The sequence below is a fragment of the Astyanax mexicanus genome, chromosome 20, assembly GCF_023375975.1.
Source record: "Astyanax mexicanus isolate ESR-SI-001 chromosome 20, AstMex3_surface, whole genome shotgun sequence".
Classification (NCBI taxonomy): Eukaryota; Metazoa; Chordata; class Actinopteri; order Characiformes; family Acestrorhamphidae; genus Astyanax; species Astyanax mexicanus.
In genome coordinates, this window is record NC_064427.1 from 34,318,712 (window position 1) to 34,607,069 (window position 288,358).

General features: G+C 39.0%; 2 protein-coding genes across 3 annotated transcripts in view; one reads left to right on the forward strand and one right to left on the reverse strand.

Moving 5' to 3' along the window:
- Nucleotides 1-99,298: 99,298 nt before the first annotated feature.
- Nucleotides 99,299-237,911, forward strand: alcama (activated leukocyte cell adhesion molecule a). Of its 2 annotated transcripts, XM_022681394.2 has the most exons (16): nucleotides 99,299-99,675; nucleotides 199,490-199,596; nucleotides 199,935-200,154; nucleotides 202,480-202,544; nucleotides 211,502-211,589; nucleotides 211,693-211,866; nucleotides 214,158-214,282; nucleotides 218,010-218,142; nucleotides 221,455-221,567; nucleotides 223,264-223,390; nucleotides 223,935-224,056; nucleotides 230,602-230,731; nucleotides 231,802-231,828; nucleotides 232,203-232,311; nucleotides 233,726-233,849; nucleotides 234,917-237,911. In XM_022681394.2, the coding sequence occupies exons 1-15, from the start codon at nucleotides 99,609-99,611 to the stop codon at nucleotides 233,814-233,816; spliced, it is 1,698 nt and encodes a 565-aa protein (XP_022537115.2). In that variant the 5' UTR covers nucleotides 99,299-99,608; the 3' UTR covers nucleotides 233,817-233,849; nucleotides 234,917-237,911. The 2 variants fall into 2 exon arrangements, with proteins under 2 accessions (XP_022537115.2, XP_022537116.2); XM_022681395.2 differs by lacking the exon at nucleotides 231,802-231,828.
- Nucleotides 237,912-242,369: 4,458 nt separating this feature from the next.
- cblb (Cbl proto-oncogene B, E3 ubiquitin protein ligase) overlaps nucleotides 242,370-288,358 on the reverse strand; it is a 159,218-nt gene continuing 113,229 nt past the window's right edge. Inside the window, exons 7-19 of the mRNA XM_022681396.2 lie at nucleotides 286,431-286,568; nucleotides 282,510-282,597; nucleotides 280,784-280,915; nucleotides 273,724-273,924; nucleotides 270,509-270,694; nucleotides 269,626-269,982; nucleotides 266,409-266,506; nucleotides 257,426-257,569; nucleotides 257,235-257,299; nucleotides 256,806-256,913; nucleotides 254,926-255,081; nucleotides 253,042-253,164; nucleotides 242,370-250,994 (exon numbers count right to left, since the gene is read on the reverse strand). Coding sequence (XP_022537117.2) covers nucleotides 250,741-250,994; nucleotides 253,042-253,164; nucleotides 254,926-255,081; nucleotides 256,806-256,913; nucleotides 257,235-257,299; nucleotides 257,426-257,569; nucleotides 266,409-266,506; nucleotides 269,626-269,982; nucleotides 270,509-270,694; nucleotides 273,724-273,924; nucleotides 280,784-280,915; nucleotides 282,510-282,597; nucleotides 286,431-286,568 — 2,050 coding nt within the window. The 3' untranslated portion in view covers nucleotides 242,370-250,740. The remainder of the gene's footprint in view (nucleotides 250,995-253,041; nucleotides 253,165-254,925; nucleotides 255,082-256,805; nucleotides 256,914-257,234; nucleotides 257,300-257,425; nucleotides 257,570-266,408; nucleotides 266,507-269,625; nucleotides 269,983-270,508; nucleotides 270,695-273,723; nucleotides 273,925-280,783; nucleotides 280,916-282,509; nucleotides 282,598-286,430; nucleotides 286,569-288,358) is intronic.

The window sequence follows — 288,358 nt, forward strand, 5'->3', positions numbered from 1 at the left end:
AGTATTTGCTTATTTTATATATAAATATAAATTTTACTTTGAATTTCACCTTAGTTAAAGTCATTTGAACACAAAAACTCCTTCCATTTAATGTTTTTCTCAACTTTTCTCAACTGTTTTCCCACATTGTAAATTAATACTGTTGTCCAGACTATAAAGGAACACATAAGGAATCGTGTATTAAACTTAAATGAGTTTAACAAAATAACAAATACTCTTTAAAGCATTTAGGTGACTCTTATCTGGGGTTAAACTGATAACTTGCAGTTTCTGAGGCTAGTAACTCTCTAAAAGTTAGCTTATTCTGTGCAACAGAGGGAACTCGTGGTCTTCCTCTCCTGCGGCGGTCTTAATGAGTGCCAGTTTCATCGTGACATTTCTGATGGTGTTTGCGACTACACTTGAGGATAATTTCAAAGTGCTTATTTTAAGTAGTTCTTGCCACAATATGGATTAGAACATTAATTAAATAGGGCTATTTACTGTATATAAACTTTACTTCTTCACAACTTTACAACTGATGCTCTCAAACACTAAATCACATTAGGAGAACAAGAAATTCAAGTAATTAACGAGTAATTGACGAGTTCTCAGCACAGCTGTTAACTGAAAGCCGAACCAGGGACTACTTCGTAAAGCTGAATATAAATATAAATATAAAACACATTCTGGTTTGTTTAACACTTTTAATTGCTTGCTAAATACTGTAATTCCATATGTTGAATATACTTGATGGTTTGTATGTTTTGGACTTTTTCTGTGCACTGTATTTTTGGTATTTTTAAAAACAATACCAAAATATAACTGAATTAAAAGGAGTCCAATTTGAGGTGCGATAACGCACTGAATCGTCTGAATCATGATCTACTTTTTGAGAGTTGTTGATTCTGGAGTTGTGCAGGCGCAGCCTTCTCCCAGGAGAGAGAAAAAGAGAGCGAGAGAGAGTGATAGAAAAAAAGAGAGAGAGAGAGAGACGGAAAGATAGAAAGACCAGCCAAGCCCTGTGGCACATCACCCAAACTCGTTACGACGCTCGCTCTCAACCGAAGCTTTATTCTCCAGCGCAAATGAACTCTTTTGTTAAAACCACACACGGCACCTTCCTCTGAATCACGCTGCACTCTTTTTTTTTTCTTTTTTTCTTTTTTGCAGCAATTAAACTTCAATAAGTTTAAAAATATTCTCCAGTCAATTAGGTGTTCGGGGGCACCGATGTGGAGTGCTCTGCAGCTCGTCGCTATACTTTGAGCCACCTACACCTAATGCTGCACCTTCAGGCAAGCAAGCAAGCAGACTACTACACACACACACACACAAATACACACACACACACACACAAAACACAGCTCTCTGATTCTCCACGCACAAAGCCAAAAAATGAAACATTAATCTCTGCGGCTCTCTGCTATGGATAATAACACTAATGATGGCTGAAATAATTACAGAGGTGTAGAGAGGCTGCAAATCAAAAGCAGCAACAACAACACTCTACTATCTAAACACTGTTTCTACACACGTTATTTACGATCTATCCTTCTACCCATTTCAATGGAGAAAACCACTATTGAATTGGGTGGAACTGAATAAAGGTTTGGCTCAGGTTTAATTATGGTTTGACCAAGGCCAAAGCCATTAACCTCTTAAGCTCCTCAGAACCTGGCCTGAACAATAAATGATGAACATTTTAGACTCATATGCCGTAATCCTGGTCATATTTATGTATAAAACTAATTATTTAGGCATGAAGACTGCTTCTACAAACATTAGTGAGCAATAGTGAATTAGTGGGTCGCTTTCAGGAGCTCAATAGCAAATCAATAAAATGATTTGCTACAAAACCCAATTTGAGTTCATTAATATTAAAACTTTTGTTGTAACTGACTGCGTAAGAAATTTTAAGTTCATGTAATGTAATATATAAAAAGTACAGTTAATTTAACAAATATATATACATCTATATATGTTATATTAAGTTTTTCCTGCACTAACACAGCAAATTTCCAAATTGCCCAGTATGCAAATAGATTGTGCCAAAAGCCAATGGAAAAGAAGCAGTTCTTATGCATTGGTTCAACTCAAAGATCTCTGTTTTAATGTATATTTGCCCATAAATATCCATTTTTTTGTAAAACAGACTTAATATATTGTGTTCAAACAAATTCTGGGTTTACAGTTTAAGATACCACCTGTGCAACAAGTCCACAAGCCTTATATTACCAAACGCGATGCAGGTGGGTGGACACTTTTGGCAATATAGTGTTTGATCATATTTGACAAACAGCACAAAATACCAAATGTCTTCGGAGTTGTTGAAGTTCTCCTGATCATGTCTGGACTTATGCTAGGCCAAGGTTAGCTTTTAGCCTAGCATGAACACACAGCTCTCTTCTGCAACTCTTTGGCAAAACAGCAGTCATGGTTAAGTTGATCCAGATCGAGACCACCACTTCTGGTCCAACCTAATTTCGGTCATGTGGTCCGGACCATGGTTCACGGACACCTTTAACACCTACTAGGCAACAAATCTCAGGAAACCCTGTATTTAAGTGGAAATGTAATTGGCAATACGTTGCAAAGTCAAGGAGCACACACACTTGCATTATACAAGGAGAGCTAATGACAAACAGGTGAGTGCAATCTAGTATTCAGGTGACTGAGAACATGGGAACTGTCTCTGACCGACTGAAAGTGAAAAAATAATGCTTGTTTAGCAGTGTTGGTCAGATTCAAGATTCAAGATTTTTATTGTCACGTCACAGAGTACAGGTGTGCATGTAAGGAAAAACTTGGGTGCTGATTTCCACCAATGTGCAGAGAACAATATTTACAAGAAGAATAATAAAATAAAATATAACATATAATAAGACATACAGATAGCTTTACAGTATAAACAATATACACAGCATACTCAATAACAATACACATAATAACTTGAACTATAGACAAATATTGCACAGAACAAATATTGCACAGATGTAGATATGCAGATATCTAGAGTGTGTGTGTGTGGAAGTGAGGAAATAGTCCAGTAGGTGACAGAATAACTATGAGTAAGTGCAGGTAAGGAATGAGTTGAGTGGGAAGTGGGAAGCGCAGGGGGCAGAATGCTATATAATATGGGAAAGTCTGATAGATGCAGTGTAAAGTAAAGTGCAGGGTGCAGAGTTTGTATGGGTGTCAGTCAGTGGGGTGGGTTGGGCAGAACACTGTTCTACTAGCTGTTCCACAGCCTGGTCGCCTGGGGGAAGAAGCTGTTCTGGAACCGGCTGGTTCTGGTCTTCAAGCTTCTGAGCCTCCTTCCACTCGACAGCTGTGAGAACAGGGAGTGGCTTGGATGGGACGGGTCCTTTATGATCCTTCTGGATTTCCTCAGGCAGCGGTTGGTGTATAAATCCAAAAGGTTAGGAAGCTGAACCCCAGTGATGTACTGCGCTCAGAGTGCTCTGCAATTTGCATGTACCTGCAATGCGCGCGTGTGTGTGTGTGTGTGTGTTTGTATTATGCCAGTGCACTTATTGTTCATTAGCTGGCTTGGCAGGGGTTAGATAAAGGTCCTCCGTTCTTGTCCTCCGAACACCGCACACATTATGCTGAGGCGTTCTCCAGCACTCAGAGGCTTACGAGAGCATTCACGGAATTTCTGATGACTGAATAAAAACAAATAAATAAATAAATAAATAAACAAACAAATAAATAAGTAAATAAAAAGCACGAGGTGCTTCAGAGAGACCAGTGGAGCGGAAAATTTGGCAGCGCGGCCCGTCGAAAAACAGTCCGGAGCAGCTTCCTCCGTAAAATGAACCGTTTAGCAACCAATAAACCCTTTCATCAGATGGCAGATGAAAGACGGCCGCGCTCCGGCTCCCTCCGCACGGCTTTTATGTCTGCGGGCTCACTGCGAACCGTCTCCGCAGATTTTTCGAGGGTTTGCGTCAGGCATCAAAATGTCGACTCGCCCTTGAAGATTAAAACGTTTGCGCCGGCGCTCTTGTCAATAATTAATTTTCTCATCTGGATTAATACATTTGGATCAAATGTGCTGAATTTAGATACAGAAACCTTCCATTTGCACTGATACACCCTGATACATCTCCTCCACTAATCTACTACTACTACTACTACGATTGATGTTCGGCTTGTGTCTCCTTCAATTTGCTTATAGTCTACAGTTGCAAGAAAAAAAAAAAGTATGTGAACCGTCTGGGATTTTACTTGGATTTCTGCGTAAATTGGTCATTAAATGTGAAGAAATTCTGATCTTTATCTAAGTCACAACAATAGACACTTAAACTAAGTGCTTAAACTAATACCACACAAAACAAATATATGTTTGCATGGTTTTATTGAAACAACATGTTAATATTCACAGTGCATTGTGGTAAAAGATAGGTATGTGAACCTTTGGATTTAATAACTGGTTGATCCTTCTTTGGCAGCAAAAACCTCAAACAAACATTTTCTGTAGCTGCAGATCAGACCTGCACAACAGTCAGGAGGAATTCTGGATCATTCCTCTTCACTAAACTGTTTCAGTTCAGCTATAATATTCTTGGGATATCTGGTGTGAATCTCTCTCTTGAGGACTCTCCAGAAGGCGTATTTTCTTCTGTTGAAGCCGTTCGGTTGTTGATTTGCTTCTACTATGTTTTGGGTCGTTGTCCTGTTGCATCATCCATCCTCTGTTGAGCTTCAGTTGGAGGACAGATGGTCTTAAGTTTTCCTGCAAAATGTCTTGGTAAACTTGGGAAATATTTTTTCCATTGATGACGGCAATCCGTCCAGGCCCTGAGGCAGCAAAGCAGCCCCAATCCATGATGCCCCCTCCACCATGTTTCACAGTTGGGATGAGGTTTTGATGATGGTGTGCTGTGCCTTTTTTTTCTCCACACATAGCGTTGTGTGTTCCTTCCGAACAACAGCAATGTTTTTTTGGACAGCAGTGGCTTCCTACATGGTGTCCTCCCATAAACTCCATTCTTGTTTAATGTTTTCCTTTTCGTAGAATTTCAATAAAAATGTCAGCATGAGCCAGAGATTTCTGTAAGTCTTTAGCTGACATTCTAGATTCTTCCTCACCTCATTGATCATTTTTCACCACTGTTATGTCTGTATCACTGCAGTGCTGAGACTAATGACCCACCACCCAAATAAGACCTGCTTTGTGGTGGTCCTAATAATTGAAGAACAGGTTAAAAGGAGGATAATAAAGTAATAATATAAAGAAACTACAGTACTTTGGGGTATAATTAGACAGAATTAATTACATAATGCTCCTATGTGCTTAGTGGAGTTGGAAAATGGACAGTGAGTGTAGAAACAAGAAGATACTTACATGGCTTCAACTAGAAACTCTCTTAACCTTCATTTTATCGATATGCCTTTGTGGTTAGAAAAAGTACGATAAAAGAAGCAATCTCTGCAGTGACACAGACCAGAGCTGAATGGAGCTTCTTCTTTTTTTAAAGCCTGGCAGGATATGAAGCCTGTTGCCTGAAGGCCTCCGTTAACCAAGAGCCAACCGGTGATGAAAAATGAGAAATCAATCAGCAGAAAAACGATCTGCTTGCATCCGATAACCATCCGCAGTCACCTCTCCGAGAGAGCAATATCAATTATCATAGCTGATTGTCATTCTGTCTGGGGACAGCGGGGCTGATGAGTGCGTCCACTCTCCACCGCCTCATTAGCTATCTGAGGAGCTGATCAGAGCCGCGGCTGAGCTCACACTCCACTGCTGATAAGGTCTGTTTACACATCTCCAGGAGGTCAGCGTGCGGCTCAGGGTCTCTCAGAAGACCCAGCTCTAATTGATTTATATTGAACCCATATCCCTCAGTTTTACCTAGAAGACTCTAGATGCAAATGTGCAAAAATAACATCTTTAATTTTGTTAGCATTAGCAAAGAGGCTACAACAATTATATTAACAAGTAATGCAAATGTAATGTTCTCTTGTAATGTCTTCTCCCAATTTAGTCTCATATTTAGGTCAATTGTCCCGCCCATTTAGCTGCTCCTCAATCACTGGTGATTTCACAACACAAGTAGAGTGAAGACTAGCACATGCCTCCTCCGACACATGTGAAATCAGCAACCGCCACTTTTTGAAATTCTGTTGCCCTGGTGAAAAACAAATGTCCTTAATTGTACTTAAAACATATTGAGAAATGTCCAAGTATGCTGATAATATACTAACAGATTCATGTGCTTACTTAAAATATATTAAAAGTACATTATAATTATGCTTTCATCAAAAAGTTTGAAAGTAAAATTTGATCATACTTCTTAAAAAAGAGCGATATGTACTATGAAGTACACTTTTAGTTCAATGTAATTCAATATACTTCTACAATACTTATTTACAAATTTATATTTGTACATTTGTATTGTGTTAAAATGTGTATTAAACTGTTACAGAAGTTCACTTAAATGTATCATGTAACTTTTTAGAAACATAAAATCAAATTACTACTTTGGTAAAAGGTTTTAAAAATATATTACATTAATATAACAGTTAAAATGTATTCCAATGCTCTGTAATTACAATTAAGAAAATATAAATATAAGTAAATTATAGGATAGAGTGTTAAATAACATTTAAATGTCAAATAAAAAATATAAAGTAAAATTGTACCCCCAGACAACCACTGTTTTTTTAAACACAACCTTATACTTCTATTACGGTTGTAAAAACATTATGTTACGTTTATTCAACTTAACTCAATCCAATCACCATTTAGCTTTGACTCAGTTAAGTTAAATAAATGCAAAATGATATATATATATTCACAACTTAACTAAGTAAATGCTAAAAAAATGGCTTCATTGAGTGAATATGAGCCAACAAATATAAATTTTTTTCACTGTATAGGATTATGTCAGTACGGAAGGCAAAATCATCTAATACTGATACTCTCTTCTTCTGCAGTCATGACTTATTGCTTTGCATTGTCTTGTTACACCCTGCTTATGGTGCACCGTGATGCTCATTGCCAACTTACACCCCGCAAGTCTATTTTCACACCTTGCGTCTGCATCGTTTAAATAGCAGCGGTGTTTGTGTCTATATCTACACCAATAGGTGTGGTGGTCTCAAAATGATGTGCATAGATAGCTGTCAACAGATGTTCATTGCTATCTTTTGGCAGTCAACACTGGCGCATCCCTAATGGGCGCTTCTTACATATACATGGACATGCAGCGGTGCAACATCATCAACAGTAAACGAGTCCCTTAAAATGGCAATGTGCCAAAGTCAGAGCATACCTGGCTCTTAAAGGGAATGGGAGGGAAGTGACACACTGACTGGTTTATTTCATGTTACATCAAAAACACACCCACGATTAATTAGGAGAATTAGAATTAGTTTTAAGCAGCTCAAGGTGTACTTATCCCGTCGTTACGATAGCAAAGACACACTGACACGCCCTAAATCAAGCTGCGTTGTTGTGACTCACCTATGTATAGCTAAAATAGGGTCCCTGGGTAAAAAAAAAGAGGTCAAATTAGACACTAAACATCTCCTGGCTAATGAACTCTATCTGGCAAAAGAGAAGAATTCTCTTTTACTTTTAGTCATAATATGCCTTTTAAGTTAAAATTGGACATGCCTATTTAAGCTCTCTGGCAGAACTCAGACCTGCCCACTGGGCAGACAAGCTTAATTAGACATTAATAATTGCGTCAAATTCGCTTGATCCATTGAAAACTGGGGTCCAGACTGATTATCAAGTGCCTTTTAACTTGAGAGTCACCATGAAATGAAGTCTATAGATCCGGTTCAGTGGAGCTTCTGCGGCCTAATGGTTTATATCTTCAGATGAAGATAATTGCAGTGAATCCATATTAAATGTCATCAGATACACAGAGACACAACGCCGGCCTCTGACTGTTATTCGCTCTGTTCTGTATCTGTGCTCAGTGGCAATGGAGAAAGAAAGAGAGCGTGAAGGGGCTTGACTTTTAGCTCCTGGATAAGTCCAGATAAGACTTGAGTCATTTCCACACTTCTCCTGGACAAATGAGTCTGCATGTAGACCTATTCTGGCTCGTTTGGGGGAGGAGTCTAGTTTTCATTTTGCTTTGACTCAGTTAAGTTGTAAAACATAAGATTTTAAGTTTATTCAAATTTATTTAACTGAGTATGGGTTTGCATAATGGGTGTTTTCTCTTTGCTTAATTACTATCAGTGTGTTGTCTGTCCCCTAAAGCTACAGTATCTTTACCCCCCCCCCCACACACACACACACATTTATATTACATACAGTATGTTTGGCCAAGGGCTAATAAACATTGCTTCATTTGTAAATATGAAACTAAACAAATTTTCTCCTCATATCTTGAGTTTAATTCATTTTCTTTTACATTTTATTTAAAAACTAATAAAAAAAGAGTAGCACTTTTTGCTTAATTGCTTAATTTTGCTGAATTAAATACAATTAACAAAGTAAACGAGTAACAAAAACATGAACACCACACAAGGGTTAATGTATGTGCAGTAGGGCTGCACGATATTGTGAAAAAAATAAATTAACATTGCAAAAGTTATTTTTTCAAGGATATATATCGCAATATGAAACAATGCACTCAAAACCCGAGAAAAACAGCAAAACAACAGGAATTAAAAGCGTAAAATCAGTTGTAGCTGGAAAAATCTGCTCTGCAAAACTGTGCTGGACTCAAGTGCACAGCTTTTGACACACACCCAGCCATGTGGATGGAGGCCATGGGGTTACCTCATGTTTACTCCTGCGCTTCCCCTCCCCCTCGTGCTTCTCAGGCAGCAGCAGCCTGTCACTCACACAGACACAGACACAGCGCTGTGTATCTACTGCTTGTGTCAAGAATCAAAACATTGCAGCATGACAATATTGATTTAATTGCCTTAAGTGATGACAATGCTTTAACGATATATCATGCAGCCCTAATGTGCAGAACTGTATAAAAACAGTTGGTTGAAAATCACTCTAATACAAATGCAGTTTTTAAAATATATATATTGTTTTTGTATAAAACATTTAAGCTACAAGAAACAGCCCTTTTAGGATTCATGGCTTTTTAATCATGCAGGTGCTCATTTGAGATTTGAGATTTCTTATCCACGCTTACTTACGCTAGCAGGGGACTATTATGGTATATATTTTAATATAATCTTGATTTAGGGTGTGTCAGTGTGTCTTTTCTATCGTACTGATAAGAAAAAGGTACGTGGAAAAGGAATGTATTAATTATCTTAACATAACAATTACCTGGACATTTCCAATGCTTCTCAGCAGATCAAACTGACCTGCTAATTTGCGCTAGTTGATTCTAAATTATTGTATTTATTATATTATTTATTATTTATTAGTTTGCATAGCTGCCAACAGGCATGTGCTATTGGTTTGTGCCCTGCTGCATGTCCATGTGTGCATATGTGGAGGTAAACGTGCATTGGGGATGAGCCTGTAATGACAATTCACTGCCAAGATAGCAATGAACATCTGATCGTCTGACTTTTTTTTTTTCAGTCAGTGGCGCACCTGTGTTTTTACTGTTGAGAAGATAGCAATACGCCAGAAATTTACCTGAACACACTCGAGATATTCACAAGCACAGTTACTATTTAAACAACCCGGATGGAAGGTGATAAAATAGCCTGTTGGCGTGGTGTAAGATAGCAAGTGCACCCAGGTCCAATAACGAGGCTATTGTGAAAATGCCCCCAGGCCATTCTCCATTGCTCTCTGCTTCTGGCGGATTGTTAGTGCTGAATGTATTTCAAGCAGTTGTGTGTTGGGGGCACAGAGCCCTGTTCTAAAACACAGAATTTGGAACACAGGCTGAAGCCTCTCTCTGTGGAAGCGTCAAGGCTGCAAAACTGAATAACGTACTGGAAAAACCTCTCAAAGCCAGGGCAATAAAAAGGTAAGTATGATGTAATCCAGTATTAATTATTTCTCTCTCGTAGCTTATTAAAAGAAGTGGATAGATTTTTTTCCAAAAAGCACTAAATAACTTTTAAACTTTTAGTCAGTGTGTTTGCAGGCTGAAGAAGATACTGTATATTGTATTATACATTAAAGTTACCATGACGTGTTACCTCATGGTATGGCTTCAAAACCCTCACACCTCTACGTACGTTGTGAGGTGTTATCTTATGAGTGTGGTTGACACCACATTCATGGGACATTACAGAATTACATTACAGAGTTGGAGTGAGGCCTCATAGTTGGTGCCAGAAGGGTGGGACCATTCCCCCATCCCATGTCTCAAGCTCAACGTGCAGATATTTACCTTCCTCAATCTACAGTGTCATGTGTATATGAGAAATACACCATATATATATATATACAGTCATATGAAAAAGTCTGGGCACCCCTATTAATCTTAATCATTTTTAGTTCTAAATATTTGGGTGTTTGCAACAGCCATTTCAGTTTGATATATCTAATAACTGATAAACACAGTAATATTTCAGGATTGAAATGAGGTTTATTGTACTAACAGAAAATGTGCAATATGCATTAAACCAAAATTTTGACCGGTGCAAAAGTATGGGCACCCTTATCATTTTATTGACTGGAATACTCCTAACTACTTTTTACTGACTTACTGAAGCACAAAATTGGTTTGGTAACCTCATTGAGCTTTGAACTTCATAGCCAGGTGTATCCAATCATGAGAAAAGGGATTTAAGGTGGCCAATTGCAAGTTGTTCTCCTATTTGAATCTCCTCTGAACAGTGGCATCATGGGCTCATCAAAACAACTCTCAAATGATCTAAAAACAAAGATCTTTCAACATACTTGTTCAGGGGAAGGATACAAAAAGTTGTCTCAGAGATTTAACCTGTCAGTTTCCACTGTGAGGAACATAGTAAGGAAATGGAAGACCACAGGGACAGTTCTTGTTAAGCCCAGACGTGGCAGGCCAAGAAAAATATCAGAAAGGCAGAGAAGAAGAATGGTGAGAACAGTCAAGGACAATCCACAGACCACCTCCAAAGAGCTGCAGCATCATCTTGTTGCAGATGGTGTCACTGTGCATCGGTCAACAATACAGCGCACTTTACACAAGGAGAAGCTGTATGGGAGAGTGATGCGACTCTGTTTGTGGCGTGCTTGCAGAAATGGATTCTATCGCATCACTCTCCCATACAGCTTCTCCTTGTGCACTTTTTCATATGACTGTATATATGTATGTGTCTTTAAATTAAAAAACAATAAAATAAAATTATATAAACTAATAAACAATAAAGTTTTAATAGTCCTCCGAAGAGGGGGGTGGTGGTGGGTCCAAAAAATGAATAAAATACATTAAAAAAATAATAAAATAAAATAAAATAAAATAGCAATGCGCCAAAGTCAGAGTGCACTTGACTCCTAATGGGAATGGCAACTGGAACAACTGGAACGATTGGTTTATTTCACGTTATGCCCAAAACACACCCATGATTAACTAAGAGAATTAGTACATGCCTTTTGCACATTTCAGGCCACACAAGGCGTACTTTTCCTGTCGTATGTTACTTTTTTAAAGCACAATTTCTATTTATTTATTTATTTATTCATTGCTGAATTTCAAGTATTGGAAAAAAAACATAAAAATTTAATTAGAGATTAATAGCAAAAATGAAAGTAATCACATCTTAACTCAATATGTATGACTCAGTTTACCATTTCTTTCCCACATGCAACTACTCTGCTGTATTATAATGAATATCTCTAAGCTCCTCCCCCTCAATCTCTGCAGAACACAAAGCATGCTACATACAAAGAAACCAGTTCATTTTATGCGTCAAAAACAAGTAAATTGGAAATAGAATGTGCATAAGAAAAAAAATAAGAACTGCTTTTCTAGGCCACAGATCTGGCAGGGACTGTAGGTGAACTGTGGTCACAGATAATAACATCTTTTAGAAAAAAATCTCTTCTAAAATACAGAACAAGGACAACTTCTAAAAAGAGCCCCATGACAAATGATACAAAAGAGGGAGCGAGTTTCATTGTTAAGATGACATTTTTTTCCATTTCAAGCTATTTTCAGCAGAAGAAAAGTACATGTGACCAGTAGAAACTGCTGATATTAGAGCAGAGCAATTACTCTGAGAAGTGAGAAGCATTTCAGTATGCTTAAAAGTACTGATAGAGGATCATTTCCAGGATATTTGTGTTATATTAATTGCATATATGTTGCATAGTGTTATACTGTATAACCTTTCTGGATGTAAACTAAAAATGACTTTGGCAAAGCAGTGAAAAACAGCACAAATCTGTCAGAAAACCTGGTGTTGTTGATACTGGAGAGCAGCACATCACCTCCACACTGCAGAGTGCTAGCTATCGGAACACTTACTTACTTACTTCCGCCTGTGGTCCTGTCTGGGACATGCTAATACTGCTCCAGTCTTGAGTCTCGGGTCTGAGGAACTAAACTGAAACTCCTGTATAACTCTTTACTTTACTTTTGTTGAAATGGCTTTACTGCTCCATACAACCAGACTGGTAAAATTCATACATAAGATGCACTGAATTAAAATAAAAGTAAAATTAAAAGATTTTAAATGCGCCTTATAGTGCGAGAAATACGGTAATACTGTGTATGACCACTATGATGTTTATAGGCGATTAGGTGATTAGGTGATATGCAATTTATGACACTGGCCGGTGTAAGTTGTGAGGTGTTATCTTGTGAGAGTTGCTAAACTTTGGCCATTCCTTCTCATTCCTTGATCTACAGAGCCAAGTATGTTCCAGGAATACATCACAGAAGGCATGTGTAAGTTGTGAGGTGTTATCTTGTGAGCGATGCTGAACACTGGCCAGTTTGTACATTCCTTCATGTTCCTTGATCTACAGAGCCAAGTATGTTCCATGAATACATACACAGAAGGCATTACCACGCACAGTGGACAGTGCAGTGGATGAACTCTTGACTGTTTTCGAAGCATTCACTGCTCTTTCAACAAAAGCTGTCAGCCGTTCTTCCACAGCAGGGTTTAGAGGAGAGGGAAGAGGCAGGGTATGGCAGGGGAGTTGCAACTTACAGCAGATGAAATATTGATGGCATTGCAGAAAGCAGAGGAACATCATCTTTTATTGTATCATGAGCCTATTGACACAGCAAGTGTTTAGCAAGTCGATACTTCCAAGGCACTCCTGCGTCTCTGCGTGCTGCTTGGGCTCGGGCAGGAATGTGAAGAGATAGAAAATAGAAGAACGAACAAACTGCGTAGCATCTTCCTCCAGATACAACAGGATAGCACACTGACAAACAGTCAGGCGTTCTAGCAAGATGTTGGTGCATCATGCATATTTACAGTACCTTCCATAATATATACAGCTCCAGGAAAAAATTAAGTGAAAACCTAAAAATGGTTTTTGAGTTTCTTTGATTTTAGCTAAATGAGAACCTCTGGAAGATAATCAAGAGGAAGATGGATGATCACAAGCCATCAAACCAAGCTGAACTGCTTGAATTTTTGCACCAGGAGTAAAGCAGCATAAAGTTATCCAAAAGCAGTGTGTAAGACTGGTGGAGGAAAACATGATGCCAAGATGCATGAAAAAAGAGTTATTTCAGCTGTGACTAGCTGTGATTAGCTGTGACTAACTGTGAATAGCTGTGATTAGTTGTAACTAGCTGTGATTAGCTGTGACTATCTGTGATTAGCTGTGATTAGCTGTGACTGACTGCAATTAGCTGTGATTAGCTGTGATTAAGTGTGACTAGCTGTGACTTTTCAATTTTTTTAATTAAAACTTCAGCGCAGCTAAAATTAAAGCTCTTCGTAGCAAAAATGAAAGCTTTGCACCGCTAAAATTAAAGCTCTTTGAAGCTAAAATTAAAGCATTGCACAGCTAAAATTAAGAACTTTGCACTGCTAAAATTAAAAGCTCTGCATGGCTAAAATTAAATGCTCAGTGCGGCTAAAATTAAAGCTTTGTGTCGCTAATATTAAAGCTCTGCACAGCTAAACTAAAAGCTCCACACTAGCTCTGTGTGGCTAAATTTAAAGCTCTGCACAGCTAAAATTCAAGCTCTGCATGTCTAAAATTAAAGCTTTACACGGCTAAAATTAATGCTCTGCATGGCTAAAATTAAAAGCTCTGCGCTGCTAAAATTAAAAGCTCTGCGCTGCTAAAATTAAAGGTTTGCACATCAAAAATTTAAGCTTTGCATGGCTAAAATTAAAGCTCTACGCGGCTAAAATTAAAGCTTTGCATGGCTACAATTAGAGCTCTGTACGGCTTAAATTAACACCTCAGCATGGCTAAAATTAAATATCTTTAGAAAGAAAGACTGCACTAGTGAGCTCATTAATCCCAAAGGGACTGGTAGGCAAAGGAAGTCCTCCACTGCAGATGGCAGCCAAATTACACAGAAATGTCAACAATCCAAAGCATCCAGAGCACATCATCTGTAAAACATGGTGGCGGAGGTATCAGGGATTGGGCGTATGTACCGTATATGGCTGTGTACTACTGTGTACAGTAACTTGTGAAAGAGTACAGGAATATACTTTTCAGTTTATGAATCCAAAACCCAGTATTCTATATTTTAGTGTTGATTCTTTCATTGAAGAAGTCATGTGACAACAAGGCAATGCGCTATGATTAATGCAGTTCACAGTAGAGGAGCTGGCTGGCATTAAAGCCTGTCTGTGCCATTAAAAGAGACACTGGCAGCTCAGCCACTGTATGATAAATAAATATCATGTAAGAATTTCTAAATGTCACACCGTTATTCATAGATCTTATTCACAATGACTACATTGTCCACGCAGAGACTGCAGCTTTTGGCACGAGCGCAAATGCTGCCGCTACAAAAAGAGTAAATCAAGCCGGGAAATGCTTGAGGCCTTCATCAAATTCCTAACTGTGAGGCTGAAATCTCATACACACTAACAGGCATCTTCCAGGGCAAGGATTAGGTCTAGTCTTGGACTAAACTATAAAGCCAGAGGTGATTCATTGTTGGAAATGCTTTTTTTAGTCTACAGGATTACCCTCTTAAAAATAAAAGCTCCAAAAATGGTCTTTGGAGTGTTGCCTACAGATTTTAAATAGAAGTTCATTTGTACCGATTTTGTTAAATTAGATATGCAAGTGTGGAGAACCTTTTAAAAGCCTATTTTAAAATGGCTCATATGCTTTTTATATAATGTTTACTCATGCTTATGTGCTCATGTTCTTCCTTATTGTACCTAGCTTATTGTAGCCTATTCTTCATTCCTGTATTCCTGTTAAAATCATTCAGTTTGCTATGTTTTCCATGCAATTACTAAGTAATAATCTTTAGGATGTAATATCGCACAGTTTAATATGCTGTATACAAGAAAATCATGTAAATTTTTATATTGGAGAAAATGATCACTTTAAGACACTCACAGATATAAAAGGTAACATCACTGATGTTAAACAAACAGTGCAAAACCAGAGACATTAACCATTTGAAGAACAGGCCAGAATTAAAACCAGGAAACCAAGCAAACCAAAATATCAAACCAATAGGAAAAAAAACAAAAAAAAACAAAGAGAGATTGAGGGACGACATGCACGATAAGCAGTATACAAAGCGGTAGACAAAAGCCGAGCCCTAGGTATGCAATGCATATTCAAAGGGTTGGCAATACTTCGCAATTTTACTAAGACACCAAAGAAGCCAAAGTATGCATGCATTACAAATAAAGATAAGATGTATTAGTTGTAGATGAAATGAATTAAATTCGTGCTGCATTCGACTGGTGTCAGTTTTATTGGAAAAAACAAGTTTCCCACCAGGAAGCCCGACATTAACACCCTCTAAAGTCGGAACCCAACTTCAAAATTTCTGATGCAGCGTGAATTGCATGCAGAGTTGTGATGTGAGAGTAAGCCGCGGTACAGCTGTCTCTGTGAGATATCATGTATCAGTATCAGTGCAATACTACTTTTAAATGAAGATCCTGGAGCACATTTATTTGAAAACATGCAGCACTGTGGAAAAAAAAGTGCAATCAAGCATTTGTGCATTTGATCTAACTGAAAAAGAGTCTTTCACATCTCTGTGGAGGAATTCTGGCCCACTCATATTTACAGAATTGTTTGAATTCAGCTACATTAGAAGGGTTTCAAACTGGATTTCACAAGTTTCATTGTCCTGCTGCATAACCCAAGTACACTTGAGCTTAAAGTCATAAACCTGGTGGTTAGACTTCAGCCTTTACGGGAAGTTGTCTAGGTCCTAAGACATCAAAGCAGCCCCAGACCATCACTCTTCCACCACCATGTTTGACTTTCAGTATGATATTATTTTCTCTGATATTATGTCTTAGTTTTCCAAAAAGTCAACAGAATGTTTTTCCGGGAGATCATCAAGATATTCTTTTGGCAAATGTGAGATTGGCCTTTGCGTTCTTTTTGTTCAGCAGTAGTTTTTTGCCATCGCTCTCCATCGATACCATTTTCGCCCAGTTTTTTTTGTTCTTATAATTGAATTATTAACACTAACTTTAACTGAGGCAAGTGAGATGTTAGGTGTTGTTCTGGGTTCTTTTGTGACCTTCTGGATGAGTTGTCCATGCCCTTTTGGAGTTATTTTGATTATCCGATCACTCTTGGGAAGGTTCATCATTGTTCCATATTTTCTCTATTTGTGAATAATAGCTCTCACTGTGGTTCACTGGAGTCCCAAAGCTTTAGAAATGACTTTTTATCCTTTTTTCAGGCCTTTGTTTTGTCCTCTGTTTTTTTGCATTTATTTAGATTGCGGCATTTTGTGTTGCTTTTTGAGATCTTTTAGCTGCTTCATGTTGTCAGACAGGTTGCATTTAAGTGATTTCTTTATTCTACAGGTCTGGTAGTAAACAGGCTTGGTAGTGGCCAAGTTTGTTTGGATTGCTTTTTGTTTGTTAATAAATTAAATGAATTTAAAATCTGCTTTTTAGTTTGATAATATGAACATTTAAGTATGAATAAAATGCAAAATCAAATCAAAATCAAAATAAATGTGTATGGGAGTGTATTTCTTAGTGTGACTAACTTCATTTTAAAGAGTGTAGCTTTAATTCAGGCTTGGAAAACCGGGCCCTTGATGTGTTAAATATGGAGCACTCTTGGCTCATTTACTTTCTTTTTTTTTGACTTACAGATAAATATGTTGACTTCATTCCACATTAAAGAACTCTGAGAGTGTCTAATAAACTCTGAGATATAAGAGTCTCTGAGACATAATACATTATGCAGGGCTTCATAGACAAGAGACCTTTTATCCACAAACAAACAGTGACAGTCTGAGTGCTGTATTCTGTGAACAAACGCAGGCAGTTGAGTTGTGGATTATAGAACGTCTATATATATTATAGAAGCTGAAGCCCAGGCAGACTTATAAGTGGTCACGTACAGCCGGCGGGGCAATGAGGGCTGAACGAAATGAGGAAAAATGGACTGCCGCAGAATCAGACCTGAACTCCCTGTGGAAGTCTGAGCCGCTGTTATAGATGTCCTGGTGCCCGCTAAGCCAGCCTCGCCAATTGGCTGTTATTGATTTATGATCAGTATCATTGATTTACGACCTTCTGCTGAGTAATAGAGGCCTATTTACACACTTCACAGGGGTCCGCTAAGTACAGATAGTCCACAGGGCCACACACACACACACACACAGTCACACACAAACACACAGTCCTCCTTGCTGGGCAGAGGTAATCCCCCGCAAGCATTTTCAAAGAAGGCAGAGGAGCTATGGCCACTCATTCATTCTGTGTGATGGGTAATTGAATGTCCTTTCAGCTGAGAGAGAGAGAGAGAGAGAGAGAGAGAGAGAGAGAGAGAGAGAGGAAAAGAAACAGAAAGGGAGGAAGGAAAGGATAAAGAAAGGATGGGGATACAGTCAGAAAATGAGGAAGATAAAGAGAAAAGAGGGAGAAACTAAGAAGAAGAGAGGGGGGAAAAAGAGAAGAATGGTGAAGGAGAGAGCCAGAAAGAGCAAATGAGAGATAAATAGATGAAAGGAGAGAATGCAAGAGAGAGAGAGAGAGAGAAAATAACTAAATCAAGAATATAAAGAATGGGAAAAAGAATGGTAGAGCTAGGGAAAAGAAATATCTGAAAAACAGAGGGAGAGATGGAATTAGAGAAAAAGAAACAGAAAGGGAGAGTGTGATAGGGTAAAGGGGAAATTGAGAGAGAGATGTAGAGAAACATGAAGAGAGAGAGAGACAAGAGATGCAAGAGAGAGAAAGGAAAGGGGGAAAGGGGAGAGAGAAAGATAACAGATGGAAAAAGGAGAGAGATAGAGAAAGAGAGGAAAGGAGAGAGAGAGAAGGCCTTATCGTACATATTGAAAAAAGGAGAGATTGTAAAATAGACAAATAAAAGAGAAAATGGAGAGAGTGAGACAGAGACAGAAAGAAAGAAACAAATAAGAAAAATAAGGAAAAGGGACCGGCAAGAGAGAGAAGGGATGAACAGGGAAGATAGAGGGAAGATAGAGGGAGAAAAGAGAGATGGGGAAGAGAAAGAGACGAGAAAGAGAGTGATGGAGTTGGAAAAGAGAGTGAAAAAGTACAGGAGAGACAGAAATCTCAGTGGATAAAAAGAACAGGATGGGGACTAAGAGAGTAAAATCAAGAAAAAAAGGAAGAATAAGGGAGGAATAGAAGAGAGAGAAAGACAAGAGTCAGAAAGGAGAGAGAGAGAGAGAGAGATAGAGATAGAGAGAGGGAGAGGGAGGTTTGCAGCGTGTGGTATGGGTTTCTTCTCCCCCGTATTGAGTTTCCTGGGTGGGATTAGTGTAATGGGGGGCTTAGGGCGAGCATCCACAGCCTTTCTAGGATCAAACTTGATTTAATTGCTTTTCTCTGAAAGCTGAAACTGGCAGCTTGCGAGCGCCGCGTCATCCCTCTAGGAATGCGTGGCAACAGTTCGGCTGACGCTTTTGTTTGCTTGACGGGCGACGCGAGCCCAACTTTTTGGCGGTGCATTTTATTCTGCGGCTTTACGCGAATCCCGAACGCTTGTTTGAATGCATTAGAGCAGCAAATGTTAAATATCAATCAGAATTCTGCAGTTTGTTGTTGTTGTTTTTATAAAGAGGAGGATTTGGAACGGGAAATCGTTTCGGAGGCGACGCCGACATGTGGTGGGAAATATGGGCAGATTAAAAATGCATTGAATTGAATGTAGGACCACTCAATGGATTGTAAAATTATGTTAATAAGGAAAAAAAAACAGCTGCCACTTAAATAATTCAAGACCTCGGCCCTGTGGAGAATAAGACAGTGACACATGCTGTGAAGTGGCTCTGCTGAGAAACATGAAGCAAGGGAAGGAAAGATGGAGGAAGTCATTTGAGTATTTTTTTTCTTTTTCTCTATTCCTAAAAAAGAACAGAAGATGATGTAGCATGTTAACACTCCCACTGGCACTGACACTCAATCTCTAGACTATATCAAGTATAGAAGAAGAAGCCTATTCTGCAAAACATCCCAGTCTAGTGACCAGAGACGAATGGTACCAATGATTACATACTAAATCAGCTTGTCCTATTTATTCTATAAACATCTGCTATGCTATCAAAAACAAAAATCTGATTTTGGTAAACTACATACAGTTTGTTTGTTACGTTTCTATAAGTGGACTGTACCATACAGCAGTAGTTGAAAGTCGCTGAATGCAATCAATCCCTCACAGCAAAGTATCCACAATCTAGTGTAAAGCCTTCCAATTTGAGTAAAGGTCAGCCTGCAGTGCTCTCAGACCAAATGCCACACACTGCATCAACGCTCTCTGGAAGGGGGCCTCTTCTGAAGCTGATGCACAAGAAAGCCTGCAAACAGTCAGCTCAAGACAAGCAGCCCAAAAGCATGGATTACCTAAACCATGTACTGTGGTCTGACAAGATTAAGATAAACCTGTGTCCAGCATCTGTCCATCCCTTGCTTACAGTCAAGCATGGTGGTGGTAGCATCATATTCTGGGGCTGTATGAGTGATTTAGGCACTGGGGATCTGAATACAAAATGTTGACACTTTGGGCATAATTTGGCCGAATTCACTTTTTTTTTGCAATTTTTCATAGTTTAGACATTGACCATCATGTATTTTCTTTATTTTTAAATGTGTTGTTGCATATAACATTATTGGAGAGCTGTAGCCTATCTGAATAGGCCATGAACCAGCCAATGAACAAGTTTATAAACCATTGAAACTGGAACTTGGCCCCGCCCACCACACCAGAAAAAACAGTAGTACTAGCACCAATGAGGCAAAGTTACAGCTATTTTTTTAAACTTATTTAAAGGGGCACTAAGGATAATGTTTCTTTCAGCTAAACTAAAGCTACTAAACTCTTATCTCAGACTTGGTGATTCTGTGCTTTTTATATCATAAAATCCAACAAAAACGGCACTCGTTTTACCGGTATTCTGTCAAGTTGTACAGCTTTGTGAAACCGTGCTTCCCTAGTGTATATTTAAGGTCTCTGTAAAACGCGGAATCCACTGGAGATCCGATTTAAACCTATAGTTACAGATACGAGATAGCTGGCGTTAACTAGCTGCTGTAAACAGAAGCTGTGAGCTCCTTCTTAGCTAACGAGACGGTGTCGGCTCTGCTGCAGCCCAGGTTCAGCGCTGCCTGTGGGCGGTCCTGAGAAGAGGTGGGCGAGGCCATGAACTCACTCGTTGATGTAGACACCTAACATCACTCTGATCGACTTGTTTTTCTGAGACATTTCTTTTACTAGCTACTGCAGACAGTGAGGATGAGGATGAGAAACAGTTTCATATGCAGCATGTATACACAACTCAGAGAGACCTATAGTATTTCACAAAGAACAAGAAAAAGTGGATTTTATGGAGGAGACCTTTTTTTTTTTAGTTAATTGGATTTATTTGCTATTGATTATTGATTAAGTCTTATTTTCTTTTCTTTACAAATAGAAAACAGCATTCTTAGCTTACTGGAGAAAATTAATCTTTTAAAGCTTTTAAAGGTTAATGACTGTGTGTTGAGTTATTTAGAGGGCAGAGCAAAGTGTTATATCTTCAGTGTTATCCCATTAAATTATATATGTTAAAGAAATATAATAAAATAATAATAAATATGCTTGCACTCAAGCAATGTAGACGCGTTTACTCGCTGCTCTGAAAGCTTGTTATTTGGAACTTCACGAGGCTCAACTACATCTGTAAGTTCATACAGCACGGTTTGTGCGTAGATTAGTCCAGCAACAATGTCGAACCTTCGAAATAAATCCGAAAACCTGAAAGCAGGCCGCAAAATGCAGCAGGAACCAGCTAACACCGAGAGCAATGCTAATGCTAATGCTACGCTCAACGCAGTGACACTGCAGGCTATGATAGACACTCTCAAAACGGACATTTTCGGGAAAATTGACTCACTGACCTCCAAGCTGCAGTCTGAAATTGTGTCGGTAAGGCAGGAGCTCAAGAACTCGATTGGTCCGATACAGGAAAAAGTTGATGCTCACGAGCAAAAAATTGGTGACCTGGAGCTCGCAGCGACGGACCACTGGGACCAACTGGCCGAACTGCAGTCTAAAGTGGACACACTCTCAACGAAATTGAGAGATCTTGACAATAAATCTGAGGATCTTGAAGCAAGGTCCAGGAGAAACAACCTTCGTGTCGTGGGAATTCCTGAGGGGATGGAGGGTCTGCGTCCAACTGAGTTTCTATCTCAGGTACTCCAAGATCTGCTCCAACTGGATGAGACTCCGTTACTGGACCGAGCTCACAGATCCTTGCGTGAGAAGCCCAAGGAGGGAGAGCGACCTCGGCCATTTATTGCTAGAGTCCACTTTTTTTATGTACGAAACCAAATCCTGCAGCAAGCGCCTAAGACTCCTCTTTTCTACAAACATTTACAAAAATGTAAGGGGTGTACTCAGTATTGTGAGATATTGTAGGCCCCCTCACGCATTACTTGCTGGTGTATTCTGATATGTCAGTATAGAACAATAAAAATGTAATTGTAAGGAATAAAGACGGGCTGGGACATGGTAACATGCATGTAATGCTTTGCAATACAAACCAACACAAATATATAAATATATAAAAATACATACTGTATAGAGACAGATATAATGTTTCGTATGCCGTCTAAACGGATGATAACAGTCTAAACATGAATGAAGGATGTGCGCTCTCTGTCACATGCCTCACCACCGACCCCACAGCTCCAGACAGAAGCTGATGGTGAGCTGCTGAAGCTAGCTGTTCTTCATCACACTCGATTACATCTGCAGTCTGAGAGGAGATATGCACAATAAACATGACCTAAACAGAATCGCTTTCCAGTGCGAAACTGTTGAGCGTTCAATTTTCCCTGAGTGTTCTCAACTGCATCGCTTCCAACGCGTCGCACACTTACAGCTCCATCCCCGGAGCCTGAGTTCTCTCCTCCTTCGCTTTCAGAATACATTACACCACAGGGCATGCATACGGGAGAAGTTATGTCTGAGGCATTAAGTGCTCGACGCTTTAATTTGTGAACCACGGGGATGAAAAAAAAATAATAATAAAAAAAAGCTATTAACTCTAAACTTGACCTGAAGCTATAGATGATTTAAAAGAGTCTGCTCCGCCTCATTTATGGAAGAGAAACCATGGAGGGAAAAAAAAGCAGAAAAAAAATAAATAATAATACAATCCTGCAGAAATAGTTTTTCACACGGAGAGGCTCGAGTGGGAAGTGCACACACCTGTCATGTCACAGCCTGCAGAACACACTCTAAACCTTAGTCACAACAAATCTAAAGTGACACAAAAACGGCGCTGCTGATGTGCTGAGGCCAGCGGATACTTCATAGTGCATGTAACGAAAATGGGCAACAACTTCTAGCCGGAAAACACAACAATGTTCTGTTCAACAGCAAAATGGCTCATTTTAATTCTTGTTTAAAAAGCCTGTATGATGGAACTGCAAAAACAAGTGTTATTTTAAAATGTTCTGTATTGTAAATTAATACTAAAGTCATCCAAAACATGAAGAAAAATGGAATTAAACAAACCAGCATACAGTGCATCACAAAAGTGAGTACACCCCTCACATTTCTGCAGATATTTAAGTATACCTTTTCATGAGACAACACTGACAAAATGACACTTTGACACAATGAAAAGTAGTCTGTGTGCAACTTCTATAACCATGTAATAAAACCATGTATTTATTCTACCCTCAAAATAACTCAATATACAGCCATTAATGTCTAAACCACCGGCAACAAAAGTAAGTACACCCCTAAAAAGCGTTTACTTGAGCACTGCTCGTCGTTTTCCCTCCAAAATGTCATGTGACTCGTTGTGTTACTAGGTCTCAGGTGCGCATAGGGAGCAGGTGTGTTCAGTTTTGTTGTACAGCTCTCACACTCTCTCATTCTGGTCACTGAAAGCTTCAACATGTCTCCTCATGGCAAAGAACTCTCTGAGGATCTTAAAAGACGAATGCTTGCGCTACATAAAGATAGGCAAGGCTACAAGAATTGCCCACACCCTGAAACTGAGCCGCAGCACAGTGTTCAAGATCATCCTGTGGTTTAAAAGAGCAGGGTCCACTCAGAACAGACCTTGCGTCTACTTTAAATCGGTCTGCATGGCTGTCAACCCAGAGGGCAGCCTCTTCTGATGTCAGTAGACAAGAAAGCCCACAAACAGTTTGTGTAGGAACATGTATTCTTTCCATCGGCCAGGATTGTGCTGGTGGACTGGGTATATATTTTTTAAAGGAGAAGCTGAGGTTTTAAAATATAAAATATTTAAGCCCACAATTCTTTTGAGGTAAAATGATTTTTTTTTTCTGTGTTTTTTATAAAAATGTTCAGTTTAGTAGTGTTTTTCTGTTGGCATGCACAACAAACACTTCTGAGTTTGTTAATCTAACTAAAAATGTTTTAGCAACTAATTTCAACACATTTTTTAAATTGGCAGGTCTAGCATACATTTTTAATTACCTCATCCAAATTAAAATATTAGATAATGAACGAACTACGGTAAATTCTGAATAATGTTGAAGTGATTCAATAATTTAAGTTTAGCTAACATTTAAGACTTGTTAGGTCATCTTAATTTTGTAAGTGCAGAGAACAAATGAGCCAAAAAGGTGTACTGACTTAAAAAAGGCCTGGAAATTAGTTGCTTAATGATTTTAAGTTGGAGTGACTGAAGTTTTTTTTTTTTTTTTTCAGTGCAGAGGTTTCCAATACAATAAATGGTTTTCCCTCAAAGAAATTATCACTACATTTCTGAGTCTTAAATTCTATTTATCGAGGTCTTAAAAAGCATTAAATTTGACTTTTAAACTGGTGCGAGATTCCTGTGCCCACTTGTACCACCCCACCTCACCTTCACACCTTTTTTTTTTTATTTTATTTTTTTTACATTTCATTACCGTCGTATCACAGATGGCCAGTTCTCCCAGGAAATTTGAATGGGAAATCTCACAAACCCTGAGTTCCCACTTGGAGCAGGTGTCTGTTTGTTTATTTTAGCACAGGGAATAGCGCCTTTCCTCCTCCACTTAAATGAGCACTTAGTGAAGTCACCCATGTCCAAGCAAACTCCTCTCAACCGGTGTGGCCAGACTTGTTTAAGGGTCTTTGATTTCAGCTCAGGTTTCCTCCTGCTTATCTACCGGATCTTTGACTCTGTAGTAAAAAGCAAGGGGATCGAGTGACAGCACACACACACACACACACACACACACACACACACAACCACACACACACTGTTAGAATGCTTAGTGGTTTAAGACGACATGGCAGGTGTGTTTAAGCCTGATTGTGTTGTTTTGATTGAGTCTCTATAGTGGAGGTCTTTAAAGCAATAACGGCATAAGGGCATTTTCCTTCCTCACACTGATTAGGATTCAAAGATTCACGGATTCAAGAAAATTTTATTGTCATTCGCATCACATGTCGTACATGAGGTGGAACGAAATTGGGATCTCACAATCCAGTTTACACCCAAGAGCTGTTGGTAAAATATATATATAGATAAAATAAGATAACAAAATAAAAGAATACAGTAAAATATAATATATAAAAAAATGGATAAAGATAAATACCCCAAAAAATAAAAATAAATAGAGAGAGTAGACAGGTAGCAGCAACATGAAGTCCAGCATCAACCCCACATCATTTACTTAGTTAAAGCTCAGGCAGTCAAAGCTATAGTAGATACTGTTGACTAGGGGTGGGCGATATGGCTCTAAAATAATATCACGATATTTCAGGGTATTTTTGCGATAACGATATACTTGGTGATATGGAAAAACTGAAAAATAATTCATTCATTTCAGGAATATAGTATAATAGTATAACAGCATAATCATAAAGTAGAAAAATAAATAATATAGCATAAAATAATAGAATGCAGCAAAAATATTGCAGAATATTTAGTGCATGCATATAAACTGCAAACTAAAACAATTATACAATAAATACACCTAAAGCTTCACAGTAAATAATAGACTACTTTTAAGACAGAACAGCCCTATTTTCGCGATATGGATTTTTAATATCACGATATTTCTGCTTCACGATATATTGTATACGATATAATATTGGCCACACCCACTGTTGACTTTCCTGCACTATAAACTGATGCTCACATATTAGGCTCAAAGTAAACAGATTTAACAGCCATTCAAGGCCATACTATAATAAACCTTAGATATCTCAATTTTATTCTCAGCCTAACAAACTCCCAAACATATTTACTTTAAAAGAGGCAAGATCCAGCCTAAACTACTGCTGAGAATTCAAGCAGAATCATTTCATTTTCTCTTTAAAACTCACTGTGTAACTGAACACACACACGTACTGCAGCAGACTGGTGGCTCAGCCTGTTCACACACCTTCTCACATATTAGCTTCTACATCACAGCTTCTCACCTATTCGTCTGTCTCCTGATAGTACACTTCCTGTGTATAGTTAAAATGTAACTACAGGTCCTTCAACATCCTTCCTATTCTACAAATATCATTCTGCAATATAAGTATCAGTCCCGAGAACAGCATCAGGTAACTCAGGTAATTAGGAAAAGCCAAAAAAGGTCCCAGGACCTGTTATAGTATTTAGCCCTCTTCCCAGCAAAAGACACAAATACGATACAGTCGCCATTGTACTCCTAGGTGTGTTTTTCTCTTTGCCCCTGCTCTTCACACAGCTTGGACCCTATTTTAGCAATCTATAGGTGAGACGACAATTGCACAGGATTTAGTGCAGCTGGATTTAGGCCGTGTGACTTTGGTATTGTGAGGACGCAAAAAATACACCTTGTGCAGCTCGAAAAGTGCAAAAGGCATCTAATCTAATAATTCTCTTAATTAATCATGGGTGTGTTTTGTGCGTGATGTGAAATAAACCAATCAATGTGTCACTTGCCTTTCCCTTTAAGAACCGGATGTGCTCTGACTTTGGCACGTTCGTATCTTAACAGTGTAACGCTTTTGAGCATCTCAGCAGAGGAAATTGACCTGCACGTTCACACTGTAAAGGTACCCCAGCAGCTAATTTAGTGTGTCCATGTGTGTGTGGATGTGTTTAAAGAGCGCGGGGGAATGGACTCTGCATGGGAATGGACTCTGACGATTGACTATTGTCTTGGTTTATTTCTGTCAGTGGCACATCTGTGTTTTCTGCCGCCAAAAATGTACCTAAACACACCTCATTTCCAGAGCACCACGCCCATCAGTGTAGGTCAGGGGTTGGCAATATGCAGCCCGCGGGCTGTAAGGTTGTTTGAACTATAATGAATGACAAAAATATATATAAAATGCTTCTCTGGTGAGCTTTTGTTTAAATTCCTCCCGTCTCTCTGTTGCGCTCGGCGTGACTTTAGTTTCGGCCCGTTTTCCTTTTTTCTGCCCGTTCTTGGGCTCCATATCTCCTTATGAGGGGCTTTTTTTTCAAGCTGTGTCTCAATCTAATTCATTAGCTAGAGCAGCGATATTGTATTGTGTATTGGACCGCCACCTTGACATCAACGGTTTAAACACGCGTGAGGAGCGGTGTGTTTTTTTATTTATTTTTTCCTTTCTTCTTGGGTTTTTACCTGATTTGTTCTGCAGTTGGGTTTAAACAACCCTCTGGGCTGGAGAGCTACCAGCCTCTAGCACTCCATCCCATTGCACTTCATTTTCCAAAACTTAATTGCCGATCCTTGGTGTAGATTTAGTCCTAAAGCCCGAAGCCATTTTAATGACGAAGGCGCAAGGCGTGAAAATAGACTGTTGACAGGATGTAAGATAGCAATGGTCCACCTCTGCATGATGCCTGCCCTGTAGACGGTATGCTGAATGTAGAACATTGACTCCACTCGAAGATCTTCAAGGACCTACCTGAAACTAATGCTAAAACAAATGACAAATGACCTCAGATGTCCCTGTGTAATTATTATGTCGTTGAATATGGCGAGGTCAGCACAGCAGGTCAGTCCGAAGAATCAATCCCGCTCTTGAGTTCTGTTTCCAAGCCCAATTCATGTTTCAAGCATCTGCGAGATGCAAGTAATGGCCTTGGATCAGTTGCTCCATGCCTGCATGACTTATTCATTCAGAAATAAAGGCGGAAAAGGATCATAGGTCTGTGTCTGATGCCTGCAAAGCAGCGATCGCAGAGCCCGCAGCCGGTCAGCCTCAAAGAGAAAGCAGTGTGTGGTACAACTCGGCCGGAATCCTCAATAGTGCACCCTCTGCTAGCAAAGGCCACAGGTGCGTGAAAGCGTTCCGCCTACAGCTTCCCTCACAATCCCAGCCTCGTCTTCAGTCCGCTGGCCTTTAATTAACTATTGATTGCCTAACTGCTAAGAGACCTCCTGCTGCACAACTACACAGGGCCATGATATACAGGCATTTAAACTTTTATGAGGGAGAGAAAAGTTAGCAAACTACCGACGCTGGTATACAGCAGACTTTTTTTATTTCGTTTTTTTTTTTTTTTTTTTTTTTCAGTGTATGTCTGGATCCACAGGCACTCACACTCTTCACACTCACACATCTCATTTACAGTTGTCACTCGTAATAGAGCTATCTATTAAAAAAAAGCTTTTTAGGGAACAACCAACAGTTGCTGTTGTTTGGTAGAATCACAGTAGCTGTACTTTTAACCCCTTTTCTCCTCTAAGCAAACAGACACCTAGGTCTCCTAATCGACAATAAGAATAACAAGAACATTGATTCTCATAAAACACTGATTACACTCTTAAAAATGCAGTGAAAAAGGCAGTGAAGGGTTCTTTGCTTGGATATTGATTCTCCTAGCTGAACTCTAAGAGAAAAGGGTTTTAAATAGTACTGGTAAATGATAGTAAAGCCCCTTGTTTTGATGCTTGTTTTGATGCTGTGTACACCGCATTCCAAAGTATTATGCAAGTTGGATTTAAGTGTCATAAAGATTTATTTTTTTTTCATGTAGGAGTTCTAGAATCCTTCGAAGGCTCGCTGTGGTGCATAAACCTACTATTCGGCCACCCCTAACCCAGACATATTCCATATTGTGGCAAGAACTACTCAACTAACAAAAAAAAGGTCTGTAAGAAATGAAGGTCAGTCAATGATGAAACTGGCTCTCATCAGAACTACCCCAGCAAAGGAAGAGCAGGAGTTCTGTACTTCTATAGCACAGGATAAGTTTGCAACCCAGGTAAAAGCACCTAAATGCTTCACATAGTATTTTGGTTTGTTTAATACTTTTTAGTTACTACATGATTCCTTATTTTTCCTTCATAGTCTGAATGATTTTAGTATTCATTTACGATGTAGGAAAAACATATAAAAATAGAAACATTAAATGAGAAGATGTGTTCACACTTGAGTTCAGAGTGATAGTGTATATTAACAAATTTAATTAAGTTGAAACACAAAATGCAATCTCTTGGGTTGATACTGTCTACAATTAAACAAAACTCAATGTAAATGAAAGAAACTTGGGGTTGTATACCCAACCCTTTTGGGTAAAGTGCTACAAAAGTTTTTTTTCCTGGAATCGTACACATCCAAGCCATTTTGAGTTTCTGGAAAATCAATATTCTTGTTTTCCTTGGTTTCAATGGGGAGACCTTGGTTTCTGTGTGCTTGGAGGGAAGGGGATGAAGCAAGTGGAAGAATTGCTGCTGCTGCTGCTGCTGCTGCTGCTGGATCACGCCCTTTACAAGTGCTATTCAGAACATATCCGGCTCGGTAGAGCAGTTTAACAGAACAGTAGTGTAGAAGTAGTAATGCAAGCACAGCATCAATAACTGCATGATCTGAATTTCCGGCTAATAAAATAAAGGAAAAGAAAAAAAGAAAATAAAGGAAAAGAAAATATATAAAAAAGTAATGATGGTTAAAATAATAATGGCTGGAGGGCCATGTATTTTTTTGTTTAAGTTCATATAATTAAATAATAAAGATATATGCGAAGTGATTCAGGCAATTTTGCATTAAAATGCTACATTTCTAAAGAAATCTGAAGTAAATCGTCCACACAGACAGCCAATGAACGTCTGCTTCTTGACATCTGTCTAGGTTGTAATCAGTCAGTGATGCACGTGTGTTTTCCATTGCCAAGATAGCAATACTCCAGAAATTTACCTGAACACATCTGAACACATTGCTATTTAAATTAGGCAGGTGCAAGGGTTGGGTGTAAGATAGCAATGAGCCTTGCTTTGAACCTTGCACAGGGGGTAAGATAGGGCCCTAATTTATTTTCTTTAGACCGTACATAAAAGTAAAGTATGGTCGAATTATGTGTGAATTATGTACAGTATTAGAATTATACAAATATAAATTCCCATTTTAACTCTTTGCTATAGAGGATTTAATTTTTAGACCATGTATTGTATTTTTCACATTTTCACAAAAATCTTAAGTGCGCCTTATAATGCGGTGCACCTTATGTTTGAATTTTACCAGTCAGTTTGTAAGAAGCAGTGAAGCCACTTATATCAGAGTTTCAGTTTAGTTCTCCAGCAGTATTAGCATTACCTGCTAACCGCGCTATGTGAAAGCTCTTTGGCCGTTCAGATGTGAGTATAATCAGTCTGTAGCCTGTTGCTAACCCCAGCTAGCACTGCTGGAGCAGCATTAGCATTACCCGCTAACCGCGCTACGCGCTAGCTCTTTGGCCATTCAAAAGTGAGTATCATCAGCCTGTAGTCTGCTGCTAACCCCACCTAGCACTGCTGAAGCATTATTAGCATTACTGTTATGGGTTCGTCACTAATGCTAATGCTCCAGCTTTAGTGGAAATCTGGAAATCTAAGCTTACTGTTAATAAACGAAAGTGCTTTTCTCACCGAAATAAACATTATTTTTTAAGGGAAGAGACCTGTGTAGATTAACATCCAGCCTTTGTTTGACTTGTCTGACTCGTCTGAAATGTTTTGTTTTTTTTACGAATTACAGTTTTATTTACTTAGCTTAGCTTAGCTTTACAGAAGGAAAACACTGCAACACCTCTGTTCCCTGCTAGAGTCGTATTAAATGCGTCTTCTAATCCAGTGCGCCTTATGTATAAAAATAGACCAGAAAATAGACGTTGATTGATAATGCGCCTTATAGTCCAGTGCCCCTTTGTCACAGTCTCGTCCTGGTTTTGCGTCTCTGTCCCTGTGTTTATTTACCCCTTGCAGTGCCCTGTGTTTATCCTGTGTTTCCTTCCCTCTTGCTTACCTGTTTAATTGTAGCTCCGCCCCCTGGTCCCAGTTGTTTCCTTTTTCCTGTCTGTGTCCATATGTGTAAATAGTCTCTTTGTACTTGTTTTTTTCCCTGTCTGTGGCTATACGTCTACCGTCAGGTTCCGTGTTATTTAATGTTCTTTGTTTCTTTTGTCTTAGTTTTTGTTTCTTTGTTTGTTTATTATTATTATATAGAAGTTGCAATAAATACTCCAGACAAACCAAGTCTCCCTGAAGCTGTGGGAGTCTCCAGCATTTCGGTAGTGGCTCCCTGATGCCCGCGAGTCACATATAATCTCCCGGAATTCAGAACGAGCGCCCCAAACGCGCACACAGGCCACAGACTTTTTTTCTCTAATCGCGTGTGGGAAGGAGAGAGAGAAAACAGAGAGGATTCTGATTGGCCTGTTCTCTGCAAAGAGTCTGTGAGACAGCCAATCAGTTTTTAGTATGGGTGGGCAGTGTTTTTCCCCCCTCCCGGACGGGATTTGTTCAGTTAGTGAGAGAAAGCAGATCATGGTGGAGGCAATATTAATAATTATTGTAATATGATATGAAATGGTTTTGATGTTGTGCAATTTCTTGTGATATTGTTACTGTCAATTTTTGTAAAATAAAGGCTTTTTTTTCCAAAAAAAAAAGAAAAGAGAGCAGAGGCAGGTCCTTCCCAAAAGAAAAAAGATAAAACTCATTTCACCTCTGAATACTCTAAATTTAATGTAAAAAAAAAAAAAGTTAAATAATTAATATAAAAGTAAAGTTTTGTTATCCTTTGGTGTGTGTGCAAATTTTTTTTTTTGGCCGTGGGGGGGTCAAACTTTTGCAACTTGGGATGTCTGAATACTCACACTTGTGTCCGCTCTCCACGTTTCGTTCCTGCTCCTACTTGATACCCTTATAGTGCAAAAAATACAGTACTGAATGATACAATCAAAAAACAATCAAAAATGACTCCCTAATCTGCGCCTATCAAATTCTCTCAACTACAAAACTCATTTTACACACTGTGGCACTGGTTGTTCAGAGACTGGCTTCAAAGTAGAGTGTGTAACCCCTCAGCCTGTGAATGAAGTGACGGAAGGACCTGCAAATTGTTTAAAAGCTACACCTACTCCAGATTTCATCCAATTCCCGCCTTTTTCCGACCTTGCACTCCTGTTACCTCAGCGAACTTTGAATTTGCAAACCCTCCTGATGTGAAGAGTTTCCTGGGTGATTTAATATCTTCACTCCGGCGCATCGGAGATTGGTTTTCTAACCCTAATAAATGACTCCACTTTAATATTAGTGAGAGCAGAACGGAGGAAGGAGGAACGGCTGAAATAAAAGAGAAATGATGTCTCGCCGAAATCAATATGGCGATTCGAGCGGGAGAACGGCCACGCGAAGACCGCCGGCCGACGCAAGAGCGAGCGTCTGCGGCGCTACGGCCACCCTTTCGACACGGAAACGGATTGCCGAAGCGAAGACATTCCAGGCAATCCGCACCAGTTCATTCCATTACGCAGATGTTGGGTTTTTTTTTTAGACTTGAATCAGCCTCCGCAGCCTGCAACGCCCGAAATAGCGATTCATCTGTGCTTATATAAGACTGAAACTTTTTCTCCACTTTTCCCCAATTAGCTTCATCCTCGGTGCCACCAGTAACAAAGTGCGAAGCTGAAATGTCATAGAGTCCGAGGAGTATTAGCTCACAGAGTCTACTCATGAGATATGATGTTGGGTCTGGTCTGTGTGGGGGTTGGTGGGAAAGTTGGAAACTTCAAAGGGAATATGTATATTTATGTATATGTGTATAAATATAACTAATTCCCTGTGTTAAATGGGCATTTGTGGGTCAACGTGAGGATAAACTGCCTGGATAAACCCAGAAAAGTAAATCAGACATGCACAAAGTTTCTAACTTACATACTGTAGCCTGAACATCCTCAGAGCATCACAGGACACTGTGTCATTTAATGTGTGATCATGTGGGCTTATTTACAGAATGTAGGAGTACTGGGCTAGTTCTAGAGATACTACAACTAAAAAGTTTTAGTTTTAAAAGTGTATTTTGCTTCTACAGTTCAGTTCTAAGCATCTGAATAATTCAAATGCTTAACGAAATGCTATTCCATTCCATTTCACTAACTCTGACCTGATTTCTAGAACATAATGCTAAAATGCAAGTTATGAAATTGTTGTTGTGTCACTTAAAACCACTCATAAGAGTGGTCAGGGACAGGCAAGGTCAGTAGCAAAAGTGAGTAACAAGAGTGAGCAGGCAAGGAGGTCATACACAGGATATCTAATAACGTGTAACAGACCAAGGCAAAAGGGTAGTCAAAATACAAAAAAAGGGTCAATAACAACAATCAAAATGTGGGGTAGAAGAGCAATGTAAAAAAAGATTCAATACCGGCCAATGAGAAACTGCAATAGGGGGCTAGTTATACTAGGAGGACAAGGTGAGAATGATTAAAAGGCCGGTGAATTAGAACACCAAAGCATCACATGATCAGGTATGTCCGGGAAGTTAGACTCAGGTGTATCCTTTAGTGAGTGAATTAGAGTCCATGGCAGGCTATGAAAGTCTCTGTTAAGTAATCCAATTTCTGAGAGTCGCCTGAACATGAGCTTCAGTAAAGAATATGAGAATTTGAATACCTGCCCAGAAATAGGGAATATTTAATGCCCATTTTTAAAAATGAAGGTATTACATTAAATTCTTACATTAGCATTAGCATGCTAACCCTGCATGGAGCAAAAGTATCTCAAAAAGAGAGACATCAACACACCAAAAAGAAGAAGAAGAAGTAAAACAGAGGTTTAATCCCAAATTACACATTATACTGCATGTATAATATACTGTACGAGTCACAAAATTACAGATTTGAAATTCTAAAATTATTAGCATTATACACAGCACCAGTCAAAGCATTGCATACACCTCCCTAGTAGATATATAATGAGAAATTGAACAGTGTGAAACAGCTAAATAATAGTACCCTGATGTGATAATTAGGGGTGGGTGATATGGCATGATATTTCAGGGTATAATATAATTCACAATATCTATGCAGACAAACCAAGTCTCCCTGAAGCTGTGGGAGTCTCCCGCATTTCGGTAGTGGCTCCCTGATGCCCGCGAGTCACATATAATCTCCCGGAATTCAGAACGAGCGCCCCAAACGCGCACACAGGCCACAGACCTTTTTAGTGTGGGCGGGCAGTGTTTTTTCCCCCCTCCCGGACGGGATTTGTTCAGAGTGAGAGAAAGCAGATCATGGCGGAGGCAATATTAATCATTATTGTAATATGATATGAAATGTTTTTGATGTTGTGCAATTTTTTGTGATATTGTCACTGTCAATTTTTGTCAAATAAAGGCTTTTTTTCCCCCCCCCAAAAAAAAGGAAAGCAGAGGCAGGTCCTTCCAAAAAGAATAAAGATACATCTTTGATTTATTTAATTAATTAATATAAAGGTAAAGTTTCGTTATCCTTTGGTGTGTGTGCAAGTTTTTTTTGTTTTGTGTATTTTGGCCTGGGGGGGGGGGGGGAGGAGGGTTTCGGTTGGGGGGGTAACTTCCCTGAAATCAACTTTTGCAACTTGGGATGTCTGTCTATGTATCTATGTAGTTCTCTATATAGGGAGAAATTTTATAAATATATATATATATTTTTTTTCGTGTGGAAGTATCAACACTGAAAACACAGTTTTCATAAATCTCCACCTTGGAAAACTAAAAACAGAGGCATCCACATTTTACTTGGCATAAAGGTTCACTTATTAATTTTGCAAATTCTAAAACTTTCTGTTTTTTAAACGGAAGAACTTCCAGGTTATACATTATTCAGGACTGGCTTAGTGCTTAATTTCTATTACACTTGTATGCATATGTAAATACAGTGTATGCAAGCATTACAGAAGTGCAGTTAAAGCATAAAACGAGTGGGACTTCAGTATACATGTTTCCCCCCGTTCTGTAAAAGACAGAGTAGTCAGTGTTGCCCCAAAGACAGTGCTTACAGATCGTGTAGGCCTGTGCCTGAGGGCTGACTGTAATTAAAGAACATTTTTATTCATTTGACAGGGCCAGAATTTCCACTTCCTGCTCCTCTAACCAACTATGACCAAATTCATTTACATCCCACCACATCGTGCTGTTTGCATACATAAAATATCTACACAGCTTTCGCCGTCTGGTTATGAAAGAGGCCACTGTGTTGCCAAGTAACTTTAACAAAGCTGTAAAAGGTAGAGCTGAAAAAAAAAACACTCCATTAACTGGATTTTGAGTGTATTTAAAGGAGAACTCTGGTGTAAAATGGACTTTTGTTGTAGTAAAACATGATAAAAAATACTTAGCTTTGATGAATAGCACACCTCCGTTCTCCCACAGCGTTCCGAGATCCAGAAATTTTAACAGTTTGTCCAAACACCCTTCAGACTGGGTGACACGGGGCATAATTTGCCCTGATAAATTGCTTTTTACGCCGTTATCCAGCTCAAAGTAGCTCCACACCTCCTTGGTAAAATCCGGAGAGCCCTAACATTTAAAACGAGGCAATAATAACTTAAAAAATGCACAAGAATCTTATTAAAAGCTACTCTTTACATCCCATAACGCTAGTTTTAGCTTCGTGCACCGCCAACACAGTACTGATAATAACATAGACATATATATATATATATACATAGACCTCCTGGCACCAGCTGCTACGCAATTTGGAGTCTATGTATATATATGTCTATCTTATTTTTTTTTTTTCAGTAATGGCGGCGCTCAGAGCTGAAGCTAGCGTTATGGGATGTAAACAGAGGTTTTTAATAAGCTTCTTGTGCACTATTAATGTAAATAGTGCAAATTATTAATGCCTTGTTAATGTCAGGGCTCTCCGGATTTTAGTGTGGAGCTACTTTGAGCTGGATAGCGGTGAAAAAAAACGATTTATCAGTGCAAATTATGCCCCGTGTCACCCAGTCTGAAGGGTGTTTGGACAAACTGTTAAAATGTCTGGATCTTAGAACGCTGTGGGAGAATGAAGGTGTGCTATTCATCAAAGGTAAGTACTTTTTATCATGTTTTACTACAACAAAAGTCCATTTTACACCGGAGTTATCCTTTAAGTTTATTAGCCTAAACAGACAACTGTACTGTATCATCACTTTTGTCACAAAATCATCTCACAGAATTATCATAGAAAGTCTAAAATATTAACAGAACACAATTGTATCTCCTTAAATGGTATAAAAAATATGCTAAAATAGTTTTGTTATAAGTTGCTGACATCATAGCATTGCTATATATTAACAAATAATTAATAAATAAGCAAAACACAGTCTACGAAACTGAAACACACTGAAAAATATCTAAAAAATAATGGTTGCATGCAGGATTGAACCATCCAGAAAAGTGCTTTCACACTGCAAACGAACCAGATTGTGGTCAGATTTGATTTAGACCGAGACTACCTCTTTTTCAGACCATGGTTTATTACTTTGGTTTGGACCAAACTAAAAAAAAAGTCAAAAGGCTGAAACAAAGAAGGTACAGTAGGTGTAAACTTAAACCAGTCATGTTTTAAACTAAACGAAGTCTATAAAAGCTTTTACTAGCCAGACCATGATCCACTTGGTCTGGATCAAATGAACCATAATCTGGTTCATCTGAAGTGTGAACGCTAGATGGCTCGGTCCTGCATGGCACTGCAGCTAACCTCCCTCAACGTGGAAGGAGAAGAAAAAATAAGGATTTAATATTAAAACAAATGATTTTTTAAATGGTGTCAGCTCACAATGTCCATCACTACCCCTAAATAAAACAGGATGCAATCGAAGGAGATCTAGTAGGACCTCACAGCTGAAACAGAAACTTAAAAAGAAGCAAGCATTTACCTTAAAAATGTACTGAGGACAAATGAGACCATATTTTGGAGCACATAATTGTACCATTTACAAAAAATAAATAAAACCTTCTCAGAAAAGAACCTGGTGGTCCCTATGGCCGCACATGGAGGAGGTTCAACAATGTTCTGGGGTTGTTTTGCTGCTTCTGGCACTGGAATTTAAACTTGACCACTTTCGATTTACAAACATGTATACAACAGTAATAAACATTATTAAACACTTGTTACACACGCACGAACATGCAGCAGCGCATACCCCCAACTTTTACGTCAAAAATAAGCCGAAAATAAAATAAAATAACATTGCTGTTTCCGTAAATGACCTGCTCATGCATGAACAAGCAGGTCAGTTTCCTCTGCTGATAAGCACAGAAATGCTGCATTGTTAAATTAGCAATACACGCCTGGCTCTTAATGGAAATGGCAAGCAACGCACTGATTGGTTTATTTTACCAAACTCTGTCCCAACCCTTAATCTAAACCCTAAATCTAACTTTAACTCTTAACTAACCTTAACCTATACCTTAAATCTATTCCTAAACCTAACCCTGACCCAAACCTTAACCTAAACCTTAAATCTAACTTTACATTTAACCTTAACCCAAACCTTAAATCTAACCCTAACCCAAACCTTAACCTAAACCTTAAATCTAACATTACATTTAACCTTAACCCAAACCTTAAATCTAACCCTAATCCAAACCATAACCTGAACCTAAACTTTAAACCGAACCCAAACCTTAATCTAAAACCAAAATCTAAAATTAAACATAACCCAAACCTTATCCAAATCCTTAATTCTAACCTTAAAACATAACCATAACCCTAACATGCATACCTTATATTTAACCCTAAATTCTGATCCAAACCCTTAATCTAAACCCTAGTTCTAACCTTAACCCTAATCTAAACCCAAAATCTAACCCTAATCCAAACCTTATCCTAAACCTTTAATCTAACCCAAAACCTAACTCAGACCTTAACCCAAACCTTAAATCTAACCCAAATTCTAACCCAAACATTGACCTATACAATAATTCTAACCCTAATTCAAACCTTAACCTAAACCTAAAATCTAAACCTAAACCTAACCCTAACTTTACCCTCACCTTAGCTTTAATGTGCATTAGAGTGTAAGATGTTGTTAGCTGAGGCATCTCTAATAGAACATTTCAGGGAGTGATTTTATACTTAAACTATAATAACCCTGATGTAATAGAGAATATAAATTCCACTTATCGTAATCTTTTGAAGAAAACTTAGAAATGTATACAGGAAAGAAACCACTTATGCATTCAAAGGGATGTTTAAGCTCTCACAATTATATACACAGCACGTCTTCACTTCACGTCTGCACGAACCCTTGAAGAGAGCGTCTCTCTCAGAGTGTCTACATGCTCTGCTTGTCTTATGACCTCTACATAAAGAGAAACCAGTCAGGAAGGCAGGGATAGATATGTTTACTGATCAGGAGGAAACCATGCACGTGCTTTAATCTGTGGGCTCCCTTATGAAACAAGAATATATGGCAATATATTAAAAATAGAGTGCAATATATTAAATAATACATTGAATTATATAAAAAACAAGCGCATAAAGTTTCATATGTAGTACATGTATGAATAGACCATGTATATCCATTTATTGGTAAATATAAAAAAACATACAGTATATTGCATCAAAGACATAATCTGCACTATAAATACATATACACCTCTAGAGAAAAATAAGAGACCACTTAAAATGATGGGTTTCTTTGATTTTACCAAATTGAAAACCTCTGGAATATAATCAAGAGGAAGATAGATAATCACAAGCCATCGAACCAAACTGAACTGCTTAAATTGTTGCATCAGGAGTAAAGCAGCATAAAGTTATCCAAAAGCAGTGTGTAAGACTGGTGGAGGAGAACATGATGCCAAGATGCATGAAAACTGTGATTTGTGACCACAAAATATTGATTGAACCTTTTCTGAACTTGTTTCTTTGTATTATTTGAGGTCTGAAAGCTCTGCACCTTTTTTGTTATGTCAGCCATTTCTCATTTTCTGTAAATAAATGTTCTAAATGACAATATTTATATTTGTAATTTGGGAGAAATGTTTTTTGTAGTTTATAGAATTAAACAACAATATTCATTTTACTCAAACATAAACCTATAAATAGCAAAATCAGAGAAACTGATTCAGAAACTGAATGGTCTATTTTTTTCCAGAGCTGTATATGGTAATATATGGTAGTTAGGTCCCATGAAAAACAAGTATCTCCAGAACAGCAACTTTACAGGAGAGAGATAAAACCTTTAATGGATGTTTAAAGAAAGCCAATCTAAAAGGTGTTTTGCTTTTAGGTCCATTTATCAAGAAGAAATTTTGAAAGTTTGTTTGTTTATATTATAGAGTAAACAATTTTTTTTTATTTTTTTGCATGTATTAGAAAGAAAAAAAAAAATATAAAAAAAAAAAAACAATTTTTATAAATATGGGTAAATAACGTTTTTTCGAGCATGTGATGCTCATTTAAACTCACCTGTGGCAAGTAACAGGTGTGGGCAATATACACATCATACCTGAAACCAGATCCTTAGTAATGCGTTACTCTAATCTGACCCTTTTTTTCAGTAAGGAGTAATCTAACGTGTTAATATTTCCAATCCAGTAATCAGATTAAAGCTACTTATCCAAGTCACTGTGCGTTACTCTCTCTCTCTCCACCTCATCTCCTCCACACACACACACACCGCACCTTCCCCATCCCCCCTCCGCTCTCCCCCAATCACACGCGTCTCGCTTCTGTTAATGAGGTACAACCATTGGTTTACTCACCGCACTCCCCTGTTTCACTCTGAACATTCCTCCCCTGTCTCTCTCTCTCTCTCGCGCTCGGCGTGTGTTTATTTTCCGCCCGTTCTCGTTTTTCCGCCAGTTCTCGGGCTCCCTATCTCTTTATAAAGGCGTTTTTTCCCGGCCGTGTCCCAATTCACTAGCCAGGGCAGCAGTCTGCACAGATCTGATTGGTAGAGGATTTTTGAAGATTTTACACCACGCGTGATTGGTCTGCAAGTTCACTGTGCCGTAGAGCGCGTGAACCGTAAAGACAAGAAAAGTTCCAGTGCTCCAAATAAACGCTGTCAGAATTAAATCCTTTTCAGTAGTTTATCGGTTTGGGTCCGTATTGGACAACGTCTGGGTCCGGACCCGGACCGCAGTCTGCAAATATGTGATCCCTGGTCTAGACCATATACACGGTTCTGTTTTATAAAACCACTCCTTGCTGCCCTGCAGAGAACAACAGGTTCAATGTTCAGTTTTACAGTGTTAAATATGTCAGGTCAAGAAAGACTTTTTTTTATTTTATATTTTTTTATAAAAACAAGTATTTATGTTAAGTGAAAAGAAAGACCAGATTTTATTTTTTATAAAAACAATTATTTATGTTAAGTTAATTAAAGAGAAATGGTCTTTTATTTTTATAAAAAAAAAAAACTTTTTTTCAGGAAATAGTTCAACTTTAAATGTCTAGAGATACATTGTTGCTGTTAAAAATGCATTTTCCAATAAAGGGAGTATTGGCAAAACTGGTTATAATGTTTATGTTAAGGCGGCGGGAGGTCGGGAGAAAGTAACTAATAAAGTAACTTGTAAAGTAACTTAGCTACTTTTAAAATCAAGTAATCCACAAAGTGACTAAGTTACTTTTTAAAGGAGTAATCAGTAATCGGATTACTTTTTCAAAGTAACTATACCATCACTGGTCCTAGGTCATGGGTCTTCCAGCAAGACAATGACCCCAAACATGCTGTTCCGTAGTTCTGAAGTGGGTAGCAATGAGTTCATATCTAAATGACATTGAGCAGTTTGCAAAAGAAGAGTGCTCCATGCAAATCGCCAGCATGTAGCAAAAATACTCACTTGTGCAAATCAGTGAAACGTGAGCTCCTGGAAAGTATGGAGACTGCATTAGAAGCTCACCATCACAATCAAGCATCTGCTGAATATGATGTGTTCTTCCTCTCTGAATTAGCCATTAGGCAAGAGTGTGTGAGGTTTTCTTATGGATTCTCACTTAAAACTCACTTTAAAGCACGTCAGTCGGTGTGAAACACACACCACATGTGTGTGTAGATACGTGTGCTCATGCATGCATGTGTGACTGAGCGAACGAGAAAAAAAAAAGGAAAAAGTTTCACAGCACAGCTGCAAACGTCTGTCTTACAGTTTCTTACATCACAGCTACTGTCAGAGCTAAACTCAGCGACAACACCAACAAACACAGGGCATCTAATTGAGATGCTTTGTTAATTTTGCGGTATTTGTGGAAAATAACAGGTACTGGAATTATACGAAAGTGTGACAGTATGAAAATTTGTTTACACTTACGTTGACTTTTATTTGATTGGAGACAGTATAAACCCAAGATGTTTCATGCTTTGTCTGATCAACTTTATTTAATCAGTTAATATCTATCAATTTCTGCATTTCAGGCCTGCAACACTTTCCAAAAATTGTGATAGCAAAGCATTTATCACTTTGTAGAATTGCCATTCCTTCTTACAACACTTAAAACTATGTTTGTGATCCCATTCTTCCAGCGAACACGCCTTTTAACTGAGGAATCATTTATTTTATATACATACAGTCATATGAAAAAGTTTGGTCACCCCTCTTAATCTTAATCATTTTTAGTTCTAAATATTTGGGTGTTTGCAACAGCCATTTCAGTTTGATATATCTAATAACTGATAAACACAGTAATATTTCAGGATTGAAATGAGGTTTATTGTACTAGCAGAAAATGTGCAATATGCATTAAACCAAAATTTTGACCGGTGCAAAAGTATAGGCACCCTTATCATTTTATTGATTTTAATACTCCTAACTACTTTTTACTGACTTACTGAAGCACAAAATTGGTTTGGTAACCTCATTGAGCTTTGAACTTCATAGCCAGGTGTATCCAATCATGAGAAAAGGGATTTAAGGTGGCCAATTGCAAGTTGTTCTCCTATTTGAATCTCCTCTGAAGAGTGGCATCATGGGCTCATCAAAACAACTCTCAAATGATCTAAAAACAAAGATTGTTCAGCATAGTTGTTCAGGGGAAGGATACAAAAAGTTGTCTCAGAGATTTAACCTGTCAGTTTCCACTGTGAGGAACATAGTAAGGAAATGGAAGAGCACAGGGACAGTTCTTGTTAAGCCCAGAAGTGGCAGGTCAAGAAAAATATCAGAAAGGCAGAGAAGAAGAATGGTGAGAACAGTCAAGGACAATCCACAGACCACCTCCAAAGAGCTGCAGCATCATCTTGCTGCAGATGGTGTCACTGTGCATCGGTCAACAATACAGCGCACTTTGCAACAGGAGAAGCTGTATGGGAGAGTGATGCGAAAGAAGCCATTTCTGCAAGCACACCACAAACAGAGTCACCTGAGGTGTGCTTTTGTCCCACCCATTTGTCTCTTGTGCTTTTTGTCCCACCCATTCAGCTGCTACTCAGCTGTATATATCCTCATCACACGTGATGCCACAACACCAGGAGGGTGAAGACTAACACATGCCTCCTCTGATACATGTGAAGTCAGCCACCGCTTCTTTTCCAACTGCTGCTGATGCAGCATTGACAAGTAGCATCACAGCGCTAACGCTCGGAGGAAAGCACAGCGACTCGGTTTTGATACATCAGCTCACAGACGCCTTGTGCTGATCGACATCACCATAGGAGTGATGAGGGGAAAGAACACCATCTACCCAACCAGAGAGGTTGCTGTGACTTAGATGAAGATCTAGAAAATTCATATTTGTTAATGTAACTGTAACTGTGTTGCAGAGCTTGAAAAAGGTTTGTTAATGTAATCTATTGCCCCTGTAAGGTTCTATAAGCTATTTTTTTTAATCATGGTTCTTGATAAAATTGTGTGTTCACAGTGTGCAAAGTTGTATGTTGTTGAAAACCTTACAGCCCATGTCACTAATCACACTGGATGGGGACAGATAAGGAAAAACTAAAGGAAGATTGATGGCAAAACAAAACGTAGCTGTAGACACAACACATTACATTTCCCAGTGTTAAAATATAGCATTTACAGTGTTAAATAAACACTAACACTGTTTGCATCATTTATTGCCTGTATATCAAATGCAACACTATGGCAGCAGACCCTGGAGGACCCCAAACTAGACACAGAGACATGCGCAGCCTAAATTTACCTGGGGGGAAATGTCCTGGTGGAGAGGAGACCAAAAGAGAGCTATTTCATTGTAGCACATAATTGCAGCATTTTCAGAAAACAAAATGAGCCCTTTTTAGAAAAGAACACGGCGATCCCTACGGCCAAACAAAGAGGAGGTTTAAGATGTTCTGGGATTGGTTTGTTGCTTCTGTCACTGGATTGCTAGGCTGTGTGCAAGAGACAGCAGGGGCCATCTAAACACAGGCCATCTGAATCAAGACTCAACCACGTTTTGATGCAATTTAGCTGCATGCGTTCCAAAGTGTGGGCTGCAGTTGGGTTAGGACTGTTCTGTGAAGAAGTAAGTCACATACAGCTCTGGAAAATTCTGATTTTGCTATTTATATGTATATGGTTGAGTAAAATATAAACTACGGACAACATTTCTCCCAAATTCCAACTTAAAACATTGTCATTTAGAGCATTTATTTGCAGAAAATGAAAAATGGATGAAATAACAAAAAAGATGCAGATAATGCAACAACAAAAAAACAAGTTCATATTCAAGTTTGAAGAGTTGTAAGAGTTTAGAAATCAATATTTGGTGCAATAACCCTTTTTTGTAATCACAGTTTCCATGCATCTTGGCATCATGTTCTCCTCCACCAGTCTTACACACTGCTTTTTGATAACTTTATGCTGCTTTACTCCTGGTGCAAAAATCAAGCAGTTCAGTTTGGTTTGATGGCTTTTGATCATTCATCTTCCTCTTGATTATATTCCAGAGGTTTTCAATTTGGTAAAATCAAAGAAACTCATCATTTTTAAGTGGTCTCTATTTATTTTTCAGAGCTGTATTTGGTACAGTCTAAAGAAACTTGTCAGAAACTTGTCAGAAAACATTGGCAAGAAAAAGTATGTGAAACGTACCTCAGATAAATTTGATTTTGCACCATTATACTTTAGTTTTTTTAAACGCTGACCTTTTGGCCTCATATGGGCCCAAGTACTCATACCATCTAATGCTCACATAGGCAAGGCAAGGCAAGTTTATTTATATAGCACATTATACTCAAACGATGGAATTCCAGTCAAAGTTTCTATAGCCAAATGTTGTTGCAGATAAGACTTCCTGTTCCAAGATAAAGTAGGTTAAATGCATTTGGCAGGTTGTATTAGAATTATAATTGTACTGGGCTGGAACCCGATGTTTCACACCCCTTCATTAATCAGTGATGGGCATCAGACTCTCAGATAGGCAGGAATCCGACTTGACAGACTGGTTGAAATCAGGTCAACCATGCAAAACACTGTCAGCCTTTTCCTAAGCACAGCTCTCGGGCTAACGCCGGCAAATATAGCACTTGTCACTAAAGTCATAACAAACAAATCAGTCAACCTGAAGCAATAATGGGTAATTTACTTGCCAAACCTTTCCGAAAGCTGTCCAGACATCCGGTCACAGCGAGGACAGAAAGAGAGCAGGAACATCTCTATCAACAAGCCATCATCTCTATCTTCAGAGCACAGCTGTACACAAGTGAAGCAGGAAGATATTCAACGCAAAAGTAAAGAATGATGACTTGTATGAGTGACTTGTTGGATATGCATGTGGAGCCTCCTGCATTGAAGGTGGATGTGACTTCTTCCAGCATTGCTTTAGGGCAGGGGTCGGCAATGGGCAGAATCATAGACATTAAACATCTGGCATGTGAGGTTGTTTGAACTATAATCAACGAAAATAAGGAAAAAATATACTTTTCTGCAATTGGGTTCAACAACCCTCTGGGCTGGAGAGCTACTAGCCTGTAGCACTCCATCCCATTACACTTCATTTTCCAAAACAGACTTTTTTTTTGTGAAAAAAAAAACCTAATAGGGCTGCAACTAATGATTATTTTGGTAGTCGACTGGTCTGCTGATTATTTTTTCGATTAGTACAGGGGTGTCCAAACTTTTTTTGTTGGGGTCCAGAAGGAGAAATATATTTGAAGTCACGGGCCACAGACTCTGTAATAAAACAAATAATGAAATATACCACTTTAAATAATACTTTTTTCCTGATTATTTCATTTACACATCGTTTTACTTACTATCTTTATCTTTGACAGTGTTGTGTAAACTAAGATTTTTCAAATTGATGTTTAATTTCATGATGTCTCTTAATATTAAACTCCTTAATTACGGCAACTTTTAGACTCTTTTGCCCCGATTTTATGCCCTAGAAAAGCGCACTCTCTCCGGTTTTAGACCCTTTGGCCCGTTTCTAACACCTAGCGTTCAAAATTTGAATCTCACATTATAAAAAACAACTTTCATTCTATTTCTAAAATACCTCGCGGGCCGCTCCAAAAAAGGAAACGGGCCACAAATGGCCCGCGGGCCGTAGTTTGGACACCCCTGGATTAGTCGATTAGTCAACGATTATTCTGTAATGTCCTCCACCTCTAAAAACAATAGAAACAGCTAAACATAAGATTTAAAATGTATTTAAATGTCTAGATATTGTTTAAACGTGAAAAGTACTGATATTTATTAAGTAAATATGTAATTGGGCACTTTTGGAGATACAGATTAAGCTGAGTGTAACCTGTGTGAGTGAGCTATTTACCCATCTCCCATTGCGTTTCCGTCCCCAACACTTGGTTTAATGCGGTACTGTTACAAATTAACGATTAGTCGAAAATGAAATTTGTAGTCGACAATTTTAAATAATCGACTTTATCGATTATATCGACTAATCGTTGCAGCCCTACCACCTGATGGTTCAGAAAATATCTGAGGTGGAGCAACTGTCAAAGAAATGTGGCCTAATTCTGATTGACTTGAGGCATAAAATTCCACTTAAAGCCCATGCCCTCCAAGCCTATGTTTCCACCATGTGAACCCCACAGGAGAAAGTTGCCTGAGATGCAGAATAACTGTGATACTTATGTAAATAGCCTCATTAAGGTGACACAGATTAATCAGTATTAAGGAAAGTCTCAAAATAGCCCAAAATATCCCAATACTGCAGAGATATATCCAAATTCAGCAGAGCTATATCTCAGTGAGGCACAGATAAGCTTGTTTATAAAACAGAAATAAATAAATAAAAACATGAATGAATCTTAAAAAGTGTGCCCTAAGCCCTATTAGGATTCATTTATCAGAAAGTTGCTTGTAATAAAATTCTATATTCTGCATCTAGATGGCAATAACACTGAATTACTAAGAGGAGGAGATGGATCAATACTCAAAAGTTCATATGATCAAATTCACAACAGTGTTACCCAAATGGTCTAAGAGATTCTGGCAAAACATTATAACCGCTTCCTTGTTTCCACACTCCTTATTCATTTTCCACTGAGAATAAAGGATGCTTTGTAGTTCTATAATTACAGACTGTAGTCCTGTATCTGTTTCTCTGCATACTTTATTACCCTCTTTTTTTACCCCGTTCTTTATTGGTCAGGTAGGAAGGTGTGTCTAATAAAGTGAGTCTGCTGTGTCAACTCTTAAATGTCTAAAATAGTAAAAAAAAAAAAAAAAAAAACATTTAACACCTTGCCCTTGTTAATTCAGCAGTGTTACTTCAGTACTTCACAGTACTGGAAATTGTAACTTGCTCTTATAGCCTACTATACCTCGGCCAGACAACCAACCATTAATATATAAGATATAACTAACTGAATACCCAAGGGAAGGTAGCTCTGGTGGGCAAGACTACAAGCAGATCACGTGTCTCTCCAAACCATCACTGATTGGTGGAAACTTCACACTAGACCTCAAGCAGTTTGGAGTGTGTGTCTCTCCACTCTTCCTCCAGACTCTGCTCCCTTGATTTACAAATGAAATGTAAAATATACTGATGATCAGTGATGGTTTGGAGAGACATGTCATCTGCTGGTGTTGATCCACTGTGTTTTATTATCAAGTCTAAAGTCAGTGCAGTTTTGTTTTCCCACAAAATTTTACAGCACTTCATGATTCCCTCTGCTACTGACAACTTTTATGGAGATGCAGATTTCATTTTTCAGCAGGACTAAAAAAACACTGAAATTTGGGTTTTCATTGGCTGTAAGCCATAATCATTAACAATAAAATAAATAAACGCTTAAAATAGATCACTCTTTGTGTAATACATCTATATAATACATGAGTTTCACATTTTGAAATGAATTTGTAAAATAAAGTAACTTTTCAAAGATATTCCAAATTTTTAGATGCACTAGTATAAGCACACTTCCTTCAGAATCACATTCCTGAGGATATGGATGAAATACAGTAGGAACAAAAAGTTCACAGAGCAGAAGATGTGGACTTTGGACCCCATGACTGTGATTAGTCTGAAGAATGTTTCGGCTAATCTGTTTAGAATGTTGTTTCACTGCACCATAATTAATCTGCATAAAAGTTGAGAAAATCACTTGTCGCTGTGTCATGACTACAAATCGTGCTCTCCCACAGGAAATGAATGGGTTCCTGTCACTATCCAATGAAAAGCAAGGATCTACAATTTTGTCGATTTTTAGTTTTCCACAAAGTTTTAGCACACTTTTTAACTGTCTCTTACACTGTGTCAAAATTTCTTGATGAATAGACCAATAGAAATTCTCCAAAAGTACCAGAATTAAACTTTTTTTACATTGACATTCACTGAAAATCAAGGAAGGTTTTATCTCTCTCCTGTAAAATTGCAGTTTTGCAGATTCACATTTTTCGTTGTACGTTGATGATATCCTCATGTGAGTTCACTCTATGCAAAAGTCAACAGCAAACCTCCAGTGAAGTGTATGAAGGACAAAACAGACGATGAGACTCTTAGCTTGTGTACACAGACCTGATGTTAGCTGTTGTGGCAGCAGCAGAGTCTCAGACATTGCAGTGGCTCACCAGACCAGTCCATCCACATTTCAAGCGTTTCTGTGAAAATTCTCCCCTCCTATATCATTCATATTGAGGCTTGTAGTATTCTTAGCAAATTAGAACCTGACAGCACCTTCTACCACATGTTTGCTGTGCCCTCTAAATAACTGGTGGCAAAATGCAAATGGAACTTTTTACGTCTTTCTTTCAAAAATGGTTTTCTTGTGCTGAGTGGTCCAGCGGTCTAAAGCACTGCCACTATGAGCAGGAGGTCGCAGGTTCGAACCCCAGCTCATGCAGCTTTGCCATCAAGCTGCCGGCGCTCAGAGGGAGCACAATTGGCCCTGATCCCTCCAGGTGGGTAGATGGCGCTCTCTCCCCACATCACTCCTGCGGTGATGTCTGCAGCACAGGGCGTCTGTGAGCTGATGTTTCAGAACCGAGTCCCTGCGCTTTCCTCCAAGGGCGCTGTAATGCTGCTCGGCAGTGCTGCATCAGCAGCAGCTCGAAAAGAAGTGGCGGCTGACTTCACATGTATCGGAGGAAGCATGTGTTAGTCTTCACCCTCCTGGTGTGTTGGGGGCATTACTAGTGAAAAGGGGAGTCCTAATGAGTGGGTTGGGTAATTAGCCATGTAAATTGGAGAGAAAAAGGGAAAAATTAGAAATAAAATTATTTTAAAAAATAAATAAATGTTTTTTCTTCTTGCCACTCTTCCATTAAGGTAAAGATAATGGGGTTTGAATACTTTTGCATGTCACACTTTTCAGATTTGTATCTGATTGCCAGTGTATCCAATGTAACTCTGTATCATTTTCTTTCCACTCCACAATTATGTGCTACTTTGTGTTGGTCTATCACTTAAACAATTGTGTTTTAATGGTGACACAATATGAAAGTGTTCAAGGGGAATGAATACTTTTGCAAACTACTGTACTGTGGAAAAGAAAAAAAATTAAAATACACTAGTAATAGCCTCTTTAGCTGAAAATGTTCATGTTTCAGTTCAAATAAAATGACTGTATTTTTGTCTCTCAACAGCCTCCTGCTGTGTGGTCAGTTGCAGTTCATTTTTAAGGCAGAAGAAATTCAGTAAGAGACTAATATAAAAATAATGGCTGTTTTTGGTGTTAGCCTTTAGCCTGGCGTGAACAGCAGATCGCTGGCTGTGCTTTACTCTGATACAGCTGCTCTACAGATACAGACACAGCCTCTGCCTGGTACTGACACACAGACTGATACTGATGCATGAATGACCTGTTATATTTCTCAAATAGACCTCAATGTACAGAACTGCCTGAGCTTTATTTCTTAAAGAGAGAAATAAAAACAAATTAATTAAAACAAATGCTGCCATCACAGCCTGTGTTTGACAAAATGTTCTAAACCAAACAGAAACATGCTAAATCCATGCTAACAGCAAACTAATCCTCTTGCACACTGAAATGATGCAGCATGAATATAAGTAGTCGACTAAACGTCAGTATAACTTCAATACAACACCAGCTACTCAAACTGTTCTCCACTAGTGGAAAAATTGGATTTTGGCTAAGCCTGGTTGTTTGTAGTTTTGTTTAGGAGACTTGTGTGTCTTTTGCAGTCAAACAATGGCTTTGATTTGCCATTCCATCAATCCTACCAGCAGATATGTTGGAACGTTTCCTTGGTCTATGATTCTAACAATTGAAACTCCTTCCAGGACGATCAAAACTCTACCTCATGGGGCATGCAATGGTCTAAGGCACTGCGACTCACTATGATCGGGAGATCGCTGGTTCAAATCCTGGTCATGCAGCTTGCCATCAGCTGCCAGAGCCCTGAGAGAGCACATTTGGCCTTGCTCTCTCTGGGTGGGTAGATTGCACTCTCTCACCACATCACCCTTAAGGGTGATGCTAAATCAGCAGCAGTTCAAAAAGAGGCAGTGGCTGTCTCCTCTGACATGTATCAGAGGAGGCATGTGCCAGTCTTCATCTGTGTTGTGGCACCACTTGTGATGGGGGAGATACAGGGGTTTCAACAATGAAACTGAAACACCTGTCATTTTAGTGTGGGAGGTTTCATGGCTAAATTGGAGCAGCCTGGTGGCCAATCTTCATTAATTGCACATTATTGCACCAGTAAGAGCAGAGAGTGAAGGTTCAATTAGCAGGGTAAGAGCACAGTTTTGCTCAAAAGATTGAAATGCACACAACATTATGGGTGACACAACAGAGTTCAAAAGAGGACAAATTGTTGGTGCACGTCTTGCTGGCGCATCTGTGACCAAGACAGCAAGTCTTTGTGATGCATCAAGAGTCACGGTATCCAGGGTAATGTCAGCATACCACCAAGAAGGACCAACCACATCCAACAGGATTAACTGTGGACGCTGTAAGAGAAAGCTGTCTGAAAGGGATGTTCGGGTGCTAAAACATAAAACCACGGCTGCTCAAATCACGGCAGAATTCAATGTGCATCTCAACTCTCCTGTTTCCACCAGAACTGTCCGTCGGGACAATAAATTATTGTGGTCTAAAACCAGGTGTTTCAGTTTCATTGTCCAACCCCTGCACAGCTGACTAGCATCTAAATGGGGACAATTGGCCTAACTAAATCTATCTATCTATCTATCTATCTATCTATCTATCTATCTAATTGCTGGGTTACTCAGTCTAAAGCTGGAGGTACACTACATGGTTTGTAGCTGATTTTAACCCCAATTTCCAGTTGTGTCAAGTCTGTGCTAGTTGGCTCTAGTCTGAAAGTCATGTAGTTGATGATGGGCAGAGACTCAAGTTTTAGCCTAAAAATCGCATCCAAAATCAAAACCATATTTAACACAGAGTAGATAGAGCCTAAACAGATAAGTAATGTGTTGACGCATCACACGCGTATTTGTTTGGTCATAATAACAATTAACTGATTAAACAGACTTTTATAAAAAGCCCGGCGTTAGTGGGAAATGGGGGTTTGGGAATGTTGGCTCTTTGGCGTATATGGTGGGCTTTACTGTATTTCTAAACTCTCACGAACGGTGCGGGTTCAAGGCATGAAAGTAGACTGTTGGGGGGTTTAAGGGATGAGCATTGTGATGAACCTTGCACAGAATGTACAATAGGGCCCTTGGTGTTGGGTAAGATGGTGGATAAAGGTCTCCACTGGTGCGTTAGCATTTTATGAGAGTATATAAAGAGAGCTTCTGCTCATTTTGCTTTCGTTCATACACACATTCTTTCTTGTGCTAGTAAAGTATACTCAAGTATGGACTATAGCCTCTATTACCGGTGATGCTACAATATTATCATCATGGAATAAAATAAAATGTGATTCAGTAATGTAACAGTAAGTAACAGTTATTGTGACAGTCCCAATATGACAGCTACAATACTACAACACATCAAATAAGGGAAGACTTCAGTGAGACGCCGAGTGCCAGAGAGAGAGATAACATGTACCGAAGCCTCAAAATACATAGGAAATAAGGGGTAATGGTTGTATGTGGAGCTCATTATATTGCGTAACACAAAGGGAAAGCGCAGGCAGAGTCTGGTAATAACTTCAAACCACAAGGGAACAGATGAGATTCAGAGGCGTTCTCCAGGCGAGTGAAATTCATAAACACCTGAGCAGGCGATGAGATCTTTCTGTTTACAGCTCGCAGTTCATAAGCAGCACGCAAACAAAAGCCTGCAACACCGTTGAAAATGGAGTCGGCTTGCCTTCGCCGCTACAGGCAATGGCCTGGATCCATAAAATGGGACGTGGAGACAAATCATTACTCAGACTGAGTTATGATGCTGACATTTAACGCGTTGCGTGGACCGCCGCCTGCCACAGAACACTTCTCCTGCGAAATATTGTAAAATGGAATCGTCAGGCAGACTACATCATTTTTTATTTATTTTTTTGTTGGAAAATGAGGTGAGATAAAATAAAACAAGGCGGGTTTACAGGTTTCCAAGTGTCCTGTTATTTAATATTGCTAAAAGTTGAAGTTTTAAGTTTTTAATGACAAACGTAACTACGCTATGGTGCTCAAGTTGCTAAATACACAATAAAATCTCATCATTAAGATGATTTAAGGGTCTTATTCCATCGTTTATTAAAAAAAATTAAAAAGTCTAGTTGTGGTTTCTAGTATGAATGGATGAATGCCATGTGAGCTGTTTTTTGTAAAAAACATATCGCCTCTGATTGGCTAACAGCACTGCGACACCAGAAGGCACGGATGAGACAAACAACAGATAGAAATGCTTTAAAATAAAGACATTTTTACACTAATAACAGTCTTCGCAATGTCATATGCTATATTACAACATCTGTTATGCCCTGCTGAGTACAGTTCAACCACTGACCTAGTATTAGAGTCTCTGTAAAACTCAAAATCCACCGGAGATCCTATGTTAACCTGTAGTCTAGGTCCAGATAGTACTTTTAACTAGTGTAAACAGAACTGTTCTAAATTTACACACCTACCTATCTCAATTGTACTTCGCTGGTGGTGTTCTATAAATTCTAAAAATTCTAACCATTTGTTCTTTAGCTCTGAATTACAGGGCAAAGCACTTATCTCCATTTTTGTTGATTTTTAGTTTACTACATGATTTGAACAGACAAACTGTCCGTTACACTGTGCCATAATTTCTTGATGAACGGACCAATAGAAACTCTTCAAAAGGAACTGAAATAAACTCTTTTTACATTGACTTCTATTGAAAGTTTACAAGGTTTTTTCTCTCTCCTGAAAAAAAGGCTGTTTTGGAGATGCTGTTTTGTTTTTCATTGGACAGCGACGATATATCACTGATGTGTTATTTGCGTAAATAATACAGGAACGAACTTGCCATGCTGTTCCTAATTCATGGGTTGATGTAGACATGGGTGATTTTCCTGATCGACTTGTTTGTCACATGTTCCAATACTTTTGCTCACAAGAAAAGTGGGTTTCTGTGTGTCTTTTGTATCATATTTATATTTTAATGTCATATTCAACTGTTTTCAGTCTACAGCAGAAATAATGGAATTGACTTCTCAGTTCCAATATGTTTTGAGGGCACTGTATTGCTGTATGCAATATGTTTAAAAGCCAATCTTCAGTCAGACCTTTTTTACTTTTATTATTTCTCTTTTTTTGGGAAAATGAGGTAAAATAAAATAAAACGAAGAAGGTTTTTACAGGTTTTCAACCAACGAGATGGGGATCGGTTGGGTTCCTTTTCAGAATGCTGCTTTTGCTTGTTGTTGGGAGAAAGCGGGAGTCCCCAGAGGTGACAAACAGGCCTTATTACTGCCAATCTACGCCTACATGCGCCTCAAAAGATGTCAGCATCCAACCTGCCAGCCTTCTGCGCATAATACCAACAAGATCAAACACACAGTGTACAAGGACTGGGAGGGGGGACGGAAGTCGGGCTGAAATGTGCTCAGGAGTCTGCGTGTGTGTTGTTTTTGAGAGTGTGTGTGCATATATGTGTGTATATGTGTGTTCTTCAGGAGTCTTGAGGAGATTTCAAATGCAAAGGTAGAGAAGAAAAGCCATCTCTACTGTCTGGAGGATGTGTCCTTTCTTTCAACCTGGTTGCCGTGTCTGTCTGAGAGGATACATGCTGATAACAAACGTGTCGGTTTGTGTGTTTGTGTGTGTTTCTGTGTTTTCGGGTGTGTCGTACGTGTCGAGTGTCTGAGTTACGGACGACTATAGAGGCACAGCTCATTACTACACACAGGCTGAAGAGCTGAGGAACAGGCTGAAGACGGCAGTTATCACCCTCATGTGTCAACCGACAAGAGCTGGAGTGTAATGGGCTTTTATCAACCAATTCAGAGCAAGGAGGATGTTACTTTAGTAATAAATGAGTAATAAATGAGATACCTGTCATCGCTAGACCATTAGAACCTTGTTACTGCATGTGTTCCCTCATTTTCTTGTGCTATTTCTATGCTATTTGACAATAGCAGCTTTCCTGCCATTTAATAATAAGGGACAGCTGAATTTTTTATGACATATTTAGCTGTTAAATTGTGTAAAGAGTGTTTTTTTTTTTTTTTTTTTTTTTTTAATTTACTATTGTTCTTAATTATTTTTGGGTTAAAAGGGGCAGATATTATACGATTTTTTTCTTCTTTCTGCTGCCTTTCATTTTATTTGTGATTTGTATATTTTTTTATCTTCTGTAAAATTGTATTTTGTTTATAATGAAATGAATAAATCTTCTTCTTCTTCTTCTTCTATTGTAACTGGTGATTTTACTCAGGGGCGTGTGTAGGAGCTGTAAATATAATTAAGGAGTTTCCAGGAAGAATGAGTGGGTCAAATCAGACACTTCTCGAGTCGTCAGTCGTTGTGATTTTCACACTACACTAGTGGTTGTGCTGTAATCGTGAGTCCCAAGATCAGCTAGGCAACCAATCAGCTCAGAGTAGCAGTAATGCTAGTGCTTTACAGTGTAAATGCTGTTTTCTGTAGATAAAATAAAATATACAGGCACACTTTCTTTCTTTATTTTATTAAAATACATTATACTACTTTTTAAAATGTAAGAAATGCTCAGATCAAGTAGTTAATTATTATTTTTAATTTAACATATTTAGCTTTGGAGCGCCGAGTGATCCAGCGGTCTAAAGCACTCGAACCCCCGCTCATGCAGCTTTGCCATCAGGGTGATGTCCACAACACAGGGGGTCTGTGAGCTGATGTATCAGAGTCGAGTCGCTGCGCTTTCCTCCAAGTGCACTGTGATGCTACTACTCGGCAATGCTGCATCAGCAGCAGTTGGAAAAGAAGCAGTGGCTGACTTCACATGTCTCAGAGGAAGTATGTGTTAATCTTCACCCTACTGGTGTGTTGGGGCATTACTAGTGATAGGGGGAGTCCTATCGAGTGGGTTGGGTAATTGGCCTTGTAAATTGGGGAGGAAATGGGAAAAATTAGAAAACATGAAAAAAAATAGGTAGCTTTTAGGTGCATTCAGTCCATTCATAGTGGACTCACTCGCGAGCGTCTTTCAGTAGTTCACACTATTCGACTACGTGATTGTTTGAGCCCGAGAGATCCCCGATTTGCAGAGTTTTTGACGGTGATGATGTCTTATAATATTTTCTCTACCTTATTCTCTCACCTGAACCTGAACTTGCTCTTTAGTTTGGAAAAATTACTCATGGCCGACTGGTTGGCCACACCCACACACACAAACACACACACACACACACACACCCACACACAGTATCAGATGTGGGACATCACCATTCTCATCATATCTTCTATTATTCTGTAACATTCTGTAGCTTCATGTGGACTTTAATGGGTATTCTCCTCTGTAGCGATTGTCTGGCTTGGCATCGCTAGTTATGTTGCTGATCAGTCATGTACTGTGGAAGTCTCAATAACTGAAGGACACGTAATTACAGCAAAACCCGTGGAGTATGGAAAAATAATATACAGTCGTATAAAAGTTACGTTTAGTAAAGTAAAACCGAATTTCAGTAAAGATTGCATATTCCATATAAAAGACAGGTTGGGTTGGGTTGGGTTGGGTTTAGTTTGTTGTTTTTCCATCATTTGAAAGCGAAACTTAATTAATTAAAGCTGCATAAATTAATGTCTGGATCTCTCAAACAAGTCAAGCGTCATACATGAAAGTTTAGCTGGTAGGTTAGTTGGCCACGAGGTGCTGAAACATTTGATATACAGTAGTTAGTTCTGTGTTGAGAATATAAGTATAAATTGCGGCATAAAATTGATCAGACATTTTAAACAACTCTGATTTTAATCAATTGCTTTATATGAATTCGTTCATTTGGACTCACTCACTTCAAGTGGGTATTCTCCTGTGTAGAGATTCTCTGGCTTGGCGTCGCTGGTTGCCGTGTGCGTTCAGTTTTGGCGTGTTCTCATGATAAACATGGGGGGGGGGGTGCGGAATATTTGTCATAAACACAGTTTTTATTTTATTTATTTATTTATTTATTTATATTTTATTGTATTTAAATGTTTATTTATATGTATATTTTATCCTTTTGTAACTTTCTGTACTATACATACACACTAAGAAAAGTAAGTACAGATTTGTACTTAAAAGAGTACAGAGCTTGTCGCTGGGGCTGTACCTTATATTGAGGTACAAAAAAGTACCTTTCAGTGAAAGTCCTTTTTTGTACCCATGGTTTTTGAGCCAGTAAAGATTATAAAAATTATAAACATTATCACCATCTGAATATGGCTCAAAAACTTGATGACCTAAAATTGTCTGGCTTTCAAATAAAAAATCTGCAATTAAAATATATATTGTTTATTAGTACAGTGATACAGAATACTGACTGTACCTTTTGGCTGCAGGTTAAATGGTACAAATCTGTACTTATTGCTGTTAGAAATGACTTTGTACTTCTGAAGGAACAAATATGACCCTGTAAAGACCAGTATTGTACCTTTGAGGGTACAATTATTAAGAATGTACCTTTGAGTACAAAAAAGTACTCATATCACACCTCTGTTTTTTAGAGTGAACCTGCTGCTGGGTGTCTAGAATTTCCCCTCGGGGATCAATAAAGTATTTATCTATCTATCCTCTAGTTAAAAAGGTTGGTTTAGAACAAAATATAAATGATTATAAATCTTTCTTTCTGAACTTTCCCTCCATTTCTTATTTCAGACCTGCTGAAAAATGGAGGAATGGATGCACTTGGTACTTTACCCCACTCGGTCGTTTGGCTGGGCGTTTGCTATGCTAATTTTTCGACGGGTGTGTGCCTGGCCAGAGAGTGCACCTGGAGCTCAGCCGACTGCAGGTGCCTCTAAAAGCAGCAGGCGCTCTCGCGGCCTCTTTGTTTTTAAAGCCGGGGCAGAATAATTCCGAGCGGAGCAGCAAGTGATTCGTGACATTTGGGTAATTAGCCTCTTGACTCGATTTGAAAAGAAAGCGTTATCTGCTAATGTGCTTACGACAGAAGTGTGTTCCATTCAAGAGCAGCAATTGGGTAGCGCCCTACTAAGCGGCTGCGAGTTGGCGCTGGTTAGAGCGGTCCTCCAGATGTGTGGCCAGATGAGATTAGGGGAAGAATGTAGCTCTAAACACAGCAATTAAAACACACATTTAAACTGGAGCACACAGCCAGAGCTGGACTAACTCCAGCCTGATGGATTGTAATTACTGAGAAAAACAGATATTACTCAATATACTTATTATAACTGTTTCCCAGAAATATCAAGAAAAGGATGGAGCCAGATTAACGCCTGATTTAGCTTCACACAAAAGGCACAGCTTTCTTTGGAGCCACTGCTCTATTTAAGATCATTATCATTACGATTAATTACGCTTTTAAATTATTTGTGTTAAATAACTACTGCTTTGTTGACATCCATTCCAAAGCCTGAGTGAGGCAGATCTGACACAAATAATTAATTCACCTTGAAGAGAGATGTATAAATATGGAAAGAAGCTTACCTTTTATTCATTTTGTGATTAGCATCGAACAAATTATAGTGAGCATTAGAATAATTATCATAGAACAAATGAATTACAGTCCATAAAATAAAAGAAAAACTTTTGGGGAAAAGTTGGGGGGAAAAGTGTGTTTTTGTTAGTTTTACATTAATTTTGTTTGATTGCAGCATGAAAAGTATGAACTCCAAGGAATTTAATGTTTCATCTAGTCAATTTTTTATTTATTCTATTAATATACATCCATTCCTGTAAAGTTAGGACGAAGCCAATTTAGGGCTCGTAATAAGGTAAGAAAAAATGAAATAACATAAGTATATCATGATTTTAAACAAAAGCTGGACTCACAAAAGATAGGCTGTCTGAAATATAAGAATCTCAGACAGTACACAGCAGGATTAGCCAGCAGACTTCTTCGGACTGAGGAATCTGTACCTACCGTCCATGGCAAATTCAGCAGATGAGGGAAATGTAAGTACTTAGAGTTTAGGATGAACTAGTTTATTTGTGTTTTGCATTAAGAACAAACACAACACACGCTAACATTTTTTTAACCTAAATAAAATAAAATTATTTATGTAATGATTTTAAACAACTGATGTCAACAGGTAATTATAATCCTGATTTTGAACAAAAGCTGGACCCACAAAAGGTAGGCTGTCAAAAAAAAAAAACTAATATTATGCCAAACTCACTCAATGCTCCTATAAACAAAAAAAATCCATTTATCTGTTTTCTGTGAAATAGCTGAAGGAGTTTAGTGTCGAGAATCTTACGCTTCTATGAGCCATTTGGATGGGTCCTTGATTGTGATGATGCAATAAGAAAAAGTGCATAGTACCACCCTGGGAACACCCCTTACTTGTCATCCCCCACCAGAGACCCACCCACTAGATCAGTTGAATTACCTGCTATTTCGGTCATTTTGGTTAAGAATCTCGGACAGTACATAGCAGGATTAGCCAACAGACTTCTTCTGACTGAGGAATCTGTACCTACTGTCCATAGAGAGGCAGCAGATGATGGAGATGTAAGTACTTTCAAATACTTAGAGTTTAGGATGAACCAGTTTACCTAAATGGGGTAAAAAAATAAAAAATAAAATAACTATATAATGATTTTAAATAACTGATGTCAACGGGTAATTGCAATCCTGATTTTAAACATAATCTGGACCCGCAGAAGATGGGCTGTCAGAAATATGCACAAGTAAATTAGTGAAATGTTTAAAAAATATATATCCTAATATTATACAAAACTCACTTAATGCTCCTATAAACACTCCAAGCTCAAAAATTCATTAATCTGTTTTCTCTGAATCAGCAGAAAGAGTTTAGTGTCTTTTAGAATCTTATGCTTCTATGAGCCATTTGGATGTTTCCTTTATTGTGATGATACAATAAGAAAACGTGCATAGTACCACCCTGGCACCACCCCTCACCTGTCAACCACCACTCACTAGATCAGTTGAATTATCTGCCATTTCAGACAGCACATAGCAGGATTAGCCAGCAGACTTCTTCTGACTGAGGAATCTTTACCTACTGTCTGTGGTAAGCAGACAGGTCAGCAGATGAGGGAGATGCTGTCACGGATGACCCAGGCAGGGAGACGAGGAGGCAGACACAAGTGCAGGTAGGGTGAAAAATAAATAATAATTTAATAAATAAATAACAAGAAAACAAGGAACAAGTAACATGAAACAAAGATACACAAATAACCAATAACCAAAACAAATAAGGGGTTAACGATAACAAAACAGGGAGACTAAAGAAACAAACGAGTAACTGAAACAAGACTAAAATAACTAAACAGAACAAGGATAACCAAATAATAAAAATAAACCAAATACTAACAAACAAGGAACTAAAACAAGACAGGATTAACTAAACTGGGCAAGGGAGAAAAGAAGCAAAATAAACAAGGAGCTAGAAGTAAAACGGGATAAACACTGAACTAGGAAACGGGATATGAAAACACAGAGAAACGCTGAGAGACAAAACGACATGGGAAGGTGCAAAGACCGACGGAGGACAAGGTGGCAGAGGAGGGCTATTTATAGTAACATAAAACACACTAGAATTGGGGAAACACCTGGGGAAGGGGCGGAGCTACAAATGAGAAACACATGGTGGAAATCTACTGACAGGAGACACAGAGAGGCACAGGTCACGTGGGGAAGACACACAGAGACATGAGACAGGGCTAAGACGTGACAGATGCAAGTACTTTCAAATACTTCAAGTTTTGTGCTTCTACCAGAGTTAAGGAGAAAACTTCATGAACAACATTTTAAAGTGATGAAAAATAGTGGCTTTATTACACCATATTCGTAGCAGTCGAAGTGAACACGCAGTAACTGCAGCTTTTTGAGATTTGAAGTTGTAGTATTCTCTCGTATTCTAGTAATCTTTGTAGTGCAATTCTGCTAGTCACTTCATGTTGCTATCCACACCAAACTCCAGCTGAAGTTGGCATGACACAAAGAGCTATGACCTCACACTGGAGCTAAAGCGAGACGCTCAGCTCATTATGGAACAGCCTAACAGCCGCAGTTACAGCCCTCAGGCAGGTGCTTCTGCGTAATGAGGTTTTATCAGTTGTTCAGTGCATGAAGTTACCTTGCTCAGTTTTTTTATGAGCTACATGACGGTGCTGTAATTTCAAACCCTTGTAAATATACTCGTTTTCCTTTCTTGTTCTTCCTGCACCATCTAAAAATGGCTGCCGTATGGCCTTTTTTATGAAAAATTGAACCAATAGAAATAGATCAAAATGACCAAAGTCTTGTCCTCTCAGGAGACATTGCTGTATTTAAAGTTTAATTGGCCTTTTAGGTCTTAAGGTCTGTCCATCTTTGTTTCGACTTCTTTTTTTGCTAATTACATTACACTTTTTAAAGCTTTTAAGACTTTAAGCTTTTGTGACTAGCCAGTATCAGATGTTCTTATCTGATCTTTAAGGGTCAAGGTGGTTGAAATGCTGGTCATGCTGTGATAATACAATAACGAACATGAAAAAGTTAAGGAAACCCCTGATAATTTTCATGATTTTTCTTTTATAAATCATTGGTTGTTCTGATCAGCAATTTCAGTTAAATATTTTATATAGCAGAGGAACACAGTGGTATTTTAAAAGTAAAATTAAGTTTGGGCACCCTTGTCATTTTATTGATTTGAATACTTTAGCACTAATTATTGGGATATGGAATTAGCTCGTTGACCCTTGACCTACATACACAGGTGAATCCAATTATGAAACAGGGTTAAGGCGGCCATTTGCAAGTTTTTCTCCTCTTTGCATCGTCTCTGAAACTTGGCAACATGGGAGCCTCAAAACACACAACTCTCAAATGACCCGAAAACAAAGATTGTTCAGCATCATGGTTTAGAGGAAGGATATAAAAAGCTTTTTCAAAGATTCCAGCCGCAGTTTCCACTGTGAGGAACAGAGTGGGGAAAAGGAAGAACCACAGGCACAGTTCTAGTTAAGACCTGAAGTGGCAGAACAAGAGAAAAGTCAGATGAACAGAGGAGAAGGATGGTGAAAACCACAGACAAACTCCAAAGACCTACAAATTTATCATCTTGCTGCAGATGGAGACACTTTGCATCATTCTGTGCAACTATTCAGCGCACTTTACACAAGGAGAGGCTGTATGGGAAAGTAATTAATGCAGAAGAAGCCTTTTCTGAGCATACGCCACAAACAGAGTCACGTGAGGTATGCTAAAGCTAAAGAACATTTGGAGAAGCCAGCTTCATTTTGGAATAAGGTTCTGTGTGTGGACTGATGAAGCTAAAATGATTAGAGTTACTTGGAGGGCGGTTATTTATGCATGGTGGGAAAAGAACACAGCATTCCAAGACAAACACTTTACTGCTCCCCACAGTAAAATTTGGTGGTGCTTCCATCCTCATCGATCCAGTGGCGTTTAGTTAACAGCTGTGCTGAACTTGTCAAGAGTTAATTACTTGAATTTCTTGCCCTCTTAATGTGTTTGAGAGCATCAGTTGTGATCAGTTGTGAAAAGGTATAATATAGTTGGTATAATATAGTGAATAGCTCTATTTGATTAATCTATGTTCTAATCAATATTCTAATCAAGAACTGCTCAACTAACTAAGGAAAATAAATACTCCAAGAAATGAAGGTCACTTAGTTAAAAAAAAAAAAAAGAACTTTAAAATTTGTCCTAAAGTGCAACTCAAAGACCATCAAAAACGTTAGACAGTAGATAGAACTGGCACTCATCAGGATCGACCTATGAAAGAAAGAGCAGGAAAGAGTTACCTCTGTTGCAAAAGGATAAATTCATCAGAGTTACCAGCCTCTGACCATAACCATAAGTTTAAAAGCTTAACCCCAGTTATAATAGAGCACCTATCATTTTGATTTGCTTTTTTTTTAAACACTGTTTTCTTCATTGTCTGGACGTCATATCGAAGGACACAATTAAACCTCTAGAGAACCCTCTACAACTCCATGCTTAGACCTTACTTCTGTATGTGTGGCTCTAAAATGACTGCCTATATCAGTCTCAATTTTCATTTTCATTTCATTTCATTTCATTTCATTTCAATCGTTTATTGCTCCAGTTAACCTTGATCATTCTTTCGAATAGCATTGTAATCCGACACTCCGACATTCTGGGTGCAATTATTGTGTTGATGATGAGTGTATGTAATATATAATATATATATAAATAAATAGTGTAATGATGGTGTAATAATATAAAGGTATAGCGAGTGATTGCCTCTGTTGATTGTGATTTGTTTTATATTTTAAATCTATGAATAGCGTAATTGTGGAGAAACAATCGCTTGTGTCAAAGACGGAGGGAGAGGATGTGTTTTTATCTCGGCAATGAATTACTGCGGAAAGTCACGGTTTGCGGTGGGTTCCTGCACTCTGCTTTGTACACACATTTATATAATCATGGTGATCGTCCACCCTCGACGCGAGAGACGGAGCTGACAATTGAAGGCATTCAGGCTCGCGACAGCGACGCAGTAATCACAGTGCTGTTACTTTCCACAGCGCTCTTGTTTCTCAACAGAACACTCCTCCTGTTTACCACACACACAGAAACACACACACTCACACACGCAGTGAAAGCATTATCTACACAACAATAAACCCCGTTTATTTCAGACAAAGCATTAAAACTTCATGGAAGAGCAAGTTTCTCTAACACAGCAAGAAAACATGTTTTAATTGTGGTTTCTTCATTTACGCCACTATTTAAGTTTAAAACGAGACAGAACCCTAATCATAAACGGCACTACACTAAGCTGTCTTAATCAGATTTATTCAAAGTTACTCTAGTGTTTCCTACCTAGTGCGCGTTTACTGCTCATAGCCGTGACACTGACATTTTCAGCGTTCTGTATTAAAGCAGCTTCACACTGCACAGATATACATGCCAGAATACAGAAACTCTTCCATCCTAGCTACTGCACCTTCGCTAAAGTAGCAGTGATTGGATCTCTTCCTAACTGGTCCCTACCTTTCACAGAACTAAATCAGTTCTGATTGGATTTCGTCCCTGCCAAACATTTTCGTCTCGTTTTTATTCGTTGACCAAAATGTCAGTTAATGTCGTCTTGTTGTGTGTGCGGAGCCGCTGTCTGCCCCTCCTCTCTGATATGTCCTCCCTGTCCTATCAGAGCGATTAACAAAATGTTATTTGCGTTTTGCCAGTGTTGGATTGGAAGAGCAAAAATAGGAAAGTACCGCAATGTAATCCATTTATTTTAGCAGAGTAACTGTAATCTGATTACCACTTACTGAAGCAGTAGATGTAACGGACTACAGTTACTCATAATTTGTAATCTGATTACGTAACGCCGTTACATGTAATCCGTTACTTCCCAACACTGTGTATAATAATATTATAATAATACTCATTCCAAAATAAATTTCATGAGTTAAAACTTTAACATTGACAGCCCTCATTATTTGACAATTTTCTGCATTATAGATTAATAAAAGAAAAGGAAGTAAAGAAAGAAACATATTTAGAGAAATGAATATTAGTCAATCAAAAAAAAAAATCTAAAGCTTTTAAAGTATCCCCAAGGGCTGTCGCAAACAGCATCAAAAAACATTATGATTAAACTGGCTCTCATCAGGACCGCCCCAGGAAAGGAAGAGCAAGAGTTGCCACTGTTGCACAGGATAAGTTCATCAGAGTTACCAGCCTCAGAAACTGCAAGTTAACAGCTTAACCCCAGATAAGAGCCACCTAATACTTCACAGAGTATTTTGGTTTGTTTAACTTAACTTTTAATTTTATTACATGATTTTTTATTTGTTATTTAGTCAGTTTAGTATACCTTTATTATGTAGTAAAAAGATTAATAAAATACAAAAAGAAAAACATTGAATGAGAAGGTGTGTCTCTGATATTTTGAGAGGTACTGTGTATGTATATTTTAAAAAATATATACTGTATTTTGTAGTGTCTGTAAAACATTATTTTCTGACATTATTTCTAATTTGTGAACAGTATCTTGACAGGATGGAACAAACATGCCAGATATTTATCTGCAGCAAACTGAGAAGCAGCATAAATGCAGGTTAACAATTCCATACATAAATAAATAAATAAATAAATAAATAAATAAACAGCTTTTAATTGAACAGTTTGTCATTGTCACTGTGTATTGGGCAGTACTGTTAGAATAATAAAGTTTAAATCGCTTATGTGCTACAGAGAACCCAGAGCCGAGTTACAGGAACCCTAACGTACAGTATTTGTCTACGGACTATAAGCTCAGCTTATGAATGAACAATATATTCATCTCATTTGAAAAAGCAGTCAAGCGAGCTCTCATTCCAGCGGCTGATATAATGTGAACTCACTTCCAGCCTCGGCTCAGCTGGGAAATTCTGTCCAGTGTCCAAAAAAAAAAAAAAAAACTCATTTTTCCAGCTTTTTCCTTTAAAAAAACTTCTTCACCTCATGAGAGCATTCCTCAGGAAAAATGATGTTCAGAAGCTGAAATTAGCTCCTTATTTGAATATAAGCTCCACTCCACTGTAGATGAAGGTTTTTGTCTGGGTTTTGTCCTTCAGTCGACCATAAAATGTTTTTTTTTGTCACTGAAAACAGAGATTCAAGGTGGAGCTTTAAAAAACCTAAAAATTCAGTTTTTGACTATATTTTCTTGTGGACAGGCAAAACTGAGCTTTACGAACATGCTGATGTCACAATGCATCTTATAAAAAAAAATCTGTCTACATCTCAAACACCTCCTTACTCCCTATATACTGAACTACATGAGGCACAAAAAACGACAACGTCCGAACACAGATAGCAATAGATTTCAGATTTTAACATATAAATAAATGTACAGTAAATTCTGTTCTCTTACAAAAAAATACATATAACGCTATGTTTACTTTAAGATTTCTTCCTTTCCTCAAGGTACACAGAAAAAAATTGTCGAAAACAAGAAAACAAACAATGGGAAACACGTTATAAAGCAGGATGAAACAAAACAATAATTAGCAACAAGAGTGAACTGAAGTGGGCGAGGGCGAGAGAGAGAGAGAGAGAGAGAGAGGAGCAACGGCACGGAGAGCGCAAGGGCGAGAGAGAGAGAGAGAGAGAGAGAGAGAGAGAGAGAAAGAGGAGCAACGACGCGGAGAGCGCGGAGCAACGTCGCGGAGAGCGCGGAGCGCGAAGGCGCGAGAGAGAGAGAGAGCGCAGAGCGCTAGGGCGAGAGAGAGAGCTACAGAGACAGAGAGAGAGAGGTGCAATGACGCAGAGAGCGCGAAGGCGAGAGAGAGAGCGCGGAGCGTGAGGGCAAGAGAGAGAGAGAGATAGAGAGAGATACAGAGAGAGAGAGAGAGAGAGAGACCAATGACGAGAGTGAGAGAAAGCGCTGCAATTTAAAGAAAATAGCTAGTGGAAGTGATGCACGGAGACAGACACCGATTCTCCTTATGAACATTTTCATCACCTGGTAAGAAACCCACAATTGCAGTGTCATGAGCGAATGTCTACAATGAGCAGCTTCAAAGAACTTGTGAAATTGTGAACTTTGAACGTGAACTGTTCACTTTGAGCATGTATGAACTGAACTTGAACTAGTTCAGAAAAGCTGTGAACTGGAACAACACTGCAGATAATGGGAAAACACTGCATTTACATGAGTCAGGCAAAATTCTGATTTTTACTTTGCAACCCGCCAATAATAAACAGAACAAAATGAGACGTCGCATGCGCAGACTATATCCCATTTCTTAATCAGCTTTCTAGATTCTTATTTTGATCTAAGAATTTGGAGTATGCTGTTTACTACATGATTATTCAGATAGCTGCATTCATCTGATTATGAACAGATTTTTGAGTGCATGTAAACTTCTGTGTTTTTAAAACTTATGGATTTTTTTAAGTTGTTTTTTTTAGCCTTAACCTCAAGCTCCTCTCCACAATCGCGCAGCAGGCGACAGAAGGTAGCGCTGCCCTTACAGCACCCAGATGATGAGATTTTCACTTTACTGAGGCTCTTTAGCATAAGCAGATTCAACAGCGTCACCTCAGGATCGGCAGAATCACACAGCAGCTACATCGCTAATAGCATTCACTACACATTCAGCGCCTGATAATAGAGTCTCTGGATCTTTTTGTTCTGATCTGAGTGGGCCTGTGCTGTTATAACCGGAGGCTGTACTGCTTTCTCTCTTCTCTGCCTCTGCTTTAATGTAACGCTGTCTTAATTTGATCGCAAAGTCATTTGTGTTGTTAAGCTCTTCATCAGAGAGGAACTTTCTGAAGGATTCTTAAAAGTTCTGCTTTAGATACTTGTACCTTATTATACAAACTTATACGAACTGAAACAAAAGCGCACATTTAGGTTTTACAGAAAAAGGTCCCTGTTTTATCGATCTACAGGCGATCTGTCAACCATGCACTCTGCAGCTTGATTTAGGGTGTGTCAGCGTGTCTTTAGGTGTGTTAGGTGTAGGGTTTGATTTTATGGTTGATTAAGGGTTAAGGTTAGGGTTAGGTGTAGGGTTATATTTTAGGGTTGATTAAGGGTTAAGGTTAGGGTTAGGTGTAGGGTTTGATTTTAGGGTTGATTAAGGGTTAAGGTTAGGGTTAGGTGTAGGGTTATATTTTAGGGTTGATTAAGGGTTAAGGTTAGGGTTAGGTGTAGGGTTTGATTTTAGGGTTGATTAAGGGTTAAGGTTAGGGTTAGGTGTAGGGTTATATTTTAGGGTTGATTAAGGGTTAAGGTTAGGGTTAGGTGTAGGGTTTGATTTTAGGGTTGATTAAGGGTTAAGGTTAGGGTTAGGTGTAGGGTTATATTTTAGGGTTGATTAAGGGTTAAGGTTAGGGTTAGGTGTAGGGTTTGATTTTAGGGTTGATTAAGGGTTAAGGTTAGGGTTAGGTGTAGGGTTTGATTTTATGGTTGATTAAGGGTTAAGTTTAGGGTTAGGTGTAGGGTTATATTTTATGGTTGATTAAGGGTTAAGGTTAGGGTTAGGTGTAGGGTTATATTTTAGGGTTGATTAAGGGTTAAGGTTAGGGTTAGGTGTAGGGTTTGATTTTATGGTTGATTAAGGGTTAAGGTTAGGTGTAGGGTTATATTTTATGGTTGATTAAGGGTTAAGGTTAGGGTTAGGTGTAGGGTTTGATTTTATGGTTGATTAAGGGTTAAGTTTAGGGTTGGGTGTAGGGTTAGGTTCTATTTTGAATCATTTACATTCAACATAGGGTTAAGTTCAATTTAATGGACATTCAATTCAGTGTTAGTTGAATGTCAGTTGAGCAACAAGGCCATAACATGGACCATCCAAGTAAAGTGTTACCGAACTTGTTTTCTTTGCATTATTTGAGGTCTGAAAGCTCTGCATCTTTTTGGTTATTTCAGCCATTTCTCATTTTCTACAAATAAATGCTCTAAATGAAAATATTTTTAATTGGAATGTTAGTTTATAGAATAAAAAAACAATGTTCATTTTACTCAAACATAAACCTATAAAAAGCACAATCAGTATATCTGATTCAGAAACTGAATTGTCTCTTCATTTTTTTTTTCCAAAAAGCCAAAAGCTTTATTTTATTAAGATAGAAGTAAAACTAGAACATAGTTTTTATTAGGTCCATGCCAGCTTCTTCTCAAAGTCCATTCTATATACACTTGCAGCACTAGCAGGGTACAATAGCCTCTGTGAAAGGCCTTATGGGACATCTAATTAGAAAACCTCCAATGCAAGTAATGTTTGAACACTACAATGCCAATTATTGTAGTTTCTCAAGCGAATCCAGTTTACAGGACATATTGAGGTATGGTTATGCTGAACAAGAGAAGGTCTGCCTGAGCGCAGAAGAAGATTAGTGTATAGAGAGCATAATGATTGATTTATTAGATAATAAATACAGGCTTCCATTTCCATGGAACAGGCTTAACATGCCTGTTGACCCAGTGCTTACTCTGAGCTATGAGTACAGCTGCATGTGTATGAACATGATCAAAATGAGAACATTTCTTGCAAGAGTTACGTGATTAGAAGACATAACAACCCATAAGCATCAGGTCAGACAGTACAGTAGTCAGAAACAAAGTCATTGGGTAAGATAAATTAGTCCTGGATTGATATTATTTCTGAATGGGCCTATAAATTACAGGGAATATAGAGCCGAATGTAGAACAGCCTGTCTAAAAAAAGAGAGCCAGAAGGTTACATAGACATGGGTGCACTCTGGCATGAAAAAGTATTTGACTGTGAATAAGTTTTTCCATTTTTGACATACACTTTTCAGATTATCAAACAAACTTTAATAACAGACAAATATAACCTGAGCAAATATAAAAAGCAGTTTTTAAATGATAATTTCTCTTATTAAGGGAAAACAATATCCAAACTAATCTAGCTCTTTGTGAAAAAGCTCCCCCCCCCAAAAAAAAAAAAAAAAAAAAAAAAAAACTGTGATTAATCACAATTTTTGGAAATCATTTAAATAGAACCTGTCTGACAACATGAAGCAGCTAAAAGATCTCAAAAAGACACATTATATCAAAATCGTAAGAAATAAAAAAAAACAGATCATTAAATGTTCATCTATCAGTCTGGAAAAGGTTACAAAGTCATTTCTAAAGCTTTGGGACTCCAGTGAACCACAGTGAGAGCTATTATTCACTAATGGAGAAAACATGGAACACTGGTGAACCTTCCCAGGAGTGCCTGGCCAACCAAAATTACTCCAAAATGGCATGGATAACTCATCCAGGAGGTCAGAAAAGAACCCAGAACAACATCTAAAAAACTGCAGGACTCAGTTAAGGTCAGTGTTAATGATACAATAATAAGGAAGAGACTGGCCAAAAATGGTCTCCACGGGAGAGTTCCAGGGCAAAAAACACTTCTGACCAAAAAACATCTTGATGATCCCCAGAACTTTGGGGAAATATTCTTCGGACTGATGTGACAAAAGTGGATTTTTTTTGGAAGGTGTGCGTCCCATTACAACTGACATAAAAACACATAATTTAGGAAAATGAACATCGTACTAACATACTAAAACATGGTGGTGGTGGTAGTGTGACGATCTGGGCCTGTTTTGCTGCTTCAAGACCTGGACAACGTGCTGTAATAGATGGAAGCAGGAATTCTGCTGTTTACCAGACAACCAGCCATCTGTTTGTGACCTCAAGCTCAGATGTATTTGGGTTCTGCAGCAGAACAATGACCCAAATCACACAAACAAGTCCACCTCTGAATGAGTTAAGGTCAAATTGAGATGCTGTTCATGGCAGTTCATGCCTGAAAACCTCTATTAAACCAAAGAAATCTGTAGGGGGCAAATACTTTTTCACGCCACTGTACACACCCTGGTGGTATTTCAGCTAGGCTTAGGCACAGGGAAGATTAATGGTGTAGATTAATCAGCATAAACTGCTGCTCTTGTATGCACCCCCTCTTCATCACGACCGCATGCTGTGAATTACACACACCATTTGAATACAATTAATTGGCCTCCCGCAACATTCGCAGGCTCCCCTGCACCAGCCGACACAATCGCTTTGTGTTTAACTCACGTTCGCTTCACTCGCCGGGTGGGAGGCAGGGCCTCAGACCCCTATCTTCGGTTACCGTGGGAAACCGTGCTTCTGTAAGGACGGAGCGAGATTTGTCCTTGCCTGAAGGCAGTAAACACACACAGACACACACAGACACACATACATAAACACACAGTAAAATAAAACATCAGCAGTAGGGCCACTCGCTTCATAGTCCACAGGTGCACCTGTAGAAGTGTGTGACTCATCTAAAGGGCAGGTGAAGGAGATGAGAAAAAGTCCTTAGTGGGAAATACATACACTGTATTTCTAGGAATAACTTCACAAAAAAAGATTTTATAATGTCTTGCCAAATGGTGAGAACCATAGACTGTGTATAGCTGGACAGAGCATCGTCTCTCAAAAGTGAAGCCACCACAGGTTGGGCGCCCCCTGCTGTTCGGTTGCAGAAAGCTGTGTAACCCCACCCATCCCCATAGGTTTCAGTGGCAAAACAGACAACTTTCAATCACGTTTTTTTTTTCCCAATATACTGTAATTCTACCTCCATTATTTAAATGCAACAGCTAGTGTACCCTCTGCTTATATTGTAATTTTTTTATATCCCCACAGAATTAGTTTTTTAAAACGTTATTCAGCTCTATTCAAAAAGGTGTGGTAATTGTAAAAGGGCAGGTTATGGACGGGACCAATAACAGACCGTCAGCTCCGCTCCCCTCCGCTCTGCAGCCTGTGACCTCGAGGCAGCCCTCAGGGGCGTGGTTATTTAAATGAGTAGGCTGTCTCTCCACAGTCTTTCCCCCTCCTCTGGTCTCTACTGCGCAGACTCGGGTATCAGGATCGCCAACATGGCGGAAGATTTTGGCTTCATTTTCTTTGAGTGAATGGGAACGGAGACACGGCGTCCATCTTTTTTAAAGTCTCTGGTCTCAGTTTGAGAACTGAAGCATGGATCACAGCTGAAAACAGCATGTTTCCAGTCCATAGCAAACCAAGGACCAACATGAAGCAGCTAAAATGTCTTAAATCTGAAGAAATCCAAAAACAGATAAGAAACCAAAGTCCTTAAATCATCATCACCATCATCATCAACAGTCTGGAAAAGGTTACAAAGTAATTTCTAAGGCTTTGGGACTCCGGCATACCACAATCAAAGCTATTATTCACAAACGAAGAAAACATCCAGTAGTGGCCGGCTGACAGAAATTATTCCAAAAGGGCATGGACAACTCATGCAGGAGGTCACAAATAACCCAGAACAACACATAAAGAACTGCAGGTCTCTCTTGCCTCAGCTAAGGTCAGTGTTAACAATATAACAATAAGAAAGAGACTGGTTAAAAATGGTCTCCATGTGAAAGTTCCAAGACAAAAAAAAACACTGCTGACCAAAAAGAACACAATTTCCCAAAAAGCATCTTGATGATCTTGCCAAATGGTGAGAACTGAAGCGTGGATCACAGCTGAAGACAGCATGGTTCCAGTGCATAGCAGTCCAAGGACCCTATTTTTACGATCTACAGTATAGCGCATCGCTCAATTACGCATCATCCAGCTGGATTTATGGTGTGTTGGTGTGTCTTGGTGCAAAAAATACGCCTTGCGCAACTCAAAACATGCAAAAGGCATTCACTAATTCTCTAAATCGAATTAATCATAGGTGTGTTTTGAGCATAACGTGAAATAAACCATAAATCAGTGTGTCACTTTTCATTTCCATTTAAGAGACATGTGAGTTCTGACTTTGGCGTGTTTGTATCTTAACAGCGTGGCGTTTTGTGCGTCACATGATGCACCTATACATTCAAAAACTCTATACACTCTGATTTTGTGTTTTAGTCAGTACAGCTCAATCGAGAAAAATTGAGTTCTGAAAACTTCAACCTGAAAACTTAAAAATACTTGTAGAGCCAATGACAAAATGTGAATTCAACCAACTTTTAATTTACTACACAAGTCAATGCTCTTTCTACAGTGTTGGTACATACAGCTTTCCTATAGGCTACTAGCACCATACACACTAAGAAATGTAAGTACAGATTTGTACTTAAAAGAGTACAAAGCTTGTCGCTGGGGCTGTACCTTATATTGAGGTACAAAAAAGTACCTTTCAGTGAAAGTCCTTTTTTGTACCGATGGTTTTTGTGGCAGTAAAGATTATAAAAATTATAAACATTATCACCAACTGAATATGGCTCAAAAACTTGATGATCCAAAATTGTCTGGCTTTTAAATAAAAAATGTGCAAATAAAATATATATTGTTTATTAGTATAGTGATACAGAATACTGACTGTACCTTTTGGCTGCAGGTTAAATGGTACAAATTTGTACTTATTGCTGTTAGAAATGACTTTGTACTTCAGAGGGAACAAATCTGACCCTGTAAAGACCAATATTGTTCCTTTGAGGGTACAATTATAAAGAGTGTACCTTTGAGTACAAAAAAGTACTCATATCGTACCTCTGTTTTTTAGAGTGTACATTTGCATATTGGATGTGGCCTCTCCCTTACTTACTTACCATCCCTTACCATCTTTATGTTGTCTGTTGCCCAAAGCTACCTTATTTTAGACATGCATTAATGTAATATATGTGTTGGTTGCCAGACATCAGTGCTGTAGGCTGTAAGAGCACAGAATGTTCATTCTTAACAGAGTTCACTCTAATGCTGCCCCAGTTTTATGCTGTCAGTTTTGGCAGTTCTATACAAATATGTTACAAAATAATGTTGTGTTCAATAAAAACATGCAGACATATAATTTTTTTGTGTGGTATTAGTTTAAGCAGACTGTGTTTGTCTATTGTTGTGACCAATTTAGGCACAAATCCAAGTAATCCCAAAGGGATCACATATTTTTTCTTGCAACTGTATTTATTATATATTCAACTGAACATTGAAATTTTTACAAATCATCGTAATCTGTTTTTATTTATGTTTTACACAATATCCACACTTCATTGGAATTGGGGTTGTAATTGGATTAAATAATTCCAACAATTTATTTTTTTTTGACTGTATATAATACACAGGTGCACCAGCTGTATTGTGTGACTCATACACTACAAAGGTGAGATGAAAAGGGTAAGTGAGTGAGCTATGAAAAAATGGTCCTTCGTGGAAATACATTTCCAGGAATAACTTCACGCACAGATTTTATAATGTCTTGCAAATGCAGAGAACTGAAGCGCTGTATCAAAGCTTCAAGCCGTGAAATTTTATGTGTAATGTATACCGTTAGCCTTTAATCCCTCAAAGCCGACCTTGGATGGAACTAGCCGCGCTTAATGTATGATGCATTTGCAGGAACTCAGAGTCAGAATATTCCTTCAGTGGTTACGGCAGGCTTTCATGAGGCGCGCGGAGAAGAACAGGCCGAACGCTACCTGGGATAAAATAAGCAGAGTGTGAATTATAAACCACAGCTGCTCCCAGCTCGAAAATGAGGCTTGGTATCTTAAGGCCGAGCAGAAAATTAGTCCTACATTCATTATGCTTAGAGGACAGATAAGAAGCTCCTTTGTGTTGGAAAAAGATTAAACTCTGCCTCATAGTTTAAAGTGACAGCTTCAAGAGACTCCAGCCAAGAAAAAAAACCTGGAGAGGCAGATTCGGCTTCTATGTCACGCTAGATAACGACGATACGGTTAACTTTTGAGGACACAGCTTAATAAAAAAAGACATGTATCAGTGTAACGTAACCAACGTTAACCAGAACACAGCATGAAAAATAGTCATAGTACTCTAATACATATAGCCAGTGTTGTAGGGTGTAAGAGCAAGTTGCCATTTTCTGTATTCTGTGTTAAGAAATGTGACTCTGGGCTGTTTAAGAACTGCAGACTTATTTACTCCTGACTTACTGCATGATTACAGTTACAGAGACCCATTAGGTTACAGGTACATCAAACAAAAAAAAAATACAAGCATTTAAAAAGCAGGATTACATTAATACATACTGTATACACTAGTGCATCTCAAAAAAAAAATAGAATATCATTGAAGAGTTATTTTATTTCAGTAATTCAGATCTATTCACGTTTTTATTTCTTTTAGTGTTGATGATTATGGCATACAGCTAATAAAAAAAAATCAATGTCTCAGAAAATTAGAATATTATATAAGACCAATTGGTGCTTTTGGCCGTGTGGGCAGTGTGCCTGCTGGAAAATGAAATCCGCCTCTCGAAAAAAGTTGTAAATACACTTGGAGTGTTGTTTGATTATGATTAGCTGACTGGTGGATACTTGGCATCTCCTGCATGTAAAGTTTTTCTTTTGTCTGTGTAATGAAAGTATTGCTTTGGAAAGACATGGAATCCCAAAGTAAAATGACATTTTTTAACATATAATCAAAAGCCTTTCTTTCTCTGACATGCTGACAGAATAAATGCCAACAAATATTCTTCTTTTCTCTGAAAAGGATGAGCTTCTCTCTCTGACTTTATATCTACTGGGTGGAGCAGCTATGTGGGGAGTGTCCAATAGAGTGGAAGACAGTGAGAGGACACCGTGTTTAAAGACACAAGCAGCACTGCTGTGTCTTATCCACTCATTCTAGCACTGCACACATGACCCACCACCAAAATAATAGCTCCTCTGTGGTGGTCTATCCTATGGGGTCTTGATCACTGAATAACTGGGGGAAAAGGAGGATAATGAAGTATAAAGTATGCAGAGAAACAGAACATCTACAGTCTAACTACAGCCTGGTTTTAGAGCACAATAATTGATTGTGGTGACGGACAGTTCTGGTGGAAACAGGAGAGTTGAGGTGCACATTGAATTCTGCCGTGATTTGTTCAGCCGTGGTTTTATGTTTTTTGGATACAATCCGGGTTAGCACCCAAACATCCCTTTCAGACAGCTTCCTCTTACAGCGTCCACAGTTAATCCTGTTGGATGTGGTTGGTCCTTCTTGGTGGTATGCTGACATTACCCTGGATACCGTGGCTCTTGATGCATCACAAAGACTTGCTGCCTTGGTCACAGATGCGCCAGCAAGACGTGCACCAACAATTTGTCCTCTTTTGAACTCTGGTATCTCCCATAATGTTGTGTGCATTGCAATATTTTGGGCAAAACTGTGCTCTCACCCTGCTAATTGAACCTTCACACTCTGCTCTTACTGGAGCAATAATGTGCAATTAATGAAGATTGGCCACCAGGCTGCTCCAATTTAGCCATGAAACCTCCCACACTAAAATAACAGGTGTTTTTAGTTTCATTGTCCAACCCCTGTATATTAACTACATTTTTGAACAGGTCATGGGTACTATGCAATGTTATATGCAAGGAAAAGTAAGCCTCCAAAACCTGTATATAAACAAAGTCCACATATCGAGCACCAGAAAAAGAAAGCTATCTTTCCCTCCCTGACATGCTGATAGATTTTCCATAAAGTAAACCTCAGCTGGTGTCCATTTTTTGCTCTGAAACGACGCTCTGCAGAAAATGTAACACACTGCTTTCAAAATATTCCACACAGCCTTCCAGCCATAGGTATCAAACGCCTCGCAAGTAATCTTCCCCACCCCCTACAGAGCCCTTCAGAATTACTGGCTCCCTCGGTGAAGATGAGTAGACGAAAAAGCGTCCCCTGGTAAAGGTAAGCTGAAGAGGACAGTCTACAGGCGAGGACTGAGGATTGGCGAGGATCTGGAGGGATTGTCTCTGAAGGAATGGTGTTGGATCTCTCTATATCTCTTCTTCCAGCTTATCCACTATTAAAAAAGAGAAGGCTAAGGATCAGATGTACCGAGCCCTTTGTGCCGCCTATCAGCACGGTTGAGACAAAAAGAGATGGAGTTGTCGATTAGTGACGTTTTCTTCCACTGGTTCAATTCTGGAGCAGAAGAAAATATATATATAGTCAGAATATTATGGCCACCTCTTGTTTCTACAATCATTGAAAATTTTTCCACATAAAGGATTTTTTTTTTCATATTTCTGTTTGTTGACCATATCCATAGTCCAGCATGCTAGAGTGTTTAAAAGTGTCATTCCATATTTTTTTTATTTATTTTAAACTCTCTATTTGTGGTCTCTAGTATGAATGAATGCCATGTGAGCTGTTTTAGTCCCGTGGATGGGTGGGCAGGAAGAAACAATAGGATTTCAGCTCTTGCTTGTGAGTATTCATACATGCAAACATGTTGCCTCTGATTGGCTAAGAGCACTGTGAGTCAGTAAGACAGACAACAGTTAGAATCGTTTTAACATAAAGATATTTTTACACTAACAATAGTCTTTGCAATGTCATATGTTATTTTACATGTTCAGCCACTGACCTTAGAGTCTTAGAGTCTCTGAAAAACTGTGAAATCCACCGGAGATCCTATGTAAACCTATTTACTTACACACAGAGGTGGGTAGTCCAGGTCTGGAAAGTAAAAATCCACTCCAGGATTTTGTTCCAACTGCCTGGGCGGCTCTGCAGCGGCTCCACCCTGGGGTGGATTTTTACTTTCTGGTTCTGGACTACCCACCTCTGTGTGTAATTAAAAAGGTTTACATAGGATCTCTGGTGGATTTCACAGTTTTACAGAGACTCTAAGACTAGGTGAATTTTTACTTTTAACTAGTGTAAACAGAGATGTTTTTAAAAAATACACCGACCTGTCTCAATTGTACTTCGCTGGTGGTGTTCCATATATTCTAAATTCTAACCATTTGTTCTTTAGCTCTGAATTACAGGGCAAAGCATTTAACACTGATGTGTTATTTGCACATATAACACAGGAACGAACTGCCATGCTGTTTCTAACGCTGTTAGGTCCTGTCTGATGAGGTGGTGTTGCTGCCTGTGGGCGGTCACAAGCCAAGGGGGTGAGGTCATGAATACTAATTCATGGGTTGACATAGACACTGTTTTTTTCCTAGTTTCCTCGTATTTCTAAAGGTTTTTTTACTAGCTACTGCAGACAATGGAGGCTGAAGAAGAGTTTCATGCGCAGCATGCGCAGCAGCCTACAGTATTTCACAAAGAACAAGAAAAAATGGATTTTAGTGGAAGGAGACCTTCAAAAACTCAAGCAACACTGCTGTGTCTGATCCACTCAAACCAGAACCACAGTAACACTTCAGAGTCAGAGGCAGGATGCAAGTAATTTTTTTATTTGGTTTTATTAGTAGACATAACAAAAAACAAGCAAAGAAACGAAAAACACGGGGTGTCTTTAGTATTGTGAGGGCTCCAATAATATGCCTTGCGCGGCTCGAAACATGCAAAAGGCATGAGCCAGGTGCATTCAAGCTGTGAAGGTACGCTAGCAGCTCATTTAAAGAAACAGCAATGTTATTTTGTTCTTTATTCTGTTTATTGATGATATAAAAACTGGATTTGCACTAAGCGCACGGAACAGAAAGGAACAAGAAAAGAAGAAACACCACAAACATGAGCTAAGGTGTAAAAACAACACACACTAACACTTTTCTTTTTATAAAAATAAAAACACACTGACTGAACTGTGATATTTATAGTAATGTATTATTTAGACTGGAAAAGAAATACAAGCATAGATGTAAATGGCAAACAGAAAACTATATATATACTGATATACTGAGCATTAAAACAGTATGTGCTTTTGTTTCTATATATAAGAACCAATGTAGAACAAAATGCTGCATAACAGCACAACACTGTAGGCAAGTGGTTTTAATGTTATGGCTTTTAAGATCTGTGTATATAGACACATTATTCTGGTGATGAAAACTATAGTAACAAATTGCAGTATGAATAAATGAATAATTTCCTCCATGCCCGGCTCAGTTTTTACTAGGAAATGACTCAACACTCACTCAATGACTCCATTTAAATTGCATGCTTCACAGTTGCAATTTTAAAAATGTACTCACAGTCTGCTGTTTTATTAAAATCTATATCTGTATTTATTTTAGGATGTTTTTACTCTGGAATATACCACTGATAGGTTACAGCAAGCAAGAGCAGTCACTGTTGATCTTTGTACGAAAGCATTATCTTGTGAAAACAATAAAGAAAATAAAACAAGAAACTAAAAATTAACAGCACAAAACTAGAAAAACTAACAAACTAGGAACACCAGGACTAACTAGAAACAAGAAACAAAACTAGCAAATATGACAAACGTGAAGATCCGAGACTGACAAGAACCGACAAAGGAAAGAGAAAACACAGGGCTATAAATACACACACACACAGTTTTTTTTAAAGATGACAAGGTGAACAGGGAATGCACAGGAAAGGCTTGAAGTTTAAATATCTAAATATTTTTATTAAAATTACAAAAAATTAATAATTGAAATGTTAAATCATTTACATAAAAATATATATATATACAGTATATTTTAAATTGTGTTAGTTATCCATGTAGTAGCAATGTTGGATAAGCCTCGTCACCGGCATGCTAACACTGTAGTGGTGATGTTGAATGTGCTCAGTAGCCAGCATGCTAACACTGCAGTAACATTTTTGGACGAGGCCTGATTTAAGCAATCCAGCAAATGTAAAAAGAAACTATAACCGGATTAACAGGCCATTTTGGACTGTAGTGCAAGAGCAATCAATAAGAGGACAGCAACACTACTTTGTAGGACTCGAGCTTAAAGGAGAACTCCGGTGTGAAATTGACTATGTATGTGGTAAAACATGATAAAGAGTACTAACTTTTGTTACTGTTCTCCTGCAGCTTTCCGAGATCCAGCAATTTTGTGCAGTTTGTCCAAACAGGCTAGAATGGGTCTTAATGGGGCATATTTTTCCCCTGCAGATAAATCACTTCTTACACTGTTATCCAGGCTCATAGTAGCTCCACACCTTGTTGGTAGAATCCGGAGAGCCCTGACATTTAAAATGAGGAATTACGAACTTTAAAACTGCACAAGAAGTTTATTAAAAGCCACTGTTTACAATATTGTAATGTAAGTAAAGTCATTATCATGAGTGACGAGCACACAATGTTGAATTCTGTCTTATTTTCTCTTTGTCTTTTCCTCTGTTATGCCAGCTGAAACTGCAGTCCGAGGCACAGAACACATCCCGGCCACGTCTTGTTCTTTCATCAAAATTACTTTACTTTAACATGGCGGCACCCAGAGATTTAGGTAAATATCTTTGATAGATAGAGACAGCTCAGAGTCCAGAAGGACTACAAGACAAAGGATGAGTTTGATCATTTTCTCCAACAACAAGTAAGCACTGAGCTTCAGACAATGTTCATGACAACTACTACTACTATTACAACTACTACAAATGGGCATTTAGATAAGACTCATCTACCTCATTTAGCTAACATTATTAGTAGCAGGAAAAAAAACTGCGGATGAATTCCTCATAGAATGTTATATAATATATAATTGCATATATTTTTCAACAATTTTTTACCGTGTAGGTCCACCTTAGCAACACTAACAGAAAGCTATTCTTAAAAACACACACACACACACACACACTCACACACACAATACTATACACTATATTTGTGCAGCAATATCCAAAATTACTTTACTTTAACATGGCGGCACCCAGAGATTTAGGTTACGCTACGTGTTGTAAACAGTGGCTTTTAATAAACTTCTTGTGCAGTTTTAAAGTTTGTAATGCTTCATTTAAATATCAGGGCTTTCTGGATTCTGTTATTGAGGTGTGGAGCTACTTTGAGCCTGAATAACGGTGTTAAAAGCAATTCATCTCCATAAGTAAAATATGCCCCATTAACACTCATTCTAGCCTGTTTGGACAAACTTCACAAAATAGCTGGATCTAGGAAAGCTGTGGGAGAATGACGGTGGGCTATTCAACAAAGGTTAGTACTCTTTATCATGTTTTACTACAAACAAAGTCTAATTTTACACCAGACTTTTCCTTTAAGTATAGTGTTTGGTTAAAACTACACTACAACGACTGTGTCTTTCATTTTGAGGTAAAAAATAAAAAATAACAGTTGGGTTGTAAAACTATATCTGAGCATATTTGACCTAAAAACACCTAAAAAAAAAAAGTCCCATAGACCTTGCAAAGCAAAAAAATAATTCAAAAACTCATTCAAATGCATTCGGAATAATTCTGGAGGCCACTGCCAAATGATTTTATTAAGAGGCGAAAGGCGAACGCTGCAGTCTTGCTCTGAAACATGATGCACAAAGTTCAGATTTATTATTCTGCATACAGTTGTAAAGCACGCAGTCCGTATTGATTGGAACGAGCAGCCAGTGATTGATATACCTTCCTTGGTCTCCGAGCACTCTCCTCATCAGTAGGGGACCGCTATGGACTATTTTGGGTTGAGCACACCGATCACAGCTTCTGACAGACCTGAAGTGCGGGGAATGGATTGAAAGCTGCACTGAAGTGACAGTTAAAAAGAAAAATGTGGCTGTGGTGTGGAATCTAGATCATACAACATCGCTCTTATGTCTGAGCACATCTCGCGTTTCAAAGTGGGCCGTGGGCCGGCTGATATTTTCGGCGTCCATAAAATCCCTGCCTCGGTGTCTTTTCTCATATGTTTGTAAGGAAAATTACAGTCTTTCATGGAATAACCTCCATCCCCATTACTATTCACTGCTTGATTACGGGTAAAGCTAGTTTACATAAGAGACACGCCAGTTCTTTGCGCGTGAAAAGAAAGGCTAATAACAGCTCAGACGTGTCCTCGTGTCAAGAGGCACAATAAAGTAGCTCTGTGGAAAAAAAACATCCACAAGGCGCCGCGCGCCGGACTGCCATGTTTGCAGCCAATTTAATTGCGTTCAGAAGGATGATTGGCTTCAGTAAGACGTTCACAAAGTTGCCAAACAGCAAATAAGCAGCAATAACCAAGATGGGATACCAAAGCTAATTGCCTTCTTTGTAAGCGGACCTTTTCAAAGCCTTTCGAAGCTGCTGCTTCTTCCATGTCAAATTCTTGAAGACGAGTCAAATATATGAGGGTGTCATGATTTCAAAAACTGTAAGAAAAGGTAGTAAAAAAAAAAGTACTCAAAACATGAGAAATTTAAAGGAATTTTAATTTTGCATTGCTGATACAAAAAAGGTTCCTTTAGTTGCTTGTCTTTTTTTTTCTGGTTGTGTGTTTTAGCCTCTGTTCCTGCCCACTGGACCGCATTCCCAAGTCCTATTTCCACACTCTGGGTTGTCGGGTATGGAACACAATAGTGAGCAGGCGGCAAACAAAGCATGCTACAGCCTCTATATCCTTCTATAATACTTCATGACCAGAAACAGGAGTAAAACTGGAAAAAAAACGATGGCGAAAAATATCTTTGATAGATAGCGACAGCTCAGAGTCCAGAAGGACTACAAGACAAAGGATGAGCTTGATAATTTTCTCCAACAACAAGTAAGCACTGAGCTTCAGACAATGTTCATGACAACTACTACTACTATTACAACTACTACAAATGGGCATTTAGATAAGACTCATTTACCTCATTTAGCTAACATTATTAGTAGCAGGAAAAAAAAACTGGGGATGAATTCCTCATACAATGTTATATAATATATAATATATAATTGTATATATTTTTCAACAACTTTTTTTACCGTGTAGGTCCACCTTAGCAACACTAACAGAAAGCTATTCTTAAAAAAACACACACACACACTCACACACACAATACTACACACTATATTTGTGTCATTGCTATGTTGGGAATCCACCACCCAAATATCAGGTCACCAGTGATTCCGTGGTCAGAAACAGATCAATGGTGAACGTGGTAGATGGAGGGTTTCTGGTAAATTGTTCATGACAACAAATGAACCCACACCCACACAGGGACCTATAAAGTAGGCAGGAGTGGAAGGTAGAGTTTCCAATGCCATTCTTAAAGGGCAATTCCACTAATATTTGCATATTATGATATAATTAGAAATAAAGGTCATTCATTGTGGTTTGTTGTAAGAACTAGTGACTAAATGGATAAAGAAACTTGTCAGTGGTTTTCTTTACAGTGATGATGACAGGGACTAGGGGTCACAAAGTCTACAACACAAATATGGTTGTATTCTCTTTGCCATCATTACCTTACATTGCATTACATTACATATTATTGAGACTAAACATTCTAGTGAGTTGATGTAATCAAGATTGGCATTGATTATAATTAACTTTCAACTACTGTCTCTGAGAAAGTACAAGCATTCGACAATGAAATCACTATTTTGTAGGGGTGTCACGATTTCGATATTTTAGCGAAATCGATCGAAATCATGTCATGGTCTCGAGCCTCGAAGTCAAAAAGAGGATCGCTGATCCCTCCCTCTAAGCTACGCAAGCACGCGCGATACGCAAATGGTGCAGCACACTGTAGCTCAAAGAGCAGCTCTTTCTCGTGAGAATGTGGACATTCTGATCTTCTTAAAAAAAACTTGAAAATATAAAAATAACTTTTTGTCTAAATTTTGTCTAGCCTCAAATATGTTAATAGTTTTGGTACCTTAAGGAGCATCTTTCTCTCAGATAAAGTTAATAATAATAAATCTTTGTTAAAGAAAAAAACTTGTCATTCTCAGGGACCGAAAAAGTCTTAAAGTCTTATTTTTCATGTTTAACTGTTATAGTAGGATAGAGTTCAGTTTGTTAAGGCTCTAATTGTTCTATTATTTTGTACACGACTGTTCCTGTATTTTTTTATTATTTATTTTGTTATGTTGCACATTGCTGTTTTAATAGTGCACACTGCTGCTACCATAAAAAGCCACTAGATGGCATTACATATAAATCTTAATTAAATTATTTAAATTTGGCCATTAGTGCCTAATGTGGTGTATTACAGATCACTTGTATCACTTCGCATCACTTATATCAAGCCCACCTTATGAAATAAGATATTGTAAATTTGATGAATCAAACCAATGACTGACCATAGACTAATCTAAAACTGGCATAGGCCTCTCTGCTGTAAAAAAAAGAAAAAGAAAAAAGAAAATCGAGAATCGAATCGTGACCCTAAAATCGGAAATAAAATCGAATCAAGGATTTAGAGAATCAAGACACCCCTAGTATTTTGAGAAATCTGAAGATACACTGATGATGCCTTCGAAGCATGTCATGGGAAGTATTGTATTTAGGAGATGAGTGCACCTCATGAATGCCACCACAAACCCATCAGTTATCAGTGGAAACCTGGATTTTTTTTTTTTTTTGGAGATTTTGTGCCTTCACATGGGGACACTATATTTTTTTTCTTTTCTGCACCATGCTCCTTTTTTTTAAATATTGACCCTTTGACCACATATAGTCGCTGTCCAATGAAAAACACTTATCTCCATTTTTGTCAATTTTTAGTTTACTACATAATTTGAACAGAAACACTGTCCCTTACTCTGTGTCAAAAAATTTCTTGATAAACAGTCCAATAGAAATTTTACAAAATTACCTGAAATAATCTCTTTTTACATCGACTTACATTAAAAGTTTACAAGGTTTTTTCTTTCTCCTGTAAAGCTGCTATTTTAAAGATAAGTATTTTTCATTGGACAGCGAGGATATGGAGACACTGCCTGTACAGGCTAGTGGTCACATGACATTGTTACACTCAACTGATTGAAAGCAAGATGGCGAGAATCCCAGTCAAAAGTTTTTTATAGCCAGTCCAGACAGAAACAATGGCCAGGTAAAAATTATCATCAAATTTGATGTTTGAAACTAGTTTACTTACTTAGTGTATACAGCTAAATTTTAGTTTTAGGACGAATATGGTCCTTCTGATCACAAATGGCAAGGATATGTTTTAAATATTAAAATAAACGACTGTCCTCATATAAGGACTTTTTTTTTTTTTGCAAAAACAACTTTTTGTACAAAGACAAAATTTAGTTTTTATACTTGTTAGGTCATATTAATCCCAACTAATCCAATAGCTAGAAGACATTAAAAATGCACACTACGAAAGTTTAGGAATCAGGAAGTAATTGATTTATTCTCAGTCAAAGATGAAAAAATCTGATACAAACATGCTACTGACACTTTTACTGGATAATAATATCTTTTAACAAGCTAATGCTCATTAAAACATATTTTTTTGTTTGTTTGATTTGCAGTAACTGTACATATATTTGCAGAACTACATTTTTTGTCCTGGGTGTAACACTTCCATATCAACAAAAAAACTAAAAAATAAAGACAGACAAAGAAACCAACTTTTGGACTAATTTGGCCTTGACTTCTTGTCGTTTTTTAGCATTTTACATTTATTATGAAATATGGATGAATCTTATTGCTATCTCTCTCTTTTTACTTTTTCTCACTCACACTACCTCTCTCTCTCTTACACACACAAACACACACACACACACAATTCCTCAAAATTTGAATGACCTTTCTTCGTATATTTTTTCATTTTTTGCATTAATGTGACTTTCTAAAAATTCAGTTGGTACTTGACCAAAGTTCACAAAGAAAAAGAGTTCAAAAGATACAATTAAACAAACATATAAATTAATATAAATAAAATTTTAGAGGAGCTGAGTGGTTGGTCCAGCGTTCTAAAGCGCTGCCACTACGATCGGGAGATTGCCGGTTCGAATCCTGATCATGCAGCTTGCCGTCAGCTGCCAGAGCCCAGAGAGAGCACGTTGGCCTTGTTCTCTCTGGGTGGGTAGATGGGTTCCTCCGAGAGCGCTGTGCTGCTACTCGGCAATGTAGTAGCAGTTCGAAAAGAAGCGATGGCTGACTTCACATGTATCAGAGGAGGCATGTGCTAGTCTTTAACCTACTTGTGTTGTTGCATCACTTGTGATACGGGATATACAGCTGAGTAGCAGTACACTGGGTGAGACAATCGGCCTAGCTAAATTAGGAGAAAAATGAGAGAAAATTTAACATTTTATTTATGTAAAAAAAAATTATTAAGAGAAACCAAAAGAAATTGTGCAAATATTTTTTTTATTTTTATTAATTGACAGAGCTCATAAAAACCATGTACAACACAGCTCAAGGTTTTAGAACATGATTTGTACACTGAGTAATGCAGCTTTTCTTGTTCTTTCATCTTAGCGATGACTTTATTTTCTTTTTCTCTGCCACAGCACCTGTCACACCTGCGGCTTTACGTGTTCACAGTTGAAACTGAGACTCGTTAGCTGTTAGTCTGAGCTACAAGGTGTTGTCATATAAGTTGTCTCTCACACAAGCTGTTGTTTCTCACAAACCCGTCTGCTGATGCTCTTGAAGGATCTGAGCAGAGGCGATTGCTCAGCTTCCTCTTAAATGTTAAAAATAAGTGATTAAATATATACTGTTGTGTGTACATGTCTCTAAATAAATATGCGCTACACCGCGCTGAACTTAGTTCAGAATCAGCTTCTTATCACTGGTAACGCCGCAGCTTTCCTCTCACTCATTCCCGCAGCTTCACAGCGCTGCTTTAAACAGTGCACAGACTTCAATAGCGGAGCAAAGAGTGCAGTGAAACGAGACGAGTCATTGGATAAATGCTGGGCTTTGTCCCGCCCATCGGATGCTTAGCGTCTCTGGGGTCTATGGGGCAGTGGGCTGGCCGGCCCAGACGCTCAGCTTCTGCATGATGATTGGATGATCTGTCTGAGGCTAAATCCCTTTTTGATTGACAGCGAAAGGAGCGAATGAGTGATCTTTTGGTGTAAACATCCATGATGGGAGCATTTAATTCTCACACCAGAGATTTCATAATCCTCTTAACTGCATTTTCTTTGTTAAAAACGACTAGTAACAAACCAAGCTTCTATTTCTGGTGTTTTTTTGTAGCTGCTTAAGTTTGGAGCGTGATTTCTATCACTCTTTCTGACTTCTATCACAGTTTTTGTCCAGCGGGTGCTACTGAGCCCCTCCACTGTCACAAAGCACTCACAGACGGACACACTTCACACTAGCCTCGCACCAGTCGTGCCAGTCCCCAGCTAGGTAGCAAGCTGCACATAATGTCAGGCGGTTTTAATGTTTTGGACCGGATTTTGGCGAAGTCATTTGATAGTCTTCCTTACAAAGAAAAACTTAAGAGTTAAACAGCAGGGCAGATCAACTGCTCAGATTAATTTGGTGCAAAAGGTGGAGACAAATAACAGGTCTTTTTTTAGCTGTCCTGGTATGATAAAGTGAGCTGGCTGACTGGAAGGGCTATAACAAATAAAATGTACTGTTGGCCATGCCATCTCAGGGAAATCATTAATCAGTTATAACACATACGTAGAAAGGGCAACAATATAGATGGCTGTGGGTTCACTATTTGGCAAACAACAGATCATTGTTGCCCTTTCTATGTATGTGTTATGACTGATTATTGATGATTTTAAGGCATTTATAACCTAACTAGTAACCATTAATTAACTAATTGTAAAGCATTTATAAACCGTTTATAAAGGCAGTCTTATTTTAAAGTGGTACCGAATTTATGTATAAATAAACCGACACATTTTAAAATGTAGGCCGAAATTGAGCTTCCCCTTCTTGAAAGACCAGCATCCGCCACTGGATCTGAGTCTGTCAGCCCTCGTCTTCTTCTTGTACCAGACCTTCTCCAGTTTCTCCAGTTTCCCAGCTGGAAACTCTGCTGGCTTTATTTCTACAAAGGAAGGACCTACACTTTCAGGAATTAAAATGGTACGTCTATGATTTTTTAGCCCCTTTGCAAGTTTAATCACTTTCAGTGATGTGCAATAGCAGATGACCAGTGCATGTTACTTTTTTGTTCCACTGCATTTTTAAAGTTTGAACAGAAAATGTATAATTTTAATTCAATAAAAGGCTGAAAATGTATGCCTGTTATGCATTGTTCTCACATAAATAAAATGAGAAATATTATGCAAAACTCATTTTTGTGTGCTTTTGTATTTTCACCTGGGTCTCAGCTGCCACTATAAACACTCCAAACTTTAAAAAGTCAGTTGAAAGAGTTTGGTGTCAGAAATTATTCTACACTTCTATGAGACAGGAGGATTAGCCAGCGGACTTCGTCTGACTGAGGGATCTGTACCTACTGTCTGTGGCAAGTCAGCAGGTGAGGGAAATGTAAGACTTTTTTTATATAATGAGATTTATATTTGTGTTTGTATCGCAGTCAAGCTTAAACTAGCTTGTTAGTATTTTGTCATTTAGCACAAGCTAACACTAACGTGTGGTACATGCTCAGCATAAACATGGAGGGGCCAGCAACAGCATATTTGCTTAAAAGTGACGGAGCTCTTAAATGGCTCATTCTGAAAGAGACTAAAACTGGCGAGAATAAAGCTGGTAGGATCTCTTCATGTGAGAGTGATTTTGAGCAAAGAACTTTCAAACTTTTAGTCCATAGACCTATTCTAATTTGTGTAAAAAAAAGGGGAATACTAAGTTTCTGTTAAAAATGATGGATTAGTTAAAAGCTTTCAAAGTAAATGTTTAGATATAGGGTGTGTCTGCCGCTAGACATCATGATAGCAATCTGAATGTGTGAATGAGTGCAGCAACACAGTCTGTTCCAACACTGCTTTTATACAAAAAAGCAGTGTTATATTATAAACTGTTTATACTAATTTTTCAAAGTTGAATTTATTTAGCAGAGACCAGCTGTAATTTTGGTAACCAAACATTTGTTCACATTATTTCTCAGTTTTTAAGTTCCTTTTTCTATATAAAAAGGCCTGACAGTTTACTCACTATCTTTGTACCATTTGAGGTCATGGGACTTTATACTTTTTCAGGTTTTTCATTGAAGTGAAGTGAAATGCTTAAAAGTGAATAAAAAAAAACTTTGGGGATTTTACTGAAACTTCTGACCAGAAGTGCAACATGAAGGGATTAAAACCTGTGGTGTCATTTGGTTTAGACATTCAATCAGATTAATCACAACAATATTGTGTGATTAATCTCGATTAATAACAAGTTAGAATGCATTTCTCAGTGTAGTTTCAATTATTTTTAAAGAAGAAGACTGAAGAAGAGGAGGTAGTGCAATTTAGTTACGAGATTTGATCCATTGTTTGTAATAAAAAAAATATATATATACAGCATCTTCTGAACTCAGCAGTAGTGGCACAGTGTTTACATCACTTAAAGAGGACATATTGTACCTGTTTTTACATATGTTAAAATATTCATGCCAATTTCAGTCCATTTCGAAATGAGCCTTTGAAGGGCTCTGTCACTTTTTATGCAAATAAGCTGTTGCTGGCCATGCCATGTTTATGCTAAGTGTTTACCACATGTTAGCTTCAGCTAGTTCATGCTTAACAACGACAACAACACAAAAAAGTCATTATTTGATATACTTACTTCTTATCTCCCTTATCTGCTGACTTGCCACAGACAATAGGTATAGATTCCTCAGTCAGAAGAAGTCTGCTAGATAAATATGTAAGTATATATGAGTTGGGATATGTAGGGGAGCCATTCAAATAGATTCACACTTTCTGTTGATTGACAAAAAAAGCAGATGGATGGATTTTTTTTTTGCACTTGGAGTGTTAATAGAGGCAGTTGAGACAAGTGGAATAACAAAAACCTCATTAATAAAACAGCAAATACTCAACCAGGCTCTGTAAAATATTAATCATGAAAATACTGAAGGGGCCAAACTTTTATATATATATATATATATTTATATATAATTTAATGTTAAAGATGCATTAAATACAGTAATGCAGTGTGTTAACGCTAATTAAAACACACTTTTGGTTTTAGGCTAAAAATGTTTCTGAAAATGATCACAAATTATGCCTTTGGTATCTTGTAACATAAGGGTGCTGTTAGAGGCACTAAATGATTTGAATGCCTGGATTCTGTTAACATCGCTGTGAACAATTCTCACTATAATTAATTTCTCTACAACAGCATATTTCACAGCTTTATCATTTAAAAATGCAGAAATCTTAGAAGAAATCAGTGGAATTGTCCTTTAAGTGAACATCAACTACATCATTTCCATGCACATAGGCCTCATTCCTAAATGTTGAATTTAATTACGGTACATTCTGATCATTTTATACCTCCAGCGAAAGGTGTCGTGTTCCAAATTAAGACCAATTAAGAGACCAGGCTCTGTTACTGATGGGAAATGCAGGTGGCATTAGCATGTAAAGTTGTAGCAGGCCACATTAGCATATTATTACAGTTTTTCTCAGTTGCTTTAGAGCAGTTCTCACATCAGAATTTAATTTCTCAAAACCTGTTGTTCAATTTGCACATCATCTAGTCATTTGTGCTCACCACAGAAGCAATTTCTCATTTATTTTATGCAAACAGCTAGGGGTGTGACGAGACACTAATATCACGAGACGAGGCAAGACATGATACTGGGTTCACGAGAACGAGACGAGACGAGATTTAAAAATAAGATTTTAAAGAAAACGTCAAAAATGAAAAATGGCTTGAAAACTAGAGTTTTATTTGAGAAAATCATAAAATGCAAACTTAACAGACTGGTTTCTCTCACACATTGATTCTATAAGAAATAGAAATAAGAATAAAAAATAAAAATAAAACTAGTGCAAACAATAAGTGCAAACCACAACCAGTCATATTAAGACTATGGTTTGTGTTTTTTTCTCCTAAATCTCTTGTAATTTAACTATTCATAACCATAACCAGTCATTAAGACTATACTTGAAGTGAAACAGAGACAGAACATGTTTTTAATACAGTACAGAGCTAAGGGATTAGTACAGCTGTCTATGAAACAGTCACGTGTAGGATATACTTACAGTATTTATATATGGTTTGTATCTTGTTGGTCACTCTGTTACCGTTTATTGTTTCCACTGGAGCCAAAATGCAGCCAGACATACAACTTAAAAGCAGCAGAAGCATCTTCTATACAAATACCTGAATTTTCCTCTTCTGCTGAGAGCTGCTCTCACTGCTCAGCCACCACACTCTATCACTATCGCTACTGGGTTGCCAGATCCCTCTTAAAAGGTCCACACTAAACTGTTTTTTTTTCCCGCGAGACAGGTTTAAGCTTGACGAGAAATATAGTCACGTTTTAATCTTGCGAGATCTCGTGCCACGATATCTCTTCACACCCTTACAAACAGCAAATTAGTTTGTTGTACAAACTATCAATTTCTTCTGTCATGCGGATCAAAATATATTATACATTATCTCTTTTGAGGAAAAGAAGGCTGCATTCGTCGGCTGCATTTGAAGGAGTCTTCGAAATGGGATGTAATCGGCCTTCAAATGAGTCCTTCGAAAGATGCAGCCCCTGAATTGAGACACAGCTAGTGTGGTGCAAATATTAATTTTGACTTGAGAAATGCATCAAAGCGACTGAGAAAACTGTAACTTTCACTCACTCTATGCAGGGAAACATCTTCCAGTCTGTCTGCTCTGCTCCACACTTAGCGCAGTCCTGGCTGAAAAAAACAGGCTCTGTTTGGTTCAGTGAGATGCGAATAGAAATGCAAAAGTGGTGTCTCTAGCCGGGTGCCTCAGTCAGGGGTCGCAGGGGCGCCGATTTCATAATGCCATGAATAAGGCAGCGCCGGGAAAACGAGGACAACAGCGAAACAAAGCTCATGAACTTTCCACTCAGGTAATGCATGTTAATATTGCAAACAAAAGGCCTCATGAGCTCTCCCTGCGACAGTGCCGGTGAGCCCGCACAGCTATTCATATTAAAATTGCGGCAGTAAAACAGAAAAAGCTTGGGCGGCCCGCGGTGTTTAATTGCAGCAATTAAATCAAACATTAAAATGATCTTGAAAACAAAGCCACGCCGCTGGTGAGTGGTGATCTCTGAAAGTTCAAGCCTTGACAGTTTAACTCCTGCTGTTGAGTGGCAGACTCGCCGAGAAGACATGACTGCTGCCACATGATGCAATGCTACACAAGCAACTACAAACACAACCTCACAATGTACCAGCAGAGCCTGACAGCTTTCCAGAACACTCTAAAGTTAGCAGACAAACACAAACCGTGACAGAAAAAAATATATATATTTGTATTTATGTGTATCTTTAAGAGAGAGCACCATTAATATATACATCATGCATCACTCTAGATAAAGGTAAATGTACACTCGTAATTAGGTCGAAAGCAATTCAAGCTGTTGGAAGAGTTCAAGAGGAATGGTACTGAAAGAATAGGGTTACCCTAGTGAACCTACAGCTCTGAAAAAAAAGAGAACTTAAAAATTATGAGTTTCTTTGATTTAACCAAATTGAAAACCTCTGGAATATAATCAAGAGGAAGATGGATGATCACAAGCCATCAAACCAAGCTGAACTGCTTGAATTTGTGCACCGGAAGTAAAGGCATAAAGTTATCCAAAAGCAGTGTGTAAGACTGGTGGAGGAGAACATGCCAAGATGCATGGAAAAAGCCAAGGTTATTCAAAAAAAAATCTTGATTTCTGAACTCTTAAAACTTTATGAATATGAACTTGTTTTCTTTGCATTTTTAGGTCTAAAAGCTCTACATCTTTGTGTTATTTCAATCCTTTCTCATTTTCTGCAAATACATGCTCTAAATGACAATATTTTTATTTGGAATTTGGGAGAAATGTTGTCTGTAGTTTATAGAATAAAACAACAATGCTCATTTTACTCAAACATAAACCCATAAATAGCTAAATCAGAACTGAAACTGATTTAGGCAGACTGTGCAACATGTGGAGTGTAACCCAGCAGTCATGAGTGCAGACAATGCCAGCACCATTGGCAGATGGCTGCATGACACATGCAGCATCACATCACCATCTGCAAAGATAAAATATTTTTCTCACCACAGCCCTACATTTTTTTATTTTATAAAAAAACAATTTGAGATCAAAATACACAGAGAGGCAACACAAGGACGTATGCAACTCGGAAGGTTGGCAATACTTCGCAAAGTAACAGACAGCGGGAAGGAGTATGTAAACACAAAGTAAAGGAGGTTCAACATGAGTTAAGAATCTAACCTAGTCATGTGGATAAGAACATAAAAGCAGTCTTTGTTAGGTTGAAGGTAAATATATGACCAAGGGTACAGTGGGCAGTGGATTGTGGGAAATGGAGTCTCTAGATTCAGCAGGGACAGAATGGAGGCCTAAAAGTGTGATCGAATAAAGAGTGATCGGAATAAACAGGGTCAGTACCAGCAGACAGGAGCAGCAGGGGTTAACCATACCAGAGTAGAAGGACAGTTCAAAGGTCATACACAGCAAGATGATATCAGAGGTGAGGCAAAAATATTAAGGGTAAACTAGAAAAACAAAATAATGTGAGTACATGAGAGAAAAAAACACAAGAAGCAGTAACGTCGTAAAAGTGTGGGGTAGCCAAACAATACTTAGCAATGAGTGAGTGGACTGGAGGTGTATTTAAACTATGTGTGGCAGGTGATTTCAATAACCAGGTGATTTGCTTTTGGGTAGTATTAAGTGCGGTGTCATATGTTTGCATGAGGGAGTGATGTCAGTGCGTGGTGCGTTCTGGGTAGTGTAGTCTGGAGACTGGAGATCGCAGGTAGAGCGCGGGAGAGACAGGTGCGCTTTCGAGTCTCTAGATTCAGCAGGGACAGAAGAGAGGCCTAAAATTGGGATAAGTGAGAACATGATTGGGCTACAAAAAGCCTTAATTGTAAAATATTTCTTGAAGAAGCTGATGCAATAACAGACAGTAAAAGCTCATTGTGTGTGGTTTTCTTGTAAAACTTCCTGACCTTTCGTTTTTGAAGTAAACAGCCAGTTCTTGTGGTAATTGGCCATGTTTCACATTTTCTTAACAAGCAGAGCATTCAGTTATGTGAGAATTTGTATAGTGTTCAGACTCATTTTCCACTAAGAGCAGGCTGAGTGTATAGTGAGCACATTTCTTCAAGACAAACATTATTAAAAAAATATATTTTTTTCTCCTACCACAGCCCTAAAATTAAAATGATTATTTTTATTTAAATATGGGAGTAGTCATGTTAAAGCAAGGGATGAGAGGGCGGACGTAAGTGCAGGTAAAAAAAAATTAATAATAGTATATTAAGAGTATAAGAGTATATAAGAGTAAACAAAAAAAATAGAAACAAATACCAAATAAAGAAGGCTAATAAAGTAAACTACAAATACAAGACAGAAGAAAACAAGATTAATTGAACTAGACTGAAATAAATATGACTAAGAAGGCAAAACAAAGGAGAATAACAAAGAACAAACAGACAGACCTGAAATCACAAAACACAGAGAAAATAAATACAAAAGGCTTAACAAGGAACACTGAAATAATGGGTTCTATATACAGGAAAAGGCCAGGAATAAATAAACAAGTTAAATTACTCTTTTTGTTTTGTTTTTGGTTGCAGCAAAAGCTGAAATCATGTAAACAGTTTGTTGTAAACAGTTTTAAAAGAAAGTTTTTTACAAAAAAAAGTTTTAAACAACAACAAACAACAAAAAAAAAACATCTATTTGGAGATATTTTAAAAGCAAATGCTCTGTTGGTCAATAAGGACCAATGTTACTCTATGTCTACTTTTATCATGTTATATTTGTACAGTACCTCTGTAAAGTCAAAAGTTTGGACACCCCTGTTCTTATTCAATGTGTTTTCTTTCTTTTTTTGATTGTAAATTGTTTTTGAAGTAAACAAAAAAAGTCTTAAACAACCAGAATATGTTGTATGATTCTATTAAGTAGCACGTTTAGCTTTGAGGACAGATCCACACACTGTTGGTATTGTAATCTCAGGGGCTTCATGAGGGAGAGTCACCTGGAATAGTTTTCTCAGCGTCTTGCAGGAAGGAGTTCCTGGAGGTGCTGAACAATAGTTGCTGCTTTTCCTTAATGCTGTGAAGCTCCAGCTCATCTCAAATCACCTCAAATCACCATCTCAGTTTTAGGGTTTTGGCCAAACACTTATTTTTTTACTGTTTACCACTGTTTACTGTAATTCCATATGTGTCACTTAATTATTTTCATGTATTCAGTAGTATTATTATAATGAAGTAAATAAAGAAATAAGGTAAAACATTGAATGAGAACGGGGTGTCCAAACTTTTGACTGGAACTGTGTATGGCACACTTGAATGAATAGCTTTGATAACATACCTTTTATGACAGACCTTTATTAATCCTAAATACTGCAGCAATACAGTAGCAATACAAATAGTTGGTTCAATTAGACCATCAGTGTCATTGCCGAGTCATAGCCGGGATCTTATGGACCTCAGAGCTGAAATTGGACCACTTACGTGAAAACGGCCTTCAGTGAATTAAAAACGGCAGTGTAATTTGCTTGTTTGCTTGCGGAACGTCTCAGCCATGTTGGAGCTCTAATGTAGTCTAATGGCTGAAGTATATTACGTTGTCATAGCTACATATGAGCTACCGGTGTATGTTTGTTCAAGTAGCAATATAAAGGGTCCAATAAAGATGTTAATGGGCCTGTGCATCTGTTATATGGAGACTGTCCTACCTGCACTGCTGTACCACGTTATCACTGTTACCCAGGTTAACCCATTAAAGCTCACCTTCCGCGAAAATCCGATTTTTCTTGTTTTTTGTGGAATACAGTAGGTCTCTCCGAGTTGAATGTGTACACCTGCACATTAAACTGTTTTGCAGCCCCCATTGTCTGCAGGAGCTAAGCAAAGAAATCCCCCCTCCCCCCCTCCGAAAAACGGGTGAATTTTGAATTATCTTTCTGCCTACGTAGGCAGAAACTCACAGACCAGCCCACCTTGGCTCGAGAAACTCCCAGAGGCGGAGCTGAAGCGACACAACATCACCGCTCATCAGTTAGGAGGTGGGAGGCAGTGAGCGGCAGAGTGGCGGAGGGGCGTCGCAGTGCTCCTAGCCAATCAGAGGAGAGATATTTGCATGCTGTTTGCATGTATGAATATTCATGAGCAAAGCTGGAATCCGGTCATTTTGGACACACCCCTAAAACAGTCCATTAAAAAAGAGCTATACAGAGACACCTGAGCACTTTTTTTTTTACAAAAACGGCTCACATGTCATTCATTCATACTAGAGACCACAACTAGACATTTTAAAATGAAAGAAAAAACGACGGAAGGTGAGCTTTAACAGCAGCAGGTAACACACTAACATACATCAAAACAGAAAAAAATTAACTTTATTAACCCTTTTCACTGTAAGAGCCTGTATGTGAGTTGCATAGTAGTGTTGTAGTAGGTTCAGTAATAATCAGAATTGTGCTAAAATGCACTTTTTGTTGTTCTTTGTATTATAATAATATAGGTCTCTCTGAGTTGTATATGCATGCTGCATATTAACTGTTTCTCAAGCTTCATTGTCTGCAGTAGCTAGTAAAAGAAAATTGGGGTGTCTATGTCAACCAGTGACTTTGTGGCCTCGCCTACCTCGGCATTAATAACTAATGCTTATCCAATTATTTGTAGATACTGACTGAATAGCAATTACTAAAACATGAGTAGGTACTAAATATTTTGCATGTATTCAATAATTATTACTTATTGAATATCAGTAGTGAGTAGTAAAAATGACTAGTAATTGAATGATTAGTACATAAACAAGAAGATCTTGGGGAAAAAAATAGTACTTAAATATTAAGTATTAGTAGTTCTGAAATAATTAGTTGGTACTGCTTATTTAATTAATTAAATCATTACACTTAATGAATAATTAATCAATAAGTAGTACATACTAAATTAGTGGGTACTGAATAATTACCTAAATAAGTACTAAATTATTACTAAAAATACTAAAGTATTTTATAGTGAATAGAGGGTGTTTACAACTCCAAAATAAGGCCAAGGTTCATAAAGGGTTAAGAGGTAATCATGTAACAGCCTTCCAGGAACTGTGAGTTTCAGGTATGTTAACATTCAGTAAACATCTGTAAGTACTAAGGAAACCAATACTATCTCTTTAACATTCCTCTTCTGTTTCAGGTTTTAGGGTAAAACTGGTGCATCAGCATTTAATGGCCCTGATTCAAAATATTCCGCAGCATTCCGATAGTGATGTGTCATCTTCATTAGAAAAACAAACAAAAATAGTCATTCTTCTCAGGAAAACATTTTGCACATGACTGAGTTCCTCATTATATCTACAGTAAAATATGCATGTAACACACTGAAAAGAGGAGGAGCGCTGCTGGTAGTGCAGATTGCTTTGGCTTGATGGTTTAATACAGTTGTTCTCAAATATGTCCTCAGGGACACAAGCAGCTCACATTTCTCTACTATCCCTATGTGTTGCGATTCGGACTCGAGTAAGAAATCTGGACTATCGGGAGGTCTTTGAGGGTTAAAAACACACCTGTTTCAGATTATTCATACAGCACAACAACTGATTATTCATACAGCACAACAACAAAAGATCCATGTTATGGATCTTTCAACATGAAATAGACTACACTATAAGGACAAAAGTTTTAGGACACACCCCTTAATCACTATATTTTAACTTGTACTGTAACTGGTACTGTAGATACAAGCCACCGCCCACAGTTTACATAATCATGCAGTGATAGACCTGGGTGATATGGTCAAAAATATGATATTTAAAGACACAATACGCATAATAGATTTATTGTGTTTTGACATGCACACAAAATGCGTAAACAGTAGGGGTGGGCGATATGGCTCTAAAATAATATCACGATATTTCAGGGTATATTTGCGATAACGATATACTTGGCGATATAGGAAAACTAAAATAATTCATTCATTTCAGCAATATAGTATAATAGTATAACAGTATAATCATAATGTGGCAAAATAAATAATATAGCATAAAATAATATAATGCAGCAAATAATATTGCAGAATATTTCGTGCATGCATATAAACTACAAACTAAAACAATTATACAATAAATACACCTAAAGCTTTACAGTAAATAATAGACGATATATTGTATACGATATAATATTGCCCCCCCTAGTGAACAGTGGCAGAAAATGTTTTTTTTTTGCTATTCAGATACTCTTTTATCTTTATTTAATTTTTGCTGCATTTTACACTCTCTATAAGGAATCGTCAGGTTGGGTCAGTGTTCTTTAAGCATTGATGGTATCCTTGATATGATTAGAAATAAATGTAGTTGATACAATACAATTGTTTATCTCAATATAATAAAATACCATTATATTGCTCAGCTCTAGTTGAAAGTCCTTTTACTGTTTCACGAAAAATATTAACCCATTTAGAAATTTATGGCAGGAACATGTCCAAAAGAAATTGGGATGGGGAAACTCAAATCTGGAAAAGGAAGAGGTACTAATAAAAAACAGATGCAATAGAAAGAATGTGCAACTAACTTATAAGACTGGGTTCAAAAAGAGAATTTTACAGATCAACAGTTTCTCATAAATAAAGGTTGGTTGATGGTCCTGAATGTGCGAGAAGCTGTGTCTAAATATTGTAGAACATTTTAGAATCTTTCTCATCATAAAACAAGATGTTCCTTTTGCACAAAACGTATGCACAAGGGACAAGATCAATAGTCAATATTGGATGCTCTTGAGCTTCAGGCCCTCACTGCATTAAAACTGCCATATGTCAACATGATCCGAAAACCCTGGTGTCTCCTCTGGGACAAAGCTCATTTAACATTTAAAATGTTGATTTATCTGATCACAGAACTGTGCTCTATTTTAGGGTGGTAGATCTTAAGCTGTGTTGGGGTGCCGCTATAAACTACACTACAATGACTTTACTACAGATTTGAGGTGAACTGTATTATTCACATACCTGAGCTGACAGGGTATTGTAGAGGTCAACCAAGGCCATTAATGAATGTAGTTTTAAATTCAACAAAGAACAGTGCAATAAACAAAAGACTTTCTTTGCATACAAATTGTGCGCTTTGATTTAAGTGACCATTTCAGCTCTGCTACTCCCAAAGAGAAGTTGAGCCCTGGGCCACTTTTAAAGTAATTTAGCGCACCATTCTGGGAAATTCCATGCTCATTAACTGGTAAAAGTAGCCAATTCAATTTACTGGTCAGACCTTTTACCTTGATTTCCCCTGTGGAAATTCCAAACTTTGGACAAATGAAGATTAACAGTGGTAAAAAAAAAAAAAAAAAAAAATAGCCTGGCCAGCTCAAGATGTTCAAGCAGTTTATACTGATTGACCAGTTTAGCTCTTAACCAGCACATAGTATGGTTTTGTTTGAGTGAAATGGTTTAGCTGGTCTACAAGCATGATCAACCTGAGCAGGCTAGACAGCCAGTATTGCCAAGCTAGACCATGCAGGTTAACCAGCATTGACCATTATAATGAGCAAGACCATGCTCAACAAGCATGAGGCAAAATCTAATGCAATGTTCCCTACAAGGGTCAGGAAGTGTTTAACCTGCTAACATATCAGTAAAGGTTCATTTTTTCGCCTGGATGACTAGCTTTGAAACCAGCTTGACCATCAACAAACAGCTAAAAACTATATGAAAACAGCTATCAGTAAAAAAAGCTAGTATTCAGCTGGATTTTTCAGCAGAGTGGTTAAGAGCTAAGCTAGTTAACAATATTCGCCAGTATAAATGTTCTTGCCTGATTTAGCAGCAACAACCTTGACCATAGAAAACAAGCTTACAAAAAAAGAAAAGATTGTTTTTGAGATTTTTGAGATTGAGATTTTTTTAACATGATGGTTAACATGGTTAAGGCACACTTAAAATCCTTTAATTTCCCCCAAAATCGTCAGTGCGTCATATAGTCCGGTGCGACTTATGTATGAAATTTTCCAGTCACGTTGTGAGGAGCAGTAAAGCCACTCTGCTGAAGTGCAGTGTTATACAGGAGTTTTAGTTTAGTTCTCCAGCACTGAGACTCAAGACTGTAGCAGCATTATCATTAGCCGCTAACCACGCTCAGTACTAGCTCTTCTGCCATTCAGAGGTGAGTATTATCTGCCTGTAGTCTGTGTGTTTACCATGTTAAAACAAGCTATGTGGGAGGAACCGATAGCTAATATCGCCCTGGCTTACTGGATTCCGCAGGATTCCTGAGTGTAGAACTGTTGGGCTCTTATGATCTTGCAACAGAGGGAACATGCAACATTATGAACATTATGAACTCTTGGTCTTTCCTTTTTGGAGCGGCCCTGATAAGAGCCAGTTTCATCATATAATGTTTTTAACAGTCTTTGCCACTGCACTTGAGGCTACTTTCAATACTTTCTTGAAATATTTTGGATTGATTTACCTACATTTATTTTTGTTTCTTTATTTAGTAGAGTAGTTCTTGTCATAAGATGGATGGGAACAGTACTCAAATAGAGCTATTCACTGTATACCAACTCTACCTCTTCACAACTTTACAACTGATGCTCTCAAACACATTAAGAGGGCAAGAAATTAATAATTAGGTAAGTAATTAACTCTTGACGAGGCACAGCTGTTAACTGAGGGCCATTTCAGGTGACTCTACCTCATAAATCTGAGTGAGAGAAAAAGCCAAAATGTGCAAAGCTGTCATCCAAGAAAGATGGCCTACCTTAAAAAATCAGTTTTTTGTTTACTAAATATTTAAATAAATATTTTTTTTCCTGCATACTTCATACTAAAGTTCTGATGATTTGAATATTAATATACATCTCTGAAAAAAAATAAGAGACCACTCAAAAATTATGAGTTTCTTTGATTTTAACAAATTGAAAACCTCTGGGATATAATCAAGAGGAAGATAGATGAATGCAAGCCATCAAATCAAGCTGAACTGCTTGCATTTTTAAACCAGGAGTAAAGTCATAAAGTTACAAAACAGCAGTGTGTAAGACTGGAGGAGGAGAACATGCCAGGATGCATGAAAAAACAGGGTTATTCCACCAAATATTGATTTCTGAACTCTTAAAACTTTATGGATTTTAACTTGTTTTACTTGCATTATTTGAGGTCTGAAAGCTCTGCATCTTTATTGTTATTTCAGCCCTTTCTCATTTTCTGCAAATAAATACTCTAAATGACAATATTTTTATTTGGAATTCGGGAGAAATGTTCTCCATAGTTTATAGAATAAAATAATAATGTTCATTTTACTCAAACATATACCTATAAACAGAAAAATCTGAGAAACGAGAGATGGTCTCTTCATTTTTTCCAAAGCTGTAGGCTATATTGCAGATTTTTTTTTAAATAATAAAACACACTGAATTTCCCCACCTGTTTTGTTTTGTTTTTCTCGCCATTTTTTGTTACCTTTGTTCTTCTGGTTGCAGTGGTCCTGTAAAAAAAACTGACAGAAACAGAGCTCAAAAATAGACAAACTTCATATTTTGACAGTAAACTCTCCAAAAACTCGCCAAACTTCGCGTTTTGAAGGTTAACAAACTCTCCACACTCCACACGTCAGATGAAATTTCCCATGGCGCCCAGCAAAGCCGCCACACGCCCATCAACAGCAGCGTGCCCGGGTGGGCGTGTCTTGTGGCAGCGGGGGCGGGGTTCTGTGCGGTGGGTGTGGCGCTGACGCTCCTGTGCCTGCCTCAAAGCCCCCCCTCCCGCCGCGCTCTCCTCTCAGTTCACCTGCTCAGAGCCCGGCTGTGCTGCTGCTGCCTCTGCCTCTCAGTGCGGTTCATTCATCTCCCAGAGAAACTTGGCTTCGTATTCGTCGACTCCTGCGTGTGGACAGAAAGTCGACACGCTTTTCCTCGCCCTCGTTTGGTTTGAGATTTTTCTCTGGACTCAGAAACATCTGGTCGGGTGACCGTAAACAGGAGACCTGCTGCTCTGCCGCTGATTCTCCAGCTATGGGAATGATGCACTTGGCCGTCCGCGTCTTGGCTGCCTTCTTCGCCGCGGAGATGTTCGCTCAAGGTAGGCTGTGTGTGTGTGAAAGCGAGCGTGGAGGACTGGAGCTGCGTGAACTGTAAAGCTGCGCTTTAGTGACACGAAATGAGACGCGTGTTTTAGTGTTTTGACGCTGCGAACTTTTTTTTTTGTTCCATTGAATTCGTATTTTATTTATTATTTATTTATTTAGTGAGAAAACATCAACAAGTGTTATTACTACTCAAGCAAAGATATACACTAACCTAGATAGGTTAAGTTAAGCAGCCTATATTTAGACTATTAACCATATATCTAACCTAGTAAGTTAGGTTAGCAAAAGGACGTTGAATCAACGTTAATTTTTCCATCACAAATGCTTTGAAACAACGTTTTAATCTCAAACTCAAAAGGCCAGAATTAATTGTTTGGTTCACTTACATTCAATATGCTACTGGATATATCTTCTTTGTATTGCAGTGTAGAAATGGAGATTTAAGTAACAACTATAACAATTAATATTAAATACAATGTGTGGGGAGCATCTTTCACCTAAGCATTTAAATGAACGTTGATTCAATGTCAGGATTGCAACACTAACCTATGTTTATGTAGCACCGTTAAAAGGTTGTTTCTGATGTAGCTAATGCAACCAAATAAATCTAAAAACAAACAAACAAACAAATGTTTATTCAATGTTCTTTGAAGCTAGTTAGATAACATATCTTGTTAACTATAGGGCTATGGGTAACCTGCGCTGTGTGGTGCTACAGGTTCATTCAGAAAAAAGGTTTAGGTAACTTTACTCTTTCGTTTTAGCGTAAAAAAATCTTAATTTTAAACTAATAGTGTCTAGCTAACATAAGCTTGGTGTGTGAACCTTGTGAAACAGTGATGGACCCCCTTCCCATCCCCTTGTGCGAACTGTCCTTTGCCCACTAGGTTACCTAGCTAGCTACACGAGATAAACGCAAAACACCTGTAGTTAATATTAATTAATTTCCTCAGTCCACCTTAAATACTGCACAGTAATGACCCCCTCCCAACCCTTATATTAACCTACTTTAATTCATAACTACACGAAATGAACTGAATTGTAACTTGTGTAGTTAAACCTACGTATTCACTATTTTATATTCCATTCTTAGTCACTATTAATACATTTCCTCAGTCCACCTTAAAAAGTGCCCTGGCGACGCCGAAGTGACTGTACACCAGTTCTCTTCTACGCTCAAGACTGTAACAGCTGCTCTATTTAAGGTGGACTGGGGAATTACGACAAGAGAACAATTCATATCATCGCATTTAATATTAAGAGGCAAACTGGCTTAAAGGGAACACCCAACAAGTGTTCTTACACACGTTTAGTAGCCTACATTTAGGCTACAAGGCTAAATAGCTAGCTTAACTTGTTAATAATAAATTAGTTCTCTAGTTAGTTAGCTAGCTAAGTTAACTAACTAAACTATAACATATAACCTAGTAACCTGCGCTTTGTGGTGCTGCAGGTTCATTCAGAAATGCGTTTATAATGCGTTATATGCGTTCCAGTGATGGAACCCCTCCCACCCTTTGTATTAACTTAAGTTAGCTAATAACTACACGAAATAAACTGACCATGAACGTATCATGCAGCTAAACCTGCCTATTCACTATTTACTTTAATATAAACAATTTGTATTTAATATTATTCAATTTCTCTAGTCCACCTTAAATGCTGCATTGGCGACGCTCTAGCCACTGTCCAGCAGTTCCACTCTTTATACTGTAATAGCCGCTCGATTTAAGGTGGACTGGGAAATCCCAATATGAAGGCTATTTAAATCATAACATGACATATACAAGAGGCAAGTGACTAAAGGAAAAAAGTACCTGCTTTACCGAAAACAAAAGCGTGTAATCTGCCCTGCCTCTGTGCTTTCGGTTTCGTGTTGCTGCGGTGGGCACCGTCTCTGGGGGTTTCAAAGGTCCTCCTCACACTTGGGTTTATTTATCCATTGACCTTTCATCTAAATACTAAATACGTCACCTATTACTGATATTATTAATGTAGCCTGTTCACGAGAGCACGAGCTCGGTGCACTTGTTAATATGTTTCATTTAGTGACTTCGAGTGTCCACGAACTTTGCTATACAGCAATGTTGTGAGAAAGAACCGCACGAGGGAATCACAGGGAGGGGGTGTATGAAGATATGAGAGAGCGCGTGTGGTAAAGAAAGAGCGCGCGAGTGTGTGTGTGTGTGTGTGTGTGTGTGTGTTTGTGGAAATACCGCGCATTGTCATTCATTGGCCTATTGTATGACTTATGACATTGTCACATGAGTCAAAGTTACCCAACTTTAATTTTCCCACTGATCTCTCTCTCTCTCTCTCTCTCTCTCTCTCTCTCTCTCTCTCTCTTACTGTGGCCAGAATTGCCCTGATGTTGTTTGTAGCTTCTGTGAAAGTGGGTGGGTGTTGTTTCCTGCTTTGTTCATTATTTTTTTTCTTTTTCTTTTGTTCTTTTTTTAACTTCTGTTCTGCCACTTTATTGATTCTCGCCCTGTGATAAGTGTCCAGAAAATCCCGGTAAAGATTAGATGATCTGATTTAATCTGTTCGGCTCTACCTTTGTCCTTGATGTGGATATGGATCTAAACCGCATTTTGGTTGCTGGTGATTTTCCCTTGATGTGGATCTGAGGCCTATTTTTTTTTTCTCCCTCTCGCTATTTGCTTTGGTGTGGCTTCACAGTTTCAATCAGTCTTGCCTTTATCTCAGTTCAGTTAGACCATCAGTAATATAACTAGGGCTGTATCGATGTGGGAGGTCTGGCTTGGTATTTTTCATTTACATATGTGCTGATACATAAGTAGTAGGGATTCATTGACTTTGTGGTCCTTTATTGGTAGGTCTAATGGGTGTTAAAATGTTAAAAAATGTTTCTAGTTAAGGTTATTTGGCAAACAAGTGCCAAAATGAACATGCTTTATCACATTTTTTCATTCATTTTGGCACTTGTTTGCCAAATATCAGTGATATCAGTGATATTCTGTGATATCAGAATCATATTTGAGGTTATTTGCCAACCTATTACTAATAGTAATAGGTTGTATGACTTATGACATTGTCACATGAGTCAAAGTTACCCAACTTTAATTTTCCCACTGATCTCTCTCTCTCTCTCTCTCTCTCTCTCTCTCTCTCTCTCTTACTGTGGCCAGAATTGCCCTGATGTTGTTTGTAGCTTCTGTGAAAGTGGGTGGGTGTTGTTTCCTGCTTTGTTCATTAATTTTTGGCAAATAACCTCAAATATGATTCTGATATCACAGAATATCACTGATATCACTGATATTTGGCAAACAAGTGCCAAAATGAATGAAAAAATGTGATAAAGCATGTTCATTTTGGCACTTGTTTGCCAAATAACCTTAACTAGAAACATTTTTTTAACATTTTAACACCCATTAGACCTACCAATAAAGGACCACAAAAAAGTCAATGAATCCCTACTACTTAAGTATCAGCACATATGTAAATGAAAAATACCAAGCCAGACCTCCCACATCGATACATTCTGTGATATCAGAATCATATTTGAGGTTTTTTGCCAACCTATTACTAATAGTAATAGGTTGGCAAATAACCTCAAATATGATTCTGATATCACAGCTTTTGAATCCCAAAACATAAACATAAGAACCATCCACTAGTAGGCCTAATATGACAAACCAGTGTCTATTTTTTAAATGCTTCTCTTTATCCACTGGGCTCAGATGGACTGAATGGTGAACTATATACAGCTTTCTATAGCCTTCACGCTCTTATTTTTTTCCTGAAAAATCCTTCAAAACCTTGTTCACTCTCCTCGTTACAGTTTAATTACAGTAAATGCGATATGATGAGTTTCAGCCCGAGCTCATCACACGGCAGGAAAATGAGCTCCTCGTGAGACTTTCTAGAAGAATCCCCGTTCCCTGCCTTCTGATGAGGCAAAAGCGTCAAGGGCTGTTTGAAATTAAGCTCACTTAGAAAACAAGCAAGAAACCTTTAGCAGATTCTTGCTCCCCATCTCAACAGGAACGCAATTATTAGTGCTACAATGCAGTTACAGGCAGTTGCACTTCTGGAGTAGCAGACTCTTCTCTCCAGGCGAATGCTTATAGCTTGTAGGTTCTTACCTGATAAAAGAAAGGGCGTGGTCCCAGCCTGTGTAGCCTGCAGCTCGTGTCTTCTCAGCACTGCTTCTGGGCTTAGCTAGCTCTTACGAAGGAAAAAAAAGAAAGAAAAAAAAACGTGGCAGGATTAAGAGTGCCGCTGCTACCCTTGTAAGCCCAGAGGTTGAGCATTCAATTAAATTCTTTCACGCAGGAGCAAACCCCCCTCGTCTCCTTGGCCGTCAGCTTCCCGCCTATCACATCTTCAACCCGCACTTTAATTTGTTGGACTGTAAACACCATGACTAATCTTCATTTTGAATGGTGGTGGACACCTTCCACTGTTTGCACAGAAGTGCGCTACCCATAGAGGCTCCACTTCTTAGGGCCCACACTTCTCTCAACACACAGTTGAAGGCCAGATCTTGTGTGCTTTGTGTGATAGCAGACTAATTAAAGCTTGTTTTATGAATGTGTATTCGTTATTGGGCCCAGCCGATTAAGAGTGTTTTTTAAACTGGCACTTTTAAGTGTGGTTAAACTGGACTTGTTGGTTTGTTTTTACTGTTGGTGCGATTCGTTTGGGCAGGTTTGAGCACAGGAATCGCACTGTAGTACGAAGCAAAACAACCACACAGAGAGACCCACGAGAGGAGGTGTTCTTGGTCCGGTCCCAAATGAACTCTGGTGGAGTTAGTATGTGGTGAGAAGATTATCCTAAATAACATTTAAAAGTACTTCTCTCATTGGAGCTAAACAGCTGTTTAGCCTGATTTATTACCCAGATAATTATGCGCTTGCCTAGAACAGAGGAGCCTCTTTCTGTATTTGTTTTTTGCTCCCGTCCCCAACAGGTCTGACCATAATTATTTGTTGTGAGGCATTTTGTTGCACTTGCTATATTTCTCTTGTGAAACCAAAGTAAAGGGAAAACACTTGGAAGTTGATTCAGACCAGACCAAGGAAAATATACTAAAGGGGTAAAACACCTAAGATGCTGACACTATGGCAAAAAAATGTGTGTTTGAATCCCAAATTATGCTGCTTCATAGCTAGCAGCCGGAGCCTGAAAGAGCACAATTGGCCATGTTCTTTCTGGGTGGGTAGATGGCTCTTTCCTTGAGTCAGTGTTGAGAGGCTTGCAAGTGATAGAGGGAGTCCTAGTGAGAGAGCGAGTGATTTAATTGGTTCTCCTACATTTGGGGAAGAAATTTTCATTGTCTAATGGCCTAAGAACAGAAACACAGGCCTGGTCATTTTGCGTACTTGCCACTTCTGTTTATGTATGCGAAGGTTTCACTCCAGTGATGTCATTCAGAATGACATTTGACTGCTGAGGGGGTGAGTGAACACAATAAATAGGAACTGAAAATCGAAACTGAAAGAAGGGAGGGCGAGATAGATTTGCATTTGGCGAGAAATTCTAAATTCCATTAAGTTCACCAGGCGCAGATGTGGCTCTTTTGGGAAAGCCCAGTACCGGCAGACTGAGCCGTCAGCAGATAGAACACCCCCCCCCCCCCAAACCTCACCACCCCACACCACTCCGGTCTTCGTGCCTTTGCATTTTGATATGGCTGTGGAACGGTTTGTCTTTGCGTATTATTGGCATACATGGAATGCTTCAGATTACTGTCAATTCCGATGAGAAATCAAACAGGGAAGCGTGTGTGCTTAAAAGAGCGCTCTAATTAGTATTTGCATATTCATCTCTTTGTAGCAAAAGTATAGAATTGCTTTCAAGTCAGTAGGAGTGCTCGGGAAAAAAAGGAAAGAGAAGCTCGCTGCTCTAGGGCCTCATGCTGCTTGGAATAACTAAATATGGAAATCAAAAAACCTCATTTAAGTTTGCGTTGCGCACAAAAAATAGAATCTGAACATCCATCCATCATGTTTATGGTTGAAGTGTTGTTTGGGCCAGCCATATGTGTTTAGGCTGTCCATCCATGTTCCCTCTTAAGTGATGAGTCCATTATTGCATTACTTATTGATGTGCCAAACATACTTAGCGCCACGTCTTCAGAAATGGCTTTTACAGTAAATCCCCTGTGGCCATATGACAGATGAGGCCTCTGCCTTTTGCTAGAAACTCCCTAGAAACCTCCCCTGAGTATACACTCTCACACACACACACACACACACATATATATATATATATATATATATATACTCCACACAGTGTGTCGCCACCTAGGGTGTTGTCTGCCCATTGAGTTTGCACTCGCCTCATCCGCTAATGGATTAATCGGAGCCCCAGTTGGGAGGGCAGGGGGGCTGGGGAGGGTACTGCACCAGGCCACACTTACCAGCCTCTAGAGTGAGGATTCATTCATTTAAAGTGAATAGATCTTGTCTGTTCCAGTGCGCCCCCACGCCCCTTCCCACCACCACCAACAACACCCCCATTTCCGACTTCACTTGACTGCTTGTCTGTTTTTATTATGGCTCACAATGCCTTGGTGATTTTTATGCTTGTGCATGTCTGCTGTATAACCCAAATATCAAGGTGATGTTCAAGATGATGGGATTGACATGGCAATGCATTATCAAGATGTTAAGCTGGATGTGTGGGTGTCTTTGGATTGACAGCCAATTATATTTTTGAATTTACCCATCTAATAGGCCAGTGGTTAACATATGATGTATGAGGTTTGGTCCCTAGTTAAGTACCATTTGTATCGTCTTGGATATCCAAGCTTTGGAAAACTGGGGTCAGAGCCTGAGGTCAGGTTTGGTATGTAATTAATTACAATTTATGTATTTGAGTATGTGGGTCTCAAATTCACAACCTTGTGAATTTAAACCAATGAGTAACCCATAGCTATAAACATTTTTCTGGACATTACTTGAAGGACTTATAGCCTATATGTGAGTCCAGCAGTCCAGTGCAAAGTTAGGGTGCATGTTGGGAGCTTAGAGGAAGTGGGTCTTGAACCCACAACCTTGTGAATTAAAATTGGGAGAATCCATATCTATGAACACTTGTCTGGACATTACATTGAAGCCCCTTAGTCTGTATATGAACCTAGACCCTTATTGTAAAGTCCAGGTAAAGGTTGGCAACTTAAAGGATGTGGGTCTTGAACCCACAACCTTGTAATTTAAAACTATGAGTAACCCATAGCTCTAAACACATTTCTGTTCATTACCTGGAGGGTCTGTAGCCTGTATGTGAGTCCTGCCTGCAAGTACAAAGTCTGTGTAAACGTTGCCATCTTAGGGTAAGTAGGTCTTAACCCCGCCCCCCCCCAACCTTGTGAGCAGTAACCCAGGGCTCTGAACACTTATGATCTATAAACCTGTTTAGACTCATCCAAAAACATTTTAGGATATTATTTAGAGGGGGTAGATGTTGGAAGCACAGAAGACCGGGGTCTTGAACCGACAACCTTGTGAGTTAGAGCTATGAATAAATCGGAAATCAGTCCACACCAGTTGTTTCAGTTATTACCCTGACTTTATCCTGGCAGCGTCTGGGTACAAAGTCTTAGTAAAGGTTGGAAGTACAAAGGGTCTTGAACTCAGAACCTTGTGATTTAGAGCTATGAATAACCCAAAGCTCCAAACACTGAGCCACTATAGTCCCTTTTAGACTCATGCCACATGTCCATATCAGTTGTACCAAACATTACCCAGACTTTATCCTGCCACCCCTATTAATACAAAATCCCGGTAATGTCCGCGTGAGCCCATTCATAAATAGGCTCCAGTCATTTTCTGGAGAATTCGCAGTGGGTCACGCTATGTCTCTTCCACATGCTAATACGCTACACAGGTGCCACCCCTTGCCTAAACCACACAGAACATTTCCTTTAGTGAGAACGCATCTACGTATCTGACATGGAAAATCTCCAGCTAAACGCAACATGCACTAAAGGGCAACTCTAGATAATGTCCCAAACTGATTCTCCAGACATTTTACGCAAATCATACGTGAAAAATAGCTACAACTTATGAAGTTGTCAAGACACAGACCTGCGATGCATCAGCTGTAGTGGGAGAAGCATCTTTTCCCTGTGTGATAGATGATTGCGTGTGGTCCCAAGCAGAGAAGACTCCCTGTTGGCAGCCGGCAGACAAACAGAGAGGCCTGCATATTGTTCCTTGTAATGCGGTTACTCATGTGGGCTGTGTAGCGATGCATGACAGCAGATATGGAAGACAGGCTTCCTGATAAAACTCAAACAAACAGGGAAATACAGTACTTTGCATTGAGCTTGACTGATACTCACTCTTTTTTTTTGTGTTTTTTGCTGACACGCTGCTCTTCAACTCACTTCACTTCACTTCCCTCACTTCAAGAATTTCCCCTCGGGGATCAATAAAGTATCTATCTATCTATCTATCTATCTATCTATCTATCTTTAAAATCCAGAACCATATAAATATATACTGTACACTCATCATCAAAAACTGAGATGCATCCAGATGGACTTAGCAGAGAGGAATGCTTGAATTCTTGGTATGTAGTCATGCCAGCCTGTCCAGTGAATCGCAGTGGTTAATCGCCAGTGACCTTCAGAATCCTGCTTTTGTCTTGGTAGAGACGACCAATGTGTCACGACTCTGTGTGAGTGCCAGGTTTGGCACCATGTTTAGTACATGGTCACCAAGATTAATGACTTGTTGTTACATGCCACAGTTTAATAAGGCTTTTATTAAGTTTTATGATGTTATGGGGTGTAGTTTCGAACAATGCCAGAGCACCTTTGCCCTTCATTACAGGCAATCTGACAGCCCAGCATAAGGTAATAAGGTCCTACAACCAGTGCCCTACCTTTTCTTGAAAGCACATTCTGATGCTCATCCACATACTGCTGCTGTTTCAAGAGGTTGCCTTCAAGACATTGATGTTTTGCCAAGACCAGTCACAATCACTAGACCTGAACTCTAGACCCCTACTGCAAAATTATTAAGCTGTATAGAACATATTATTGCAGGACACCCTTAGGAACCTCTACAACACTGAATTCCACATGCATTTTACAGTACAGTTCTTCATCTTCTTTTGCCCATACTGGTCTAAATTTGTACTCAAATGTATTGTTCCTGGTATTTTTTTCCATCTTCCTTCCACATATTGCACTGCAATCTGATCGTTTCTTCTGGATGCAGCTATTTTTGCAGCCATTTCTTTGAAGACAAGTGTATACTGTGTGTATATCTATAAAAAAGCCTGAGATATTAATTCCATCTGCTGTAACAGAGACAAGTTCCTTTGGGAGAGACCTGTTTTCCATTGAGCCGTGAAAACGAAGCCTTGTGCGGAAATAAAAAAATGAAACACTCCAGGCTGGATGTCAGAGCACACTTAAGAAAAATCAATAGCCATCAAAAGAAATCTTCACTGACCACATCCTTCCGCACCTCAGCCCTCTGGACAGATAAAGGTCCCTAGCTCTTGAATGTTATTTCTTTTTTTTTTTCTTTCTTTCTTTTTGACATTAGGAAGTAGTAATTATGAAGCTCGCTCCTGCCAATCAGCTGCCACTAACTCTGCATGTCTTTTTTTTTCGTGTAAAAAAAAAAGTGAGGAATTAATTAGATGTGTTGGAAACCTATGCGATATAATTAACTGAGAAGAGTAGAGAAGAGCGTGTGCTGAGAGTGTCGGAGTTCCTGTCAGGAGGAGCCACGCAGCAGAAGGCGAGAGCTTCCACCATCAGTCAGTAATGAAGTGTCACTTCGCCTCACGGTTGATGGCTCAGTGTTTAAGGAGCCATAACTAGGCTCTTTTGGGCCGCTCGTGCCCATTTACCGGTTGCTAATATAAACGTATTGATGTGGAAGTCGATGGTCAGGTCAGAGGGATAAGCATTGATCGTCCAATTATCCTCGGGAACCTGTTCTTCAGCTATAACTCAGGATCTGCGTTTGTCTGGGACCCTTTCACTTTTCGCAGCTATTATCCGCCTGCTGGAACTTTTATTTATACGTTTGTTTACTCGGGATTGGGTTATAAGTCAGACTGTGCCTGAGCCACTTCTATTGATCAGGCTGGGAGATAATGCTGCTAATTGAGGCCTGGTGGGTGCACTGCTTTCTGTGCCGTGTAATAGGGGGGGCTGAGCATTTTTCTCTCAGGATCATGTAAGCCACACAGATTTACTAGTTAACCGTTTGTCTTCCGTTCGAACCACTGCTCGTTCCATTTGTCTGGAAGGCATTTCTGCATTAATGTTTAATGTGCGTGCTGATATATTTATATCTGCTGAGTACAGAGTCGGAGTGAATGTTTGGCAGATTAGAATACGTGGGTCTTGAACAAACAACCTTGTGATTTAGAGCTACAAATAACCGAGAGCTCTAAACACTGAGCCACTAAAGCTCCTTTCAGACTTGCAAAGTAATCCAGAACATTTCAGGACATTACCCAGAGAAGCTGTAGCCTGTGTGAACACAAATCAGTTCATAACAGTTGTACCAGATATTGCCCGGACTTTATGCTTCCAGCCTCCTTTAGGATTTGGAAAATAACCCAGAATCTTTCAGAACTTTACGCCAAGACACTATAGCCTATGTATGAACGCAAATCAGCCCATAACAGTTGTTTCATTTATTACCCTGAATTTATCCTGCAGCCTCTTGGTAAAAAGTCTTAGTAACGTACAGATTTTGAACTATGAATAACCCAAAGCTCTAAACACTGGGCCACTATAGTTTTTTCAGACTTGCAAAGTAACCCAGAACCTTTCAGGACTTTACTCCACATGTCCAGATCAGACCAGTACTAGTCATTCCCCAGACTTTATCCTAACACCCTATTAATACAAATTCCTCATAATGTCCGTGTCAGCCCATTTGTAAATAGGATCCAGTAATTTTCTGGAGAATTTGCAGTGGGTCATGCTATGTCACTTCCACATGCTAATACGCTACACAGGTGCCACCCCTTGCCTAACCCACACAGAACATTTCCTTTAGTGAGAACGCATCTGCGTATCTTACATGGAAAAGCTCAGATTTACTAGTTAACCGTTTGTCTTCCGTTCGAACCACTGCTCGTTCCGTTTGTCTGGAAGCCATTTCTGCATTAATGTTTAATGTGCGTGCTGATATTTATATCTGCTTTCAGAAAAAGGTCATGAATCACGGTGGGTAAGGTGGATTTTTTCCTCTCTGCTCATCCTTTTAAATCAAATCCTGTCAAATATCCATCTGAAGCTTTGAGCACATCAATTCAGTCTGACATTCAAAGTCGGCCAACCTTTTTGGCAGCCATGGAGACGTACGATAACTGGTTTGGCGTTCGCAGGATGCCGCTTTGATGGTGCCTGTGATGTGCAGATTGCGTTTCTCCACATGTAAGAAGGCGCTCTCCTGCCTGCCGCTCGCCTGCTTTAAGTGACGCTCTGAACCCAAAAGGGCACGACCGTGAAAGGCAAAGTTTCTCTCCCGCACTTTCTTTCTCTGTCTTTCTCTTTCTTTCACACTTTGTGGCTCTAGAACTCAGTTCCGGATGTGTTTTCACCAGGGGAGGGTGCTGATGTAAGCAGCCAGCGGGATGTCCCAGAGGAGCTGTCAGTATGAAAGTGTGAAACTGATGCACTTTTCAAAACCGTTATATTTAAAGGGGACACATTATGCAAAACTCTTTGGAAAAATGATGCATGCTTTTGTATTTCCATTTTGGCCTCAACTTCCCCTATAATAAACGTAACAAATGCAAAAAATTCCATCCAATCCATCCATCCATCTGTTTTCTGTGAATCAGTTGAAAAACGTTGCTAAAGAGCTGAGATGGAATGAATCATATGCTTCTATGAGCTTTTTAGATGGCTTCCCTATTGTCACTTCACAATAAGAAAAACATAGAAAGTGCACAGAAGTAGTAGATTTGCTTAAAAGACCTCAGGCAGTACATAGAAGGATTAGCCAGCAGACTTCGTTTGAGAGAGGGATCTGTACATACTCTTCATTGCAAGTGAGCAGATGAGAGTGATTGTAAGTATTTTTAATTTTTTTTTTATTTTGTTAAAGGTCAGCTTTAAAACATGGTGTAGCCAGCAACAGCTTATTTGCATAAAAGTGACAAAAAATGAGCCCTTAAATGGCTCATTCTGGTGAGCTGGTAAGATCTCTTTATGCAAGAGTGAATTTGTGCAAAGAATTTCATTAAAATTCGTGTAGCCCATAGACTTGTGTAAAATGAGGTATAATAAGTCCCCTTTCAATAAAAATACCCAGTGTTTTTCTTAAAAACGAAAGCTGAGGTTTTGTGCACACATTTATAGTTGAATTTATAGGACTCGGTAAGCATGCCATGTCCAGCAGAAGTTCCTAATATCTAATATATTACAAAGTGTGATGCAGAGTTCCACAAGAAACAAGCATAATAGCCAAAACAGACCTAAATGCAAGACAAAGCTGAGGTATAAAGATTTTCTTATAGTGTGTTGTATAAATCTAATCTTTCGTAGTATTTGATCATACTGCAAAAAGTCCGGTATCGTACTGTAGGGTGAAAAGATATCCACACACTCCTGATCAGGCGAAAAAGTGGAGTTTTTATTTTTTAACCAAATATGAGCACCAATTGTTCAGAGTGGTTTTGAATCAGTTCACTGTGATGCTGCACTATTATTATCAGAACTAGATGTGAGAACATTTTAATGTCACTAAAAGCTGTCTCACAGGAAGCTATTATAAAAAGTATTGAAAACAAGCTGATGTCTAAAACAGTCAGAACAGAAGACAGGAGCAGATTCACTGGTGGTTTTGGAGGGTAAATAAAACCTCTTTTGTATTTTAATCATCATAAACTGCCAGCCTAATGGGAATGCAAATATTTTATTACGCTTAAAATCAAATGACTAAATATGCAGTGTAACGAACAAAATAGACCTAAAAACTGAAAGTAAAATAAAAAATATTATTTTACACAATTTTAACAGCATGCACGTATTGTCCAAGGTTTAAATTGTACAGTTCCCTCCTCAGTTCATGCAGTCTGTATCTGGAAGCGGTGTGTGTGTGTATCTGTGTATTCAGCATGTTTGGAATTCATGTGATGTCATAAAAACCAACACATTTCCCTACATCCTGCTTTTCAGTCAGCCTGTTCAGCACTGTGAAGCTACACCCTTTTATGATAAAGTTATTACTGGTTAAACTCAAACTGCTTATTGCTTTTTTGAATGAGTCTTAGTGCAGGACAGCCAATCAGAACAGAGAAAAAAATATATAATGATGAATTTTAAAGGGACAGTAACTGAAACTGTGGTACTGTGCACACGATTAGTTCAGATAAAATATGCAAAGCTGACATGAGACTCGCACTCTCGTAGGCCCATAGACCCTATTTGTGTGTGTGTGTGTGTGTGGGTGGGTGGGTGTGTGTGTGTGAGAACTAGAGCAAAAAAGCTGTGACCTTTATAGGAATGCTTCCTTTTATAAGACCAGACTACTAACTACTAGAGAATAGCAGAAGTGGGTCATGTGGCTAATGTTTAGTGTTTTAATTGCTCTCTTTCGCTCTCTCCATTTCTGTGTTGCCTCTCTCTATCACTCATTTTGGTGCAAGCTACCCTATTGCTCTCTCTCTCTCTCTCTCTTTTTCTCTCTCAGCACCTTCACAATGCACACATTCATCTGAAGGCTGTGTCCCACTTGGCACTGCCCTAATCCCCTCTTCACCCTGCCATACCTTCGGTTAAAACAGTTGAAACAGGAAGTTGTATCTGTTAAAACTTGTGAATACGTGAACTGACGTTTCCATCTATAAAACTGAAAAACCACAAGCTTCAACAGAACTCCTTTCATTAATACAGGACATCCAGTCAGAACAGATGTCTGCTCATGACTGACCTTTTCAGAGCATGATCCGAGGCTTCAGATTTTTTTAGCGTTCTTATCATTACAGTGGAGCTATTTTGTTATTTTAATCCCTATGTTTCTTACCATTCAAGGTGCTGTATATTATTCCAATGTAATATACAGCTCTGGAAAAAAATAAGACAATCAGTTTTTTCTGATTCGGGATGCTAGAAACTACAGACAACATTTCTCCCAAGTTCCAAATACAAATAGTAATTTAAAGCATTTATTTACAGAAAAAAAAAAATTGATAAAAAAACAAAAAAGATGCAGAGTTCTCAGACCTCAAATATTACAAAGAAAACAAGTTCATATTCATCAAGTTTTAAGAATTCATAAATCAATATTTGATGGAATAACCCTGCCTTTTAATCACAGTTTTTTTATGCATCTTGGCATCATGTTCTCCTCCACCAGTCTTACACACTGCTTTTGGATAACTTTTTGCCTTTACTCCTGGTGCAAAAATTCAAGCAGTTCAGCTTTGATGGTTTAATGGCTTGTGATCATCCATCTTCCTCTTTATTATATTCTAGAGGTTTTCAATTTAGTAAAATCAAAGAAACTCATCATTTTCATGTGGTGTCTTATTTTTTTCCAGAGCTGTATATTTTCCTCTACTGTTTGTTGCTCTAGATTGGGGAGATGCAGAGCTTCTGAAGGAGATGTGTTTGTCAACAATCCTTGTCCAGAATCACATATAGTGCCTTTTAAGTTCATCAGTGGGTTCCCCGCTTCCTTGTTGGTATGGCTTTGCAAGTGGTATCTGCCTTGACTTGGTCCCACTCATGGAATTGGAATGTTGGGCCATAAATAAATAAAGTTTTGGACATAAGAATGAGTTAAAGTCTAGTAACATGTGGTCCCCTATTTTCAGCTAGTTTCATAATTCCCATACATATTTTTACAAGGCTTAAATGACAATTAAATGATTTGACCAACTGCTTAGTCACTTAATTGGTTCTGAAGATAAACACAGAGACAAATACAGCAAAATACAGAGTTTTCTTACACTTTCTCTCGAAGTGTGAAGAGCAATTATCTGAGAAAAAAACAGGCCCAAATAACGGTGGATTCCCACTGACGGTTGAGGGATGAGGTGTAGTCCTGGAGCAGATTGCACTGCGTCTGGAAAGTTGGTCTAATGTGTCTGTCCGAGGTGGGAGGATAGGTTGATGCCATTTATCTCTCCCGCGTGGCTTATCGCACTATATAACACTATTGAAAGCGGGTCAAACCCATCCACCCCCAAAGTTGGGAGCCAGGTTTTATTAGCACTCTCTGAATCATGCTTTTAGAAGGTTGAACTGTTGTCTCTCCTAAACTGGGTAATAAATACAACTAATACCATGATTTAATGGGCACCCGCGATGGAGCAGGGGGGGGGCGTGGAGAGAGGCCGTGATGGACGGCTTTATCTCCGCCCGAGAGAGCGAGGGAGGGCAAGTTCAGTAGGACGTTCTGGAGTAACCAGATTTAATTAAAGTCCTGCCAGGGGAAACCCAATAAAACCAAGCATGAAGGAGTCGTTAAGCTTTCCGCAGTTAACATGCTCTTCCAATTAAAAAGAAATGTGCTCGCATTAAAGATTACACACATGCTACAGGCCCCAAGTTTAGCGGCAACACCAGCTTGACAATAATAAACATAAAAATAGAGCTTTCTTCAAGAGCTAATGGACAGTGTCGGCCATTAACGTGGAACAGAAGGTCTACTGCAGGGGTGTAAGCTCTATATCCAGCTATATGCCGGCAGTGATTGTCCTTACAGCTCTTATCTCGAAGCTTATGTCAGTCTCACATTTAGCCTCTACAAGCTACAAGAATGTGGATGGAAAGGCATGTGAAGGCTTTCCCATAGACCTAAAGCTCATTTATATTCCTTTTATGTATGCAAAATGATTATTTTTAAGGTAATTTTAAAAATTTTCTATTAGTCTATTTATATTGAAACTGTTTTGACATGATATTAAATGTAAGAATTGTGTTAAAATGTAAGATTAAATATTGAAAGTGTGCATGACTTATGCAGAGCAGAGTGTATGTCCCAGATTTTTTTCTTTGGTTAAAACAACGGTTCAGACAAAAAAAAAACTTTTACAACATTTTGCCACTTTGCATTTCATTATATTTGCCAGACACTTTTATCCAAAGCGACTTACAATTAATGATGGACTTATAGCAATAGAGGACATAGAAGTTTAAGGCAAACACATTTTAGGCAGGGCCTAATGAAGTTAATTTGTTAGAGGTGTTAGGAGAGTAAGTGCTCTTTAAGAGCTCTGTCTTAAGGAGTTTCTTGAAGGTAGATGTAATAATAAGTGCTACTTCTAGAAAGGCAGCCTCTCTATTGGTAAACAAACAAATGCTGAGGCATAGTTACCTCAACTACCATTACTATTCTAGTCCTGTACAGCTTGTATCTCTCAACTGGAAAAAAGACAGATTGTAAAACAGTAGCTAATAGAATGTCTGATTCATTTGTAGTTTTTTTTTTACTGATTCTCTGAAAGTTTTGCTTTAAAGGGGACATTTTATACCTCTTTTTACACAGGATAGAGTAGGTCTATGGTCTATTCAAAACACGTTTATGAAGTTCTTTGCACAAAATCCCTCTCACATAAAGAGATCTCACCGTCTCTATTCTTGCCAGTTTGACTCTCTTTGAGAATGAGCCTTTTAAGGGCTCTGTCACTTTTTTATGCAAATAAGCTGTATTTACCACATATTACTGTTAAATGGCAAAACACGAACAAGCTAGTTCACACTGATTTGCCCTGGACAGTAGGTATAGATCCCTCCATCAAATGAAGCACAGTGCTAGTTAAATCTTATCTAATCTAGTCAACAGGGCTCTGGAGTGGGTTAAAAGGTTGAGGGGTGGTGCCAGCGTGGTTCTATGACATCATAATAAGGGAGAACCATTCAAACGGCTCATGAAAAGCATATGATTCCTGACACCAAACTCTTTCAACTGATTCACAAAAAATGGTGAGTTTTGAGAACCATTTGTCCCTTTTAAAAATGGAAGCCCAACTGTTGTTTAGTATATTTTTTAACTCGAGTGCTTTTGGCATGCATTGGAGACGTGATGTGTTGTATGCAAATGTGCTTTGCACGTGATCGGCGTGTGCTAATGTGCTGTTGTTGGTGTGTGTCAGTAATGCATTCTGTAGTCCTCACGGCGAGAACGATTATGGCAGCCAGTCGCCACGCTCTGCTCCTGCGAGGCAGGGGGAGAGACGCATCCTTTCATGCGGTAAATTAGTGGCAGCCCCCCGTACGCGGGCGGAGCTCGGGCCCAGCCATCGGTGCCAGTGCATGTTTTTGAGGCGGCACTGTTCTGAAGAGAGTTGAGAAAGAGAAGAGAGAAGTTTGAGCACAGAAGGTTCTGGAGCTCGGCGTACTGCGGACCCCATCCGCTCAGATCGTGGCGGGGGTGGGGGGTTTGTTATGAGAGAGAGAGAAAGAGAGAGAAAGAGAGCGAGAGATAGAAAAAGGGAGAGATTGACTCTGTTTGTACGGCTCTGCTCGTCTACTTGTTCAAGCAGAGCAAGTCTCATAGCCCCAGGCAGCCTTCCATCGGCCCCCGGAATTCCGTCCCACACAGCCGTCACACACTCCCTGCCTCTTTTTACATCACACACACTTTTGTGGACAGAACTGGGGAAAAAAGAATGAGAAAAATAATATATATATTTTTTTTTTTTCGTGCCACATGGGCCACAGCAAGTGTCTGTTCTGCAAACTTTCAGACAGATTTGCTGGCTCCTTTCACGCTTTGAGAACACCTAAGAGAAAGGGTGAAGCAGCGGGCTTTTCGGGCTGTTCTCACTAAGGTCCTGGGGCTTTACTTTTACACCTTTACTTCAGATGCAAAGCTTAGGTCTGATCTGTTTGTTAGATCAGTCATGCCACTGGGCGTTTATCTCTCTCTCCATCTATCTCTCTCTATCTCTGTCCCTCAGTCTCTTTTGCTCTCTCACTAATTTTCCTTTTTCTCTCTCTTTTTCACTCTAGCTCTCCCACTTTCGCTCACTCTCTCAGCATCCCTCTTTCTCGCCTTTCCTTTCTTCTCGCGCTGCTGTGACAGCCGTCACTAAACTCTACAGAAATTGATTTATTACCCTCCAGAAGAGGTCAAATACAATCGGTCCACTGTTAAACTGTTACAGATGTGCAAAGTGAGCTCCACTGGGTAAAGCAAGCAGGGAGCGCTGAACTGAATCTTAATGCTGAGGGATAGAGAGATGGCTGATGGATTATGGGTATTGGCGCCAGTATCAGCAAAAAAAAGAAAAAAAATGCTGGGTCGAATATCGAAGGGAAAAGGAACGAATGTAGTATGATCCCGTAACAAATCTAAGCTGATCTGGATTGAAATAGTAGGCACTCACATTGTGGGGGGTTATGTTGTGTTGGAGATATGTTTCTTCCTTCGGGCTAGAGGAGTGTTTTGAAGTGTTGAAGTTTACTGTAAGTGAAGTAGGCCTACTTTAGTTATTATTTGTATCAATATCAAAGGAAACACTTGTATCAGACTATCTCTACTGAAGGAACATCTACTTTGCAATATCTTTGACCTGGTAATAGTGCTGGGATATTAAAATTAAGTGAAGAAAAAAACATATCATATCATAATATATACTTAACAATCATATATTGCTATTGAGGTAAAATCAGCCAGTACTACCTTTTCACATGCAAACTCCCTTTAGTGCCCTTTCATTTGAATGCCATGTTTTAAGGCACTTAATACATCAGTGTTGAAGGCTTATCTGCAGTGGTGTCATTAAACAAGCTAGTCTGGTGTAGTCCTAAATAGCACATATCACATTGTGTGGTTTGTAGCCATGCTAGCAGTAGGTTTCATCTTGTGGGTTAGAAAAGTGTTGAACTGTTAAAGCTTACTGTATGTGAAGTGCTTCCATGAATAAAAACTGCTCATTTTAATATTGATTAGAAATATCTCGAACTGCTGGTGAAAAATCATTGACATGCATCATTTATGCACTCAAAGACATTTGCCTAGTTCCTAGATTTTAAGAAGAGGGGGATTATTTGACTGAAATTTTCTGTGAAAATTCACGATTAGTGAATTTAGCTGGGGAAAGGCTGTCAAAATCTTTGTATGGAAGTAAAAGCACTTCAAGGAAAAGTGCATAAGAAACCAGTACCAGATTGAATCTCTAGCCTGGTAGCTTGTAACACTTGTAACTTTAACACTCTGTAATGCTATTTCACTCGAATGTTCTTTTTTAAAAATGGAAGGCAGGTATTTTGTGCCCAACAGTGCACTTTTTGATATTCCGCCAGGCCTATAGTTCTCTCCAGCAGGGTCCTTTTCTTTAAGCTGGATAAGGCTATCGTAGTTTTTCTTCCTTACCCCAGTCTTAATTGTGGAGGAGAATGGGCATGGAACAATGAAGGAAGAACCCAGCTGTGGAGCTGGACCTTTCAGAAGTTTATGGCCAGACCATTCAATCAAAAACTCCCTGTGGTGGGATCAAGCTGTGGCACAATTGTTTTTACAATTCAGATCTATTTTTGCTCATTGATCACATTTCATTGTGTTGCTTGGTTGGTAAAAGTTGCCCAAAAAGGATTATTGTCATTATGATTATTGTCATTTATTATTGTCTAATTTGGTTTAAGCAACAACTGTAGGTACAGACAAAGTAAAATTGACTAAGCATACGGTTATGTCTCTGCATATTTGTAAATGGGATACTGCATCTTGCCATATGAGGGTGTAAATGTGCTTTTTCCACTGCACTATAAAATGCTCCCAGAGGCCTTTTACTTTTGGGTATTGCACTTTTTAGTGAGATATTGTTGACTGTTAGACACTAGATGTTAGATGTATGTCTTTAATGCCCTCCAAGATCCTAGACTTTGAGAAGGTGCACGTCATTTGACTGAAAAAATGCAAGATGGCCACTTTGACAAATTACCAGCCATCAGCCATTGTAGCCATCATTTGCAGTGGTGACGTGACCAAGAAATATTGACTGCCTCTGACTGGAATTTTATTATCTTTAGAGACCAATGGGTTGTCTCTCATTGCAGGGCTTTCAAATGCCATTTTTTTCAGCAGGATAATGCTCATCCACACATAGAAAGGATTTCCTAGAAATGTCTCCATCAGTTTGCAACACTTCCTTGGCCTGCCCATTTGACAGAATTTCTCGGACCATACGGAACATTATCTTATTAATGAGTGTGCAGGATCTGCAGGCCCAGGTGCAACATCTGTGGGCAAATTTGCTGCAGGATTCCATAAGGAAACTATACGCTTCCATGTCCAACCATATCTTATCTTGCATTCAGGCTAGAAGCGGGCCAACACTTTATTAGAGGCGCTTTCTAATTTCACATCTTTTCCCCATAAACATGTCTTTTCTGTCTAATATTGTAATCACTTACAATTACAGTCTTATTATTATATTCACATGTATATAACTTCAGTGAATTTCAATAACTCCTTCTTTTCTAAGGGTTATTTTAGTTCTTGTATTTTCATGAGAGAGTGCTTGTTCCTGTGCTTGTTCCTGTTTTTTCAGTCAGACCTAAATTAACCTTCAAAGGGTGCCAAGCACTTCTTCCAGCTGCTGTTCTTTTCTCCTTAAAAGGCAGCAAGTCCACCTGTAGTCTTACTTGTAGCTGCTGGAGATAACACCAGGTCTTGTGAAGCCTTGGAAATGCTTGCTGTTTCACATACTTTTGGCATTTAACTGAAAGCCTGTTCCTGTGGTGTAACAGCACCTTGCGTGATCGGAGACTGTATTCACAGGTGGGGAAGCTTGAGTTCCCCTTCCAGTTCTCTCCCTCTCTTTCTCTCTCTATCTTTCTCTCTCTCTCCCTTCTCAGTACCCACTTTTTAAGATGTCCAAAAGATTTCCTCCGGTGTGTTTCTGAGAGATAAGAGGCTGTGTACTTTTTCGGCGATTGCTTGCGTTAATCTTCCCTGGCGCTCGGTACAGGAGACAAAAGCTGCAGTATGTGTTTGATTCGGGCCACACACTGGTCTTATGACCGCAATTCGGTCACTACTTAATGAAATTGACCACTAGAACAAAAGGGCCATGATTCAGAACATTAAACTACACATATTTGTGATCCTAAAGAAGAAGTAGTGAAAACAGACAACCTTTGTTTTTAACTATTCGTAAAATCTTTTAGCTATAAGAGCTGTACAATGTATTGTTTGTTCTTGCTCGTATTGTATTCTAACTGAAATTACAGTTTAGCAGTCTGCTAAGGTATAGTATGCCAATTTTTGAGCACAGTTGGTCTTTTTGTCTCGGCAGGGTAAGCTAAGGACTTTAACTTCCAGTCTCATAGTCTCATATTATGCTGCTTTTTTTCCCTCCAAACACTCCTCCCGAGATGCAGATGAGGAGATGTAAAGATAAGAGGTGACTCTTAAACATCTAATTTATTCCTCAGTTGTTTTCTCATACATGCTTGAGCCTATGAATTGAAGTTAGAAATAGTTATGTGTGCACCATAGACAAACATCAGCCTATGTTGTAGCCCAAGTTCAGGATGGTGGCATTAAACATATAGCAGCCAATTCAGTTCCAGAGAATATGCACTGACATGACAAATGTAATTTGACAGGTACTAATATTATGGGTATAACTTTTGACATGGCCAGTGGAATCTAAGAAATGCTGCACTGACCTGCAGAATGTGTATGGGGTCTTCTTCATCGAATGCTGATACGATTGCTGCCACTTGTGAGTCGCTTGTCTGTTGGCATGGACAGTTTAACCAGAATCTTCCAGTTACGATCATTACAACGTATTGAGTAACCCATTCGGATTAACAAATGCGCCGGTATGTTAAATTTGAGATTTCTTAATGTTTCTATTAATATCTTTGCTTTCTAACAGGTTGATTTGTGTGCAAGTGTGGTGGAAAATAATGACAGGAAGAAAGAAATATTCAGAGTCTCTGAGTCTTGATCAGAATGAGTAACAAGATTTATTGAGAAGCCACACGTAATGAATACAGAGTGAACTCCTGCCTTCCAAGAGTGCCATGCTCTCTTTATACCTTTTAGATCCTCCCATCCCTTACTTCCCAATTATGGGCACAGTGCCACCATTGTGACACGTCAACTTCTTCTGACAGGTGGTATGACATAATCCCTTAGTGAGCATATCAGACTGGTTCTCAAAACACCGCAAGCAGAAGGAAAAATGACCCTGGCGCCAGAATTGTAGACAGAACAATCCGTGACGTGCACACATACATAGACACACACTGCTTTCCCCAGATAGAAAAACTCTCACTCAGCATCTTAGATATGCTCCTGAGTACACATTATCATCGCATGGAACAAAAAGTAATATCATTAATAGTCGTCATTGTTTATGAATCATCACACGTCATTGATTATGAATCATTTCAGTAAACACTTTCCATCACACTCCCCCCTTTGATTCTGAATCAATAATGAAATTTTCTTTTTACAGCTAATTTTATTTACCTTCATTATACAAACGGTCTAGCCCAAATGCAGTATCTAACTCTATTGTATCTACTGTAACTTGCAGGAACTGGCCTTTCTTCTGCATATGGCGGAACAAAAATCAATAGATATATATTAGAAAAGAGTAAAAGTACATCAACAAATAAAATCTCGATAGGTCAACACATTCGCGCGCGCGAGAGAGAGAGAGAGAGAGAGAGAGAGAGAGAGAGAGAGAGAGAGAGAGAGAGAGAGAGAGAGAGAGAGAGAGAGAAAGAAACTAAAGCCAGTCGAGGGACAGAGAGAACTCCTCATACTTCATCCAAGCAGTTATACACTTTGCAAATGACATGTGATTGTACAGAACTTATCAATATGATTACGTCAGCAGAGTCCAGTTAACAGCATGTTGTCCAGTTTTAATGACGTGATCCGCTCCAGCCTGTCTGAGCAACAGGTTCTTATCATGATGTTGTTCAGCACTGTGTCCTTCATGAACACAGCAGACAGTCCTTAAGTGTCCTAAAGTCTGTAAGAAGATGAGACAGAGGAAAAGAGTGGATGGAAAGATCTTCTGGCTATCTGAGGAGAGGTTTCCAGCACTTCACTCAGATAACTTGTTGTCTCCTAGTTCATATGCACTGGTCCCAGAACAGCAGAACAGCAGTGAAGCTTCTCTGCCACTCAGGGTCACATTCTCCTCACAGCTCTCACTGTTGATGAAAACACTCTGACCTTCCTGATTCCTGAAAAAAGTAAAAAAAAACAACCTCCAAAGCCTTGTCATAGTGACAGTTAAAAAGAGAGCAAAGATCATAAGGTCTTTAAGTGAATTATAAAGTGAACAGTAAAAATAATAACTGTATATATAAATGTATAAAACATTTAAGAATAATAGTGTGAAGGTGTGGTTATCTCCAATCACACCCTTCACTCCCCCCTTCTAGACCAAATGGAATCATCCAAGATTCCATGATGGTCTACATAACGCCTAAGAAGCCCCGGGAGTAATGACAAGTGTCCGCATACAGAGTATGAGAACAAGTGTTTCTTCATCTCAGCTGTGGACATGCTGGGGCCTATTGCACACCAGTCCCCACGCCGGACTCTCCCTGCCTCGTTATGCCCACCATGGATCTGAGAAGATTCATAAACAAATGTTTACTACATTAACTTTCTCTCTTTTTTTTTTTTTTTTTTTTTTTCAGAATTACAACATAAAGTTATAAAAGTGTTAAAATCAAGTAATTTTTTCCCAACATTGTCATTGTTTTTGCTCTAGACTATGGAATACATAGTCTCAACATTTATTCATCAAATACCTTCACATTGTCTAAATTTTTAACCATCAACCATAATAATGTATATTTTTTATACATTAATTAGACACTTTCTTACACTAGATGCTGAGCTTTGTTTTGATTAGACTATTGTAATGCATTATTCTCTGGATTACCAGAATCTTCAATTTACAAATAACATCTTGGTCAAAATGCTGCAGCTACAGTTCTAACTCACACAAAAAAAAAAGAGAGAAGATTATTTAGATTGGATTTTAATATTCATTTAGTGTGAAAAAGTGTAAAAATCTCTTAATGGCTTAGCAGCTAAGTATATATCAGGACTCCTGACAGATCGACAATTCCAGCTCATTTGTTGAGAACATTTAACGTTGCCTTTTGTATTTATGCACCAAAGATTTGTAACTCTCTATCAGTTTATATCCATCAGGGATCACCCAGTTCTTCCTTTGAAGCACATCTAAAACTTATTTGTGCACTTCAGATTAATCTTAGTTTTATTTATTTTAAAATAGTTTGTTATGTGCCCAACATTCTTAATGCCAATCTATAGACCCACAATCCTCAACTTTACATATACTCAGAAATCCTTAAAGCATTGCTCATAATATTTATTCTTATTGGTGCTGTTATTTGAGGAGCATAAAACACCCCCTTTTTATTTTAGTTATTAAGTAGAGAGTTCAGTTCCTTCAAAACTCTGATGAGTATGATGCATTCAGTGCATTTCCTCTATATCCTTTGTAAACTTATTTTCCATCTGTTAACTTGAGTCTAAAAACATTTGGCTGATGTTAGAATTTAAATGTGTGTGGAGTTGTGTCCACAAGCTGTTGTAGGCATGGTCCACCTAAGTTTAGACTAACTAGTTCCTATGACAGTGATTTTGAAGCTATGAGCTGCAGTGGTCCTGTTTGAAGTCATTAGCCTAATATTTATTTTCCTTGTTCAGTTCCAATATATATTTTTGCGAACTGTGCTACCTGTAAATTAATTGCAAAAAATAAAAACATATTTAAGTTTCACTTGTTTGGCATAGTTGCAAGACTGTTAGCTGGTGGTTTAGCAAGCTAGTTATTATTATATATATTGAATTAATTTAGCATTAATATTAATGCACATATAAGAGAAAGATTTCTATCTTACCCTATATATATATTTTTTAAAAACTTTTGGAGCAAGCAAAGCTCTTTTTGTAGTTGATAGTCTACATTGATGTATTAATAAGATTTTAAATGGTTGATTTTTATTTAAGCCAGCATGCTTGGTTACTTTAGCTAGTTACAACTACATCTGAGTTTATATGTATTAATTTTGTCAAAAGCCAGTAAACAACTTCCCTTACATAAGCCTTAATGGAGATGATTGTTATTAAAAATGTTTTATACAAATCATAGTCATTAGGCAACATAAATTACATAATGTAAACCTAAAAAAAAAAACTTTCCAGTGAAAATTGAGGGCCAATGTGTGATAGGCCTCTAATGTATTAATCTGCCCAGCAACCATGTTTGGCTACTGTTTACAATGAAATTAAAGATTTTTTTCCTGAACTAGATATTATTTTTAATTCATTAAAGTTTTTGATGAGAAACACTATTTAAAAGAGAAACAAAAAAAGCTAAAACCTCCCTTTTTTTTTTCCTTAAAAAGAAAGGTAAAACAGTCATAATTTGAGTCACCACCAGATTTAAAGTTTAACCAAACATTTTCTACATGAGGCATAAACATCAAAAATTAAATAAAATCACTCCTTTTAATGGAAAAAAAGTAAACAGGCATAAAAATAAAAAAATCTGGTCTCACGTCTCTGTTGCTGGCTCAGGCTGAGGGGTGGATCCACTGGGCTGATTGGCTGCTGGGGGTGGGTGGTGTTGATGGTTGAGCAGGTGCTGTCTGAAGCGGTCTCTGATCGCTCAGTTCTTCCAGATCTGAAACCAGTTTCCTGGACCAGTGCTGTAACATTTCAATCACAGCAGGTCCGGTGAAGACGCAGTCCAGCCATCGACCGACAGCTGGACCAAACACAGTCTCTCATCTGAGACTCTCCTCATGAAGTGCTCTGGTTCAGATGATGTTCACAGTACTGTTGCAGAGTACCCTGTCTCTGAGGGTCAAAACTCCTGTGATGAGCACCACCCCCGCCTTCTCAAACACCCAGAAAACAGCACTGAGCAACAATCAGTCAAAAGAGAAAAATCCCTCCAAAAAAACCCTTAAAAGAAAAAAATAATAATAAAAAAGAAATCCTGAAAGGAATTCTAACATGGTTAAAAATTGTTTAGCCTCATGAAATAACTAAAACAAAAATTATTTCCAGCCAAACGATGCTTGATATTTCTAAACTGTATAAACATTAACATTATATTGTTGTGCTCTGATGGGGACTCAAAATATAGCCAAGAATATGCAAGCAAGTTCTTCATTGCGAGAAATAGAAAACATATGGAAAGCAAAACAAAAAGCTCCATTTTTTTTTTTTTTTTTTTTTTTTTTTAAAAACATCTGATGTCTCCTTGTTTAAAAGTCAGAAAGAGAGACCCAATTCACTGCAGCTCGTAATAGATACAATATTAAGTTTGTCAAATTAAACCTTTCCAAAGAAAGTAAGGTCTTTTCTTACTGGTTTCTAAAATCTACTATCCTCATTAAGAGAATCAAAAGATCAGCATAGACTGAGATACATGAGAACCACTAGAGAAATTAGATATGTGTATTCTTTAAATCTCATTCAGCTGAGACTGAGCTGAAGTCAGTCTCAATAAGAAAAGAATAAGAATAGAAAAGGCCTAAACCACATGAAGACAGAAGCTGTGTTCAGAATGGCTCACTCATTAACTCTTTCACTATGTAGCATTTTCTATTTGCTAAACGAATTATGGAACAACCAAACAATAAAGCATGTTTGTCCTGCTCTGAGGACGTCTAATACAACAGCACTGCATTGCATTATAGTATATTTTGGAATTTCTAAATTTTGTGATGCATTAGGTTTTTCATAGTGAACTATATAGGGAACAGAATGTACTGCTGCGGTTTTAAACAGTATTGCAAAAATGGTTTATACACTATATAGTGCACTATTTCTGGAATAGGGAGCGATTCTGACACAGCCACACACACATTATATTCATCATTAGATTAGCTTATAGAATATCAGAGACAAATGTTAGAAACATACACACTTACACACACGCACAGACACACACACACACACACACACCAAATGTGATAGAAGATAGCAGAGAAGAGATGTTTTGTCTATCTCTCTCACTGCTTTATTCAACACACGCAGAAACACACACACACACATTGTATCAAAAGCCTGGAATCCTCATCTCTTTTCTGTTTCAATCAGGGATGACTTTCACAATGTGGACATTTGTACATAACTCATCACTACTACTCAAACATGAAGCTGTCTCACATATTCACTAAACTGTCATCCTCAGAATTCTACAGCATTTTCCATAAAGATAATGAAACATGTTACATTGAACAGTTCCAGCATGGCTCAATATTCTGCCCTACTTTAATATATGTATATTGGGTTAATATGCTAATGATTCCAAACCTTTGAACAACACTACATAAACACACACACACACAGACATACACATATAGTCTTGGCTCATTTGATTGAAAAGAGCTGCGTCATGAATTTTTGGATTAAATTTCAATTCTTTAGTTACTTGGGATCCCATTTTGTTCTCTCATTCGATTTTAATGACTCAGAGTAATTTAGCCCCAATAATCACGTCTCACCTTCCTTCTTCTAACCCTGCTTAATACACAATCAGTACCCTGTACTATTATAGTATTATTTATGCACTCCTCCCCACGGTCCCGGGACCTATACTCTAATGACACGTCTATCAATAGAGGCCTCACGACCAGGCTAGTCTTCTCTTTACTTTAAAGATATATTTACATACATCAATAAAGGCCTCACGACCAGGCTAGTCTTGTACACCGTCATGTAACTATACACTGTCCAGGGCGGAGTGCTGAAGGAAGGATGGAGGGGAGTAAATTAATTTAAGAACAATTGTTTACATTTAAAATTTCCTTAATGAGTAAATTAGTTAACCTGTCACTCACCACCAATGTTTGTTGATGAGGCCTGGATTTGCGAATGAGGGGTGAGAGGCCGCACCTGCCCCCGCGGTACTTCGTCCTTATTCTGTGGAATTTTCCCTTGCTTCTGGGGCCCAGCTGTTTTGCTGGAGAGCGTCCTCGGCAGGTGCTTAGTCTCTCCCCCTCCGCCGCAAGACCATGCTCATCCTGTTCCGTGACGCCAAATTGTGGTGGAAAATAATGACAGGAAGAAAGAAAATATTCAGAGTCTCTGAGTCTTGATCAGAATGAGTAACAAGATTTATTGAGAAGCCACACGTAATGAATACAGAGTGAACTCCTGCCTTCCAAGAGTGCCATGCTCTCTTTATACCTTTTAGATCCTCCCATCCCTTACTTCCCAATTATGGGCACAGTGCCACCATTGTGACACGTCAACTTCTTCTGACAGGTGGTATGACATAATCCCTTAGTGAGCATATCAGACTGGTTCTCAAAACACCGCAAGCAGAAGGAAAAATGACCCTGGCGCCAGAATTGTAGACAGAACAATCCGTGACGTGCACACATACATAGACACACACTGCTTTCCCCAGATAGAAAAACTCTCACTCAGCATCTTAGATATGCTCCTGAGTACACATTATCATCGCATGGAACAAAAAGTAATATCATTAATAGTCGTCATTGTTTATGAATCATCACACGTCATTGATTATGAATCATTTCAGTAAACACTTTCCATCACACAAGTTATCTGCCTCTCATCTGTAATTGGTGGATTTGTGCATCTAGCTGTTTTGTGTGAAACTGACCAATAGCCAATCAGAAATTAACCAAGGCTTACTAACTTGATTGAATACTTGTGGAATTACTTTAAATACCTAATAGTCTTACAATTGAACTTATTTCTTCAGATAGGCGTAGAATCAGGAGCTGCTATTAATAGTGGTAAATCTGTGGCATTGCTAAAAGAAAGTTTTATTATTCATTTTTAACAGTGTACACCAACCACACCTTGTGAATGCAGCACTGCCTAATGCTCCAGGCCCGTCCATACATTCCATCATTCATTCATGCATGGAAACCAAGCTGCTTGTATTTTTTATTCAGTGTTGAATTGGCTGTCTCCTTGCATCTCATCTCCTGTCTTCAGAAGGGCAGTTCCAAGGTAAAGGTTGGCGGTAGCAAAGTAAACAAGGGAACACAACTGGGAAGCTCAATTCCTATGCTTTTTCAAAGATATTTTGATTTCTTTTGGATGTGCAGGCCTAAGCATGCAAAAAAGAAGAATAAAGGAGGCATTCGAGTTGAAAAATCAGCTTATTAGTTATAGGAAGTGGCATCAACTCTTTGAAGCAAAGAAAGAACTTTTTAAAAAGGAAAGCCTGTCCTTTCTCCTTTCTCTTTGTTTGAGTTTCCCCAATTGTAATTCTCCTCCACTCCAGTGGGACTTTGTATTGGGTCTAAATGTCATTGTGGAACTTTTGAGACGTGCGGTCAAGACAAAGTTCACATTTTTGACAGCAGAGGTCATGCAGTTGTCCTCACGCTCTGTCCTTTTGGCCCCTCCCTAGGGGTTGGTGGTGAGTAGTTATATTGACTCAGTTATATTCACTAGTTTTGATGGATGGGTACAGTTTCACTCCTTAATTTTTTTTTTACTTGAGGTTTTGCATTTTATTTTTGGATTAAAAATGCATCAAGAAGAAAAGAAACCTAGCAAACTTTGGTTTTGTGAACTTTGTTTTGTACTGTTGTTTATACTGAAACTTCTCTGGCACATTGTGAGCAGAGGGAAAGATGCATTAAATGTCTTCCTGCGATGGAAAAATTAATTGTTTAATTAAAAACTGGGTCAAAAACAGTTACCGTGACATGCCTAATACTAACTAAACACGCAATAGACAACTCTGAGTTTTTAGACTGTTTGTTCTTTCTTATTCTTTTTTCTGTGCAAAGCAGCACAAATGACACGGATCTTGCGTTATGAATTTGGTACAAATGTGGAACCAATCATCACTAAGCCCTCCCACAGAAAAGTTCTGTGGCTCCACGTTGTGTTAGCTAACTATGCTGAGAAAACTATGCAATGCTCAGTTTTAGTCTGTCTTAGGCCACTCTGTGGTTTCAGTAATTTGCCTTCTTGCTCTTTTGATCTTCAGCTTCTTCAAACTGACCTGAGAGACCCCAGCAGTCCTTCACTGTCACAATTCATCCATACCATTAAATTTTCCAGCTTTCCAGTGGATAACAGCTGTCATTTGGGGTGGAGTCTCTATTGTCATATTTTTTTCCCGCCCATCACTAGACTAGCGGATAGTAGTGTTCCGACCCTCAGGGCTCGTGTGCCATCTGGATGACGCCACTCTATGATGTATAAGAGGCCTGCTGAATGTACAATGTCATTCACTCAGTCATCTGTGAGTAATGCTTATTACCTCAAGCCACTTTGACTGCTTCCTTTGTGAATGTACTTTTTTTACACTTGAACCCCTCAATTGCCTTTGTTTGATGGGAGACGTCCATATAAGGCCGCCATTATAAGGAAATCTCTATTATAAGGAGTCACGAGCGTTCTTTTCTAACTCTTTTTGGATGTGGGGTTGTTTTGGTCTTCAGCAAATGTTCCTCAGGTGTTTCTGCTTTATTGAAAACGTGGGTCCACTTTGTGTTCTCGGACAAAAAAAAAAACGTATTGTATTTTTCAATCACATCTCGGTGCACGCTTTTATTGTAACCAAATCCAGAATGCCCTGGGGTTTTGTGTGGCAAGGCCAATGTACGACGGGAGGTAAAACGGATTGTTCTCTCCCTCTTTCTTTATTTTTCTTCTTTTCTTCCACTCCCGCCAACACCCGCGTCGCTTCGCCTCACATGATTAAAACAACAAAGCAAAGCTGGGTTTATCTTCTCATTCAGTTCAGATGATTCCACGGCTTTGGTTTCTCCCACTCCAAATGAAATTTCGAATGCTTGCGAAGTGGTGGGTGATGGCAGAGGAGCAGGGGCAGCCCGCAGGCAACGTTTTACACAAGAAGTGCAGTTTTTCTCCTCGCCGCCTCACAGCTTGTTGAACAGGAGGGTGTGAACTCAGTCTTTGTTGTTGAAAACTCAGGGTTAAAAGCTGCTTGTAGACATTTAATGAACTTTGAACCACAGGATTAGTCTGTTTTAGAGCATGAAAGGTTCATTAAAGCTTTGTTTAATTTTTTTGTTATGTCCAGCATTTGCAAAAAGAGCCGGAAATGAATCTGTGTTGATCCTGTCCTACTTTGCTGCACAGTAGAATAGTGCACCATCACACAAGAATCTGTTATGGCTGCCTCACAGCTTGTTGAACAGGAGAATGTGATCTCAGTCTTTGGTGTTAAAAAAAAAACACAGGGTTAAAAGCTGCTTGTAGATATTTAATGAACTTTGAACCACAGGATTAGTCTGTTTAGAGCATGAACCAATGAAGCATGTCCAAAAAGAGCCTGAAATGAATCTGTGTTGTTTCTGTCCTACCTTGCTGCACAGTAGAATAGTGCACCATCACTCAAGAATCTGTCAGTAATGATAAGATCCTGTAATTAAAGTTAGTCATTTCTCTATAAAGGATATAAAACAAAAAAGTTGTTGTAGATGAAGAGGAACCACTTTTTTCGTGTAAATAAAAAAAATCTAACTTTAATAAAGCGGCTCTCTAGAATCATTTTTTAAAGGATAATGGACAAAATATTTGGACAAATGGACAAAAAACTATTTCTGGTTAAGAAGAATGTTTTTTTTTGTCATCCAAAATCTATTGGATGATTTTTTCCTAGAATCTTATCATTAAAAATTACTAGTTTGTTATTAGTTTTTTTATTGTTTTGTAGATCCCAGTAATTTTGTATTATTGGATCTAATATTACATTCAGAGCATTGCAGTTCAGGCTTATGAAGAGTGGTTGCTTATAATGATGGCGAAAAATAAATAAGAATAAGTATAAATTACTAGATATTAAAAAGAAAAATGTTATCTGCATAATTCAAAAAGACAAAATTAAGGATGGCCAAGGTTAAATGTAATTGAAATTCGTTGTTGCTACTTTTACGGCAGGAATTATCGCATAATTGCATTTAAAAAAACATCAGATTAGGTGATAAAATCAGATTTGTGCATCTTTACCTGTGGTGTGAAGAAGGTTGATGCACTGTAAATGCTGCAGCTGTGAACTTTAACATCTTCCTGGCCTTCTACTGGACTTGGTCAAGTTGAGACTTGTGAAGTCCAAAAACAGGGCTATGCTGACCTTTTCATTACAAAGCAGAATAGAAATAGCTTCAGGGCAAATTCCATTCCAACACCTTACCCTCCAACACACATAAACAAACATAGAGACATACACACACATACACAGACAGACACAGGTCAAGATACGGTCTTGAGGGGTTCCTCATTCCTACTGTTCCTTTTTCAGTAGCATTATAAATAGCAGGTTTAGTAAGAAACAGCTTTTATAAGCCCCGCTCATTTCCCCAACAGCTTCTCTGAATCCCTGAAGCTGAACGTTAGCACTTCAGAGTCTTGCACACTGAAGAAAAATAGCAGCACAAAGCCTGTTTTGCTGCACATCCATTGTGTCAGGTTGTCTGGTGAAGGTTGTGTTTTCCTTGCAGAGATGCCTGCCTGATGAAAAGTGCACCAAGTGCACCTTTCTAGAAAAGGCTTGTTTTTTTTTCACTTACTGACTGGATAAACGAAGTTTGTTGATACGCTTATTCTGAAGGACTGGCTCTTGCAACAAACCGAAAGCTGCAGAGACAAGCTGTTACGTTGTGTTAGCTGGGGTTGTGTAATTTTTTATGTGGGTTTGTGTGTTTGCTTGAAATATTGGTCATTGTCTGGGTACAAAATCGAGACCATATTCAAGTTGAGACCATACTTAGTATACTTAATATCCCATATAAGTAATGCAACCTTAGACTTAGACTTCTTAAGACATTCCACCTTAAATTATGCCTCTACACTTACATTATGGAGCCAGCACACCATTGGAGGGGTCAAGACAAATCCAGATAAAATGCTCATGTGTGGGTCTGTATGGGTAGTACAACTGGGAACCGAGAGTTTTCTCCACAGGTTTCATATTGACCTCACATATGGATGCCCAACTGGGTTCATAAACAGACCAGGAGGGTTTAAAGAGGACACATTATGCAAAACTGACTTTTTTGTATGCTTTTGTATTTCCACTTGGGTCTCGACTTTCCCCTATAAACACTCCAAGCATGATAAAAAACCCATCCATCTGTTTTTTTGTGAGTCAGTTGAAAGAGTTTTGTGTCAGGAATCATTTGTTTCTATGAGCCGTTTGGTTTGCTCTCTTATTGTGACGTCACAATAAGGAAACCTAATTAGAACCACCCTAGGTTCACATGTCATCCTTCACCAGAGCCTTACCCACTAGATTAGTTAAATATCTGCTATTATGGTCATTTTGGTTGAGAACCTTAGACAGTACACAGCAGATTTAGTCAGCAGACTTCGTATGAGGGAGGGATCTGTACCTACTGTCTGTGGCAAGTCAGCAGATGAGGAAGATGTAAGTAAAGCATGAACCAGCTTGTTTGTGTTTTGTGATTTAGCACAAGCTAACTTTAAAATGTGGTAAATGCTCAGTGTGACAAATGCCTAAAATTGACATAGCCCTTAAACATCTCATTCTGAAAGGGACCGAAACTGGCGAGAATGGAGTTGGTGAGAGATTTCTTTATGTACGTGTGAATTTGTGCAAATAACTTAATAAATATGTTACGTATGTATAAACATGAGTTCCAGTTGGGTTCCTAAAATTCATGTGAGGTTTAGATAATGAATTTAAGGTGGATTATAACAATAGGGCTCACTCGGAACAGTTGGATAGTTATGGACCAGTTTTGACTTGATGATTGGTTGCATGCACTTACAAGTTACATCAGTCTTATAGGGAACATTCAGTCATCACTGACTTCATTCAGCTTCATATGCCCTACACTAGAACCTAGAGGAACTCCACAAGCTATTTTAAACCAACCAGTTACCAAGAAATTCACAATAGTTTCTGCATTAGTAGCTGAATTATTGACTTAAGGTTCAAAAGAACATCATGTACACAGACGTATCCTCCTTACCTGTGGAGATGCATCTCAAATATCTGTTTAAAACAGTTTAAACTCAGTTGATTTGCACCAGAACTTTGTGTAGACGCTCTCTCTGAAAGTTTAATCAATGAAAAAAACTCTTTGTTCTGCTTTTACTCTTTCGAAAAACAGCACACAGTGTTTACTCTGTAAAGCCTAGTCTTAAATCATGCTCCCTCTCCCCTACCTAGTGCACCACTTTCTTTTCATCTCTACATGTATTAGCTTTACCCTGCATTATCCTTATTATCCCACAATATTGCATAATAGAAACCACATGACCTACAAAGACATCAATATGACGCACCAAAGCTCCTCAAGGACTTGTAATAAGAAGAAGAGTATGTATGTAACTCCTAGAGACACCTGTATGACAAACTCAATGCTATGGAATGCAGTCGATGACTGTCCAGTAGACTTGTCTAGTCATGTTGCTTCTTTTATGTCGTACTGGAAGCACAGGAGAACATGCTGGCCTGTTGGGAAAGCCCAGCTGTTCCTGGAATCAAGGAGGTTTCAGGGTTATGAAGATTCCGGCTCTGTACTGGATCCCAATCTGATCCTGCGCTCAAACGGCCAGCTTTCATTTTCCTTTGAAGAAGAAGCATTTTAAATCAAAGTGCGTTACAAAGGAGCATCTTGAGTGCTGTCGTGGCCTTAAGGCTGCATTTTCTAGCGCACATGAACATTGGCCTTGAGCTTGAGCTGGCGGTGTAGCCGAACAGAAATTTCTGTTCAATTTATTGGCTGTTTGGTTTTCTTTGTTGCCAGAAAGGTTTTTTGTTTTTGTTTGGCACAGAATGAAAGATTTTCTGTACAACTAAAGGTAGTGTATCATCTTCCATGTAGTGAGTACTTTGTATCAAATTTTGGCCAATGGAGCGAAGGGCACTGATAGCACTCCTGTATTGAGAAAGAGAGAAAAACATAGATAAAAAAAAAATGGAAAGATTGGAAATCTTCCAAGACTGAGCTCCGTCTGTGTTCAAATCTATGCCCAAACTGCTTAAGAAATGGCATCTGAGGGCGTTTCCACACCAGGACTATTTGGTCCGGTTAAAACGGACTCTGGGTCTTACGGTTTGATTGAGCAGGTGTAAAAACAGTAAAAAAAAAAGAAAAGGAGTGCGGATCAAAACAACCACACCGAGACTAGTTAGAGGAGGTCTCGGTCCGGTCCCAAATTTACTGAAGCAGTTCGCTTGTGGTGAGAATGTGATCCAATCCAGGTATCAAATATACTCCTAACTTTTATTTGAGCTAAACTGCTGATAAGGTGCAGTTTAATTTGATATTTGATTAGCCAGACAACTCTGCTTACCACAGCTTTGAACAAACGCTGTTACTGCTCCATGCTGTTTACATGCATGGCCTGTGCTGCGTTCATTGCGTTCAGTACTCTTGCTATATTTACTTACTGGCTTTCGGGGTTTATTGGTGCGTATTTTAGTGCGTTTAGGTTTATCCCTGTGTGAAACCAAACCAAACAGAGGGAGAAAACACTCCAAATAAGCAAACTCATTAACAGATCTGGACCATAGAAAGGAACTACAGGTGTAAAAAAAAATGCCCTGAAGCTCTCTGTAAACAGCAACACTAGACCGCACCCACAGCAGGTTATCAGTACATACCTGTTTGCATACACAGCCTCGGCTGACCATATCTGAAACCACCATTTCCTGTGTCTGTCACTTCCTCGAAACCTTGACTCATGCAAGATCCTACCATGATTAAATTCTTTCGCTTGAAACGTCTGCTGAACAGGTTCTGGTTTACCTAACATCAGCGTCCCTGTTTACTCCACTCCTCCTCAAACATGCTGTTTAACGCCGTGACTCACTTCTTCTGCATTTACATTGAGGTTAGGTATCTCTACATCTCAAGGTAGAACATCCTCAAGTCCGTGCCGCATTGAGCTTCTGGAATGCAGAGCAAATGCATTAATGTATTCCACACTTCTCTGCGATCATTAAAATGAAATTACAGGAGGATCTGTGATTCTAACACCTTCAGACACAGCGAGCTGGTGGCATGAATTATGCAGGTGCCCCCCTTCTAGACCAGCTGCCTGAACAATTGCAGCATTGTGGTCCAAAACATAATAAGGATGAAGATAGGGATGTTCTGCAGAAACATAACAGGAACAGTAATTTAAGCATGTTGTTTAACCTGTTGAACGGCATATCATTGACACTGAGACAAGTTCTGCAGGTATGTCTTGCCACGCCTTGTTTGGCTGAATTTCACCTGGGTTTTCCTGGTCGTTTTGGAGCTGTGGCCAGATAGAATTTCAGGCCTGATACTTTAAACTACCAACGGATTTTAGTGTTTACTTACAGTGGTGGTAATACTGTTAAGCCAGGTGTTCTTAAACAAACTGTGGTACGTGCTGAGGTATATCAATATTGTATACCAGATAACCTAAGGAAGAATAAGGGTTGAATCTAGGGCTGGGCGATTTGGCCAAAATGTATATCATGACATTTCTCTTCATTTTGGTTGATAAAATATAATTACAATATCGATATGGATCGTGTAAAGCACTTACTTTGCCAGGCTACAGACGCCTATGCTGTAATGCTCTTTGTGCTCTTTGGTAGTCTGTCAATAACAGAAGCTGTAAATAGTGAATCTCATAGAACCTTAGACCAGTTTGATGTACAATATTAATGTATTCATTATAAAATGACCATGAATTTATAGGAATTTATAGTCATCCATTCCACATGTCTAAGTTTGGTAGATCCTAGGCTATTTACAGTTCTAGAAAAAATTATGAGTTTCTTTGATTTTACCAAATTAAAGACCTCTGGAATATAATCAAGAGGAAGAGATGGATGATCACAAGCCATCAAACCAAACTGAACTGCGTACATTTTTGCACCAGTAGTAGCATAACGTTATCCAAAAACAAAGTGTAAAACTGGTGGAGGAGAACATGCCAAGATGCTTAAAAACTGTGATTAAAAACCAGGTTTATTCCACCAAATATTGAATTCTGAACTCTTAAAACGTTATGAATATGAACTTTTCTTTGCATTATTTGAAGTCTGAAAGCTCTGTATCTTTTTTTTTATTTTGTTACGTCATTTATCATTTTCTGCAAATAAATGCTCTAAATGACAATATTTTTATTTGAAATTTGGGAAAAATGTTGTCAGTTGTTTATAGAATAAAACAACAATGTTCATTTTACTCAAACATAAACCTATAAATAGCAAAATCAGAAAAACTGAATCAGAAACTAAAGTGGTCTCTCATTTATTCCGGAGCTATATATACAGTATGCTAAATATAAACAGAATGTAGATATTTTACCCATTTTTGTCCATATCTCTTACTTAGTAAAGTCTAAATAAAATAAAATCTGACCTGATAATTTATGACTAGCGGATTAGCCACAATGCTATGTGCTGTACTGCCAATGGTAATTTTTCTATGATCACTCTATTGTTCGATATGATGCCTGTACGTTACTCCGTTCCTCTGTTATGTAGCTCAGAACACTGTCGAGTACGTAGCTGTTGGCTCACTGTTGGCTCACTGTGGGCATGTTCTGAGTGATATTCGAGATGTTGAAATGTGTTTAAATTATATTACCCTTTTCTTTTCATTGAACCCAGAGGAACTCCACAAGCTATGCTACACCACACACCCAAATTTAGTGTAGCTGAATGATAGAATAGCTGAATTATTACCTTAAGGTTAATAATTATTAACTCAAGGCGATTCTGTGTTGTTTTTGTAGTTCACAAAACTGAACAAACAGATACAAACGCTACCCTTCATGCCTGAATGTCACAGAAATCAAAGCGAGGTGTTTAAGTGCAATCACAAGTCTTTAAGAGCTGCAGAATTAGTGCTGAGTCAAGTGCTCTTGAGCGAGATGGCTCTTCAGTCGGCAGTCTTCAAGACAGCAAGTGACTCTGCTGTTCAAACACACAGGGGAACTCGGTTCTACCAACTTGTTACCATTACAGAGAAGAGTCTAGACCAAGAGGTCGGCAATAGGTGGCCCGCGGGCCAGATGTGGCCCACAAGCATTAAACATCTGGCCTGTGAGGTTGTTTGAACTATAATGAACGATAAAAAAAAAATAAAATGGTTCTCTGGCAAGCTTTTATTTACATTCCTCCCCTGTCTCTCTGTTGCGCTCGGCATGACTTTAGTACCCCCCTGTCTCGTTTTTCGGCCATTTTTTGGGCTTCCTATCCGCTTATAAGGGTGTTTAGTGGTTATAAGCGGTAGTGTATTGGATCGCGACCCTGATGACACGGGTTCAATCCCACGTTATTTTACCTGCTTTGAGATCCACTGTTCTGCAATTGGGTTTAACAACCCTCTGGGCTGGAGAGCTACTAGTCTGTAGCACTTCATCCCATTACACTTAATTTTTCAAAACAAAAAAGATCTGGTCCGTGGCCAAACTTAATTGCCAACCCCTGGTCTAGACGCTTGATGTCTTCCGTGTATCTTGAGGGACGGTGGGCCAAGCCAAGGCATACTTTCCAAAGTACAAATCATTTTTTGAATGTGGCAACAGGTATTGAGATGCTGGTCAATGCTTTGTAGGGTAGGGTTTTGAATTTGATGCGGCCATTATTATTGTTATTTCCATGAGAGATCATAATCTCAGCAATATAAAGCCTATTGAGTGCTTTGTGTTTGGAAAGCTTTACTAACAGATGATTTCCACTGCTACTTAATTAAAGTTAAAGTCTTTGACCAAGGCCACATTGTTGGGACAGGTCTTGTAACATCTATATATTTTACAGATACTTGCAGATCTAGAGCCAAACCAGTTGAGACTAAACTAGTGGCTATAGGGAAGAAAGAAAAGGGGTCTTTAAAAGAAACTGGTGATGGGTTGGGGTACAAGTGATGAAGCATTTTCTGGAATCTCCCGGTCAAACCTTTTCTGAAGGTTTCTCATTCCAAATGCACCACACCCTAGAGTTTGTTTGTGTGATGAATGTGAAATTGATTCAAATGATTCAGATGATTATTTAAGCAAAGCAACAGAAGAACTGATGTTGGCTACATGAAGATACACATATGGATTCCCACCAAGGTCCATAATGGAACCATGAGGGATTAAACCTAATCTGTAGTAGATCTGGTATTTACTATGCACATGGGGCCTTGATTAGATTAAGGTGGTAAGATTGGGGAGCCCAACATCATCCCAGAGACAATAACTTGTTGCTACAAAAAATGTACTATCCCCCTCGGAGCACATGCCCACTTGAAACCCACTCAGCCCATGTTTCTGTGCTCACTCATGTGAATACACATGTGTATTGGCTATTAAGGTTGGTAGTCATTCAGAATCTTGTCCTGGCAGTTTCCTTACTCTACATTCAACTTTTTGAATTGACTTCTGGATTAAAACTACATTACTGCAATTGACAGTTATAATCCAGTTGTAACCCGTCCAAATTGGCCACAGAACATCCGAGAAGTTAACAATATTTCCAAGCACTTTCTCTGAGTTACGTGATCTCTTTTGTCTTAAATCGCACCCTCCTGAAACCCACCGCTCGTATTTTAGTAAGTGAATCTGAGGCCACGTTCACCTGCTCCTCAGATCATGCTGTAGCCTCTGGCACATTCTGTACTGAGGAAGTTAAATAATTGCTAAGTTTTGCAGAGCAGTCACACTTTGGTGCCACTTCTAGATTGGTGCCATCACCTCTTCGGAATGTTCTCGGCATCACAGATTCGGTCCCCTTTTGCTATCTCAATTTGGAACCATTGTGAGCGTCTCTCGCTCTCTGGCTCGGTCGCTCAATGACTCGGTCGCTCGCTGACTCATATTCCTCGCACATAAAGGCACACATTACCGAGTCAGACTTTCCTGAACGTCCACATTCCATCATCTCCCACGAGCGTTCGAGATGTCACAGTCATCAGTCACCTCAGAACGGCTCTACTTGAGTGCATTTGGACGTTCGGCTCCGAGTGTTTCTTCATTGTCGGCCGCCTCCCAGCAATTGAGATATGTAGACCTTGTGTCTCACCCCTGAAATTGTGCTCTGTTGTGATGGGTACGCGTGCGGTTGCATCTATTGGCATCTCTCAGCATCTTTCAGCATCTTTTAGCATCTCTCCGCATCTCTGGCTGCAGCGGTAAAGCGTGGGCCACATTCCGTGGCTGAAGCGAAGCTTACGAGCTGTGTATTGATTGGCGGGGATCCAAGGCTTGCTTTAATTTGACCCACTGAAATTTCGAGGAGCCTCTTGCAGGTCTCTCAATCACGGCCGGCGTGCTTTGGCCCTGTGGCCATTAGCCGACATATTGGCTGTCTTATCTGCGGCCAGCTCGTCAGGGAACACATTTACAGCCTGCCAATGCATGTCCGACACACACGCGCAAGTGTATGCGTGTGTGTGTGTGCGCATGTGCTCGTCCCAGCACCCCCTCAGCACTCCCCAGCACCCCACCATCCCTCCTCCCCTCGCCATTACCCAGACCCACTGCTGGCCGTATGATAAATTGGTAGGAACGTTTCTCCCTCACACAACAGTATTGAATAAATTTAGCCGCATCTGAAATGGCAGCGAGATATTGAGAGGGAGCATACAGTAAAATAAACTTGCCGGGCATTTCATATTGAATAATGGATGTGCCAAAAGCCATTACGAAATCATGTGGATTTCTGCTCCCCGGTTGCTACAGGCAGAGGCGAAAAACCCAGCAAATATCAATAATAAACTATGCGCCTGATTCATTGAATCCTCGTCATTTCATTTCCACTGCGCGCTGGCTTTAATTAACTATGAAGCTTAAAACTCTGAAGATTAAATAAAGTAAACTTTCCTTCTTTCCTTTCATTACGTAGCTGCAGGGCGCGTGTTGTGCTTTTCACTTTGCATCATTCCACCCTTACCAATACTCTACTCTTAGCTCAGCTCATGATTTTCTCACGATATTTTCTCACCAAAACGTAACCAGAAGAATAAAAAAGAAAAGAATTGACCACATTAATGGTGTTTCTGTTTGTTTAAGTACATTTATGTATTAGTAAGACTGCAGAAGACTGGGAAGCAGGAGTGTGGTGATGATGATGATGATGATGATGATGATGAGGATTTGGGTTGGTTGTTTCACAGCTTTCACTATGACCAGATCTATAAAGCTCTCTGAATCCTTAAGAAGGTTATACAGCTCAGGAAAAAATAAGGAACCACTTAAAAATTATGAGTTTCTTTGATTTCACCGAATCGAAAAACTCTGGAATATAATCAAGAGGAAGATGGATGATCACAAACCATCATACCAAACTGAACTGCTTGAATTTTTGCACCAGGAGTAAAGCAGCATAAAGTTATCCAAAAGCAGTGTGCAAGACTGGTGGAGGAGAACATGATGCCAAGATGCATGAAAACTGTGATTAAAAAACAGGGTTATTCCACCAAATATTGATTTCTGAACTCTTAAAACTCTTTATGAATATGAACTTGTTTTCTTTGCAGTATTTGAGGTCTGAAAGCTCTGCCTCTTTTTTATTATTTTATTATGTTATTTCATCCGTTTCTCATTTTCTCATTTTATGCTCTAAATGACAATATTTTTATTCAGAATTTGGGAGAAATGTTGTCTGTAGTTTATAGAATAAAACAACAATGTTAATTTTACTCAAACATAAACCTATAAATAGCAAAATCAGAGAAACTGATTCAGAAACTGAAGTGATCTCTTCTTTTTTTTCAGAGCTGTAGATGCAAGGGAAACATTAAGAAATCATAAATTCCAGCTAAAACGTTTTTGTTAGTAGAACATTTTCTGAATGTTACAATTAACATTCTTGGAAGTTTTCTGAAAGTTTTTAGAACTTTTTTTTACGTTTTTAAACATCACTGCAACATCACTTCTATCAGTGTTTTCATTTTTAGTTTTGGCAATTTTTTTATTTTTAATGTTTCCATAACATGCTAGTGTTTGTCTAGCTTTGAAATTTTTGAGAATTTGTTGTAATTATGTTGTGATGCAAACCATTATTACATCACATGTTTTCAGAACATTGTTTCTGTAATGTTACAGGCTAACCTTCTTGAAACCTTTTCAAAACAAGGCTAAACGTTCTCCTAACGTTCTTATATCTCTGTTAGCTGGGATTTCACTGGGCAGAAAATAGTTTGCCAATAAAACAAACAGCTGCTAACATTGCCAGATCGTCTTTTCCAAGCAAGTTTAGCCCAAGAGCAGAACGTGAGATGTGTAAAGAAACCCGTATGTAACATATAAGAGCATCATAAGCGTGTTAGAAATGTGCAATGAAGTCTCTGATCTTTAAACTAGCCGGCTTTCTCTTTGAGTTGTAAGAACTCTGCTCGGTTGCCCATCACCAGATGTGCCATCGGTAATAAATCATGCTGTCTGCGCTTCATTTGCGTGTGTTTGTGTTTTGTTATGAGCGTCTTGGCCCATGCTGTTTCTTAGCATGAGTTTCAAGGCCAAGCAGACTTTTGCTTACAGATGTCTTCAAAAAGCCGCAGTAGGTAGAAACACAGCACAGCTTCTTCTTCCCTGCATCATTCCACAGTTAGCAACGAGGAGGATGTGTTCAGTTTACTAATTGTCAGTCTGTGTGTAGCTGTCTGTTTGTGCGTGCATGTGTGTGCGTGTGTGTGTGTGTGTGTGGAGGATGTGCAGCTTATTAAGATTTCTTTTATTAACAAGAGTTTGTGAGAATCATGCAAATCAGACACAGCTTTTATGTAATGAAAGCAATAAACATATCCTCCCTGTCTATAAAACGTAGCTGTAAAATGATAACTTTACAACAGCAGGAAGAGGATAAAAATACACAGCAAAGTTAAAGTGGTGCTTCAAAGTTTGTGAACCATTTAGAAGTTTTTTATAATTCTGCATAAATATGACCTTAAACATTTATCAGATTTTTAGAAGTTCTAAAAGTAAATAAAGAAAACTCAGTTAGGAAAAATATTATACTTGGTCATTTATTTATTAAGGAAAATTATCCAATATTACATATTTGTGTGTAGCAAAAGTAAGTGAACATATAGAATTAACAGGTGAAGGTGAAATTCTGGTGTTTTTTTTTTTATCAATGGGATGACAATCAGGTGTGAGTGGGCACCCTGGCTGGTATGCCGTCATTGATGTAACAATGAATTCTGAATTATATCAGAGAATTCTAATTAAAAACATACCTGTCAGGATACCTGTCTATGAACTGAATCTCAAGAGAAGGTGGATCATGCAGCAAGACAACGACCAAAGAATGATTCAGAAAGAATGAAGTGTTTTGGAACGGCCAAATTAAAGGAATGAGCTAAAATTCCTCCAAGCTGGTTTGCAGGACTGATCACAGAACAGTTACTGGAAACGCTTAGTTGCAGTTATTGCTGCAAAAGAATTGTCACACCAGATACTGAAAGCAGATGTTCACATACTTTTGCCACTCACAAATATGGAATATTGGATCATTATTCTCAATGTATAAATGGCCAAGTATACTATTTTTGTCTAATTTGTTTAACTGTGTCTGATAATGTTTTAGGTCACATTTATGCAGGAAAGTAGAAAACTCTAAAGACAGTCACACAGACAATCAATGTGGTTTAATACACAATATTTTAATTAAAATATTTTATTTTCATTTTTTATTAAAAAGTAAAATGTGTATTTTACCAAGATTATAGTTGTGGTCCAGTGTTAGCAATGTTAGCCTAGCATATGCATGTGTAAAATACAGAAGCAAACATCTTGTGCACTGTTTGGATTAGTGAGAGATGTGTGCAACCCACACGAATACAGGAATTTTACCTATTCAAATGACTTCTCCTAAAATGTTGAAGTAAACATAGGAAGAACAGTCTGGGGTTGAGAGTTTTTTTTTTTTTTCATTTTATCTGATATCACCATGCATTCCAACAAACAAACATATGCATATGAATTTGAGAACTTTTTTTCCATGAATGCAGTGTATTTTTCTATCTATGCTTTCCCTATCTATGCTTTTGTTGTTGCTGATGTTGTTTTTACCGCTTCTGATTGGTCAAAGCAGAATATCTGATATCTGAGAGAGTTTGGACTGTTTGTACATAAGCAAAGCTAATATGATAAAGCACATACATTATATATTTTAATGTTTAGTTTGTAATGAAATGAAATCAATTAGTGTTGCATGAAATGTGCCCTTGCGTTTAAAAAAATCCCTTGACTTTTGGCAGTAAAAATGTTGAATATATTAAAAAAAAAATGTATTCAGGATTGCTAGTAGTTTAGTAATAATGTACTGGGTGTACACTATACAACCCTCTACTGCAGTCTCTTCTTCTGCATTATCTCTCTATCTATCAATCAAGTGACTGGAAGAGCAAACATCATCAAGCCAACTGATCAATAACAGGATCTGTGTCTCAGTTCTGTGGATTATTATCTGTAGCCTTAAAATATATAACAATCTACTTATTATATAATTAAATCACTTTATGAGAATCCTAAAAAAGAGATACACAAGGTAGAGTAAGAGACAATTTTCACTGTGTGTGTGTGTTTGTGTGTGTGTGTGTGTGTGTGTAATGTAAAGTAATTTGTCTTCTGTTATGCTTTCACCAGACTCAGCTTGCAGACTTGTTCTGGAAATTGGATGTTGACCAAAAACTAAAAGCGTAACAAATGGAGTCATTCTTTTTTTTTTTATTTATCTGCATCCAAACAGTGCATTAGCTTAAAATACATAGGCTATTCAAAATAAAATAAAATAAAACAAACCTTCTTTAAAATCTTCAAAATGATAAATAAGAAGAAAATAAATAGTTTTAGTAATAGATAGCAATATATACACTCATATTTATATATAGTGATGACCTATACACTCATTTTTACATGCAGTGACAACATATACACTCATTTGTATATGTAGATATGATACATACTAATTTGTGTATATGTAGCCACAACATACACGCATTTATTGTGTGATTCAGAAATCAGTATTTGGTGGAATAATCCTGATTTTTTAATCACAGTTTTTATGCTTTATGGCATGTTCTCCTCCACCAGTCTTACACACTGCTTTTGGATAACTTTATGCCTTTACTCCTGGTGCAAAAATTCAAGCAGTTCAGCTTGGTTTGATGACTTGTGATCATCCATCTTCCTCTTAAGTGGTCTCTTATATATAACAGCGACTCGCTCTTATTTGTACACACAGCTATTATATATACACACATTTGCATTACTTATTACATTACATATAATGGTTGTATACCCATAGCAGGCATGCTATATAGGGAGTAAAAAGGTATTTGAGTTTTCAAAAATCTCCACATTGAACATGTGTTTAAAAAAGCTAAAGTTTATTTGCCCAAAAACTGAATTTTTATGTGGTCAGAAGGCCAAAACGCAGTCAAAAGCCTCATTTCAAAAATATCCAAATACATGTGGACGGGTCACAATATGGCACCCTCGCTCAACTAAGTGAAAAAAATTTTTCTTATTACAAAGTTCATCCTGCCCATCACATCCATTCAGAATACAAACTGCCTTCTCTGTAGAGCAGAGCCCAAATGAAGAGGAGGAGGACACTTCTTATCAGAAGCAGCAGAGAGTTAGCGTTATTCAAACACTTCTTTATCATCTCGTTAATCCAGGGTTGGCTCTGATGGACCGAGGAGGCCCCACTTGAGGCAGAAAACAGCCTGTTAGTGCTTCTAACAAAGGTTAGAAGGTGAAGCGCTGCTACAGAGGATGTGTAAAACACAAAGTGTACTGTGAATTGAACACAGACTTTATGTTATAAACAATGTTCATGATATCAGCAGTTCCAGGTGCTGTAGAAGGGAGAACCGTGCTTATCTTGGCGTAGTTGAATAATGAGAGTTCAGTACATGGAAGTAAAATAATGTGAACCTCATACAGTGCTGTGTCTTCTTTCAGAAGCAAAGCCACAATTAGCTAAACTGAGGTGTGGCTTAAAATGCTAACAGCTAAAGCTAACTGACTGAGTAAAGCACCAGCAGAGATACTGTAAACAGTAAAGCTTGGAGCATGCTAGGCTAAAAGCTGCCTCTGGAGGACTTTACGGTGCGCCTTATAGTGTGAAAAATACGGTACTATACATTAAAATGTATAGTACCGTATTTTTCACACATTAAAATGTATAGTACCATATTTTTCACACTATAAAGCGCACCGTATAATAAGGTGCACTATTAATAAATGTCTGTTTTCTGGTCTATTTTCTAACATAAGGCACATTTTAAGCTACAACAGTAAGGAACAGGGGTGCCACTGGAGGGTGGGAAGCGCCTATGTAAACAAAACTAATTCTAAAAAAAAAAAACTGGATGTTAGCTTACACAGCTTTCTCTCCTAAAAACTGTTTATTTGGGTGAGTAAAGTGCTTCTGTTTATTTACAGTAGGCTTAGATTTCCAGTATTTTAGCGCGGTTAGCAGCAGTGCTAGCTGCAGTTAGCAGCGCTTAGCACTAGTAAATGCCGTCCAACAGTGCTACACTGAGGAACCCTGAGCGTTCCAGAAACCCGTAGAGCTATCAGCTAGCGGTTCATCTCACATAGCTTGTTTTAGCATGAAAAACACAGGCTACAATCTGGTATACTCCCCTCTAAACAGCGAAAGAGCTAGCGCATAGCAGCTAATGCTAATACTGCTCCTGCCTCGGTACTGAAGAAACTTCACTGACATTTTTTTAGAACTCTGTACTTTAGCGTTTAGAGTGGCTTTACTGCTCTTTACAAGCTAAAACTGTTAAATTTTTACAATGTGGACACTGAGGGGACCCAGAGAGAACTGTAACTATTAAAAAACAACTATTTTTGCTAAAAACAAAGCTGTGCTATGCTACATGGCTATGAAGAACGGTCACAGTAAACCTGCCAATTAAATTTGACTCCTAGATTTAAATTCTGATGCAACATAACAGTGTTGTAAACAGGCTTGTAAAACTGTGCCTGAGCATTTTTGCCCAGATAAAAATCACAAAAACACTTACAAATATTTGCAATTCATTTTTTATTCGAACAACCAAAAAAGAACACTTAATGGTATTTTTAAAACCAAGACACGAAGAACAAATTGTACCAGATATCATTTCCACTTTGTGTGTGTTTACACTTAATAAACAGCTAAAGAAATGCTGTAATTTCCGCGTTGAGAATGTGTAGTCATGTAGTGTAATATATGTAATATAATAAAATGAGTATATACTTTTAATACTCAGTCAGAACTTGCTAATGCTATGCCAGCGCTAATGTTGCTAACATTATGCAAATATGCTAATTAGATTAAATGGATGCTAGCTTTCGATTGCTACCTGCTTTTTGAGTCTCTGCTCCAGCCAGCATTCGTGGGCCGATGCAGCACATTTTTTTAGCATGGTCATGAGTTTTGCTATTGATTTTTTTTTTTTTTGTATCAACACTGTCAGGGCTAATGGCGTCACATTAAAGCCAGGGCTTTGTTTTGGTGGCTCTTTTGGGGACTGAAAGGCCATAATTTATGCAATGTGGAGCTTGTGTATTAGGACACCTTCTAATAATTTGAGCACATTTGGGAGTTTTTGCTAATGAATTTGAGATCTAACACATCGCAGTGTGTGAATTATGTAGACGACATTCTGCTGTAGCTACCATGGATCTTTTGGGCGTCTGCACAGGCACAGATCTGTCTGATCTCGTCCTCGCTTCTAATCAGACAACGTGCCGCCTCTGAGCTCCGTATCGGCTGGATCCAATAAAAGTGAGCGGCGCAGCTTGGAGGCCCACGGCAGCTTCATGTTTTGCCTGTAGATAAGTCAGGAAAGCGAGGCACTTTCAAGTGTTCTCAGACATTAGCTTTTTGATACATCACTGATGGGAAGCCAATGTGAGCTGTTGGACACGGAAAGGACTGTGTAGCGAGTTGCGATATTGGATTTCACTTGGGTCGGCATTTTCTGTTTGTTCCACTCACCCATTAGAACTGTCTCCTTATTGTTGAATGATTGATGATAACGATACACAAATGACTGCAGCCAAGACTGGATATCAGATTTCCAGAAGAAATGGGTGTGGAGAGAGCGAGGCAAAGAGATAGGGAGAGAGAAATGGTTGCGGATGAGTATCTCCCCGAAACAATGCGAGGGGGAATAATGGCTGTTTGAAATTAAATTTCTGGTCAAATACAATGAGTACGCTCAGTGCAGCTTAGGAAATTACTTGCTCCATTTTTTTCTTCGCGCGAGCGTGGCTCGAGAGCTGAATAAAGTGCACTTAAAGGCAAAAATATAAACACACACATGCGAGAAAAAAGAATGGACCAGTTCCTTAATTTCACCAGGCCCGAGGAACTCGGCTCGCGAGTTATCAAAGTGGTCGTCTGTTAGGGAAAACATCCCCTCCTTTAATTGACTGAAGCTTGTTTGACACAAATGTGCGGATTGCATTAGCATATTTTAATTATATCGAGAGCTGCCTCTGTGCAGCCCCAGAGTATTCCAACAGAGAGCGAAGGAAGCGATAAACTAGTCTCTTTTTAGCGGCAAGTTTTCATCAAGTTCTTCTTGATGAAGTCGGGTCACCTGAAGAGATTCCTTTCGAGTTTTGTTTGCTCCCTGCTGTTCCTGTTAGATTTAGAGGGGCGCAAATCAAAAATCCTGCCCACTGGCTTAGCTTTTAATATTATCACTGGCTGTCTTGAAGCTTTGCCAGGTCATTTTTGGTGTGTAACTTGATTTTTGCGACTTACAGACGTGCCTGGAGGGCTCAGCGTCTCTGCAATTGTGCCGGGCTCTGTTCTGACTCTGTTTTGCGATTGGACCCCTTCCCATCGCCACTGCTGCCGCCACTGTCAGACCGCCAATTGTCACTTGCAATTCTAGCGAGCTTATCAGGGCTAATGTGAGCAGAGCGGTGGTTCTGGCGCACCCCTATGTTGTGATAAACCATCAGTCTGGACCCCCTCCATGGCGGTTTATCTGAAACCCTGGGAGAAAGAGTGACCTCGTCCTCTAAATGCCCCCTCAACCTACCTTCTTCTGCGATCCAAATCCCTGCTGGCATACTGTCCTGATACTGAGAGAGAGAGAGAGAGAGAGAGAGCGCAACCGACACTTGGCCCTCTGTGGCCAGTGTCACTCACACCTGCCCCAATTCCCCCCCACCCACCATCTCTATTACCATCCGTTCCCTCCTGATATCCCATCTCTTTTCCCTCTCTACCGCTTGTCTTTCTCCGGGTCTGCTATCAGCATGACCTCGCCCCACTCGCTTCCCTCAGGGGGGCCTCCAACAGCCCTCCGCTGCTGGCCTCGCTCCCTGAGCACTCCTCTCAGCCATCTCAATGGGGCTTTCACTTGCCTCAAAGGCTCCTCTGTCAGCCCATGTCTGGGATTCAAACATCTCCTTCACGGCCCAACCTTTTGCCCTCAGGAATACAGACATGCTTCCATTCTCTGCTTTAGCAGGTGACATACCGCACAAGTCGACAGTTCGATCCCGCACAAGTTGCAAATTCATCAGGGGGGTCGATAGCTTTGATATAGTGTGGTGTAGGGGGAACAAAATGCCACACATACAAGTAGAATGCTTTAAGGCATGATTGTAGATTTGATTCGGGATGCTATGATTCCACATGTTTCCTCAGATATTCAAGTTCAGGGTATCAGTCTAAGGCCTCTTTACATCTTTTTTTCTTTTTGAGTGTCTCAGGATTCTCTAAGTTCTAGCCACATCAAGTGAATTCTGGGCCTGAACTGGTCCAGCTGTAGCTAGCCATTGTAACTCAGGGCCACATGTGGCCCACATGCAGCCTCCCATATGAAACCATTTAAAATCATATCTATTTTAGGCCAGGTTTTAATTCTGCAGACCATAGTGGAGCTTCAGGGTTCCCCACGACTGCAGCAAGCTGACCACAGTGGGCAACCAGGATTTTTTACTTTAAGATCAAAGCAAATTGAAACATGTGTTAGATCAGAAGTGGAGTAACCAGGCTAATGCAGCAATAGAAGGCTTGCTTAGTTGCTAAGCTTGCTAATACTGTAGTTTACATTAAGTTGCTAGAAGCTGCACAAAAACTCAAATTCCCATTAAGTGTGTCTGTTGCATACTTGTTACAAAATGTATTGCTGTTGCTTGCAATTACAAAACTCTGCAAAGGGCTTAAAATTTGAAATGAAAGAGATTGGTGTTGGCACCGCTTGTCAATGGTTCTAGGGTGGGTTTCCCAAACAGTTCGTAGCACTAAGATCAATCTTTAAAGGCTGAGCGAGCTTCACACTGAGCACTCTTTCCATGTTAAGATGTTCTTAATTGTATTTCATCAGCTCTATAGCGCCACCTAGGATTTCAATGCAAATTTGAAATTTCAGCATAGCTCATGATCTCTTAACTATATTGGCAAATTTACTAATATGCTAAAACAGTTTAGAAATATTTTACCAATTTTCTTTGTTTTGGCTAAAAGAATAGCTGTGGCTGTCCCAAAATTCCTCCAATATTCTCAAATTTTGGTAGGACTATAGATATTACAGTGCTTCACAAATTAGCCACTGGCATGCATTACTTTCGCCCAACAGGAAGTAGGCAATTTTGAAAGATTTCTTGTTTACTGCAGAATAAGGGAGGCATTACATGACTTTTTGGGTTTGTCAAAAGGTAAATGTGATTAACTGCACGCTTCATAAAAAAAAAAAATATATATATATATCTTCATTGTAAGATGCTTTTGGAAAACTGGGCCCTGATTGCTTAGTGCATCACAATGCATCCCACATTATTTGGACCACAGAAATTCAAAGTAGCTGCACGAACACTTGACATATACACAGAAAAAGACAGACAGTCGTTTAGTAACATTACTATCTTAGCCCTGTACAGCTTTTACCTTGGTACAGCCAGTTTGTGAAGAAGTAGTAAACTAAATTCTCATAAAAAACTCATATTAAGTGTTAAGTGTAATGTGATGCTTAACACACTGTTTTAAATTCACTTAATTTATGAGAGTGGAGCATAAGAATGAACTTAAACATGTTGTTTATTGGCTTTCCATGCCAGGATTTTATATAGCATGGGGTAAGGAATTGTGGAAACACTGCCATGTACTGCTTAGCCAAGATGTTGGGTTGTTCAAGCTGTTGTTCAATCACACATAATCTTTAAATGCTACTGTTAATGATAACGTTTCTAACAAATAAATATGTTTAGACTGATCTCTGAGCTGCTATTATACGTAGATGATGAACCCAAATAGGCAGCTCCAGCTTAGATCATTTATAACCAGGGATACGGTCATGCTGTGATGGTGCTGTGTTGTTTCGCATGTTTAACAAAGCAGAGCTTGTTGAGATGACCTTTAGCGTTGGCTGGACGCTCAAGGCCTTTGAATAGCAAACCATGGAAATGCTGTCCCTCCTCTTTTAAATGCCAGCACCTGAAATATTGGAGGACATGGAGAGTGAGCAGTGCAGACATGTTTTTCGGTTTCTAAAAAAGTCATTTTTTTATATCCAGTTTATCTGTTTTGTCTCGAGCTGAGAAATTCACAGGGTGACCTTCCCTGTTCAGTGAGTTGGAGAAGACTGATGAGTATTTCTGCCTGTCTGCCTTTCCTCACGGGTTTGTTATCTGGCTCGAGTCGGCCCGACGCTGAGGGAGATGGACTTTCCGAGGCTTTCGCTTTGAGCGCCTCGGATTCGCGGCTGCAGATCTGCTCCTAATGACAAACGTCTGCACTGTTAAAACTTTGAGCTTGGCTCGGGCTCACTTACAGGAGAGCTGAGGTCAATAAGGCTCCTGTTGCCTCTCTTTCTCTTTATCACTCGCTCTATATCTCCAGGTCTGTTGACGATGAACATTGCAGCAGTAGCACGGAGGATACATTGTCTCCCCCGCTTGTTGCTGCATAGCTTCAATTCACAGCCACGGCTCATTAACCCTTCAGACAAAAGCCATGCCAAAGCTAAAGCACTCTGTTTTCTCAGAACTTCCCCTCCCCAAGAAGCTTCGGGGGGCCCTCTGAGCTGGCCGGGCTCGCTGGAGAGCAAGTGGGTGGGCTTCTCCCAGCGGTGAGTGAGAAAAGAAAAGAAGATAGCTCTTTGTAGATAATTAGGAGTGGCCATAGAGACTGCTTTTTCCATGTCAACCATAGCTACGGAATCTCTGAGGTCAGCTAATGAAAGATCACAGCCTTAGCAGATAAGACACTGAAAGGAATCTGAAAGGAAAACCACTGATCTAGTGTCTGTGCTATTATGCTTGATTAAATATTAAAGGTTTTGTGGGTTGGTGGATGAAGTTTGCTTTAAAAAAGGTTGTTTAGTTTTATATAACAAGCAAGTCTATGGAAGTCTAGCATAGATTAATTCACATACTAGTATTGTGCATTGTCCTCACACACTGCCTCGGGTAGATAAAGATGCCATAAACATGTGTTTATTGAGTTATATTAAATTGTCATCTCAGGGATAAATAAATAGGAGTTGCGTATCGTTGGAGTTGTCAGGGTTTTAAATGCCCAGATTCTATTTAACATGCCTATGTATAATGCCGATTTTTCTCATGATGTGCTTGTGAATAATTTTAATTGGATGGTTTGATACAGCAAAGCATAACAACAGGACACTCAGAATTTGCATAGCACAACAAAGCATAGCAGTGTTTTTGCACTACAACAAGCATATCATATTCATTTAATTGGATTGTCCTTCTATCATGTCGTTACTCTGTGCTGTTTTTTAACTGAAGAGATTTTTGAGAGACTGAAGTAATTTGGCAAGGGTTAGCTTTTAGCCTAGCAGGATAACCTTTAGATTAGTCGTCTTAATTTAGCTTCTCAACTTGTTGAGTTTGAGCTAACTTTTACAGATATTGGTACAGGAACACTGTGGACAATCTGTTTTCCTTTAACGAGTCACCTTTAAATAATCTTGAATAAAGTTTAAAGTCTTGCTCATTACCACCGACTGTGCTGTCCACTGTGGGGGATAATGCCTTCTGTGAAATATTCTAATGTTGCATGTTTGCATCAATCTGGCACCCAATATCAGGCTTTATTAAAACGGCAGTAATTGACATTGCCTTGCCATGAGTAAGTGGACCAGCATTCATTCTCACTTACCACTTACAAGATCATTCCCAAGTCTTGGCCTGAGGTAACACTTCACTTCATGACATTACTTCAAGTTTACACACAGCTGTTTCTACAGCTTTTGGCACTGAAACATGTAAGAGCAGTAGAAAGTGTACAAAACATCAGTGTAAACTGGACGAAGTCTTTGATTTGAAAAATTATGATTATTTTTGAAGGGAGTGAGTTTAGTTTGTACGAGATTGAAACTTTTTTTATTATTTATCTGAGCCAAACTAAAGACTGTGAAGTACATAATTAAAGATCTGGAGATGCATTTTAAGATTCTGAAATTTGTGCGTTTAATATTTAATCAAAACACTTGTATACAGCTTTTTATACCTAAATAACCAGGCTGAAGATGAAGAACCAGAACCTCTCTCTAATCTGTGTGAAATTCAAACCTCAGCCTGACCCAGGAACAGCTCCATTACGCTGTGAAATGTGATAGGTGCGACGCCGCTGATGCTCTCAACAGAGCAGACTCGGCTCTGAAACGCTATAAAACATCTGCGTTTGATAAACACTACATTCACAGCCTGGCCTTAACGGCTGGAGAGCACGCCGGGGGAAAGAAGCAGTAGGAATGAATGAGTAGGACAGCATGGATGGAGGAGTCTACTGTACATTAGTAGAGCGCTCTCCCTCGCAGCAGTTTCAAACACCAGAAGAATTAGAGGCCTCATCTTTCAAGGTCATAATTAGAGGAGGCGGAAGGCCCCGCAGATTTATGTGTTTGCTGGCTCCTCCGCTACAAACACGAGTAATCAAACGCTAGACATGGCGGGGCCTCAATATTTAAGCCTGCTTGCTTTACCGCACTGGCTGGATCTGCTGTTAAACATTTCAGCCGTTATATATGTGCGTAAGTGTGCATAAGTGTGTGTGCAAGTCTTACAGGGCATTTAAGCTGCAGCAAAGCGAAGCATTTTTCACACCGCCTCCCATTGTTTTCTATGGAGACTGGTGACAGCTCTTTGCAGAAGAATCTGGGAGTAGCAGTAGCAGCACGAACAAGGCAAAGCAGGTGGAAAAAGTTCAGATTTTTCCAACTTTATGCAAATGAGGTGTGAGTTTTGCTGAGAAGGGACCAATCAGAGCTGTATAGGAAGAGATTTCATCACGACACATACTGCAACCACAAGTTAAACTCTGTATAAGTACATGGATTTGCTCTTTTGCTAAAGCTAAGCTAGAAGCTAGTTCAGGTGTTCTATCCTTTATGATACGACTCTGTCTGACATATATTATGCAGTGATCTATGCTGCAAATGGACAAAATTAGTGTCAGAATGATGGTGTATATTATAATAGTCATCCAAACTATAAAGGAACACATAAGAAATTATGTAATAAACTTAAAAGTGTTAAACAAACCAAAATACAAAAATAAGTATTTAGGTGCTCTTATCTGGGGTTAAGCTGTTATCTTGTGGTTTCTGATGCTGGTAACTCTTCCTGATGAACTTATCCTAGGCAACAGATGGAACGCTTCGTCTTTCCTTTCCTGATGAGGGCCAGTTTCATCATAATGCTTTTGGTGGTCTTTGTGACTGCACTTGAGGATACTTGAGTAACTCTATTACTTCTTGACAAGTTCAGCATAGCTGTTAACTGAAAGCCATTCCAGCTAACTGTACATTTTTTTGGTTTGTTTTTATCCTTTTTTTTTTTTTTTACAAAATAATTCCATATGTTTTTCTTCATAGTTTGGATGATTTAAGTATTAATCTTTAAAACAGAAAATGTAAAAAATAAATAAACTTTTAACTGGTACTGTATTTTGTGATATTCAAAGGATTTCACAAGAAGTCAGTGATCTAACATGCCATGACTTTATATAATGCACTCTGTGTATCCAAAAATTAAGTTTAATAAGTTGTCATTCCTTTTTATATCAAGCAGAAAACGTCTTGAGTTTGATTAAATTCGCAATATGACATTGTATATCCTGCACTGTGACTGTTGTGAAGGCACATGTTGTGATGATTATGCTAAATCCATATATTTTGCATAGCAGGGATAGAAACTAGGAACTACCTCCCATGACTTTTGCCTTGTCATGCTATGCATGTATAGGCCAAAGAATGCTGAACTGAATCGATCTGCATTGAATATGGATGTGATTTCTGGTACAGTTTCTTGTCTGATTGCATGGATAGTTCTTGCCAGATGCTGTTGGTCACGATAATATTATCATTATATCAGTGGCATTGTAATGGTATTAATAATTTCTGGGATGACATATCGTCCACAAAAAATCTTAGGCTTTTTTTCCAAGAGTATTGTTATCATTAGGGCCACACTGCCCACCACTAGTGTGTGTATCTATGGTGTGTGAGTGTCTGACAGGTGCTTCTTCTTTCTTCAGGAGACTAGTGGTCTGTTGAGTTAGTCAAAGCAGCAGGGCAATGGCAGGAGCACTGTGTCTATTGGGAATTGAGGCCATGTTTGAAGAGTGAACTTTGATCCCTTTCATGAGGGTGAAATGGGCTCTTCCTGGCTTTAGGTGTGTGTATATATATATGTGTGTGTAGGTCCATTGGTGTCTGTGTGCGAGTGATAGCTTGGCCTTAAATGAGGAGTTTTATGGGTGTCAATCACGCTAATAGCCTCTGTACATGGGAAAGGGTAGAATGGACTTTGTTCCCATGTGCCGAGTCGAAGCTAACGGCACACCCACTCTGAAACTCTCCCACATAGCCTCTGAGGAAAAACACTATTAGCGTGATTAAGGGAGCAGTCAGTCCAATCACGCCAGCTTCTGTTGTGATATGGATGGAAGCATTATCTCCAATTGGCCACTAAAGAGAAGCTTGAGCTCCTTTTGTTCTTTAGCTGTGTACGGCTAAAGTGTTGCGCTGTTAGCGAGTCGATACTTTTGGCAGCAGCGTCTTGGCTGCTTTGCTTGCTGTGCTAGGATGTATCATGTGTTATGTATTATCTGTTAGCCTGGGCTTAAGGGGCTTGCTTTGTTTCTGGAGAGATGAAATGAGCATTGCCTTTAATAGAATTTAGAGTTTTATCCATTGCACAAAGGCAATAATGTTGGCTGGGAATGAGCGCTGTCAGGTGGTTGGCTGTAGGTTATCAGTATACTGAGTTCTCTCAGTAGACTGTAGAGAGCTGAGCGATATTAGATCAGGCCAGAACTGCGCAATATGTATGTATATACATTTATATATTGTCTGTTAATTGCTATTGTATTATTGGAATGTGTATTGCGCACTTCCCAGAGTTCTGTAGTATGCAGTAGGGCTGCACTGAAATTAGACTTCTGGGCTGATGGATATGAGCATGATTCAGTTTATGCATACATTAACTTCTCTCAAATGAAAAAACTAGGAGTAAGTTCAGGGTAAGTAGATTGCAAAGTCGGATTTCTTGCACCATTTTAAAAGTCTTTTAAAAGAGCTTTTTAAGACCTAGATAAATATAATTTAAGAGCCAAAACTGTAGTCATAATCTATTTGGTGGAAAATTATTTATTGCACTGGAAATCAAACCTTAACATTTACAATTTATTATAATTTTTCTGTTCCACTGTGATACAGAACAGAGCCAACATAACATATGTAAGTTGCATGAGCTCTTTTGTAGCTTCCGGAACGTATGAAAAAAAAGAGGAAATGATCAATTAAATTGTAGTGATGATGTTAATACTAATACTACTACGAACACCATTGCTACTTCTAATACTACTAATAATAATAACAATACTGAAAAAAAACATTATACACAATATCCTCTCTATGAATAATTATCAGTGTCCATTTATCATTATCTCATTTGTTGATATCTTTAAAAGTGGTGCCTGATAACATAAAACACCCACAAAACAAACTTTTAAAGCATTCAGATTTTAGTTTTCACCCTGGGTAGAGTGGGAGACCCCAGTGGCACTTACCATGAACAAACGGGGTCTTTAGCTGAAATTTTTAAGAACTGCAGTTCTTAAAATGAAGCCTAATTTTTTTTTTTTTTTTATAATAAGATTTATTTTGACCTTCCAGAAAGCTAACTTGCCGATAACATTAGCATGTTAGCTCCATGCTAATGGTAGCTAGTTCTCTGTTAACTGTAGTTCTCTCCCCGGTAATGTTAGCTAGCTCGGCGCTAAAGTTAGTATTTTAGCTAAATCGCTGCTAAAGTTAGTATGTTAGCTAGCTTGCTGTTAAAGTTAGTAAGTTAGCTAACTCGGCACTAAAGTTTAGTCATTTAGCTAAATTGCTGCAAATGTTAGTATGTTAGCTAGCTTGCTGTTAAAGTTAGTATGTTAGCTAGCTTGCTGTCAAAGTTAGTATGTTAGCTAGCTCGCCGCTACTGTTAACTAGCTCTACACTTACCTTAGTTCTCTTTCCGGATTAGATGTTTACTGTGGGCCAATGTGTTTTTCCACTGGCGTTAAACACATTGTCTGAAAATGTAATACATACAGTAAATTTAAGACAACCTTAATTATCCAGATTTTAGTTTAAGGCTTTTTAAGATTCTAAGTACCAGCAGGAGCCCTTAAAAGGGTATTGCAGTGAAAAACAGTACACAGATTAGCCAGAACACTTAACAAGACCAATTATAGATTAAGCAAATAACATTGGTTATCCAGAAACAATAGTGCATGTCAAGGTCTGGGTTGTATATTTGTTACTACAAAGACGATAACTGTAACTGAACCAGTCAGTTCTTGTAGTCAACATGTTGGATATAGGAGAAATGGATGGGTATAAACACCTGAGTGAATTTGACAAGGGCCAGATTGGTATGTCTGGGTCAGAGCAACTACAAAACAAACAGCAACAGTTTTGAGGTGCTTGAGGTCAGCTGTGTTAAGTAACTATCAACAGCAGTCTAAAGAGAGACAAGTCTAGAAATAGTGTACTGCACCCAGTCATTTTTAAAACAATTATTTGCCTATTATCAATTATATTGCCCTGCTGTCCTATAAAAAAAATATCAGATTTGCTGCTCTTTCCAATTCTTAAAGATATGAAGTGGTTTATTACAAAATCCATTTTTAAGAAAACTGTCAAACATCAGCTGCTCAGTACTAATCACTACATGAAATGCTGGATAATATATACAGGGTAATACAGACATGCCAGTTCTTTATGCAGCACTTTTTTACCCCTTAAACTTTTCTTCACTAATTACTAGTGACAACAATCAGACAGGATGTTAACACACATCACTGCAGAGTTCGCTGCACTGCTGGAAGTGACAGCAGAACACAGCTGGCAATGCCACCAATTAATATTATTTTTACCTTTTATTTAATTTTATATCAAGCATTGATCATTGAGTTTTATATATTGCAAAATATATGCTGATCATCTCTAGGCACCTTACGACCTTACGATTCGGATTATAATTCAGAGGTCAGCAATGCAATAAAATGATATATAAAGCGATTATTGATGCATCTTGATGCATCTTTTTTTTCTGTACAGGATTTCTTTTTCCTTATTGCATGACTACTTGGTGCTTTTTTAAGTAAAGTAAAGTAATGATCTGTAGTGAATCCCACTATTTAATAGGCTCTTTGACACCATTTGTATTTACTCAAAATAAAAGCATAGTTATTTTAATTATTTAAATGATTAATACAAAAATCAGGATTAATGTTATTAGGGTGATGGTTAGACAAGCTTTAGCTACAATCAGCTAAAAAACAGCTAAAAGGAAAGCAGAAACAAGAAGGTTATAATAATGTTAAGGCTGACTAGTGTAATGTAAATACAGAGCTGGTTTTAATGTTGTGGCTGATCCGTGTTTGATCTGCATATGAATAAAGTATTATACAAAGTATATTTAGAAAGTTACTCATTTTAATAGGCTTCATAGCTTATGCTTTTTTATACACACAGGAATGGATTCCCAGAGTGGCTTAAGTGCAAGTAAATTTGAGTAATTTCCTTTAAAATAATAATAGTAATAATCCCACAGACTTTAATGATAAGCATTATTTGTTTGACATTTATTAAAACAACTTTAAGAAAATGTACAGAAAGTGAAATAGCAGTTAAAATACTGTTATAGATATAAAATAAAGTGCTTAAGCTATGAAAGTAAAATGAGAAGTCAGACAAAGAGACCAGTTGTTTTAGATGTTTGAGTGGAAGTAAACAGCCATAGTAGGTATGGGCGGAGCTTCTGAAGCCCTGCAGTTGGAGTGGCCTTGCACTCGGAAGATATAACGGCATGTCTGACCAGGACACGCTGATAGCACTGATGCACATCGGGCAAAAACAGTAACAGACGTGTTCTGGACCGAACCAAGAAGTGTTACCGTGTCACGGCTAAAAATTGCATCATTGCATCAATTCCGAGTGCAAAATGCATGGTTGCTTGTTGGGTTCAGGTTTGTTCACTCCTCTTGTACCTCTGTTATGTGTCCGGGCACTACACTTCCACACTTCAGTTCTGCCTTTTGCCTCTCACCATCGCCTATAAAATCTATTTTTAATTTGTGAATTGATTCAGAAACATTCACGTCCACACCAAGATGTACTGAGATGCATCTAAGAATCGAGAATTTTCCCCACCTCTATTGCAATATATTGCAAAGCAGATCACGTCATTGCAATATGATGTGACCTTTCGTCCACATCCAGCAGCTTTGTCCGATGCAGCCGAAAGATCAGGTTTGGCACTGATTAACTTAATGAAAAGGCCGCATTAGGAGGAACGAGGAGCTGATTTCCAGAGCAGTTCTTTTAGTTTGAGATGTCTGGTAGATCTGACCCTGTTCTGTATTAGCCTCAGGCCTTTCTCTAGTCTGAGAGAGGAGTAAAAATAGCTGACCACTGGAGAGGCCGGAGGGTGGGTTGTGTTCTTCAACACACGTACACACTCTCGCGTGCTGAGGATCTGCAGGCTCGGGGGGGGGGCGGTGTGGGCGCAGCGCAGGCAGAAAGCAAGAATCCTTTAATACCCAGAGTTTTTAAGAAAAGAGCTGTCGAGGCAGAGTACTGATGCCTCCAGCAGCTGGCCCGCTGAAGTACCCGCAGTGACCGTGTCAGGGCCGGAGGGCCCGAGGCTGACAGGCTGAGACCATAACGCCGGCCTCCGGGGCTGTTTACCTGACCCCGCGACCTTCAACCTGCGAGGCTCGCATGGGGCCTAAGAGTGTCAACTTGGGGTCAAAGAAATGCCCCGTTTCCCCTCTCCCACCTGTTCTGTGAATATCAGTGCTGCCTTTGTTCATGTGTGTGTGTGTCTGTGCTTGTTTGTGTGCAGTGGGTGCACGTGCGTGTGTGTTTGTTTAGTCTACTCTAGTGCGAGTTATCGCTGCCATAAGAAACCCTCATAACGTGTTTTTACACCTGCTTGTTGTCAGCTGTTTGATCCCTGCCAATGCCATAGCCATCTGTGGCTGGAGTCCAAAAAGCATGAATGGTTTCAAACACTCTGGCTCGGGAATCCTCTCCTCTTTTACCCTGTTTAGTAGATGCTATCTAATGTGATTCCAGCCTATGCCTCTTCACGTTTTTGGTTCCATTTAAGTAAAAATACTTTTTATCTAGACAATGGAAGTTACTGTGACAGGGTGAGAAGTTAACCTCAGGGATGGACATATCATAAAAATTGACCAAAAATGTTATATATACATTTCTTTTATACTTTTTTCAATTTGTTTTTCAGTTTCTCCCCAATTTACATGTGAAGTCAGACTCCGCCTCTTTTCAAACTGCTGCTGATGCAGCATTGCCAAGTAGCATCACAGCGCACTCGGAAAAAAAGCGCAGCGACTCAGTTCTGATACATCAGCTCACAGATGCCTTGTGCTCTTTAGAGTGATGTGGGGAGAGAGCGACATCTACTCACCCAGAAACAGCAAGGGCAGTTTTGCTCTCTCAGGGCTCCGGCAGCAGACGGCAAGCTACATGAACAGGATTCGAACCGGTGATCTCCTGATCATAGTGGCAGCGCTTAGTCCAATGGACCACTCAGATTGATATTTACTATGATATTAGTATACTGTATTCAAAAACAGGGACATGTATATAGTTGTGACATAATTATTCATTTATTTATTTGTGATATTTCAGTTCTCTTTAGTACAGCTGTGAAAGTGATACTAATGTACTAATGAAAAATGAAGATTAAAAATAGTATGTTTTTCTCAATAAACATGCTCAGTAAACTAATCCTAAATAAAGCTTGAATAAAGTTTTAAGCTTTAGAAACACACTTTTTCTTATGCACATCTTATGTGTGTGCAGATGCAGATGCAGATGCAAATGGTACCATGTTTCATAGAACGCCTCTCTTACTCTTTCAATTGTGCAAAATCCATTACTGTATTGTGCAATCTGTTTACCTGAACAGCTCTAGTTCACAGACATCTCAGTTATGCTACCAGAACAAGAGCCATATGGCATCTGAGTCCATCTACTCCAGGAATGTTCTATGCTGAAGTAGGGTGGCTCTCCGGCGGCACGCTGTTGCCTTTGTTTTCCGCTAAACGGACACTGTGAATGCTACTCCTGAGTGGAATGTGGATGGAGGCTTTGTTCCTGCAGCTGTTTGCCTGGAATGGGGGAATCTAATCTGAGAACGGAAAGAAATTCTTCAGTCTCGTAGTTGCATTCCCACTTCAGCGCGAACCTGCATCAAGGCCGTGACCAGTGCACGAGCTGTCCGTCTAACTATAGCCCTGAGGGTTAAGGCCAAGACTGATCTGCCTGCGCTCCTCTGAATTAGGAGTTTGTGTGTGAGTGAGGTTAACAGCGGGCATTCATTATGCATTATTTAGCTTGCTTTTTTTTAAGTGTGTACAGAAAGGGAGGGACAGCATGGCACTACATTGTGTTTATCAGTCAATGGTAGAGAACATACACACACACAAACACACACACGCACACACAGGCCAAGCACACAATAGCGATTAGCTGTGTTAATCTAGAGAGATAAAAGGGAATTTATTTGTGTGTGTGTGTGGGTATAAATGTGTGTGTGTGTGTGTGTGTGTGTGTGTTCGCCCTCCTCCATAGAAAAGAGAGAGCCACACACGGATTTGATTAATGGCAAAGAGTGCGGCACAGTCTGCCCGCAGTGCGATGAGAGTGTGTCAGCGAGGTGTGTGGGTGTGTGTGTGTGTGTGTGCACGCGCAAGTGTATTGAGGAGTTTAACACAGACTATCAGTCCACCTCCCCAGGTTTTGCAAATCCGAAGATCAATAGCTTCCCTCAGCCTCGTTTGTGTGGGCCGATCGAGATCGCTGTGAGACCGCTGTGAGCGTGCGTTTGTGCGTGCGTGTGTGTGTGTGTGTCTGGGTCATGTTAAGACTGAAACTCATTCACAGCAGAAGATTGATGCTGACTTAATAGGGCTACGCAGTATAACATTTGTCGATCACTATCACTATGTTGCAACACCTATGTTGCTGATATGACCTTCAAAAAAAAAGTCCTCTAAAAAAAAAAAAAGCTTTTCTTTGGTTCATTATAAAATTGAGTTAAAGCATTTATTTTTTTAAGAATATAGAAACAAGCCCTGAAGCATGTGGGAAGTATATTCTGTGGAATGATAAAGATAAAAAATAAAAAATTGATATATCCAACTTAGGGGGGGGGGGGGGGGGGGGGGGGGGGTGTCATATTGTATTGTCATATTGCCAAGATTTTTAAATATATTGTTATCGCAAAAATACTTTGAAATATTGTGAAATTATTATTTTGAGGCCATGTGAGCCATCAAGGTACAACATTTTTGGTGTTTGTAGCAAAAGAAGTATTCACCCTGTTCTCATTTCACATTAAATATCTACTCAGGACAGATTATATTTGTCCACTATTATTTATTTTACTTCAAACCTGGATATATGGAGTGCATTCTTGGTATCATGACATGTTGGATCATTGACTTCTGTTACAGTCTGGTAAAAACTATTGGCAATACTATTGGCAAATAAAACGTAATATTAATTTTGTAGCTGTATTGTATTCTTGAATTTTTTTTATTCAATGTTTTGTCATATTGCCAAAAATATCGATTTTTATAGCCCACCTCTAATGCAATTATATAATGTTGGAAGAAAATCATTAAAAAGAACACCTTTCCAACTGTTAAGCATGGTGGCGGATGGGTCATGCTTTGCACTTTTATTGCAGCCAATGTTACACAGTACGTTTTTGACCTGTATAAGAAAGAATTCATACAATTTATGCTTAATAAAGGGCAAATGACAGCTCTCTGACTGTTGGCTGGGGAAAAAAAATCATGGTGGGGATATGAGACACCTTGACCTTTACCGTAGCAACACCCAAAACCCAGTCTCCTTCCTTGCAGCTATCCAACAGTGACTATGTTAACTTTACCTGGTTAAAGTCTGATTGGCTAATTAGGCTAAATATTTACAGGGATGTTTACCTTATACTGTTTAAAATGATGCATGGTACATTTATCTAGGTTTGATCAGAGTGTCACACTAGACATTTGCTGTTTGTATTGATGTAGGTTTGAATTGGATTGAACTGGAATCCTGGTCACAAAATGTCTTTAATTTAAATGCTATTAGCATGCTAAGGTTAGCTAACATGCCAACCATAAACAGTAAAAACACATAGAAAATAATAATTATTTCCGATGATACAGATAAAAACACAGTGCTACACACCCAGTCACAACAAAAAAACTGTAGTTTTTGACTGTAGTGAGGAAATTTGTGTGTTAGCTGTAGTAATTATAATGAGACTAGCTAGCACAGCCACAATTAACAGTAAAAACACATAACAAAACATAATTATTCCATGTTATTAGGTACTAACCACAGTCCTGTACTAAACATTAAGGTTTAATATAAAACTAAAGAGCTGAGGTTGATTGCAGTGGAGTGACTAATGTGTTCAGCTGGCCTCAGCATGCTAGCTAGCTCGGTTACCACAAACAATGAAGCATTGTGAGCATAATTAAGCTGTGTCATAATATAGTCACCAAAGTACAGAACCGCACACTGAGTTTTAGTCTAAAACTATGAATAACAGCCGTGGTTGGCAGCAGCAGGAATTACTTATGTGATATGTGCTTTTAGCTCCACTCAGCATGCTAGCTAGCTAACTCAGCTACCATAAAAAGTGAGCATAATTACAGCTCTGGAAAAAAATAAGAGACAACTTCAGTTTCTGAATCAGTTTCCCTGATTTTGCTATTTATAGGTATATATTTGACTAAAATGAACATGTTGTTTTAATCTATAAACTATGTGCCAGCTCCTTTTAGCAGAAGAGCTAACTTAACTAAGTGATTAGCATGTTAGCTAACTTATTTACAACACAGAAACAAAAAAAGAAAAGTGAGCATAAATATGAAACATAATGCCGTGTTTGCTACAGTTAGCTAACGCTAGCATACAACTGTATTACTGCTGTGTTTGGGGCAGTAGGTGATTTGTCTGCCAGCTCGTCTTCTCTTAGCTAAGAGGTAGCAGAAATTAGCAGTCTTGCTAACTCCACAAGATGCCAGAAACAATAAAATACAGTAAAACTACTTTTCAGTACATAGACACTGCAGTACAGAGTGACACATTGAGTTTTAAAGCTGTTATCTGCCATTTCAATCAAAACATTGGAAATCTAAGCTTGCTGTCAATACTAAAAACTATTTGGGTGATTTCTCACCCAAATAAACTGGTTTTAGGATAAAAATCTGTTTAGATTAACAACCAGGATTTGTTTGACTTTGAAAGAAAATGTTTTTTTTTTTTTATTATTACAGTTTTGGTGACTTAGGCGGTGACACGTTAGCTGACAAATCAGCATGCTTGCTAACAAACAAACTTTTGCAGTACAAAGCGACACATTGGGTTTAATAGCTTAGCTAGCCATGGAGCAGTAAGTAATGTGTATTAGCTTCTCTCAGATGAGGAGCTACCTTAGTGTCTAGCATGCTAGCTTGCTAACTCAGCTACAGAAAATTATATTAAAATCACAATCTCCTGACTGAGTCTGTGTTTAGTTTATCTTGTTTATTTAGGGCCAGTGGGTAAGAAACTGTCATATTTAGATATGGCTAACATTAGCATTTCTTCTGTTTTAAGGGTTCAGAGCTTAGCAGTCAGTGGTGCATTTTTGGTTTAGAACACAAGTTTGTTAAGCTGAACGTAAGGTTTTGGCTTCAAAATGTATTAAGTTTGGAGGATGCACAAATCCAGCAATGCAGCAAAACAACAGTAGCAGATACAGGTCACTTACAGTCTATTTATTAATGTGAACCATCAAGATCCAAACTTATCTAGATCTGATCTAAAATAAAAATCTGAATTGACAAATTAATCAGCCTTTAATTGAGACAATTAATGTGAACTTAACCTATGTCTATTATTGTATTACTTAATTTTTTTTCTTGCACATGGTATTTATTTATTATATTTTCACTGTTAGGGTCTAATACAACCCAACCCAATCTTTATTCACATACATTTATGTTATGTTTTTTTTAAGTATTTTGAGCATTTAAGATTAGGATCACATTATGCACCTGCATTGCATTTGAAAACGACTATATTTTGTCCGTATCGTACAGCCAGACACCTCAATCTCCCCGGCAGTTCCTCAGCTCCATCACGCCATTCTGTATCCGCCTCGCTCTTTTCCCAGCGGTCAGTTATTGTGCCAGACCCACAGTTCACACATCCCCTGGCCTCAATTAGCACAAGAGTTTCAACTATTGAACCACGCTTACATTCTGGAGAGCAGCTAATGCATTAGTAATTCGCAGAGACCCTTATTAGAATTCCAGTTTCTTTTCTTTCTTTTTTTTTCCTCTCTTCAACTTTTCCATGAGTTTGGCTTCTTGCTGCGGCTGCGGCGGCGGCAGACTCCCAGTTGGCGTGGGGTGTTTGTGTAGGGGATTTGTACGAGGCTGTAATTAAAGCGGTGCAGCACACGGCACTCACAGAGGGAGAGGTAGCCAGGTAGAGTCGTGGCGGAAGGACGACCATCTGTCTAGCACCGCACAATGCGCTGTCTTAATTGGCCTTAGGCCTCCGAGTGGACTTTTTCTTTTTCTTTTTTTTTGACGCATTCGAGATGAGATTACATCTCTTCATTTGCATGCCTTTTGTTTCGTGGGTGGATTCGGAGCTCCATTTGGCAGGTGGCTCTCCGTGAAAAAACTCACCCGCTCTCGATGGGCTTCCGTTTCACATGCTTAACTGCTAAATGTGCCTCAAAATGTGCCGGGGAATGAAAGTTCAGTTGAGTTTATCGGGCCGAGGCAAGTGCAGTGCCTGACGCCCACCAGTCGCATTCAATTCAGTACACCTAAACTACAGGTCAGAAGTAGGGCTGTCAATTAAAAATTGAGATTGTGTTTTTTGAAAATCGATACAGTATTGCAGTATTACTTTGATATACTTCAGAAATTTTTAATTGCTGTTCAGACGTTTACAGTTGTGTACACTACACAACTATATGTAGTGTACAACAAAATATTTTAGATACAGCTATAACACAGCTATATATATATATCAATGATATGATGCTATGATCCTCTCTGCAGCATCATATTTCATGTAATTTACCTCATTTATAAAGAGGTAACAGAAAGAGAAACAGTATAAAAAGAAATAATGTTACGTTTTTTTAAAATCCACAATATCTTCATCATCATCTATAATAATTTTTGTTTAGACATGGAAGCCACATTCACACTACAATATATAATGTGACATGCGTGGTATAGAAAAGGATGGTAAAGTTCAGCCACTTTAGCCCCAATCTTTTTGTTTTTCATTTGTAAATTTCATTTAGGTTCACTTCTATAGCTTCTATGTATTTTTATTCAAATCCACCTTCCATCCCTGGGGTCTTGGGTTCTTATCGGAGTGGAGTTTCCATTTTTTCCCTGTTTCCTCTGTTTTCCTCCCACAGTCCAGGAAAAGGTGAATTGTATAATCTTAATTGCCCAGAAAGATTTGGTGGAAAATTAGACACTCTAAATTGTCCTTTTGTGTGTGTGGAGGGGGTGTAAGTATGCATGTGTGTAAATGTGTGTATGACTGCATGTATGAAATAGATTGGTACTCTGTGCTGGGTAAGCTTCTCAGTGCTGGATGAGGTTCTCCAGGTGGACGGTTGTTTCTGGTTGAGAGTACGCTGTGTGAGATTGGCTGCCACTTCTGATCAGCGTGTGCGTGGATGAGTGATGAGTGTGTGTTTTTTGTGTGTAAAATGTGATTGTAAAGCGTCCTTGGGTTTCTAGAAATGCTCTATATAAACGGAACTTCATAATACGGTGTCCCATAACTTTTGCCATGTCCTATGGAAGCTAAGGAACGCAGCACTGACCTGTGAGATATGTGTGTGGGGCTTTCTGCGTTGAATGTGCAATGTGTAATATTCACAAAATAATCTATAGGTCCTGGATAGGTAGTACATTTCTGACCTCAGTTTTATACATATAGCTTAGATATTAAAAAAAGAGTATGTATGAATAAGTGTGTGATAATAACTTTCATAAGTTTATTGGATTACGTAATTCAGTCATAACTAATATAATAAGAATTTTCAAACTTTTAAATAATAGCTTAGGGGTAGGTACGTGTTGCCTGGAGGCCTGCATATGCATGATTGTGGGTGCTTAAGGAAGTGTGTGTGTTTGTGTTTGTGTGTGTGTGTGTGTGTGTCTGTGTGCGTGTGCATAGTGCATGGTTGAGTTGATCTAATCCCTAACAGGCTGGTGTGCTCTCTGTGTGGCTCTGTGAGTGACAGTGAAGGCCACAGTGACAGACGCACTCAGTGCTAATGGTGCATATCTCACAGTTACAGCAATGAGAGAACACACACACATACACATACACACACAAACACACACACACACACATACACACACAGTCACAGGCGTAAATGAGCTTGTGTGTGACAGAGTATGGCTGGGGGCTTTGTTCCTAATTGGCCCCCAGGCACTAATGGGCACAGTGAACATACACACATGAATATGTGTGTGTGTATGTGTGTGTGTGCATGTGTGTGTGTGTAAGAGAGAGGTAGAGAGAGAAAAAGAGAGAGTGAACACACACACACACACACACATAGACATATGAACACACAGACTTCTCAATTGCCCTTTCACCTCATTCATCCTACATACACTTCTGGGCAGAGAGCAGACGATTTCCTATTCTAGATGCTATTTCCTATCCTGTTTCCCATCCCGTTCTCAGTCCTGTTTCCCATTGCCATTCCCTATACAGTTCCCCATTCTGTTACATATCGCTATTCCGTATTCTGTTCCCTGTCCTGCTTTTGTCCCATTCCCTATCCTGTTCCCCATCCTGTTTCCCATTGCCATTCCCTATCCAGTTCCCCATCCTGTTACCTATCGCCATTTCCTATCCTATCCCTCATCCTGTTTCCCATTGCCATTCCCTATCCAGTTCCCCATCCAGTTTCCCATTGCCATTCCCTATCCTGTTTCCCATCTTGCTTTTATCCCATTTCCTATCCTGTTTCCTATCCTGTTTCCCATCCTGTTCACCATCCTGCCCTGTTTGCCAGTCTATTTCCTATTCTATTCTCCATCCTGTTGCCATTGTTATTCTTCATCCTGTTCCTCATCCCATTGCCGTATCCTATCCTTCCTGTTCACCATCTTGCTTTTATCCCATTCCCTGTCCTGTTCCATATCCTGTTCCCCATCTTGCTTTCATCCCATTCCCTATCCTGTTCCCCATCCTGTTTTCCATCCTGTTCTCTGTCCTGTTTGCCAGTCCATTTCCTATGCCATTCCCCATCCTGTTGCCCATTCTGTTATTATCCATGCCATTCCATTTTGAGTAGCACATACGGCACAGCTTATTATAAATAAATAAATCTAATCATGTTCATATTGTTTGGGTCTCTTTTGCACTTTTTGCACACAGCTAAATCAAAGCCTGGCAGCTCTTTACATGACATTTGTCAACAAAATGTAATGATGAGTAGATACATATAGTGAGAGATATACAATTCATGGATGAAAGTATCAGGAAATACTTTCTACAAGATTGTATTGCTGTTGCTATGAGCATGGCTTTGATTGGATGAATTGAATAGATTGAATTGGATGACCACTGCCCTACCCTATCCTACCCCACCCCAGCTCACCCACCATTCCAGAGAACACTGTTCCACTTTCCACTGCTCCACTGCTCAATGCTGGGAGGCTTTATAGTTGAGCCCTGTAGTTCACACCTGGCATTTTTCTGACAGGGTCTAGAAAAGCTGAGTGTGTGTGTTTCTGTATGTGTGTGTGAGAGAGAAGAGAGAGATTTGGTTCTCACGAGAACATCTCTCCTACAGCGTATATCAGTGTCCCGAATGGACGACGTGTCCGTTCCAGACGTGCTGCTGTTTTCTCCCGGTGTGTGAGAAAGAAGGGCGTAGAGGAAATTCAGCCACTGCTGAGACCTTGACACTGTAGGAAAACAAACAGGAGCATCGTCAGAACAGGAATTTATCACACACACACACACACCTACACGTACACACACACACACTTGGCATGCTGATGTATTGGAGGAAAATTGAGCTTTTTGCAGTTTGCTTGCTTGCACCGTCCTCCTCTGCAGTGCTGTGCACATTTTGGAAATTGCTGGTGGAGAGTTGTTCTAGACCAGTGAGTGTTTTGAGCAGAGGATGGGAGAAATTGTGTGTGTGTGTGTGTGTGTGTGTGTGTGTAGATGTGTGTGTGTGTGTGTATGTGTATGAGCACATCCATTAATCTATGTTGCTGAAGAAGGGAAGTGTACTTTAAGCGAATGAAGGTGTGTGTTGGTTACCTTACTGACGGATTGTAATTTTTTTGTTCCCTTTCCTCTGTGTGTGTGTGTGTGTGTGTGTGCTTGAGTGCGCGCCAGGCCTCTAAGGGAGAGCACTCACTCAGCTGATAATAGCTCAGGCCCCAGCGAGCAGCGCTGGGATTAGCACTCAGCGCTATGCCTTCATTCATATCACTGCCTCCGAGTGCTACACAACTCTCCACCTCCAAAAAGGCGCATAATCCCTTAGTGAGTCTTCGGCTGAATCTTGCTGAAGCAAACGTAGCCACCGGAACACTCCGGCAGGGCGGTCATCCGTATCTGACATCTCAAATTCCTGAGCTAGGATCAGCGCCTCGTTTTTCATGTAATCATGTTGTTTAAGCTGTTGAACGAAGAGAAGAAAGAAAGTGCTATACCTGATGAGCTCTGTTTAAGAAACAACATTCCAGTCATTCCGTATGGAAAACATAGCGCATAGACATGTTGACATAAAGCTGTCAGATGCTTTTAGATACAGAGGAGCCAATATGAGAATCCCAAGTCAATGGTTTTTCATGTAAGTACACTATGTGCAAAGATTTGTGGACGCTAGGGGTGTGCCGTACTGTATCGTATGCAATAATACTGCCAACATTTTTTAATATCATGAACATTATTATCCCCTGAAATATCAGACCATATCTCCCTGTGTATTATCACAACATTCTGGATCATTGACTTCTGTTACAATCTGATAACTTTATTGTATTTTTTTAATATTTCAGTTAGGGGTGTGCCATATCATATCGTATGCAGTAATAAAATGTAATTTATTTTTGTTGCAGTAGTGTATTCTTGAAATATTTTTGTTTAATTTAATTGTTTTGTCATATCGCCAAGAGTATCGTTATCGTTAAAATACCATGAAATATCAAGATATTATTTTAGGGCCATATCGCCCACCCCTAGTGGATGCCCATTCCTTCTTATTGTTTCTTTATACATTCATCTATGTATTTAAAGGTGCATCCACATCTGAGCATCTAACATAGAACATTATGAGAACGTTTAGCCATGTTTTGAAAACTTTCCAGGAAGGTTAGCGTGTAAAGTTACAGAGAAAATGTTCCAGGAATGTTCTAATGTTATTACCATATTTTTCGTATTATTTTTAAAGTCAAACGTGTGCTGCATGTTAATCTACACAGATTTATGTCCTTAAGACTTAAGTTTATTTGGGTGAGTAAAGCGCTTCTGTTTATTTACAGTAAGCTTAGATTTCCAGATTTCCACTAAGGCTAACCTTAACAGCGCTAAACTGAGGAACCCTGAGTGTTCCAGTAACCCAGGGCGATATTAGCTAGCGGTCCTACGTGGCTTGTTTTAACATGGTAAACGCACAGGCTACAGTCAGATTTACTCACCTCTGAACAGCAAAAGAGCTAACACCGTTAGCGTGTAATGTTAATGCTGCTCCAGCAGTGTTAGCCATTGTTAGCAGCAATCTATAGTCTGATATACTCACCTCTGAACAGCAAAAGAGCTAGCACTTAGCGCGATAAGAGGGTAATGTTAATGCTGCTCCAGCAGTGCTAGCCGGGGTTATGAGTAGGCAAGTGTGCCTTATAAAATACGTGTGAAAAATACGGTAGAATGTTTTCACATAACGTGATTTTACATGAAGGTGAGTTTGATTATAGAAGAGACTTGAAATTTTAGAAAAATTGTTAGCTGAACATTATATTTTTATTTTAAACGTTTTTAAACGTTCTGGAATCGCCGCTGAAACGTCACTTGTGTCAATGTTTTCATTTTTAGTTTTGGAAATTTGTGAGATGTGAGAAACGTTCTAATAACATTGTGGAACCTTTTCAAAATGTAGCTAAACGTTCTTAGAATGTTCTCTGGTTATCTGGGACTGTTCGTAAATATACTAATATAAATGTATTATGTATGTGTTCGGGTGTGTCACTTCTATTAAAATGAAGATTTAAAAAAAACAGTACTAATAGTATAGAAGTGGAAACAGTTCAACTGTAGTAAACTAAACTTCTTTTTTTAATCAATTATAAATCATTTTATTTATATTTATTTTAACATATACAGATCAGATTTGCAGATGAGCTATGTTATGATGATGAGGGACTCTGACTCAGCTTGAAGATGAATCAGTAGCTTGATGAAGGAAAATGATGGAACTTTTGTGTCTGGGCTCGGATTTAATGCGTAATATCAGATTGCAGGCGAGCACTAATCGCTTTAACAGGGGAAGCAGATGCAGGGAAATGAATGCGCTGTCCTTACCTGCAGCAGTAAATGCGATTGGAGTGGAGTGATGGCCAGTGGCTTCATTTTCTTTAGTCTGAGAAGGGGAGGGGCGTGCAGTTGGTTGCTGTTGTTGTTAAATGGCCTTGCAGTAGCTTTAATAGCTGCTCATTAAGAGCGGACGGATGAAGGCTGGCCATTTCGCTGGACATGACGTCTGGAGGCTTCCAGGAACTTCTCAACTCTTCTCTCTCTCTCTCTCTCTCTCTCTCTCTCTCTCTCTCTTTACTGTCTTCTCCAGGCCACCATCAAGCCAGCACTCAGCATTCATAATGCAGCGCATTAGGGTCCGTGATTGCAAAGTGCACTTTACCTGCCCAACGTGACTGATGTCTGGAAAGGGTTTTTATGGGTCCTACTGTTCTTTGCTTTGTTCTTCATTTGTTTTTTGTGTTTTTCTCTCTCTCTCTCTCTCTTTCCACTCTCCCTCCCCACTCCTACCCACCCTTTCCTACACTTCTCCTACCCCTCTCGCTTACTCGCTCTCACACACACACACACACACACACAAACACACACACTCGCAGAGTCACATACTGTAGAGTAAAGAAGATTGATAAAAGGAAAGGGCGCAGCATAAAGGCCATTTTGTCTCATGTTGAGAGCACTGTTCTGGCTTTTGAAGGGCCTTTGAAATTTTTTTTCCCTTCTTCTATCCTGGATTACAGTCCTCGTCTCTTTCCATTGTGCACCAAATATTAACCCTGCGGGCGCAATGGCTCTCCTGTCTTTTGGAAAATGAGCCTGGGAAGTCAAAAAAGAGATAAAAGCATGCTCATCAACTCGTCACTTTTATCTCCCTTTCATATTCCTCTGTTATTTATTTGTGCGTACATCATAAGCACGAGCGTAACTGACAGAAATGTTGGAAAAAGTAAAATATTTAACAATTTTGAACAGTACAAAAGAAATCAATAAATTAACATTTTGTCTGTTTAATGATAAGGCCCGTCACTATATATATATATATATATATATATATATATATATATATTATATATATATATATATATATATATATATATATATATATATATTGTGCATGATATTTCGTCCCAGAAATTATTGGGATCACCAAAGTCATTTTAAGTAAATTTAAATGCCACTTACATAATGATGGTAGAATGGCATGACAAAGCAATTATACCCTTTTAAAGATAATACAATTTAATTAATCATAGACTTGATAATATATTTTTTGTGAACGATATGTATTGCGATAAACTATTTTATTGTCATTTTAAGACCAATTAAATGCCACTTATATAATGATAATAGAACAGCATCATATCAGTCATACCCTTTAAAAGACAACCAAATTTTAATCAATCATTGATTGGGAAATATAGTTTTTGTGGATGATATACTATCCGAGAAAATACTGTGATAAACGATTTTATATTATAATTTTTAGATCATTAAATGACACGGACATAACGATGATAGAATAGCATAGCAATTATACCCTTAAAGATAATACAATTTAATTAATCAAAGACTGAAAAATATATTTAATATGAACGATATATCATCCCAGTAATTATTGCAATAAACAATATCATTGTCATTTTAAGACTCATCACATTCTTCTCATATATTTGTATATACATAACAAGCACATTAGTAACTGACAAGTGATGATTTATTGAGATAATTATTCATAGTATGTTTTTTTTTCTCCTGGATTACAGTCCTTATTTGTTTCCATTGTGCACCAAATATTAATCCCTGTGGAAAAAATAGACTATATGCCTGAAATGCTTAGAAAAAAGCTTTAGAATTTAGATTATTTTTTAAATTCATGTCTTTTTAATATTCCTTTCTTATTCATTTGTCTTTACATCATTGGCACAGTTGCTACCGACAGAAATCCATTTATTGAGAAATGAGTCAGGCTTTGTGTGGTTGAAAATTGTTTAAAACTGTGATTCTTTTTTTTATATATATATTTAATTATTATTTTATTTGTAGAATGGGAGGGAAGCTTAATGAGCACCACCTGCCATTAGAAAGAACAGATGAAGCAAGGAAAAGAAAAGGGGTAAAAAAAGAAGAAGGCACGTGGGCTGTTCCAGGCAGATACATACGCCCCCGACTAAATTGAATTTGCATCCTCTTTTCCTTTCTCTGTTGGAACGTTTCAGTGTGCTTTGTGCTGTTGTGTTTGAATGCGGCGATAATTGGATTTCTGTTGAAGCAATGAGAGCGCCACGACAAATTGTTTCACTACCTTGAATGAGAAATGTGATGCGTGTCACTAGAAAACCAGCCATTTACTGACTTTGTGTGGGAAACAAGAGAAAACAAGAGCGAGCGAGGGAGGGAGCGGAGTGAGGGAGGTACGCAGCTAAAGGCTGGGAAGCGGCAGAAGAACATGGAGAACATGGAGAACAGTCTTCCCTGCCAGCACTCGGAGCACTTTCGACTCGTGTAGGAAAAACACCTGTAAGGCCTTCAGACTTGGCTTGAGCTTATTGTCTGTTTACAGTCAACTTCTCCTGCTGGAGGCGACGAGTTTGATGCCATATTTTGGAGACTTTACTCATATTTGTGTATTCTAGGAGTGTAGAAATGCATTGTGTATCTCGTCGCAGTGCACTGATTTTAGGCTATTGTGGTATGTCATGATCTAATTGTAATAAAATTTGACTAGGGCTGTGTGCTGGAAAGAATCTGGAGATACAGTACGCAATGCGACACAGAGTAGGGCTGCAACGATTATTCGATATAATCGACAATGCCGATTATTTAAATTTGTCGACTACAAATTTCATTGCCGACTAATCGTTAATTTGTAAAAGTACTGCATTACACAAAGTGCTGGGGACAGATTTACAATGGGAGATGAGTAAATGGCTTACTCACACAGTTTAAATTCAACTCAGTGTGTGTTTCCAAAAGTGCTCAAACACAACAGATTACATATTTACTCACTAAATTTAGTACTTCCCACGTTTAAACAAAATCTAGACATTTAAATGCCTTTTAAACCTCATGTTCATCTGTTTATGTTATTTTTAGAGATTGAGATTGAGGACATAGCAGAAATAATCGTTGACTAATCGACTAATCGAAAAGAAATGAAATCGATTAGAATAGTCGACTACCAAAATAATCATTAGTTGCAGCCCTAATACAGAGTTTATGATTCAGTATATTACGGTATATTGTAAAAGGACAAAATAAAAATGTGCAGAAATCTGGCTCACCAGGAGCAGAATTGACCATCCCTCCTTTAGACCATTGATAGTAGTGCTGTCCATCAACGTCAGTAGACGTTGTTATCTGGTTATCTGGAGTGTAGGTAGTGACGTTGAGTAACAATTACTCAACTCAACACCTGCTGCCTGGTTTATTTTCAACAAGACAAGACAAAACAAGCATGCTGCCCAACGGCCTACCCTTCCTCCCACCCCCCACCAAAGCTGATGACATTGGAGCTCAAGCTGGATTCTTTTGTCAGCGTATTTTGCGTGCTGTCATTGCCATTGCCATTAAAGCACCCTCCCTCATGCTTCACAGTTGATATAAAGGTTCTTGTTTCCAAAGGCTGTTCAGTTTGTGCCAAATATGTCTTCTGCAACTGTGCCCAAATATGTCCAACAAGCGTATTGAGAATGAATTACTAATAATTCATAAGAAAAAAAAATCATGTTAAGACCCACTTACGCATTTTTCACAAATTGTCTGAAATTCACCAAGGTTTTCTCATTTGGGATTTGTTCAATATATGAGTACAATAAGATGCAGTTGGATGCAGTTCAAAAACACCTCAAGAATCCAAATGAATGACTGAATAAGACGACAGTTCGTAGTTAATAAACTTTTGTGTATGCCAAAATGCCTGTCCCTGAACTCGCGCTCCATTCAAACTCTGAAGGACATAATATCTTAAACCAAGACCTACCAATGCATAAAATGGCCCTGAGGGAGCACAGACCATATGCGGCTTTAGAGCATGAACTAGGCGTTTCAGGTGATTTCAAAAGGTATATTCAGCTCATACAGCATGCAGTGCATCGTCTGTTATGGAGAATATTTCATTTCTCCCTGCTCCCAGTGGTATTTCACTTTGGCGAAGAGGAACCGCAAGTGCAAATTGAAGACTTTGTCTGACTAGGTTAAAAAAAAAAAAAACTTTTGGCTCACACAGGCAGGGGGGAATGAATGGTCCCCTTGAGAGTATCTTCACAGGCCTCGGGGCTTGGGTTTGAAATGCAAGGCCATGCCTCAGCTTAGGGGCAAAGTTCCACCTCAGACAGAGAGAAATCTCTCAATACGCACAACAGGATAGCGCAGAGCTGAAAGTGCCGGCATTGATCTGAACTACCCAGCAACTCAGCCGAGAAAGAGAGAGAGAGCGAGCGTGAGGAAAGTGGGCAAAGGGAAAATGTTCTCTGGCCTGACCTTCTGTCCTTCTTTTTCGCCCATCTCTTTTCCTCCCACTCGACTTACTGTAAGTCACGGTGCTCTGGAGAAGCAGAAGCCCTAAACCCTGTTTAAACCTAGTCATCGAGCTCTGCTGCTTCTAAAAGACCAACACAAGTGTCACAACATTGCACACAAGCGTAGTTTTAGTGTTGGACTCATTGGAGTCATTTGCTTGCTAATAGACCCTGTTCTATAATAAGACTCTTGGTCTCTTTGCTGAAGCAGAAAGTTAAAGGCAATCTGTTCAACTCCAATAGCAATCAAAGCGACTGGAGATACTGTTTGCATAGTATTAGCTGTGCTTTAATGCGGCTGTGCATCTGATGCTGACCGCTGCAGGATACGGGCCAACTGGAGAGCGATCGTAAAGGCAGCATTCCTAACAAAATCAGGCTTGTTTCACACTTGAATACGTGCATGCTTAGCTGATTAGCTGACTATGGGTGCTTTCACACCTGCCTGGTTTGGTCCAGACGTACCAAATGCAAGTAGTCGGTGTAAAAGGAGTCGTGAACCACAGTCTGGACCAAAGAACCAGAGATTGGTTCAACCAAAAGAGGAGGTCTTGGTCCGGATCTACTGAACCATTGTCCGGTTCATCTTTTCTAGATGGTTTAGACTTTCAGACAATCACTGGAAGTTGAGTCAGTCTTTAAACAAACTAAAGGAAATAGAAACTTTATTTACTGGGAATTCGTACTCATTCTCGTAAAGGGAGTCAAATTCTGACAGTGAGCTATAATTCATCATAACACTGGACAAGGCAACTTGTTGAACTCATAACATTCAACAAACATACGTAGAACATAGTAAAGTTCTTTAGTCCGCTCACTAAACATCAGTGTGAAACCCAAACTAACTGTACACAGTGAAACAAAGACACAAACCTTGGTGCAGACTCTGGTTTGGATTTTAGTTGTAAAAAAGGCCTTAAAACTAACTGTATACAATATAACAAAGACATGAACCTAGATGCAGCCTCTGGTCCAGACGCTCAGGCCTGTAAACGTCTTAAAACTAACTTTTTGCAATACAAAAAAGACAAGAACCTTGGTGCACACCTCTGTGATTCAGATTTTAGGCATGAAAATGCCATAAAACTAACTGTATACAATGTTACAAAGACCCAAACCTTGGTGCAGGCTTTGGTTTGAATTTTAGGTGTGAGTGTGGCCTAAAACTAGTTCTACACAATGTAACAAAGACACGAACTTTGGTGCAGACTCTGGTCCGGACTTTCAGGCCTGAAAACACCTTAAAACTAACTGTATACAATATAATAAAGACATGAACCTTGGTGCAGACTCTGGTCCGGTCTTTCAGGTGTAAAAAACACCCTAAAACTAACTGTATACATGGTAACAAAGACACCAACCTTGGTACAGACTCTGGTCTGAACTTTCAAGTGTGAGTGTGCCCTAGGACTAGCTGTATACAAAGTAAGAAAGACACAAACCTTGGTGCAGACTCTGGTCTGGACTTTCAGATTTGGAAACGCTGTAAAGGAATAGTTATGCTTCTACACCATAGCCTGGCCAAGTGGCCTACTGTACACCCAAACACTAACTGGTGATAGAGTTTCTATGCCACTGTGTTGAGTTTCTCGGCTTTATTGGTTTGACAAATGATGGTGGCTGAAACTGAACAGATTATGTTGGAGTTGGAGGAAATACCGTTTTTTCTTTTTGACAAAATTTCTACAGTAATTTTGGTTCCAAGGTTTCCAAGGTTTTTGGAAAATGGTTTATTGCGACCATTAATTTGACTGATACTGAATGAGGGTGAATATTCTGTGCTTATCTGTCTACTAAGAGATGTGGACAAGGGAATACAGGCCACTGAAAGATTTGAAAGAGGAAATGCAGGCCGTTGATGGACACGAACACGGAAGCCCAGGTCACTGGAAGACATGGACGAGGATATGCATCTAGACTTGATGACCGGGTTTGTTATTTGCAACCATTTATCTCACATCAGTTTACACACAATCCGTGATCCATGTTAGTCCAGCTGAATCTTACCATAGGGGTTGAAGGAGGAAATACGATGCTACCAAATAAACCATTCACAGTGATTGTATTCTGCATACGTGGCTTAGAATAGCATTGATGGCATGGATTTGATATACAAACATAAATTTGAAGCCTTGAGCCAGAACTTTTGAGTTTCTTTTTTTTTTTTCAATATTTTTCTTCAGGTAGCAAAGTTAGCATGTAGCCAAACACACATGACTTGCATCATGCAACATACTTTAATACAGTATACAATGCTACCAGCTGCTGAGGGGGTGCTGAGTTTAGCATCAGCCTCCTTCTGTTTTTTAAAACTGATTCCAATGCAATATCATTTAAAGCTCAATACGCTTGGAGGAGAACACTAACTAGCAGTTAAAATCAGTATAAAAAATCAGCAACCCCCCAATGATAGGGCCAATACTTTAGAGAGCTACACTACCAGGGAGTCCCAAATGCTTCGTCATTGAAGGTGGAATCACAAATTAGAATATGAAGCTGCAACTTCAACTCAAATTAACTCAAAACAGCACATTGATTTTTGGAAGGACAAGGCAAGGCACAGCAAGTTTATTTATATAGCACCTTTCATACACAACAGTCATTGAAATTGCTTTACAAATGAGAAAATACAAAGAGAAGTCAAATTAAAATCATGTAAAAGAATAACAAAAAAATGAAAATAAAATAAGAATAAAGCATGAAAAAACATAAAACAATATATTTAAAAAAGAAAGGAAAATTAACCAAATTAATTAAAATAAAAGTGCTAAAAACTAACTTTAGCTACCATTTATTGCTACATTTAAAGTTAAATACAGCTGTAAACATGCGTTAAGGTGTTGCATATAAAGATTGTTATTTATTAATTAATATTGATTTGTTTTGATTTTATTCTTTTAAATATGAAAGAGTTTAAAAATCAATTTGTAGATCATAATTTCCAAAGTACTGTTTGTAAGCTCCATGCACTCTAATTTTATTGTATTAAAACATGCCCCATTAATGTTCAACAGTATCTACATTATGTTTCTCTGCAGTTGCTCACTCTGAACTTCAGATTTGGGTCAAGTTTATCAGTCATCTTTATCTCTTTATCTGCTGATAACTGCTATCAGTATCAACACAGGAAAACACATCACTTAACCTCGACTGATGACTATCATCACTGCATGCTGGTAGGTGATTAAGCTGCTGCATTGTTCGGTTGCTGTTTCACCTGAATGTACTTATTTGGTTGAAATTCATCTTAATTGGCTTGAGTTCTTGTTCTCAGTGCTATTAAAAAACAGCCTCTTGTGAGCAGGCGATCACAGAACCTTACTGGCTAATGAAGGTTATGATGGCACTAGTTTAAATATAGGTAGGAAAATAATGATGGGTATGTGCCCTTTTCGTCATACATTTCTTAAGCTACTACTGCTCATAATGCCAGGACAGAAAAAAATGATAGAAGAAAGATTTCTCTCTGTCTCTCTCTCTCTTTCTCCAGTCTTGTCACGAGTCACTGCTTGTAGCATCATGTTTTTTAATGTCTCATCATCCATCCCAGGAATGCATAAAATGATGGTGGCCTCGTCTATTTAAAAAAAAGACTTATTGTAATAAAACGTGTCCTAACAGATTGCTTACGGACACGGTGCTCTCACCTCCTGCTTCTGTTTTTTTTACTCATCCTTACACACGCTGAGCTGCATTCCAAACATATTTGTGTTTCAAATGGCAGAACAGGCTCAATTATAGACTTATATACTGCTCTGAAAAAATAAAAATAAATAAGAGATCACTTCAGTTTCTGAATCAGTTTCTCTGATTTTGCTATTTATAAGTTTATATTTGAGTAAAATGAACATTGATGTTTTATTCTATAAACTACAGACAACAGAATTTTCCCAAATTCCAAATGCTAATGTTGTCATTTAGAGCATGTATTTGCAGAGAATGAGAAATGGACAGGAAATGAAATAACAAAAAAAGATGCAAAGCTTTTAGACCTCAAATAATGAGAAACAAAGAAAGCAAGTTCATATTGAACAAGTTTTAAGAGTTCAGAAATCAATATTTGGTGGAATAACTCTGGTTTTAATCACAGTTTTCATGTATTTTTGTCATGTTCTCCTCCACCAGTCTTACATACTGCTTTTGGAAAACTTTATGCCACTTCTGGTGCAAACATTCAAGCCGGTGAGCTTGGTTTGATGGTTGTGATCATCCATCTTCCCGTAGATTATATTCCAGAGTTTTTTTTATTTGGTCAAATCAAAGAAACTCATCATTTTAAAGTGGTCTCTTATTTATTTTTTTCCAGAGCTGTATATGATATGGGACAATTTGATGAAAACCTTAAAGTATAATAACTTCTAAAGTATTAACCTTTATTTATAATGGCAAAATTAAGCCTATAATATAATTTGCACAAGATGCAGGTACAATAACCTGTTATTCCAAGTAAAATATTCCTAAAATAATCGTTAACAAATTGAATTAAATCAATTTGGGAAATCAATGGAGATATCCAGCACAAGAATTGAACCCACAACCTTGTGGTCAATATTCCTACACTCTAAATAACTGGGCCAGTACCTTCCTACTTCCCCTTATGACTCCTATACAATATCACTTGGAAAACCATAATCTTTTCCTGGTACTGCTTATTGAAGAGCACTGCTCAGGCGTAGGTCTGGTAATTGCCTGGTTGAAGTGGGTATGCATGTGCACAGTGTGTGTTGTCATGGATGGAGTGCAAGAAGAAAGAAAGCAGCACTCATTTTTCAGCTTTGGATTCCAGCTCTACCACTCTATCCACTCTATCCATTCACCCAGTGCCTAGAATCCAGCTTTTTATGGTTACAGAACCATCATCACTCTGTTCAGACTGCTCAGCCCAAAATGAACAGCTCTAATGGCTCAACAGATGTGTGTCTATCCGTGTTTATCTCAGGCTACATTCGGGAAAGAGCCGGAAGCAGCACAGCTAGACCTGCCTCTGCTGAAGTGGTGAGGTATTCGCTAAATTTGAGGATGCTTGGAAGTTTTTTTTTTTTTTTTGGAAGTATTTTTACATTTGATACTCTGTACTCTGCAAAGTGAAGGTGCTTCAAAGGGTTTTTTTTGTAAAGTGCTGTTCAAGAACCACAATAGCATTAGCCTGTTATTTGCCACTGTGTCTCTATACATATATATCTGAAATAGGAATGAGCGATATGGCCCTACAATATTATGATAACTAACCGAATGAAAAGTAACTCTGATTAACTTATCTTGTGCAATACAGGCAGTCCTCTTGGTCTTGGTCTTCCTTTCCTGGGGCGGTCCTGATGAGAGCCGGTTTCATCATAAAGTTTTTGATGGTCTTTGCAACTGCACTTGAGGATACTTTTAAAGTTCTTAAATTTTTTGCGGATTAACTGACCTTCATTTTTTTAGGTTTTTTTTTTTTCTTTACTTAGTTGAGTAGTTCTTGCCATAAATATGAATTAGAACATTAATCTAATAGGGCTACTCACTGTATACCAACTCTTATGTCTTCACAACTTTACAACTGATGCTCTCAAACACATTAAGAAATTCAAGTAATAAACTATTGATGAGTTCAGCACAGCTTACGTTTAACTGAAAGCCTGAATTCCAGGTGACTCTACCTCATAAAGCTGACTGAGAAAATGACCAGATGTGCACAGCTGTAATTTAAGCAAGAGGTGCTTTCAAAGAGCTTGAAATATTTCGTATCGACTGACCTTTTTCTTCAGAGGTAAATGCAGTGGAGCATTAGTCATTATTACTAGTCTGATACAATTTGCCCTATAAATAGACCACCTGAGACCATATGCTACAGTGAATGTACCATACTTAATATATCATTCATAGCACATGGCCTCAACTAGTTTATGGCCTTGTGGACTTATAATATAAACTAAATTTATTAGAATTAAATTAAATTTTTTTTTCTAAATAGTGGCCAGTGGAAATGACCCAAGGCCAAGAAACTGAAGAAGAAATCTGCCTCCAGCTGCTAATCATCTAGCAGAAATGAAAAAAAAAGAGATTGAGAGACAGGTAGGAGGAGAGAAGAAGGTGAAAAGTCATAGAAAGCAGTGAAAGGAAAGGAGAGGGGGGACAGAGAGGCTGGAAGAGAAATATTGCGGGGAAGTGAGATTGAGCTCAGGCAGCCAGAGGCGCTGTGGATGGCCCTGGCCGTCCACTGAGAGCGCCTGCTCCTCATTTCATCAAGTCAATTATTTCAGCACTCCAGGCCCTGCATTGCACCGCTCCCGAAAGCCTGGGCCGGGTGGACGGGTCAATTAGCCCACATGCTCCACTGGAGTAGCGCTGGAGGGAGCTAGGCCGAAAAAGATGTGATTTTCCTGTCCGCCAGAAGTTTAATGAAGACCTCTGTAACAAAAAAGGCTAAACTTAACTGCCTCTGACACTGCTTGTGTACCTGCAGAGCATGAATTTGTGTGTTTCTCTCCCTTTCTGTGTGTGTGTGTATTCTAATCCATTCACAGCTAGCAACTTGTTGTTAACGCTAGACAAGACACCAGGAGCATTGATCATATTCTTTTTATTCTGCATTGTAAACCAGAGGACGTTCTGGCTGCTGGCTTCTGATGTTTGAATACAAATGTTTTTAGGGGCCGATCTGGGTTTTTTGCCTCTGATCTGGAAGTCATTTAAACCTGCATGAACATTTAAACTTGCACTACGTGACTTTTGCCCTAATTTGAGCCCTGATTTTTAGTCTGACCATGTCTGTGATCAGTTTTTGCATACATTTGCCCGTTTTTTGTAAATCATTTGAAAGAGTTTGGTGTCAGAGCCCCACCCACTAGATCAGTTGTAGAAACGCTTCATTTGGGTCATTTTGGTTGAAAACCTTAGACAGTACACAGCAGGATTAGCCTGCAGACTTCTTCCGAAGGAGGAATCTGTAGCTACTGTCTGTAGCAAGTCGGAAGATGAGGGAGAGTTACGTACCTACAAATAATAATAGTTTTGTGTTTGTATTGCAGTTCAGCATAAACTAACTGTTTATAAACTGTTTATAAAGTGTTTTGACATTTAGCACAAGCTAAAGTGGTATTTGCATAAAAGTGACGGCCTTTAAATGGCTCATTCTGAAAGGGACTGAAACTGGCGAGAATAGAGCTGGTGAAATCTCTTTATGTAATGATGTGATTTTGTGCAAATAACTGTTGTTCTTCATGTATACTCTGTCTTTTTTTACTCTGTCTTCTTTATAACACGAGGCTTGCATTTGGGGTGCATTCAGTTTGATTTAATAGTTGTGTAGGGTATGCTACCTGGTTATGTAGTGAGCAAAGGACATACTTTTTTAATTTCCATTAAAATCTGACAAACTTACTGGGGATATGCAAGATACCCAGTCTCTTTAGAAGCTTCTACAATTTCACCTACAAGTCACCTTGTGTGTCCGAGGCTTAATAGAAAGTATCCTTCCCAATCCAATATTTTAAAAATGATAGTGGGCTACTTCTGTTGATCTGTGCCCCTGACCCTTTACTGAGCAGTGGATTCAAGTAGTTAAGGGTGAGTAAACACATTAGCGCTGGAAAGCCGTCCAGACATCTCCTCCCTGACGTCTCCAGGCACCACCAGACGCCTGATCTCCAATCTACACATTATTATTTCATGCTCTGCAGAGACGAGCATTATTGTGCAGAGGGCAGGCCGGCTGCCGGCTAATGGAAGCAGAGGTGCAATTAGTCCAGTCAAGCTTACCGTACGGACAAGGCTTAACCAGCAGCCTGATTCCCGTGTCAGCAAGCGATGAGGTTCTATTAGTATGTGGTCGTGGCTGATTCTCCCCTCATCAAGCCTCGCTAGAAAGTGCGTTCCGTGCCGGGCATTGCCAGTCACAAAGACAGGCCAATTACTGCTGCCGTCTCCAAGAGCGGAAGCATGTTTCACCATATGTGTTAATGAAAACACCACATGCGAGGCTTCACATGCCAGTCAGCGTGGTGCTCGCTAGCCTACGCATCCGCTGGAGCTAAATCAAACGTCCGCTTCTGCTGTGCAAATATTTGCTCATATTTCTGGACAGCATCAGCGTCAGAGAGAGTAAATGTCAGGAATTCCTCTGGAGACCAATGGAGCTGGACTTTATCAGGAACTTCTTAGCTCGTCCCAAACCACTTCTTTGCTTTTTCTCGTTTTTAATTTCACAGTGGACTTCCTCAAGATTTTTCCTTCTGTTTTTTTTTTCTGACTAACTACACTGCACTCTATCTGGCGGATGTTTGTGTGATTGTGATTGATCGATCGATCTCAATTAAAGCATGTACAGCCTTTCTTATCTCTTGGCTTCCTCAGGGGAGGAAGGGAAGCACGTCCAGCCAAGTGAAGCAGGCTTTAATACAGGAGAGATGAAAAGAGAGAGAGAGAAAGGCAGAGAGAGATTAAGGTAGACTTGAGCAGTGGCTCCTTTGGCAGCCTGTTTCCTTTTGCTCTGAAATTGCTCTGAGCCGTCATCACCGAGAAGATTACGTGGCCTCGGCGCCACAAAACGCTTCCTCGAACAAAGCGACTGAATTGACCGCTCGATGCTCGACCAGAAACATCAACGTGGCGTTGACAGCTCGGCTGGAGGCTCCGCATTACCCGCCAGGAGATGGAATAACTGACAGCTCTGCTGTCCTGTGATACAGATAAAGTTAAACAAAAAGAAGGATTTCACCAATAATGAAGACATTTACATTTTTACCGTTATCTGCCCGTTTCCGCAAGCGAGGCCCGTGTCGAGCCAATTGAATTGATTTGATGCTCGTGTTGTTGATCCTGGCCACGACTGCACACAGCTGCATTAGTAACAACCTTCAATTAAGCTTTACAAACTGCCACTTACTGTCAGTACAGATGGTGGCGTAAACATGCTGATGGTTGAAACTGATGCGCATGCACTCATTGTTTTGGCATTTTAACTGGAGACGGCTTCCATTAAGCGGTCTAGCCTCGATCCGCGTGACCTGAGCACCTCCGCAGGGAGCTCGCGGGCTGTTCTGTTTTAAGAGGGGGTGCCGAACAGCACAGATGGTACAGCTGCTCTTCTAAAGGGGCCGGTATCAGATAACCTCTCCCTGCGGAGAGAAAGAGAGATAGAGAGAGAGATAGAGAGAGATAGGCTCTTTTGTTCAAGGCGTACAGGACTTTTAACCTGGCCTCCCAGAGAAGTGGACCACTGGGCCAAGATCCTGTTTAAAAATTCAGGAGCGAATATAAAGGATTATGGCCAATTCAAAGGATCAGATCAAAGGAAAGAGTTTTCACACGTTTGATTTTACCTGCCGAGACGATGCCCACATATTAAACAGCATAATTGTTATTTTGTCCATGACAGCTTTTTATGAGTCAGGGGTCTGTCTTTTTTTCCCCTGATGCTCTAAATCTTAAATATGGTCTCACATTCAGACACTGGTACTTGATGGAGGATGTGAACAATATGGATTTTCTCTAGAGCATTTAGAAACCAGTGGTTGGTTTACTGTAGTGGTTGGGTTTGGTAATCACATGGCATTTCATGATTTCTCACAATGTTATCATGATACGTTGGTATGATGATGATACGCACAATATTGCAAGACAATTCTCTGCGATGCTTCACAACATCTGTGTTACTGAAGAGGATAAAATACATCTAAATAAGCACATTTCTAAACCAGCAATTATGTACCCTATTCAATTAATTAGCTCCACCATATAGAGTAATAAAGCACTAACTTTAGTAAGTCAAACCAGGATCCGAGTCTTAGGGAGTTTAGAACGTCTATGTTGCAAAAAAAGTATCATCCCAAACTCATCCCAAATCACAATCTCAGGGATTGTGGAGGACAAACATGTTTGTCCCTTAATTGTTGTAATGTCTTTGATATTAATCTACAATGTAAAAAATACATTCAATTAGGTGTTCAGCCTCGCTTACAAGACAACACCTCACAGATATACAAGAGTGGGTGTCCCCAAGCCAATTTACATATTGTTATATTAACCATATTTTTCGTACTATTAGGGTGCTCTGGATTATAAGGCTCACTATCAGTAAACAACTATTTTCTGGTCTATTTTAAGGTGTAGTTTTATACATAAGGCACATTTTATGCAACATTGTTAAGGACCAGGCGTGTAGTCATGATTTCCTTCTAATTCAGCAGGTCTGTAAACCTGTAAAGCTAAGCTAAGTTAGGTAAACAAACAGGCAAAGGAGGCGCTGGATGCTAATCTACACAGATTTCTCTCCTGAAAACTGTTTATCCTGGTGAGTAAATTAGTAAGCTTAAATGTACGTTAAAATGCTGGAGCATTAGCATTAGTGGCTAACCGCTAGCGCTTAGCATGGTTAGCGGGTTATGCTAATGCTGCTCCAGTGCTAGTGCTAGCCAGGGTTATCAGCAGGCTACAGTCTGATAATACTCACCTCTGAACGGCCTTTAGCATTTAGCGTGGTTAGCGGGTAATGCTAATACAGCTGGAGAACTAAACTAAAACTCCTGTATAAGGCTGTACTTCAGCTGAGTGCCTTTACTGCTCCTTACAACCTGACTGACACAATTCATACATATCGCACACAGGATTAAAAGGCGCACTGATGATTTTTGGGAAAATTAAAGGATTTTAAGTGTGCGAAAAATATGGTACATCCTGTATAATTATTTCCTGAATCTACTGATCCAGAATCACTTTACTTAAAGACTTCACTCAGCATCCAGATGAAACGAACATCCAAACACTCTCTCTCTCTCTCTCTCTCTCTCTCTCTCGCTGTTACGTGCCTCCACTTGCACTTACTACGACATGAGGATCATGCTGATGCTAATTACCATCTGCTCATTCACTCAGCACTGCACTGTGCTCACACACGCACGAGATACACACCCATCGCACATTCAATTACCATTTGTAAAATGACTGCTCTTATTTTTACTTAAGTGTTATAATCATGTCAAAGAGTGAGTGTTAAATGCTTGGCAGGTTTAATAATAGTTGGGATAATGTGGCTGCTGCTGCTGCTGTTTCAAATAACAGTACAGAGCAGTGCTTCATAAAGCTTATATTCTGAAGACGCCACGGACAGGAGGAGGACTCTCAGACTGTGTCTTAATCCTTTTTAACCTCTCTGGAATGCGTGTGTACATTCAAACAGCTTTATTTCTGTCTCTTACTGAAATGGTCTTTGAGCATTTCTTTGTTTATACTGCCTCATGCTTTTGTTAACATGAGGCATGCAAACACACTTAAGACTTTCGAAATTAAAGACTTTTTTGTGGGTTTTTATTAAATTTGTCACTTTTTTCATTCTTTAATAAATGACATTAAATTTTTGACTATAATACTTAAATTTTTAACTTCTTAACAGAAATACCACCAAAACAAAATACATTTACCTCAGTAATGCTGTTGTAATCATTATCGAACAGTGCATCGTAAATTTGAAAATGAATGCTAAAGTCATCCATTAAGAAATGTAGCACACTTAAAAGTTAAGTTAAATAAACCAAATTGCGGTTTCTGAGGCTGGTAACGCTGATGAACTTATCTAATACAACAGCAACAACTTTTGCTCTTCCTTTTCTGGCATGGTCCTGATGAGAGCCAGTTCCATCATAATGTTTTTGATGGTCTTTGGTGCTTTGAGGGCTACTACAATAGAAAACATATTCTGGTTTGTTTATCCATTTTTTAGTGTACTAAATAATTCCATATTTTTTTTCCTAAATGTAATAGTTTTATAGTTTGGATGACTGTAGTATTAATCTACAATGCAGAAAAAAAAAATTAAATGTCCTAACCTTTGACTGGTACTGTATTTTTAGCAGCACTATTCAAATCACATATTTAGCTAGCTAGCTATGTCAGCATCATACAAATGAGACATTATGTGTATATTTTTTTCAGTATTTTATTTGGCATGTCATATATTCGCTCTATCCCTGTTGCGCCCACACATATCCACATGCAAGTACCACAGGTAAACCTTGTAGCTATACACATAAACACAAGTATATGCATATTTGAACATATATCGCTCTGAACGCCCCCACAACCTGCCGTACCAGTGTCTTCCATCTCTGCATGGAGCCACGCTTTTGAGGACACACTCAGCTCACTAATCAAATTCCAGCTCTGTGGTGCCTTTAGTACAAGCTTCATTAATTCCATCCCCCCTCCTGCCCGGATGCATCTCATTCCCTCTAATTGATTTAGGCCCTATCTTATTAAGATCCCTGTAAAGTTCCAAACTGGCAGAGAATAGCCACAATAAGACCCTTTCTGCTGCTCTCTCCTAGATTAGGACCTGCTGAAAAAGCCTCTCCAGAGATGTGCTAAGGCTTCGCTTTACAAAAAAAAAAAACATAATTACTACTCAAATGAACAATGGAGCTCCCTCAATGGAAACCTATTCAGAGTTCAGAGCTTTTTAAGAACATACCGCTGTTCTCCCGTGTAGCGCCGAAAGAGACTGGGTCCTGAAACGTGAAAACAAGCACATGCTCGTGTCGAAATTTTCCCCATTATAAAGCAAAAGATCAACAAAAGAGCATTAAATGTCTGTGGTGCCATTTAGGTTAGCTTTTTAATACAATTATTTAACACGAATTATTGCTACTAGCATCTGTGATAATGTCCCAGCTCTGTGGAGTCAATTTTAGGTAAGGAGGACAGACTTTCGTATTTCCTCAAACAGCCCTAAAACAGCAAGAGTTTGTGGAAATTCTGCAACTGGAGTTCTGGTAACAAAAGCTCTAGACTAGAAATATTCCAAATTAAGCTTTAGATTAAAACATCTACAACTGAAGCTCTAGACTAGAAATATTCTAAATGAAGCTCTAGATTAAAAAATCTACAACTGAAGCTCTAGACTTGAAATATTTTAACTGAAGCGCTAGATTAAAAAATCTACAACTGAAGCTCTACACTAGAAATAGTCTAACTAAAGCTCTAGATTAAAAATCAACAACTGAAGCTCTACACTAGAAATAGTCTAACTAAAGCTCTAGATTAAAAATCAACAACTGAAGCTCTACACTAGAAATAGTCTAACTAAAGCTCTAGATTAAAAATCAACAACTGAAGCTCTACACTAGAAATAGTCTAACTAAAGCTCTAGATTAAAAATCAACAACTGAGGCTCTACACTAGAAATATTCTAACTAAAGCTCTAGATTAAAAAAAAATCTACAATTGAAGCTCTACACTAGAAATATTCTAACTAAAGCTCTAGATTAAAAATCAACAACTGAAGCCCTATACTAGAAATATTCTAACTGAAGCTCTAAATTAAAAAATCTACAACTGAAGCTCTAGACTGAAGCTCTACACTAGAAATATTCTAACTAAAGCTCTAGATTAAAAAATATTCTAACTAAAGGTCGATTAAAATTTTTCTAAATTCTAAATTTCTAGTCTAGTGATTGTATAACTGGGGCTCTTGGATGTCATATATTGAACTGGCCCTTAAGGCTAGAAATATTGTTATAGCTGTAGGCTAGAATTTCTGGAAGTTGAGTTCTAGGCTCTACACTGGGAATTATGGAAGTATAGGATTATCTTGGAAATGTAGATCTTACCCTACGATAAGCATGGACAGTTCAGTGAGGAAATATGTGGTCTGGTCTGCTGGGGCTGACTGGAGAGAGCAGGAATAACAGTGGTGGTGGGGTTTAGACGAGTGGAGGTGAAAATAAATACGCAGCAGGGGCGGTGGGGTGTTACTTTGCCACGCTGCCATTTTTAGCGGCTAATAAGTCAGGGGTTGATGACGGCCGTGCCAGGCTCTGTTTGATGAGTCACAGGCTAGGGAGCAGGGCAGATTTCCCAAGTGCCGAGACTGTTGTCATCTTGGCTGTTTCTCTCTCTCCCACTTCTCTCTCCCTCTCTCTCTCTCTCTCTCTCTCTCTCTCTTTCTTTCTGCTGATGTAAATTGTTGATGTCTGCTGCACTGGTTGCTTTGCTGTCCCCGTCCATACCACTGTGTGATTAAAGCAACAGCCTGTAGGTTTGGGAGATTTAGGGATTTGGAGACCTCTCTGGTGAGAGTGCGTAATTGCACTTAGCATGAAAAATAATACATTTAATGCAGACTAATGTAAATACATTTGATGGGTGAAATTCTGTGTTTTTAACCAAATTGTTTATTTTTTTGTTTAAATACTGACAATGTTGAGTAGCAAGTACATCCAACAAACCTGCCAGACCATTATTTTTAGAATAAATCTTATCTCACTATTTCTTTAATGTGATTATCATGATTCATGCACATATTCATCCCTACTATGAAACAAGAAGATTCAGAGAACATATAAACAACAGCCAGTGTGTTGTAACTGCACTAAGTAAGTGAGCGGGTATGCAAGCGCATTATCCCTTTATCTTATTTTTGTAGTCATTTTTACCATTTTTTTAAGTATCTAATTGTTGTAAAGCCTAATGTGGAGCTGCGGCTACAGTCTCTCTATTATATAAGCATCTGAACACCGGAATACTGTCTAAATATTATCTCACAAATCCTGTTTTGTTGTCTTTTGTTATTTATATTGCTCACTCTTAGGTCTACTGTTCTGTAGCTCTCTAAGCTGTTTTAGCCCAAAGCAAAAAACCTTTGCTTTCTTTCTAGTAAGAGTAACAAAAGCAGCCATTGCCTTTAGCAAGAAAGGTGTCCTTTGAGTACTTTGAAGTTTTCTAGTGTGTTCTAATGAATGCCGTAGCCTAAAGCTGGGGCACGTTCTTTATTAGAGCTAATGAGATCATAATTGAACTTGTTTAAAAAATAAAAAAACACCTTTTTGTGTTCTACATAGCAGGGGAGAGTACTGACCTGACTTTTATGACAGCTTCATTGTTTTCAATGGATTCAGAGGGCAGGTACTGTTTTGGTTGTGCCCTTGGGGATGGCACTTAACCTCTCCCCAACATAAGAAGTTCAATAGTTCAAATCCCAGGGACGGACTAGGTACTATTGTGTACTATTGTGTTTGCCTTTGGCTAAGGTATTAAACCTTTCATTGCCCCAGTCAGTGCCCCAGTTAGCTGGCAATACTGTGTGCTTCCCCGAACCTGAAGGTTGCTGGTTTAGGTCCAACGTTTTGTTAAGCCTGCTGGTTCAAAGACCAAATCCCAGGACTTACTGTGAACTCATGGTTGTGCCTGTGTGCAAGGTACTTGATCTTTTATTGCTTAAGGCAATAAAAATTCCGCTGGCAAATCAGTGCTCCTGGCAGAACCAAGAGGTTGGTGGTTCAAGTCCCAGAAATGATTGGGTACTCTCAGTTGTGTCCTTGGCAGGGTACAGGGTAACTTTTATTGAACATGGCAACAGGGTAATATCGTGCTCCTTCAAATACTAAGAGGTTGCTAGTTCAAATCCCAGGACTGACTGGGACTCTTGGTTTGTGCCTTTCGGCTAGGATACCTAATCTTTTATTGACCAAGGCAATACAAGTTCAGCTGGCAATACAGTGATCCTAGTAGAACCAGGAGGTTGTTGGTTCAACTCCCAGAACTGATTGGGTACTTCTGGTTGTTGCCTTTACATAAACTTTTATTACTCTAAGATGCAATATCATGCTCCTCCAAAAATCAGTAGGTTGCTAGTTTAAATCCCAGGACTGATTTTGTACTTCTGTCTGTGCTCTTGGGCAAACCGTTACATTCTTCTACTGGCAGTAGTCAGCAAATGCATATCCGTCATATTTCCTGCCCAGAATGAATGAAACCCAAATACAAGTTTCTCTCTCCTTAAAGGTCTCTTTTTATTACAGTCTACAAAACAAGGCATCAAATATCAATGTTTTGATGGCAGAGTTTTCACCAATACCTAAAATCCACAGATTTTAATACCAACTTCAATACCAACCACACTGAGTGGTCAACAATTATATTTGTTGACTCTGAAATTGCTCTGCTTAAATCCTTCCTACTGCTGTATGGAACAGCTGCAGGGCCTGCAGTTCTTTATACCCTTTCTTTATTGTGGAAATATGAAACAGAACCCTTGCGGTTTGGGCGTCTCGGGGGTGCGCTATTCCAGCGTTAGAAGTGAGTGAAATACGGGATGTTTTATATAAATATCTGTGGAGAAATAAAGTCTTTTTTCGGTTATCAGTAGATGGGAAGTGTTTGTAACAGTGTGGTCTGGTGAAGCGGTTCAGGATTTGAATGTTGGAATTTAATCTCTGGTCTGTGAAGGAATGCAGTCGACAAATTGGGAAAAAAAAAAAAAAAAAAGAGAGAGAGAGAGAGAGAGGAAGAGTTCTCTCGGCCGTCCCATTGTGCACCGTGTGCTCAGGTGGGCCAAAGAAGTGATAAGCCAGCTCTTTCTTTGGCTGTGTGTGAGCAAACACACGTTGGCCCACACACTCGCAGGCACACGTTCACGCCCACACACATGCAACGTCCCTCCCACCCCCCTCCCAAGGCACAAGAGTATGACGGTTGCTAGAGGTGCTTTAAGAAAGGCCAGCGCCCATCAACAGGCGTCTTTCAAATTGAAAGGAGATTGCAATCAGTCACGCTGTGGGTGAGCGAGCCCTCCACACACACACTCTTTTACTCTCCACAGTGAGGGGCATCTCTGATCTCACTAGTGTTCTAAAAGGCATTTCCATTAACCAGCTCCATATCCAATTTCTTGTCGGATAATCAATTCAGGGCTTTGTTAACTTTTCCCTGTAAATTCTCTGGCATGCTGAAGAGTGTGGAGAATGGGAAACGCCTCCATTGTGAAAAGAAACACCTAACATGCTAAGATCACATTGGTGAGAATGGAAATCAGGAGTTTCATACTGAGGCAATTTTTGCTTGACACATTTTAGCGTTTCGAGTGGTCAAAGACCGCTGAGTCATGATTTCCTTTTGCATCCAGGACACAAACCACACTTCATCCAACTGATTTATCTATAGAGAAAAGCTTCTATTCTAAAATGTTTGTTGTCTATTGAATGATTTGGCATCCACTATAATTTTTTTAAGTGTTTTTGGCAAACTTTAACATTGGCACGAGGTGTATTACAAGTTATATGTGGTAAACAATTATATTTTCTAGACTTATTGAGTATCTACTATGGATTATTCAGTAACTACTATAATTGATTTGGTATCTGTGAATTACTGCGAGTTATGTGGCATCCACTATGAATTTTTTTTTTTTCTTTTATTTTTTTTTGTATCTACTATGGATTATTTACTGTATTTCATGTATTACTCAGTGTCTATTGTGAATTATTCAGTATCTATTATGAAATATTCAGTATCTATTATAAATTATTTAGTATGTGTTATTCAGTATGTATCAATAATTCAGTGTCTACTGTCAGTTATTGAGGATCTACTGTGCATTATTCACGCTATAAGGTATTCTATAATTACCATGTAAAGTTAAAGGATGTAGTAAAGTTAAAATACTAAAATACTTAAAATACTCTGTGAAGCATTTAGGTGGTTGGTAACTCTGATGAACTTATCTTGTGGTCCTCCTTTCCTGGTCCAGTTTTATCATAACTTTACATATTTTTGATAGTCTTTGCGACTGAATTTGTGGATATTTCAAAGTCCTTTATTTCTTAATGTATTTTTTTTTCCTTCTTGCCATATATATGGATTTGAACATAATCAAGTAGAGCTATTCCCTGTATACCTGTAAAACTCTACCTCTTCACAAATGATCAGGTACTGCAGGTTTGCCTGCTTTCTTTTGATTTCGCAGAGAGGTCAGTAACCTCAACGTCTGTTCTAACTGTGTTTTTTCACTTTACACATCAAACATCAAAAGCTTTCCTGGCGTACTGACAACTGGATTTATGTTTACTTCACATGTTTTTTTTTCAGTACTGCACTGTGTTTTACAGGCTGTTCTAAACCTTCATACAGCTCTGAACACTTGACTACTCTTCAAAATATTCAGCAGATTAAACATTAAACACTAATAGCGTGACGGCCCTGAAGCAGACATTGACCTTCTGACCCGGTGTGCTGTAAAGGATGATTGAGCAGACTTAGACGTTCCTGTGAAAAGCCCATCAGTCAGCGAAGCAAGCGGGCTGGGGGTGCGTGAAAGCAGGAGGAGTCCTGGCAGTGTTTTAGAAACAGACAGGCTGTGACCGAAACATAGCCTCAGTGCTATTAGCGGATCTCTCCCGCCTTGCTGCACCTTTAATGGCGGCGGTCATGCCGAGCAGGTGAGGAAGGGTGATGAGCGGCCTGTTTCATTCTTCACGCCTCACCTCTCTCTAAACATCCCTTCCAGAGAAGGATGTTTGTACTCGGCTGCTTGCAGGAAAAAAAAAAGGAAAAGAAGAAGGAAAGAAAGAAAATAACGGCGGAGGAAGACATTGGCACCTTCCCACACTCCCGTCCCCCCAGCAAAGATCAGCCCCTCCGTCTGGATGATGAGCGCTTGCCGCAGCACTTCCCCCACCTGTGCAGGTAGCAGGTATTAGTGTGAGAGCTCGGAGGGGAAATGTTTACCTGTAAAGGCGGCCTGCTGTTCAAACAGCGCTCTGTAGACACAACCAGTCCGGCAGTGTACACAACGCTGTCTGCACCTGCCGTCCTGTCCGCTTCATCCTCCATCCTGCTTTATTATTAAACCCTCCACTCTAATCTCACACACTCGTTTCCACTCCTTACACGGCTCCTGTCTGAACAGGCCTGACCAGACGCTCCTTTTACAGCAGCCCAGCTGCATGTGCATCGCTTCGTTTGTGGTGCTGGAAGTAAAAATATTATTATTATCTTATTACTATAAGCTTTCTTTTGTATCTCTATTTTCTCTATAGTTTGTTTCACCCTTTAAAATATAGGTCTTGCTTTGGCCAGCATTAGACACTTCCAATAAAAGAACTCCACCAAAGTTACATAGTGCAGTAGCAGCATTTCAGGTGCAGAGCGGCAATGATAGACATGCTGTTCTCCTTACTCCCATCCATGTGGCATCAAAATCTTCTGAAGCTTTATTGATAAATGTTAATGTGAATGGTTAAACCAGAATTAATATGACAAAAAAAAAACAGATTAATATATATATTATATATATATATATATATATATATATATATATATATATATATATATATATATATATGTAAAACAGTTTACTCTGCAGCTATTTTTACAATGACACTTGGTAGTTAATTCTAGTCACACAAGGGCAGATTCTGATTTCTATAGAATGGGGAGACACCAATATACTCAAAAAGAAACTTTAAAAATGCAAAACGTTTCATATTGGCTTGTTCTGGCTACTGCGCTTGCACAGATCTCCTCATTGAGGAGGACTTCCTCCTCTTATCTGTAAGCAGATGGCATGTTGAGGTAACAACCCCTCCCCCCCCCTCTCTACATCTGTCTGCATCCCTTTAAATGTTCTCATTTAAAGATTAGAAAAATGGAAAACCCACCTTGTGGTAATATACTTTTAAACATTTGTAAAAATATTATAGCATATGGAGAAGAGTGTGACCTGAAAAGTATTCAGCCCCCCTGTATCAATACTTAGTAGAGCCATCTTTCACTGCAATTACAGCTGTCTTTTGGTGTGTGTCTCCACCAGCTTTGCGCATTTAGAGAGATGAAGAGGGTCTGTAAACAGCAATTGACATGTCTTGCCACAGATGCTCAATGGAATTTAGGTCAGAACTTTGACTGGGCCATTTTAACACTTAAATATTGGGCTCTGGGTAGTCCTGGGGACTAAGACTGGTTTAAATCCCGGTCATGCAGCTTGTCATCGGCTGCCTGAGCCTTGCCCTCTCCGGGTGGTTAGATGGCGCTCGCTCCCGGTATCACTCTTACGATGATGTTGATCAGCACGAGCCGTCTGTGAGCTGATGTATTAAAACATATGCTAGTCCTCACCCTCCCAGTGTTGGGGCATCGCTAATGATAGATGGAGAGTACAATAAAAAAAAAAATGTGGGTGGGATTATCGACATAGCTAAGTGAGGGAGAAAAATGGAATAAAAATAAAATACAAAAACGTGAATATTTCACTGTAGCTCGGGCTGTATGTTTAGGGTCATCGTCTTGCTGGAAGGTTAATTTCCTTTTAACAAACAACTGAAGCCTTTACAGAACAGGTGTATTTATATATTTATACTTTTTATACTAGTTTATGACTGATGTGCTTCTCAAAATAAGTGGTTGTTTATATTACTCTAATGGTGATTCAGTCTGCACTAACTAAGCCTAGCTATTTATCTTGTGCTTTGAAAGAAGGCAGATTTCCCTGCGATTTGAATCTGTTTGATTGCAAGGCTTTGTTCCTGTGCTCTCAACTGTGGGTGAGACTAGACAAGTGTGTGTATGTGTGTGTGTGTGTGTGTGTGTGTGTGTGTGTGGTGTAGTCAGTATTTATTTCCAGATCAAACTGGTTTCTCTGCCTTGTCTTCACGCTCATACCTTGTAATAGACTCACTCAGGTAACATTAAAATCAGTATCGGACTGAAAAGCATTGTGTGAGGATACTTAAGATGATTGGTGTGTGTGTGTGTGTTTGAGTGTGTGTGTGTGTGTGTGTGTGTGTGTGCATGCCTGCTGAAATGTCGTTGCCTGAAGCGCAGTGCTCCGGTATGACCAGAATGTGAACTCTTGTTTGGTTGCGCTCTTTGTGTGGGATTTGAGAGCTGATGGAACTGACTGCAGTACAAAGCCTGGGTAACCTGGACTACCCCTTTAAAACCCTGCTACAGACCTACAAGTCCCTGTCCCCCCCCCCCCCCCCCCCCCCGTATCCAACATCATCCCCCAATCCCCTTCCCGTAACCCCTCAACTCCCTAAAAAAAAACCTGCAACACCGCACCACTCAACACAGCACCTCGTCTGTGCTGTGACAGGCTCTGAAAGCTTGGCCCCTCTCAGTGTTTCGGTACTGCACAACCCCCCCCCTCCCCCCCCAACCCACCCCACTTTCCCCCCCTCTATTCTCCTGTCTGTCAGCTCAAGTTGAGATGTGGGCTTTTCATACGGAGTCTGAGTTGGAGTTGGACAGTGTATTTTGGCTCTGGAGCACAGCGGTGGAAAAAAAATGGTGAAGAAAAGTCAGTGGCAAACTATTAAACTATGCTAAACTATGCTCTACTTTCATCCATCCTTCACCGCTTAATCATGTTGTGTGTATGTTCTTTTAGAACACACACACACACACATACATACACACACATACACACCCCTAGACAGTTCTGTTGATAAAGCATTAGTCCGGTCTGTCATCCTGAACAGTCATGCAGTGGTGCAGAACATGTATATACAGCTGTGGCAATGTGTGTGTGTTTGTGTGTGTGTGTGTGTGTGTGCAGTAGGGGCTTAATGTACACTGACAGACCATTTGTAATGTAAGACATGGGACTAGTATCTAGTATCTACCGTATAGATATCACTGTATGAATGTCATGGTTATTGGAACCACATGACAAAGTTTGCAATCATGCAATCAAGATATTGTAGCTAGTTTAGATTTCTCAAGTTATACCAGTAAAAAGCCAAAATAAGACAATGCTTTCCATTTTAATGTGGGTTTAGCTCCAATTTGGTGGTCAGCTAAGATATTCCAGTTTGTTTTAAGGGGAATGAGTGTGGAAAGAAGAGATAGAGGCTAAAGGCTAGAGGCTAGCATTAGCTTTTTGCCTAGCTTGGATAACAATTTGCTGCCAAGTCTTTTGGTTTATCACATGCTAGCATTCGTGACTGTTTTGTCCACAACAGTATCTATCAGTTCTGTGATGTACAGTACAGTACAGTTCAACCAAAAACTTAAATGTATTTTATTGAGATTTTAAATGGTAGACCAACACAAAATTGCACACAATTGTGTGATTTTGACTGGGCCATTTTAACACTTGAATGTTGGGCTCTGGGTGATCCAGCGTAAGACTAAGACTGGTTCGAATCCTGAATCCTGAGAGAGCACAATTGGGCTTGCTCACTCTGGGTGGGTAGATAGTTTCCCCACAGCACAGGAGACAAGCCACGATTATGAGGCTGGCTTAGATTATGTAGCAGCTAGTATTCCCATAACTAGCATAGCTATAGAGCAGGGGTGTCCAAACTACGGCCCACAGGCCATTTGCGGCCCGTTTCCTTTTGTGGAGCGGCCCGCGAGGTATTTTAGAAATAGAGTGAAAGTTGGCCCACTGTTAAGCAGGTTTTTATAATGTGAGATTCAAAGTTTAAACGCTAGGTGTCAGAAACGGGCCAAAGAGTCTAAAAGCGGAGAAAGTGCACATTTCTAGCGCAGAAAAACGGGGCAAAAGAGTCTAAAAGCGGAGAGGGTGAAGTTGTAGCGCAGAAAAACGGGCCAAAGAGTCTAAAAGCGGAGAGGGTGCGCATTTCTAGCGCAGAAAAACGGGCCAAAGAGTCTAAAAGCAGAGAGAGTGCGCAGTTCTAGCGCAGAAAAACGGGCAAAAGAGTCTAAAAGTTGCCGTAATTAAGGAGTTTAATATTAAGAGACATCATGAAATGAAACATCAATTTAAAAATCTTAGTTTACACAACACTGTCAAATATAAAGATAGTAAGTCAAGTAAAATGATGTGTAAATGAAAGTAATCAGGAAAATTTATTATTTAAAGTGGTATATTTCAGTATTTGTTTTATTACAGAGTCTGTGGCCCGTGACTTCAAATATATTTCTCCCTCTGGCCCCCAACAAAAAAAGTTTGGACACCCCTGCTATAGAGTCTGGAGGTGATGTACTGCTCTCCAGTATCAACAACATGATAGATATTTTAGATGCAGACAGCTTTGACTAGTGGTCTGGGTTTATATTTAAAGAGTAAAAAGACATTTGTTACATATTATTGTCAAGGCTTTTGGAATTGCTCTGTTTTCCAGCTCTGTTTTGGTTATGCCAGATTTGTTTTGTTTTGAAAGACTTCATAACAGTATGTTATGAGTTTCATGTTATGTTATCATCTGTATCAGATTCTCATTGTTTAACTACAGCAAGGAAAATACAGTTTGACATTCTAGAGACCCTTTAAGTCGGGGGTGCCTGGAAATCATCTGCCACCCTGCAGGTTTCAGATCTAACACAACCGAGTTGGGAATGTTTACACGTCCCTCAAACTCTGTAGGGTGGTTGAGCTTTAGAAATCAGGAATGAGCATCACAGCTTTTGACTAAAATGTTTTTTTTCATTCAACAATAAACTCATTAGAGGTGTGTAGATGTATGCATTCGTCTATATAGGCCATAGTTTCCACTGAAATTGAAAAAGTACTGAACATAGCCTTGATATTATCATTGTAAGATACTGATTTATCATCACTAACAGATTTCCGCTTTCCCTTTTATTCTGTTTCAGCGAGCGACACAAAGAAGGTCATCAGCCAGTATGGAGAAAACATCACAGTTCCGTGCAACGGCAGCGATAACAAGCCTGCGGATCTGATCTTCACCAAGTGGAAATATGTAAGTCTCTGTTGGGTGTAATCCCTGCATGTGTGAGCACTGGATGCCTTGTATATTCTGGGCTTCCTGGGATATACAAGCGATTTCGTGGAGATGAATAAATAGTATTCCAAATTGGACAACTCAGCTGTCACGTCTGCAACGGCGCTGGCCCTCAAAATGTCATTTTATTGTCACATACCCCAAAGAGTATGTCAAATCATTTCTACCAGCAGCAGTACAGTATTTCTGTGCAGGGTGGGTATTCTAGAGTAGCTCAGTGTGTGACACATTGGTAACAGTGTTGTTTTCGTGTGTGCGTATTTTTGTGTGTGTGTGTGTGTGTGTGTTACCTCCAGACGAGAAGTGACGGCACCTCAGGAGACCTTTTGGTGAAGCAGGCCCAGAAGGATGAGGCGAAGATCTCGGCCACGGACAGCTATAAGGACCGTGTTAACATCACGTCTGATTCCAGCCTGGTGATTACCCGGGCCACCCTCAGTGACCAGATCACCTTCACCTGTATGGTGGTCTCCTTCTCCAATCTGAACGAATACCCAGTGGAGGTGGAAGTGCGGAGTGAGTACAGCTTTCTACTTTCTATGCACAACCATACAGTATACGTACCTTACTGTATATTGAGAATTCAAAGAATGTCAGGGTCTGTCTACTCTCTACATCAATGTCCACAGACGCTGCTTTCACATCATTTTCCTGTATGAAATAAAATAGAACCGAATACTTATTTGTGGCTCAAAGCACACTGTGAAAAGAAGCCTGTGGGCAGACACTTAATTAACTGTGTGTTGGCTTCTATTATAACTATGTTTTGCAATAAAAAGTTTTTTGTTCTTTTATAAACACAGCCAAATGATTCATTGAAATGAGCTGAATAATTAGGCAGTAGTCATTTGTGTAAATGAATACTGCCATTGACAAAAAAAAATCACTCATTGGATTGATGCGGAACGCATGAAGGCCCTGTTTTAGCGATCTGTAAGCGAACTGTCAACCGTGCACAGAGCAGGTTGATTTAGAATATGTCTGTGTATCTTTGCTATCATAACAACGAGAAAAGTATGCCACGCAATACAAGACAAGTACTAATTCTCTTAACTAATCAATGGGTGTGTTTTGGGCATAATGTTCTATAAACCAATCAGCATGTCACCTACCATTCCCTTTAAGAGCCAGGTGCTCTCTGACTGTGGCAGATTGCTATTTTAATGGCGCAGAGCTTCTGTGCATCTTATTAGAGGAAGCTGACCTTCGTGTTCAAAATGTGAAGGTGCGCAAGCAAGTCAATTACGGGAACAGCAATGATATTTTATTATGTATTCTGTTTATTGTTGACGTAAATGATAGGTTTGTGCACTACTGCTTGTCCTTGTGTGTGTGCGTGTGTGTATGTGCGTTTTAGGGTTGTATTTAGTCAGTGGTGCACCTGTGTTTTCCATAGCTAAGACCACCACACCCATTGGTACATATATATATATATATATATATATATATATATATATATATATATATATACACACATAACCTTAGGCGCTATTAAACGGTAAAGGATCAAGCCATAAAAATAAACTGTTTGCTGAGTGTGAGATAGCAAGGAACATCATGATGCGTCTTGTGCAGGGTGTTAGGTAGGATCCTTCCCCCACTGCCGTATAAAAAGACACTAGATTGATGACTGCTAGACGTCCGTCTACAACACACTCAAATACATTTTGCCCAGTTGGCAGACTTTGATGGGGGGAACAGGATGGTCCTTTCAACAAGTTGCCTGATATATTCGCCTTCATTTGCAGTGGTGTCATTATTGAGAAACCTGCACTGATACAGACTGTAACTGTATCATCTTTAGCAATAAATGACACGCTTCCCTAACTGCTGGTGTGATGATATTGGGAGTCATCACATAAGACACTAATAGCTCAGCAATATGTTCGGTCTAAACGATCTAAACGATCTTCAAAAAGCAACACATTATGCCCCAATTTGAACAAAAATTAAGAACAGGTGAGAAAATAAAGTCATTGATCATCTATCAACCTGGAAAAGGTTACAAAGTCATTTCTAAAGCTCTGGGACGTCAGGAAAACACAGTGGGAGAAATTATTCACAAATGGAGAAAACATGGAACAGTGGTGAACCTTCCCAGGAGTCACTGGCCTTCCAGAATTACTCCAAAAGGGCATGAACAACTCATCCAGGAGGTTTCAAAAGAACCCAGAACAACATTTAAAGAACTGCAGGTCTCACTTACAGCCTCAGTTAAGGTCAGTTTTGTTGATTCAATAATAAGAGACTGGGTGAAAATGGTCTCCATGGGAGAGTTCCAAGGCAAAAACAACTGCTGACCAAAAAGAACACAACGGCCCATCTCACATTTACCAACAAACATCTTGATGATTCTCAGGACTTTGAGGGAAATATTCTGATGGCTGATGAGACATGAGGGATTTTTTTGGAAGGTGTGTGTCCCATTACATCTGGCATAAAACTAACACAGAATGTCAGAGAAAAACATTATACTGAATGTCAGACATGGTGGTGGTAGTGTGATGGTCTAGGGCTGCTTTGTTGCTCTGGAAAGATAAATGGCACAAAGGGTGGCACAATCAAGTTGGATAAATGTTTCCCTTAGTAAATAAAATTACAACTGTTTTTTTTTATAGATATATATATTTGCTCTGGTTATCATTGTCTGATATTGAAATGTGTTTGCTAATTTTTTGAAAACATGTAAGTGTGATAGAAAGTAAAAGCAAAAGAAATCTGTATAAGGCAAACACTATTTCTTAGCTCTGTATAATAGCATTTAACTTTTTCTTTCTTCAACCTAGTGGGTTTTGTGATGCTGATGAACACTTTTTTTTATTATCTCTTTTTATTTCGTAGAGAGACCATCGGCTCCTGAGCTCAAGAACAAAGCAAGTCAGCTGGAAAATGGCAAACCAACACCAGTGAGTCCTTTTTAAACTCTGCTCTTTGGGTTCTCAGTTCCTGGACTGCCACCACCACTTTAGAGCGCTCGTTACATTCACTAGACCAATCACAAACTCTACGACAGCGCAGGCACTTCAGAAGTGTTTGGCACAAATACCGTCCCTTCTCCCTGTGGCCCTGGGCATTTTCCTCTTCTCTGAGAACACACCTGCGGGCATCATCTCAAATGGCGGTGGGGGCTAGCCTTTTAAAAAAAGATCATAGCAGGAACACACACTTATAGAGAGTGCTGAGATGCTGAGACGTAGCTCAGATGAAGTGTTGCTGTTAGAGAGATGGTCCCCAGAAGACAGTTAAGCCCAAGCCGCAGTGCCACACGGCAGCTTTAAGGCATCGCAGAGATGCAGAGAACTGTTGTAGAGGACTTACTTTTATCAGCGCGGTAAAAGAAGATTAGTCATAGCAACTTCTACCCTCTGTGAGCTCACCTTATGTAAGCCCCTGTGTGGCTGAACTTGTTAACAGGGCTGGAGTTGTTTTAGTCTCTTTCTTCTCTGCTTTCTTTTTTTCTTTCTTTCTCTCTTGACTTGGCTTGGATGAAAGGCTTGTAGGTGAGGGTGAGAGAACAATTCTGAATGAGCAAAAACACCTTTCTCAAAACATGGAGTAAAAAGGGTTTTGAAACCACTGGACCTGAATATGTGAATGCGGCCAGTGAAGCTATGCAGAGAAAAAATAATGTAATTGTGATGCTATACCTAAACCTACAGAAAATGAAATAAATGAGGACTTTGTGAATATGCTTGTGCACTCAAACCTGTCTAAAAGATCTTCCACCATTTCAACCATAGACTGTGTATAGCTGGACATAGCATCGTCTCTCAAAAGTGAAGCCACCACAGGTCGGGCGCCCCCTGCTGTTCGGTTTCAGAAAGCCGTGTAACCCCACCCATCTCATAGGTTTCAATGGCAAAACAGACAACTTTCAATTAGTTTTTTTCTAATATACTGTAATTCTACCTCCATTATTTAAATGCAACAGCTAGTGTAACCTCTGCTTATATTGTCATATTTTTATATCACCACAGAACTCGGTTTTTAAAACGTTATTCAGCTCTATTCAAAAAGGTGTGGTTATTGTAAAAGGGCTTGTTATGGGCGGGACCAATAACAGACCGTCAGCTCCGCTCTGCCCCACTTTGCAGTCTGTGACCGCGAGGCAGCCCTTAGGGGCGGGGTTATTTAAATGAGTAGGCTGTCTCTCCACAGTCTTTCTCCCTCCTCTGGTCTCTACTGTGCAGACTCGGGTTTCGGGATCGCCAACATGGAGGAAGATTTTGGCTTCATTTTCTTTGAATGAACGGGAACGGAGACACAGCGTCCATCTTTTTTACAGTCTCTGATTTCAACAACGGTGGGGTTAAAAACACATACTGCTACATATTGTAGCTGTCTCATCTTTAGCAGTGAATGACACACTTCCCTAATTGATGATCTTAGGAGCAATTGCATACAATAGAGGGTCACCCCTAGTAGTGATATACGGTCCTCTCATGGCAGGGCCTCCAACTGGCATTTTTCAGCAGTATAATGCTCACCCACACACTGTAAGGGTTTCCCATAAATGTCTCCTTCAGATTTCATCACTTCCTTGGCCTACCTGGTTGCCATATTTATCGCCAGTTAAGTATTTATAGGACCAGTCAATATCAGCAAATTCTTGAGAACAGTGTTCAAGAATCAGTGAGAAAGTTAAAGCACCAGGGCTGGATACTCCAACAAGACAACGATCCTAAACACCTAAACACTACTCAAAATCTACTAAGGCATTAATGCAGAGGAACAAGTACAACGTTCTGGAATGATCATCTCAGATCATCTCAGTCCCCAGACCTGAACATTATTGTAAATCTGTGGTGTGATTTAAAGTGGGCTGTTCATGCTCAGAATCCATCAAACCTGACTGAACTGGAGATGATTTATAAAGAAGAATGATCCAAAATACCTTCAACCAGAAGCTTCAACCAGACTCTCATTGGAAGCTATAGGAAGTGTTTAGAGGCTGTTGTTTCTGTAAAAGGAGGATCTGCTTAATATTAATGTACTTTTTCTTTTGGGGTGCCCAAATTTATCATCTTGCCTAATTTAGTTTTCAGTTGGGAGCATGTTTTACTTCCTCAAAATTCCTCAAACTTGACCGTTGTCAGAGCTCATACAAAACTTGGATTTATTGCTAAAGATGATATGGTTCGAGTCTGTAGCAATAGAGTTTTCTCATTCATGACCGCACTCTTATCAAATTGCTTCCAACTGGTGTTTTTCAGCAGGATATTTCTCACCTAAACACAGCAAGAGTTTCGAGGAATGTCTATGACTGATAGGAACACTTGCTTGGCCTTCATGGTCGCCAGATTGATCACCCATTGAGCATTGGTCCATTGGTCCATTGGGAATACCAACTTTGGCAGTGTATAAGCATATAGTGTATAAGGATCTACAGATCCAACTGCAACGTCTGTGGGCAAAAGTGCCCCATGATGCCATACAGAGCCTACAGTATATGCCTCCATGCCTAACTGTGCATGAGAGTATCATAGCATGTAGCAACCTACAGAAAATGAAATAAATGCACACTTTGTGGAAAGGCTCAAGCAGGCAAACACAAGATCTGGACTCTGCAGCTCCACAATGCTCTAAAGACCTTGTCTTTATAGCATTGTGGCAGATTTGTTTCCACCATCAGGACGACTCTGAGAAGCTAAGAATGTTTGTTTGACCTACAGTGAGCTTTCTGACAAATATGATAAGGTCTTTGAGGATTTGTCACAGATGCTCAGTGTAAGCTTGTTGAACAGAGGACAAAGCGACAGGCTTGAATTCTAGTTGTTTCTGTGATCTGTGTGCTTCCCTTTTTTATCTTTTGGCATTTGTAAGAAAAACAATCTTCTAAAAAACCCACTTTACACACCTTTCGCAAGTTTTGACATTCATCAATGCTTTCTTATTTGGGAATTACATTTACATTTTAAGACCATAACTGTAAATTACCAATTCTGTAGCTTAAAAACACAACCTTGTTGTCAGTGGCCCGGTGGTCTAACCTCTGAGCCACCACTGCCCCTTAAATTGGTTCTCAAGAGCTTTTTTCCTCCGTTAGTTTAGGCATTATCAGGACTGGTTGACAAGTTGGATTTTCTGACCAAAAGAAGTGCATCAGGACTTTACCGTTTCTGATACAATCTCAAATGTTTATAGAATGTGTAAAACAAAAGTGTCTTGTTGAGGAAGAAGAGTAAAGACACTTAAAACCACTAACTGGATACCCCTCTTGAGAGTACATCATGAAGACAAGTACAGCAAGTATAAGCAGAGCTAGCAAATTCTGTTAACGACACTCTCTGAGCTCAAAAGTGTAGTTCTGTGTTGGAATTTACAGACTCTCTTAGCTTGTACTTGAAGCATGATTGTACTTTTCTTTGCAAACAGTTTTGTACTGGTGACAAAATTAGATTTTATTTTTATTTTTACATAATATAAATTTGTTTTTTTTTTATATTCCATCAAAATGTTACAATAAATGGGCTACTAATAATATTACACCTAAATCGACCAGAATTAAAGTGATAATATTTTGAGTGACAGTGGCTATATGTATATGTTCTAGTGATGGGCGTTATGGCCAAAAATGCATATCACAGTATTTTTCAAGATTCTGATGGTTTCACTGTATATCACGGTTTTTATATTATTATTATTATTTATTTATTTATGTTTTTGCATGACTGGGCTTTAATATAGGTTTGTGTGTTAATGTACTGTTAGGAGTACATTTAATATAAAGCACGGAGGCTTTAAATTAAGGCTTTGATTAGTATTGGGTTTACTTTGTCCCACAAACTATATACACAATATTTGAAGAAATCAGACTTTATTATATTTATTAAATGGCTAAAGAATGTAAACAATAGATCTTAAAAATAGATACACTAACAAATTTAACACAGCTTCCTTTACAACATTTTATATTTTAATAAATAGTTCCATAAGCACTATAAACTAACCTAAAATAGCTACTCAATGTCTGAGTATTTAAAGAGATATTTCTTAAAAGATCTATTGCACAAGTAAGTTATAAGTTTAATATGAATTTACTATATGTTATTCCTGAAGTCATTAGAGGCATTAAAGTAATTAAATAAGCTACAATTCCCTTCTTTCTCCAGTTAAAAAATACATTCAAATAATTCTTTAAGCTACTGTATTAATATATTTAACAGGGCTGTAGTTACTGCTTAATAAAAACACTCATACAGTAGAAACAGCAGCACGAGTTGTTCTGGTTTATCTGCAGGACAGAGCTAGATCAGCGTTTGATTCTCTTCTTTGACGGTGCTGTTTCCGCACGGTGCTCCACAGCGCCCTCTAGAGGTATGGCGGTATGAGAGAAATGCATACCGGTTCAAGTTCACCCCGCAGTACACTGAATGAACCGGTATACCACCCAGCACTAATATGTTCTGCAAAAATTTCACTAAGATTCTATAAGAGCATATATCTATTGTGATTCTTCTTTTAGTGTCTGATAGCTCAAATATCAGACAGATAGAAAAGGGAGGCAGAAGGAGTGCTGCATGTTTTTCTGGGGTGGTAAAGTGAACTTGTTTTGTATAACCACCTACAGAGATCTTGTTCAAAGCTCCGCCGCTTTGTTTACACAGCGCAGAAAAAGAAGCCCCTCCTTAAAGTGCCTTTGAGCAGCTCATGTTAGAAACATTCGCTCTGGCTGAAGAGGAGGCTGAGGTTAAGCTCGGGGCGAGTGCCGACAGGAAAAGAGAAGAAAGGGAGGAAGTTTTGAGGCAGGAGTGAAGAACACTATAAACTACATCTAAGGTAGACTGACCAAACGCTCCATGGGCCTTGTTAAAAGTGCCAGACTCTGAGAAGTCTGCGTGTGAGTTCAGGATGAGTGATCATTGCCTTTAGAGGGTATTCTCTCTCTCTCTCTCTCTTTCTCTCTCTCTCTCTGTTTCCTTCTTTTCTTTTATGTGATCTTGCGCACCTGTGCTTATGTATCATCCTTTTGGCTTCATAGCCATTATTACCCTCATCACGAGCGTCTCTGTTTCTCTTTTTCTCTTTTAATAGGTGAACCCCTTTCTCCCCCTGAAAAAGTGTTTTTTTTTTACTTTTTTCTTTTCTACAGACTATAAGACTGTAAGAGTAAAGATACAGATCTCCCCACCTTTTTGTTCTTTATTATAATAACTCACACTTTGCTGGCACTGTTTGTCAGTGGGAGCTTACCAATATTTGTCATACCAGGTAGCAGATAGAGAGAGATTAGGGCAGAGAGATGGAAAAAGAAAACAAGAGATAGAGAGCACATGGAACCTAACAATAATTCCTGTACTGATCTATATTCTTCTTTTCTACTCTATTATTACCTACACTACTGTATACTCCACATAATACCCTATACCTCTCCATACTGCTCTATACTTCCATATTCTCCCTATATTACCCTACATCCCCTATATTGCCATATACTTCCGATACTACCCTATACTCCTCTATACTGCTCTATACTTCCATATTCTCCCTATATTACCTTACATCCCCTATATTACTGATACTTCCGATACTACCCTATACTCCCCTATATACCATATACTTCCCATACTGATCTATATTCTTCTATTCTACCCTATTATCACCTACACAAAAGTATACTCCACATTATACCTTATACTCCCCTATACTACCATATACTCCCGATATACACTATACTCCTCTATAATTCCTATACTGATCTATATTATTCTATTCTACTCTATCACCTACACAACACTCTATACTTCCATATTCTCCCTATACTCCCCTATACTACCATATACTCCCGATACTACCCTATACTCCCCTATATACCCTATACTTCCTATACTGATCTATAATATTCTATTCTACCCTATTATCACCTGCACTACTGTATACTCCACATACTCCCCTATACTCCCTATATTACCCGACATCCCCTAAATTACTGTATACTTTCTATACTACCATATACTTCTCAAACTCCCTTATATCCCCTATATTTCCTATACTACTTTATACACGCCTATTCTACCCCATTCTACCTATAGTCCATTACACTACTGTATACTCAATATACTCCATTATACTCCCTATACTACACTCAGTAAAACCCTAAACCAAACTATTCACACATGCACAGGTAGTTTAAAGCAATGGAGTAACTATCTTAAATAATGTCAAATTATGTGTTTCTTTAGTAAGTCTTTGAATATCTCGCCCCAAATATCTAAAACATTCTTTTAAATATGTATATTCAGATTTTAAATAGTAAGACTAATATTGTTGGTGTCTAAAACATTTTTATTTGTAGTTAATATTATCTATAGTAGTAATAATATCTGGAATTCAGTTTATACTGATAAATGATTTAAATTAAGATTTATATTTAAAATAGCTGATATCTGAAATGTATAATATTGAGTTATGACTGTAGCTGTGAGTTCTGCTCATGGCATTGTAGGCTAAAATGGCTTGCAGTTGATATGAAGGAGAGAGAGACACAGGTACACAAACACATACACACACACACACACACACACACACACACACACACTCTGATTTAATGTTTCGGTCTGTGATAATTAGGTCACATGAGTAGAGCCGATGTCACTGTGCCAGGGTGATTTCCCACAAGGCTTTGAGCTCTCCTCAACCACAGGCATGACTGCATATCATAAATCACAAGGGTTACAGCAATACCAGGCAAAACACCTAAAACCACACCCAGCCAAAAGCACCGAACAGCCCAAGGCTTCCTGTCCAGGGGGACAAAGAAGTCCCCCAGCAACCCTGTGAATCAGCCCTGATTAAGTTTATTGTTCGTATAAATGTGAGCTAAGGTCATCAGTATGTGCTTTCTCAAGCTCCTGAAATAGAAGCTGTGTCACTCCGCTCTTTCCCAGCCGGCCAGAAATACACACTGCGCTGTGTGAAGTGAAACTGATAACACTTCCTGGATCAAAGATCAGCAAGCGTTCAAAAGAACCTGCCGAGCAGTAAAGAGCGACGCTTTCAGAACTGTGATCTGGTTCAGCCCCGGTGATGAAGCGTACACTGTGTGTGTGAGCATATATGTGTGTGTTTGTTTGTTTTCGTACACTTACTGGACAACACAGATGCAACAATGATCCAAAACATTATGACCACCTTGCTAATATGCTGTTGGTTCTCTGAGGTTCTCCTGTGGTCTCTGGGACCAAGATATTAGCAGCAGATCCTTTAAAAAAGTGTGTAATCATGTAGCATTTTGTACGTGATTAATTACATTTAAACATTTGCTGTTCCGACTCTGACTAGCGCATCATCCAGTTGGTTGCAAATTCAGTTGGCTGTGTCTGTAACTCTGTCTGATGCTGAAATAAGACAGATTTTCTGAAATTTAAAATAAAATTATATAAAAAATAAAAGTAAAATAATTGCAGAGATTGGCATTCAAATTATCAACTCAACTCAAAGTCACACCTAATCACATAAAAATAGACTTAATACTTGATTTGCAACTGATTAGCCTAAAGACGCGTGACTTGAGCTCTACCCTAAAGATTTGTGAATTGATTTGAGTTCTGTTTGAAAGATTTTGACTTGTTTTAAGCTCTAGTCTACAGACGTGTGACTTGATTTGAGCTCTATTGTAAAGAACTTGATTTGTTTTAAGCTCTAGTTTAAAGACCTTTGACATGACTTGGGCTCTAGTGTAACATCTTGTGTCTTGTAATAAACTGAAGTCTAAAGACTCCTAAATTAACTTTTGACTTGATTTGAACTCTAGCCTACAGACTTCAGACCTAACTTTTGACTCATTTTAAACTCTAGTCTAAAGACTTGTGACATGAATTAGACTCTAGCCCAAAGACAAGTGAGTTGATTTGAACTCTAGCCTAAAGATTTGTGACTTGAATAAAATTTTGTGACTAGTCTCTTGACTTGATTTGAACTCTAACCTAAAGTCTTGTGAATTGGAATGAACTTAAGTCTGAAGACTCCTAAATTAACTCTTAAACTGATTTAAACTCTAGTCTCAAGACTTGACTTGGACTGTAGCCTAAAAACTTGTGACTTGACTCTAGCCTAAATACCAGTGACTTGATTAGAGCTTTATCTTGAGAATTTGTGACTTGAATGGACTCTAGCTTAAAGATTTGTGACTTGTCTCTTGATTTTGTCTCTTGATTTGAGCTCTTAAACTCTACTCTAAAGACTGGTTACTCTAATTGGACTGTAGCCTAAAGACTCGTGACTCTTGGCTCATTTAAAACTCTAGTCTAAAGACTTATGACTTGACTTGGACACTAGCCAAAAGAATTGTGACTTGACTTTTGGCTCTTTTTTAATCATTTTTTATTAAAAAATTTCCCATTTTCTCCCAATTTACACGGCCAACCCACTCACTAGGACTCCGCCTATTACTAGTAATGCCCCAACACACCAGGAGGGTGAAGACTAACACATGCCTCCTCCGATATATGTGAAACCAGCCACCGCTTCTTTTTGAGCTGCTGCTGATGCAGCATTGCCGTGCAGCATCACAGCGCTCTTGGAGGAAAGCGCAGTGGCTTGGTTCTGATACATCAGCTCACAGATGCCCTGTGCTGCGGACATCACCCTAGGAGTGATGCGGGGAGAGAGAGAGAGCGCCATCTACCCACCCCTGCCACCGCCAGCAGCTTCATGGCAAAGCTGGACTTTTGGCTCATTTTAAGCACTAGTATACTCTAGTCTAACTTAGATTTAGATTGAAAAATCACCACTGTCCATTAAAAATATTTTATTAAATTTATATTGGTTAATTCATCTTGAGATTTTGAAGAAAATGTAAAGGAAGACTGTTTTGGTTTATTGTGTATATAAACGTGTGTATGTACCTGCCTGTGTTTTGCAGCTGGGCGAGTGTGTGTCCACAGACGCAAACCCTCCAGTGGAGATCATCTGGCTGAAGAACAATCAGACCCTGGTGGACAATGGCAATAGTGAGTTGATCAGTTCAGTAATTGTTGGTAGATTAGTGCTGCTGGTGCACACTGAGGTAGTGCTTTTGTCTGACCGGTATGTGGGTTATCTGTTTGTGTGCAGCGGTCGTAATCACCACCACCGAAACGAAAGACTCAGTGACCGGACTGTCCAGCAGTAAATCTCGGCTGCTGTACGCAGCAGGGAAAGAGGATATGACCTCAAAGTTCGCTTGCCTTGTGCGACACGTGACTGGCCCTGACCAGGTGACCGCACCAGTGGCCTTCAGCATCTACTGTGAGTACAGCCGGCCAGTGTTTTACACACACAAACACTCATTTGCATCCATAAATAAAGTGTACACACACACACACACACATAGACAGGCAGTGAAATGTGAATAAACACAAGCTGCAGTCTAGAGCACCCCCTACAGGTGTATGTGATATATATCTTGGAATACAGTTAATTCGCTCTACACGTCAGAGCTTCTTACTTTCATGGATTTATTGGATAAAAATGGGCTGATATCAATACTAAGCAGAAAAGGCTGAATCAGAAAAAACATCACAATATATCACAAACTCTGTGTAAGGTCATGTTGTTAAAGGTCACCTTCCGTCGTTTTTTCTTTCATTTTAAAATGTCTAGTTGTGGTCTCTAGTATGAATGAATGACATGTGAGCCGTTTTTGTAAAAAAAAAGTGCTCAGGTGTCTCTGTATAGCTCTTTTTTAATGGACTGTTTTAGGGGTGTGTCCAAAATGACCGGATTCCAGCTTTGCTCATGAATATTCATACATGCAAACAGCATGCAAATATCTCTCCTCTGATTGGCTAGGAGCACTGCGACGCCCCTCCACCGCTCACTGCCTCCCACCTCCTAACTGATGAGCGGTGATGTTGCGTCGCTTCAGCTCCGCCTCTGGGAGTTTCTCGAGCCAAGGTGGGCTGGTCTGTGAGTTTCTGCCTACGTAGGCAGAAAGATAATTCAAAATTCACCCGTTTTTCGGAGGGGGGGAGGGGGGATTTCTTTGCTTAGCTCCTGCAGACAATGGGGGCTGCAAAACAGTTTAATGTGCAGGTGTACACATTCAACTCGGAGAGACCTACTGTATTCCACAAAAAACAAGAAAAATCGGATTTTCGCGGAAGGTGACCTTTAAGCTTTGTGTTTTGTGTTTCAGTTCAAAACTAGATCTGAGCTGTTTTAGAGCACAACATATCTGATTTCAGTATCATTATTCATATACAATCATTTATAATTTCAAGCCATTTTAAACCATTTCTCTTGAGCAATTTCTCGCAAAGTAAAGAGCAAACAATGGTTTTAAATGGTGTTAAATGCTGAAACAAGCTAATGAAGAATGTGAGAACATAACGAGTCAGTTCTGCAGAAGTGTTTGTGATAAGTACTTTGCCAACCGAAACTTAACAAAGGAATTCAGAGTATTTGTTTGTTGGCAGCACAACCAGTGAAACTCCAAACCATCAATTCATCTCACTCAGATATATAGTAATTATTAATTTAAAACATTTTTTTATTTATTTTTAAGTCACTGCTTTTAATTGGCTGAGGTATGTTCTTATCTGTTCTCTAAAATACTTAAATAAACACACACAGATACACTACAGTTTAGAAGCCCCATTTTTGTCCTTAATTTTTACCATTTAAGCTCTTCAGGTCCAGTAAATAACTGGAAATGGTACAAAATTAAGTAAAAAAAATTGCATGGGCCTTTAAGAGGAAAAAAAAGCAATTTTGGTATTGTAAAAAACACAAAATTCCTCTTGATCATATTTGTCACCAGAAGTGAGGAGGAGAGTGGTGGAGGAGAACATGCCAAAATGCATGAAAGCTGTGATTAAAAACCAGGGTTATTCCAGCAAATATTTATTTCTGAACTCTAAAAACTTTATAAAAGGTCTGCATCTTTTTAGTTATTTAGTTATTTTCTCATTTTCTATATATATACTAGTGTGATGTAAACCTCACTTACAAGAAAACATCTCACTTCTTATACAGGCATTGGTGTTCCCAATTTGTCTCATGAGGTAACACTTCATGAACATTTTACGAGCTGCTGTCTCATGACTTTTGGCATTTGGCTTTTCGCACTTTAAGGCACACTTAAAGTCCTTTAATTTTTTTCCTAAAAATCGTAAAATGTAAATACATGAATTTTACCAGTCAGGTTGTAAGGAGCAGTAAAGCAACTCCGCTGAATTGCAGCGTTGTACAGGAGTCTTAGTGAAGTTTCTCCAGCACCGAGACTGGCGCAGTATTAGCGTTAGCTGCTAACCGCAGCGCTAGCTCTTTCACCGTTCAGAGGTGAGTATATCGGACTGTAGTCTGTGTGTTTACTGCGTTATAACCATATAATACAGTGCAGCTTATAGTCTGTAAAAATAAAATTGAATGCTATTTCTGATCGTTCTCAGTCTCACTGTTTTCAGAACAGTGAAAAAGAGGGATTTCAAAAGAGTATCAGTTGTGTAATGTGTGAGAATGACCTTGTATGCTCTCTCTCTCTCTCTCTCTCTCTCTCTCTCTCACTCACTCTGTGTTTCTGTCTGTCGCTGTCTCAGACCCCACAGAAAAGGTGAGTCTGCAGGTGATGCCTGCAGGACCTGTTAAGGAAGGTGACAACGTGACTCTGAAATGTCAGGCAGATGGAAACCCACCACCCACCAACTTCAACTTCCACATCAAGGTGAGCCCATGTGACTCCCTACAGAGGGCTGGAGTGGGAGGGGCCAAAGGAAAATAACTTATATAATAAAACTTATAACTTATAATAAAAGATCTTAAAGTGAATCTCTCTTAAATTCTTAAACACATCATTCTTCAATATTCTCTTAGGAAACTTTTATTTTTTTCTTTCAGTGAGAGTCTAAAAAGGGCCATTCATTTTGGATTAGGTTTAGAGAACCATGACACTCATTTGAAGATATATCACAGGATCAGACACACGCAGTATTTATAGAGCCACACATGCAGAAGTAGTGCGTAATGCATTTGTTTAAAACAATATGTCACAGGTTTCAGCATAGAGTTGTAGAGGTTGTAGAGTCTAAAAGCTGAGACAGTGCGCAGTTATAGTGCAGAAAAACGGGCCAAGGAGTCTAAAAGCGGAGAGAGTGCGCAGTTATAGTGCAGAAAAACGGGCCAAGGAGTCTAAAAGCGGAGAGAGTGCGCAGTTATAGCGCAGAAAAACGGGCCAAAGAGTGTAAAAGCGGAGAGAGTGCGCAGTTATAGTGCAGAAAAACGGGCCAAAGAGTGTAAAAGCGGAGAGAGTGCGCAGTTATAGCGCAGAAAAACGGGCCAAAGAGTGTAAAAGCGGAGAGAGTGCGCAGTTATAGCGCAGAAAAACGGGCCAAAGAGTGTAAAAGCGGAGAGAGTGCGCAGTTATAGCGCAGAAAAACGGGCCAAGGAGTCTAAAAGCGGAGAGAGTGCGCATTTATAGCGCAGAAAAACGGGCCAAAGAGTGTAAAAGCGGAGAGAGTGCGCAGTTATAGCGCAGAAAAACGGGCCAAAGAGTGTAAAAGCGGAGAGAGTGCGCAGTTATAGCGCAGAAAAACGGGGCAAAGAATCTAAAAGCGGAAAGGGTGCGCTGAAAGGAATCAGGAAAATGTATTATTTAAAGTGGTATATTTAATTATGTTTTATTACAGAGTCTGTGGCCCGTGACTTCAAATATAGTTCTTCTTCTGGCCCCCCCCCAAAAAAAAAATTCTGGCCCACCCCTACTCTACAACTTCATTGTGTCACACATATCGTACACATTACTACATTACTTCTGTTTGTGTAGCCCAGGAAGTATTGCCCATATCAGTCTAAACATATCTGATAAACGTTATCTCTCTTCTGAATAGCATTGCTATTCACTGACACTTCACTTTCTTCTGGGTGGAACTATTTTCTTTTTGATAATAAGTGTTTATATAGTACCAGTCACAAATTTGGACACTCCTCTCATTCACTGTTTTTTTTCTTTTTTGTGATTTTTTTACATAGTAAATCATTTAATATTGAAGATTGAATTAAAGATATACAGGATCACATGCAGAATTACTTTGTAACAAAGCAGAATATGTTTTATACTTTAGATATAGTAGTAGTAGGGTTCGATCGGTCATGAAAAACATGGAAAAGTCATGGAATTAAAAAAAATAGCAATTTCCAGGCCTGGATGAGTTTTGGAAATATAAAATTACCCAGAAAGTTTTGGAAAAGTCATGGAAATTTGGTCTACAAATCTTTGTGTTACAGTTTATCGACAGAAAAAAACAATTTTAAGCTAACAAATACATCAACTCAGAGTTAATCCAGTAATTTAGACTTACACAATGTAGCTCTCAGGATCTGACACACATTTTATTATTAAAAATTGTGTGTCAGATTTATTTTAGACCTACTATAATAGTACTATAATAGTTTTAGTTGATTTCTTTTATAGTATTATGACTCATTTCTGCACTGTATTAAAAATGATATGGTCATGAAAATTTGACTTGAAGGCATCGGAATCTCATAAACAAATGATGGAAATTCACCTGGAATAGTTTTCTCAGCGTCTTGAAGGAGTTCCTGGAGGTGCTGAACAATAGCTGCTGCTTTTCCTTTACGCTGTGAAGCTCCAGCTCATCCCAATGAAATCACCTCACATCACCATCTCAGTTTTAAGGTTTAGATCAGGGGATTCATGTGGAGGAAAAACACTTTTTTACTGTTTACTACATAATTTAATATGTGTCTCTTAATTGTTTTCATGTCTTTAATATTAATCTACGATGTTGAAACTAAATTAAGTAAATAAAAATCAAGAAAAACATAAATGATGAGGTGTGTCCAAACGTTTGACCGGTACTTTATATGTAAATATAACTTATTCTTTAGATGAAGCTCATCCTTTATGGTCACTGCAGAGCTGTACAGCATTCAGTACTGCACTCAGAGTCTACATTCACCCAATCTGAGGCAGTGAAGAAGTCAGACTCTGAGTGGCCGGGCAGCCACCTCGGTGCTCGGGGAAGAAATTGGGGATTAAGTGTCTTGCTCAAGGACACCTCAGTGAATGTTAAGGAAGAGGAAGGCCTACTTTCTACTGATCCAGGGGATCAAATCTGGTGATCCTCAACTCTCAAGTCTACTTCTGTAACCTCTAGGCCACCACTGTCTGCTTAGGTTGTTTTGTACTTGAAAAATATTAGGAAAAAATCAAGTTTTTGATGTATTTTATTAACTAAAAAGCGCTTGTGTGAAGTTTTTTTTAGACATATTTCTTCCAATAACCTTTTTTTATAATTTTATTTCAAATTCTTCCCATTTTCTCCCCAATTTACACGGCCTGTTATCCAGCCCACTCAATAGGACTCCCCCTATCACTAGTAAGCCCCAAAACACCAGGAGGGTGAAGACTAACACATGCCTCCTCTGATACATGTGAAGTCAGCCGCCACTTCTTTTCGAGCTGCTGCTGATGCAGCATTGCCGAGCAGCATCACAGCGCCAACGCTCGGAGGAAAGCGCAGGGACTCGATTCCGATACATCAGCTCACAGACGCCCTGTGCTGTGGACGTCACTGTAGGAGTGATGTGGAGAGAGAGCGCCATCTATCCACCCAAAGGGAACAGGGTCAGGTTATCATTGTTAGCATTGGCCCAGCTTAGCATTGTTGGAGGAACCTGTTAATAACAGTGTTTTACATGGTAGTTTTCTTTACTTTAAGACACAAGAAGACATTAGGAACCAGACACACCTGTCAGCCAGTCCTGACTGATGGATTACACTAACGGTGCGCGTCCACTGGCACTTTTCTTCAACTCAGGTCGCCGTGCCGGATCTCTCGGCTCGCCGCGTGTGGGCGAGTCCGTGACGGTTTTGAATTCAAATGAAGCAACAGATGTAGTCAATTATAACTTTTTAAGAGTTTACATTTTTAGTAAACCTCACTGTGATCTATAGTTGTATAAATATATATTCCGCCATTCTTAGCGTCTCTTCTGTGTTTGAAAGGCGCCTGTTCTGTGTGTGTGAGCCTCACTGTGAGGCTCGTGTGTGTGTGTGGTGTGGCAGCCTTCTGTTCCTGATTGGCTGGACGCAGCGCGGCGACCGGATTCATTTGAATAAAGTTGAGATCTGCTCAACTTTCGTGCCTGAGGGCGGTTCTGCGCTTAACGCAACGCAACCCAGCATGCACTGCGGCATGCGGCGTCTCTCTCCATTGAAATGAATGGGATGTGTTGGGGCTTAAGTGCCAATGGACGCGTACCGTAAGGGTTTAATAGTCAAACAGAGTGCATTTTTTTTTAGATTTTTTTGGCCAGACGATCACTTTAAGACACTTGTAAACCAAGCCCAGGCTCTCTTGCATCCAGCCTGTATTTATCCTCTCAGACTCAGACTGTTTACTCTCCTGTTCCTCTCCTGTGTGCAGGGTAAGAAGGTCACGGTGACCGGCTCCAACGTGCACGTTCTCTCTGGAGTGACCCGCGACGACTCAGGCGAATACAAATGCTCTCTGCCCAACAACGACAAGATGGAAGCCACAGCGATGATCACGGTGAACTGTAAGCAGCTACTCTCTTCCTATTATTATTATTATTATTATCATCTCCCTCACACCTCTTTCTCATTTTCTTTCTCTTTCTTACTGTCTCTCTCTCTCTCTCTCTCTCTCCATCACGCTCTGGTCCTGCGGCAGTGCTCTCACAGCAGCGGCGTGTGAGGGTCAGTCTGCAAATTGTTTTTTGGCAGGAGAGCGCAGCCGCAGCTGAGGCGTCTGAACTTCTCCAGCCCTTTAACATCCTCTTTTATGCCACAAATTAATGCGCGGGAGACGTGCTAATCAAATTTATCTCCGCTGGGGTCTGCAGAGGTGGGAGACACTGGTCAGTCGGACTAATTAGAGTTTGGGACTCGGGCTGAACGGAGGCTACAGCGGACGCTTACATTTTCACACCCAGCCCACACTTAATTACTCTCTGAGGTGTGAATTTGTGCGCGCTTGTGTACGAGTGTGTGCGCCTGAGTGAGTGTGGAGGTGTGTACACGTGTGTATGTGTGTGTGCATATAGATCTAAGAGCTTTTCATAATGTGGTTACTGAGATGCTTGTATTTCACGCTGCCTCTCTCTGCTGAGTTTATGTAAATGGAGCAAAAGGAAGGAAAAGAAACAGTGCCACTCACACAGGGAGTGTGTGCTTAACACACTGCGAAGCACTGATGTGTGTGTGTGTGTGTGTGTGTGTTGAGGAAGGTGAGCTGCTCCATACTGTCAATATAAAAGATTGATGAGCAGGAGAGACTCGCCTGCAGTGAGCAGATATGGGACATTGAGATATTGCCATCACAGATGCAACTGATCCAGAACCTGCTATCAATATTGAGTTGATACCAGCAGAAGTAACACAATTTCTACTCGGTTCTGCAACAATTCCAGCCCAAAGTATCATAACTGTGCTTGTAGAATGTCGGGTGTTGAAGCACCGGTCAGACACTTGCTGATATAAAAAGGATAAATCAGTTAATAAGTGTCGAATGTGGTGTACGATGATAACCAGGCAGTACACTTAACAAGTAACAGGGCTAAGGCAATCAAAGCAGACATGGACCAGGCAGAGACAAGTAGGATCAGAAACCAGAGAATAGGTAAATCCTGCCATAACACAAAAGAAAACACTTAACGCAACAATATGCAACAAGCAGGTTGGCAATACTTCGCAAAGTAAGAAGGCAAAAACAGATAGGTCTGTATACACAGACTTGATTATAAACAGGCAAAAGTAACTCAAGAGCTAAAGGACTGATCTGCCCATGACTGGCCAAAAACAGGCAAGGTGTGAGGTGGATTATGGGAATAGTAGTCATTAAAATATAGAAAGGAAACAGAAGGGAAGTAAAAAGCAGAGATGTAACCCATAGAGACAAGTAGGATCAGAAGAATCGACAAATTAAACAGAAGGCTAATATAACACAAGAGTAAACACTTACGCAACAATACGCAACATGCAGGTTGGCAATACTTCGCAAAGTAAGAGGGCAAAAAAAGACAGGTTATAGAACTACAGGACTCAGACCCCTGATTGGCTGAAAACAGGCAAGATGTGAGGTGGATTATGGGAATTGTAGTCATTAGAGTCTAGAAAGGAGGGAGGTAAAAAGCATGATATTATATAACAGGGGTCTCAAACTCATTTTTGCCGAGGGCCACATTGGCATATTGGCTGTCCTCTGATGTAACTTATAAATATAAGAAAATGTAACCAGATGTAATACAAAATGAATGTAATTACTCCTTAATGTTAAATAACTCTCAATATACTATTTATTCAATCAAATATTACAGTTGCATGGAAAAATGGTTGCTTGTTGCTCTATTAACATAAATCCTTTTAATTTATAAGTTATATTAACTTTGATCAAAACGTTTGATACTGAAATAAGGCTTAATAAATATAAAATCAAAAATTGTGAGCTGTGACAGATTTAGCATTTCCTCAGATTTAGCAGTTCCTCATCCAACCACTAGTCGGAGCTGCAGCTGCAGCACCACAAGCCCGCAGTCTTTGCTTAGTCAGAGCTGCAGCCCAGCCACGGGCTACAGAGCTCAGCTGAGCCAGTCTGGAGCGTTTTTAAAAATTTGTAAGTTCTTCTGTGTATGAAATAAAATAACCCCACTAACCGGATAATACAGCTCTCTACAGTTCATCTTTCAGCCCAAGCAGCTAACAGCAGCAGTTTAGAGCAGCGTCACAGAGTCACTGCTCGGATTACATTATAAACAGGTCAGTTAGCGCGCTGCTAACCTCAGGATGTTTATAACTACGGAGTTTAGTGGACACACCACGGCTGCAAGGTTAGACTGTTGAAGGCTACTGAAGACTACTAAAGCAGGCAACGCAGCGTAAGCAAAAAAAAAAAAAAAAACCACACACACACACCAAAATACAAGTTAAGATAAAATATGAAAACGAACATAATAAAGCATAAATAATTAAATTGAATTGCGGGCCAGATGTATGTTTATTTTGTTAACCCGTGAGGGGCCGTATGAAACCGCGTCGCGGGCCGCATGTGGCCCGCGGGCCGCTACTTTGAGACCCCTGTTATATAACCTACTGTACTTTAGGACAAAATTTTGCAATTTTATCAAAATATCTGTATAATTTGGTTTATATTTCAGTGTTTTAGTTGTGTTGCTGTCTCACAGGTGCTGTGTTAAACAATGCTTGCTTACAGTTTGGGCTGGGGAATGTTGAAAAAAATATATATATTCTCTTAAAATATTTGGCAATTCTCGATTACAGGTTAGATTTTTAGTTTTTACCATTTAAAGTGGTGCACAAGCTATTGTTTTCTTTTCGCCAAAATGACCAGATTCATTCATTCTGAAAAGAGAACACACTTTTAGCTTGCCTGGTGCAGTTACACATTCTTACCAAAAACTGATGCACTGTAACTTTAGGGAAAAGTGTAAAATATGAAAATAACTGCCAAATTAGAGTTATTGTCGTTTTCTGACTGAAGCAAATGTCTTTTTATTCTAGATTACTATAGATTTACATCTATATGTAAAGATGTACAATATTTATTATCCAGTTTTGAAAATCACATTAAAACAGTAATTCGATTAATCAAATTCATTCACTTAACCTCCCATCCCTAAATCACACACTAAGAAATCTCCAGGAAAGTGTAAAACCATTCACTGAGCTAAAATCCAGCTTTCTTTACTGAAATTCTTAATTACACTTTTAGACCATTCTCAGATCTATAAAAACAGAGTATGCTGTTTACATGGCAACCTCAGAAATCTGAATATAAACAGACTATTAACCATAATATCATCTCTTTCTCTTACCCTTCTTGTCTCTCTCAGACCTGGACCTCTCAGTCAGTCCTTCAGGAAGAGTGCTGAAGAAGCTTGGAGAGCTCTTGGAGGTTAAGGTGGACAAGAACGTCTCCAGTGAACCCACAGTGATCTGGACTAAGGTGAGAGCAGAACTACATCCATCTAGCTTAAACTCTCAGCCCTGAGGTCAGAAAGATTCAGCTGTTTTGGTGCAGATCTACAGATCGCCATTTAAATGTGAAAATAATCAGTTACAATTTACGGAACCTTTTTTTATTTTAGAGCTTCTTAAAAAATAGTTTTAAATGCTTTGAAGTTCTAAAGTGAACTAGTGTATTAATGAGATGAAAACTAATCATTACTGTTGCTAAATAACTTTAAGGAGTATTGATTTGGATCCGTACTGTAAAGCACGTTTTTTAGGTCGTTTTAACACCAGCACTATTTGGACGGGTTAAAACAGACTCTGGTTCGTTTGTACCATTAATGTGGTTCGATTGAGCAGGTGTGAAAAACAGTAATCGCACTCGGGTGCGGATCAAACAACCTGATCAAGACCTTCAAGTGAACTCTGGAGAGGTTCGCTTGTGGTGAGAACGTGAGCCGGTTTTGGTTCGACCCAGCTATCAAATATACTTCTTTTATTTGAGCTAAACTGCCAATAAGGTGTAGTTTAACCTGATATATTAGCCAAATGTTAATTACCACAGCTATTAACAAATGCTGTCTCTGCTCCATGCTGTTTACACGTGCGGTCTGTGCTGCGTTCACTATTTGCAGCAGCGCAACTCAAAATCACTGTGTTTGAAATTGCAGAATTTTAGCTTTCTGTATTTAAGCAGCTTTAAACTACACAGATATACGTGCTGCAATACAGAATCTTCTCTCTATATTTACTTTATATATTTATGCGCCAGGCAGAGGAAACAATGTGCTCGCATGGTTTATTTGTGCGCATTTTGGTGCGTTTAGGTTTGTGCCTGTGTGAAACCAAACCAAACTGAGGGAGAAAAAGCTCCAAGTAAACAAATTCATTAACTGATTAGAATCATAAAAACAAAATACAGGTGAAATCGCCCTTAATGTGGGGATCCAGGGTCTTCACTTAAATTTTCATTGGCCTACAAGTTCATCTGTCAAATAACAAAATTATAAAATTAGGATTTCTGTTAAGTTTCAGATATTTGCCGATTTTAGAAACACATTTTTTTTACATTTTGTAGCTACATGTCAATCCTCAGGACTTTAACTGGTAGCTACAAAATGTACAAAATGTCTTGTAATTGAGTTTCTTCACCAATCAAGACAGACAGATGGAATGCTGCCTTGTATTGTACAATTCATTCAGACTAGTGGGCACACATTCGAAGTGACATACAGTGAGTACGTGTGCCTGGAGCGGTGGGCAACCATCACTTTGTTATGCAGGCACAACAGTGGAAACTTTCCCAGCCCAGGCATTGAACCCACAACCCTGTCATCCATAGCCATAGCCCAGTCATGTAACTGCTGAGCCACCACTGCCACTCAGAAGTCTTGTTATCCAGTAACACAGATGAGAATTTCAGCAGTATGCTGTTTATCATAGACTTAACAACCTTTTCTTTTACACCTAATTCCTTGGAGAAGCTATTTTATTACTCAGAACTGGTTTCTTTAGTTTTATTTTCCATCATGGTATAACTGCGATTTCCACCCACACATGAACCCAAAGGCTGCATTGTTATTTATAATAGAAAGATCTGTATCTGCTTTTAAGCCTAGTTATCAACTACTGCCAGAAATGGGATTAGACCTCAATGCTAACAATGCTAAATATTGTTTCCCGTCATGCAGGAGGGGACCAGGCTGGAGAAACAGCCCAACTTTACAATCCTGACGTACAGCCATGCGGGAGTCTACACGTGCGAGATGTCTGTAGGAGGAATCAAACGCAGCTCATCCTTCCAGCTGATAGTAGAGGGTAATACACTCCCATATACTGTACATATAAAACACCCATATACTGTACATATAAAGCACTTTTTAAATGATAATTTTAATTATTAAAGGAAAAAAAATACCCAAACTAATCCAGCCTTGTGTGAAAAAAGTGTTTGCCCCCTAAACCTTTTTTGACCTCCTGTCCTGAAGACAGAGACAAAAACAGAGCTATGAGAAACAAAGACAGGAAAAAACTTACGGTAACTTACCAAGACTAAAAGTATTGTAACAAAAATAATGTAATGAGAAAAAAAGTGCAGAAAATGTAGTGCATGCATATATATGCATATAAACTACAACAGTAAATAGCAAAAAAAAAAACAAATATAACATATACAAAAATACTGCTTTTATGACAGCATATAATTATAACATCATGATTTTTTATTTATTTTTTATCATTAACATGTTTAGAGTGATATTATCATGTATGATACGATATGGCAAACCCCTATTTTAGTGCTATGCAGTGAACAGAAGGTTTATATCATTTTGTTGTTGTTTTTCTCTTTTCTCTCTTGCAGGCACTCCTATAATTAACAGTTTGACGAAGAAGCGCAGCACCGACGGTAAAAACAAGGTGCTGACCTGTGAAGCGGAGGGCTCCCCTCAACCTGATGTTCAGTGGAGTGTCAACGGAACTGATGTGAGTTTGACACGCTTTCAGCTATTCCACAATCCACTGTGTTTTCCCTCCATTTTCAACATTAAATCCTTGTCTGAAGTGTTTTGTTTTTTAAAAAAAACTCCAAATGTTCATTGAAAGCAACTATTATTTGAATGAGGCCAATCCAGAATAATATTGTGCATCAAATGCTGTAAAGAGAGCCTTATTATCAACAGTAGAGCATAGTGTGCTGCACTAAATATATTGTAGAGTGGGGTTGAGTGTGGTGGTGAGTTGTACGTGCAGCAGAGCAGCAGCACAATGACACAATGTCTAAAATATTGAAGGTCTCATAGTCCTATATTAGTAGTTTATTGTGTTTTCTGAGGTCCACTTATGGCATGAGTGTGTCATATCCCACTTCCCAAAGCTCCCTTTATTCTTTAGAATTTATCAGGCTGTTTTTTGGTACTGTTTTCCTGTACAGGCTTGAAATAGCATTAGAAAATAGGCAGTTGGCAGCTTAAGTTTTAGATAGTTAGTTATACAGTTGTAAATAAAAAAAAAGATATTTGTTCACTATATGAGACCTTGAAATGTGCCAGAGTACACCAACTCTGTATTTTAAGTTTAAGTATGTCACTTAAAAAAATGCAAAAAAAATGATCAAATGTCACTTTACAACCCTGATATGTAGTCCCAGAATTAAACACACAGAGCTTCCTTTGCTTTTATTTGTTTATTTATGACAATAATCACTAATCACTAATCATTCATGAAGTTTGCTTCATTGCCAAGGTTGACATCTCTTTCTAAAGATACTTAATCAAACATCAACTCATATTTCATTAATAAGGAGTGTCCTAAACTTGATGTGCTGCTCTCCAGTATTAACAGATCTGTTGATTCTTCTTTTTCCAGCTTTGGCTGATTGTAGGACATGAATTTTCTAAATGAGCATTTTGTAGCTCTGTTTTGGTTATGCTAGCTTGAGCCCCTTTTTAGGGATCTGTAGGCGAGCTGTCCAGCGCAAAGCTTGATTTAAGGTGTGTGTTAGTGTGTCTTTGCTATCATAACGTTGGGAAACGTATGCCTTGCATGGATCAAAACGTGTTAAGGGTTTGTTCTAATTGGTGAAATTAACCAAATAGCATGCCACCTGCCTGACATTCCTTTTAAGAGCCAGGTGCGCTCTGACTTTGGTGCATTGCCATTTTAACGGCGCAGTGGTTCTCAGCAGAGGAAAATGACCTGTGCATTCACATTGTGAAGGTGCACGAGCAGGTCATGTATGGTACCAGCAATCTTATTTTTCTTGGGTTTGTGCACTGCTGCTTGTCTTTGTGTGTTTGTAATTAGTGGGGATGTACACATGTTTGGGCCAGGAGTTGTAAAAGTTGTTGCCAAGATAGCAATAAACATCTGACTGTTGAAGGTTGCGTAGGTTCTCTTCAGCCAGTGGTGCAAGATAGCATTACTCTGGAAATTTACCTGAACACAACTCATTTTGTGACCAACGCACCCATCAGCATAGATGTATTGACTATTGGGGGGGTGTAAGATAGCATTTTGTGAATTGAGATGTCATCAGGTAAATCAAAGTAAAGGCTTTTTTATATATCCAAATAGAAAAAATAATACAGTTTATTGTCCAAAAATATTAGTTATTATTGTGACAGCAGCGGGCTGAGCGCTGCCACTCTGATCGGAAGATCGCTGGTTCAAATTGGGGTTCGAATCCCGTTCATGCAGCTTGCCATCAGCTAATGGAGTCCTGAGCGAGCACAGTTGGCCTTGCTCTGTCTGGGTGGGTGATGGCGCTCTCTCTCTCCACATCACTGCAAAGGGTGATGTCGATCAGCACAAGGCGTCTATGAGCTTATGTATTAGAACCGAGTCGCTGCGCTTTTCTTCCTAACGCGCCGTGATGCTACTTGGTAATGCTGCATCAGCAGCAGTTGGTAAAGAGGAAGCATGTGCTAGTCTTCACCCTCCTGGGGTTGGAGCATCACTAGTGATTGTGGGTTGGGTAATTGGCCTTATTAATTGGGGAGAAAATGTGATCAAAATTAGAAATAAAAATTAAAAATAAATAAATACGTATTGTGACAGGCCTATCAAACACTTATACACACTTATATACACATAACTCTCACTCACACAGTGATGTCAGGCACATCAGCATGAACACACACACACAGTGTCTCACACACACACACAGTCACGCAGTGCCGAGCCCTCAGCTCAGCAGCTGTGCAGTTGATGGGGAGCATAAATGTGTGTATACCAATGATACACAGTGACGTTGCTGTGTGTATATAAGTGACCCCATGAGAGCCTCTCCCTCTCCCTTGACCTTCTCCGCTCTCCTCCTCTGCTCCTCCCTCCACTCTTGACCGTCTCTCTTGGTGCGAGTCATGGGGCCAAACTCTGCGTTTCCTCCCGCATTTCTCATCCAGCCCAAACTCATTATGGATTCTCAGCTACTGCAGCTGAATAATGAGCTGAGAGATGCCAAATGGGCGTCCCTGATGTTGGGTCAACAAGAAGGCATTCAGACTTCTTCTGTGCGTACGAGTGTGTGTGTGTGTGAGTGTGTGAGTGTGTGTGTGCAGCCCTAGGGAGATATTGTGTGCATTAATGAAGGAGGAATGTGAACTGCATAGAATAGCAGAATGGGGTGTGTGTGTGTGTGTGTGTGTGTGAGAGAAAGAGAGAGAAAGTTTTGAGAGCGCTGTAGTGATGTACAGCCCTGCTGTCAGTCATTATCACGCTCAACACCAGTAGAAAACATGCTGCTGCATGCTGTTTTTAGTATATTTGTTTGCTTTTGCTTATAATTGTAGACATATTAAGCATATCTCGTCTTAATGTTTATCTTATTTATGCAAGATTTATGGAACATCCTTGTTTTCTCATAACTGTCCATCAAAAATTGATAAAAAATTATATCTATAGAGATTTGATTACACTATTCTGAACCAGGAGGTGGGATAATGTATTCATCTATTTAACTTCCAGTCAAAACGGTCAAGAAGTACAGTCCACGCATTATTCAGGAGGTTTTTCTAAAGAGAATGGACATGATTCACTGCCAAAAGTCGTGGGATGGCAGTATGTAAATTGATGATGAAGTGTTACCTCAGTAAATGGCTTGGGAGAGCCCACATCTGTATAAATTGTGAGCAAGGGAATGTAAATGACGTTCAGTTTTCCAAGTTTTAAAAATGTTCCTAGCAGCATTTCTTGATCCACAGTGTCAAGTTTGTGCCAGAGATACATCATACATAACACAGGCATTACCACCCACAGTGGACAGACAGTGCAGTGAGTGGTAATAGTCGTGACCGGCAGCATCTGGCCAAAGTTGTCCATGCGAACAGACGAGCGACAAAGGCTACGTTCACATTTCCAGTTACATTACATCAGATTTTTTTGCTCAATCTGGCTATGACCTGATTTTTTCATGGCTTTGTGAACGCGCCAATTTATGCAATTTTTATTCAAATCAGATTTAAGTCACTTTCATATGCGGTTCTAATCTGGAAACATATTCGATCCATGAACATGCGACATCAAAATTTCATGGGTCTTTTTGCTTTTACGCTGCGCTACATGCTTCTCTCTCGTACCCACACTCTTATCTCGTGGTGCAGCTGTGCAGCTATAGCTACAAAAACAGCAAAAGCAAACCACCTGGCTTTTTTTCACCTCCTTGACCTGAGCATGAACTTCAGACCAGCTGTTTACTCTTTCAAGTGAAAGATGCTCCACATATGAGCTGCTAACAAACTCATCCATTTCACTTTAATAAAGCTAAAAGTCTCTCGTCTCTCAAATATGACGTTTTTTTCTGTTGGTGAAGAAGTTTATACACGTATCAATGTGAAGCATGTGAAAGTGTTTTAGGGACGGATTCGTTCACATTACACACAGATACAGGTGTCTTACATTTGTAAATGTGAACCATCAAGATAGCCGAATCTGATCTGAGCAAAAAATCTGATTTGAGAAATGTGGCTTGTATTGTGAACGCAGCCAAAAATCACATCCATAAACTGTATATTACAGGAGATCTCACATGCATATCTCCCTGGTCAGTGCAGTATTTTGTAGCTTCCATTGGACATGGCTAAAGTCATGGGACACAACACAATGCTAGTTCCGGTCCCATGTGTTCCACATGTGGTATGCTAGTGTACATATATATTGCACTTGCTACATAAAGAAGGGAAAGTTTTCAGAACTGGGACCTCTAACCAGCTCCCAGCTAACAGAGAACGTTATAAGAATGTTTAGTACTGCTTTAAAAAGGTTCCAGATAGTTTTGACAGTAATGTTACAGAATTAATGTTCCAGAAACGTTCTGAAAACATGTGACATAAAAATAGTTTGTATCACAATATTAGTAGAATGTTTCTCACATAACATTCCCAGCTAGATGAAAACTAACATTATAGAAATGTTCTCAAAAATAAAGTGAAAACATTAAATAAAAATGTTCTAAGAACATCTAGAAAATTTGACAGATAGAGCATTCTAAGTAACGTTCTAACTGTAACATTTCATATATTTGTTTCTACTTACTAAAAATTGTCAGCTGGATGAGGCTGGTGAAAGACCTGGACGTGAAAAGCAGAATTGTCTTCAACTACCAAGACTACATTTTGGAAATGTCACAAATACAAATCTTACAACAAAAAAAAAGCAATCCAAACCTATCTGACACCGTGTGACATAAAAATAAAACAGAATTTCAGAAAAAGAACATCATGCTGCATGTAAAACATGGTGGTGGTAGTGTGATGGTCTGGGACTGCTTTGCTGCCAGACCCTGGACAACTTGCTGTTGATTGATGGAAGCAAGAATTCTGAAGGAGAATATATGCGAATATATGAGAATATATGCCCAGGCCATAAGTTTGTGAGCTCAGGCGTACCTGGGTTCTGTATCAGGACAATGACCTGAAGCACACCAACAGGCCTACCTCTGTATGGTTTAAAATAATAAATACATTTTTAAATTTTATTTACAGCTCTGGAAAAAAAGACCACTTAAAAATGATGAGTTTCCTTGATTCTATCAAATTGAAACCTTCTAGAATATAATCAAGAGGAAGATGGATGATCACAAGCTATCAAACCACCAAACTGAACTGCTTGAATTTTTGCACCAGGAGTGTAAAGCATAAAGGAGAACATACCATAATGCATTCAAACTGTGATTAAAAACCAGGGTTATTCCAAAACTTTTTTATGATATTAAAAATATAAACTTGTTTTCTTTGCATTATTTGAGGTCTGAAAGCTCTGCACCTTTTTTTGTTATTTCAGACATTTCTCATTTTTGGCAAATAAATGCTCTAAATGACAATATGATGTTTTCCGTAGTTTATAGAATAAATCAACAACGTTTGTTTTACTCAAAAATATATATCTTTAAATAGCAAAGCCGAGGTTATCTGTGTATGATTTTAAAATGTGTTTAATAAGTAAATTAAACAAAGAAAAGAAATCTAAAGAGGGGGCAAATACCTTTTTATAGCACTGTATTTTTGCAGAATGTAAACCTACATTTTCAGTGTGTTTTTATTAGATTTTATTGGACTGTTGGATGGGTTCCCAGGTCAATAGATCTCCTAATCCGCCTCCTGCTGGCTCTGAAAATGCTGCTCTTCCTTTGCGCCGCTGTAATATAGGCTTATTCTCGCCGCAGTCGTCTGGAGCAGGGATACAGCGCACAATACCCCGCTGAAGTCATTACTGAGCATGTTTGTTGTAATAGTCCTCTGACTTTCATATTCTACAGCCGTGAGTAGGTGGGAGATTTTATGAGGTATGGATTTAGCTGCTGTGTAGAAAAGTAATATGTGGAAAAGCAGGCCGTGTGCTGGATTTGCGTTCAGCACGGCACTGATGGCATTAGTGGAATGAGAGCTGTGTGTACTGTGGGGTTTGTGCAGGGGATGAGCGCTGTAATGGCGCTGATGCTGGAGGGGGTTTGGTAATTTGAGAGCACAGTGGTGTGCGCAGTTTAATAGCGGCCTGATTATTGGCTCTAAGAAGTTTAGTCACACTGTGCTGGTGCCTTCCCATCCATATGTGTATGAGAGTATGTGTGTGTGTGTGTGTGTGTGTGTGTATGTGTGTGTGTGTGATTGTGTATGTGAGAGTGTGTGTGTGTGTGGGTGTAGTTTCCATCAGCTCTGGCTGTGCACCATTAGCAGGTTATAGGGTAAAAAGCAGTGAGCTGTGGTCCTCTAGTGGCTACAGTTAGAGTTGCAGCTTTGCTAGTGAAACTGCTGTGTTGAGACTGGGGGAAATCCACTGTTTATGATTGTTGAGATTATAAATAAAGTCATCCAGCAATTATTCAGGGTGGTTTAAAGTAAAACGCTTAATTGTAGAGAAACCTACTGACTCACACAGACTTATTTACAGTAGTGGAGACAGGAAGTGCTGTCGGGTCTGCTAAACAAATAATCATGTATGTATTAACAGTGAAACCTTTAGAATTTTCCTTATTTCTAGGATAATTAGAATGTGTAAGATAACTGTGTGAAATTGTGTCTGTTCCCTTACAGAGCAAGAGCACATACAACAATGGAAAGGCCATCTTCACCCTGACTGTGGAACCCCGTCTGAACCAGACTGTCACCTGTCGTGTCGTCAACAGTTTAGGATCAGACTATTTGACCATCAGTGTATTACCCCGTAAGTACTGAAGAACTCAGTTCAGCTTCTACTACTGGGTTTACATTAACCACCGCCACATATTTACCTGACAACCTGCCTGTCTCTCTCTATCTGTCTCTCTAACACACACTGTAGAAACTGCACTGTAGTTCTCATTTCAGAATCAGAGTGTGTGTGTGTGTGAGACACATTTCAGTGCTGTTCCCCCATTTCCTCTAATCATACAGAGCATGAGTTTGATCTATCTATCTATCTATCTATCTATCTATCTATCTATCTATCTATCTATCTATCTATCTATCTATCTGATTGTCTGCTTGTCTGTCTGTCTACTGGGTCGTCTATCTATCTATCTATCTATCTATCTATCTATCTATCTATCTATCTATCTATCTATCTATCTATCTGATTGTCTGCTTGTCTGTCTGTCTGTCTGTCTGTCTGTCTGTCTAGTGGGTCATCTATTTATTTAGTTGTCTGTTTTCTATCCATCGATCAATACTTCGGGTTGTCTATTCCTCTGTTTAGTTGTCTATCTGTCTATGTTCCGTCTTTGTAACTAGTTATCTCTCTATCTAGATATCAGTTGATCTGTGTATGTAGCTGTTCATGTTTACATTGATGTCTATATTCTGTGTAGTTAGTAGTCTGTGTGTTTACTGTCTGTAGCTGTTTGTCTGTCTATGTAATCTTTGTTTAATAATGTATATCTGCTCTTTTCTGTCTGTCTGTAGAATCTCTGTAGCTAGTCTTCTGTAGGTACAGCTCTCTTTCGAGTCTCTTCTTCTGTAGTTTTCTGAATCTTGGTTTCTGGATCTGTTTTGTGTGCTGGGGTGCTTGACTCTCCTTCTTCTGCCCCTTTTCCTCTCAGGCCACCTCTGCATGCTGGTGGTCTTCCTCCTTACTAAAAGCTGATCTACACTGAGTAAGAAATACTGATTAAAAGTGTGAAATTTGAACAGTTTAAACACCAGTTTGGTGGTGGACGCTTGTTTTTTTGTTTTTTGTTTTTTTAAAGAAATTTGAGAAGAATTTGGGATTGTCCTGTTTGCGCCTTAAAGTTAATTTAATTTCATATCTGATTTCAGTAATAGACGAGACACAGGCTAAGCAAGGTAAGAGAATTTTTTTATTTAATTTTGTTGTTTTTTTTTCCTCTTTTTTAAATGAAATAGCAAATCCAGTTTCAACTAACTTGACATGTAAAAGCCTGAGTTTGGCTGGGCTGATGGGTAAGATGCTCATGAGACTGTGCTCTTTTTCTCTTTCCCTTTTTGTGCGCTGGAGCCCAGCTGATCTTGAAGGGATGTCAAGCATCCCAGCATCAAGACAGACTTTTTTCTTTAGACTTTTATCTCCTCATCTGTCAGTTGTTGGAAAGAGTGCTCTGAGAGAAAAGAAGTGCATGTTTAGACAGTTCTTGCGTAGTTTTTAGCCACTGGGTTTGCTTTTCTTTTTGACCTGGCTCTGTGATTGATCCTCCACTCAGACCAACCAGATGATGATGACAAGGCCAAGCTGATTGTGGGCATTGTGGTGGGCCTCATCGTGGTGGCTGCTTTGGTGGGCATCATCTACTGGCTCTACATGAAGAGAAGGTACGCAGTATTATTACTGTAGTAACTGTGAACAAACTATTAGGAAACATATAATCATATAGGAGCACTTTGTAGTTCTTTAATTACAGACTGTAGTCCATCTGTTGGTAGATTATTCTCAATCCAGCAGTGACACTGAGGTGTTTAAAAACTCAAGCAGCACTGCTGTGTCTGATCCACCCAAATTAAAGCTCATATGTGGTGGTCCTCTGGGGTCCTGATCATTGTAAAACAGGGAGAAAGGAGGACAATAAAGCTTGTGGGCCTTTTCACCGAATGGATGCCATTTGATTGTTGTAACTCTTCCAAATTATTATATAAATCTAATAACACAATTATTTAACTATTCAAAACATGTACTGGTCAAACTCAGGCAGCTTTACTTTATTATCATCATGCAATTTATTTAACCAATGAATAAAGGATGAACAAATTTGAAAAAAGTGGTTCACATGAACTAAAATTCACATTAATAAATCAATAAACCAGGGGACAATACTCCCTCCTGTTACTGGAACTCATTCCTGTTACTTTTTATGTTTTGAGTAACAGGACTGAAAGCACAGGAATGCGTTTTAGCATAGAAATGGCAAAAACAGGCAAAATAGCTAAATGGTGACTATGCTAATAGCATGAGCACACTGAGCACTTTCTAGTGATTTCCCCAAAAAAATGTATTTAAAAAAATAAACAAATAATATCTAATATTTTTTTTAGGTAACAGGAATAATTGTTAAGATTGACCTCATCAGTCATAGTTACAGTAAAATCAAATAAACAGAAAAAATAATGAGGGAACTTAATTTTTTTGGCTTCCCATGATCTTCAGAAGAACCAACTGATGTCACTTCCTGTTGTAGATGTGACTTGTTGTAGAATGTTCCAGATGATTCAGATGATCAGGGTAATGTTTTACAGTAACAGTGACACAACTAAAATGTGTTTTAACTTAATTATTATGGATTTTTTTAAAGCATAGATGGGATTTGTAAAAAAATATACATCTCTGAAGGATTTTAATAATTATATTTCATGGTAAAGTTTATAGTAAGAGATTAGGGAAAGGTAACAAATGCTATTTTTAGTTTTTATTAATGTTTTTAATTACATTCATTATTTATGCATTTAGGTCAGTGTACAAGACACTATGCTTAATGATAAAATGTATTTTAGAGTTATTTTGTGTCACATTTATACATGTTATTTCCTGTGGACAGAAATAGCACTGATTTGGCAGAATATGCCATGCAGAAAAAAACTGAAGCACTACAATCTGTAATTTAAGAACTACAAAATGATCCTATATTCTCAGTGGAGCTAAAAACCTAAACCATGGAATTGTTTGTGTTGAATCAGCTGAATATTTGAGCATTTGACCCCGCTGTAAAGAGTAACACAGTCACATGTCTTTCAGACAAGGCACCTGGAAGACAGGTGAGAAGGAGATGGGCACTTCAGAGGAGAGCAAGAAGCTGGAGGAGAACAGCCACAGGCAAGAAGTTTAGAGCAGCTCACTCAACCCGGCACACACCAAGAAGGTAAGATCAGGCTCTGTGTGAATTCTGACTTCTCCTGACTGTTATACACTGACATGCTAAATGTGCTGAAACAGGAACTAGACCCATTATAATAGTGAAGATAAAGAACACTGTGATCTTTACCTGACAGGATTGATGCTGCTGTTAAAGCTAGGGGACATGCCACTGTGCCACCAGATGATATACTTCGCTCTTGTTGCTTTGGGGATGAATACTTTTTGCCGGAATGTTGTGTAGTATCAATATTATAGCAATAAAATGTAAAAGTATTAAAATATTTAAGTGATAGGCCAGCACAAAGTAGCACATAATTGTGAAGTGGACTGAAAGTGGTTTTCAACATTTTAGTCAAATAAAAAAAAACAGAATCTCAGAATTTCTAAATAAAATCCAGTACAATCAATTGCCTTCAGACGTTCAGCTATGTGTTCTGAGAAGGCCTCAGTGGTTTGTTCGTGAACACTAGTGAACAAACAGCATCATGAAGACCAAGGAACTCACCAGACAGGTCAAAGATAAAGTTGTGGAGAAGTTTAAAGCAGGGTTATGTTCTAAAAACAAATCCCAAGGAGTTCAAGCACTGTTCAATCCATCATCCAAAACATAAAAAGTATTCTACAACTGCAAACCCATCAAGCACTGGTCAGAGAAGCAGCCAACAGGCCCATGGTCACTCTGGAGGAGCTGCAGAAACTAAATATAGAGTAATCCTGGAAGAAAACCTGTTGTTACACTTTTCAGATTTTTTCATTTGATGAAAATTTTATAAACCATGTATCATTTTCATTCCACTTCACAATTATGTGCTACTTTGTGTTGGTCTATCACTCAGAATCTCGATAAAATACATTCCCTTATGGTTGTAAGGTGACAAAATGTATAAATTATTTAGCAAGCTACTGTATTTAATGCTAATGAAGGTAAGCTTTACCACAGGCGGGGTCATAAAATTCAGGGCCTTCTGAATAGGACTTCATTGTATGATTGCATTATTCAGTGACTCATTCTCTCTCTCTCTCTCTTTTTCTCTCTCTCTCTCTCTCTTTCTCTCTCTCTCTTTCTTTTAGAAAAGAGGCCTTGCCACACTGAATGTGCAACACCACAACATGTCTATCATCTGATCTCCGACGCCTGATTGGATGCGTCCTCTCCGTTCAGGCTGCATACGTGTGCATCGAAGAATCGTCCAGAAATGTTGCGAAAGGACAGTTTCCAGAAGAACCCCCCTATCCTTTTCCCCAGACCCCCAGAGAAACACTACCCCATCCACCATCCCTCCTCCAATCAGAAGAAGAAGAAAAAAAATATCCACTTGTGTTGTATATTTAGTCTGCACTGAAAACGGAGTTTGTTTTTTTATTTCTTTTTACTTAATTTCATTGTGTTCCTGGTGAATGCTCTTGTTTTATGCGCGTTGCAGGTGTGGTGGGTTCAAGCTATCCCTCTTTACTCCCTCTCCCTCCCTTCTTTTTAGTAGGAAAGATTGAAAAATTCACTGTACACTTTTTTCAGGCCTTTGTAAATACGTGATCGCGAGCTCATTTCTCTTTGCTAAATGCCGAGATTACTGAGATTACTGATAATTCAGGTTTAGTTCACGCAGGACTGAGTGATCGCTCTGCCTCTCTCTCTGCTGAGTTAATCTGCTCCTGTGAAGCCTGCTGGATCCTGGAGGAATGAAGACGACTTCACTGCTGTTACACACTCCCACTCTCAGTTCAGATCCTTTGGCTTTCATTGATCAGTACCGCTTTAGGTTGCTACCACCTCCCCTCCATCTAAAATCGATTCGATTCACAGTGGTCCAGAAGCTGCAAGCTGATTTTCTCTGAATGCTTGAAGTCGTAGTAAGTGAGTAGTGGTTTAGTACTGTAGGTTTAGCTGTAGGGATGTGAAGTCTTGTTAAATGCAGGGATGTGTCTTGGCGGATTCTACGTTGGCCTTAATGGAAGGTAGTTTTTTGTTGATCAAGTTTCTAAGAGCCTTAAAAAAACAGAAGGTGGGATCAGACCTTAAGTACTAGACAAACACAACAACAAACACAATAAACTTAACACTATCAAACAGATGTAGAACAAACATGAAACAGGTTATTCAACATTTTGGCCTTTCTGTAGGCGATGATTAGATTAGAATAAAATCGTATGTTTACCAGTGTCACCACACAACATCCACATCAACCTCATCATCATCTATATCTTCTTCTTATCTGCGTAGTTCAGGGCACGCTTGTGGTGGCAATACTGGGCAATAGAGCAAGCCGAGATGCCTAGGCATCCCTGTCCAAGGTCATTTTAACAACCAGTGGCTTCTCCTGGGAGATGCCGAGGTGCTCCCAAGCCAGCCAAGAGTTATAGAGTCCCTCCAGTGTGTCCTGAGTGTTTCTTGGGCTCTTTTAAGGTCTTGTGCCATTTGGATTCCCAGATGCTCCCAGTCTAACCAGAAGATGCTAATTGCTCTTGCCTGGTATATATCAAAAGACAGGCACCAAGAAGGCATCCTTAGAAGAACCCTGAAACACCTCAGCTGTCTTCTCTCAATGGAAAGGAGCAGTGGCTCTTCTCCAATGCTGGTTGTACCACCTCAGCTGAAAATATGAAGCAGTAATGGTTCTACTCCAAGATCTTTATCCTTTGAGAGAGATTGAGCTCACCTATTTTTTTACAGATTTTTTTTTTTTTTACTTTTGGGGAAGCTAGAGACAGAGGTTGCTTGGTAAATCTAGAGTTTTGCTTATACAGCAACTCATCATCATCTTCTTCAACAGGAGGCAACCAGTGGGCTTCTTGATTAGAATTCTGAACCACCTCAGATGCCTCTGCTACAAGGCATCTAATAAAGACCCCCTGATCACCCCTGCAGAGGTGTCTCCTGTCAGTTGGAAGGCAAACAGGGGGCTTCTTAAACTGATGCTTGAACCACCATTGCTGCCTCTTCTCAATCAGAAGAAGAAGTGGCTTTTCTCCAAGGCGTCTAATAAAGAAACCCCCTGATTGCCCCCTGTGGGGGTTTCTAAAGCAACCAGGGTGATTCTTTAACTGTTGCATGAACCACCATTGCTGCTTCTTCTTTTGTCAGAAGAAGCAGTGGCTCTTTTCCAAGGCATTTAATAAAGCTGATCCCCTGATCGCCCCCCAGTGCAGCTGTCTTTTGCCAGCTGGTTCTGCCAACTGGCAAAAATACCTCCAACAGGAGGCAAACAGTGGGCTTTTTTATTAGAGGCCTGAGCCACCTCAGCTGCCTGTTCTCCATGGGATGTCATAAAGACCCCCTGATCATCCCTACAAAGGTGTCTCCTGTCAGTTGCTTCTGCCAACGGACAAGAGGCACCTCCAGTGAAAGGCAACCAGAGGTGTTCTTTAACTGATGCCTGAACCACCACTGCTGCCTCTTGTCAGTCAGAAGAAGCAGTGGCTCTTCTTCAAGACATCCAATAAAGAAGCCTCCAGTTGCCCCTTAGTGCAGCTGTCTCTACCACCTTAGCTGCCACTTACAATATGTAGGAACATTGGCTCTACTCCAGACTCCTCACCCTTTGGCAAGGAGTGATCAATTAAGGGTCTCCTGCTCAGTTGCCTCTTCTTAATATAAGGGAGCAGTGGCTCTTCACCAAGAAGAATCCTAGTCACCCCCATTGGCAAAGTCTCTTGCCATTGGTTCTACCAACGGGCAAGAGACACCTTCAACAGGAGGCAACCTCAGGCTTCCTTATCTGAAGCCTGTTCCACCTCAGCTGCCTCTTCTTTGTCAGAAGAAGCAGTGGCTCTACTCCAAGGCATCTAATAAAGAAGATCCCTAATCGCCCCTCATTGGAGATGTCTCTTGCCCATTGGTCCTCAAACAGGAGGCAACCTAAGGCATCCTTATCGGAAGCCAGTACCACCTAAGCTGCCACTTGCCAATATAAAGGAACAGTGGCTCTACTCCAAACTCCTTATTCTCTGGCAAAGAGTGACCTATTTAGAGTTTCCTGCTCAGCTGCCTCTTCTCAATTTGAAGGAGCAGTGGCTCTTCTCCAAGGCTTCTACTAAAGAAGACTCCTAGTCGCGCCCCCCCCCCCCCCCCCCCATGGAGGTGATTCCTCCAACAGGAGGCAACCTTAGGCATCCTTATCTGAAGCCTGTACCAACTCAGCTGCCTGTTCCCAATATGAAAGAGCAGTGGCTCTACTCCAGGTTTCGGCAGGAGGCAGCCAGGGGGCTTCTTTATCCTGTAACACCTCAAAGTCCTCATCCTGTGGCACAAAGAGACACCGCCCAGCCACCAGATAGGGAAAACTCATTCCTGAATGCATCTGCAATCTCATTTTTTCCATCATTACCCAGAGTTTTGGACTATGTGTTAAGCTGGGGACAGAAATCTTCTGATAAATGTAGAGTTTGGCTTTAAGGCTTTCAGCTCTCGCCTCTTTAATACTTTGTATCTCCATACAACTTGTATATGGTTAAAACATCAATAACACCTCTTCAACTTGAACTTCTACAAAGGCCTTGACAAGTATATTTATTTTTGCTGAAAGAAAGAAATACATAGATAGTTTTATCTCCTCCAGAGAGGAGTGTCTACATATGTGTTGATGTTGACATGTTAGGATGTGGTTTCCAACGTTGTCTATGATGAAAGCTTGTGTGTCTAGAGTCTTGCCCGAATTTGTCAGTTTATTTTGCTGCGTTCCATTTGAACTTGGATATCGGAATTTCCAAGTTTAAAGTAAGAAAAGCCTTTTGCAAGGTTGGGAGTTGGGAATCCAAGGTGGTTCTGCCCCACATCACCCATAGTAAAAGCAGTATTTTCACACAGTTTAGTAGCACTCTCATCTACTTGTGTTTCATTAAATCAGTTCTGAAAAAATTCTATCTGTGGACCTGTTTTCACAGTGTTTAGATTTGCAAAATACTGCTAAAAGCAATGATATCAATGACTAGTGCCAACAGTCATGAGCTGGAAAAATAAAAAAACAGGTCAAATTTTGCATAGATTTGCAATAACATACCAGTAAAGGATTATCAAACCAGTTCTGGTAAACTCTACATTTTTTAGCAAACTGTTTGCCATCCAACATCCGATGTAAATGGAACGCAGTAATTACTGCAGCTCGTCACCTACACAGTATAATATAGTGTACTCTTTTCATTCACACTCATATCTGCACATCTGTTCACACTAATCCATGTTTCACTTTGGTTCAGGTTATGGTTTTGGTTTCTCCTGTGTGATTCGCTTGAGTTAGTTAGTGTCCCACACTGTGGTTCTTGGCTTGTGAGGGTTTTGGGGCATTTGTTCCGCTCACTGTGGTCTAAAGGGGTTTGTTGTAAATATGTGGGTTTTTTTTCATGTCTAGCTCTTGTTTGGCTATTTATATTGTGTGAGAATGTGAGGTTAGCTACACTTCTGCCTGGGCGTTAGATTCAGGTATATTGAAAATGCTCTCCCCTTTATTTATACCTTCAAAATGTACTACTTCCACCACTGCTGGATGGCTCGGTGAAATGTTCACAAGATGGTTGAAATATTTTTTTTTTGTCGTTTAGTTTTTGTCTCCCTGCGTCCCTTTAAACGCCATGCCCTTTAGGTACTGAACATTTGAGTTTTTTTATTTTTACATGTAATTGGATTATTTGTTTTTCCCCTCATATGCATATGTTTGTTTCCAAACCATCAGGGCAGCAGTGAAACCAAAGAGGGTGAACGAAAAGAAGGCCATAAAAGTGTTTGTAAATAGACTTTTGGTTTTGTACTTTTGTTGAGAATAAAGTGTACATTTTGAAGAAATGATGTGTGTTGGTGTTTTTGCATCTTGATCTTCAAGTTAAAAAAAAATAGATTTGCTCAATAGTCTGCTCATTTGAAGAAAAAAAAAAAGGGAAAAAAAACTTTGTGAACTCATCTGTGCATTTTTCACTATATTTCCACACATATTTCTTTAGATTTTATTATTACATTGTGTGTATAGGCCACAAAATTCAATTTTATATTAATTTAATCTAATTATTGGTGGGTATAGCAGCAGTATTTTGAAACGTGAATAAACTCACAATGAGAGCTAGCCCAGTTGAAGTACAGCCTCCATATGGCAGAGATAGATGTAACCGTTTTTTGAACGTCTATTTTCTTACATAAGGCACACTAGACTATGTTAATTCACACAGATTTCTCTCCTGAAAACTGTTTATTTTGGTGTGTAATGCATGTCTGTTGATTTACAGTAAGTTAGATTTCCACTATTTTGTCTAAGGGTGAGTTTCCAGTAAAGTAAGGCTGGGTGCAGCAGCATTAGCATTAGCTACACATGGCAGCCCTAGCAGGACATGAATGTCTGAGTGTTCTGGTAACCCAAGGCGCTATCAGTTAGCGGTTTGTCCCACGTAGCTTGTTTTAACATGATAATGCTAATACTGTCCAGCTCAGTGCTGGACAAACTGCACCGAAAACTGACCCTTAATAACACTGTACTTCAGCAGAGTGCCTTAATACATGACTAGTAAAATTCATACATAAGTCGCACTGTCAATTTTTGGAAAAATAAAAGTATTTTAAGTGCGCCTTGTAGTCCGAAAAGAGGGTAATACAGTTAAACATAAGCTTTCCAAGTAAAAGCAATGAAACCAATTTATATTAGAGATTCATATTTTAAGATTTGAGGCAGCATTGCATGAAGCAACAGGACCCTGCAGTTCCTTTTTGAAACAGTAGATGCTGAGCTCACACATTGCTGCAGACCGCTGTTAAATCTACCATACCACTTTGACAGAACTTGAATATCTGTAGAATGTTTAAAACTAACGCACCTCATGGGGAAGCTGTGTAAAGGCTTTTAACATCACTAACACTGAAAACCACAGAGCAGATCTGAACTGGAATTCAGGGGAAATATATTTTATAGTGTTATGAAAAGTTAAATAATTCCAATATTCTAATATAATATTCTAATAATTCTAATATCTTACTGACTTTTCCATTTTGTATCCAGACGTTCAAACAGCAGAATTGTTTCAATTGATTTCTTATGTTTTTCCACACATGCAGAGTAAATTGTCTTTAGTCAGCTGGTGCTGGAAGAACAACTGACATTTTATTTTATATCAGATATGTGCAGTTAAATCTTGTAAAAAATATGAATGCTCAAACTTTTAAACTGTTTAGAAAAGAAGCAAAATTAGAAAATGTGTAGCACTATGACACATCTACATAATTATAACCAATCAAAATATATCCATGAGTTGATTAGTTGTGATTTAATCCATATAGTACGTAACTCACAATTATTTCCATTTTTTAAAACAACTCAATTTATAATTTATTTTATATCCAAATTTATGGACAAATAGGACCATTGTAAATCTTAAATGATTTTAGGGCATTGCCTGAAAAGTTGTGTATAAATGAGAAAAAATATGTTTTGTGTGAGAAAAATGTGTTCCCCTTTCTTTTTTGCTTTTTTCCCCTCAGTGATATTAATACTTTCCTTTGACTTGTGGGACTTCATGGACTGCTTATACCACTTGTAGCAAGAACTGACCCTAGACATGGATTTAATCTAGTCTATAATATATTAAGGCCACAAGATAAGATTGTGAGATCATAATGTATTGAATTGAGGCATCAACATAACATAATATAATATCGTGCAGCTACAATATACAGCTCTGGAAAAAAAGAGAACATTTAAAAATGATTAGTTTAATTGATTTTACCAAAGTGAAAACCTCTGGAATATAATAAAGAGGAAGATGGATGATCATAAACCATCAAACCAAACTGAACTGCTTGAATTTTTGCACCAGGAGTAAAGCAGCATAAAGTTATCCAAAAGCAGTGTGTAAGACTGGTGCAGGAGAACATGATGCCAAGATGCATGAAAACTGTGATTAAACCAGGGTTATTCCACCAAATATTGATTTCTGAAGGTCTAAAATATTGATTTGAGGTCTGAAAGCTCTGCATCTTTTTTGTTATTTCAGTCATTTCTCATTTTCTGTAACTAAATGCTCTAAATTATTGTCAAATTTTTTTATTTGGAATTTGGGAGAAATGTTGTCTGTAGTTTATAGAATAAAACAACAATGTTCATTTTACTCAAACATAAACCTATAAATATATAAAGTAAAATCAGAGAGACTGATTCAGAAACTAAAGTGGTCTCTTACTTTTTCCAGAGCTGTAATATTGAGGCCACAATATAACATATTGAGGAGACAAAATAATTGACACCACAAGATCATTTTTTTTTTCTTTTTTTTTAACAGTTCTCACTCAGTGATGTCATAAATACCTTCTTGCCAGCATCATGACTGATGAAATTGTTAACTGTGCTCAAGACTTGCGATGGTTAAGCCAGTGTTTATACCTCTTATATCCAGAACCGGCTCTGGACACTGAGTAAGCCTAGTCTTGGTCTACACTGAAGAGCCAGAGGTGCTTCACGTTTATAAAATCCTGTGTAATCTAGGCTTAGACTAATCCGGCTCTGGGAATCCGGCCTGAGGAGAAACAAAAGAACACAGGGCAGAGCAGACAGCGCTGTTAATACTGGCTTTTATAAAACATTTTCACAAGAACAGATCACAAGTTACCATCATTACTGAACAAAGAAAATAATCTCAGGATTTTTTTTCTTTAAACAAAGTATAAATTAATTGCACACATTGCATGATCCACAAGGCATTTCCACTAAGAATGAACAAAATCGCTTTTTAAAAAAATAAGAAGAGGATAAACAAAAACAAAAAAGGATAAAAAATAAAAAAACAGAAATCATCCCACCCTCTTCACACCCATCGAAGGCCACTTTTCTTTCTGATGGGCTGTTTTCAGACAGACGGACGCGTCTGTCCGCTCTGCTGGAGACTTGAATTGGGAGTTGAAACTGAGATCAGGAGAGAATGACCGGTGCAAAACAAAGCTTCGAGAGGGAGATCTGAGAGCGTATGATCCAAGCCAGATCTGAAACTGCGGGAAGATCACACAGGATCAGGAAGATCAAAGATCTTATCTGCTATTATATATATATATATATATATATATATCACTTACAAGATCTCGAAAAGAGAGTCAGAGAGTCAGCGGATGAAGAAGTGGAGTGTCACTCTCTGTAGCCTCTACAGCAGGGGTGTCCAAACTTTTTTTGTTGGGGGCCAGAAGGAGAAATATATTTGAAGTCACAGGCGACACTAACAAACAATGAAATATACCACTTTAAATAATACTTTTTTCCTGATTATTTCATTTACACATCATTTTACTTGCCTTACTCTCTTTATCTTTGACAGTGTTTTAAGATTTTTCAAATTGATGTTTCATTTCATGATGTCTCTTAATATTAAACTCCTTAATTACGGCAACTTTTAGACTCTTTGGCCCCGTTTTTCTGCGCTAGAAATGCACACTCTCTCCGCTTTTAGACTCTTTGCCCCGTTTTTCTGCGCTAGAAATGCGCACTCTCTCCGCTTTTAGACTCTTTGCCCTGTTTTTCTGCGCTAGAAATGCGCACTCTCTCCGCTTTTAGACTCTTTGGCCCGTTTTTCTGCGCTAGAAATGCGCACTCTCTCCGCTTTTAGACTCTTTGGCCCGTTTTTCTGCGCTAGAAATGCGCACTCTCTCCGCTTTTAGACTCTTTGGCCCGTTTTTCTGCGCTAGAAATGCGCACTCTCTCCGCTTTTAGACTCTTTGGCCCGTTTTTCTGCGCTAGAAATGCGCACTCTCTCCGCTTTTAGACTCTTTGGCCCGTTTTTCTGCGCTAGAAATGCTCACTATCAATAGTTTGGACACTCCTGCTCTACAGCCTCTTCTTACTCATCCCTCTCTCTCTCTCTTTCTCTAGTTCTGTATCTTTCTCTCACTGTGTGGAACAGACAGCATTCAGTCACTTTTTTAATCATCCAACATGTTCCCGTCTACATGAATATAAACCTGAATATAGTAGCTATTTGATCTGCTCTGACCGTTAAAGAAGAAGCTCACGGTCGCTCTGACGGAGGAATAAAGTCCGCTTGATCCGGACCTGCAGGTGAAAACATCGGAATGAGGAGCAGGAGGAGGAGGAGGGCCTTAATTTGGAGTGTCCTGCTTAATTTGCTGTCCACTGATGGCTGCTCTCTCCTCATTATACAGCCTCAGGCAGGAAATCTTAAAATGCTGAATATCAGAGAGCAAAGCCAAAAACCCAAGACTTGCCTAATTACTAATTACCATCCTCTGGATAACTAATCTGTGAACGTGAATAAAAGACATTCAGACATTCAGAAACCTTTCATTTGGCAACTGGAGAGAAAAGTCAGGACTGAATTGAATTTTCGCTGCATGTTGGAGACCAGAGTGTTTACAGAGCTGAAGGTCTAATGAATTCAAAGAAACCTAATAAAGAGTCTCTGCACTGACTCTTCTCTGAGAAACAGCATTTTTAGAGAGTTATTATAAGGAATACTCCAGTGATTTCAACCCGATCTCTATATGCTACATCTGTAGAGTATAACTGATTCAACTAGGTTGAAGCCAAAAGATAATAATAGATAATAATACTGCATCTCAAACATTTGAATATCATTGAAAAGTTACTTTATTTCAGTAATTCAATTCAAAATGTGAAACTCATATTATATATAGATGTATTACATACAGAGTGATCTATTGTAAGCATTTATTTAAATTATTGTTGATGTTTATGGCTACAGCCAATAAAAAAAATAATTAAATCAATGTCTCAGAAAATTAGAATATGATATGAGACCAATTAGTACTTTCAGCAGTGTACGTGTTGATCCACTGTTTTATCATCAAGTCTAAAGTCAGTGCAGCAGGACTTGGCACACTGCCAAAAATACCAATTGGTCTTATATAATATTCGAATTTTTTGAGACACTGAGTTTTGGGTTTTCATTGGCAGTAAGCCATAATCATCAATAATAAAAAATAAACGCTTAAAATAGATCACTCTGTGTTTAATACATCTATATAAAATATACGAGTTTCACATTTTGAACTGAATTACTGAAATAAAGTAACTTTTCAATGATATTCTAATTTTTGGAGATGCTCTAGTACATTCAGGCCAGGAAATAACATATTAATGCAACAGGGCAATGTAATTAATTAATTACGCCAACAAATAATTTATGAAGTCCATACAACAATACACTGAGGCAGAAAGTTAATCTACTGAAGCCACAAAATAATACATTGAGGGCACAATCTAATAAATCAAGGGCACAATATATTATATTGAAGTCACACATTAATATGTAGAAGCAACACGCTCATATTTTGAAGCTGAAAATAAAATATTGAGGCCACAAATAATATATTTGTCATAATGTAATATAGCAAGGACACAAAATATTATGTTGAGGCCACGCAATAATATACTGATGCCAAATTAATAAACTGTGGCCACACAATAATATATAGAGACCACAAGATAATCTATTGAGACCACAGGATAATATATAGAGGTCACAAGATAATCTATTGAGGCCACAGGATAATTCTTTATGCCACTAAACATTATAACGAGGTCACACGATAATATACTGAGGCCACAATAAAATATATTACAGCCAAAATAATAAATTGTGGCCACACAATAATATACTGAGGCCTGTAAGATAATATATTGTAGCCAAAATACAAAATTGTGGCCACACAATAGTACAGTGAGGCACCATATAATTTAATGAGGCCAGAAAACAATATATAATGCCCACAAAAGAAAATATTGGACCTCCACATAATATATTAAGGCCACAAGATATTATATAGAGGCAACAAGAGAACACACTGAAGCCATTTAACAATATAGATTTAATACTGAGGAATACATACTGATGCCACTAAATTATAAAATTGAGGGGGAACTTTATTTTGTAAGATTAATATATATATTCATTTTATATTGAGTTTTTTTTAACTATACAAAATACTAAAAATACATTCCAGTCTTTTGTATAATTACAAAATTAATTTTAAATTCAATTTTTTAAACAGAAATGTTCGACTGAATTTAGGATAGTTAAACTTTATTGAACATTATTTTGCACATTATTGCTGTATAATATTGTGTGTAATAAGTCATAACCTACAGTTGCAGCAGACAGAGATTAGGTTAAACACTGGAGTGTCTGATAAGGATGTAAATATGTTAATTTCAATCATTTACATTACTTTTAGATAGTCGTTAAGAGGTTTTTGGCACTGATGATGATGTTACTGATGTTTTAGCAGCTCCTTGGTGTGGAAAAGCAGAGAAGCCCCTACTAGCTGACACCTGGCGTTCTTGCTGGACCACCTTACGGCCACACTAGACTGCAGTAATCTTTCTCTAAGCTTTTCTGTGGGTAAGAGAGAAACCAACGACAGGAAAAACATTCCTGAAGCATTCAAGCTTTTTATAAAGAAGAACTACAAAAATATAATATTAATAAATAATAAAGTCTGATGTGGGTATATGACACCACACGAATACCATGCCGTTGACTGCTGAGTGCTGAATAAAGCCGGCAGGGACCAGAAATGAGGAGCACTGGGAGAAACGTGGCCTGTAGAGAAGACTGCGTGAACACTGTACGGTACGATATGAGCTGCGTGTGTTATAAATGATCAAACGTAATAGAAATTGAAAAGATCTCAGCAGGAGGCTTTCTCTTTCTTTATGACAGAGATAGAGAGAGATTTTGAGTTGAGCTGTGTGATTACGGAATCTGGTTTTGGAGCGTGGGCTGTAGTCCATTACCTCTTATTTTGACTCTTTTTTACAGAGTGGACAGAGCCTGATTACAGCACCACAAAAATACACTGATCTCCTTTGAAGCTGTGGAACGAGAGGTGAAACAGGCAACTGTATAAAAAAAAGAGAAAGAAAAGCACTCTACTCTGCAGGCTGGTAGAGTTTGTCTTTTCACAGAATGTCACTTTGAAGAGAGGGAAGGAGTGGTGGTAAAAGAAAAAAAACAAAATCTGGAAAAATAAAATAAAAAAATACAGTTGTGTCTGATTTAAGACTTGTATGATCCCCAGAAAATAAAACACAAGATCAAGACTCAAATGGAACTGTAAAACTATATAAAAGTGTATGTATGTGTGTGTGTCTGTGTGTGTGTGTGTCACTCATTATCAAAAAAAAAAATATTTGCACTCAGAAGGAATCAACCAACAGGAATTAAACTTAGTGGGTAGTCGTGCCAAACTGTCACAGAATGACTCATATAAAAGGTCAAAATCAACGGTTTGCTTTTTTAGTCTGGCACAGAGTGGTCCAGCGGTTTAAAGCACTGCCACTATGATTCGGAGATCACTGGTTTGAATCCTGGTCATGCAGCTAGCCATCAGCTGCGGGAGACCCGAGAGAGCACAATTGGCCTTGCTCTCTCTGGGTGGGTGAATGGTGCTCTCTTTCCTCTCATCACTCCAAAGGGTGATGTTGATCAGCACAAGACGTCTGTGAGCTGATGTATCGGAACCGAGTCGCTGCGGTTTTCTCCGAGTGCACTGTAATGCTACTTGGCAATGCTGCATCAGCAGCAGTTTGAAAAGAGGAGGCATGTGCTAGTCTTTACCCTCCTTGTATTGAGGCATCGCTAGTGATGGGGATTTACGGCTGAATAGCAGTTGAATGGGTGGGACAATTGGGCAAGCTAAATTTGGAGAAAATGAGAAAACTTTGAAATACATTTATAGATATATAAGAAAATACTGCAATATCTGCAGGAATTCTGTAAATATTTGAGCAGCACAGGTTGGATTATCACAGGACAACATTAGGAACCTCTACAACTCCATGCTGAGACTCTGGTAATGTTGTGTTACACAAGTGTTGCCCAAATTTTAATCATGTATTGAGAAAAAAAAAAAAAAAAAACTTTTTGCAACCATTTTTTTTTTTTGACAATGAGTGTATACGTCTGTGTGTGTGTATGTGTGTGTGTGTGTGTGTGTGTGTGTGTAGGATAAGGCTTGCAGCAGCAACAGCAGAGGTGGCAGGAGAGGCAACAGCAGCCTACAACACACTGGCCACACCAACAGTCAGGGTGGGGTTCGATTCCATTTCCGTTTCAATTCAGACAATTCTAACTCAAGCATTGGTCCCCCGCTCTGCTCTGCTCTGTTTCAGGAGTTCCCAAGACCAGCACTGGTCCTCCGCTCTGCTCCTAAAGGCCCCGAGACCAGCACAGCTCTGCTCAAACACACTTGATCCCACTCAGCAGGTAATTACCCAGGTTTAGGCAATGTGTTAGAACAGGGAAATTAGCGAAGTGTGCCAGCCAGACTCCAGCCCTCCAGCAGCAGAACTGATGACCACAGAGCTGTGACACCAGAGGTGTCAGACTCCAGTCCTGGAGGGGTACAACACTGCAGAGTTTAGCATTTTACCTCATTTAACACTGCCCAATCAATTCCATGGCTAATTGGCAAGAACTTCACGAGGTGAATTCAAAAGTGTTAGAAAGCAATTAACTCTGTGGTTCTTCAGGGCCTGAGTGTGACAGTAGGGTCGCTAAGGTTTGACAATCACTGTTTCACGGCATTAATTCACTAGACTATGCAAGACTATGCAAACAGGTGGTGAAAACAAACCTTTCCAGAATTTACTTAATAGTATTCAAACTGTTTTATTATTATAGTTTTTAGCACTTTTTTATAAAGTGATGACAATTCATGACTTTGAGGCATCTGCTGGATATGCCTGATATAAATGAAGGGGAAAAAAAAACATTTCATAACATTTCATAACAGGTACTTGGTCAACTAACCAGCGGCCCTTCGTTTTCCTAAATGCACTCTGGTGCACTATTCCAACAGGATAATCCTCGTCCATAAAATGCTCATATTATACATACAGCTCTGGAAAAAAATAAAAGAACTCTTAAAATGATGAGAACCTCTGGAATATAATCAAGAGGAAGATGGATGATCACAAACCATCAAACCAAGCTGAACTACTTGAATTTTTGCACCAGGAGTGGCATAAAGTTATCCAAAAGCAGTGTGTAAAACTGGTGGAGGAGAACATGCTAAGATGCATGAAAACTGTGATTAAAAACAGGGTTATTCCACCAAATATTGATTTCTGAACTCTTAAAACTTTATGAATATGAACTTGTTTTCTTTGCATTATTTGATGTCTGAAAGCTCTGCATCTTTTTTTGTTATTTTTCAGCCATTTCTCATTTTCTGCAAATAAATGCTCTAAATGACAATATTTCTATTTGGAATTTGGGAGAAATGTTGTCTGTAGTTTATAGAATAAAACAACAGTGTTCATTTTATTCAAACATATACCTATAAATAGCAAAATCAGATAAACTGATTCAGAAACTGAAGTGTCCTATTATTTTTTCCAGGGCCGTATATTTTAAATGCTATTTCAGCCCCACTGTAAAATCTGCAGGAATGGGATGGATTAAAACAGCTCACAATTTCTACAACTGGCTTTTTACATTACACATGCATTACACTACTTAAGTTTGTGTAGCTCAAAACATAGCAGTGTAAATGTTAAATTGTCATTTATTGTACCTGCTAACTATTATTTTTCTATTATTATTATACATAACATTTGTGGACAAGTGTATGTAATTTAAAGTACACAACACCTTGCTGTGTGCTCACTTGCAGATTGAAGCTAAAGTAAACCTTAATATAACACTGCACTCACATTCTGGTAAATTTAATCTTTCCCAGTGAGACTTCCAGTAAAAAAAAAAAATAATAATAATCTGTGAATAACTTCATTGTGGATTTTATGGCAAAATTGTGTACACTTAAGTTACGTGACTGTGTGGTAAAACTTTAGAAGCTCAGGCAAAGCTCAACAAATAACAAAAGAAGCTCTCCTGCAGTTTTCCTACATCCAGTAATTTTGTGCAGTTTCGCCATCTTAAAGTAAATTCATGATCAGTACAGTGATGGTGGCGCACAGAGATTAGATCTCTTTTAAAGTTCTTAATGCCTCATTTTAAATGTTAAATGCTCTCTGGATTTTACCAACGAGGTGTGGAGCTGCTTTGAGACTGACTGGACAGTGGTGTAAAAAGCGATTTATCTGCAGGAGAAAAATATTCCCCATATCATCTATTCTAAAGCATGTTTGGAGAAACTGCACACAATTACTAGATCTCGGAAAGCTGCGGGAGAACGGGAGAGATGGGCTATTCAAGAATTCATGTTTTACAACACCACCAAAAGTCAATTTTACACCGGAGTTCTCCTTTCATATTCCAATCAAACTGATGGACAGTTCTGATCTCGGACCATACTTGGAAAAAGAAATTAAAAACAAAGAAAATGATAAGATGCTCTAGCGCAGGGCTGTGGAACTTCTATCCTTTAACTGCCAGGTTTGGCAGATGTATTAGAGCAGGGAAATTTGCTAACTTTGCTGAAATCCAGGTTCCTACCCTGCTCCAGTGTGCTGGAACCATTCAATCCAATCAAATGACATGACAACCGTGAAACAGCGACCCCCTAACAACTCCGCTTAACATTCCTAAACTGAACTATCCAGGGATAATGCAGGAGCAGAGCCATAAACCAATGCTTTTGGAGATCTGTGAACTGGATGAGTTGAAAGCGAATGGACAAGGACCCAGCAGACAGCAGCAGCAGTAAGCCACCACGCGGCACATAACTGTAAACACAAGGCTATTTTCTCCCCCCCTCCCCCCCACACAGGTTTTTGTGTTTAGAAACATTGACGACTCTTCCTTGGACCTGCGTCCAGTCTCGCAGAGAGCAAGTCCCAAGTCCCAGATCTCGTTCTGATCCAGGTCAGGTACTGGAATGGCCCTGTAAGCTGACCGTCTGCAGCCCCAGTTCTCAGGACAGAATCAGACAGTCATTCAGAGAGAGAGAGAGAGACAGATAGACAGAGAGAGAAAAGAGAGAGATGTTGGGCGTTTGGCTACAGGTTGAGTCTCGGGGCCACCAGGGCGAACTCCCGCAAAATGTTCCTCGCCACGTCCACCTTGTTTTGGGCGATCATCAGCGCCCTCTTCACGTCGTCGAACGAATAGCCCTCGCCCATCAGCTTGGCGATCTTGGCGTCCACGTTTTCCTGGGAGGATTCGGGCGGCCTCCTGTGCTGGACGTCTGGAGGGGTCTTCCTGGGGAAGGGCTTTGGCGGCCGCGCGGGTGCCTGCAGGCAATCCCCGGACACTGGAGGACGGGAAAGGACATTACGCTCCATTAGACAGATCATAAAGAACCAACGAGACCAATCAGCTCTAATTCATCTCCAATCCTCAGAGGCACTAAGAGCATTACCGCCTCACTGTCAATAATTCATGACGGCTGCACTTATCTCCTACTAATGGCTTAACTAATATAAAAAAACGCAGCAGGGTGCAGTGACTTCACAGGTACAATGACAGCACTTCAGAGCGGTTCAGTTCACAATATATAGATATTATACTCAATTAGGGCTGGGGCGACGCGTCGACATAATCGACGTAATCGATTACAAAAATACATCGATTTGCATAACGTGCATCGGCGCGTCGTAAACATGGCGGCGCCTGTGGAGAGCATTAGAGGTTAGATCGGGCCCAAAAATTCCAACTGGCTGTTTTCGGGCTGTTTTAATGAGCGAAATATGATCAGAATTATGTTAATTAACACGGTAACATAGAAGCATAGAACTATTATTTAATTAAAATGATTTTTAAGAACAGCTAAACACAGTTCTGCAAGTCAAACGCGGAGGAGTTCACGTGCGAGAGACACAGAGAGAGAGAGAGAGAGAGAGAGAGAGAGAGAGAGAGAGAGAGAGAGACACAGAGAGAGAGAGAGAGAGAGATTTGTGTGTTCTGGTGAGAGCTACTCACAGGTGAAGGTTCTCTTTGATCTCCTCGTGCTCATATTCTAGTCCCATTCATAATTCTGCAGCTCCCTCAGTGTTTTCTGCCGTATTTTGCGGCTAGCGCGAGCGCTTACAACTGACACCGCGGACCGCGAGGTGCCGCCGCGTTTGTGCCGAATCCGACTCTCTGCTGAATCTGACTCCCGCTTCGCGGACAGAATCGGCACAACACCCCCGCTGTAGAACTGCGGTAGTGAAAACAGCGCTTATAAATAAATTAGTTTAGTTTCACTTTCAGTTTTCGTTATTTTTTTTTAAATAAAAATATAATTAAAAAACAGACGCCTACATCTCGGACTATTTTCTGGAGCCCGGGTCGGATTTACGGGCGGGCCTCGGGTCATGTCGGGTTCGGGCAGAGAATCTAAGCTCTAGAGCTTGGACTCCGGAGAGCAATCTCCAGCTACAAAAAAACGCCAGCGGGCATCTAAAGTTTGGGAGCATTTCACGCAAAAGGGCAACAATGTGGTCCTCTGCCATACGTGCAAAAGGAGCACTTGAAGCGCAAACATCCAGGAGCACTATGTCAACAGGGTCACACAGTAAGTTACCGTTTACATCAGGGTCTCCGCGGGTGTCCTTAAAAAGACTTAAGGCTGTCTACCAAAGGTTTTAAACCTGCCACAGGCAGAAATTATACATTTTTGGTTTATATTTGTGCATGGCATTTCGCAGTTTCCAGAAACAGTAGCATTATTCATAAGTTCAGGTGTTTAGCTAAGCTCTAGCTGCCTTAAGTTATTTTAGCTAGCGCCGTCGGCGCTGCGGTGTCACACCGTTTTCTGTCACCGTCGGAATTTTGTGACGAGTGCTCACGGTTATGAGCGTTCATTGGCAAAACGGAAGCTTTCTATACCTACACCTTACCCTCAGCCCTAAACTGAACCGTTTTGGCCAGTCGGGGTAAACATTAGAAACGAACACGTTTCGAATCGGCCAGTGCACCGGTCTGCTGAGAACTACTTGCCAGTGGTCACAAAATCTAGCGGTCACAGAAAACAGTGCAACACACGGTTGTGGTGTATGGGAGCTTATCCATTTTTAGCGTTATAGATCTAAACAACGTGCTGTACATGTAAGTGATTATAAGTGTGGGGTTTGGTTTAGTAGGCTTGTGTTGTTGTTGTTGTTGTTATTATATATAAATATAGTAATTTATCGTTTGCTTTAAAACGTAAAATAATTATTTAAATATGTTTCTCAATGAATAGATTAGTCGACTAATCGAAAAAAATAATCGTTAGAATAATCGTTTAAAAAATAATCGTTAGGGACAGCCCTACAATACAATATAATGTAACAGCCCATCACTGGTATATTAGAAATACATTACTATAATTATACCTGATGTAGGAGGCAGCTGGTCATATTCTTGTGATATTCTGACTGGTGACTTCATGTTCTCCCCTGTCTGTCTTCGAACCGGAGGCAGAGGGACGGAGTTACTCAGAGCATCCAGGAAAGCATCTGCACAGTAAACACATGCACACACAGAGACACAAAGTAAGAAACATTGACAAAGCTAGGGATGCACAGTGCATTGTTTTTTAGCAACACCATTGCAATGTGCACAAGTGCAATAATCACATCACAGTAGCATACCAGAAGCAGATATTATTATCAGTCTTTTATTATTTTTGACATGCTGGATCATTAAAGACTTGTCAAGATTATCCATTCATTTATTCATCAATCCATCCATCCACCCATCCACCCATCCACCCATCCATCCATCCATCCATCCACCTATCACGGCTTGTAAAGTATTCATACCCCTTGAACTTTTCAATATTTTATCACATTACAACCATACACAAATATATTTCTTTGGAATTTAATGTGAAAGACCAACACAAAGTGGTATACAATTGTAAAGTGGAAAGAAAATTATGCATTATTCAAAACATTTTTTACAAATAAAAAAAATTAAAAGTGTGGTGTGCAAAAGTATTCAGCCACCTTTTTTTCTGAATGCAACCAATTGCATTCAGAAGTTGCCTGATGACTGCAAAGGACTACAAAGTGTCCACCTATGTGTAATCTTATCCCAGTACAAATACAGCCGCGCTGGGCCGCCTTTAGAGGTTGGTTAAGAGAATATTGGAGAATTAACAGCATCATGAAGTCCAAAGAACACACCAGACAGGTCAGGAATAAGGTTGTGGAGAAGTTTAAAGCAGGCTTAGACTATAAAAAAATTCCAAGCTTTAAATATCTCACAGAGCACTGTTCAATCTATTATCTGGAAATAGTATGGCATAACTGTAAACCTACCAAGACAAAGCGTCCACCTAAACTTACAGGCCGAACAAGGAGAGCATTGATCAGAGGTGTAGCCAAAAGGGCCATGGTGACACTGGATGAAATGCAGAGATTCACAGCTCAGGTGGGGGAATCTGTCCACAGAACAACTATTAGCTGTGGACTGCTTTTTGCAGTTTTCCAGAAGCCATGTTGGGGACACGGCTAACATGCGGAACAAGGTGCTTTGGGTCAGATAAGAAAAAAATGTAACATTTTGGCCAAAATGCAAAACGCTGTGTGTGACAGAGAAATAACACTGCATATCACTCTGAACACACCATCCCCACTGTCAAACAAGGTGGTGGCAGCATCATGCTCTGGGGCTGCTTCTCTTCAGAAGGGACAGGGAAGTTGATCAGAGTTATTGGGAAGATAGATGAAGATAAATACAGGGCAATCCTGGAAGAAAACCTGTTGGAGTCTGAAAAAAACTTGAGACTGAGGCAGAGGTTCACCTTCTAGCAGGACAACAACCCTAAACATTAAGCCTACAGTGGGCTAACACATATTCATGTGTTAGAATGGATCAGTCAAAGTCCAGACCTAAACCCACTCAAGAACTTGTTGCATGATTTGGACCCTGCTGTTCACAAACGCTCTCCATCTAATCTGACTGAGCTTGAGCTGTTTTGCAAAAAAGAATGGGCAAAAATTTAAATCACTAGATAGAGACATAACCTAAAAGACTTGCAGCTGTCATTGCAGCAAAAGGTGGTTCCGAAATGTATTGACTCAGAGGGGATGAATACTTTTGCTGAATCATCCCTTTGATTTTGTATCCTACCAACTTCCAACTTCTAACCAACATTTAAAAAAAAATATGATAAAACACCCACACTCTACTCATCGGCTCTGATATAAAACGCATTTGATGGTGTGGCACACATCAGTAACTCAAGTGACACACTAGTGGAGCAGACTCGCCTGGATTGAGGAGGAAGTGGTCGTGTCCAGATACGGGCCGAGCAGCTCTGGAGCAGGACGGAGATAAGGAGACATCTGGAAAGCTGTGTCTGACGGGTGGAGGAGGCGGAGGCTGTGATGGAGGGAGCGCGTTGAAAAGATCCTCTGCTGAAGGGGCTGGAAAAGAAACAAGTGTGAAATAAAAAGTGAAATAAAGAACTGCACTTCTCACCTCTCTCCACTAGATGGAGATAAAACATCAAAGCTGAAACATCCTCACAGCGTATCAATAGACAGAGCATGGATAATATAAAATCACACACTTTAACTAGTACATATCGTTAGTAATTAAACACTGTTTACATGCAACACAACTTTAATGGAATAAATCTTGTTAGATTATGAAGGGATGATGGAGGGATTTCCTGAGGAATCAGGTATTCAGGTACGCGATTTGTCTATGAATGAGTCACTGTGCTCAAATTACAACCAGTAATCAGCATGTGGAACCTTGTATCAAAATTTAATGAGGAGTGGAGATGAACAATAATTTGCCTTTGATTAGCAAATCGCCTAACAAAATATTAATGAAGGCACGCACAATCAGACAAGACTCATCACTCAGACACTCAGTGGTGTAACAAAGTGATCAGTAAGATCCTGCTACTTTTCTTCTCATATACAGCTCTGACAATTAAAAAAAAAAAATGAAGAGACCACTTTAGTTTCTGAATCAGTTTCTCTGATTTTGCTGTTTATAGGTTTATGTTTGACTAAAAGGATCTTTATTGTTTTTTAATTCTATAAACTACAGACAACATTTCTCCCAAATTCCAAATAAAATATTGTCATTTAGAGCATTTATTTGCAGAAAATGAGAAATGACTGAAATAACAAAAAAGATGCAGAGCTTTCAGACCTCAAATAATGCAAAGAAAACAAGTTCATATTCATAAAGTTTTTTTTAAGAGTTCAGAAATCTATATTTGGTGGAATAACCCTGGAATAACCCAGTTTTTATGCATCTTGGAGTGTTCTCCTCCACCAGTCTTACTCAATGATTTTGGATAACTTTATGCCTTTACTCCTGGTGCGAAAATTCAATCTGCAATCTGCAATGTATGCAGTGAAGTAAGGCCTGTCATAATAATAATCATAATAATGAGATATTGGACAATATTACAACATGGAATCACCTAGATATTACTCATTGTGTTTACCTAGCAAGATGAGCCCATTAATATGAATGAGCTGGTATGTTGACTGTTTAAATATTAATGTTTATGGATTAAGGATATTAAAAATATCCAGATTTCAATTCCAACAACATATCTGTAATAATTTGAAGTATAATTGCAGCACTATGTTGTTATACGGTCATTTTAACAATCATCACTCTACTGTATACAAAAGAGCATTTGAATAACAGAATAGCAGAATTCGCTATTATTGATCAAAACATAATATATACTGTGTATCCTGAATCTTTAAATATTTAAATATCTTTAAATGTCTTTAAATATCGGGATATCACATTTTTTGTGTTGTTTTTATACTGTTGATATCAATATCAGAATTGTCTCATATTGACCAAAATCAAGAAATAAATTGTGAAATAACTTCATATCGTCGAGAACTATCTGGTACCAAGGTGGTGGAATGAACTTCCACCTGGTGTCCAAACAAACATAGACTGAAGATCTATCTCTTTTAAACAGCACTGAACTATAGTTAGAAATAATCTTGCACTTTAATTAAAATCTAAGGATTGCACTTTATCACTGTCACGCAAAATATACAATAAAATATGTGATATTATATTGATATATAAAACAACAACTGCCAGATTAAAAACCTAGCAGAACATGGCAGCCAATCAGCAGGGCCATATCACTGGCTACCTTGTGGGGGCAGTAGAATGTCGTAGTCTGATGGCGTCCTGTTGTTGTGGAGGGGACACTGTGTTTGGTGCACCACACCCGAAAGCGACAAGCCAGAGTCGAACCCACCTGAGGAATATAACACACAGAGTTACACTGAACTGTCACCAAGACACCCCGCCTCCTTCAGAATCTCTCACACACACAAACACACACACACACACAGACACACAGTGCTCCAGGGAAAACAGCATGCCATACACACACACTCCTAATCAACCAACAAACTGACACTTTATTCCACCCAGCCAGCAACCCCCGGTTTATCCTGCAGTCTCTCAGTGCACAGATATACCCACACAGCTCCGTACAGGCAGCCAAGCAGGAGATGGATATGACAGATGAGGTTTAGCTGAAGTGCTGCAGAAAAGCAGAAACAGTGAAGCTTACTGTGCTCAGGAACTTTGGGCTTCTTCCCCTCCGAGGACAGATCTGACGAGCCGTTCTCTAAACCCCTTCAGAACAAAGAAGCAATGTGTTGAGTTAAACTCAGCATAAGTAAGACACAAATACCATCACCATGGTCACATTATTAATTCTATAATAATATATTCTAAATGTGTGTGTGTGTGTTCACCTACCTGCTAGGAATGCGTACGGAGATGCAGACGGGAGGCTGTGTGATACATACAGGGTGTGATGAAGGGATTTGATACTCATCCTCTACTCTATCTGTTAATAGCCGTGATCGCTCCAAGCATGGGCTGCTGAATGGATTGTTAAACCTTTAGAACACAAAACAAACACAGAAAAATTTGCATTACTACTGGTCATTACTACCAAATACAGGACAACAATGAAAACACCAGGGTAAGACATTCATTTTAATAAAAAATAAAATAAAATAAAATAATAATAATAATAAATAAATATATATGTTACCTGCTTTTTAAACTAAAACCAACAATAAACTACACAAACACTTCAGTAAATACTTAACCTCAGCAGTGCTATTCTAACCATGTATTTATTTCAGCAGTGCTGCTCTAATCACAGATTTAGCCATCTACTTCAGAATGCCACTCTAATGGTAAATGTATCTTAGCAGTACAAAATAAGTCATTCATTTACCTTAATAGTGCCATTCATATCGTAAATTTACTTCAGTCATGCTATTCTACAGAAGCAGTGCTATTTTTGTCTTAAACTTACCTCAGTATTGCCACTTTCATCATAAATTTACCTCATCATTGCCACTTCAATCATGAGTTTACCTCAGAAGTGACACTTTCATCATACATTTACTTCAGCATTGTCACTTTCATTAAGAATTTACCTCAGCAGTGACAATTTTATCATGAATTTACCTCAGCATTGCCACGTTCATTATAAGTTTACCTCTGCATTGCCACTTTTGTCATGAATTTACCTCAGAAGTGACACTTTCCTCATAAATTTACCTCAGCATTGCCACTTTCTTCATGAATTTACCTCAGCATTGCCACTTGCATCATGAATTTACCACAGCAGTGACACTACAATCATGAATTTACCTTAGCTTTGCCATTTCCATCATGAGTTTACCTCAGCATTGCCACTTTCATCATAAATTTACCTCAGAAATGCCACTTTCATCATTAATTTATCTCAGCATTGCCACTTTCATCATGAATTTACATCAGAGGTGACACTTTCATCATGAATTTACCTCAGCAGTGCTACTTAAGTAGCTAGCTAGCTAACTTTGATTTTATTTTACAGAGAATAATAGTTAAAATAATTATTTTTGTAAATCACACAAGTGCTAAGGCTAAGTTTGCTCAGCAATGTAACCTTAGTTACTATGCTAGACTTGCCATTCTGTGAAAGTTAAGTCATATTAATTCACTCATTATAAGGGATGTCCAAAGACTTTTGAACACAGTATACAAAGCACTTTTTACTGCACACACTGTCCCAAAGGAGCTTCACAGAAATGCAGATTCTGAGCCGTAATGAGCAAGCAAAGTACAAGAGGGACGTTATGGTCAAAGCAGTACACATAACAGAGCGCTCAGATCAGTCAAAGACTAATGTCAGTACACCACACACTGCCATCACATTCATCATCATCATCATCATCATCATAATCATCTTCATCACAATCATCATCATCCCTCTGCTAAATGCAGTACATGTGCAGAATAAGAGAGTAAGTGCAAAACATTTCATCTACTCCTACAGAATAAAAAAACGAAGCACGATAAAGAGAGTACTAGCCAATTAGCATCTTAGGCTAGAAGAAGACAAGGCACTGTGGGTTTGATTTTTAAAACGATGCCATCCAACAGTGCAAAGTAAACCCTTAATTATCTCTGCCTCATGCCCACAACTTCAAAGTGAGTCCCTAGACTGTGCAGCAAAAAAGACACATCCTATGGCTCATTAGCAAAGTTATGGAGCATAATACCACCACAGCATACAAACGTCTGAACAATCAGTGTAACAGAACACAGGCACACATACTACAATATATATAAAATAAAAATTGGTCCCACTTTATAATTAGTGTCTGTAAGTACTATGTAGTTACACAGTAACAATTCATGTAACTACAGTGTAACTACTGATGAAGTACACATTGTTACAGATTAACTACAGAGGGACAGGTTATGTAATTACACGTGTATTAAGGTAATTTTGACTTGTTTAAGTACACGTTTACCAGGGGGAGTGTACTTACACAAGTGATAGAGCAAGTGTACTTACACATGTGTAACACCGTGTGTGTACTCAATCAGCCCTAATTGCATACTAGACAGTACCTCTGTAGTTGATCAGTAACAATGTGTACTTCATCAGTAGTTACACTGTAGTTACATGGATTGTTACTGTGTAACTACATAGTACTTAGGGACACTTATTATAAAGTGGGACCTAAAAATACATTACAAACACCACAGAATGGAAATGACCATGTTTTAGTTGTGGTGGTGTTCCACAGTGCAAATACAGAAAGCTCCTTGATTTTTTGATACTAAAAAAAAGTGGTAAAAATTTACAATTTAAATACACTAAAAAATCGTATTGTTTCCAGTTGCACTTCAATATTTGACAAACGAAAATAATAAGTAATAGGTGAATAAAAAGAGAACAAGTAAAAAGTTTGTTTATCAAAAGACATCATAAGACATACAGTAGTGTTTCGCAAACATTAGGATTTCTTCAGCAGTGGCAGCAGGCCTACACTTTGTATACAAGACAAATATACTCCCAAAATTACGTGAAATAAACCCTATAGCATCACCTATTACACTTATCAGTTTACTACCTCTTCACAAACTGGCTGCTTTGCACATGAAAGATAGCTGTAGCTGTACAGGGCTAGGATATTAATGTTAGCTGAGGTAAATGATCCTTGGAATATGTTTGTTTACCAAACATTTTTCTGTTTTTCTCTATAGAAATTTCACTCACATGCACATGGACTGTTAGGGGGTACATTTGCAAAAAGGATCCAGTACAGTGGAACATTCATGACTATAATTGCACTGCTGAGGTAGCTTTTGAAATGTACCCAGATATATCTTTTTATTAGAAATTTTAGGAAATCAGTCTTTTCTTTCACAAAACACCAACATTCACTTGGTGCTCCATGGCAGTTTGTGTTTGTCTGGACATGTTTGGTCACATTCGACATGTGCAAATCATGTTTGTAAATTTTTGATTATGTTTGGGCAGTTGGCAATGAGTTAGAACAGACGTTTCCATGCACAGCAGTGTATTTACAGAAACTGAGCTCATGCCTTTCCTGGTTACCACATTGACCAGTTCTGATGATTCCACTGTTAAACTTGTTTGGCATCTTTTTGGACAAAAAAAAAGGACACATTAATCCTAATTAAAGATCATAACATTATCATTACATTTTTTTTTAGTAACTAAAATATTCTGTTTGGTGTAGTGCTGTGAGAAACATAAAATGATGATCATATGTCTCATCACTAACAGCTTAAGAATTGCTACTGCTTTACGAACACATGTTAACAAGTGTTGAAAACTTGTATCTGAGAGAGTAAAGTCGAGCAGTTGGTGTTGGACTGACAGAAAGGCTATGCAGACTCCCTCTAGTGTTCAACACTGATATAACAAGGAAAGGGAAAGTGGGCAGACTCTCCTTAAACAGCTCTGGTAAAGAAGATGTGTTTCGGGCCTGTGGTTCTCTCTCTGCGTGATCCGATTGGCTGTGGGTAGCCACTGTGCCTGACTCCCAGTCGCCGATCTCTCTGGAGTACAAAAAGCATTTAATGTCCATTTGGGTCACCCAGGAACCCAGGAGCCCACAGTCGCTTTTCCCCCTTTTTTATTTATTTTTTTTTCAGCACATAAGCGCTTCCATCACGCAAAGCACTTCTGTAGCCGTGTTTCTCAGATTCTATGCTTCTCCCCCGCGATGACCTATGAACTCACGCGAGGACGCGGACGATGATTGGTCTGTGACTAACGTTTATTGTTGCCAGTCCCCTGAGAACGATGCAAAACGAAAATAATTGCTTAATCTGACATAGTGAACATTGTGAGGGACAAAAATGTCATGTAGTCTGAGCTTGGCATTAGGAGTAACTTTATGACTGACCTGGAAAATGATCTGACCATTGCTAATCAGCGACATGTTACTTTACAAACATTAGTTTAGCCAGCACAGTATGTTCATATAGAGGATACTTCTTTTAAAAAAAAAAAAAGCAGTGCTTGTCTGATATGTTTCCATCTCTGGTTTCAATTAAAAAGGCACATCCAACACACTGGCAATCAACAGACCCGTAAACAATGCGTTTATCGCGTGTTTAAACTGTGCTTAAAGTGTGTTGATAGGAAAGGTGATCTTGTTTGGATGTTTTGTGATACAACATTAAAGAGCCAAGCTTCTGGTACTGTGACAACCCTTAGTAATGTATTAACTGATGGGCTCCTGGTCAACACCTGGCTGTTCCAGCTCACACAGCTCACACAGGCTCCCTCCTGTTCACACTGCCAAGACTGCAGACCCTCACTGGGATAAACATTTACTCTGGCCTGTGTAGCTAGATGGGCTCGCATTAGTCAAATGTAATCATGTAAGCACCTCTCTGACACGTAAACACATGAGGCACTCGTGCAAACAATATGCAAAGATGCAAAGTGTACAGAACTGTGTATGGATCTACCCACTTTAGATTATCATAGTATGGTGAAAATGAATGATCTTATTTTTATAAATAATGGAGCAAACATAAAATTGCTAAAGCTATATTCCATCCATGTTTTTTTACACAGATGTCTAAGTACTTTATTGAAAATTAGAAATTTTGATGATTCATTTACAACTCTGGAAAAAAAAGAGACCACAAACTGAGTTCTTTAATTTTACCAAATTAAAAACCTCTGCAATATTATCAAGAGAAAGACGGATGAACACAAGCCATCAAACCAAACTGAACTGCTTGAATTTTTGCACCAGGAGTAAAGGCATAAAGTTATCCAAAAGCAGTGTGTAAGACTAGTGGAGGAGAACATACCAAAATGCATGAAAACTGTGATTTAAAAAACAGGGTTATTCCACCAAATACTGATTTTTAAACTTTTTATGAATATGAACTTGTTTTCTTTGCATTATTTGAGGTCTGAAAGCTCGGCATTTTTTTTTTGTTATTTCGGCCATTTCTCATTTTTTGCAAATAAATGCCCTAAATGACACTATTTTTATTTGGAATTTGGGAGAAATGTTGTCTGTAGTTTATATAATAAAACAACAATGTTCATTTTACTCAAACATAAACCTATAAATAGCAAATTCAGAGAAACTGATTCAGAAACTGAAGTGATCTCTTAATTTCTTCCATAGACATACATATATATTTGTTGTAATGGCATCTGAAGTTTTTTACTAGCAAAAACAAAGTTATTGCAAGATTGTGTTTTTTTTTTTGGAGGGGGGGGTCTTCACATCCAATTTTGCTTAAAAATGGAAGGTAGAACCGTAAACAGCTGTGCTGAACTTGTCGAGAGTTAATTGCTTGAATTTCTTGACCTCTTAATGTGTTTGAGAGCATCAGTTGTGAAAAGGTAAAGTTGTAATAAAGTGAACAGCTTTATTTGAGTAATGTTCTAATCTATATTATGGCAAGAGCTACTCAACTAAGTAAAGAAAAAGCTTAAATAAATGAAGGTCTGTCAATCCGAAAAATTCTAAGAACTTTGAAAGTATCCTTAAGTCCACTAACAAAGACTATCAAAAATTGTTGAATGAAATGAAACTGGCTTTTATCAGGACTACCCCAGGAAAGAAAGACCAAGAGTTACCTCTATTGCACAGGATAAGTTCATCAGAGTTACCAGCCTCAGAAACTGCAAGTTAACAGCTTTACTCCAGATAAGTGTATTTTGGTTTGTTTGCTATATGACTGCTTACGTGTTCCTTCATAGTCTGGATAACTTATGACTTCAGTATTAATTTACAATTTAATATATGAAAGAAAGAAAAAAAAAAAGAAAAACAATGAATGAGAAAATGTATCCAAACCCTTCATATCGTTTGTGGTGGGATCTGCAGACATAGAACATACTGAACTTCTTAAAATCATTTACCACTGCCTAAAGTCACCATGTCCTGGCTAAGACCCAAAAACAGCCTGTCCAGCACATGACCAGTACGTTCTGTACCTCCACGTCCAGCAGGGGGCGAAGCAAACACCTAGAACGGGATCATTCCAAACCTCCTCCACACTCAGGCAGCTATGAATCAGAGAGCAAAGTGGTGGGGCTGTTCCTGTCTCAGTAACGCCAAGGCGTTTATGGAGCTACATTTTCCACATCTTCAGCGTCACTCGGCCAGAGTAATGTTCAAACAAGCAGACACAACCAGGAAGAATACACACACACACACACACACACATACAGGTTCCCCTACAGGGGATGTGTTTTTCTGCTAAAGGTGGAAAATTACATCAACAGTTCTTTGTGTGTGTGTGTGTGTTGTGTATGTGTGTGTATGTCTGAGAAAGAGAGAGAAAAAGAGTTGCTCATTACAAAGAATCCAGTGTGCACTGAGCCAGCAGATCAGTGTGCACAGCTGCACTTTAGCCTGCAGCTACTGAACGAAACACACACACACACACACACACACACACAATGACACACACTCATCTACAGCAATCTCACTCAAGCCTCTGCTGTGTACAGATGCAGTCCTGTAGCCTAAACTCAATTCATGAACTCCACACACACACACACACACACACACACACACACACATCTCCTGCTCAGCCTGTACCACCAATCCATTAATAAATACACACAAACCAGCCAAACAGTCGCATGCTGCTGCCATGAGACTGGTCACACTCTGCTGCTGAGTTTACTAGGCTTGAGTGTGTCTGTGTGTGTTTGTGTGTGTGTGTGTGAGAGTGTGTGTGTGTAGGAAATTGCTGTTCTATTCTCTCTACATCAGATGATGACGCTTTTATTAGACACAGTTCTGTAAATGTCAAGGACCTTTCAGCAGTACTAAGCGAAACTCAGAATAGGCCGTCACCACAGCAATTGTTCTTTCTCGTGAACCGCTTGATCTCTCTCAGTCTAAAGCTCACACTGTGGTGAATGTGTCTGTTTGCTGTTCGAAAAGAGCGATGCTTAAAGTCCAACTGCTATGCCAACCAATGCTGATGACCCGCACTTATCATTTATCATTTATCACAACTGGAAAAATGCAGCCAATAACTTAAAAAAAAAAAAAAAAGAGTAGATTTTGTTGTTTGTTTGCTGAGCCCACAGACCGTAAAAAAAGAAGGACGCCGTGTCGCCATTTCCATTAATTTCATAAAAAAAGGATGAAGCCAAAATCTTCCTCTATGTTGGCGATCCTGTAACCCGAGTCTGCGCAGTAGAGACCAGAAGAGGGACAAAGACTGTGGAGAGCTCCTACTCATTTAAATAACCCCGCCCCTGAGGGCTGCCTCGAGGTCACAGGCTGCAAAGCCGAGCTGACGGTCTGTTATTGGTCCCGCCCTTAACCAGCCCTTTTACAATAACCACGCCTTTTTGAATAGAGCTAAACAACGTTTTAAAAAAACGAATTCTGTGGAGATATAAAAAAATCGACAACATAAGCAGAGGTTACACTAGCTGTTGCATTTAAATAAAGGAGGTAGAATTACTGTATGTTGAAAAAAAAAAAATGTGACACATCTTTCTGCAACCGAACAGCAGGGGGCGCCCGACCTGTGGTGGCTTCACTTTTGAGAGACGATGCTCTGTCCAGCTATACACAGTCTATGGCTGAGCCATATACAGAAGCTGGGATTTGAACCCTGTACCTCCTGTTTCTCGATACAGAGAAGCATAAAGCATCCAAAACAAAGAACTGTCAGGTTTAAAGTGTGTGGTTAGTTAACAAAAGAGAGTCATTGACATTGACTTGAGAGAGTCAATTAGAGCACTTATTTGCAGAAAATGAGAAATGGCTGAAACAATAAAAACATACAGAGCTTTCAGACATCAAATAATGCAAAGAAATCAATATTTGGTGAAATAACCCTGTTTTTTGATCACAGTTTTTAATGTATCTTGGCATGTTCTCCTCCACCCCCAGTCTTACACACTGCTTTTGGATAATTTCATGCCTTTACTCCTGGTGCAAAAATTCAAGCAGTTCAGCTTGGATTGATGGCTTGTGATCATCCATCTTCCTCTTGATTATATTCCAGTTAGAATATATTTCAATTTGGTAAAATTAAAGAAACTCATCATTTTTAAGTAGTCTCTTGTTTTGTCCCAGAGCTGTACATTTTGGTGCATGTGTCCAAAATAATATCAAATAATATGAAGCAATCAACCAAAGACACACTTCAGATAGAAAACCTCCTGCACTTGCAATCAAAATATTATCTTCATTTTTGTTAAAAAAAAAAAGGCATGTTCTCAGAGAATGCAGGCAAGCTGGAGAACAATAAATCTGGTGTGGAACAAATGAATGCATAAAAATGCAATAAGGAGGCAATGCTCCAGGCATCTGATATGCATAAAATCACATAAAGAAAAATCAGACATTGCAAATCTGAAGGCTAAAGGCAGATAATCCCAAATAATTTATGAGCATATAAAAGATACTTGATGCAGTATGGAAGACGTCCCTATGTTTGAAAAAATCTTTTGACTGTAATTTAAGTGACCTTTTGGAATTTGTGTAAGTTTATGCAGCAAATTTAGCCTTTTTCTTTTGTATGTCACCAGGTTTTAACCTTTTCTTTATTCTTCAATGAAAGGAAATGTTTCTTTTGTAGCTGTGTTTTTAAAATGCAACATGTAAAGCACTTGATAAAGTGTTCTGATTGGTGTGTCTGACTGGTAAAAACATTATCTTATATAAATGGGTGGAGCTAAACTGCTGTAGGGTGAATGGACCTTTTAAACTTTAAGTGGAAGGCGGCAGAAGATATATAGAAACAGAGAAGAGAAAGTGAAAAGAGAGAGAAAGCGTGAGATGAGAGAATAAAGATGGAATTGGTTAAAGTGATAAAGAGGAAGTTGTCGTCAGTCTACACACGGCAGAGTGTATATTTGTGTGTGTGTGTGTGTGTGTGTGTGTGTGTGCCACAGGAGACTCACCTCTGGTTGCTGTTGCTGGTAAGGGAGGGTGGAGGAGGGGAATGCCGCAAAGGAGGTACATCATACTCATCTGAGAGCATCAGGCCATTGGAGAGGGGCTAAAAGAGACATATTAGAGTTAACCTAAATAAAGTATACGCATACATCAATAATTTACATACAGATCAGGAGTCACTGACGGCTAAATCTGTATTATGTGCTCAAAAAGTCAAAATGTCTGCTCAAACTAGGATTGTTAGAATAACATTAACAGGAAAGGTAATGCTGCACAGTAGAATAGTGCACCACCATGCCTGAGTCTGCTAATCAATCTTCCTTTATAAAGTATTTTGCAATCAAACAGGGGTTGTGACTTTAATTACGTTTAGCAATCTTACAAGCAGCTCTCTCTGAAAGCTTTTCTAGATGTTTCAGACCTCAACCTGACATTCCTGTTAACTGCTATTTCTTAAATACATTACGAACTGAGGAAAGGGTTTCCTGAAAAAGCTCTGCTAGCTTTTTATAGCTACTTTCTTTCTCCTGCCCTGCAGGCACTTGTTATTTTAATTTTCAAGAGTATTAGGCAGCTGCTTAGAGGGGCTCATGCCTGCTCCTGATAGGTCTTTTCTACTGATGGATGTGAACAAGCTAACTGAGGTCTGAGACTATGGTAAATAGAATTTTTCTAACTGCAGAATTGTGTAGAATGACAAAAATAATACATTAATATTAATCTGAATATTGACAAGCATTTTTTATTTAGAGATTAGTTTATCTTCTCACACACACACACACACACACACACACAGATCTGATATGCTGATATCAGATGCATGTGTTCCTGCAGTGATTTTTAATGAGAGTCCCACGACAGCGCTGCCTTCAAACACACGCACACACACACACACACACACGCACACAAACACACACACACGCACACGCACACGCACACACACACACGCACACACACACACACACACACACACACACACACACACACACACACACACACACACACACACACACACACACACACACACACACACACACACACAAGCTTACTTACACTTCCTCCCTCAGGACGGGAAGAAGATGGGCACCAGAGCCCCTATTTAATACATAATCCCCCAAACCCACTGAGCTGATCTGTGTGTGGATGTGTGTGTCTTCGTGTGTGTGTGTGTGTGTGTGTGTGTGTTCCCTTTCTGGTGTATTTAACCCACAAGCACACACTTATAACAGCAGAATATAACACATGGTGGGGCACTGAGGCTAAATTTGTCATCAAACAACCGTGTCCCATGTCCTCTGTGTGTGTGTGTGTGTGTGGTGAAAGGGAGGGACAAGGGGTAAAAATGATGTGTATTTTAATCACTCTCACACTTTGTGCTCTAAATCCAAGCTTCTTCTCCAACACACACTCCAAAAAACACATCACAAAGAGCCAAAACTCACAGCTCGCAGGAGCGCGAATGCTGTCACTGTTGCTTAGTAACAGATACGAGAAAAGTAAAGTATTGTCCGCTGGAAATAGAACTGCAGACCTACAGGTACAAACGCTTATTTTTGCCGTGCAGCGTCCAGTCAGCTGAACATTTAAGAGTTACTCTTATCTGATGTTCTGGAGGGCTTATCTAAAGGACACATTCCTGAGAGCTTTAAGCACAGTCTGCTGTGTGTACGGCCCCGGACGCTTCCTGTGCGAGAGCGTGCACAAGAGGTGCATGACAAATCAGTTACCAATACATTATTCACTGTGCAGATCTGTGAGAATTTTGAATTATTAGCATCAGGGAGAATATTCTTCAAATATCATCTACCAGCGAGTGTTGAAAAGCATAGAGTCTGCAGTTCCATTCCTTTCCATTCTATAGAAATGAAGCCAAAAATGTCTTGTGTTGGTAAATTTGCAACTAAAGTCTCTACATTAGAGATGGAGAAAGAGGTGGAAGCAGGTTTGCCTGCTCATTTAGTAGGCCTGTCCCTTTTTCAAAACCTAGAGTCTCAGACTGCCTTCATTGAGCTTACAGAACAGAACCTATACAGGTATCATCAACCAGCCAGTGTAGAAAAGCATAGCGTCTACAGTTCCATTCTATAGAAATGAATCTAAAAATGTCTGCAGTGCTGGCAAATGTGCAACTAAAGTCTCTATATTAGAGATTGAGAAAAGAGGCGGAAGCAGACTTGCCTGTCCTTTTTTCCCCAGACCTAGAGTCCCAGACTGCCTTCATTGAGCTTACAGCACAGAACCTAAGCAGAACTTTCCACTGTATTTACTTTGACATAGTATTAAAATGCTACAATACCAGAACCCAGATTTTATATTGAGACAAAACCAAGCTACTACCATCCCCTGAGCTGTTGCATGAGTCAGCACATGCTGGTGATGATGATTCTCTAAAAGAAGAATGAATAATTATGTTTTAAACTGTATTTAGACTCATCTAACTACGCTAATTTTAGCTGGCTTGCTAACAACTAGCTAATTAGATCACATTAGCAATTTTACGCAAACATCTGACTGAAACAACTGCATAGAACTTTGTATGTAGTGTACAGCACAACACCCCATGATTAATAATAACATGATTACTATTTCAACTAAACTACTACGTTTTAAAAAGGTGCCACACAAAACTCTGTTTAAACTGTTGAAATGACACAACCAGCCAGAAGTGAAACTAGACAGTGTTCACACATCTTCACATTAGTGCTGGGCGATTTTCATGATTAATTCGAATTACAGTTTTAATGCGATTTTCAAAATGGAGTAATCACGCTTTTACATCTTGACATACAGATATTTTATCTTTTTAATCTAAAATATCTGAAAACGCTCCTCATTTCTGAAGTGTTTATTCGTCTTACCTTGGTTACCGGCGTCTCCCACAGACTAATGTGGACATAATTTCTAAACCTTCCCCTGAGGACTGAGCTCATTTTAATAAAAGTTCCAGCACTGTTCCTGCACTTGTGACACAAACATCCGGTGGGATAAAGCAAATATTTAGCTTGAAATAAATTCTACCGCTTCTAAAAACTGTAGCATCATTGCTCTCTGGTGAGGATCTGTGATCAATTGTGGAAAACAATAATTATCCCACTTTCAAAGTGTCTTCTGTGACTCGTTTAGTGCGTTATTTCTCAATTTTTAGTCACAAACCAGCATTCTGAAATATAAAATCAGAATTTTTGGGGGACCATAATCGGCCAGCACTACTTCACATCTTACCTTGCTGCAGTCTGTGTGTGTGTCTGGTCTGTAGCTGGATCGGTTGGCCCCGAATTCAATGTTGCAGCTGAGGGGTCTTCCGTTGATATGAGCAGGGGCGACGTGGGCAAGTTTAGGTGAGCGCTCCACTCCTGTTCTGCTGTCTAACAGGGGGCTGCTGTCCTTCGGGGTCCAGGCCTCTGAGGGCAGCACGGGGTCTCTGGGCAGTCCGGAGGAGGGCGAGGCGATCCATGCTGCTCGGCCCTCGGGAGGGATGGGTGGAGGGCGTTCGGGTGGAGGGGGAGGAGGGGGGTCTCTCTGTGGAGGTGGAGGGGCAGGGAGGGGCTTGTCCTGTTTCCTGGCCATTCCAGGCGATGACTGATGGAAAAAGGAAACACCAAAAGAATCAGAAACATAGCATACTGTATTTGCATAAGCTTACATTAATTTAAAGTTGAGCTGAAGTTCTGACACTTTGGCTTTACTTTGTTACTTTAGTTGACATCTACATCTATGATATAAAAGTCATTAATGCAGTGACAGTGGAATCAAAGCTTTAGGCAACAAACTGTGTAATTTAAAGAACATTGCACTCAATTTTGTTCAGTGTCTGTAATCAATTAAAGGGTGCAAGTAAACACAGCCACCATCTCTTGTAAGCTGAAATAATGAAGACGATTAAGCAGCCACCTCTGCAATTAAGTTTTGGTGTGGTTAAAGTACCAATACCCCTCTCACCCAGGTAGCATGAGTCACTGCTTTTAATTTACAGCATGTCATTTAAACCCTGTTTTACCTCCATACTAAGGTTACCCCCCTTAGTTTAGCCAAGACATGGCCCTTTATGTGAGGACGCAAATATTAAATTAAATTAATTAAAACAAACACACACACATGCACTGACCTTTGGTGAGCCGGTGGGGCTGGCAGCAGGTGAGCGGATCACCCCCTTCTGGATGAGGTCGAGTCGAGGTGGTACGGGAGGCAGGGTGAGGTGCTGATTGCTTGCATGTTCAGCCATGGCTTTTCTGCGCTGGCTTACAGGAGACGAGCTGGGGGACATCACTGGAGAGTTCTGAAGCTCAGTACACTGAAGAAAAGGAATCTTCTGTTAGTTTCACAGCTCCTTATAAGGTCCTGGCCAATATGATAATACAAAACTGCTTTTAGATAATATATCATCAGAAGATTCAATCTGGAATTAGAGATTTTGGGATTTAGAGACCCCTCTGGTGAGAATGTGTAACTGCAGTCAGAATGCAGAAGAATTCTGGTAAAAGTTATTTTTGTGGATGATTAGATAAACAGTAAATGATGCCTTATTGTATTTTAAATGCTGTGTATGACCTACATACATAAAGACATGACAAGATGTGGCCAGACAAACTACTGCTGAAACCTACCAGACCATTGTGTTTTTAGAATATTTTTTTTAGACTGGAGGTTGCAGGGATGATTACCATTTATTAGTTAACATTAACGTTTTGTCACCTTATCACTAAGGAATATAACTACATAAAAAATTAAAAGAAAATCTGAAGGACTGCTGCTTTAATTATATATTTTTTGTAATGCAAGATATGATTTTCAGTTATCACTGGGCAATTAATCAAAAATTAATTGAAAGTGTAATTTGATATTTTTTAAATTTTGATTTATGTTGCTCATGACTTTTATATTATTATTATATTATAAATACAGTTAATACTTTTCCCACTGTGTGTGTTGATGTAGTGTCTTCTTATAAACATACTACCACTTATGATTTGTTTCTCAGGGGGACGTCTGTGAAAAACATTTCACACTTCTACTCTAGAGTACTAAAACTCTTGCATCCAGACTGCAATTGAAAAAACAGGAGGACCATTGAGTTTTTTGGCTTTCTCGGTCACGTGACATCGCATTCAGTAGCTCCTCCATTTCCACTCGCTGTTCTGTTTACGTGAATATCAGTGGAAACGTGCACCCAAAGTGTAATTACGGTGCATGGCAGTGGACAAATAGCTATTTTATTAACTGGGTGGTGATGAAATTCAGACATGTGACTCTGGACGGGACTAAAATTACCGGAGGACCACAGAGTTCAGCGAAAAACATTTTCCCGAGAACGTCTGAGAACATGGTCTTTCCAGACGGGAATAAAATCACAGAGGACCCTAAAAGAGCCATAAAAGAGAAAAATACCCCAGAACCCCCTGAGAAACTAACTAATCCTGTTCGGACAGGGTTAAAGAGTCAATCGAACAACATAAGCAGTTTGTAGAAAAATATTCTGCATCTGTTGTTCATTTAATAGTATGAATATTGTAGCATTGGTTTAGTCTTTGCAGTTATAAGCTGATAAATTCTTATTGGATTTTACTCTTAATTTATTTTCTTAACTTGTTATCAAATAGGCTTTTTAATGCTTTTCAAAGCATTTTTTTTTTACAAAATAGCCTCACTACTTATGAGAAGCGCTCAATATCTCAGCAATGATGAATAGAAAAGATTTCCTCCTCTAATAAAAATGGCTGACATTCATGCAGGCACAGCACAGAGTGTCTTCTTTGACAGGAACTCTCTTTCGTCTGCGGATCCGGCTCAGAGTCTCCTCACCGGTTTCGAGTGGCAGTGATAGAGGCGTTTGAAGTGAAGCAGGGAGGGGAGGAAAGAGGCAGCAGAAAAGAGGTTTGAACCTTTAGTAAGCACGGTGGATAAAGCAGATGATGCCTGCTGCAAGTATTAAACTCAGAAGTATGGCGATGAGGGACTGTAAAAGTATATAAATATATGTCTCAGTGGTGGCAGGTATAGAATGCGAGGTAAATGCTGAGAAGTGAGGGCCTTTTAAAGTTTTTGATCTGGAGAAACATCACAGTATTTTGCTTTACACTAAAACTGCCTGCATGTTTCAATACTGCGCAATATGACCAATTTCATATACAGCTGAGAAGGCATTTTTCTTTGGTATTAGCTGCTCCAGATGCTCAGTTGGCACTTCCATGTTGTAAACTGGACAAGGCAAATGTCACAAGACTACACATACAGTTTTTAAGCAGACCGTATATAAACACACACATTGGCAATAGTCAATAAAAAGTAAGTAAAGTAAGTAAGACTTTGGTTTTGCTGTTATTTGACATTAATAACTAGGTTTAATCTGTGTTCAGATTAGGGCTGCAGCTATCGATTATTTTAGTAATCGAGTACTCTACTGAAAAATCAATTTTAATTAATCGAGTAATCGGATAAAACATACTTGCTTGCCTAAAATGCAATTAAAAATACACAAGAAATGTCACTTAATAATGAATAACCAATTGGTTTAATTTTTAAATTCACAACATACATTTCCACATTGCAAACACAAATATAAATAAATAAAACACAACTTGACATAAATACCACAAGTAATAATTTAATAAGTAATAATTTAATAATTTAATAAATTAAGTTATATTATTTCAATGTAGTATGTAGTATTAAATATAGGGTATTAATCAATAAAAAAGGCATAAATATTAGCTTTATGTTGTGCATCTTAGCTTCTCAACAGCAGAGATCTCACTAGTTCTGCCAGTTATGGATAGGGGATGTTTTAAATAACAATATTATAAATATAAATGCAAATATATCAGGACCTGTGGAATAATTGTGACAACAAAATTATTAAAAATGTTTTCTTTGTTGTTGTTTTTGTTATTTACGTTTTGCACTACTCAGATCTAATTAACTGACATAACTAAGACTAAATGACATAATACAGGAAGTTCATGTATTCCAGACAAAGTAACTTTATCTAAGCTCATTTTTAAATGTATTTATTTATAAACTCCACAGTGCTGTATTTACTGTTTACATAAAGCCTTATTGATTTGTTATGAGTTAAATCTACCTGCTTCCTGTGCGTGGGTGACGTAACGCTAAACGTGCAATTTCACATTAAAAGTCCAAGCTAAATTCCGTGCTATGCGTTTTAAAATTAATTAAACGATTCCTCGAGGGAAAGAAAATTAATCGATAATTTTTTTAATCAAGTAACTCGAATTACTCAAGTAATCGTTTCACCCCTAGTTCAGATCACAGATCATGGAAGCAAAGAACACCATCCAGCTTGTGACTCACAGCCCTCTTTACCTTCCTGATGCTGGCCAGGCCGTTCATAACCAGCGAGTCGTCTCGGTCATCGTCGTCGTCCAGATCCAGCATGGGAGAGTTGAACTGCTCGAGGAAGAAGCACTTGGCACCTTCGTTGCGTGGGTCGAAGGGGTCCACAATGATGCGCTCTGTGCCCTTAATCTCGCAGCGGCAGAACGGACAGCCTTGGCCATCTGATTCCTGCGGGAGAAGAAGAGGAAGAAGGAATGTAAGCAGTAACACAAACAAACAAAACTCAAAAAATTTCCAGAAATATTCACCATCCGAGCAGCTCTTTCACCAGACACGAACACTAGCATGTACACATACACACATATGAACACAATCTCTCACAAACTCTCACACTAATACAGCTCTGGAAATATAAAATTAAGAGACCACTTCAGTTTCTGAATCAGTTTCTCTGATTTAGCTATTTATGGGTTTATGTTTGAGTAAAACGAACATTGTGGTTTTATTCTATAAACTACAGACAACATTTCTCCCAAACTCCAAATAAAAATATTTTGTCTTTAAGAGCATTTATTTGCAGAAAATGAGAAATGGCTAAAATAACAAAAAAAGATGCAGAGCTTTCAGATCTCAAATAATACAAAGAAAACAAGTTCATATTCATCAAGCTTTAAGAGTTCAAAAATCAATATTTGGTGGAATAATCCTGGTTTTTAATCACAGTTTTCATGCATTGCGCCATGTTCTTCTCCACCAGTCTTACACACTACTTTTGGATAACTTTATGCCTTTACTCCTGGTGCAAAAATTCAAGCAGTTCAGCTTGGTTTGATGGCTTGTGATCATCCATCTTCCTCTTGATTATATTCAAGAGGTTTTCAATTTGGTGAAATCAAAGAAACATAATTTTTGGGTGGTCTCTTATTTATTTTTATTTTTTTCAGAGCTGTATATACACATTGATAAAGTATAACATTACAGACATTATGTCCATCATTTTAGATTCACTGTACATATAGGACTCTGTAGTTTTTTTATTACATAAGGTATATCTTTATCCTCCTTTCACCCTGTTCACCAATAGCCAGGACTCCAAAGGACCTCCACAGAGCAGATATCATTCGGGTGATGGATCATTCTTTAGTATGGGTGGATCAGACACAGCAGTGCTGCTGGAGGTTTTAAACACCTCAGTGTCACTGCTGGACTGAGAAAAGTCCAACAACTGGATAGGACAGCATCCTGTGACCACTGATGAGGGACTAAAGGATGACCAACCCACACTTTACGAGATGGACCAGCTATGTAAAAGTCTCCAATAAATCCGACAGTGAGTGGACACAGTATTTAAAAACTCCAGCAGCACTGCTGTGTCTAAAAAAGTTACGCTTGTTTAGTGTATCTATAGTCACCTACAGAACCTCTGGTGAAGCCCATCTCAGCAGCTCTGGCCTGCTTATTTGCTTAAAGCTGTAAACAGTCCCCACACATGAGGAAGTGCTTTCCTTGCTAAATCGGAGGCGGCAAGAGCGGCAATCAGCACCAGCTGGAGAACACATGCCTTCACTGAGGCCTGATCTGCAGGCTCTGGTACCACAAGCCTCCTCTTCTCTTTTAAACGATCATTTGAAGGCTGAATTAGGGACACACAAACACACACACATACACACACACACACATATACACACACACACACACACACACACACAGTCTTATAAGGAAAACAGCTCCATCATCTCGCAGGCTTCCACCCCTGGTGACAGATTGCACATGGCATGAGTGAGGCGAAGAGAGAAGAAGAAGGAGAAAAAAAAAAGAACATCCATCTTTCATTTCCTCTACTTAAACTCACAGAATCAAAGAGTGTCAATATTTACAAGAACAAAAGATGATCTTGGACGCCATCTGGACGGGGACTTGCGCGAGGCATCAAAGCGCCGTTTGAAAGCTAATACTAATTAGAGTCGCAGGCTTAGAGAACGAGAGCTCTCTATTAGCGAGCCCCATTAAAGCTGTTCAAAACGAGGACCCCTTCAGAGACCCGGAGAGAGAATATTGCGAGAGCCAGTTCACTATGCACTATGCACTGTGTGTGTGTGTGTGTGTGTGTGCGCTTTACACATGTGTTTAAAGAGCCTTCAACTTCAAGTGTGGACAATAAATTTGAGTGTGTGTGATTCCCCTCAAACTCACCAGAAAAACAGCAATGAATATTAACGAGCCTGATAGGCGTATACTGAGCTGATCCTCACCGGGTTCTTCAACAGTTAAGTAATTTTTACAGGGAAAAAGACTTCAGTATGGAGTGTTTTTCACACAGGGGACTTAAATGCTTTTGTTTAGACTGTTTTTGTTAAGCTCAAATGTGATTTGTTTTAACTAAACAGTTACACTTTCACACTATAGTGTGAAAAGCAAAATGAAACTGAAATATGAAATCTAATTTTTTTTTTTTGTTCAGTTTTTAAATCTGATTCTGAACATGAGACTAGGGTTGCCACTAGTCCTGTAAAATACAGAATCGTCCTTTATTTGACAATTAAATGTTGTTGCATCCCATATTGAACTGATACATCCTAGACTGTAGCCACACAGCAGGTTGGGTTCATAAATTTATGCTATTGGTGCCAAATACTGACCCTACCATCTGTGCAGCCTCATTAACCCAAAAGAACCCATGGTGATGTGCTATGTATAATATGTATCCCAGATTCTTTAAAAGATATATAAAGTTTCTAACCGAAGTCACTAAGTGACATAGAGTGAACATCCTGAGCGCATCACAGGACAGTTATGAATGTGAATGTTATGGTGTGACTTTCTTCACACAATATAGGAGTGTTGGGTTAGTGCTATATGTTAACCCTTTCAGACCCTGCATCCATTACAGTGAACATCATGTATTTTCTTTATTACAAATGATTCAAATGTTTTGTTGCACATAACACTATTTAAGAGCTGTTATCAGTCAAATGATTTATTGAATGTTTTACGCTCCATAGCACTAGCTAAGACACAATTGCTTGAACAAAATGTTAATACACAAGTTATGAAGCTGTTGTCACTTATGTTACATTAGGATTTGAATCGATGCTAGCTGGCTACTTAAGCTTGGCTAATGCTAACACTCAGCTACAGGAGAAAAGCAGCTGAATGCTGTTCTTCAGAAACTCCTGTTATGACTTTAAAACTCAAACAGAGTCTGTAGTAGCTAAATCACTCAAACAAGGACAAATTCATCCCAACAATGAAACAGGAAAATCTGAGCTTCCCAACAAGTAAATACTAGGAAACTGAAAATGTAGAAAAAAGTCGTGACAAAGCTAAATATCGGTATCGGCCACTTGTGCTCTCTAAATATTAGCCAGCAGAAAATGTCACTCTGCATGTTAAATCAGTTGGTCAGTTTTCATACTATTGACAGCATGTGCTTCCAATTAGCTGGAATGAAAATCTGGACTAGAAATACTCAAGCAACTCAATCTGTATGTGTACTGCACTGCTGCCTATTAGATTATACCTATACTTTTACACTTTATACCAAGCAGCTGTAAGGTAAATGCAGCTGAACACAATGTACTGCAGCCACTTCCTGTGCAGAAATAATATTCAAGATCAGAAGCAACTGATTATTCAAGATATTTTCGATATCTGACATTTATTTACATAGAGAACGGTAGGCAAAAAACTAACTGCACTGCACTGCTACCCCTCGAATAACTGATTATCATGAGGTTATACATTCACCCTTTATACTACTTTATATCAAGCTCTTATAGGGCAAATGTAGCCGTATACTGCAGCCACTTCCTCTTCAGCAAACGGCATTCGAGAGCGATGACACCCACGCATCAAGGTTATTGTAGACCAGTGGCCTGCCTGCGCCAAGAGCGATGACACGCACGCATATGGACTGTTGAAGATTAGCTTCCCTGCTAAGCTAATCACCCCTGCACTCAGATCTGCTCCCCTCATGTCTCCATCAGAGGAAGCTGTTTACTGGAAAGCTGCACAGATGCTCCAGTGACATGTCAAAGTTATGGCAACCTCTGATCGCAACTAATGGGTCATTAGGAAGGTGATTATAAACACACACACACACACACACACACACACACACAGGGACACACACAATTACACATACACTCTTGGTTATGTTTACTGAGCTACACATACAGAAGTTGTGTGTAAGGAATTTGTGTAGCATCCCACACATTTTCTATTGGGGACAGATCTGGAGATGCAGTTGGCCATGGTATAGTATCTGTGTCTTCAAGGCAAGCTTATTTGTCTATTTTCTGGTCTATTTTCATACATAAGGCACACTGGATTGATGTTTTCCTTTTAATTCAGCAGGTTTTACCACTGGGTGGGGGTTAACTACAACTAAGCTTAGTAAACAAAACTGTAATAAAAAAAATATATACATTAATATGCACAGATTTCTCTCCTGAAAACTGTTTATTTACGTAAATAAGCACTTCCATTTATTTACAGTAAACTTAGATTTCTAGATTTCCACTAAGGCTGGGTCCAGCAGCATTAGCAGCTAACCGCTAGCACTAGTAAATGCCGGCTGACAGCGACACACTGAGGAAGCCTGAGTGCTCCTGTAAGCCAGGGAGATATTAGCTAGCGGTTTGTCCCATGTAGCTTGTTTTAACAAGGTAAACACGCAGATTACAGTCCAATATACTTGCCTCTGAGCAGCGAAAGAGCTAGCACTTAGCGTGGTTAGTAGCTAATGCTATTACTGCTACAGCAGTGCTAGCTGGGGTTTAGCATCAGGCTACAGGCTGATAATACTCATCTCTGTATAGCGAAAGAGCTAGCGCTTAGTGTGCTTACCAGCCAATGCTAATACTGCTTCAGCCTCTGTGCTAACAAAATTAATTGACACTCCTGTATAACCCTTCATGTACTTTAGTGGAGTAGCTTTACTGCTCCGTAAAACCTGTTTTAAGATGCACTGACGATTTTGGGGAAAATTAAAGGATTTTAAGTGTGCCTTATAGTGGAAAATACGGTACATTGAACTCTTATGTACAATACTCTTATGTTCAGAAAAGGTGAGGCAACTGGTTGAAGGATCTTCAAAATGCCTACAATAAAGACCAAAGTTAATCTGTGGTGGGACAGCAAACTGCTGATCTTGGCTCCACCAAGACAATAGCAGGCCATTCTGCAATCAGTAAGGTACAACTACCCACCAGTGATTTTTGACAGCGAGTGTTTTCCACTTACTTGGTGTTTAATCACTGCCCAGCACAGTAATCACAGAGGCTCAGCAAAAGAAAAGCATGGACATACTGTCCTCATTAGAAAGCTGTTTAAAATTACTGCACTACCCTAGATACAATCCACTAAGTCCACAAAGTCTCTCACACAGCGCTTAATATTCATACAGGCCATGATTAAAACACACTCTCTACCAGATTCGCTTAACTTTAAGTGAGGCAGCGCTGAAACGGCACTTTATCAGAACTTGTCCGTGCTTTCTGCCTGAGCACAGCTGTAGAATAAAGCGAGCTATCTACCGTCACGCATCCCTAAATGTCTTTCATTTCTGCTTTTGCAGTTCACTGGAGCTCAACTCCAGAAAACAGACTGACCTCCTGATAAAGTTCTCCCTGAACATCAAGGCAAACAAAAACAAGGTCAGAACACATGAAACACATTCAGTTAACGTTCCAGAAAATCTTTACGTCCCACAAAATTGGCCTCCCCCTGCTCTGCTGTCAAATGCTCACTTTCTAGGGATGTCCATCAGCGAGCCTAATCTGAATTTAAACCTTTTGTTTTTTGAAACTCCTGTAAAACCACTATAATCATAGTAGTACTGTAATAATGTTACAATAATCAGACACAGTAGTGATGTAGTAAAACGCCACAATCAGACCTTTTGGGGTTTTTTTGGCACTCAATGTACTGAAAAGCCACCATAAGCAGACAATGCTGTAATAACTTCCCTCAGAAACAGTATTGAAAATGGGTCGTGGCTGGGTCTTCCAGCATGACAATGACCCCAAATACATCAAGAGCAACTAAAGCATGGCTCTGTAAGAATCATTTCAATGTCCTGAAGTGGCCTAGCCAGTCTTTAGATCTGAACCCAATAGAAAATCTTGAGTGAGGGTTGGGGGCTGAAACTCTACGTTGCCCAGCAATGACAGCATCGAAAAATTGAGAGACCTGGAGAAGATCAGTATGAAGATCCTGCTGCAGTGTGTGCAAACTTGGTCAAAAACTGCAGAAAACGCACAGAGTGAAGAAGACAAAGGGGCAACAAGTGCTAATAAACACCTCTGGGAACTCCTTCCTTCAAGACTGATGGAAAACATTTTAAATTTCAGGTGACCACCTCTTGAAGCTCATTGAGAGAATGATGCCAAGAGTGTGCAAGGCAGTAATCAGAGCAAAGGGTGGCTATTTTGAAGAAACTAGAATATAAAACATGTTTTCAGTTATTTCACCTTTTTTTTATTAAGTACCTAAAACTCCACATGTGTTCATTCATAGTTTTGATGCTTCAGCGAGAATCTACAATGTAAATAGTCATGAAAATAAAGAAAACGCATTGAAAAAAGAGTAGGTGTGTGCAAACTTTTGGCCTGTACTGTACCTACAGTAAAAATGACAGACCTCTCCATTCTTTGAAGGTGGGAAAACTTGGCAAAATCGGCAGTGTATCAAATACGTATTTTCCTCACTGTGTCTGTGTGAAGACAGCATGTGCCACAATAGATCAGATGTAGTCATGTAACCAAGCTACTGCTGGCACTGCGGCAAATTCACTGTTGCTTTCAACCTGCCAAGTTTCAATTAGCTACAGCGCCACACTCCAGCTCAGTAGCGAAGCCTTTTAAACTGCAAATTTGAAGCATTATGCAATGACTATAAACAAAGATCACTACAGTGTCTCATTAGGTTAAATGGGGTTTTGGCTAATATCCTTTGAAGCTGGTCCAACCTTAACAACAGTTGTTACAAAAAAAGAACGGCTTTCTGGCTCGTATGCTCAAAGCAGCTCGTGAATCGTCTGTTAGAATTATAGGATGGCTAAGTGGGACTGTGGATTCGGCTGTACCTGCCACGCTGTGAGACAGGAGGTGCACATGAGGTGACCGCAAGGTTCAATCTTCACATCCTTATCGTTCTCTGCACAAATTTTACACAGCTGAAATGTCGAGCCCATCTCACAGTACAGCTCGTATTGCTCCTGCAGAGAGAGAAACAGAGAGAAAGAGTGTGTGTTAGAGCTTAGGGCATCCATGGCTACTGGTTTTTAGTCACATGACATACCTTTTTTTTGTTACATTAAAAAAAAAAAATCAGAAACCATGAAGAAAACTACAATAAAACCAAAATTCATGCATATAAATCGGTAGAGTAGGTGGAGTACAAGCTTACTATATCTTTCACACTATTAGGCCCATTTAAAATCCTTAAATTTTACAAAATAATATCAGTTTTTAACACCTTTAACACCTTTTATTCCAGTGTTTTAGGTATGAATTTTACCAGTCAGGTTGTAAGCAGCAGTAAAGCCGAGGAAGGTTTCAGTTTAGTTCTCCAGCACCAGGGCTAGCATTAGGGAGTAGCATTAGCATTAGCTGCCAACAGCTATTTCCCCGTTCAAAGGTGAGTATTATCGACCTGTACCCTGATCCTACTCCGGCTAGCACTGCTGGAGCAGCATTAGCATAAGTTAAAAAACGTGCTCTCTCTTTCGCCGTTTAGAGGTGAGTATATAGTTGCGTTAACTGTGTTAAAACAAGCTACGTGGAACGAACTGCTAGCTAATATCGAAATTTATTGATAGTCTGCCTTATAATCTAGAGCACCTTATAGTGCGAAAAATACGGTAGTTCATGCTACAGGCCAGTTCAGAACTTGTACTTTTTAGTATGTACAGCTTTGTAATGTGGGCAGCCTGTGGTTTTGTTGAAAAATGCATGGACCTCCATGGAAAGATGTGGTCTGGAAGGTTCTAAGAGTTTTAATTGTCGCTGAAAACAGTCTGTATGGTTCTTTTCTTTTTTGTATCGGAGCACACAGCATCCATTTCATCCTAAAAAGGTTTGGAATACTGATTTATCTGACTAAGACACATCTTTTCACTAGTTGATGCCGCTTCTGGACATGGTTAGCATAAGGCTTCTGTTTTTCACAGAAAAGTTTTACATGCCATTTGTAAATGTAACTCTGTATTTTAGTGACTGGCAAAAGTTTGCCAATGTAATTGATGTGGATCTACCAGCTATTGTTGAATGGTGGTTCTTGAGGCAGTGGCGTCAGTGGAGCTTAAATAGAAGAAACTTTTGCTTTTGTTTTGTTTTTTTCCATTTGCATTTTCAGTACTGTTCTAACTTTTTCTGTTTTAGATTGTAGTTTATTTGGCGGTCTTGTGATTTTTAAAGTTTATCTTTAAGGATTCTAGGTGTATATTCACCAACATTACATAAGTTAGCAAAACTAGCTAAGCTTCTCTTTTCTAAAATAAGAAAATCAGATATAAGTAAGATTTTAAACATGTTTTGGCTGAGTGACTGCATCTGGGGTAAGTGATAAACCACATAATTTGTTTTTTTACTAAACAAAACCTCTCAGGTTAGAGGAGAATTTAAAACCATGTAAAAGAGCTAAGAGCAAGCAGACGTAACAATCCAAATCACAGACTAAACAGATATATCTGGCACTTCCATGTGGTTATGCATGAGCGCATGATCAACTCTCAAACAAAGCATGAATATATATATATATATATAAATATATATACACTGTTTAAACAGACCTCCAATCAGAACCCTTACCTGTGTGACTTTGATGTGGTCGTGTGGGGTGGGCTCACACAGGCCAGTGAGGTCCGGGTTATAACTGCGACCATCAGGGAACAGGTAGCTACAAATAGATTGATAGATAAAGAGAGAGAGAGAGAGAGAGAGAGAGAGAGAGAGAGAAAGAGAAGAAAGACAGTCTGATTTAAAGTACAATACACAGTGCTAAAAACAAACATAGAGCAAAAGACATACGATCTAACCCCCCTGTAAGTGGTCATAGCTAGTGCTGCACGATATATCATTTAAGCATAGTAGTCACATTGCAGGACATGCGATGCAACTTAATGCAATTAATCAAACATTTAATGTTGAAATGTTTTGATTCTTGACACAAGAAGTAGATACACAGCGTTGTTGTTTAATACCACAATATATATTGTCGAAAAAAGAACATTTGCAAAATGTTGGAAAAACTTATTTTTTTTTCCAATATCGTGCAGCCCTAGTCGTAGCAAAGTGAGACATCTCCCTTTCCTCAGTGTCTCTTCTCTTCTCCTCCCTTCCCTTCTCCTCTCTCTCTCTCTCTTTCAATCACTCACTCTCTCTCTCTCTCTCTCTCTCTCTCTCTCTCTTTCTTTCTTTCTTACTGATCACAAAGGCAAGTCTGAGCCAGTGGAGTGGCAGAGACGCGGTCACGCTGCATTAGTTGCAGTTATACAGCCACTCAGCCAGAGCAGGCAGGAAAATCACACAATCAGACACAGAGAAGCAGGGAGACGTGTCTGTTTTATAGACAGCCAGGTCTCTCTGACCTGCCATTACTGCCACGGTTACGCTTATCTGCAGTTACTTCCCCCCTGCTTTTCAAGAATATGACCATGAGCGGGAAATGACTCTCATGGTTATTAGTACGGTCATGCTACAGATTTAGTGATTTCTTGATACACAACTAAAAATATGTTATCAGAGGTTCTTTTTTTAATGCCAATTGGGGGGAAAGAAAGATATATAGGTCTGAGGAACATTTTTAAGACTATGCAATAAATGCATAATCCAAACCAGGTTTTGGTTACACAGTTAGTTTTGGCTTGACACTGCAGTTCACTGAGTGCACTAAAAGAAACTCTGCTTCGTCCTACAGTTATCATTACCTACACAGAATATGCCTCCCTATACTTAACAACAATTGTGTGGTGTGGGTTGGATGTTGGCGTGTTCTCAATTCAGCACATTGGCAGGTGCTCTGTTGAAATCTCCCTCCCTGCCAGAATCCAGCTCCCTTCTGTTTATAAATACAGGTTAATCTACAGTTACAGTAGATACAGTAGTAGCAAATGTGTAATACACTGCGTCAATACTGCTGAATTGGTCAAATTTTAGAACAAGTTTTTACTGGTAATAAGAGCTTTCCTCAATGTGGTCCGAAAGTCCATTAAAAAAAGTGTTTTTTTTTTTTACACTGCAAACAAACCAAAACATGATTCAGCTGAGCAGGACTGAGACTACCTATTTGGTTTGGACCAAACCACAAAAAAAATTATATAAAAAGAGACAAAGTTCAAGTCAAAAAACTGGACAAGCCTTTTAATTCAATGTTATTTATCAGGTTTTTTTTTTTTGATTGTTTAGATTAAATAAATAAATAAAAAGTATTTGGACTTCACAATTATCCCTAAATTATCCCTATACCTAAACCCACTTGAGATTGTTTGGAATGAGCTAAACAGTAGAGTGAAGGAATAAATGCTCAGAACCTCTGGGTATACCTTTTGGAATACCAATAAAACTGATTGAGAGAATTCCAAGAGTTTGTAAAGCTTTTTTTAAATGGCCGGATCAACAAAAGACACAGAGCTTTCAGACCTCAAATAATGCGAAGAAAACAAGTTCATAGTCATAAAGTTTTAAGAGTTCAGAAATCAATATTTAGTGGAATATACCTGGTTTTTAATCACAGTGTTCATGCATCTTGGCATGTTTTCCTCCATCAGTCTTACACACTGCTTTTGGATAACTTTATGCCACACCTGGTGCAAAAATTCAAGCAGTTCAGTTTGGTTTGATGGCTTGTGATCACCCATATTCCTTTTGATTATATTCCAGAGGTTTTCAATTTGGTAAAATCAAGACCTAAATTTAAAGTATGGGTGGTAGGGAGCTCTAAATATTCCAGCGGACTAAGGCGTTATGATCACTAAGATCAGGAAATCGCTGGTTCGAATCCTGGTCATTCAGCTTGCCATCAGCTGCCAGACTCCCGAGAGAGCACAATTGGCCTTGCTCTGAGTGGGTAGATGGCACTATTTACTAATATTAGTCTCCAGGTAATGGTGGTCAACACATAGCGCTTGTTGTGAGCTGATGTATCAATGCCAAATTGCTTCACTTGTATCAGAGGAGGCCTGTGCTAGGCTTGTTGGGGAATTGCTAGTGATGGGAGGAATACAGTGGAATGCTTGGGATAATTAACATAGCTAAATTGGGTGAATATTGGATTAAAATTGCAAAAGTGGAAGAATAGGGGCTATATAAGAACATTTGAAACACTTAATGAACCTTCTTTTAATCTACAGTGAAGGTTCTTCTGACTCTTGTCTCTATTACAAAAAAAAGGTCTTTATTACTCTTGGTGAACAAAGAGTGGATCTTCTATAGTCCTATAGAGACGGAATTAGTTTCTCAGGGGGATGTCTGAAAAATATACGTTCAAAATTCACACTCCTACTCAGTGATAAAACTCCTGCATCCGGACTGCAACTGAAAAAACAGGAGGACCAGTGAGTTTTTTGGCTTTCTCGGTCACATGACATCACATTCAGTAGCTCCTCCATTTCCACTCGCTGTTGTGTTTATGTAGATCTCGGTGAAAACGCACATTCAAAGTGTAATTACGGTGCGTGGCAGTGGACAAATAGCAATTGGTGAGGTGACGAAATCAGAGATGTGGTCTGGATGGGACTAACTTTACCAGAGGACCAGTAATTTAGCCTGTAATTTTGAGGACGTCTGAGAAAAACACATACATGGTCGTTCTGGACGGGAATAAAATCACAGAGGACCCCCAAATAAAAGTTAAAATTACCGCAGGAGCCCCTGAGAAACTAATCCCGTCTAGATAGGGCTTATGACACCACTCAAATAACCTTCTGGTACACCTATATTTTTACGAGTGTAAGCTGCTCCTGCAGCTGCTTCTGTTTCTGTTTTTCTATGGCTGACTTCATGATTAATGCAGTCTTTTGTAAGTAGATGTATGGGAGAAGTAGAAAAGTCGCAGGAATAAAGTACAGCTAGACTGAAGCACACTCCAGCAGCACTCCAGCAGCAGTACACAGTGCAGAGTACAGTTCTCACCTGTAGACTGATCTCACTGAGCAGAGGCATGATATGGACGCGACAGCGTGAGAACACGAAAAAAAAGAGAGAGGAACATTCGCTCTAAGAAAAGTCGCTCTCACAAAGCTCATCTCTTCCCTCGCAGACAGCTGAAACTGACACTCTGACAGCACGTCACCGCTAAACCTGAGACTGACGCCTGCAGCATCAGACTAAACAACAACAATACACCTAGCAGCCAGCGAGGAACGACACAGGAGAGACGCACAGACAGATGGATAGATAGATAGACAGATATTCCGAAAAAGAGAGAGCGAGAGAGAGAGAGAGCGTGTGAGAGAAAGAGATATCAGACAGTACGTTCTTCCAGAATCCCTCATATACGCTGAATAATTGATCGCTTCCTCATTCCTCCATCGATAAGCTTTTAAAAAGTTCTGCACTATAATCTGATCCGCTCTTCTGAGCCGGGCTGGAGAACGTGTGGATGTCTGAAGGGGTTGTCTGCTGGAGCAGGACACAGGAAGTGAGCTCCTCTCAGTCAGACCTCTGTTTACAGTGTTTGTTTCAGAGTCGTGTCCCGTGCAGGGTCACCGGCCCTGTGGAGGCAGCACTTACAAGCCTTCCCGGCAGCCGTCGATGAGTGCCTGGAAGAGCGGTTTGTTGTGGGGGATGGTCTGCAGGATGTTTCCATCGCTGGTGACGTAGCCGATGGCCCATTGGCCCAGCCGCGTGCAGCTCAGACGAAAAATGTAACTGCAGAGAAAGAGAGAGAAAGAGAGAGAGAGAGAGAGAGAGAGAGAGAGAGAGAATAGGGTAAGAGAAATTACCCACACATACATTCAAACATAAACACAAACATACTGATCAAGCATTACATTATGACCACCTCATTATCCATCTCATCATCTCTACTGAGCTTATAGAGCACTTTTAAGTTCTATAATTACAGATTACTGCAGTCCTTAAATTTCTCTGAACACTTTACTTTTATCATCCTTTATTTTATAATCCTCCTAAAGAACGGAGCAGCTAGATATGAGATAAACATTCCAAGAGTCCAAAGAGTGCACAGTGAGTGAACACAGTGTTTAAAAACATCAGCAGCACCTTTTCAGAGGCACACTAAAAACAGAGGGCTTCACGGTCAAGATGGCGGCACAAACATCCAAAGAAACAAACACATTGTGTAGTTTCAATATTTTTATATCCAGTTTCTTTATAATAAGCATACAAAAAGTTGCTTGTTGGTCAAAAGTAGATTGTCGCAGTAGATATCTAGCTGGATAACTTTCCTGTTCCACATTAAACAGTGCAACAGATGGCAGAAGCTGCAGCATTTAAGGTGAAACAGAAGAATAAAATAAAATAAAATAAAAGCTAATTTTAGCTCCTCATCACAGAGATATTAAGGAATGGATAATAATAATTAGTTGCTGCACCACCTGCCCCCATTTCTAAGTGCTCCACTGCTATATACAGCTCTGGAAAAAAATAAGAGATCATTTAAAAATGATGAGTTGCTTTGATTTTACCAAATTACAAAAACCTCTGGAATATAATCAAGAGGAAGATGGATGATCACAAGCCATCAAACCAAACTGAACTGCTTGAATTTTTGCACCAGGAGTAAAGCAGCATAAAGTTATCCAAAAGCAGTGTGTAAGACTAGTGGAGGAGAACATGATGCCAAAATGCATGAAAACTGTAATTAAAAAACAGGGTTATTCCACCAAACATTGATTTCTTAACTCTTAAAACTTTATGAATATAAACTTGTTTTCTTTGCATTATTTGAGGTCTGAAAGCTCTGCATCTTTTTTTTGTTGTTTCAGCCATTTCTCATTTTCTGTAAATAAATGCTCTAAATGGCAATATTTTATTTGGAATTTGGGAGAAATTTTGTCTGTAGTTTATAGAATTAAACAACAATGTTCATTTTACTCAAACATAAACCTATAAATAGCAAAATCATAGAAACTGATTCAGAAACTGAGATAGTCTCTTTATTTTTTCCAGAGCTGTATCTGCATTGACTGCTTGACCCAATTCTTAGGGAGAAGGAGTTTCAAGAGAAAGGGATACAGTCAAAAACAAGGGGAAAGGGAACATAAGAGGAATGGGCCTAAATTGCACAATTAAATCAAACAGTACGAAGCTGGAAGAGCATGAAAATAAGAAAACATGAGAAATTAACATCTATAAATCGATTTAAAATGGCAAGTGTTGCTTGCTGTCAGTCTTAACATTCCTAAAACAGGTTTTAAGTGTAGTACACTAGTTTGATACACTGGAATTCCAGTGAACAATATTCATTTTAGAGTTCTCCATGCTTATAACTGTTCTGCCGATGTCAGTAAAATCATCAGATCAAGCATCTGATTAAAGCATCATCAAGTTGAAGTGATGCTTCTCATCTCAACATCTCATCATCAAACTGTGGATTAATCTGAATATCTGCAAATTTCACAGAACCCTTCACCGTGAACATGCGCAGCGTCAACAGCTTCTCAAACATCCCTCTGTAAACGAGCACATCACTGAGT

Excerpts from the sequence above, each read along its gene's own strand:
- alcama (XM_022681394.2), top strand. The coding sequence starts at position 99,609 with ATGGGAATGATGCACTTGGCCGTCCGCGTCTTGGCTGCCTTCTTCGCC. Across the intron at positions 199,597-199,934 it reads TCTTCACCAAGTGGAAATAT|ACGAGAAGTGACGGCACCTC; the intron begins GTAAGTCTCTGT and ends TGTTACCTCCAG. Across the intron at positions 231,829-232,202 it reads CGAGACACAGGCTAAGCAAG|ACCAACCAGATGATGATGAC; the intron begins GTAAGAGAATTT and ends TCCTCCACTCAG.